Source organism: Cydia fagiglandana, chromosome 12 (assembly GCF_963556715.1).
Source record: "Cydia fagiglandana chromosome 12, ilCydFagi1.1, whole genome shotgun sequence".
NCBI classification, from domain to species: Eukaryota; Metazoa; Arthropoda; class Insecta; order Lepidoptera; family Tortricidae; genus Cydia; species Cydia fagiglandana.
Genome location: NC_085943.1, coordinates 18,707,534 through 18,995,891, shown reverse-complemented (window position 1 = coordinate 18,995,891; position 288,358 = coordinate 18,707,534). Strand labels below are relative to the sequence as shown.

Genomic DNA, 288,358 nt, shown 5'->3' with positions numbered 1-288,358 from the left:
CGCCAACCGCCATAAGGTACCTTTACTTGTGGGACGTCACATATATATTTTTATCAACCGATTAGAAAACGGTACTTTTGACGCGTACTCTAGTCTAATTACTTTTGATGCCGACTGTACCCTAAATACATTATCCGTCAAAATTAGGACCAATTAAATGTAATTTGCCGTAGTCGAGCAAAAATCAAAGTCGAATACCGCCCCAGTCTTTGGTCTAGACGCCGTCAAAATTTATTATCTCGTCCTGTCTGGGAATAGTTTTGTAGGAAACGCTCTTGATAGAGTTTCTATCGTATTCAGACTCTTACATTATATACCGATAGTGTTGCTATAATATGCGTTGAAATCTCCGTTCGTATTTTGTTTAAATTGAACATGATAATGTAGAAATAAAGAAGGGATTTGGAAAAGCATTTTAAGAGTACAGTCAGCTGCAGAGAAAAGGTACCACCCCTGCATACAAACTTCTATGTAGCGGTGGTACCTTTTCTCTGCAGCTAACTGTACTAAATATGACTTTTGAATGGCGAGTCAAGCATCGGTAATGGTAAAGTATTGCAGCTGAGACCTCACCGTTAATTTGCTGGATAGATTGCATTGCTGTCGTTACCACATTTTCGCGATCAGAATATTAAATCCATTACTTAATTTAAAAAAGAAACTTGACGGTACCGCACAGAATAAGTAAAAGTATTATCATACAGAACGGACACGCACCGCCCCGCCCCGACTCGGATTACCTCGCCCCGCGACTGAGTTCTGACGGACTCCTGACATACGCTCAGTTCGGCTAGCGACGCCGCGACGCGATGACGCAACGTTCAAAATGCCGGTGTATTGTGCGATGTACGGGCACCTACTTATTGTAGAAATGAATAATAATATGGTTTTCCAAAGAGACGAAATATGTATCAGTAAATAAGGCTATACTTTTGCGTAAAAATAATAATATCATATGAATTAAAACCCGTTCGTTGAATTTGTGAATGTTAAGCCAACATTTAATATTTAAAGTACCTAAGGTAACTAGACCTTCTACACAGATATTCCTCGTAAATGTTTTATTTTTAGTTTAACACTCTTTTCACAAAAAAGAACTTGTTGGTCGCGGGACATTAGCGTTTGATTTTTAATTTAATTTTAAGAATTTAAGAATTAATTATGTATGTTATATAAAATAATCAATAGGGATCAACAATAAGGTACATTTAATAATGGCGTGTTGAAAGTCAAAGTACGTGCAGGACTATAAACTGACAAAGCCAATTCAACAATTGGAGCGAAATAAAACATAAACCTTTATTTTGTTTTTTTACGTATTTCGGTCGAATTATGCAACGCAGCCCATACCCGTCATGACCTACGGAGCCGAGACATGGACACTCACGGTAGGGTTGGTCCACCAGTTCAAAGTCGCTCAGCGAGCTATGGAGAGAGCTATGCTCGGAGTTTCTCTGAAGGATAAGATTCGTAACGAATACATTCGACAGAGAACCAAAGTTATCGACATAGCTTAAAGAATTAGCAAGCTGAAGTGGCAGTGGGCTGGCCATATCGCACGAAGAACCGACAACCGCTGGGGGAAACGTGTTCTTGAGTGGAGACCGCGACTCGGCAAACGTAGTGTAGGACGCCCTCCGGCCAGGTGGGATGACGATCTGCGAAAGACTGCAGGCAGATGCTGGATGCGGCAAGCTGAAGACAGGGCGCTATGGCGCTCCTTAGGGGAGGGCTATGTCCAGCAGTGGACTAATATAGCCTGATGATGATGATGATGATGATGATGCAACGCAGCGGGCCGCTCGTCGTGTCCTTCGGCCGGCCTCGGCAAACCTCGGCTTCGCCTTCCCCGCGCGCCGCACGAGTCAGCCCTAAGCCACTTACTTACACAATGACGCGTGTACAGACGTGCCGTGCACACATATAAACGCAAATGATTTTCGATGTATGGCGTGTCCGCCCTGTGGTATGTACCGTCAAACAATTCTCGCTGCCGCAGTCGGCATCTGAATGTCACCTTAACGAGAACGGGAGAAGGCACATAAATGGCTTCTAAACAGATTCGCGTGCAGAGGCTAATTTGTTACATTTTCGTAAACGAATAGCGAGCTTAATTTTTAATATTAATACACAATTTTTTCCTTGGCTATAAGAAATATTTTCAGTCTATTTTCACGTCCGTATACAAATGAAGAGGCTGCTGTGTTCACGGGTGCCGCGCCGTCACATTCAGCCCCTTATTCCCAAGTGCTTGTTGACTACATCAGTGACATCACAATGGACTTATATATGCTGGCCTCCGGTATTATTTAGTTCAGCGGTCGGCAACCTGCGGCTCGTGAACCCGTCACTTGCGGCCCGAGATCCGCCTTGGTTATTTTGTATGTAATAGTGACAAACGACAATGTCTCATAAAGTCATAAATATTAACAAAGTACGGCCCGCGTCACCTCCGTTAACTACTACTTATGTGGCCCTTGGCTGCTAAAAGGTTGCCGACCGCTGGTTTAGTTGTTACGACACCCAGTTTTCATCTAGGGTTAAGCTTCTAGACAATGAGGGTTGAACTTTCCATCTAGGAATAAGCTTGGGGGTTAAACAGTTGAGTTGATATTTCTATTGTATAGCGATTTCAAGCAAATTTTTCACTTAGGCGGTGTTTACATTTGTGCGAGCTGTCTCGCTCACACACCATAGCGGCCTGCGTTAGGTACGTCGCTGTAGACGCTGTAAGTATACAACGCATGCGCAACGCAAGATACCTACCGTCGATCCTACCGACCGCGCCATATAAATAGTAAACATCAAACGCCATGTTTAACATGACTAACAAGATCACGCAATATATATATGCATTTCAAATATTTAACAAATCAGAGTTAATTGACATAAACACATACGATATTTATCGAATTATTTGAATTCATTATTTTATTTAAACAAATATTATATTAAATTATGATTTAAACTAAAAATAAAAACTAACTTTAACTTAATTTTTAAAGAACTGCTAAATTATTATTTTCAGTACAAACATTGTACTCATAATGCTGTATTGATTATGATGTTAGCTTGCGAAAAATTCATAAGTACCAACTTACTTTTCTAAAATACTACAAGCGAATGTCCAAATGATTTCACCAAAAGCTTCAACATAAGCTTTAAACATGAATCATAGTCATAAATATATTGTTTAAATGTTTGCGCTTTGAGCACATACCAAAAACATTTTATCACGGGCCAATCACGTAAACATTTTGTTTACCTTCAATACCGACGTTTCGATACGGGTTTTTCCGGTCATTATCACGGATAATTGAAGTTTCAGCTAAATACTAAAATAGAAATTCGGGTAAACACATTTCAATCAGTCAATGTTGTTATTGCCTTTAGCAATATTCGACCTATTTATTTAGTAGAGTTAGCACCAGTGATCGTTTTCCTCTGACGTAGACAGAAGCGGGTTGTTATAAGTAATGTGCCTAAATTAAAGTATAAAGGCTCGGCCACGACTTTGTGTGACCAGCGACGGAAGCGGCGGCAAACCATAGGTGGGAACGAAAGGTCCGATTGCTGTGTTTCGCTCCAACCTATGGTTGCCGCCGCCGTCGTCACCGGTCGCGCAAAAGGCCGAACCGTAAATACTGGTTTGTTCGAGATAACCACTCGCCAAGGCTAGGTGCAATGTTAACACAGGCCCTTGATTAAAGGGATGCGTGCGTCCTGAGAACGCGACTAATTACCCGTCGCTTCGTGCTTGTTTGCCACCTGCGGCAGGCACCAAACAGGCGACTGTGTGGTCACATCGTTAGAGCGTACCTACCTACACATTGATTGTCCAGTATTCTGGTTTTCAGACACAAAGTTAGTTATTGGCCGTCTTCGGAGACAGTGGTATGTTCGTGAATCGGTACAACTTTGCTTGGTTTTCATGTGAAAATATTTCAACCTTCTAACGGATTAATGTTGCTTCTAATGATACTGCAATAATTTGGTACCAACCTGATCTGATAATGGTACCAGAAGATATAACTCTTCAGTGGCTACTAGTAGAGCTCTCGTGATCATAATGACTGAAACATAAGACTAAATCTTGGAATCATAAGACTAGTTTTAACGAATTCTAGTTTGTTGGGATATAATGTACATTGGCAATAAAAAGCTGTATGAAAAATAGAAAATTCTGGCTGAAACTTTCAACTTCCAGAGATCTAAAATGATTATTTCAGTTGCGTTCACATTTATTTACAGTAAATTTTAATAACACAATACTTACCTGCTTTAAATTAGAGACACTTTCCATCTCCAATTTTAATGTAGTAACCATATAAATTAAATGTACAGTATCTGTTTAAAAGCAATTAATGAAAATAACTGTAATTTAATGTTTACCCAGGCATTAGCTTTCGTACTTACCTATTGAAATACTATTGTTTTGACACGTGAAAGAGCTTTTGCGACCTACTTTGAGAATAAAATATTTGAATAACACCCGTATTCGAAAAATGCTTGTAAGATGTCACATTAGGCATAATTTGATATTAAAAACATGTGTGTAATATTTTTGTTTTCCAGGCATACTTTGTTATGAAAACTGCTCGTTGATAACGATCATTACTTATAGTTCGTTTTTTTTTAGCATTAGAAAGAACTCCACAGAAGCAAGCGTGCAGTTTTTATCAGGTTCTTTAATTGTTAATAATTATTGATTTATCTAATGTAGCATGGTCAATACATATAATTTACTTCAAATTATTACCGCTAAAAGTGCCGGATTTGGAACCACAAGCTTACTTCTGCGAAGTTCTTTCTAATGCAAAAAAAACGGACTATAAATCCACTGTTCGAATACGGTCATAGGTATACATCGTTGGAATGGAAAATAGGCACTTGCTTAAGAGTTTACCAATACCGTATAATTATATTCATGAAATCTTTGAAATCGCTCCGATTATACAAAACTTGATAACTGGCTATTACGAAAACACTTGAAATTGCCAATTCAGTAATTTGCCATATAACTTGACCTCCAAATTCGTGTAAAACAGCACAATCACTGGTGTATCTTATAATGGTTTATATAAATTAAGTTGTCGGTACTCGTTGTATAATAATAAACAGTTCTGAAACCGGAGATGAGTTGACAACAATCCTCATCGTTGAAATAGGTAAGTAAAGTAGATACGAAACCTCAAGACTCAATGTTCATAACAAGTTAAAAATTACTGTCGATCACGGGTTTCAAGCCAGGAAATAAAAATAAGTACAAACAGAAAAGCTCCTAACTGTACAATGTACATCGGTGGACCTTATTACAAAAGGCATAAGGTCCACTGATATACAGTTAACAGTGTGGGCGATGGTACTCAAAAGCAATAAAAACTAGTCATTGTAATGTAATTTCCATAGAAGGTAATCAGTTTTATTTTTTAATAAATTGCCTGTCCCAACAAAAATATACTAATGGTATTTCAATGTATTTCCTTTTTGTCATTTTATATTGTGGAAAAGAAATAAACGCATTATCTATCTATCTATATCAACAACTGCACGGAAAAAATGTGTGAAACAAGCAATAGTTTTGCGATTTTAGATTTCGCTACGTTGCAAATCTTCTTCAGTAGATATAGTTAAGAACATGACTGAACGTTGAGAAAAATTACTCTATGGACAGGTACATTTACAGAAAATTACATGAATCTACCTATTTTGTCTTCGATAGTAATCCCTCCCTCCACTTCTTGCTTCCTAGATGCAGCTGCAAGTGCCAAGGAGATTATTTCCCGATGGGAAACAGATAACAGCCACTGACACAATCGCATCTTTATCATCACACAGTGGCCACCAATTTCTGACAACTATCTCTGAGTGACACATGACCATCACGTTCGTAGTGCTTTTTAGAAGTAAGTATTTCGTATGGACGCTTGTACCACTTTTTAAAGCTATATTCTCTATATCTATAGTTTATCCGACCCATGATGCTAGCGGTGCCAAATGAATACGTACATGTATTTTCTCGAGTTTGATAATGGACACTAAAATGGTTTAGGTAGACCTGTTATGGTTTTATTATTGATTATGATACTATTAATTTGTGCACAAAATGCACTGCGCGCTGTATCATGAGGCATCTGCACTGGGAGTCGTGTCAAGGTGTTATTGTAAAACTAAAATATATCTTCTTCACAGCGGTGCTTTGTAATTCATACCTAGGACTAGTTACGCCTAGTATTGACCAGGAGGCCGTGCCAAGATGATAATAGTTGATAAAAAACGCCCATCAAAACACAATATGTGGAAGGAGTCACGTGACGTATAGGTAGTAGCATCTGTCATTCTATATATTTTTGCTTTTCATTTGGCGTTTGTTGATTTACAATTTTAATCTGGGCTAGGCCCCCCAGGCTCCTAGTTCACAAATCTGCCTCAACCTTTTCACTGAACTCATAATACGCTACGCAGCACAGACGTTCCCTTTCAAAGGTTCGTGAAGCCTCGACCCTAATTCGGTTATAATGAGAGAACTTTTTCCATTTCTTTTTGTAAACTTGAGGGCACCGACTTTTGTGGATTTTCAGGCATTTTCCGGTAATTGGTGGCTGTTTCACCGAGGACTAATCTGGATAATTGTCATTACGCAAACATTACAGTATTGTGCTTACAATTTATTTTTATTTGGGAGTGAAGAAATAACAGAATTATTATACTTAGGTTATCTGATGCTTATTTACTCATGACATACCCACATACATTTAATTAAGTACCTACACAATCGGGTCTACCGCGATATAATTCATTATTTTTATCTTAAGTTCCGACATGCGACTTCATTTTCATATGGACTTGTTATTTCTCTCAGTACTCCAGCTATCTTACGGACCAGTTTAAATAAATACTTACCTATAATTTAATGTACGCGGTTTTTGCTCGCTGTTTCACTATGTTAAACTAGTATTTAAGAGTTTTTTGGATAAATAAATAAAATAAAAATGTTTAGCGCAACCGTATCTTTCCTAGGCTTTAGTGCATCTTGCACCCACTAAAAATGTGTTTAATTTGTATGTGAACTAAAAGTTTATCAATTTATTATTAAAACAATATCACATTTTGCAAATCTAAAGGCGGCTCCCATGTAATACAACTAACACTAAATTCCTATCTCGTTTAGTTCACAACTCGCAAATGCTCCCACAAATAATAAACCAAAAACCAAAGCCGGAAAGGCAAAGAAATGAGCCGCATTACTCTTTCGCGGCTTACGAGAAATATGAACGTGGACAAAACACGGCGGGTAATCCTTGAGCTTACGGCATACGAGTATGACGTCATACGGCCGGGAATCTGTATGCGATGGCCGCTGCTCATCCGTCACAAGGGCGTGACTGGCATACGACTTGCTGCACTATTATAGCTAACTTATTGGTCATTTAGCTCACATTAACTAAACTAATCTAGTTAACTAGTGACTAATATTTACACTTTATTATAAAAACGCATTTTCACCAAGGCGTTTCGAAAAGCGCGTCACTAAAAAGGGTTTTTATGGCAAGATATACAGGTAGCGAGATGCATGCACGACTGATGCGAAAATGACATCAATGTCGAATCGGCCTCCATTTTCATGTTGAGTAGGTATCTATCGCTACGACAACGAAACGCTTTGTGTCTCTCTATCACTCTTCCATTTTCCATATTAAAATACATATTTCTATGCAAATATTTCCTTCATATGAATCTACTCGTAAGTTATTTGACAACTTTACCGCAATGCGTTCTTGTTGATCTTCGTACATAGCAAGCATTGAGAGAAAACAAACAAATCTAACTCTAGAACCGAGTTTGCATTCTCTCAAGAGATCTCTTATATCTCAGATCGCCATGTCAAGTATGTTGGAGAAAGATGCCACCCAACCCAATACTATTGTCAACAGCGCGTGTCAATTTAAAAAAGAAGTAAATATTTATTATAGTACTTATGAATTTTGGTGCACTCCGGCCGTCGTAATTATATAATCATTGGTGCCATAAAGAATCACTAACATGGATATGAAATAATCAATATTCCATTGATAATGTTGGTACAGCGGGGAAATGTTGCTTGCATGTAATGTACGGTACCATGCCGCAGGGAGGTTGTTTTTACTAGTTTATTTATTTTGAGATCAGCTTTAGTTTCTTTTTACATTTATGTTTTAAATATATAATTAAATAGTCATTGATATACCGGGTGTGGCCTGTAACACGAGCAAATAATTAAAACATAGATTGTACTCCTCAAACGATGACACTTTTGTTCAACAACTTTTAAAAATTATGAAGTATTATACTCCCTATTTTTCATACAAAATATATATTATCTTCAATGGTCGCCAAAGCCACGCCTTATCATTGTGATTGACGTTGCTTGACACGCCTTAAACATAACAAAATTCGCAATACATTGCGTCTTAGAATAAACTTTAAAGTGTATTAAAAATCAAACCACAAGTTATTTTTAAAAGTCGCTGAACAAATGTTGGTCAGTATGAGGAGTACAGCCTACAATTTAATTTTTTGCTCGTATTCAAGGCCACACCCGGTATATACAAAGTCAAATCTAACTTTTATTAGTACCAATATAAGTATTTATTATGTGCTTTTATTTGAGTTTCATGTATTGTGCTATCTACCTATTGTCACATACTTGCGTGCGTCTATAAGTATCTGTTAAGCATCGAATCCAAAACACCGCATTCGTTTTTACTTCAAAGACACAATGCAAATGAAAACGCCTCTCGAAAGTGAAATTTCAGAGCATTCCGCGGCAGATTCGGAAACAATAGGTGCTTTAAGAAAATAAAACTCATATTCGAACATCTGGTATCTCCCAATATTTCCCTGAGAGCAGTCTCGGAGCAGCTGAATGCGTTTTTTCCCTTTTCCAATTTGCTGGGAGTTGCGCGAGGCGTGCCGTATTTATTATTATTTGTTTTCAATTGCAAAGTAATCTACGAACTGTGCAGCTGCTATAAGATGGTGGAAAGGGTGTTAGTTAATGACAGGGGGAAGCGGGCGCGGAAGCGTTTAGCGGAAACTTAATGAAATAAATAATTTAACTGACACACTACACTTTCACTTTAGGCTTGACAGGTTTAAGTTTGTGCGACGCTAAATAATTATGAATGCCTAAATATACTTCTGCAAGGTTAGGATGTTTGGAACAGGCTGAAAGTAAAACAAAGCCGAGCAGACCCAATAATTCTAGGCTACACTCTATTATTATTAGGTACTTATATTTTCCTATCTTTACCCAAAAACCAGCCCAAAAACGTTCAAAACTTAGAGCCGTTGCGCACTGTCGACTACCTAGGTCGCCGGCGATTTGGTCTCTCGGCTCGTCGTCATCGTTGAGCTCATTTTCTATAAGTGTTCTTTCTCATGGCTTTTTCAGATTAGGTGAGAATAGTATATCCAGCTTAAACTGTCCCAAACTAATTCATATACGACTGGAAAATATATTCAAGGAACAAACAATAAAACCTCAAATTCATGTTATGCAATTTTCATAAACTTCGAAATTTCACCTTCTCACGGACCTCCCAAACATACATTGCCTAAATCCGCTCTCTGTGGCCCCATGTGCCAGCCGCGCCGCGGGCCCAAATTGAGGCGTCAGTACTATCGATGCGCGAGGGCATGATTAAAACGTGCCCCAGCCACAGAAGCCGCATTTCTACCCACAAGAATAGACAATCTAGGCATCGCCGTGAAAAACATCTTTCGCAATTATAAAAGAGGGAAATCTCGATAAACTGTCGATGTTATTTATAACGTTCGTTGCTTCGGTCGCGTAGTTTGTTTAATAGTTAGTTGTGTAAGGCAATGTAGTGAATAAAAAATAATAATTTAAAGTAGCGCTGGCACTGTGGTGTATAAAAAATAATAATATTTTAAATGTTTAAATAGTTAATGGAAAAATGCCTCGGATAAGATCCGCAGTAAAACATTGGACTATTGGAGTACAAGGGTCCTCTTGTTATTCTAACCTGGTTAATGGGAACTTGGTAGGATATTGAAAAGATAAAACCAAATATCTGACATGCAATTTAATATACTCCGCTAAATCATTACAAGGCACTCCGCCTTAGGGCGGGCGCTACTCAAAATACAATCTGTTTCTATAAACCGTTGGCGGTTATGGGGTGACACTATAGTAAACCTTAATCTACGGTCGCGAGACGGACGAAACGCGGAGTTTTGGCCAAAACCTAAAACGAAAGTCTAGTGCACTCACGGATACCGGGTGTAGCTTTCATCCTGGAACTTAGCGTAGCAGACAGATCGACGTAGATCAGCGGCGGGCGTTCATCGAGCCCCAGCTGTGACAAGCTAAGGCGAGAACAAGCCGCGGCGCTTGGAGTTTCACGGGAAGGACCCGCGTGAAGACACCTTGGAGTCGTCGGACGGCAGCATAGCCATCCGACACACGGCCTGCAAGTCAAGGCCGCGTCCTACGGCGTAGAGGCAGCGTCAGCATGACGCTCAGCAAAATCGGGGACGCGCAACAGCGCGCCAGGGAACACGATCACCAACCGTGCTCATGTCCATCGGCGACACGGGACGCACTAAGTAAATCACGCGCACAATTCACGCACAGCGATATACGCACTTTACAAATCGATCTCCCACCAGCCGGACCAGGCGGCGGAAGGAGACGAGGCAATCCCTCTTAATCTTTAATTAGAAACCATCTACATCCTAGCGTATTCCCATTCCAAGTCCAAGTGAAGTGACAGTGACAGTTCGAAATCTTCCCCTACCGGACACGTTGCGTTTCGATTCACATCAACACATTAAACGTCAAACCAACTTAAATCTTTTCTAAATCAAATGTTTCTCGAAAAATATCAATGCTCATTAATACTTGTAATATTTTAAGTAGTTAATAATAATTACTAATAATTACATTTTTATCATACGTTTTTACTTTGTTTCCTTTGGAATATATCCTTGCTTATGCCTGAACAAAACGCCTATATTCTTAGCTGTCACCGGGCTGTCAAACTTACGACTACCCAACGAAAGTCTTTTTTATGTTTTTATATAATCTCATAAATGATTCTAAAATACAAATTAAATTAGGATGTGACCTACTTGGGCAGTTAGAGTAGACCACGAGGATCGTTTTGATATGCATGAAGCCAGGTTTGGTCCAGCAATCTCTGCACAATCTGGGTGACAAGTTCCGTTCGAGTGGCATGCTCTTTGGACTTGTCTCCTCGAAGCCAGTTAGCCAGGAGGCAAGATATGTTAATCAACCTACAGCTGAGAAGGTACATTACAGCTTTACATAAGTGTCATACTCTGGTGTATGTTATTCTGTCCAAAATGCGACACTAATGTTGTACAGGTCACATTGTATGAGAAGGTACATGTTTGGTATAGGAAACCATGTAGCATCGCTACAATATCCCCTCTCTCGGCAAAGAGGTTAAGCACCGGTTAACCGAGGCAGCCGGGGTAACCGGAGAAAAATAAATTGACCGGATACCTAATCAACAAGTCCATTAGGACGTTAATTATGCATGCAGATACGTCTATCTGTTTAACAGTAAGCTTTGACTGTTATTTATTGTGCATGCTAAATATTATTATGTTTTAGTCTACCTAACTAAAAAATATTTTTTCAATTCAAGTAATCCTATATTGACTGGTCTAGCCACTATTCAACATAAATAATAATAAGCTAACTCCCTATTCTAAGGTTCACTAAAGTATTTAAATCCAATTTATATATTAAGTATTTTCAACTATATTTATAAATTCTTACTATTTAGTATATTACAAGTAGTCATATACCTAATGCAATATTAAGAATTAAGTTTTAATATGGCATGCCCTACTATGTGCATGCCTATGACTACAAAATTAAATTACTAGTACCTTAATGTAATGTGGTAACTAGTTGCTAATTTATATCTACAAATAATATCAATAATAGTGGAGGCTAACTTGTAGCTCACACTCAAGTCAAATCCCAATGTGTAGCCAGTGGGCTTACACTAAGTGAAAAAAAAAAACTTGGTTTTCTTTTTCATGTCTAAGTCAGTGAATCATATCCAATATAATTACATCACCCTGGACCCTTAGGGTGTGTAGTCACCAAAAAATTTGGTTTCCCTAGAAACGCTTGAAAAAAAATCTTGACCAAATGAGTCAAGGAGGTACGCGTACTCAAAAAAAATGGGTTGTTACCTAAGTTCACCCAAATAAAAAAATAAGTTACTAACTTGAAAATACACCTTGTAAAGTATAATATTGAGCATAATGTCACTGAACCAATGCTTTAAAATTAAATGGTAACTGATTTTTTTCAGATTACCTTAACTACAAAGCGGTTTGCTCTAGCAGTCGGAAATTCGGAGGTTATGTGACGAATCAGGAATACTACTCCAAATGGAATGCAGCATGCCGTTCAACAACATGTCCCTACCTTTAGCGTATACAAATGGTGCATGTTTCAGCAGAACTTTAAAAAATGCTATGCTAAGATAGCTGAAATTGAGGTTGATTCTAAGACCAATTTCCTCAAGTTTCAAAAAAAAAAAAAAAACAAAAACAAATAATATGAACATTTAAGTTCTATAAAGTAGTTCTATTTAGAACCGAATAAGTCAAAAACAAAGAAATTTAGAGTGTCTCGTCTATCATACTAAGTCACCGGAATGAAAAGTTTGAGTTGGTTTGAGAAATAAAAATGAATAAATATTTTAATACTTTTGAAATGGGTGGGTCGGGCGGGTGGTTGTCTAACGCGGCACCCCATGGTCGCGTATTAAACAATGAGGCATTAGGCATGGGTAGGGATGGGTAGATAAGGTATCCCCCCCCTCCTACTTCATAAAATTCCTCTCCTTCCCCGTCCGGCATGTCGGTAGAAAAAAAAATGGTTTGCTTGTGTCAGGGTATGTAATAAAGTATAATAAATTGATAACACTTCACTTCATACAGGAAGTGTTAAAATAAATTACCTACCTCTCAAATGGAGTATGGTGAAAAAAATAATATGTGGCTGAGCGCTATGCTAATTAGTCATAGTGTAGCCTAATAGAATTGTAATAATTGGTGAATTTGCTACCCTGTCACAAGTAAACTTACAAATTCATTAATTTTATATTTTTAATACAAATAATTTCACTAAATTTTTTAAAAATAAAGTTTTTTAAATGACAAAAAATTTATAAATTGATGTTATCGCTTCCCAAGCTCACAGTAACCAGGCTATATATTTAATTTAAGCTTTCTTCGGGCGCCATTGTCGTGAATAAAAAATAATTATTTAAAGTAGTGTGACATTGTCGTGTATAAAAAATAATGTTGTTGTATATAAGAAATAATAAGGTTTTTAAATGTTTAAATAATTAATGGGAGTAATGCCTCGGATAAGATCCGCAGTAAAACATTGGACTATTGGAGTACAAGGGTCCTCTTGTTATTCTAACCTGGTTAATGGGAACTTGGTAGGATATTGAAAAGATAAAACCAAATATCTGACATGCAATTTAATATACTCCGCTAAATCATTACAAGGCACTCCGCCTTAGGGCGGGCGCTACTCAAAATACAATCTGTTTCTATAAACCGTTGGCGGTTATGGGGTGACACTATAGTAAACCTTAATCTACGGTCGCGAGACGGACGAAACGCGGAGTTTTGGCCAAAACCTAAAACGAAAGTCTAGTGCACTCACGGATACCGGGTGTAGCTTTCATCCTGGAACTTAGCGTAGCAGACAGATCGACGTAGATCAGCGGCGGGCGTTCATCGAGCCCCAGCTGTGACAAGCTAAGGCGAGAACAAGCCGCGGCGCTTGGAGTTTCACGGGAAGGACCCGCGTGAAGACACCTTGGAGTCGTCGGACGGCAGCATAGCCATCCGACACACGGCCTGCAAGTCAAGGCCGCGTCCTACGGCGTAGAGGCAGCGTCAGCATGACGCTCAGCAAAATCGGGGACGCGCAACAGCGCGCCAGGGAACACGATCACCAACCGTGCTCATGTCCATCGGCGACACGGGACGCACTAAGTAAATCACGCGCACAATTCACGCACAGCGATATACGCACTTTACAAATCGATCTCCCACCAGCCGGACCAGGCGGCGGAAGGAGACGAGGCAATCCCTCTTAATCTTTAATTAGAAACCATCTACATCCTAGCGTATTCCCATTCCAAGTCCAAGTGAAGTGACAGTGACAGTTCGAAATCTTCCCCTACCGGACACGTTGCGTTTCGATTCACATCAACACATTAAACGTCAAACCAACTTAAATCTTTTCTAAATCAAATGTTTCTCGAAAAATATCAATGCTCATTAATACTTGTAATATTTTAAGTAGTTAATAATAATTACTAATAATTACATTTTTATCATACGTTTTTACTTTGTTTCCTTTGGAATATATCCTTGCTTATGCCTGAACAAAACGCCTATATTCTTAGCTGTCACCGGGCTGTCAAACTTACGACTACCCAACGAAAGTCTTTTTTATGTTTTTATATAATCTCATAAATGATTCTAAAATACAAATTAAATTAGGATGTGACCTACTTGGGCAGTTAGAGTAGACCACGAGGATCGTTTTGATATGCATGAAGCCAGGTTTGGTCCAGCAATCTCTGCACAATCTGGGTGACAAGTTCCGTTCGAGTGGCATGCTCTTTGGACTTGTCTCCTCGAAGCCAGTTAGCCAGGAGGCAAGATATGTTAATCAACCTACAGCTGAGAAGGTACATTACAGCTTTACATAAGTGTCATACTCTGGTGTATGTTATTCTGTCCAAAATGCGACACTAATGTTGTACAGGTCACATTGTATGAGAAGGTACATGTTTGGTATAGGAAACCATGTAGCATCGCTACAGCAAGTGTTCAAGATCTAGATGTCATATGTAAAAAGGAAAAGTACATATGTATGTAAAAAAAAAACCTTTCTGTCTAGTCAAACATAGTGACATGGCACCAAAAAGTTTCGGTTTTCAAAATAGTAGTTCCCTCAATACCTCATGGAAACCATCATCCAGAACTCCAGAACTGGTCCTTGATAAAATGTTCCTTAAAAAGTTTATTTGCTTAACAAACATAAATAATTAAGAATACAAATCGCTAAACGTGAAAACGATAGGTATGTATAGACGTCGTCGAAGAGTTCCGTTCTGGCCTTAATCAGCAGTTCCACTTCATCAAGTGGCACATTTTCGAATGCAAATGCTTGGTTTGTTGATACAAAAAACGCCACATGTTCTGTACCTATGCCTATAAGGTTTGAGGAGTTCTCTTAATACTTATGGATACCATCATCAGAACTGGATTTTAACTTAAATGGGACCAATCTGTCAAAGTACAAAATGGGTAGGAAATAAAATTCTTTGACTGTTACTGTATCGGTAGGAAGGGACCATATTAATACTATTTAACGCTAAAGAGTCCGCCAAATCCATAAAACACTGCCCTTCGCCGCGAGCCTACTCACCTAAGAGCGGCCCAAATTGGCCGTTAAGAGCAACCTCGAGCAACAATTGGCCACACTTGCGAGCACAATAAAAGTTAAACGGGCTCGAGCTGGCTCGACTGGCCCGTGGCTCGAGCACGCCTGGAAAATCAAAAGCTGGGAAACTTAACAGAGTGCCAGCTTTATACTACCATGAAGTGTTAACTGCTACCACTACTTACTGATTAGGACGCAACTATTATAGCATTCCCTTAACGGGCTCAGTTCAATCTTTTGATCGCTGCGAGACGTTTATATTTTTCGTTATAAACCGACTCACAATAAAGTTAAAACATAGTGTTGTTTTCGCTAACAGACTGTAATTATACAAAGCTATACAGATAAATATAATCACCATGTAGTTTTATGATATCCAGCAGCGCCATCTACAGTGTTGATTTAAATATGGAACTGTGGTGTTCCAAATATGTTTTGATATGAATCGCTGTCATGTCGTTCTGTCACACAATAAATGGTCTTCGGTTAACATGCACGTATTTTATTAATAATAGGCACTCCACGTAATTATGTTTAAGCTGCGATTCTTAAGCACACCAAGCATCGCTTTGATTATTACGCCTTCGTTTACTTGATTCTCGTCAGATGTACAGGTACAACAATTATACTTTACAGTACCTTCTCTCAGCACAATGTGATAAAAATGTCACTCCGTTGAGTTTCCTTACTCCCGAATCCGGAAATCCATTCGCGAAGCCTGCAGGCTCCTAATTTCCGCTCCCAAGGAGGGCTTAGATAGATGAAGTGATTTCCGTACTCGGCAAGTGACCGTGTAGGCTTTTTTTGTAATTAGACTTCCGGTCGGCCATTTGCAGTTCCTTAACTGTGCCATTATCGTTCCTAAACATTATAGATATTAATAGATATGTTTTACTCGCATCAAAAAGTTATTAGATGTGGAAGAGTTTTAAGACTAATAAAATAAAATCGAACACTCGAGTTTGTAAGCCTAACTAAATGACTAGAGTTAAAAGATAAATCTGCAACGATTTTGATACCACACGCAGTGCAAATGTTAACTTAAACGTCAAACTTCTATGAAATTATGACGTCTCATCATCATTAAAATTGTTGCAGACTTTTCTTGATCTAACTCTACACTCCATATTATCTTTTGTGGTAACTGAAGTATCTAATTTCAAATTTGAACAACCAGCTCGAAGGACCATGTATAATCTTCGCAGGTCTCAGGTGTTGTAAAGGTGGTGAAATAATAAGTGGACTGTAGTTTAACGCTGGTTTACTCTCAAAATTACAAAAATACAAAAAGTGGCAAAGTGGATTGTCGTTGGGATTCAAGATGACAAAGTAAGTTTTTGAAAGCTCTAATAACTGTCAAAGCTTTGAATACAAAATTGCCATAGTAAAATTTGAAACATAGAGATTTGAATGATGATTGAATTTGTATGTTTAATTGCATATTTTAATTTAAAAATAGGCAATTTGAATAATATTAATTGTAAGAACATATTAATTGATACATAAAATTAAATTATATTAAAAATTGTGAAGTTGATTTTTATTGCCGACATTAAAATTGAGCTTAAGAAAAAGGATCAAAAATGAGTGTATTTTTGAACGTTTCGTAACAGCTACCTATTATGTACGCGGACGCATAGTGACATTAGTGACCTCTAATCAACTGTCAAATTCAGGGCAAGATTTTTTCATAGACTTTATCTTATGCACAATAAGATAAGTAAAGATTCAAAGTAATTCCTACTTGCAAGATAAATTGCTCCCCATGTCAAAACTCCATTTTTACAACGGCATATCTTTGTATTTTTATAACTTTTCAACTCTTTTCTCGTAAAAAGTTATGGAAAATAACTCTTTGCACAACTCAATATAAGGAAACAGTTGGTGTAATGGAACATTAAAGACAGAGATAGAAAACAGAAGTTTTTATCGCTAAAGGGTGATCTTACATTAATGTTTACGAGTAGTAACTTTTTTTTTTTTTTCTAATATAAGAGAGTAGAGACTGCACGATCCCACAGTCAAACCGTGTAAACTGTTTTGTGGGACACTGTAATTGTATAAGATGTATATTTTTATGTTAATAAATAAATAAATAATAATAAGACAGCCTTTAGGGGAAGTGGGGAAACCCATGTCTAATGAAAAGGAGTAAGTATTCTGATTTTACATTACTATTACTGCTGGAGTAATGTGGCGCGACATTGCTGCAGACTGCATCGCTACCGCAAATGTCAGGATCTATTTATATGCCTGGATTTTTGACATTATACCTTATACAACATTATTTGCGGTATTTGACGTCTGTCACTCACAACAGCAATACTACGTAAAATGTCAAAGGAAAACAACTGCACTGCGAACGTTTACGTTCTACGTCTTTTTTTTTTATTTTTGGGTTGGCCGGACACCACCGTTATGACTCGGTAGTCGTCTAAGTAAATCGATATGAATTTTTCATTTTAGGTCGCAACAAAGCATTATTATTATATTTACTTTAAAAATATAACAATATAATTATAATTTAATTATTGATGAGGAAATGGATATTCCGATGTATGAACTTAAATAAACTTTGAAATAGATCCCCAGTTAGTTTCAATTTTGACGATAGGTACGACCTACTCGGTCGATGTATTATATGCATTTACCTTGCGGGAAAATCATATCATCCTAGCTTTATTTAAATCTCTAATAAACATTAATTATACGTCACAATTCGATACCTCAGTCTACGTGCCATCCAATCGTAATCGCTTGCTGTGACAATCGATTTGGGTTAGTTACATCTCTATATACGTCAGTCACAATGTGTCAAATACCGCAAATAATGTTGTATAAGGAAAGGAATGTCGCTGCTGGTGTTGCCTGAGTTCAAACGGTACCTACATAATTATATTTGTAATAAGATAAATCTACTTATGCCATCTACGCCTACGCTACTCTAGATGTAATACCTATTTACTTCGAGAATACGTGCTTGGGTGGGTAGCATGACTTGTATTATACGTGTGTAGGAGTTACCCTTTATGAAAATATTCCGTACTCACAATTAAACAAACATACGTCCTACATATACTTATATAATTATAATACAAACCTTTAAACGAGCAATTCTTCTTTTATTTATTTCTATATATTTCGGGGATCTCGGAAACGGTTCTAACGATTTCGATGAAATTTGCTATATCGGGGTTTTCGGGGGCGAAAAATCGATCTAGCTAGGTTTTATCTCTGGGAAAACGCGCATTTTTGAGTTTTCATATGTTTTCCGAGCAAAGCTCGGTCTCCGATATATGTAATTATGCAATTTAAATCTTATTAATAAATTGACCTAATCTTTGACAATTGGGTAGGTAAAGTTTTTTGAAGATAGGCAAATTATATTTTTTCCCGATAGTATTCATTATAGCGATCACGGAAATGCAGCTCTTTTATTTTTATATCATTTTATTGATTAAATATAATTTTTTAAATGATCGATATGACGTTTGTGAGGTGAAATGGCAGACTCGAGTAATTAATTCCTTTGCGCGCAGTAAATGGGCCGAGATAGAAAAAAAATCGATGTCAACTGTCAGTGTCATTCTTGGAAAATAACTTGCAAATAATTGGAAAATAATGGTCGGACGAAACCACGGACGAAACATTTGTGTTTTCTTGTAATTGGATGTCGGTGTGATTTCTAGAATAAGTATTTTTAACGTCCCTAGCACGATCAACACGGATATTTTGATAATGATAACGATTGCTTTCGACTACTTGGCACTGCTTCTTGGAGAACATTTTCATTAACGCCTTCACCACGACTCTTGGACTGCTACACGAGTCACTTTGGATCTCAGTATCAACACAATAGATGGAGACGATCCCGGAAACGTTCGAATGGAAATAGAATATTACAGAGATGAACTCAAAAGTGCGTCGTACCGTCTTGTAGGAAGTACAGACGTTACTTTCCAAATTCAGCGTATTTGAGCACACCAAAGTCTTTAACAGCGATTCGGTGCCAAACTTTGAAGATATATTGGCCAAAATGGTAACTTATACGTTTGTGAGGACTATATAAACGTGATTGTTGTATTATACATACATGATGATTAAGATTGTAATAGTCTTATAACTAGGTCGTTATTGGCTATTATATATGGGCTCGGCAAGGTGTTCACAATATCTGAACACGCACGCCCTGATAATAGAGGCGTGTTCAGATATTTATGAGCACCCTAGCTGCACCAATATATCTGATGGCGACTGTACTTTAGAAAACTTATAATATAAATCCAAAATAATATAATATAAATCCAGTAAATTCCGTTTCGTTTTATTTTATAAATCCACAAATTATTATCCTTAAGCATTAACATTACAACAGTAAGATATAGGATCACGCTGTGTGGCGTGCCCTTGAAGAGAGTTGAAAGGTTCAAATATGGTCAATATGGATAAGTATGTCTGTAGGGTAAATGTGCTTCACGTTGGGGCCTGTTTACATATTGATTAGTGTTGATTGCGGGTTTAATACATTTGCCACTATACACAAGTAGCAAGTGTATCAACTCGCAAAAATACTACATTTTTGCTTCCATTGAGGTATACATAGTAAGCACTATTCTCAAATTATGTGAGGAAATAAAACAAATTCAATTTAGTAAAGCGTATTTAATAGGGGTAAAGTGACGCGAATACAATTAAAAAAACAACGCATATTCTTAATTTATATTAAATGTAGATGGCTTTTTAGTTTTCACTTGGTCACAGAAATACGCTAAAAACCACTTTCAGAGTAGGTGTTTCTTGCGTTTTGGCTGTCCTTCTTGTGTCCTTCCACAGCATGAGCATGTCGTAAGTCCTGTTGTATTTGTCCCTGGACTTAGCAGGAAGCTAGTTATTCATTATTAAGTTTGCTTCTGCTTTCAAATGAGGCGGTGTGCCGTCTATTCCAGGTCGTTTTCGTCACTTGAACTCATTTTGTTTATTACGAGTATTAAAATAACAAGCGGTAACTTATTGAGTATTGCACAACGAATAAACTTTGCCGCCTTTTATTTGCATATTTTTTTAAATTATATTACCATAGATACTAAGCATACGGTACGCGCATGCGTCAATCCGCGCGCACCGCGCAGCGCCCTTTCGCGGTGCTAAAGCGGTATCCAGACGGGACTGATAAAATCGGTCGATTTGATCAGAAATGAAATTGGCGTCAATCTCCAATTTTAGATTTATGGTGATATTAGAGACATTTAAATTGAAAAAATGCCCCATAACGAAAATACTAGCCTCACAAATTGGTGTTCTTGTGTCCGCACCTCATTTTATCGGTCATTATCGGCGGTTGAATTCGGCGAGCCAAATTGGCGTTTGCGTCCGTACGTCCCGATTCGATCGGGCAATTTAATCAGATTGGCGAAAAATTGACTAATCTGGATACGCCTTAAGCAACATCGAGTTCACGATAATTTGACATATAATAATAATAGATTTTTAGCATAAGTTGCATTTCATAAAACTTAACCCAAATCATTTGTACATTTTCAAGTCAAAGATAAAGACATGTTGGTTTTAAAATTTTAATAAGTATAGACCATAACATTGTCATGATCTTGTAACATTGTTAAAATAAGAGAGTCTCCCATTTTCATTTTATTGCATTTTTTATAAAATGTCTTTAGATTCTCGGGATATCTTGGTCCTAATTCGATTGCTCTTTTTTATGGAAATAATTATATCCTTCAGATTCACAGGATGCTCGAGGCTTAGCCGAATAACACTGCAAGGAAGTATGTCATGGCTCAATGGTTCTAATTAGCCATCAGTATAATACCGCCAATGAATGTTTACATCCACCTGAAAATAAGAACAACATTCATAAAATGAGGATAACCACACAAAACTAACAGATGGTTGAAATTGTTAGAAAAAATTAGACCGATTTCTTGTTTACGAACTTAACAGCTCATGGCAATTTAATAATAAAAATCAAAACACAAGTGAAGATAGTTTTATGTACCTATGTATTTCACGGATACGTACTCCTGTACGGCCATTGCTCCTCTAATTCAACGGCATTGTGCTTATCACTGTTATGATAATAATTTTAAATTTGTAGAATCTGCTCGCAATCTCGTATGAACTCGCTTATTTTTCTTGCAAAACTCTGTCCAAGGGTCAGCGCAGGGGCCGTCGTGTAGGGGTGGGGAAGAAAACGTTGTCCAATAATTATGCAGTGCCAAGTTATCGAAAGTAAATTCAATCTTTGTCCAAATACGCGCAGATGTCGTGGGGAATCAGAAGTCCGTGGGTCGTGCTGAGGTCGTCGAAAATCTCAATGATAACATTAATAGCAATTCGCAAGGTAACATGAGGCTTGTCCGTTATTTTTCGGGAATGAGAGCTAAGTGACACTGACAGTTGACATCGTTTTTTTTTCTATCTCGTACCATTTACGACGCGCAAAGGAATTATTGGGATCTGCCATTCCACCTCACAAACGTCATATCGATCATTTAAAAAATTATATTTAATCAATAAAATGAAATAAAAATAAAAGAGCTGCATTTCCGTGATTGCTGTAATGAATACTAGAGTCTGGCTAGCCAAAAATTGTTGACAGATATTTCGTTGTTGTATCACCAATTGTCTATGATTTAAAAAAAGCTAAAAGTCAGTTGTCAATTTATGTCATTCATTCAAATTGTTTGCGGTTTTTATGGGGTTTATTTTAAATAATATTAATAATTTCTATGCTGAGTGAGGTTCACAAACTATTATTTAAGCTCGTAAATAATTACGACAATGTGCGAAGACGACGTGTAGCGTTGTATAATGAAAAAGTGCAATGTTTACAACTTCTAACCAAATGTAAACAAATTAGGAGGTTGGTGCTCTATAAATATTTTGATACTTTAAGTACTAGAGTCTGGCTACTGAAATATTACCCAAAGTTTTGGCGGGAAATTCAAAAAATCTTGGGCTGGTTTGTAGTAGGATTAGTAGGCTTGTCTGTAGTAGGATTTATAGTTTTGATACTAGAAAATATTTTTGATTTTCCGTGCACACGTAAGGTACCTGATAAAATAAGTTAAATATACGTTGACGTGCACTCAAAGTCAGCTCACATAATTTATACCACTATTTAAAGTACAGTTAACGACAAACACATAAGTTTACGGTCCAATGTTTTGATTTTATTGATATTTTCTAGAACTTCTAGTTTATCCGTTTTTTTTACACACTTGTTTCAGGTATTAATAAATGCACGTACTTAATCAAAGTTATAGGGAAATGTTAGAAATAGTACTTAAAGTATCAAAATATTAATAGAGCACCAACCTACTAAATTATTTACGACTTGTAAACATTGCAGTTTTTCGTTAATAATCGCTTCACGTCGACTTCGCACATTGTCTTAATTATTTAAGAGCTTAAATAATAGTTTGCGGACCACACTCGGCATAGTCATTATTAATATTATTTAAGTGTTATTTAAAATAAACGCCTTATAAACCGCAAACAATTTGAATGAATGACATAAATTGACAACAGACTTTTAACTTTTTTTTAAAGCATAGACAATTGGTGATGCAACAAGGAAATATTTGTCAACAAAATTTGGCTAGCCAGACTCTAGTTCTAACATTTGCCGATTACTTTGATTAAGTACGTGAATTTATTAATGCCTGAATCTCATAAATAAGACAAGTGTATAAAGAAACGGATAAATTAAAAGTTCTGAAAAATATCTATAAAATCTAAATATTGGAACGTAAACATGTGTGTTTGTCGTTGACTGTACTTTAAATAGTGGTAGAAATTATGTGAGCTGACTTTGAGTGCATTAAACGTTTATTTAGCTTATTTCCTTAGGTACCTTACTTGTGCACAGAATATCAAAGATATTGTCTAGTATCAAAACTATAATTCCTACTGCACAAAGTGTGACCAGCCCAAGATTTTTTGAATTTCCCGCCAATAATTTAGGTAAAATTTCAGTAGCCAGACTCTATCGGAAAAAAATATAATTTGCCTATCTTCAAAAAACTTTACCTACCCAATTGTGTAAGCATCTCAGTAATGAATATTCTGTACTTGGCCTTATACTGGTGAAACCGTGTAGTATGCACCCGGCTTTATAATCTGTGGTTGTTGTGTTTATGACTATGTTTAGTTTTTTATGGAGAACTGTCAGATATGTTTTCGGAGGGAACACGATTGTGTCACTGGAGATACATGAATAAGCTCATCAAAACAAGAATAATTAATAAAACTGAATTATATTCATAGAAATTGAAGTTTGATTCTATAATAGGTACATTTTCCTCGCAAGTTTAGTGGGATGCAGAGCAAGTCAAAACAAAATACTCAGGATGTTTAATTAGGTCTACAAATGTATAGCCGTCTACGGCAATGCCAAAAGATAGGGCTAATAATAATAATAATTTTGCCTATATACGTCCCACTGCTGGGCACAGGCCTCCTCTCAAGCACGAAAGGGCTAATAAATATATTTGTAGCCTGGTGGATAACTCAAGGTCCAAACTACCGGGACCAACTTGATGAATCAATTTGTAACAAAAAAAACCGGACAAGTGCGAGTCGGACTCGCCCACCGAGGGTTCCGTACTTTTTAGCACTTATAGCGGTAACAGAAATACATAATCTGTGAAAATTATAATTGTCTAGCTATCACGGTTCATGCATGAGATACAGTCTTGTGACAGACAAACAGACGGACGGACGGACGGACAGTGGAGTCTTAGAAATAGGGTCCCGTTTTTACCATTTCGGCACGGAACCCTAAAAATACATAAGGTCCTATATAAAAAATAATAATTGGCTTAAGTATTTTTTTTACATTACCTACATGGTATTTTTTTGCTTCTACAGTTGTTAATTTCTATGAAATCTAAGATTCGCTAGAATCTCACTTGTATTTTCGGGCTTGGAGCTCGCTACAGCGGTTTTTTATTACTTCCCTAATTACGCCCTGATGAATGAAGCCACAAAGCTGCCTCCAGTGCCTCCCCTTATTTGATAAAGGGCTGAGAAAAATTAAATTAATTTTGAAGCTAAAAATTTCTGGAACATAAACAGGAAAGTATAATATTACTGAGATTTAAAATTAAAATATTGTACAAAGTAACAACCCATCCATTAAAGGCAATAATCTACATTAAAATTATATGTTTACTTAAGGAAATGGCTGTTTTTCAACCTACTTCAAAATTTCGAGGATCTACATTCGACAGCCGTTAGGACCAATTTGGAGGATTGTTTTTTTTATTTGAAACGGTATACTTCACAATTGTTACCAGGTAAGGATGTTATAATGAAACCCTCAAAAAATTGAAGGAAATCTACAAATTAAAAGTACAGTGAATTGGGTGTTTAACTTCTGAATTTTCTGAATATCCTCTTGTAAATGGAACTGTTACTGCTCACGATGACCTTAAAGAAAAGTTTCATTCGGGGCAATGTTTAGTTATAATTAAAGTAGATCCTTGCATTATTTCATGTCAACAAATTTATAAAACAACCCGAGTTTTATAACGTGACAATAATTCAAATAAATTCATATTCTAGGACTTACCAATTAAACTTCAATGAACTACTGTGATCAATGAAATCAGGTCGATTTTGATGACTACGTTTTCCGGCAAATTGAATCGTTCATTTAATGTTCTCCAGGTACCTAAGTAACAGTAAAACATGATTTTATTCATTGTTCCGCTTCCGAAGGGATCTCGCAAACAAATTACGCAGTCTGGCCACGTCCACTGAAAAATCTCCACGAATTTATCTCCGCTCATCCCCTGCATTAAAATCTGCGCCAACAAAATTGTTATTATTTGGTTCCGAATATTGCAGCTGAAAGACCTTTAAATAATGCGGCACCGCCGAAACTCTTTGTTTGAGGTGCGGCTTGATTATACTATTTTCCATTTAAAAGATTTCTCATTATTTTAATGCCCGATGATATTTATCGAAATGTTCATTTTGTGGCGAATATACGAATACATATATCCTGGAAGGCGGAGAGAAGCGGTTTTTTTTAACGTGTCAGCTCAGCCTGCAGGCGTATTATGGATGGCTTTATCCACATGATAAAATAACTCACTTTTTAACACCGTGGGATAGAAAGTGACGGACACCGTTTTATCACGCTGTCACGTAGACATGAACGACCATCATATCCATACTAATATAATGATGATAGAGTGATTATAGTAGTCTTTGTATTACATGCATAATTTATGTATCCATGCCAAATTGCAGCTTTCTAGGACTAACGATTACGGAGCAAAGCCGAGGACCGACGGACAGATGGACATGGCGTTTCTATAGGTAAGGGTTTCTAGTTGACTACGGAAACCTAAAAAAGGAGGCCTGACTGACTTGCCTTATGTTCTAGGTTAGTTATTTCTATATGTACTCGTAAGTTAAGTTACGTTTATAAGCGCCACTAGCACCTTCCCAGTAACCCGGGGTTAATCGGTCAAACCGTTAACCCAGTGTCAATTGTACTGGTAATTAGCCATGGTAACTCCAGGTTTAACCGGTTAACCCCGGGCTAGCGAATGGTGTAAGTGGCCCTAAGTCAAATAAATAAATTTTATTACATCGACTATAAACGCTTCAACAAGGAATATAGTCAACCGTGCAAATACGTGCTCCTGAGGGAGCAGGCTCTGAATCTCGCGGATTTAAGCCGCAGTTTATTCCCGGTAAAATATCGGCATTGAGAGCATAGCAACAGCCCGTGCGGAGCGCAGGTATCCCACTATTGACTCCGCTAATATATGCCTCTATATATTATTCATAGCGCGAGCACGAGAAGCCGCGCTTTCCTTTTATTACAGCTGTAAATGTGTTTATTCGTCTTTTCAAATATCGCCCTTTTTCATTTAAGCAGTCTTTATGACGTGTTTACTGCTCATTTTCAAAGCCGTTCTCGTATACAATCATGAATTAAGACGAGATCACAGGGAATGCTCTGAGGTGCTCTGATTTTACTCTGTTCGTAGCATTTATGTATATTTTAGACGATCATATATAGGTACTAACGGTGTAACGGTAGTTCGTATATGCCCTAATGAACGAACATTCATATAATTAAAGTAATCATATTGTGCTACAATTGTTTTCTTCTCGCGATATTGTTTGGGGGCGGCTGTACGTTTTTCCCATACACGAAGCAATGGTAGTAGTAGTAGTAAACACTTTATTGCACAAAACAAGTACATAACACAGAGAGAATACAGTAAATGTGTACAAAGGCAAACTTATCCCGTTAAGGGATAACTTCCAGCTAACCTTTAAGTAACTGAGAGATACATATGTAATGGTAGTCAAACTAAGATAAAATGTACATGACGATAGCTAAGCTTAGAAACGTAACTAAATACGATGCGATGCGATGCATTAGGTGCAAAGGCATACATGCAGACATACAATAGATATACAAAACAATTACATGTCCATAAAAATATTAATACATACTTATAAATATATATATGTACGTAATTATAATTGTGTTTCCTTACGTTTATACAGCAGTCAGCCTTACTTTCTGTACCTATCGTAAATATCGTAGTCATTGTTGGTCAGTCCTAAAAACTATACCCAACTAAAGTACGTATACCTTCACTTAAGTATACCTTTACCTACATTTTATTGAAATTATATATACTTACCATTTTACATAATCTCCTAATGTTGTTCCATCTAGATAGGATTTTAGGCAATGCAATGCTAAAGGAAATTGAGAGCATTTCCACGATGGATGACTAAGATAATACGAGTATATGGTCAGCCTTTCCACCTTTTCTAATATATATATTACAATTAATTTAGAGTTAAAATAAATACTATCTATTATATTAATATTTAGAGAAACAGTACTTAACCGTTTTAGTTAAGTTTTTAAAATTTACCTCCAAGTTATCGAGGACGGCGTTGTCCCCGTTTGTCTAAGAGGAAAGCCCGACCCGACAACCACGGGGACTACTTACGCCGTCGGAACGTTGGAACTCGGAGGTAAATTTTAAAACATAACTATATGCGATTAGGTAAGTCCCGTTTGATAATGATTAAAAATCGTAAATTAATCGTGTGATGAATAAATAAGGTCATCAAAAGCCAAACAATGAAATAAAATAAATAAATAAAAACAGACAGAAATGAGTCTTTGTTCGTGTTTTAAACTCTGTCATGCTGTTCAACTTATTAGACTTATACTCAATAGCTAAAAGCCACTAGACCATTTGACCATAGTAGACCCGGGCGAAAAATGCCTTCTTATTTAAGTAACCCATTACTGTCAAAAATATCAAGTTTGAATTGATATGAAATAGAATTATTCATTAATCATTATCGACTTATTGACATCCAAACGTTGCGAGCATGTGGCCCTTTAAGCTAAATAGCTTGCCAAATGGCAACGTCGCGCGGGGAAATCTTCTAAAAATGTATGTCCTTTTATATTTTGATATTTATGATTATGAATTTATGACGATTCTTCTACTTATGTTGCAAATTTATAATATTAATAATAATTATAAATTCAATTATCGAGAGAAAAAGGCTAATGCAAAGAAAACAAGAAATATCCGTTTCATTTCTCATACTATGAAAGAGGGTCATTGTTGTTGTACAAGGTGTGCAGAAAATAATACGTTTCTGCACTAGAGCATTTTAGGTTCCAATTCCAAGTACGATTTTTTTTTGTTTACATTAAGCAATTGAAATGTATTTGTTATATAATTTCCATTGGTTCTGATGTTTGACTCCCCATTCCATAAATAACTATTATTTTGGCTAAATTGTTAATTGAAAGTATTACCTGCACTCAAAAATACCTACAACATATAAAAAAATATTTAAAAAAATACATGCATTTTACTTTCCTCGTATTATGCAAAACGAAAAGTAGAGTATTTTAACTCGGGTGAATGGCATCATTTAAAAAAAAATATCATCAAAAAATGATCCCTTGGTTAACAATATTGTTATTGTTATGCACAAGCAGAACATATAGAATCTTGTTTTTTACAAAAAGATGACATTTTTCTCCACATACCTATATATTTTTGAGAAAAATATATAGGTACTTTAGTTTAAAAATCATTGTTACAATAAATATAGGCTTTTCCAGAAAACATTTATATTTCTGCCGAAACGAAAACAGAATTCACAAGGCTTTTCGTTGGACGACCGTTACGCGAATGATTGTTTGGACTGACCTTTCTATTAAATGTATAGTTCTATAAATGTATTTTATTATATAATATAAGTTATATTAAATCTGGGAATGAAATTATATCAGAAAGGTGACTCTTAAATGAGTATACTCGTAACATACTTTGTGCATTAAATATAGTAGTAGTAGTAGTAGTAGTAAAACACTTTATTGTACAAAAAACAAAACAAAACAGGAAAAACAATATATTTCCCTCTATTGAGTGAAAATAAAACAAAATACACAGGTAATCCGTATTGCGGTTTTAAAGTGCCATCTGTTACACCTTTGATAAATTAAAAATGACTGCTTGTCAAATGAAGTCGCGATGTTAGAATTACACCTATACTATAAGCATCACTCACACAAACAAGCAATGGGATAATCTTGCGTGATAACGTCACAAGAAAACATTACCATTAAGTACATTACGTAACGTTACCATGAAGATCCGTCCACAAAGTTACCATGGAGATTTGTCCACAACGTTACACTTTTTCGTGCATGCTACCGGTTTTCATCGATTTATAAGACGTTATCAAAGGAATGTCATAGAAATTTTACTACTGATCTCCTTTGAGACCACCGTATGTGAAAATTAATGTACCTACAAAACTCACGCAAAGTAACTTGGATATCAACATGAAGAGATAATGGTTCTTTACGATTTAGGTACATTGATCCAAGTGTGTTCATCCCCTTCAAGAACGCAGGTACCTAATTGAATGTTGCATAGGTATAAACATATATCGTCCTAACACGGGTATTACATTCAACTCAACCGAACAATTGAAAACTGTGACATATCAATGTAATTTCGAACATTGATCGTCTGAGATAGAACTTAAGTTTGGTAGGAAATGTATGGTAGTAAATAAACACTAAATCAATATGTAAACAAGCCCTTAGGCAAGTATACACGCTTGCCTTATTAGAAAAAAATAAATTATTGATTAATCTCCGAAATGGAGTTAATTAGAATACCGGTGTCTTTGATAAAGTTATTTGATTAAAGCTACGAAGGAATACATTTTTGAATTTGGATCGCTCGATTTCGTTACTCAAAAATCGGTGAAAAACAGCGCAATGCAAATTTTAGAAATACGAGCGATGGAAATTTGGAACCTAGTGGTATTGACCACTCGTTTTAAATTCTATTACCTAGTAGAATTTAAATGCCTAGTAGTGCCTACGCCAATTCTTCGGATTAGTTGCCAAGCGGACCATAGGCTCCACGAGCCGTGGCAAAATGCCGGGACAGCAAATTCAAAAATCGGCCCCAGGAATTCACCTTTGAAATTAACGGAATAAATCAAAGAACACTGTCGGCTCGATTCCCAATAAGGCCTAGTTTCCCCTCTGGGTTGAAAGGTCAGATGGCAGTCGCTTTCGTAAAAATTAGTGCCTACGTCAAATCATGGGATTAGTTGTCAAGCGGACCCCAGGCTCCCATGAGCCGTGGCAAAATGCCGGGATAACGCGAGGAAGAAGAAGAACACTGTCGGCTCGATTCGGGAAATTAATTACAGATTCACTAGATATGAAATAGTAAAGATATGTGACGTTCCACGGCAAGAGGTACTTTATGGCGGCTGGCGCCGCGATTCGGGAAATGAATTAGAGTTTAACTAGATACGATATAGTAAAGAGATATTAACTTTACTTTTTTTTGCGACGGATGTATATTGTACAGTTACCTATCTATACTTTTAGTTGGACAAAGTGAAGCGCGTTTGGTTAGAATCGGGAATGTTCTTTCTATGCTGGCAGCGTGTCCCGGCGGATATGGTTTGAGCTTTACGATTGCCAGTAAACGGTACGGTGAGAGCGACGGCGGGGCTACGAGGACGGCGGATTGGTGACATGGCGTGTATTACGCCGTACGTGTATTGGCGTGCGTTGACGATTATTAAATGAATCCATAAATAATACCAACCTCAACTCTATTTTTATCACTGACGTATATCTTAGGACTGACCTTACGGGCAATAAGAATGGGGCAGGAATGGGACCTGTACAGCGGTGTGACATCGCTACAACACGATTTGTTGACGAGTTCGTATCACATTGGTTCGCATCGCACACGATTGGTCGCAACTAGTTGCGTTAGACTGCACGATTGGCTTGCATTCGAGAGTGACACCGCCGCTAAACTAGTACCATTTTTAGTGCCCTTAAGGCCCATCCTGAGATATACGTCAATGATTTTTATGATCATAACTCTTTTGCCGTCAACAATTGATTTCCATCATTTTAGAATAGAATAAAAATATTTGTATTCGTGAGCATGAACACAAAAAAGAAAATTATACAAGCAGAGAAACATAAAAAAGGAGAAAGAGCCACGAAATGGTCTCACCTCAGCATGTTGCTGGCGACTTCCAGCGCTAATCTTTCGATGAGACCATCCGGTGAAACAATCACGACAGGTAGCATGAATATAATAACAAAATTAATATAATTATATATACAAAAGACAAAGATAGACATTAGTTAAAACATGGCAATAAATTACTATGTATGGTACAATACAGCTATTATATCTGGTCAAACTCATCTTGGCCGTACATTATGCCTGATATTTACAGCTAGCGCCCATAGTCTAGTAAAACATAGTTTTCTCGTCCCAGAGTGACACAAGCCTACGTCACAATAACATGGCCGCTATATATAGCGCTATCGCATATAATGTAGCGCTGTCGCATGATGACGTAGGCTTGTGTCAGTCAGGTGACCTAGAAAAAACGGGAAGAGAGTACCAGGCGGAGTATATTATTATACCATGCTAGCGCCATAAGGAAGCTACGCAAACTAAACTAAAATGACATGTTAAACAAGACAGGTCGATTTGTTACGAATCCCGCTATTTCCGTGGCCCCGCAACTCCAACGTCTAATCCTCCTTTGATTGACGTAAAAGGTCATTGAAAGGATGCGAGGGTTATCAAAGGGCTTTGTCAAAAGTAAACGCGTTAGCGGAATATAGTTAGCATTCGTTCCCTTTACGTGCTCAATACAAATTAGGGCCAACCTGATTATGCGGGGCCGTCCAATGTTGATTCTGTTAGGGTTGAGATAAATGCTTGAAAGGGACGAGAGTTTAGCAATGATTACAAGCTTTATGAGAGAATAAAGGTTTGGAAAGGTTCGGCAGCAATAAGGAGAAGGAAGACAGTTTTTATCGCAGCGCTGGCTTGTACTTGAAAAACTATTAATAATTACAAAAAAAAAACATCTTAGCTGCGATGGCGCCGTGAGCAGTAAGTACAAGGAATGATCAATAATAAGTATCAAGATACTCATACCTACTTTAAAAAGTCATACTCATGAGTACAATAGTTGTTTTTATGTCAGTATGATTAACGATAAAATAAATGACAAAGTTACACTCTGTCTCACGCGAAGTGACACAGTAGGATTATAGATTTGTCCCAAAAAAACCGGTCAGATGCGAGTCGGACTCGCGTTCCAAGGATTTACACTACCCAATTTTTAATATGTGGAACGTGAATAAAATGTCTTTTAAAAACCCTTAGGGGTCGGATCAAAAACTAAGTAATGAGGTTGGCCGGTCGAAGTTTTTAGCAGATGGCGCCATCATAGCTTGTCCTGTCAATCCCTAGAATTGTGTCATTTTTTTGTTTTTTTAATACCCTGGATGCCAGCCCTTTAAGCCAAAACTCATAGAAAAAGGGGCAAGCTATGATGGCGCCATCTATGCAAACCTTTGACAGTCGCACGCATGACTGCACATTTCTGATAGGTTTTCCTGTCATTTGTAGGTATGATAATGTGGATCATTTACAGAGTCAGAAAGAGTGGTATTGAATTACGACCTTCTGGGTCATCCTCTATTCCAACTCATTGACCCAAAAACAGCCGGACTCGCCCACCGAGGGTTGCGTACTTTTTAGTATTTGTTGTAATAGCGATAACAGAATTAAATACATCATCTGTGATAATTTCAACTGTCTTGAGATACAGCCTGGTGACAGACAGACAGACGGGTACTTAGCGGGATCTTAGTAATCGGGTCCCGTCTTTACCCTTTGAGTACGGAACCCTATAGTTCGTTTTTTTAGCATTATAAAGAACTTGCAAGAAGGTAAGCGATCTTGGCATGTCTTTTAATTGAAAAATGCTTTTTAAAAATCAATAACTATTACTTATGAAAGCAAAAGAATATAAATGATCGTATTAGATTCATAATTGTTACATATTTGCAGTAACTTATTTATAAAATGTGTTTTTCAATTAAAAGACACATCAAGATTGTTTACCTAATTTCTAATGCTAAAAAAAACGAAGTATACAAATGAAATATACACTTTATACCTTCATATATCTTCATTGTTGGATTTGCACAAAACAAAATCTGCACGCCATTTACCAGAAGGGAAAAGTCATCTCCAATCGCCGCTTTTTCATCTCGCCTACAAAAGAGTTGTCTTTGAGAACGTTGAATAGACTACATCCATTCACTCATTTCGTATTCGTTCAATGGAAAGAAACAATGAACGAATTGCTCCGGCGTACGGCGACAAAAGAAGGCCGGAGCGAGTCTCGCGAATTTACTTTAGGATTAAGTTTGCAATTTAACTGGAATTACTTAAAGTTATGTGTGATGAGTGCAATACCGAGTTAATACTTACTAATGCGACGACTGAGAAACTATTTGACCAAGCAATTAAAGTCAGTGATTCAATTAAGGCTCCATCACACAGGCGCGTTTTGAATCGGCGCGTGAGCGGGGCGCGTCGCTTTTACATATAAAACGCTCACGCCCCGCCCGAAAAACGCGCCTGTGTGACGGAACCTTTATAGAATTATTTATTCTAGCAGGTACTTTTTTAGGGTTCCGTACCCAAAGGGTAAAACGGGACCCTATTACTAAGACCTCGCTGTCCGTCCGTCCGTCTGTCCGTCCGTCCGCCCGTCCGTCTGTCACCAGGCTGTATCTCACGAACCGTGATAGCTAGACAGTTGAAATTTTCACAGATGATGTATTTATATTGCCGCTATAACAACAAATACTAAAAACAGAATAAAATAAAGATTTAAATGGGGCTCCCATACAACAAACGTGAGTTTTGACCAAAGTTAAGCAACGTCGGGAGTGGTCAGTACTTGGATGGGTGACCGTTTTTTTTTGCTTTTTTTTGTTTTGTTTTTTTGCATTATGGTACGGAACCCTTCGTGCGCGAGTCCGACCCGCACTTGCCCGGTTTTAGATAAGATACATCTACTTTAAAAGAGGTGTCATTGCGGAATGTGTAAATTTCTCGAGATAACTCGTGAAGTATGTTAAACCAAACGCACGGACATTGCATGACATCTCGGTTGGGCTATATCTCATCCTGTTTGTTATACTATACAAAAGTAAAGCTTGACTAGTAATATATGAATTCAGTGATCGTACATTTTCCAGCATTTTTGGTGCAGCAGAGTGGTGTTAACGGCATTGGTATAGATAATTTCAACTGAAATGGTAAATTAAGGTTAATATTAACGTAATTAACGCTAATTAATCATTAGGGTTGAAATTATTTATACCAATTCCGTTAACACCACTCCGCTGTACCAAACCGATTCGCGTGGTGTTAACGGAATTGATATAGATAATTTCAACTGAAATGGTAAATTAAGATTAATATCAACGTAATAAACGCTAATTAATCATTAGGGTTGAAATTATTTATACCAATTCCGTTAACAGCACTTCGTGCACCAAAAATGCTGGAAAATGTACGATCCCTGTATATGTTCATTGTCAAGAGGGCGCTGCGCGTTGTTATCCTCATGGGTTGACAGTTCAGTACAGTCTTCTTCTTCTTCCTCGCGTTATCCCGGCATTTCGCCACGGCTCATGAGAGCCTGGGGTCCGCTTGACAGCTAATCCCATGATTTGACGTAGGCACTAGTTCAGTACAGTATGAAAAAAAATAGTTCCAGTGAAATTCCTCAACATGCCATGTGATCATAATAATATATTGCTGATCAGGCTTTAGGTACTGACTATAAAGCTTATTTCACTTAGCCAAAAGTCACAAACATATAAGAATCCCCACAGGAATACTTACCTGCTTAGCAGTCAAAAGGACCGATATATAAGGAACTGAAATACGAGCAACATTTCGGCGCCGACAGCCCAGAATGCTAGAACTCTAGATCGAGGAGGTCTGCCATGAATGCGGGTCGCTAAGCTATCGGCCGGCAATCAGTTAAAAGCATACGGACTGCGGCTTAGGGCTAGTCCATACAGTCAACATAAACTTGATTGTTGGATCACTGTGGATGCAATTTCGGTACAAGTTGTCTGTAATTTCATAGTTTCCCGAGTAAGTGGTATTGCGTTGATTAATTCTACCAGTTAAGCATTTCATGGAAATAACGACTGCTTCTGCCATAAAGCCTTAATGTACTATTTAAATGAGTTTTACTCCTGAAACCATAGGTACTAGTTACATAATTAGGTATGGAACCGTTTTTCAATTACCTACTTAAGTTTACTAACAGACAAAAACAGTTTGAATAAGTTATGACAGTTAATACATAAAATATCTGGAAGAACAATATAAAAACTCAAAATGCGCGTTTTCCCAGAAATAAGACCTAGCTAGATCGATTTATCGCCCCCGAAAACCGCCATAATAAATATAATAATATAGCAAATTTCATCGAAATCGTTAAAGCCGTTTCAGAGATCCCCGAAATATATACATAAATAAGAATTGCTCGTTTAAAGGATTAGATAACGAAAAAAAGTTGAATTCGAATTAATTGAAATCTTCTTTCTTGGACATTCTGAGAATCTGTAGTCATTTACTTAATAAATAATTGACACAATTTTAACATTTACAGATATAGAAGCAATATCGACATCATACAGGTTTTTGATGATATTTTGAGCCGAATTGGACAGAGATCGATAGGATTGCGAACACATCTGTAAATGAGTTTGATTGATAGGAGTTGTTGGAATGGTTTACCGAGTTGACTGAAACCACACCAAAGTTTACGTGTTCAAGGCTTGTTTACTCATAAGGTACCTATGTATATTACTTATTCATATCTAACTTAGGTATTTTCCTATCTAAAGTAATACAGGCGACATCGCGAGTAACCATTAACTCGTTTTAACGTCTTAACGTAAATGTTATACCGGGTGTGGCCTGTAATATGAGCAAAAAAATTAACTGTACGCTGTACTCCTCATACTGACCAACATTTGTTCAGCAAAATCAATTTTTTAACAAGCAGATACGTCTGCGAGCGATATTCCAAATTTTATACGCGTTCAAGTCCTGCCGGAAGCGTAAATTTTTCCATTTTTTCCTTTAATATAAAATTTGTTCAGCAAGTTTTAAAAATAACTTGCGGTTTGATTTTTAATACACTTTAAAATTTATTCTAAGACGCAATCACAAATGATATGGCATGGCGATGGCGTCCATTGAAGATATTAATTATTATGTATGAAAATTAGGAAGCCTCAATACTTCATAATTTTTAAAAGTTGTTGAACAAAAGTGCCACCGTCTGAGGAGTACAATCCATGTTTTAATTATTTGCTCGTGTTACAGGCCACACCCGGTATAGTAAGCATTTACATTTCACTCTAAATAAATGCACACTCATGCACCGGACCTTACGCGGGGCCCTAGCTACTTTATAAAGAGCGTTTTAAGTGACAAAAATAGAATGCATTCCGAATGCGCCGCTCGAAAGGAATTAAAAAGAACGAGACAGCTGTATAAACTTTAGTCGAGTTCATTTGGAACGAATAGAGCTCCCTAAATGGAAGTAAAATAAGAAATGACGAACGTAAAAGTGCCTCAGGGACGTCTAATTTTTTATACTTTTTTATGCTTCTCGGTGACTAGCATATTCTTTGGAGCCTGTCTGAACTGAAATTTGAGGACCTCAAGGGATGAATTTTGCTGGCCATTGCCTGAATTTGGAAGTAGGATCGATGACTCTGTCTGGCTTGCTTAACATTAGACATTTAGTCTGATACAAGACTCAAGTCATAGTAAATTACATTTCAAAGCTTAAACCGGTACACGGGTATAGTCCAGACGTATAAAGTGCCCGGAAACGACTGAGAAATAAAACTTTTAAACGTTTCCATCAACCAGTAAAACTACTGACCTAGTCCAGCAGTTTGACACCGATTTCTCTCATCCTTTTTAAAGGAAACGCTAATGGTGGAAACATAAATCAAACGAGTGAAAAATGTTGCTTCTTCCCCTGCCGCAGTCAAAATACAGTAAAATAAAGCTAAAAGAGATTTCGCAAAGTTTACATGTTTACCAAACTTGAATGCAAGCCAAATGAGCCGTTCTGTGTCACCGTAAAGCCCGCGGTACACAGGGTTAATAGAGTATCCCAAGAAGATACCTACAACGAACTAAAAGTCTGACTAGGGCTCAAACGTGTCGCGACGTGGTGTAGCGACACAATACACGTGTTAGACGCGACTCAACTGTAGGTACCATCTGCGCGCGGCTTGACAACGTCAAATAAGGCCTGATTCGAAACAAATTTGACAAATTCAGAGTGATTTTTCTTGGATATTTTCTAGCTTACTTTATATATACACTACGACATTATAATTATCAGAATCACAAAATTATTATACCAAAAATTTTTTTTTTTATCAATTCTAAGATGATCAAAAAAATCAAATAAACGCCGCCGTCTTTTTAATTAGGCGCCAAATTGCTGTCAAAAACTTGATAAGTATGGAAGAAACTTGCACATAACTAATTTCCAACATAACCTGTTACCTAATATTATACCAATACTGAAAGGTAATTTCATTGCAATATCCATGAAACAATGAGGATCTAGACATATCTTCAAATATCTGGCGTATCAGGAATTTCGTCGATGTGGTGTCAGTTACCGGGCATTGGTTACTTTTCGACAGAGAAATCGACACCAACATCACTAAAAGAAACGGTTCGCAGCTTTAGTTTAATAATGCGGATTTCCAATATTACTTTGATAATATTTGGAGATGATCCACGATGTTTATGAGGCAATCAGCATGCTTAAGCCAGTACCCTCGAAATCGGACCAAAAAACTTGATTCAACAAAGTCCCACAGTATTGACCTATTGAACGGTATGGAGTGGAGTGTCCAAGGAATTAGTTCGTTAAAACAACAAAAACTATATGCAATATAATATTTCAAAATAAACATTGTTCTTGATAGGACTCAAACTAAGAAACTGTCAAAAAACACTGTCGGATGTATGATGGAGGGCATACAACAAAACTAACGACAGGAGCGGGAAGAAATGGAAAATGATGAATTTACTTATAAATAACAATTTTTAAACAAATTTTCAATAAATTATGGAAAAACAAATCTTGATTCAGCTAGCTTCAGTACCATTAATAGGGTTTTCAATTTGGCAGATTGAATTCGAATCAGGCCTTATTCGACCCGATTCGAACTTTAAGATACATCAGTTAATAGATTTAGAAACGATATGGATTAGATATGTCCGTGTCAAGTGTGACGTTTCTTCAAACAAAAATGTAACTTTTGACACAGACGTATCTAATCTATATCGTTTCTAGATCTATTAATTGACGTATCTTAAAGTTCGAATAGGGCAGATAGTAATACCGCGCAAGACATTCGACTTAAAGTTTGAGCCAGCAGGCTTTGAGCACTGAGTAGCTTTTACGTTAAATTAAAATTCTACTAATTACAAGTGCTTAATGTAAATTCCTAGATTTTTGCAGAAGAATATGAGTTAAAATCATATATTTTATTCACGCGGTGGCCGCCCGAGGAGTCGTAACTTGTGGAAATGAATTTTCCTGATATTGCAGCAGCACCTCTAGCACAACTGGCCGCGACAGGCGTGAGAAGAGACAGATCGGCGCGACTTGGCGGCTTGTCGCGTGTTGGCAGCACAACTCACGCGCGAGAGCCGCGACAAACTCGCGATCAAGTGTCACTGTCAGAAAATGACAACGATCGCGACTTTGAACTAAAATCCGTAGCACAACTGCCTATTTTGAGACAAAATATTCTCTCGTCTTTACGTCAAACCGCGAGTCGAAGTCTACGCGACTTTATAACGCGACTCGCTCTCGCGTGTGGTTTGCTTGTACTTTTTTAACTAAACTTATGATAATTATAACTAAAAAACAAGTTTCATATATTATGTAATAATATAATTTGTATTATTACTTATTGCCCTAAGGGATATGGAAGTATGGAACCATCACTAAATGCGCTTTACGCACTCTTATATCGATTATGCACGGCACGGTGATACCTACAAGTATGTACCACAACACTCCCATCTCCCATCATGTTTACAACTTTAATTTCAAACAGCTATTAACTTGTAGGTACTCAATTAAGTAAATAGGTACATATGTAGGAACTTTTAAATTTCAATTCAGGTTCGTAAGTTTGTAAAAGTAATCCTAAGACTTCCTTACACAAATCTTTCATCAACCTAACAACGGAGCCCGCTTGCTTGTACATAAACGAAGCCGATGAGGTGGGTAGGTACAAATGTTCAAAACAAACTATCCAATTTAAGCCATAATAGTCTTAGTAGTAGTATTTAGGATCAAGGTTAGATGTCTAATTTTAACAATCTCTTACTGTTTAGGTACCGTTTGGAACCTTCCTCGACTTGGACAAAACATACCTACATGTGGCCTGTGCCCGCTGCATCGTACTTTAACAGAATGATGTAATACGTGGCTGTAACAGGATCATGTCCGGCTCAAAATCATGCTTTGTATGAAATATTATCAGTCATCACCCACTAAACCATTCCCTCCCCTGCCAACACCATACCGTGACGTGACTGGACCGAGCCGACAAACAATATTTTGAAGGAGCCGTTACGCTCATGTCATAGTCTGCGTACATACGAGTAGGTACTGTTATCATATGGTCTACCATATTGAAACTCCTCTAGATCATACCCGTGTACTAGATGTTTCACTTCATGTTTGACAGGGCCTGATACGATCATACGTTGCTGTCAGCATTAGGTATGAAATGGGCCTTGGGGAGCTAATCATGGCTTCTAGGAGTTCTAGGTACCTACCTACTTTATTTTTGTTTCTTTTCAGGTAAAAAATACAGGAGTGAAAAAAAAACAATATTTAAATTAATAGTATATTGCTTTGCCTTATATATTCTTGGAATATTCGACTTCTTATTATTGAATCTATTATATATTAACATCTAGAACCACAATGGAGAAATTGTAAGAATCTTCTTTATTACCCTTAAAAGTATTTTCTCTCTTCCTTTTTCTTCGACTTGCGGCGTAGGACAATAAATATCACCCTGGAAAGAAAATTGGTTTGTAAACAAAACAATAACATATGGTCGTGACTTCATCGAGGACTATGAAATAAGCTTTTCATATCAAATCATAAATCATAAACTACACAGTACACACACATGCCATCCATTATTGGCACTAGGAAAACTATATGAAACTTATTTGAGAGTTACTGCGGCAGCTTAGATAGGTACGCCATAACCATTAGGATTATTATAGGTAATAGTTCACTTCCTCGGTGGTGTTCTTAAAGCTAAAGCGCTTCTCACATCTTAGTGACTTTAGAAACGGGGACAGCTCCGCGTTTGAAACCTACAAGCTTGCCTAGTGTGTTTCTTTTCCTGACTCTCCACTTCGGGTCCCGTTGGCAAGTTCCTGCTAACAATATTTTCCTTTGGATGCTGGGATATCAATCGTGTCTAGGATAATGATGGACTAATTCTGAAAAAAAAACCCACAATTTACAACAGGAATATAATAGCAATTCCATTAATTATAGTTAGTTACAAAAATATTTTATTTTAAAAGGTTTATTAAACAGAAATTCATAAACAATATATATTTTAAGGAATGTTATCAAAATTTAGTATATAAGACTCTATTACTTACATTTTTTTCATATTTTTTCTCGTAATTAAATGTTGACAAAATTTTAAAGTTCCTTGACTTTGACAGGAAAAACTTAACCATCGACAAAAAACTAGATTTTTTACCACCAAAGAACGAATGAATTAGCGCAACCCTGTTTCCGATTCAGTGTTGTCACATGTAAATAGCATTTATGTTTAGACTTTGATTCCATCGGGGAACACTGATGAGTCGCGCCGCGACTTTGAGTTCTCTACGCGGCTGTTGCAGTCGCGGGTACAAGTTGTGCTACGGAAATCGACAGATTTGACAGCCGAGGGAATGTCGACTCGAGTCGCGGTCTAAGTCGCGGATGCAAGATGTGCTAGAGGTGCAGGTACCATCTGTCTAGCTCCGAGTTAATTTCACCCGAACGTCGACCGAGGTTCGCGCTCACGTAATCTAACTTCTAACTTATGTGGTTTCGATTTCACACAATTTTGCAGGATTTACTATAACTTCACGATCATGTATTTTAAAATTAACCGAGCGTAGATACCTAAGGCTTACGTGCTACCTAACACGCGTATAGATATTGCTTGGCATGTACTTTTACAACGTGATTCTTTCTGGCAACCCTGCATTGCATTTTGGCATTTTTTTAACTGATCTCGTAAGTAATTTAGTTCACGATTAGTTCTTAAGTTTGAAAAAAAATGTTCCTTTAATAGACCATCTCTCCAGCAACCCTTACTGGGTTACAAAAATAAACTTAATTTTAGTGCTCACGATATTATTGTCAAATATGTAAACTTTGTCTAGTGTAATACCCCAGTTGGTAGTTGCCAGTAAACTTGCAAATTACGCCAATAATCACAACTGAATTAATTTGGTTGTATTGTGGTACCAACACCAACACGTGACCCCAGTTATACGATTAGAATGCTAGTGAAAGATACTAAATTGTGAGCACAATATAATTGTCAATATTACTGTCCATTTTATCGGAAAAACATGACAACAATGCGGACCAGGGGCCTGTTTCTCAAAAGCTTGTAACTTGTAATACAAGTGGAAGTCCTTTCTAACAAAAGCTGACAAAAAGTGACATCCGCTTGTATTACAAGCTACAAGCTTTTGGGAAACGGGCCCCAGAAAGCATATTCATAACCAGACATAGGAATCCGCCGGGCAAATTGTGAATTAAGACTTTATTGTTTGTGCACTTATGGTACTAATTACGACAAAATAGTAAAAAAATTGTTTTAATTGCCTAATCGTTTTAAAACAGCCTAAATTTTGTTGTAAATAGTACCATAAGTGCCAAACATAAAGTCTTAATTCACAACTTGCCCCGCGGATTCCTATATCTGTTCATAACACTAATATTATCTTTCTAAATACCTAGACGTGCGAATGATAACCCAATTACATCATTTTGATATCAAAACGTAGGTTAGCATTGGCCTAGACTCATTTTCTGGAGCTGGAGCATTTTCCTAATATAATTAGAAAATATTATGTGAAAAGGCACGTTTTTCATCACGACTTACGTTTGACGTGTTTTCACACGCACTGTGCAATCAACCTAAAGGCACGCATTTTAAATCCGTAACAGTTGGTAAATTGATATGTTGTGTTGCGGACGCGGGCGCCGCTGCGGTCTCAACTAATTGAGGCTGAGCGCCACGCTGATTTGCAAGGCCAACATAAACCTATGGCCTATATAATCAACTACATATTTGCTATAAAATTTGGATAATAAGGATTTCAGACAAAGATTTTATTTAGATTTTAGACTTTGGCACACAATTCAAATGATTCAAGTCTATTAGGTATATTTTTCTGCAAATGACCAGCATTCGAAATCATAACTTATAATAAATAATCAACATACCATGGAAAGGAACCTTTTTTACGATTGCAAAATTTGTCGTTAACTTGTAAATTTACTAGTAGTTAGGTCATATAATAATATTAAACGTCGTCTTCTTCGTTAGATGTTAGTTTGCGACTTCGTATTCGAAACGCGAACGTGCAGCACTAAGAAATTACCTGCGTGTTGTGAAACTTATTGTTTTAGGTGAAAACTGTTATAGTGCCCATGTAACGAGTTGGCATAACTTTAATGCTGCTTTTAATTAATATTTTGTAATTGCAACAACTTAATTACTCGTACTGCTACGACTGTGTATCGTCAAATACATAGGTAAATAGTTTCTGTATCATTTCCTACGTTGTCACAGTAACGTTCGAATGGCAACTGCAGCTGCATTACTGTTGGGACTTTACTGCTGCGACCTTGATGCTGTCACTGTCACTGTCAATTGCCTATATAAAATGAGTGATATTAATACGGTGGCGAACGTCACTCATTTTATCAAGGACATGTAATGATGTAACAGTTGCAGCGGTCATGTCTACGCCGCAGTAATGCAAATGCAATTGCCGTCCTTTCGGCTTCCTACAATAGTCGAGGTCTTCAGAACTTCGGTCTTCATCCCTACGACAAATATGGCCGGCCCATTCCCACTTCAATTGCGCAAATGTTATATAGGTAAATACTGTACCCAAGTAGAAGTTATCAAGAACTTTCAACTCCAAATCTCACCAACTAAAGTCCGCTGAAACTTGTGTAAAAGGCGTGTCAACATCTAGTATGCACGTGAATTCTGTGCACTCGCCGGGGCAATACGTGTCTCGCTACACGCTGCCCTATATTGCAGCCGTTTCGCGTTTTGACACGCCGCGCCGTTTATAACTCACACAATACGTCAAGAGAAAAACAATATGGGTTTTTAATATTCACATTTATGATATGAATTACATTCTGTTCCCCTTTTCATATTTAAATTCATGTTAACTGAATATCTGAATATCGAAAAATTTTCGACTAAAATATAATTTAACTTTATAAGATATGGGTGATTCCCATTTGTCCTCGCCCCACGTGACCGCCACAAAACAAACAAGATGTAAGGATGTAGTGCAGGAGGACATGAGTGAGTATATCGGCTGTCAGTTAGAACAAATTTTTGACAGTTCCGAACAACTTACAGGCCGATACCGTCCGGCGGACTGTTAATCAGTTACCCTTAAGGTGGTTCTCCTTGCTCGATTTTCATACAAACTTTCTTGGCACCCTAGCTCCTATTATATAGGGTTTCTTCACTTGTATATGTAATGTTTGGGTAGTATATATATTTCTGTCTTCGCTTAACGTAAAAAAATACTAGATTATGATTAAAATTATTAAGAAAAAAGCCTCTTTATTGGTAAAATTTTGTCTCATTGCTTGTTTGTGTGAGTGATGCTTATAGTATCGGTGTAATTCTAACATGGCGACTTCATTTGACAAGCAATCATTTTTAATTTGTCAAAGGTGTAACAGATGGCACTTTAAAACCGCAACACAGATTACCTGTGTATTTTGTTTTATTTTCACTCAATAGAGGGAGGTATATTTAATGCACAAAGCAGGTTACGAGTATACCTACTCATTTAAGAATCTCCTTTCTGATATAATTTCATTCCCAGATTTAATATAACTTAATAATTATTATGATTATTACACAATAAAATACATTTATATATTTATAGAAAGGTCAGTCCAAACAATCATTCGCGTTACGGTCGTCCACCGAAAACCCTTGTGAATTCTGGGGGCCGATTTTAGAAATTCGACCGCTCGATTTCGTCACTCGAAAATCGGTGGAAAACAACGAAATGCTAATTTTTGAAATACGAGCGATCGAAATTTGGAATCTAGTGGTATTGACCACTCGCTTTCAATTTTATTAGTAGAATTTAAACGCCTAGTAGTGGAGATATCATTTAACGAAATACACGAAATCGAGTGGTCGAATTTCAAAAATCGGATCCTGCTTTCGTTTCGGTAGAAATATAAATGTTCTCTGGAAAAGCCTATATTTATTGTAACAATGATTTTTAAACTAAAATACCTAGCTATATTTTTCTCAAAAATATATAGGTAGGTACCTATGTGGAGAAAAATGTCATCTTCTTGTAAATAAACAAGATTCTATAATATCTTCTGCTTGTGCATAACAATAACATTAGTAGATAATATTTTTAGGGTTCCGTAACCAAAGGGTAAAACGGGACCCTATTACTAAGACTTCGCTGCCCGTCCGTCTGTCCGTCTGTCTGTCACCAGGCTGTATCTCACGAACCGTGATAGCTAGACAGTTGAAATTTTCACAGATGATGTATTTCTGTTGCCGCTATAACAACAAATACTAAAAACAGAATAAAATAAAGATTTAAATGGGGCTCCCATACAACAAACGTGATTTTTGACCAAATTTAAGCAACGTCGGGAGTGGTCAGTACTTGGATGGGTGACCGTTTTTATTTTCCTTTTTTATTGTTTTTTTTTGCATTATGGTACGGAACCCTTCGTGCGCGAGTCCGACTCGCACTTGCCTGGTTTTTTTCAAAAATGCTGCCTTTCACCCGAGTTAAAACACCCTACTTTTCATTTCGCATACGAGGAAACTATGCATGTGTTTTTTAAATACATTTTTATAGTAGGTATTTTTGAGAGTAGGTATTTTCAATTAACAATTTGGCCAAAAGTATCGTTATTTATAGAATGGGGAGTCAAATATCAGAATGGAAATTGTATAACAAATCCATTTATACCCAAATTTCAATTGCTTATTGTAAAAAGAATAATAAAATCGTACTTGGAATTGGAACCTAAACTGCTCTAGTGCAGAAACGTATCATTTCCTGCACACCTTTTACAACAACAATGACCCTCTTTCATATATTCGGTCAAATTGTGCTTTTTGAAAAACTAATTATAGCCAGCCTTTTATGAATGTTCCTTCCCCTCCCCCTGACGCAACCCCCCCTTTTTGCATGAAATATGTCCCGGTTCACAGTTTTTTACATTTTTTGAGGAAAGTATATATTTTAGGAAAAAAGTGTCAATGAAAGAAATAATTCTTAATAAATTCTTAATAAAAAAGGTCATATTCATTTTTTTACATGATGCACCTAATTCATGTATTAGCTTGTCAAAATTCGAAATAACATAGTTTTTACTTAGGGTTCGAAACTCATTTATTATACACGGTGTAACGTGAGGAAACCGAATAATTTTAACAGCGTATTCCTGATCACATTTAGAGACAAAAATGTCCCATAAACTTTTTTGAAATGCGGCTAGTTTCAGAGTTAATACCAATTTAAAAAAAAAAAACAAGTTTCTATTGTTACATAGTTCAAAACGCCTTTTTGATGGCGATGTTGTTACTATGGGATTTAGTCTAAATATCCTTATTGATATGTCAAAAAGTGACAATTAAGTAACACGTTGCTAACTATAAAACTATGTTTTACGAAAAAAAAACCATTTTAAATGACAAGTTTACCAATAGCATTTAATTTTTATGTACAAATTCATTCATAAAAGTAAAAAAAACACCAAAAAAAAATTTTTTTTTTTGGCGAAATTGACCTAAACACATATTACATCTTTTCCTTTTTTTGACCTCATGTATACATTTTAGGATAAAAGTGTCAATGAAAGAAATAGTTCCTTATTAAATTCTTAGTAAAAAAGGTTATATTCATTTTATAACACTTATTATACAAGGTGTCCTCAAGAAATGCGAAAGATTTATTTCTGAGGTCAAAAGAAGGAAAAAATGTATGTAAATATGGTGCATCATGTAAAAAAATGAATATGACCTTTTTTATTAAGAATTTATTAAGGATTATTTCTTTCATTGACATTTTTTTCCTAAAATATATACTTTCCTCAAAAAATGTAAAAAACTGTGAACCGGGACATATTTCATGCAAAAAGGGGGGGTTGCGTCAGGGGGAGGGGAAGGGACGCTAGTGTGCGTAAAGCACCATACCCTAAGGTATCATACTACATTCATAAAAGGCTGGCTATAATTAGTTTGTCTTCCCCATACATTAGAACACAATTTAACCGAATCAATAGCATGCGAAATGAAACGGATATTTCTTGTTTTCTTTGCATTAGCATTTTTCTCTCGATAATTTAATCAATTTGCAACATAAGTAGAAGAATCATATATCCATAAATATCAAAATATAAAAGGACATACATTTTCAGAAGATTTCCCCGTGCGACGTTGCCAAATGGTTTAAAGTACAACATGCTCGCAACGTTTGGATGTCAATAAGTCGACAATGAAAAATTATATTTCAAATCAATTCAAACTTGATATTTTTGACAGTAATGGGTTACTTAAATAAGAAGGCATTTTTCGCCCGGGTCTACTATGGTCAAATGGTCTAGTGGCTTTTAGCTATTGAGTATAAGTCTAACAAGTTGAACAGCATGACAGGGTTCAAACCACGAACAAAGACTCATTTCTTTTTGTATTTATTTATTTATTTTATTTCATCTTTTTGGTAATTTTATATGCCTTATTTTAAAAGTTATTTTAAGTAAATGTGTTGTATTTGATTATTTCATGTAGGTATATCATTTCAATAAAATTTTGGAAACTTTTATTTTATACCTGGTCAAGCAAATCTTGTCAGTAAAAAAAGGCGCGAAATCCAAATGTTCTATGAACGATATCCCTTCGCGCCTACATTTTTCAAATTTGCCGCCTTTTTCTACTGACAAGATCTGCTTGACCAGCTATACTTCGTCGATAGTTGACTTCTTATGTACCTATTCTGCGATCCTAATTAGCCTCATGCATGACTTTTTTTAAATTATTTTAATCATTATTTATATCCTTTGAAAACCGGAAAATAAAAATATTTTTATAAATCTTCCCATAATATTATTAAAAAATAATTAAAATACTGAAAATGTTTTACTCACGTAAGTTTAGTTTCGAAGAATAACATACGCTTAAAATAATTCAAAAGAGAATGCTAAAATTATAAAATAAAAAAAAATTGGCATTGTCGGGGTTTGAACCATGTATCTTAGCTACAATCTGATTTTTTTCAAAATAGAGGCTACGGGTGCCACGAGCACATGACAGTTGATGGTCGAAAACATTAGTTGCTTCTGAATGCCTTGTAATTCTTAATCGTTGCTCAGACAAGAATTTATTATTTAATTTCCAATCTTTTTTCAACAATAAACATTTCATGCCCTGCGCCCTCTAGGTTACTTTACTGTAACATTACGAATCTGCTGACATTTGACACTGACTTTAAGGTGACTTTAAGTACGTAAGTGTGCGTGAATGCAAGAAATTGCAATATTTTGCGGTTGGATTCCGATAATAACGAAATGAGACAATGTTGAGTTGAACATGTCTCGATTTGGATGTAGTATTTTTTATAGTTTTCGCATATATCAACACATCTTATGAAACTTTGTATTTTGGGAGAAATAGTGAAAATCCACAATTCGTGCACAGTGACGCCATCTTTTGGCTGATAATCGGCATCCCATCCCTAGACATCCACCTTAAGTTATCCAAGGACGATGTCGTGGACAGGGCGAAGTGGAGAAGGTTAAGCAGGAAAGCTGACCCCACCACGACCATGAGCGATACATAGTATAGGTTAGAGCGCGCGCTCATTCACACAGTTTAGAGATGTGATGTTAATAAGTAGGATGATTTACAAAACACTTAACGATGGAATAAATCAGTCTACATAAATATTATAGATTTTTTTTTGTGTTTGAATCTGTATTTTTTTATGTAATTCGACATTAAGAGACCATATACATCTCTTAGTAATTGTAAAACGTTAATAGATTGAATTGTTAGTTGTATTTTATAAAATTGTTGATGTTATTATTTTTGCTTGTATGTAAATTCAATGTTAACGTGTAAAAGTGCCGTTGTGGCATATTTACTGAATAAATGTTGATGTTTGATGTAAGTTTGCCAGCTAACGTTACCTTTTACTCACCCAGCTGCGTTCCTCTAAAGTGATGACCCCGACGTGATTCACACACGAGACGTGAAACACTTATTCCCGTCTGTCCCCGCTAACGACAAATGAGAACACATCAAAATATGCTTTGTTTTTCCAATAATCCTTCCGGCCGATGTCGACCAAGGCGACCACTTCGACTCCTAGTTAGCACGGCGCTCGTGCACCCGAATATGGCTGACGTAGCCGATCTTTAAGGTGAACCCCCGCGCACATTGAGGGCACGTGAGAACCCCAGCCACATAGTGGTAGTGAATGGAAGCAGGCTGGTGTGCTTTCAGCTCTTTGCGTTTAGCGTCGAGGTCAACTTTACGTTGCTCCTCGAAATCGCGCCTTTGTCATGCACCAGCCTGCGCCACTCAGGACGCTGCTGTTTTGCCAAACCTTCCCACTGAGAGGGCTCGATGTTGCATCTTTTCGTGACAGTGTCGTTTCTGAACATCTTTGTGTTGTCTGTGTGTATTCCTGTTTTTCCAATAATGTATCTAGAGATCATCCGCTTATGCCGTTTTAATAGTTATATCTCAACGCACGGCTCCGCTTCAGTATAAGCTCCTTAGTTAATAGGAACTACAAACTCAATTTACATCGCCTCACCTTAATCCCAACTAAACTAGAATAGATAGCTACGTTAGCTAAAAACTAGATATTCATGTTTAAGTGGAGGTTTTTCGATATATAAGTAATGAACTTATATAAATATCTAAAGATATTGTTTTAACTCAAGGTTGTCAGGATTGCTGATGTTCTAAATTCCACATGAAATAAAATTTCTATAAATAAAATTCACATCGAAAACTCAGTTATCATAAATTTTAATAGTACCCTATAACAATATCTCACTCAACCCGCTTTCAATACCCCATATCCGTGAGTTACACTAGCGCTCCGTACACGTTCGAAGCACCTTATTCCGTATAAACCGCAAGATAACCGCCCCGGGCATAATCCGATGTTTTAGGAGGAATCAATAGGGCACGTACGCGAAGATAAGGCCGGACCCTTGTCACACCACTCGATATTACTTACAATATTACCTACCCTCGCGCTGGGTATTTTATTTCACAGATGCTTACCCACAGTTGCGATCAAACAGTAGGTACAGCCTGGCAAAAAAGAGTAGAAATTAAAAGGTGGCAACACTGTAGTGTCGTCCCTTTCAAATCAATTTATATAAGGGAACGGGACGACACTACAGTGTTAGCACTTTTTTATTTCTACTCTTTTTTGCCAAGCTGTAAGTACCTATTATTCAATTAAAAATATTAAACCATACTGAATTGTATTTATTATGCAAAAGTACCTTTTCCAGCTGTAATTACTTATACTCCTCAAGTAACATTATAAAGGCCATTCTGGTAGTGGCTACTCTCGGTCTACACTTTAAGGTGCAAAACTGTCCCAATAGTAGCATTCTAGTAGAATGTGGAGAAGATTGGGATAATTATGCACCTAAGTGTATATCATTGACCCAAGTTCACTCTTGGCCGGTTGCAGTACTGTTAACTAACCACTGTGCTTGCGGGTTAGCGTCGTAGCCGAAGTCATATCGAAGCGGCACTAGATACAAAGGAGTGAAAATCGCCGCGAAAATGTGTCGATGAGCTTTCAGGATACTGGGCCTAATTTAAATTCAACACCCACACGAGTAATCTTTATGTAAAGGTTCCGAAACTGGCTTTGAATATAGTATTTGTTGTTTGGCAACTAGAAGCGGATATTTCTCAGTAATACCGTGGAAGGAATACTTTTAGTTGAAAAACGATTTATTTTGCGCTTTTAACGAAAATAACCCGACCAAATTACCAAAAGAGTACCTAACGAATTCATTTCATGTCAAGTTTTTGACTTTCGTTATCATCTTTTTCATTTTTTGGAAACACAAACAGGTAAGATAAGATACCCTCCCCCCGCCCCCTGCATGGAAGCTTGACCCCTATAATCGACAAGCGACGTTTGACGTATCGTGTTGATCTCCCGTTGATGTGGGAAAAATCATAAGTTCTCGAATACGTACAATGTCAAAATTTGACATTAACAATCCACATTTACGGTGACAAGCAAACCAAACCGAACCACCCTTAGTTTAGAGTTGAGTTTTGGTTGTAACAAATGATATTATCCACCGTTGATGGAATCAACACTCAGTATGCAATAAAATTAACTGTTGATTTGACGTGGATGCGAAATCTGACAGTTGTACGTGTCGAATTTGGCCCCTTGTATGCAAAGGTGCTAAGTATTGCTGACTTTACAATTACATATTAACTGAAATGAATGTAATATACCAAGAAAAAGTGACCATGGCCTCCAGTGTCCCAGGCTGGAATCGAACCAGCGTCCTGTGCTATCGCGGTAGGCGCCTGTGCCATTCGGCCACCGGGTCACAGCGGCATAGGTCGAATTTTCCCAAGTATATGCAATTCTTACTGCAGGCTGTACATATGGGTGCTAAAGTAATTTTGTTTCTATCAACTCCTCCTTGAGATCTTTTTAATAGGCTTAATTCAATTGGGTTCCATCGTCGAAAAGTTCTCTTGACCACTTTCCAACTGCATCATCAGATCAACTCGGTTTTCAGGGTTCAGTAGCCAAATGGCAAAAAACGGAATATGGATAGGTCTTCAAAAATGATATTGAGGTTTCTAATATAATTTTTTTCTAAACTGAATAGTTTGCGCGAGAGAAAGTGGTAAAATGTGTCCCCCCCCCCCTGTAACTTCTAAAATAAGAGAATGATAAAACTAAAAAAAATATATGATGTACATTACCATGCAAACTTCCACCGAAAATTGGTTTGAACGAGATCTAGTTAGTAGTTTTTTTAATACGTCGTAAATCGTAAACCGCAATTTTATTATGTTACTTGCTGCTACAGAACCCTTCATGGACGAGTCCGACTCGCACTTGGCCGGGTTTTTTAATATTGTCTTGAAAATTACGACCACTAACCAAATGTGCATCTCAAACACATACCTCTATAGAGTCTGTGCGGAAAGAGAAGAGTCGTGGGATTTGAGGGCGCGCTAGTGCTATTTTATGGTTTTTGCTATGCTGACAACACTGGTCACGTGATTATAGTACGACACTAAAGGTCATGATACTTGAATCCCTTTTGTTCCGGTTTTTTACCACGGCTCACTAAACGGAGCCTGGTGGTGGTGTCGGCTCGTCAACTCAATCCTGATTTAGCGCAGGCACTAGTTTTTTTTTTGTAAAACACACTTGTTTTTATATCTAGATACTAAAAAGTGACTGCGATTGACAAAACTGCTAAAACTAGTTAAGAATCTGCCCAATACAACTGTAATTTTAGTACCGAACAAGATACGACTCTCATTTATGTACTGCCTAATCTGTGCAGTCCAACAGTTATTAAAACCGGGTAGATCGGGTAAAAATTGGGCAATAGAACTGTAATTTTATCTGGGATATATTTCACCCATTGTAAACTTGACTTGTAATGTATGTGTACATTATTAATAATAAATATGAATATGAATAAAAATAGTGCATGAGGCGGTTGTCACACTGGCGCCGCGTCTCGTTGCGAGACGCGGAGCAACGGACTCGCATGCGGGGACAACGCACCAACGCAACGTCCGAGTTTTTTCCGCATCTCCGTCCGGAGCTGCGATGCGCGACGTCCCGCGTTACTTCCGTCTCGCGTTCATTTCACATTCGAACGTTAAGGTGAAAACAGTTCCTATTTGTCGATAAAATGGAAACGGAACTTATTCAGGACGCTGCGGTGATACTTTCAGTTTGTTTTTTGTACAATCGAGTCATAAAACGCAGAAGACACTGCGTGGGTACATCCCTATTTACAAACCAGACCTATAAATGGGTCTTTTACCAACAGATTACCAAGATTTAAGGCAACACGAAGAAAAATTTTTTAATTGCACCCGTATGTCAACCTCGTCATTTGATTATTTGCTAAGCAAAATATTTGTCGCATTTAATATTCCAAATTGCTGGACGACTTTCAATTTCAAAAATAAACTTATCGACGTCGATATACTCGATATCCATTGCACCTACGTCCTTCTTGCACTAAAATCCGTACGGCACCGCGGAGCTCGGTGTGACATACCCTGCGGCACGCACCGCGTCTCCGTCCGAGCGCGCGAGTCGTCGTGCGTCACGCTCCTCCGCGCGTCGACGCGGAGCCAGTGTGTCGTACCATGCGTTTTTTCTATACAAAATCAAGATTCTGCATACAAAGTTAAAAAACGTGTCAACGGACGCCGCTGCGAGATGCGGAGCAGTGTGACGACCGCCTAAGTAGGTAGGCCTTATTGGGATATGTCCGGTTCTCTCATTTCACGATATTTTACTTCGCCGAAAAGTCACTGCTAAATATGAAATATAATTTCGTAACTAACAGAACCTACAAATAAAGAAATATTTTATTAGAAAAAGTTTTATTCAGAACCTAGTAAACGAACTTACAAATAAAGAAATATTTTATTAGAAAAAATTTATTCTTTGTAATCGAAGTCTGTATTAAAATATTCAATGTCACTTATGTTTTATTCGAGATACCGTAGGTACTTTTACACAATCCTGAAAAAGAAATTACATATAAATATGCATAAAATGGCAAGTATCAAGACTATTTGTCAGTTATTTTAAAGATCATGAATGACCTGCACATTTAAGAAAATTAATATATATTTTGAATGAATATACTTACCGATTATGTACCGGAGACACCTTACTTAGGGGGCTTATTAAATAAGTAATTATTTAGTATTAAATACAACATCAATACCCGCGAATAGTGGAAACACGTTCCGCGACTTTTTGTAAGTCGATAGTCGGCTTTTAGCTGTTTTCTTCCCGCTGACAAAACCGAACAATGTTAAATATAATTTTCCTTGTGGTTTTATGTACGGTTTGATCGTGTTTTGAAAATATTTTATACATAAAACTTGCGGTTTTTGTTAATAAAAATATACATTGACAGAAGTTTGTTTACTTTTTACAAGACAGGTGTCAAAGGTTTGATTGCCATATAAAATTTAAAATGTTAGTTCCCGTTTCTGCCACGACTCTTCTCTTTCCGCACAGACTCTAGTAAGTAATGTAAGTTAATAAATAAACCCATAGAATTACAATACAAGAATATACTTAGGTAATGAAGTTAAATGAAAGCACGTGGAACGTATTACGTGGAACTGTTATGTTGATAAAGTCTGGGCAGCCAAAAATTGTTGACAGATATTTCGTTGTTGTATCACCAAATTGTCTATGATTAAAAAAAAAGCTAAAACTCAGTTCTCAATTTATGTCATTCATTCAAATTGTTTGCAGTTTATAAGGGGTTTATTTTAAATAATATTAATAATTTCTATACTGAGTGAGGTTCGCAAACTATTATTTAAACTCGTAAATAATTACGACAATGTGCGAAGTCGATTTGTAGCGTTGTATAACGTAAAACCGCAATGTTTACAACTCCTAAACAAATGTAAACAAATTAGGAGGGTAGTGCGCTATAAATATTTTGATACTTAGCATTTAACATATTTGGAATAGTATTTATGTTTTTTTTTTCGGTGATGGATTAATATGACGGTATTATCGAGCTAGGTCTTATTTGAACTACATTTTATTTTTCGCCTTGTATATATAGTGAGAAAGTGTTATTACCATATGTGTTTATCGTTGACTTTGAGTGCACGTCAACGTATATTTAACCTAAATCGTTGGGTACCTTACGTGTGCACAGAAAATCAAAAATATTTTCTAGTATCAAAACTATAATTCCTACTACACAAAGTGTGAACAGCCCAAGATTTTTTTAATTTCCCGCCAAACATTTGTGTAATATTTCAGTAGCCAGACTCTAGTACTTGATACTCGACAAAAACAAGTCAAAAACAATAAATAAAAATAACTTAAAATTAAACTAAATAGCAACTATTCTAAAATAAAATAAAATAAATCTTAATACTTATGTATCTGGGAAGAAGAAACTAAATATATTGTTTACTTTACTTTAACATAGAGCAGATTTTATCTCAACACGTACTGGGCCGTTGATTAAGTTCACTGTCCACCATTCCCTCGGGGAGTAAAAGGGGTCAATGAACGTCCGCTTACGCCCATGCCGATTAAGTGCCCTAAGGTCCTAACCAGTATGATATCCGTGTGCGGAAAGTGTTTATTTAATACGGTCGTTAAGCCGCAGTGGGCGTATTATGGACGCTGCTATCGACTTGACGTTGACGTCACTTTAACACAACACCGCTCAATGTGACAGGTACTGTCATTGTGTCAACATGTCAACAGTCGTCACCATCGAGCAACACCGGGGAGACGGCATTCGTACTATTTTCTACTAAAGCATACGTTCAACTGTACCTATGGCGTTGTGAGTTAGCGACTTATCCGTACACAAAAACAAATCGAGGTGTGAAAAATTTGTATTTGACGTGTGTCATTTTCTATGTATTTGTGTCGTACAGATTGCATTTTCAATGTAGTGAGTGAAAAGTGCGACTGTATGCATGTTTCTCCCGCAAAATCGCAAAATGATTTGTAAGAATAGTATTATTTTAAACGTCAAATTTCTATGAAAGTATGACGTAAAAATAACACTTGCGTGTACTATCAAAATATTAGCAGACATCTCTTGGTCTTACTCTAGATATATGTTTATGAGAAAATTTTGTATATGTATGTACCTACTATACGAGTACACACTCTGACACGCCATATCAAACAAGTAAGAGGCTCACGGCATAGTTTAATGCAATAATATATTAACTGAAAGGTAAGTTTGCGGGTAACTACCCTCCAGGAGAATTCCATCGTTTCGGAAAGCATCCGGCGCCACAACCCAGTTACCGGAACCGGAAACATTCCTGCTGTCGAGCCGTTTGCGAACAACAACAGTTTTATTGTAACTGAATTAACAATCGCGGAGGGGGTAAACCCCCCCTCTATTTTTCTCGGGAGGCCGTAAACTTGCCCGTTATATTATAAAGTGACGTGTTTTTGTTTTGAAGGGACGGATTTATGTTTCGCGTAAATTTTGGGACAATATTTACTGTTTCTGTTGTGTTTAGGGAATAATATAATTTTGTATTCTATATCAATTTAGTAGGCCAGTAATAATTAAATTTAGCTAAGTTATTAGGCAAGCTAAAAAGAGGCCAACGGCAATATGTATGTAAAATACCTGTTTTATAATTATTTACACATTATATTTATTTCTTTATTTATTTCTTTATTTCAAGGCGAGGTAACAAAATGTAAATTGGATACATGTGTCTTAATATATGCTAAACTTATAGTACTAAATTTACATTTCAATAACTACCAAGCACAACATTCATTAGAAATTATAATATTTAATACTTATATGTATATGTATATATGTATGTATTTACTTTATTGTACATAGAAATGTAAACACGAGAAACACTGTTACAGAGTCAATTAAATACAACAAAGGCGAACTTAACCCTGAATGGGATCTCTTCCAGTATATATGTTTTTTTACGATTAGTACTCCACAGAAGCAACATGAGGCTCTGTATTAGTAAGTACTATCTGAGATTATTTTATTATCATTTCTTATTAAGTAAGGTAAACGTAATAGTGCTCGACATGCTAATGCCCAATAGATGACACCCTGCTGTCACCTCTATCGACAATGACTTCAGTTTCAAGAGGCACCGCGTCGAGCACCAGTACGTTTACCTTACCCGATAAATCCCTAATACTGTTAAGGTAGAATTAACAGTGCTAAAAGTTGAAAATAGGATGCATAAATTAATAAATGGAACTCACTTTCCTTTTGAAATGTTCATATTACAATATTGGAATGATGACCTAATCGAGCAAATACCCAAGTGTCAAGAGCTAACTGTACCGTGCCACGGTTCAGCGGGCCTACCGCGAACCACGTTCGACGTGTTGCCACCCTGTCACACTTACGTACGAAATTACAAGTGCGAGAGAGATACACGCAGAACGTGGGTCGCGGTAGGCCCTCAGCGCGGCTGACCGGACTGGGTTGGCTAGTAATGCACCACTATCAGTATTCTGAGACCAACAACATTTCCATAACTATAGTTAATATAGTTATTTGTATAACAAGAGATCAAAGTTTGATATTGCTTCGAGTGCTTATTTTGAGTTCCGTGCAAGCGAAAGATTCTATAATAGATTCACGAGCGTGGCGAGTGAATCTAATTAAGGATCTTGAGCGTAGTAAAGGACTCAAAAGCGCACGAGATGTAAATAATGTTTTTTTTTTTTAATCTTTATTTAGAAAAAGAAAGGCCTTCGTCGCTGTGCGATGATGCCGGCCTCATAAGAATTACATAATTATGATTAATGTCTACAATTTAACAATTTGTTTATTAAGTGGTACAATTTAATAGTCTGCTTAGATGTAGGTTTAGACAGCAATATATTACATACGCCAACGTCCGTTAGGTTAAGTTTGGCTTGCGTTTCAAATGCCCTGCGGTCGGCTCCGATCCGAGCACACTCCACCAATGCGTGGTAGGTATCTTCTCTTACCCCACAGCTTGAACAGTTTGGAGAATCCACTACTCTCATAAGGTGCCCGAACACATTAAGCGGTATGTGCCCGGAGCGCAGTCGCATGCTCGTAACAACAAGTTGTCTGTTTAGCTGAGCGTCATAGAACCAGGGTATCTTCGGTGGTTCACTAACTAGAGTTTTATACCATATGCCTTTCTCTTTCGACCTCCTATCGAAGTGATCCTTCCAAATTTCAAAACATTTTATTTTGACTTCTCTTAGCAAGTCGGTAAAGAAAGGCATACAGTTTACAGAAATACCTTCGTCCACTCCAATTTTAGCAAATATATCCGCAACTTCGTTACCCACGACATTAATATGTGATGGAACCCATTGGAATTGTATATTCTTGCCACTATTTAAAAGCTTTAAATATATATCCAGAATGGTGTAAGCTACGAGGAGACCTCTGTCGCCAGAGGTACATCGAGCTAAATGTTGTAGCGCGCTCTTCGAGTCACTGAGCACTACAAAATTTGTCCCATTACACGACTGTATGTATGACAACGATTCAGTAATTGCGTATAGCTCTGCCGCCATTATAGAAATCCTATTGTTTAATTTGAAAGCTGCTGTGGTATTAGTTTGAGGATCGTAAAATGCCGCTCCGACCGCGTTTCCCATCTTTGACCCATCAGTGTAAATCTGAGTGAACTCATTGTACTTTTTCCTAATGGTTTTTATAGTTTCCCGTAGTAGGTCCACCGAGCTATAACCCTTTTTAGGTCCCTGGACATTATCTATTGTGAGGCATATTCGTGATTTTATATCTATGTTTGTTACCCACGTAGAAAGTGAAAACATTTCCAGCATGCGAGAACACTGAATTGCTTCATTAGACAGCTCATTATGTACTAAGACCAATAGCGGCTTCTTTTTGGTATTCCAATACGGACTACGGTGACATATAGACGCAAGGTTAGCTATAATGGAAATACTCTCACTATTTTCGATCGATTTTGCCTTTAACCAAAATTTTGATGCGAGGTACTTTCTTCTTACTGACAACGGTGGAAGACATAATTCTGATTCCATAACGTGTATTGGGCTGGTTTTTATAAAACCTCCAACCACTCTCATAGCCTGGTTTTGGACCCTATCTAGCTTATCCAAATTGGTTTTAGAACTGTTATCAAAAAGAAAGCATGCAAATTCCAACCGGCTTCGGATAATTGAAATATATAGTCTCCTTGAGTGTATAGGATGAACCCCCCATGAAGAACCTGCCAAAACGTGGAACACATTTAAAAATTTTCTTAATTTCTGGCACATGTCGTTAACCTGTTTATTCCACCTTAAAGGTTGGTCTAACCATAGTCCTAAGTATTTAACTGTCGAAACATTTTCTAGCCTAACATCTCCTATGTTTACATCAACTTGACGTCGGGTCCTGCCTCTTGAGAAAATACAAACTTTGCTTTTGCTTGGTGATACCTGTAAGCTAACCTCTTCCAACAGTTGTGACATTTGATCTACAGCCCTTTGAAGTGTTATTGTCATAAATCTTAAGTTTTGTCCTGATACGTATAACACAAAGTCGTCAGCATATTGCGATATGTATACATTATTTATCCTCCTACAAATGTCCGTAGTGACTACATTAAATAGAATCGGAGACACTGGATCTCCCTGTGCTAATCCTAACATCGTCCACCTTGTGATTAGACTATTACCGGTAGATTCAGTGACAGATACATGTCTTTCCTTCAGAAATTCCCATAAGTATTTACATATAGAGGACCCCACGCCCTCTGCATCTAGTTTTTCTACCACTGCTCTAATGTTAACATTATTATATGCGTTATCTATATCCACAAAGCAACCTATGGTTTGTTGTTTATTAGTATACCCTATCTGAATATGTGTAACAAGACGAACCAAATTATCAAGACACGACTGGGTTCTGCGAAAGCCTACTGTATTTCTAGAAAACAAATTCTTACTCTCGAAATACCATTCTAGCCGCCTAGTTATAATGGTATGTAAAGTTTTGCAAATGCAAGAAATTAGAGATATGGGTCTTAATGATGCGATGTCATTGAGATCTCGCCCTGGTTTCGGTATTGCGATTACTTTAATGTCACGCCACTGGGTAGGTACTTTTCCTTCACTCAAAAACATATTGAACATATCAACTAAAATTTGTTTATCTGGCAGGTTATATAACATCGAATAAGAAATGTCGTCGATTCCAGGTGCCGTGTCTTTCTTTTTAATGGTATTATTAAGTTCTTGAATCGAAATAGGTGCTTCAAGTTGTGGGTTTATTGATGTAAAGACTGGGTCCTGTGGTAACACATAGTCAGGCGTTAAACGGGTAAGAAATTGCTCTGATTTTTCGAAATCTAAGGCATTTCTTACTGTTTTGTATCCTTTCAACCATTTCATTTTATTCCATAAATGACTACTAGATACTGTGCTGTCAATACTATTACAAAAAAATTTAAACGATTCTGCTGCCGCTTTCCTAATTAGGCGCTGTGCCTCAGCAGTTTTTTGTTTATAAGTACTTAAATTAACCGGAGTGGGATTTCTTCTAAGTTGAGATAACGCCTGCCTACGCACCGCAACTGACCTAGACAACTCTGGAGTCCAGTATGGCTTAATGTTAAACGTGCGAGTAGGGTCAGCACAAAGTTTAATCAGAGGAATTGATTCATTAGCTGCCGAATTAATGTACTGCAAAAACGTGTCATACACTAGCTGAGGATCCCCATTAAGATTTTTATTTTTAAAGAGCTCAATCAATGTTTCCCTATATTTAGTCCAATCAGCCTTTTTAAAATTTCTTTTTTGTGTGTTAATGTTATTAAGTTCGATTTTGGTAGACATGAAAATCATTAAGTGATCACTACCTAAACTCTCGTTGAAAACCGTCCAAGAAAATCGGAGTGCAATGTCTGATGATGCAAATGTAATGTCAGGTGAGCTTGACAACCATCTGTCCAAAACCATTTTACCCCAAGTAGCTACACCATTATTAAGCGACACGTAATTATAATCAGACGCGGCATCGTATATTTGTAAGCCCCTACCATTAATCTTGCACGACCAGTTAGGATGGTGGCCATTAAAATCACCACATATTAATGTTTTACTATTCCACTTCGAAAATATCATTTTCCAATCATCTGTTGTAGTGGAAACTCTAGGCGGGCAATACACGGCGATAATGTTTTGCAAATACGAACAATTAAATATCTTAACACACATAATTTGTATGCAACCATTACGAAAACTAAAGTTATTAACTTGCGCTCGAATCGATCGATGAGTTATTATAGCTATTCCTCCGTATGAGTCATCGCGGTCTTGTCTGTAGATATTATAAGATCCAATTTTTAAGTTGCTATTTGGTTCGAGCCAAGTTTCCGATATGATACATATATGGATTTTTTCTCGTAGTAATAAATTTTCAAGGGCTAACACTTTTGGTCTTAAACTTTGCGCATTCCACTGCAGAATGTTCAACTTCATATTTTTATTTTTACGACTAAATTCCATGACGGGTTAACATTTCCACAATACTTTTCAAAATAGGCCACTCAGACATAAAATCTACTACTACGAGAACTAACCATTCAATACAAGACTTAATTATATTTTTAATTTTTTCATGCATACTAATGTCTTTTAAAAATAATATTTCTTTTAAACGACTTAATAACTCACTAAAATGTACTTTGCGCGAGTTGTGTACTTGATCGTTTTCCGTGTTATCAGCTGATTTCTCTGGAATGCGGTCCGCCGGGCGCTCGTACTGTTGTCGCTCATTTTTGCTGATGCTGCTACTTGCGTCTCTAGGGACCGCCCGGTTGCCGGGCGGTGACTTAGGACGTTTAAGCGTTTGGGCAAACGAAGATAAGATAGGTACGTATTTATGGGGACTTGTTTCTTCCAGATCTAAATCAATAAAACTGTTGTGCGTATTTAATCGAAATGTGTGCTCTTGAATGGTATTATCGCTACGGATCTCTTTATGAGCATGTTGTTCTGGTTCAACATAAATGTTGCAAGCAACCCGATATGTGCAGTTGAACTCCGCCATTAATTCCCTTATCTTTTTCTCTTTTAAGTAAACTGGGCACGATCTATTTAGAGCCATGTGATTCCCCTTGCAGTTAACGCATTGGAATATCTCAATCTCGCAGTTTTCATGTTGACCGCTGCATTTGGGGCATATAACATTTCGAGATGAACATCTGGCTTTAGTATGTCCGAATTTCCAGCATTTCGAGCATTGCGTAGCAGGAAAGATGAAAGGTTCGACCTTGACGCGTAAGTTATCTATATTTACGTATGCTGGCAGTTGCGATCCGGAAAATATTACTTTAGCCACCTCGCTGGGTACCCATTTATTACCTTCTCCTCTCTTCTGTAACCGTTTTGCCGATACAATCTTGACATTACTAGGGCTGGAGATATCCCTAAGTATATCGCTGTCGGTTAGCTCCAGGTCAACCCCCCTTATAATACCGTAAGACATTTCCACTTCGGTAACTCGTTGAACTTTCCATTCCTTCTTTTTAAACTCCTCACAGTCAATTACCTTTTTTGCATAGGTCTCGTCGGGCACCTCGAGTTTTAGTTTGTACTGATTTATATATTTAATTTTTTTAATCTTGAATAAACCTGCAATTGTAAGTAATTTTGCAATGGCAAATTGTTTAGGTAGTTTTTCGCTACTCGAAATGAATACTTCTATTGCCTCCTTCTTAGGTTTTTTAAGGTTTTCAACTTTTTGCCATGATTCTTGCTCATCATCCTGTCTTTCCCGTTTTTGAGCCCTCTCATTCAAGTTATCTTCTTTCTGCTCCTGAACTTCTGCTACTTTTTCTACGACTTCATTCTCTTCTGCTGATGTTGATTTTTGTGATAATACTTCTGTTTCTGTCACATCCATGTCTGAGCCTAAGTCCGACTCCGGTAGTTCCGTAGACATGTTGTTTACGGAATTACCAGCCTACAGCTTGCATGACAACAGATACCGCACGTCGTAAACAATAAATGCAATAACAATATTAGATCGCCGCGTGCACTCAACACGAATGTCGTGACGAGACTGGTAAATAATGTTGATCTCGTGTAGTACACAACATTTTTAACCTGAGCAGTGAAAATATACCTATTTTAAGTAATCCTTCTTCATCACTTAATACCTGCACTCATGTTTTCTTAAGATATACAAACAATTAAGTATAATTACCGCAATCGAACACAAAAACAAAACTTAATAAGTATTAAATTTCAGTAAAATAATATGGAAATAACGAACATCAACTGACACTTCAATCGACAACTTTTTTTCGAAAACGTTGTAAGATACGGTCCGAATTGCGGATACGTACTAGAGTCTGTGCGGAAAGAGAAGAGTTGTGGAATGTATGGGGCCCCATACATTCCACAACTCTTCTCTTTCCGCACAGACTCTATTTGTCAACTATGGTAGAAATTCTTAAAAGTAAAATAATTAATTTTGCGTAATAATCTGTGTATTTTTTGAGTTCATTATTTTAATTGTACAATAAAATACCTAAAATATAGTATTTTATCAAATGTTAAACTTTATTGACCGAAGCGAAGCGAAGGTCTACGTTTTGACTCGGGCGTTTTGCTTTTGTATGTCCGGAGGATGTTCTCCTCTACAGATCGCAATTCTTAACCGATTCTCGTGAAATTTTGTAACCGAATTCTATGAACCGACAATTTTTTTTTTTTTTATTATGAATGGGCTTACTCATGGCCACAGACTAGCCGAGGCGTAGACGTGGCCTACGATGGAGCGAGCTCGCCCAGAAGGTGCCTGTTCACTCTTGATTTGAAGGTTGCCGGGTTATAAGAACACGGAAATATAGACGCCGGCAAGGAATTCCATTCCTTGGCAGTGCGCATAAGGAAAGTAGAAGCAAAGCGCTTCGTGCGAATTGGTGGAATATCTACCAAGTAAGGATGGAAACCGGCCGTGCGTCTAAAAGTCCGATGGTAGAATGGGGACGGTGGAATAAGCTCGTGTAGCTCTTGGGCACACTCCCCGAAGTGCAACCTGTAGAATACCGACAGGCTGGCGACTTTCCGCCGATGGGCCAAAGACTGAAGCTTAGCCGTTAGCTTCTTGTCGCCAATCATCCTCCTGGCTCTGCGCTCCACTGAGTCCAAAGCGGCGAGTTGGTATTTAGCTGAGCCATCCCACAGGTGGCTGCAATACTCCATACACGACCGGACTTGAGCTTTGTAAAGTGTTAGAAGCTGTCCAGGTGTGAAGTATCGCTTCACCTTATTTAGGACGCCCAGCTTTCTGGCCGCAGTTTGTGCTTTAGACTCAATGAAGCTGCCGAAGCTGAGGACTGAACTCAGCTCCATGCCGAGGAGTTCCAGGCTGTCGGCAATAGGTACAGATGCACCCCGGAAAGAAGGAGTCAGGTCGAATGGACTCCGTTTTGCGGAAAATAGACACGTCTGCGTTTTGGAGGCATTGAACGTGACCAGATTGTCATCACCCCACTGGGAAACGAGACTAAGGGTCAAGTTCATTCGCTCAACCATGGCCTCTCTCTGTGAACGTATATCCTCCCTGCTGTCCCCTGCACCAGCCAAATATCTCTCAACAACCGTACTGTCATCTGCATAACCTACAATGCTGGGTTGAAGCATGTCGTTAATGTGGAGCAGGAAAAGGGTTGCGGAGAGAACAGACCCCTGAGGAACACCGGCGTCAATGGCCATGAGGTCTGAAGAGCAGCCATCAATAACTACTCTGATCGACCGTTCACTCAAGAAATCAGATAGCCAGCTACAAAAGTCAGCAGGGATGCCGTATGCAGGAAGCTTGCTAAGGAGACTTGCGTGCCAAACCCTGTCAAAGGCCTTCGAGATGTCCAGTGAAACAGCAAGCGCTTCACCGTTCCTCTCGATGGCCTCGCCGCAGCAGTGCGTGACATACGCTAAAAGATCCCCAGTAGACCGACCTCGGCGAAAGCCATATTGACGGTCACTGAGCAGATCATTTGCTTCGAGGTATGCCAGCAGCTTGCCGTTAAGTACCCTTTCCATGACTTTACAGAGCATGGAGGTAATGGCGATTGGTCGGTAATTGCAGGGGGGAAATTTTTTTGTCGAGCCATTTTTTGAAATTTTTTTTACAATGAATAAGTTGTGATAGCTCGCGCTTATACAAATAGTCGTATCGGTATCATAAGAAAGTATTCTTTTTGAGATATGTTTACAGATTAAATGTCAAAAAATTCAGAAAATATATTTCGCCTGCTTTTGGAGGTATTAAGCTATTTAGTTTTGTATGTCCGGATGTTCTCCTCTACAGGTCGTAATTCTTAACTGATTCTCGTGAAATTTTGTAACTGAATTCTATGAACCGTAATTTTTTTTTGTCGAGCCCGTTATTGAAAATTTTTCAAAATGGAAAAGTTGTGATAGCTCGCGCTTATACAAATAGTCGTATCGGTATCATAAGAGAGTATTCTTTTTAAAACATTTTTACAGATTAAATGGCCAAAAATTCAGAAATTTTATTAAGCTGGTTTTGGAGGTATTTAGTATATTTATTTATTAGGTATATTTAGTTTTTACTTCAGAATGAGTAGCTAAATTTCGTCACCTCATGAAAGAACTATCATGGTGTATTTTGCAAACGTTCGCTTTTTTTGTTTGCACGGAAGGTCTGGGTTCGATCCCCAGTAATTATATGCTGGGATATAACTTTTTGTATTTTTTACACGACTGCCCAAACAAAAAGAGTGTATTGTGTTCAGCGTTCATGTTTGTATGTATATATTTATTTATGTGAGTTTCTTTATCCCACCATAACTTCTGAATGCCTTAACCGATTTAGATGTATGATATGTCATTAGAATCCTTACGTCATCCCGGGTGACATAGGCTATATGACGTCATTATAAAACCAATATGGCGGACGTAATACACAATATTGCGTGACGTTTAGAAAAAAAAATCTTGCAAACCTATCGAGTGGGGTCTCAAAATGAAGAGCTTTGAAAGGCGATTTAAAATATATATGCAACATACGCGCTTAAATCTTATTTTGGTTAAATAAGGATTTACAAAATATGCTAAGAAAAATAAATTCTTCTATCTTATTTAGTGAGCTATCAAATAAAAGGGTATTTACCGCTGATCATAAAAATATAAACAAATCATCCATATGACTTGTATAGGTATATTTTTATAAAATAATTTTAGGAACTAAATCGCCCCATTGAAATCTAAACGTGTGAACTTCGATTTAAGCGATAGGGTTTGAATAATACTAAAAGAGTCGGGTATAGCACGACATACGTGGCGCGCTGCACGTGGTCCAAAACCAGGCGCCTTCGACATTCTCATACTCAAAGAGTCGGGCGTAGCCCGACGTTGTGACACGTTTTACGCTTACCAAAGCCGGGCGCCTTCGGCGCCCTCGTACTCAATGCGTCGGGCGTAGCCCGACGTACGTGGCGCGCTGTACGCTTATCAAACCCGGGCGCCATTGGCTTCCTCATACTCAAAGCAGCCCGACGTACGTGGCGCGCTGTATGCGTTCCAAAACCGGGCGCCTTCGGCGCCCTCATACTGAAAGAGTCGGGCGTAGCCTGACGTACGTCACACGCTGTAGGTACGCTTACCAAAGCCGGCGCCCTCATACTCAAAGCGTCGGGCTTAGCCCGACGTATATGGCGCGCTGTACGCGTTCCAAAGTCGAGGCGCCCTCATACTAAGTTGGGCGTAGCTGTACACGCTGTACGCTTACCATATCCGGGCGCCTTTGGCGCCCTCATACTTAAAGCGTGGGGCTTAGCCCGACGTATGTGGCGCGATGCACGCGTTCCAAAGTCGGGCGCCTTCGGCACCCTCGTACAAAAAGAGTCGGGCATAGCCAGTGTCTAAATGCGAAGCCCGTAGATCGAACTCCGCGTAAAGCCGAAGGCCCGGAGCGTCCGACAGGTACGCGCTTTCTACAATTTCCCCTAGTCTAGTAACATAATTGAGAAGTCGCAATTCCACGCAAGGCTGAAGACCGAGCTGCGGGAGGTTAGTACTCGCGGAACTCGTGGTAAGTACCTACTCGTGGTCAGATATTTGAAGAAATTGCAGGAATTGCTAGAATCCCTAGCCCTTCACCTTACGCGGAGGTCGGTCTTCAGCTTATGTATTTTAACACATCTACAGTGGTTTTGTGTTTCACCACTAACGTCCCGCAGCTTAGCCTTCAGCCTCGCGTAGAAACTCGCTTCCCTTGGACGCTTTGGGTGTTCGGCCCTACGCAGAGCTCGGCATTCAGCCATCCAGTCTGTCAGGGCTACCTACTTTTATTTGGAAGTTCATCATTTGAATGTAGGTAGGTACTAACACTTAAAGATATTAGCGTCGAATAGGCCCTTTTACATGCAGTCTGTCATTATTGATCTTTGAATTGGTGCTATTTAGCCAAAGACCATGTGTGTATCGTGCTGAAGTTGCGACGAAGATAATGGGTCAAAAACTTTTTTAGTGACAGTTAAAATGATGAGTCTTTATTGTGGACCGTCAAACCCTCATGGCCATTATAATTCAAAATTCCACTTCTTTTTAAGAAGTTAAGAAGTTTTTAAGAAGAAGAAGAAGAAGAAGTAATATCAAATATCAAATGTCCCAAATTGTGAACACATTCACATATTATCCACAGAAAAGACGCCCGTAATAAGTGTGTCCCTGCCTTTAGAAGGTCCCAGTCCTAGGAGCTAATACCTATCCACATAAAAAGAACTTTGTGGACAAACTAAATGGCCGGGGGAAATCTTTATAAATGGTAGTTTTACTTAGTTTTTTCACTAAAATGATTAAAATAAAATAAATAAATTAAAAATTAAAAACACGACTGCTGCATTTTAAATCGAACTGAAAAGCTAAAAAATATAAATTAATTAAAAAATTAAAAACACGACTGCTGAATTTTAAAGCGAACTGAAAAGCTAAAAATAATGTTAATATGTTAGTTACATAATGGGTCATGCACATTTATGACCGTGACTGGTAGATAGGTACGTGAGCATTTAGTTTCGATTTCAGTCGGGGGACCTTTTAAATGAAATAATGCAGTACCTAGGTAAATGAACGACCGGTCTGGCCTAGTGGGTAGTGACCCTGCCTGCGAAGCCGATGGTCCTGGGTTCGAATCCCAGTAAGGGCATTAATTTGTATGATGATACAGATATTTGTTCCTGAGTCATGGGTGTTTTCTATGTATTTAAGTATTTGTATAATATATATATCGTTGTCTGAGTACCCACAACACAAGCCTTCTTGAGCTCACTGTGGAACTTAGTCAATCTGTGTAAGAATGTCCTATAATATTTATTTATTTATTTATTTAAATGAAGGTCCCCCGACTGTAATCGAAACTAAATGCACACGTACCTATCTACCAGTCACGGTCATAAATGTGCAGTCGTGTTTTTAATTTTTTAATTAATTTATTTTTTTTAGCTTTTCAGTTCGATTTAAAATGCAGCAGTCGTGTTTTTAATTTTTTAATTAATTTATTTACACTTAAATTTCATATCGATTGTTGTTTTTTATTTTATTTTTTTATTTAATTTAATCAGTTTCAAGCTCTGCTCGCGAGGTCTACAGCTCACAGAGCAACTAGTTTTTATTAATTAATTATTAAGAATTCATACTCGTAGATACGTGGTTTGGAACGATGCGGTCTGAAGTTTTCGGGGGTCTATTATAAACCCTCAATATACCGTTGAATGTCGTTTTAACATTTTTTTGTCTGTTTCTTTTTGCTAACAGTGTGAAAGGGACAGAGATAATAGAACCTAAGTGTTTCGAACTTGTATTACACCCCGCATGTTGAAATGACATTTAACTATAAAGGTCACTTGAATGTCATTTTGTCTCACTCAGTGAGCAAAATCGCATTTTGCAAAAGCAAGCAGTATTTCTTTCAAGTAAAACCTCCCCACTATAGTCCAAAGCTCCCAACTATGGTCCAAAATTAACTGTTTTTGTTTCGTTCAAGTGTGACTTTTACCGTACTTTTTGTAGTTCTAAGACAAGATATGTTTATAAATGGAAGAAAAACTCGGAGTAAACCAAAAGGAACATTGGTATTGATACTTAATTCTCTTTTCAACTTGTGGACCATATATATTTGCAGTATTGGACTACTCAGTTGGCAGGTTTTACGGTACCTATTCGGCGTTTGCCGGCAATGTTCCCGGCTCGGGTAATATTTCCCGCAAAAGCACATCACTAGGCTTAACTGCTCCAGCCAACCGTATTGCACTTTCATCGACCTTGCAGTCAGTTTTAAACTAGAACTTTTGCAAATCCCGAATTTGTAGCCAAGGTACAGTGAGCAGAAATAACTTAGCGGACTAGGTCTTCAAAATATCCGAACATAAGGGCGCATATAGAACTTTTTGAACACCTCACCCGCTGGACTACTGGACTGACTGTAGAATTTGAAGTTAATCCTTTTTTAGGGTTCCGTACCCAAAGGGTAAAACGGGACCCTATTACTAAGACTTCGCTGTCCGTCCGTCCGTCCGTCCGTCCGTCCGTCCGTCCGTCCGTCCGTCTGTCTGTCACCAGGCTGTATCTCACGAACCGTGATAGCTAGAGAGTTGAAATTTTCACAGATGATGTATTTCTGTTGCCGCTATAACAACAAATACTAAAAACAGAATAAAATAAAGATTTAGGTGGGGCTCCCATATACAGCAAACGTGATTTTTGACAAAAGTTAAGCAACGTCGGGCGTGGTCAGTACTTGGATGGGTGACCGTTTTCTTTTTGCATTTTTTCCGTTTTTTTTTTTTGCTTTATGGTACGGAACCCTTCGTGCGCGAGTCCGACTCGCACTTTCCCGGTTTTTTCATTTAAATTTAAGATCGAATGAACGATTCGTGCTTCAAGTGAAGTGGGGTAAAGAGTTGCAGAAGCTTGCTCTGCGTTAATGTTGGGACAACAATCTTTGTTTCCTGAACTTGACTAAGACTTCGCTGTCCGTCCGTCCGGCCGTCCGTCCATCCGTCCGTCCGTCCGTCCGTCCTTCCGTCCGTCCGTCCGTCCGTCTGTCTGTCACCAGGCTGTATCTCACGAACCGTGATAGCTAGAGAGTTGAAATTTTCACAGATGATGTATTTCTGTTGCCGCTATAACAACAAATACTAAAAACAGAATAAAATAAAGATTTAGGTGGGGCTCCCATATACAGCAAACGTGATTTTTGACAAAAGTTAAGCAACGTCGGGCGTGGTCAGTACTTGGATGGGTGACCGTTTTCTTTTTGCATTTTTTCCGTTTTTTTTTTTTGCTTTATGGTACGGAACCCTTCGTGCGCGAGTCCGACTCGCACTTTCCCGGTTTTTTCATTTAAATTTAAGATCGAATGAACGAGTCGTGCTTCAAGTGAAGTGGGGTAAAGAGTTGCAGAAGTTTGCTCTGCGTTAATGTTGGGACAACAATCTTTGTTTCCTGAACTTGAGTAATTAAGGAGATAATAATGCCAAACGTCTGGGCGCAGAATTTAATTAGATTGCAGCGGCTCAGGGTTGTCGCTTGATTATAAGCAACAATATTTTACGACCGTTTTAAAGTAACATTTCAATTGCAACACAATTGCAATTGCGGCGTCTACGTGAGGGTTCCTCTTCGCGATGGGCCAGCGCCGGCCACTCCAAGGGATGCATTTATGCGTTAGAGGGAGCAAGTGATATTGCTATCTCATTCTACCGCATGGCTGCGTCCCTTGGAGTGGCCGGCGCTGGCCCATCATGTAGAGGAGCCATGACAGAAGGTGCGATCCCCTTTAGTTCCTACTTAGTCCAACAGATATCGCTTGCGCGCATCCAGCGCGGTAATGCCGCTAGTATCTTTGACACTTTTGGGCTGGGTGGGGTTCGGAATGGGGCTGATAGTGTAAGTAAGATAGTATATAAAGGCCTGGCCAAACACAGAGCGCGACGCAGCGCCGCGTGATGCCGACGCGATGCCTGGTCAAACAGGGCGCGCGCCGATCGCGCCGGCCTCACGCTCTCAACACGCCCTCATCGCGCGCGTGAACGCGGCGCGGCCGCGCGGGAACGCGGCGCACCGCTCGCTGCCTAACGTCCGATCCTACTGATGTGACCTGTTTGACGTCGGTAACCTGTTAGCATGTGCCGCGGTCGCGCGGCGTGGACGCGGCGCGGACGCGGCGCTGCGTCGCGCTCTGTGTGTGGCCAAGCCTTTAGTAATGTGCTTTTTAGGGTTCCGTACCCAAAGGGTAAAACGGGACCCTATTACTAAGACTTCGCTGTCCGTCCGTCCGTCTGTCCGTCTGTCCGTCCGTCCGTCCGTCCGTCCGACCGTCTGTCACCAGGCTGTATCTCACGAACCGTGATAGCTAGACAGTTGAAATTTTCACAGATGATGTATTTCTGTTAGAGATGCACCGGATATCCGGTAACTATCCGGTATCCGGCCTATCCGGCCACTATTTTACTATCCGGCCGGATACCGGATAGTGGCCTTCTATCCGGCCGGATACCGGATAGTAACATTGCTTAATTTCGGAGTAAACAAATTGGATTTAAGAAACAGACACGGTCATAATCGTGCTTTTTTATTATTTTAAAACAATTTAATCATTCCACTGACTTGCACGCGCACTCATTTTGAACCTAGAAATAAGCCCGCGCGAACGTTTACTTGGAAACATGTCAAACCTGCAGAATGCACACCTGAAAAACCGAAATGTAAGTAGAGTTCCGCCGGCCGAATATCCGGCGGCCGGATACCGGATATTCAGCCAGTGTCCAGGCCGGATATCCGGTATCCGGCCAAACAACTATCCGTTGCATCTCTAATGTCTGTTGCCGTTATAACAACAAATACTAAAAACAGAATAAAATAAAGATTTAAATGGGGCTCCCATACAACAAACGTGATTTTTGACCAAAGTTAAGCAACGTCGGGAGTGGTCAGTACTTGGATGGGTGACCGTTTTTTTTTTTGCTGTTTTTTGTTTTTGTTTTTTTGCATTGTGGCACGGAACCCTTCATGCGCGAGTCCGACTCGCACTTGCCCGGTTTTTTTAGTTAGTTTTAGTGTATTTGTTTACAGATTTTAAGTTTGGACATGTATTTTAGTGTAAATAATTGCAACATCAACTACATTGTTGTAATAAATGTAATCCAGGACTTTAACACAGAAACTCGTACGGAATTGCAGCGCAGCATTGTTGCCAACTGCTACGCTACGCTTGCAGTACGTACGTTGTGATCAATCGATAAGCTTTCTTCCCCATGACCACCGGTAAGAGGAGATCCTTTTTTTATAGAAGTTATAACTTGAAGAAATGAAATGTCATTCTACAATATATACAGATCAAATTTATCTTTGGTCTAGCTATATGTCCTTATATGTAGACCAATTCTATTGTGACACATACTTTTGAACGCAAACTTTAGGTATATAGTTATATCAATTTGGAAAAGTATTCTAAGGTGGCAGACACTTGTGGCGTTGTTTCATCGGCTACTATTGATGCTAACTGTAATCTTATGGTTCCTCTATGGTCACACGATGGGCCAACGCCGGCCACTCCAAGAGACGCATTTATGCATTAGAGGGAGCAAGTGATATTGCTATCTCATTCTACCGCATGGCTGCGTCCCTTGGAGTGGCCAGCGTTGGCCCACCGTGTAGAGGAGACATTACATAATTCTGACTAGACAGAGCTTGGTCATAATTTCAAATATACCTATCCCTTAACTCAAGTGTCATAAGACTGTACATAATTCAATATACTTATCTACAACTAGGGCACACAAATACAGTTACTTTATTATTATGTTTAGACAAACTCTCACCAATTTGGCAACCCTACGATACGTCCGGAAAATCCGGGCTCAGACCTTCCCAAAACCCGGATTCAGTTACGCAAATGTAGTCCTTCATGCGAAGGAAATATGGTTAGTTTCAGCGTGCATATTAATGAGTCTGGAGACAGTGCGAGATTATATCGTATAGATGTGACACTGAAGCGCTCTTTTGTCGTTACATAAGGGAAATGTTAAAAATGTGTAGTGGTTTGTATTTAAGATGTAATCAATATACTTAGAGGAAGGTCTGCCATAATCATCAGTAGCATATAAATATATGCAGAGAATCGTTTAATAAGTACCCCGAGGATCATTTTACCAACGGTTGTTCAGTGTCTTCGTCTAATCCTTGTTCTACTGTTGATGTTCATTTCCAGGAGAGCGGATGGTAGATCCCAAAAAACGAAGAAGGATTGTTTGAAAGAGGATATGAGAAAGAAAGGAGTGCTGAGGTGACGAAAGACAGAGGAGTATGGAAGAGAAAAACATGTTTTGCCGACCCCACGTAACGTTGGGCTGGGAGAACAATCTTCGTCTTCTTAACGGCTATATACTTGAATAACTGAATATTGCCACTTTCCTGGTTTCGTACGACGTCGTGTACGAGTACAAAACTTATGCTTCTGTTGTAGTTATGTCACTCGCCATAGCAGGTCGGGTAATTGCAGTTTTATGTTTTATTATTATAGATACAACAGTAGGTCTTAAATATACATACATATAGTAAGTAAGTATCACTATGCTTCGCCATATGGCATACAAATAGTTACAAAATACATGTAGCGTAAAACTTAAATATAAAGTAATACATGACAAATCAAAAGGTTATATAGTTTCCACTGTCTGACAAAAAATCTTGTATTGAGTAATAATTATGCTTTAGTTACTAAAAAATCATACAACGTTTTTTTTAATTTTTTTAAGTCATTCATTTTTATGTAAAATCTCTTTTGGTAGCTTGTTATAAATCTTCTAGCTCTATTTTACCTATCCGTGCTAAGGAGCAGAAGGGCATTTTCATTTAAACTTGTACTTTAAAGCGCGACTTAAGTCGTGTGTCAGTAACGTCTAACCGTCATATTCCTGACAAAATGTATGGGGTTTGACAATTTTGACATTGACCACCAGTTTTGTGGCATTTTCACTTAACTGTGTACCATTAACGACCAATGGTACACAGTTAAGTTAAAATGCCCAGGTACATCTAGACAACTATAACTACGGTGCTACACTATCTAGCCTCTCTAATCTTAGCACTTGAAGGTATTGCGGGGATATAAAGTGCGGTCTACCCCCCCGAGGGAGGGGGGCAGGTAAGACCGTGGTCACCGTCGTGCGTACTAGCACGACACGACGCGACTTACAACTTCGGCTTAGACTGCCAGGATTGAAGCTTCAGCTAACTTATTGTCTGACTATAATGGTTAATTTAACTTGGGGAGATACGTTTACTTACTTGAAATGGTTTGTTAATTATTTCTGGTGGATTGAGGATGCACTACGGTTGAATATAATTTTAGAAGGTACATAATTGTTTAACACTGTCATTATATGAAGAATTATTTATTAGGTAAGTACTTTATTCGTGAAAAATGTGTCTTTATAATTATTGGATGGGTTTACTAACGAATGGGCCAAAAACGTTTTCCAAAGTATCACATCCCAAACTATGTTTCCCAAATTATCATTTCCCAAAAAAATGTTTGGCAAAACAACTTATCGCAAATTTTAGCAATAGGCTTTTTTGGCAAGTTATTGATTAGCAAATAATTACTTGGACAAGTTTCATTTTACCAAATATTATTTAGTCAAATGTATCATTAAGCATAACTTACATGCCCCCAAAATATTGCATGGCATACAATTTACATACCAATACAGAGCAGGCTGCAGAATTTTATTTGTCTGGTATTTAACTGATCATTACATATACATAGTAAAGTGTAACGTCAAAATAATAACATTTTTACTGCCAAAAATATGTAGTAAATGATCACTAAAATTAAAACTCCATTTTAATGTAACATGATAACCAAATTTGTTACATCTTGCTATTCTATTAAAGCAAATAACACCAAAGTAATCATTGTAACCCAAAAATAGTAAATAACCACTAATATTTAAACCACATTCTAGTTTAAAATGTCATGCAAATTTTTTACATCTCGTTATTCTATTAAATTAATTAATCCACTGCGATGACCTTTTTCTAGTACATAGTATTTCGTTTCTGTAAGGACCGCAGTTCTAACCTAACCTAACCCACTTTTCTAGCAGCATTTCGATTCTGTGAGGGTCACAGTTCTAACCTAACCTAACCCACTTTTCTGATAGCGGTTCCGTTTTCTGAGGATCGCAGTTCAAACCTAACCCAACCCACCCAAATTACGTAGAATTTAACGTACCTATATTAACATAACAAAAAGTACTTTAAATAGAGATGCCTTTTTTTCAAATTTGCGAAGTGACAATTTTGACCAAACATCTTTTTGGAATATAATATTAGACAATAAAAAACGTTTGCTAAATAAGTTTTTGTCCTAATAACATTTGACAAAGTAAAATCATGCCAAATGATAATTTGACCAAATAAATTATATGCGAAGTGTAACTTTGCTAAAGGTTCCTTTGGGAAATGAAACTATTGCGATAAGTTTGTTGGGAAGTGAAATTTGGCGAAACGTATTTGGCCGAAACGAAAGTACACCTATTGGATGCCTAGGTTATAATAAATAAATAATAATTAATGTTAAATTGAGTTTAACATACGCTTATTATGATTATTGTTAAGCTTTAATAGTTCAATGTCGTGTTACTCTTAATTAAGGAGGAAGTGAAATTTCAATGCCGGCAGTCTTGAATTTAAAAGGAACATAGACTTCCTTTTTGCTAACTCAATCCCGTGAATTGATGCATCGCAGCACAGCCATCCTAACCTAGAACGGAAACTATTAGGCCTTAATGGGATTAGTCAGGTTTCCTAACGATGTTTTCCTTCACCGAAGAGCAACTATCAGGTACCTGGTCAATAAAATATTATCAACCTATATTTTGTACAGTATAAGTTCCAACAAAACCGTTACAAATAAAAGGTTACTTACAATCTCAAAATAAAAAGCTTACGCCGTATCGCTACGGTTACGGTTGGCTAACTAGGTAAAGGTACGAGCAACCAAATCTTAATTCCATTTTATTGACTCTAACCTTAAAATTCATTTTAGCGTCGGACGCCCGGATTTAGAGTGTCGCCGGTCCACAGTTATTGGCCAATTATATGAGCCCCTCACCGACTCGCGGCATTAATCCAGGAACTTGGCTCCGAGTGCATTACAGTTGCCCGACTCCCCCCTAACTTAGCCGGAATGGCCCGAACTTACAACTTAGATTTGTTATGATTGCTTCTATGACTTAAGTTGGAGTGGGATCAAGAATGGCGCTAGGACGTAAGTTTATATGGTCGTTGTTGTTAAGTGTACGTGTTGTTAAATTAAAGTGCCGTAAACGTAAAATGGCTGTGAGTGGAATGTGTTAAGGTAGTCATAGCCAAGTAGCTTGCGGTCATTAACAAACGACACTCAAATACTCTGAATCTGGACAACCTTTACAAGATAACTCTCGTTTTGTACTTACACATATTTAATTACACAAACGGGTCTACCGCGACATAATTTCATTGTTTTTACCTTAAATTCCGACGTTTCAGCTGAGTTGCACCAGCTGTGGTCAAGGAAAGACTAATTCTTGCAATTTCTTAGTCTACCCCGAACATTTTTATAATTTTTCGGGTAGTTTAGTTAAGTTTAGTGATGTTTTATTAATATCTCCGTGGACATTTGCTGGGACGCCAGTCTCTCCGTTACCACAGCTGGTGCAACTCAGCTGAAACGTCGGAATTTAAGGTAAAAACAATGAAATTATATCGCGGCAGACCCGTTTGTGAAATTAAATATGTAACCTTTACAAGCATGTGAAATTGTGAATGGCAGTCAAATGTTGAACAATCTGTGTGAATTTGGAATTTCTTTCACGTGTAACGAGAATACGTCACAGGGTAGTTTGAATAAGACAATTAAATGGCCACGTTTCCGAAGTTGGTAGGCCTGACGAGGGTTCAAATCCCAGAATCTTAGGCATTTATTTGTATGATAAGAGTTATGGATGATTTATACTGTCCTAATTAAATATTTAAATAACAAAGTAAATGGAATTTATTTAAATGACCTAGTATTGAAGTTATAAGGAATCTCGCCTTGTAATAATTTATAGGCTATAACTTATAGCACAGAAAGAAGAGAGGCCATGGTATGTCAATGAGAAGTGTAAATAATGAAAACATGTAACATGGATTTTAGTATTTAATTTTATACCTACACCGGACCCGTGTTTTGATTTGTCCTTGTCTCAGATAAATTAAGTATTTAACTCTATAGTACCTACTTATAACCAAATTTTACATATGATTGTACAGATAATATTTGATTTTAGCTTATTTCTGAATAAAGGAACTAGAGCATTTTGCCAGTACGTGTCAGCAGTATGGCAATACTGTGGAAGAAATCGAAGGATCCTTCCACTTTGTAATAAAAATAAATCGTGATCTCCTCAACCGAATCACCATTGAAGATGAATTTGTTAGAAACGCCTTTGCCTATTTCCAGCAAACAGCAAACTCGCTCCAGGCAATCGATCACAAAACGACGCAATAAAATCGAATGATTTTAGGTGCAATGTCATAGGCCGCTAAAATCTTATATGAATTGGAGTTCCAATGTTGTTGGCGCTCCCTCTTGAGCGTAGTAAGGAAATGTATTAGAGCCGAGTGAAATGTAGCAGCTTCTTGTTCTCAGCCCTAATACGATTAACAAGCAACAATTGTGATAGGTAGCTTTTGATTTTGAAATAGTTATCGTGGTTACGCTGTCGTGAATATTACTTTTTTTTGAAGTCGAATAAGTGGCCAATACAATGTAGAGGTGTTTATGTGCAAGTTTTTCTGATTAAAATATGGCATTTGATGGTCAAGAAGCATCAATCCGCGGCGGTATTCGACCACAACCAATATATTCAATGGAAGTTTATTATCAAACTTGTGATACTGCCTGACACCCTTTATAAAGAATTAATAAATCACAGGTACTCCGGGTAAACAAAATCCCTTAAAGTCAGTTTAACTGTTAAGGTCTCTTAATTGTAACCAAATATGCAAATGTAGAGGAACGTTGACAGACTCCAGAGCTATGGCGTTGCGGTCTGCTTGCCATCCGCGACGCGAGCAAGTGACGTGCGGCCTTAAATTCACATAAAAATATAGGTACATACTTTAAATACCGGGAAACAACGGATTGCCGGCGAAGTACTTAGTTATACAGCAGCGTAGCGAAGTCGTTTAGGGATATGAGGCCGGCAACCCCTTAGTCAAATCGAAGCATATCTATATAAACGCGGAAATTTTAACTAAAAACTATTAATTTACAACCTTGAAGTTTAAGGTACTCGGGAACTTTTGGTTATTTCTAATTTAATGTCTCACTCCATGAGGGTACACGCAAACCGCTTAAACCACGTAAATATTATTAAGGAACATCTGTTACTGGGTATATTGTATTTAGGCACCGGCAATATCATTGCTGGCGCCCGTTACCGGCAATTTGGCACGGCTGTTGCTGAGGCACATCACTATGCGCACCGCCTGAATAAATCAATGCAAAAACTCACTTGGCTCGGCTCGGCTGGGCTGTAGTAAGACTAGAAGACTTTGAAAGTGTCTTATGACACTCGGGCGTGTTCCTGTTACAGTCTAGGTTTAATTTACAGCATTTCTAGTGCCAATTCGGCACTGGCTCGATGTCAAAACTTGTCAGTTTTGAAGGAATAAACCTAGCTACTTTCTGCAGGGGAAAACTAAGAAATATGAGGTGCAGACGGGGAGTTTGCCTTCGTTTTAACATATAAGTATATTATCTTAGCAGGAACGGATATATATGGATATGGAAAAATTTGGTTATTATAATAGATCCAGAAGTCATTTAAATTTACTATCTAGTAAGCATCAACTGTGTGTATTTAAATGTATGACAATGAAAAATATATTGTTTGCAAAATTATATAAGGTACTGATAATTTTTCTGCTGAAGCGGCTCCTTACACACCTGAAGGCCGGTTTTGATTCAATAATGTGTTAAGATTTCGATATTATTACGATACTACCTTGACAAACGTTCACGCTCATTGGTGCGCGCGAAATAATCTGGGAGTCGTACTTATCCTTAGTTAATTATCTTTGTCATTAGGTTCTTTCCGCTCTTATTGTTGCGCGTGAGTAGCACGGTGAGTCGTGTTAAGATTGTATAATAATAATACCACAACATTGACAAATTGTTTCACCAGAGTCGGGCTCTTAGAATATTTAAGTTCCCAGTTTTCATTACACAATTTAGATCTAATATACCGTTAAGAGACCCAAAGCTGCCATTCATGAAGCCTACAGACCAGCTGCCACCCTGAAATTAAATTACGCGTACCTAATAGTAGTGGACCCTATAATGGACGTGGAACCAGTAATGGGACAAAAAAACATAATTCCTCTAAAATAATTATATTAAATATAGTTTTATTAAATTTGGTTGTTTTTTAAGAAATTGGCGTTAACCTAAAAGTTGTCGTGTCACTGAAAAAAAATACCACTACGATTTCTTAACAACTTGGCTAAGAGAGGTGAGTTAATTTATTAAATTTTAATTAATTAATACTTGATGAAAACTAGAATGTGTTTTGTTAATTGCATTTACCATGAGATAAGGTATACAACACACTATGTTGTGACTCCACAGATGTAAAAAAAATAGTGGTATTTGGCCCAATCCCATTATAGGAGCTGTAAAACTGCGTACCTCCTATGATGGGACAAATGACAGAATGATGCTTGCTATGCCATAATTTCATGTTTAAACAATACAGAAATAAAATGTAGTTAAGAAATATGTCAATCAGGAGGTATTCTCGGACTTCGGATAAATTAATATCGTTTTTCCAAACTTTTATTTAACTTGCCCTGTTAGTTAGTGTGGGTCCAATCTTGGTAGCTGAATTTGAGCCACTTTTCGATTTCCGATTCAGTTGAAATTTTATGTAAGTACGTAATTAAGTATGCAAATGGGATGATAACGCAATATTATGATAACATGGACCTGATCTGATGATGGAGACAGGAGGAGGCCATGGGAACTTTATCGCATTAAACCCTAACTAATTGTGTTAGGGTATATTAGAATTGTCTCGATGGATCTAATACAATAATAATTGGCTGTGGAAAGAAAAATACATTCAGCGATAAAAGCTTATACCAAAAATTGTTTTATTTTGCCGTAATTTATTCCCCATGTCAATATTTTATACTGATAGAGCAATGTCCATTATAGGGGGCCCATTACTGGATCCACGTCCATTACCGGGGGCCCATTACCGGAACTTTGGTGTCCATGACTGGAGAAAAAAAGCATAGTTTTAATTTGTTAAATATGTGGAAACTCATTGCAGTATCTTTGATACAACACGCCTAAAACATGAAAGACGGATAGGACTTTCATCTTTTAACACGCTAAGCGGTAGGCCATTTACATGTATAAGGGAAATATCATAAATACTCCAAATTTCCTCTTACTTAAATGTCCCATGACTGGTGCTGTTACTATATGTACCTAAGGAATTTGTTTTGAAGTATTTGTTTCGATAGACATTCCAGAATCTTCTGTATTGACATGATAGAGATCAGGATATCCTTAGGGTTGCATCAAATATAATAAACAGATCTTGAGGTCGTATTTATAGCTAGTAGGCTACAAGTTTGTCAGAGGCGAGCGTCCAGAAAGCATTGGGAACGGACTGTTGGACGCAGGTAGCCCTAAGGTTCGTTTATTGGCCATTCAAGTAAGACTCGCCGTCGTGCCGTAAGCACGACCTTTAAGCCCGACCTGAATACTGAAGATCTAATTAACACCATCTAACGAGCAATACTATTATTCCAATAGTATCAGAAGCCACCAAGTCCAACGCTTGGCCAGTGGTGGCCATAAATTCTAATTGACATTAATGGGGCATTCCATGGCCTGTCTCGTACAAACGCTACCTTATTTATACATTTTTTCAAATTTTCAAGTCGACTATCATTTTTACTGAGCATTTTTCACATCCATTGTGACAGAAATAAACTTCTATACAGGGTGGAAAGGCACGACGATCCTTCCCGGAAGTATTAGGTCGTTTAAGTGATACAGACAGAGCAGATTGGTAATGGTAAGAATCGTTAATTGAGTAAAAAATAAAAATACAAAATTTTCTACTTTTTAACTGTGGTGATAACCCTGTAACATGTGCACATGACGGCTAGATTAAGGATCTCCGTCGGGAAAGCTCGGGACTTTACGCTTTTTTCCGATCGTTGACAGAATCGCAATGATGTATGAATGACGCATAAATGACAAATAAATCAAATGAATGCAAAAATATTACAAACAATTTTATTACTTTCTTAGATAATTACTTTTTGCCAATATTTAACACTATCTTATCTTCACATACGGTGTTCAAATGTACCTCCGTGTCTTATAACCGCCATGTACGCCGCATCCCGCACCCGAGCCCGCGCACATTGCCCATGCGATAGTGTACTATGCTCTTCGTCATTTTTCCTCCGCAGATTGTCAAAAGCAGCAATTAGCCTTTAATGACTCATTTCATCCGCAGTTTCACATTCCGTTTGGTACACCATATCTTTTACATAACCCCACAAATTTAAATAACCACGAGCATCTAACAACTGCATTTTTATTTGAAGAATATGACATTAGATAAGTAAAGTTCAATGACAATTTAATTTCAAATATCAGACGTCTTGTCTATTTCCTACCACGCAAGAAGGTTTGTTAGTTAGGTATTTAAGACGTATTTATTCTGATTTATTCTTAGTATTTCATTTTTGCAAGTTCATTTGGTGCGTCAAACACAATCTACTTGTAATTTTTATTATTTTAGATAATTTCCAATTATTCGAAAATAATTTTGTGAAACGTGTTAAGAAACTAAAACCTTTTTTATCAGTCAAGGAAACCAGAGATATTCATAAGACAATTGCGTACTTTTGAGTGGTTGTCAATGTCACAATTTGAGAACAGTCGTTGTAAACAATGTTGTGGTTAGTATTATTAATATTAAGGAATAACATAACTACTTCATTCAAGTATTGAACAAGTGGCTAACTAAGAAAGCGAAAATCCTGCAACGATTCTTACCGTGTTGTAAGCAGACCTAAGAATGGTTAGATGGCAACAAATAAGCATAATTTCCTGTCGTATACTGATTATTTACAAGTAAGTTCATTGACCCTGTCACCTGTTAGGGTTAGAACAAAGTAGTTTTTTGCATGGATGTTTAAAAGGCCATAATTTAGAAACGGTTGCCCATATTAACATAGTTTCTATGCAGAAAATATAGAGCTTAGGATAAACAATTCCCCTTTTCCGGAAAGGATCGTCGTGCCTTTCCACCCTGTATAAATACCTGCAAATGTTCAGAAAATTCGCGTTTGTGAGTACTTAGACAAAGGTAGACAATTTCTTGGAATTCTTCTTAAATGTGGGCGTAAAGATCTTAGCGGAGGAGTAGTTTTTAGAACTTGTGTTACTATATATTATTATTTTATTTTACTTTCGATTAGATATTTGAAGGCAGGTTTGATTCAGATCTAGCCGTATAAACATACGGCGCCATTCGGGAAATGAATTATAGGTTAACTAGATACGATATAGTAAAGACATGTGACGTCCCACGGGTAAAGGTACCTTAGGTACATAAGCGCCAGCCGCCATAAGGTATCTTTTACCGTGGAACGTCACATACCTTCACTATTTCATATCTAGTGAGTCTCTAATTCATTTCCCGAATCGAGCCGATAGTTACCTGAGGATTAGACCATTAGCGCAGAATGCTCAACTTTTAACTAAGTAATTTAAATCTAGCTCTACTGATTATCTTACTTTAAGGAACTAGGCAGGTTCGTTAGTTTCCTCGTGTCCCAAAGCGATAAACCCCACGAAAATGGACTCTGTCGTCATCAAGTAATTGGTCAGTGGTCCAACCCCGATACGATTACCACGCGTTACAGGGTTAGACTAATTGTATTGACTAGGCAAACTTAGGAACGCCTAGACTCCGAAGTTTGTCTACAATATGGTTACAACATCTATTATAGGCCGTGTAGCCAACACGCCAATCGCTTACCCTCCTGTAGCAATCGAAAAGCAACTGTCACTGTCGCACTAATATGGAAGAGTGATAGAGATACACAAAGCGTTTCGTTGTCGTAGCGATAGTGATTGTCACCTTGGCTAGGCTACTGGAAATTGTAAGCGTGCGACTCGCGGTCGTATGTTGGGAATACGCGGTTAGCAGTCGATAGAAATGACCGCAACGCCTACTTTTATCTGGTGATTGGCTTTATGGGGCGTGGGAGGAATGCAAGTTGCGTATTATAAAAAGGGCTGAAAGAAATATAAAGCGCTAAAAGAAGTAATGTGCAGTAAAATCCATGCATACAAAAGCGTTCCGATAAAGTTACGAGTACATATACAGGGTGTCCAGTAATTAATGGACAAACTTCTAACCATCGACAGGGCACCTTAGGCTGGTCCAGAAAATGCACTTATAGGTCTAGTAGAAGTTTCGTAGTTTTCGAGATAATCGCACTTTTCTAATTTTGGTTCTTTGTTTCACTGTAAAGATCGCTTAGGCCACAAATGAAAAGATTTTTACCTTCTGGTTCTTGAAAGATATTCTCAAATAGGCCTGCTAACCGATAGGCAATACAGTTTTTCCATAGCCAAGGTGTATTTTTAAAAGACCTTAATCCAAAAAATTACATTGTACTCTAACATTTTCAAGAAGTCTGATCGTTTGTGGTGAAAAAAAAAATGAATGGAGAACAGAGTGGGCAACTTTCTTAAAAATAGTTTATCTAATACTGATTCTAAAATGGTATCACACATGCTATTTACATTTCTACAAACAAAATATGGCCTAGATGCTGGTCATTAAAGTAAAGTTATGGTGCTAACTAGTAATTCTCGAAAAAGCTTATATACTTGACTATAGATATATATACTTGACTTTAGATACATCATTCAATAGTTTATCCTATTCTCGCGCTACAAATCACCTTCATCATCATCATTCGCTTGCTCTTATTAATTTGGGCTCGGCGCAGCATGTCTTTTTCTTCCATACCTCTCTCTTGCCCGTCATCTCATCATTCATTCGCGTTCGTTTCATATCATCTCTCACACATTCCATCCACCTTTTCCTCGGTTTCTCGCGCAATAAATACCAAATTCAAATCGATGTTATCGCTGTTAATGCGTGGTGAGGCAGGCAAATCTGCAAATTTTATCACAGCTTTAACTAGGAAGAATATCAAATTAAACTTTAATTCGAATTAAATTGGTTGGGTATCCGAATAATAAACTTAAAAGGAATTGATAGCATTTGCGGGTCGGGTCACGGCGGCAGAGTATCCGACTGACCACAATTCAAGCGAGCGAACTATAACATCGACTTAATTAAGGGACGGTTGCTCCAAACTTACACTGCTCAATAATTACCTACTTGGAAATTAATATCCTTAGGTATACTTAGAACTTGTAAAGCACTCCAACTTGTACTCCATTTGATGTTGATTTGAGATTCTAAATATAAACTTTAAAACCAAATTCATAACAACAAATGCCACTGCCTTTGTTTTTTTAAGCATTGCAAACTATTACAACTATCGTTACAGCAAACCTATACAATTTATGTATCAGTAGAATATTATAAATAAAATAAAATAAATAAATATAGGTAATTCCGCATATATAGAAGTCCCACTGCTGGGCACAGGCCTTCTCTCCTGCGCGAGAGGATCCGGGCTTTAGTCCCCACGCTAGCCCTATGCGGATTGGGGACTTTACATATATCTTTGAATTTCTTCGCAGATGTATGCAGGTTTCCCCGCGATGTTTTTCTTCACTGAAATGTGAATGATTTTTCGTACATAAGTTCCGAAAAACTCATTGGTAAGAGCCAGGATTTGAACCCGCGAACTCCAGATTGAAAGACGGACGTCATATCCACTCGGCTTAGTTAGCAGTAGAATATTATGTTGGGTTATTTATTAAATACCGTTACATACTGCACAATAGCCAATAAGTAGGTATGGATATCCGCAAAAGACGTTGGACAAATTACCGCTTTTAAAATTAAAATAATCATACCTCATAATTCAATTTAAGAGCGGGGCTCTTGTCGGTGCAACGTGATGAAGTCTCCACCTTGGTCGATCCGAGGGCAGCTTTATTGTGCACAGTGCGATCGGACATTTAAAACTAAGTTCGGTTTTGCGAGCCATATACGTGCTCATCAGAGGAATTTGTAAAGGTCGCCGTTGTCGGACACGACATGGAGGACTATGTATATGTTGTTGTTGTTGTCTATCACGGATGGCATCATTGTACTAGGTATATTATTTACGCATTTACTATGAATTGTATTTAAGAAATAATAAATAACAGTTCATGATTGCCCAGCACTTGCGTAGCCACGTGTAACGATCCGTTCAGTAATTGAAAAGCTAAAAATAAACTTAACAGATACAAAAACAAGTAATAAAAAAATATTCATAATACCCGAATATTAAACAGGTATTCGCATTTGTTTGCCGGTGCGGTGCCTTTTTAAAAATTTTGCTGCGTATTCCAATTGGACACATCAGGTGACAGTCCATTTCCAACGACAGCTGCACTACTGTTCATTTTACTATGGATATTGACAATGACAGCGACGCGTTCAGTACCAGTAGTGCAGCTGTGGTTAGAAATGGAATGTTACCATTATTTTATCAAGGATATCGTTAACACGTTCAATGCGGTAGGGGGTCGAAAGACCCTATACAAAGTATGGTTAATTACGAGTTATACTAATTGCCGCAGCGAAGGTGTTAACGCTGCACCAACAGCGCTGCTACAATCGCCGTACGATAATAATCATTAACCTGCATAAATAATTAAACTGCGTTTGTCGCACATCGGTTGTGTTAGACACTGAACCTAAGTTCCTTAAGTACTATTATCTATTCTGTGACTATGTGTGTGTCGATCGGCTTAATTAAACGCACCGCTTGGACCCAAGTTTGCTCGACCGTTATCGGACCCTCTCGGCCTTTGATGGAGTCCAACCAATACTTAATTGATACTTATTATTAACCTAAACATTGCACGCTTGCCGAAGAAATTCGAACCTCTCTCTCATTCGTATAACATTAGTGTCATTCATGGGCATTAGTTTTCGTGCGTTAACAACCGTTTATAATAAAAGTATTATACAAAAATTCAAAAGGCTCACAATCAAATGGTTCGCTCGAAATGGCAAAATAAGTACCTAACACAAAAGCAATGAAACGTGCTACATTGGTTCTGTATCTCTGTGAGATCTAATTGGACATTTGAAGATTCGGAAAAAGGCTAAAGTGTTGAGCCAAACCTTAGAGAGTTGCCAGACTCATTTGCTCGAAAAACCAATATTTTCTGGAGCATAAAGGGTCATGATTGGCAACCGTGATCCCGATGACTAGGGTACATACCAATGGCCAACAGTGGACGCGGATATTGGTTCTAGCTGGGTGTAGTTTTATTTTCGTGAAACCAAAAAAATAGACGTTTTTTCCACAAGAAGCTCTCGATTTCATAGTAGCATAGAAACCAGCAGTATCTTGACTCGGGCCAGGTGTGAGCCGCAATAACTCCCGCATTAGCATCACAATGGCGCCGCCAGCCGCAACAATTCCTGCCCATTGAGTGGAGTTCGCTCGTTAAGGCGAATAAATAAAGTAGGGGAAGCCCTTGACGTCTGAACGACGCTGCCAACTTACCCTTACACTTACGACAAACGATTTGGAATCTTAAGTGAAAGATTTCAAGGTTTGTATGATTGTTTAGTTACCTTGGTACTTGTGAATCTCGAGCGAGCCCGCCATCGTTGCGTAATTGCTTATGGGCCTTTATATTTAGCTTTATTTGGGGGATTCCTTTGTGGTGCGTTGTTTGCTGAAGGCTCTATTACCAGGCTGGACCTGTTTAAGTTATTCACGCGATTCATCGTTACATGGATGCTTGTTTCTTTGAATGCGTGTGTGGCAAATGAGGTCGTGACCCAGTATGTAGGCGGAAGCTGTGCAGCGCTGGATCAGAGTTTCTGTTATTGTACCTCAAAAACCAAATTTAAAATGACTAAGACGCACTTTATTCCCCTCTTGCGATATAAAACATTTGTAACTGTGTGCTGAATTTTATTGTATGGGAAGTTTTATAGTTCACTGCGGATTGACGCTGATCAGTCCGTCAATAAAATTGTCTTTGGTGCAACTGACCCTAAGATAAATTCATCCGAAAGAAAATTGGATATCCACATTTATTTACCACGGAATAGACACCAAGTTCGTTACTGATAATTGGTATTCAATTCATCTTAACTTTAACTTGAATGAATTATTTACTTACAAAGTGCCTCGTCGTCATATACTTACATACCTATAGGTAATGCGTAGTCGAAAGTAGATAGGTACTTAAGTTCACATTTTCAAACGAAGAGCTTTGTTGGAACACTTGGAACGAAAAGGCAATCAAAACGATAACAATTAAATCGTGTCACCACTTCGCGCCTTCCCCGTTGTTCCATGACGCATGGAGCCGTCAGCCGCTGATCAAAGGAGCGCCCTCCAGTGCGTCAAGTGGGGGGAGGACGTTGACGGACGCTTTTAATTAAAACCACTCTTACATATTTACGAGCCGCGTATAAACACATACCGCTGCCACATATGGCAAACTTTGGTCCTGTTTCTGAAAAAATCACAGGACGAGAATCATCACTAAAACAAGGACATTCATCGCGAAGAATTTCGTATATTGACCCGCCATTTCCTATCTCTATCACACGCAAATAATTACATTGCTGTACCGTCGATGATGCCGGTGGATAAAGCATGACTCACGCTGGACCGGGCTGAGCCCGGGCCGAGGCGTACGAGATGTAATTTTCTATGATGGCTGATCGGTGATCACGTGGTGCTTTTCATAGAATATAAAGTGCCGGAAGCTCCGGCGCGGCCCCGGCCCGGTCTAGCTTGAGTCATCCTTAATGTCACTATGCGAGCGCGAAAGCAATATAGATATGCGCGTGCGATAGAGATAGGAAATGACTGCTCATTGTACGAAACGAAATCCTTCGTGGCTACTTTACTAATAATGATTTTGAATGTAAATAATTTACGGGGCAGTGATACTGATAAAGTAAAAGTCAATAAACAATTATCCCAACTAAGTGTGCAAGCAATTGAATAAAATAACAACATTATCAAGCTATCACCCCTGCTTATGCTCTTGTAACGCACAATTTCACAATGATTGCACTTTACATGTAAGGGGTGAGAGATTTGCATACGCGTACAATAAGCAATACTCCTAACTATCGTAAAATGGGGTGAGTTGGGTCAAAACTGAAATTGAAACCTCGATCACATTTTATTTTTACATATGAAAACTGAATGGTGTATATAATAAGGACGTTTGTATTTTAGTTTTTAATTTATTTTGGGTAATTCCATTTCATAACTTTGACGATAAAGAGGAAAACCCACCTCACCCCGTAGTGCCTCGTATTTGGGCTGAGAGGGGTTTTCATACAAAGGTGGTTTTGGAAGACTGTTGGATCGTTTTTTTTTATTATGCGTATTACTATAGCTCCATTTTAAATTGGAATACATTATTTCTGCAGCAGTAGCCTTAAAATCCCTTCTCACCCCCCTCTCAAACGTTCTCTCCCCATTCATAACCCACCTCTCCCCGCGAAATCTACTCACCCCGTTTTACGGTATACGGTGGACCTTAGTGCATAAGGCATAATGTCTACCGATGTACAGTGAACAGTGTGGGCGATGCAATGGTAGTACCTATTTTAATAATCTTTAGCGCGTGTGTGTAATCGGTGAACTGTAAAATTGTGTAAAGCGTTTTCAACACGTAAAGCTTGAGTGGTCAAAGTGATTTTCACGGAAAAGAGCAATGAATTTTTATCATCAATATCGAAGGAAAATCGTCAGAAGAACTGCGTACCTACTCGTATTCATATTTGCAAATAAAACTTGAATCCTTGTGAAGTGTGACTACTCGCAATATACGTCAAATTGAATAAATGTCTCGATTGAATGACCTTTTTGACGTTTCCTGCAGTAATGCAGTCGGCAGCATATGAGTTATGCTGCAATATTGCGCCGTGACATTGCCGTCGACTGCATTGTTGCCGCAAATGTCAAAATTCCGGGCGGCGATAGATCAATTTCGCTAAGCCAGTGGGACTATCGATGACACATCATACGTGCTTTGTTAAATAGTATCACAATTTTAATGTTACAATTGCAAGTTACAATTTAGACATCACCAAGATACGATAACGATATGTTTAAGATCTAACCTGTCAAATTTGACATTTGCGCAATTCTGGAGATACTCTTGAACGATTTCCACAGGATATGACTTAGAGATCCAATTCACATCTAATAGATATCTTAATCTAACGTAAAAGTGACATTGGTTGCCCGAATTGCGCTGCAAAAGAGAACTAGTTGATATCTAAACTATAACGTATCTAGAGTGGATCTAGTACGTGTCGTCTCTTGTGAATATCTTGAAGTTCGAATACGGCAGTACGTCAAGACCAAAGCTGTAACACTCATTGAACTACATATAGCCGGTGCAGAGAACCAGTATTTTGCGCCATGAGTTATTGTTGCTTTGACAAGTTTGACAACAAACCATGGAAGCGAAGCGGGAATCTCTCGACCCACGAGTCTCGACCTAAATGCCATTAACGACGATTTGGTCGCCTGGTACAGAGGGACTACCGCGAAAGCGAAACACGTTCGGCGTGTTGTCTCTCTGTTGCACTTGTAAATTCGTACGTAAGTGTGACAGGGAGGCAACACGTCGAACGTGGTTCGCGGTAGGCCCTCAGGTTGCGATTGCGACAATTTCATTGTTTTGTAGTTATGGCTTCCCTATATAATACTCTATAGTAATAATAACTCAGTGATAACACTCCTGCTTTTTTACAGGTTTTTGTTTCCAAACAGTTTAGAAACTTATTGTTTAAAGTGTGTAATTGTGTATTCATCAGTAACTGCCCTATAAAATCGTTGGACTTTGTCAGCTGGAAGAAATTAACACTAATAGCTTGATTTGTTAAAATATTTAGATATGAGTCCGTTTAAGTTAGCACTAAACACTCCAATATGTCCTGGGTGCCTAGCGAAGATGACATGCGTTCATAGGCCTTGTCCGCTTAACGGCCCGGCTACGACATTACGCGACTGGCGACGGCGGCAGCGACAATCATATGTGGGACCGAAAGGACCGATCGCTGTCTCGCTCCAACCTATGATTGCCGCCACCGCCGACGGCGGTCGCGCATTGTCGTGGCCGTGGTTGGTAACATCGCCAGCAACATGCTGAGATGAGGCCTTTTCGTGACACTTTATTCTCACTACGTTCTATTTTATTGTGTGTCTATCGACTGTTTGTGTGTTTATGAATAAAAAAACTATTTCTTTTACGCGGATCGTGTTTACCAAAAAAATACCAAAAATACGTTATAAATACTGCAGCAAATATTTCGCGTTTGTTTACTGAACGCGGAGCTTGTGAGTCCACAGCTGTCAGAAGTACCTACCTCTGTAAAATGTTAACAAAACTAATGTATGGAAAGGGCGAAGTGAATCGGATACCCGGGTCCGGAGCAAGTTAGAATGTTTCAGGAATAATAGAATTATTCTTACAAATAGAGGTAATAAAGGTACGAACACGACAGCCATTACACGTAAATAGTAAATTGTAACAAGGGCATAAAGTGGCCCATTTTCACCCGAGGCAATTTTTTGGTCTGAGCGAAGCGAAGACCAAAATAGTAGACGAGCGTAGAAATGGACATTTATGCCCTTGTTGTACACTCTGCTTTTCACTTCGATTGCGAGGAAAATAAAACACATTTTTTACGGCAATTTACACCACGAAATTGTCGTAAAGCGAAAGAACATAATACATAACCAATTCCCGCCAACTAAATTTTTCATATTTTTTTTTAATTTTCAACATATGATCAGAGTTTCAGACGCTTGGTTTTCTGCCAAGTCAAACATTTCGGAGCTTTTTTGAACGATGATCGACTCCTATTTTATGTGATTTACTAAATTTAACGGCAGAAAATACGGATTTCTAATAAGTTGTAGCAAAAATAAAATAATATAACAAGTTTTGTCATCTACACAATTTTATTGCTCAGTAAAATTGTGCAATATGTTTTAACTGTTTGGCTGTTGAGACCGATTACTTTAGTCTTAGAAGAAAATTTTATTTTTATGCTCATGAGCATAAAATGCGATTTTATGTCGTCTACGCACGACATAAAGGTGCACTTTTTGAGCATGAGAAGTGAAAAATCTAAAATTATTAGAGTTAGACTAAGAAAAGTCTGCAGTGCAAGTGTCTTTTTATATGCCAAACTTCACTGAAATTATGACGTATAAATAACACTTGCACTGCGTGCTATCAAAGTCGCTGCAGATTTTTCTTGGTCTAACTCTATGAATCATAATATATTGATTTTACTTAAAGCACTTTTAAGATACGTAACAAATAAGATTAATCGACAAACGTGAAACACTAAACATGTCATTTAGGTGATTTATGTACGACTTTATTTAGCAGTTACATCTGTAAATAAAAACTTACTTATTTTTTTAGCTCTTTTTTCTACTTTATGCCAATTATTTGGTTTACTTAAGTCCATTCTGATTATTCATCTTTAATTTATCCTGAAATTACTGTCAAATTTTTCAATCCGACATGACGCGGCCGTCTTAATGCAATGGGTGGATAAAGCTACTAAAATATAAAAAACCGGGCAAGTGCGAGTCGGACTCGCGCACGAAGGGTTCCGTACCATAATGCAAAAAAAAAACAAAAAAAAAACAAAAAAAAACGGTCACCCATCCAAGTACTGACCACTCCCGACGTTGCTTAACTTTGGTCAAAAATCACGTTTGTTGTATGGGAGCTCCATTTAAATGTTTATTTTATTCTGTTTTTAGTATTTTTTGTTATAGCGGCAACAGAAATACATCATCTGTGAAAATTTCAACTGTCTAGCTATCACGGTTCGTGAGATACAGCCTGGTGACAGACGGACGGACGGACGGACGGACAGCGAAGTCTTAGTAATAGGGTCCCGTTTTACCCTTTGGGTACGGAACCCTAAAAAGGTACCTCATTATCTGTCTCGGTGCTAAGACACACCAGGCCCAGCTAGGTACTAAAATAGGATGCTGATACGCAATAATGTGTCAACCCACATTAATTTTTCAATAAGATGTCAACTCTAAAAATTGACGTATAAAGTTGACATTTCATTGCAAAATGGATGTGGGATGACTCATTTTTGCTAAACACCATCTCTATAAGCTTGCCGAGTCAACAAATACGTACCAAAGCGTCGACTAGTATAGTAGTAGTTATAGTTTTACCTCTATGCAAATTATATTTTAATAGGTACTTATTTTATCGTACTTAATCCTCAAAGAACGTTTAGAGCGAAGACTTAATGCTAAAAAGCATTTTCTTCAGGGCACTTAACGTCGTCTGTTTCAAGAATAACCTTTATCAATATTATGTACCCACTTAGTAATACATAGTTGCTTTAACCTAAGTCTTATTTAGGAGTTTCGACTTCGACGACCGGCCTGGCCAAGTGGGTAGTGACCCGGCCTATGAAGCCAATAGTTCTATGGTAATGGCATTTATTCCTGTGATGAGCACGGATTTTTGTTCCTAAGTCATGTGTGTTTTCTATGTATTTTTAAATGCATAGCCCGCTCCACACTCGTACGCGATTCGCTTATTATACATATATGTATATTATGTTGGCGACCGATCATAAGATCAGGCAGATCGTAATGTTCCTGTGTAACGTTTTGACGATAGTCACATTAAACCAATATATAGGTAGGATAGGTTCGTTAAGTTGCTTCAGATGCCCGAAGGGCAAACTGCCCAGAAATAGGGCTCCGTCGACTCAGAGAAAGAGTCAAAGATTTTCACGTTTCAGGATATGCCTAGGAATTTCACGATATGCCTGATCTTACGATCGGTCGCCGACATATACATATCGTTGTCTAAGTATCCACAACATAAGCCTTATTGAGCTTACTGTGGGACTTACGAGTAGTTAATTTGTGTAATAATGCGCTATAATATTTGTTTTTTATTTATTATGTGAATTTTGTATTTACAATTATCTATTTTGTAGGTACAATATTTTTAAATATCATTTACACGAACTCAATTTGAAATACCTAATTTACCTATTAGGAAATATGTTTCCATTTGGTAATCATAATACCTTTATAGAATGGGTATTCCTACCATAACTTCATTTGATTACGTTTGATTCAATGCAGTGCCCGCTAAATTAGGTTCAGGAGCGAATTATTATTTCATGGATGTAATAGGTATGTGTGCCAATTTGCGGTTGATTGCAGTAGGTAATGAGGCTTGTTTAACAATATTAATTAAAACTTGTCTTCGCTGAACCCATCAGAATTTGCCGTAATATGTACAATATCTGGGAAACCGAGCTTTGCTCGGAAAACATATAAAAACTCAAAAATGCGCGTTTTCCCAGAGATAAGACCTAGTTAGATCGATTTATCGCCCTCAAAAACCCCCATATAGCAAATTTCATCGAAATCGTTAGAGCCGTTTCAGAGTTCCCCAAAATATATATAGGTACACATTAATTAATAAATTAATAAACAAGAATTGCTCATTTAACGGTATTATTATATAGGTTAGATTAGATACATGTAGTAAATAATCCTTCGCCATCGTATTTTCTCTTCATCGGTTTTATTTGTATTGTTATTATCCGTAAAGGATTATAACTACACCTGTACCTTCTAGAAGAGTTCTAGACTAAACATGGCTGTTTTATACCCTGCGGGTATAAATATATCGGAGGATCACGACAGAACAAGAAAATGTTGAACAGACTAACTTTCACCACCTTTTTTCTGTGTGGTAAGCAACTGTTCAAGGGCAGAGAGGCTGGTTAAAAGAGAAGGAGATATTTTCTCAGTAATAAGACATTGCAGGCAATTTTAAACAGGACATAAGCTACATGGCAGCACATTTTAAGCGGTATCATAAAAGAGAGTTAGATTTTGTAAGGCTTGCCAAGCATTATGAAACTTTACTAACCTCACCTAAACCTTTCTGCCCTAGCGATCACCGATTACGATAGGTTATGACCCCGCCAACTAACCCTTAAATTCTATGGTAACTGTCTAATAAATATCCACGCTCTTGGTTCTCTTACGGATCACCACTTCGCAGAAACTTTGAGCATAAAACATGTTCAAGAGAGAAAATAGGAAGCGATGATATCAGGGAGCATGACCACACCCTAATGTGCCACGCCACACAAGCGTCTTTCGAGCGTCGGCGTCTAGTCAGCGCTATGGAAAATAGCGTCGCTGCGTAGTTGCGCCAACGTTGCGTCTAGCAGCAGCCATAGAGTTGACTACGACGGTCGGGAGACGCTAGTGTGGGGTCTCCCTATGATGGATATCCCTAACCCGAGGGACACGGATCGCAGGCTCGATGCTGTCGCGGAACACCACACCTTTATTTTAACCAATGTATCTATGGTGTTCAGCGTCAGCGTCTAGAGTGCACTCGGACGTGCGTTTCCTGACTATGGTGTAAGATGAGATTATTGTCAATCTATTAGACATGCTCATGAGTATATTGTCCTTTTCATGGGCCATTTGGCGCGGCCGGGAGCTCTTTCAATCCGGCGCTAATTCGGCCGGATTAACCCTCGCAGCCTATTGTTTCCTGATAATACCTACGTTAGGCCAAAAGCTACGTTAGAGTTTAATAATTACCGTTCACTGCGATATTAGTTTCCGTTATAATTTTTTGTGACGACATTTTAAATGAGTAAAATGCAGGAATAACTTACTGTTCATAATTAATAGAAACAATTGCTACGGATATACAGATGTGTCCATCTGTACAGATGTGTCCATCAGATATGTCTGGCAGATGTTTTTGGCGCACAAATGGCGAAGATTTGTCTGCCGTAGATCTGTTCGCAGACTCATCTGGATCTAATTTCCGATACCTACTTGTTCATTAACATTTGTATGCCAGACACAACGAACTTTGAACTATAAAAGTCTGACTAGAGCTCAAATAACCGGACAAGTGGTAGTCGAACTCGCCCACCGAGGGTTCCGTACTTTTTAGTATTTGTTATTATAGCGGCAACAGAAATACCTACATATCATCTGTGAAAATTTCAACTGTCTATCTATCATGGTTCATAAGATACAGCCTGGTGACAGACAGACAGACGGACAGACAGGCAGACAGACAGACAGACAGACAGACAGACAGACAGACAGTGGAGCCTTAGTAATAGGGTCCCGTTTTTATCCTTTGGGCACGCAACCCTAAAAAAGGACCCCACGGGAATTGTGCCGCGAGCGACTCGAATGTACAGCGCGGATGTTGATTGTTGACAACATCATAATATTCCTATTTGTAATTCTGCGTAAGAGGCTTTACATATTGAGTTTTAGTATACTCAATATAGAAGCAGAACTTTTATTGACCAATTAGGTACTTTTATTATATAGTGTGTGTAGTGAGTGAAACATATCTAAAGAAACGATGGCTTACACCGACGGTATACGTACAATATGTTTGAAATTAGTGACGTAGGTACATAACAGCGCAAAAAGCCAATAACTTGTCTGCTATAATAATTCACCCATAAACATTTACTGGTAATGGTTTCCTGAATGCCTCGCTTCACTCGCTTGATCCATTATGTATTCAGTTTTATTATTTAACATTATTATCAGTTTTGTAACGTGGAAGGGCTGAAACAGCGGCATTTAATTAAAGTTATCGCTTAACGCATTGATTGATTAATTACAATTTCCTTTTTGATGGGTATTTGGATCGGTTGAGCTTTATAGTGAGTATTTTTTAACAAAATAATATTCACGCATTTAGTTTCACTGGCGCTACATTATCATAATTATCATAAATGTCCTATGTATGATCCTGGCCACCACTGGCAGGTACTAATGAGTTTTTCGGAACTTATGTACGGAAAATCTTTTGATATTTAGCACTAGCGTATGGGTGAACATCGTGAGGAAACCTGCATACATCTGCGAAGAAATTCAAAAGGTGTGAAGTCCCCAATCCGCATTGGGCTAGCGTCATTAGCGTGGGGACTATCACGCGTATTCGGGAAACGAGATAAACACAAGATCTAGAAACGATATAGAGATCAACTAGATTTACATTAGATATCGACTAGATGTGACTTGGATATCTAAGTCATAACTTGTCGAAATCGTTCAAGAGGGCCTCCAGAATCGCGGAAACGTCAAATTTGACATATCTATCTTACAAATATCTTTAAATTATCCATATCGTAACTTGTTGAGGTCTAGTAGAGATCTAATACATTTTCAGAATCGAGCCCAATTTTTTTTTTTCATCAAGCCTATACGTGTGGGTTATCTATGGATAGGTCTTCAAAAATGATATTGAGGTTTCTAATGTAATTTTTTTCTAAACTGAATAGTTTGCGCGAGAGAAACTTCCAAAGTTGTAAAATGTGTGTGTCCCCCCCCCCCCCCCCCTGTAACTTCTACGCTTGTACCTTGCTGCTACGGAACCCTTCATGGGCGAGTCCGGCTCGCACTTGGCCGCTTTTTATTTGTTGTTGTAGCTGAACGCAAGCCAGATAATTTCAACCAGCGCAGTGACAGTACGATTTCAGTTACTCTTACACAAGTAGCAGTGCTTAGTAGCCTTATTTCCATTACATAATTTCCAGTGCCAAATGGAGCCAATATGGGCCAAAGCTAGAATTAGCGGCGCAGCGGGCCACTAAGCTGGGCCAGAAGTTATGAAAGTGCCAATAACCGTGCTGGTCCTGGGAAAACCGCGCTTAAAAGTATATTTAGAGGGGATTTAAACCAAACTGAGCGATGTAAGTTACTTCCAGAGACTTTGTAATTCAACGGGGTTATTTAAATCTTTAAATCATAAAAAGGGAATTTAGAGCTAAATCTGGTCACATATCTAAAAGTCTACTGTAGCCATTTCAAAGCAGATTTATTTTTCAACTTTAACACTTTAAACTCTCGCGTTTTGTGCACATATTTAATTACACAAACGGGTATTTAATTATACACTGAAATTATATCGCGGTAGACCCGTTTGTGTAATTAAATATGTTTCAAATAGTAAAATAAGTGGTACCTAACTGCCCTTTAACTTAATCTCTGTAGACATTGTACATATTATGGTAGCTGTGAGATTTTATTACTAAAAATAGCCAAGGCGGAGTATTTCTTTACTCGTGAATAAAGAAATACTCCGCCTTGGCTATTTTAATTTACGTAGCAAACTATGTATAGTGTTTTGTCTTGTTTTGTTGTCCGTGTTTCTAATCAGGAGGACATTGTGACAACTATTATCCTATACTTCTGCCCCACCTACATATAAAACTCAGTACGGATATGATGGTCGTTCTTGTCTACGTGACAGCGGGATAAAACTGTGTCCGTCACTTTCTATCCCACGGTGTTAAAAAGCGACAGTTATTTTATCACGTGGATAAAGCTATCCATAACACGCCGGCTGGACTAGTTTTTAATCTGTGACCTCTTACGGTAACAATCTTCTACTGATTAAAGAGAATAAGGTAAGTTTTTTCAGATGATCAAAAACGACCCACTGGCAACGAGAAATGTTTGTAAATCGGAATCCCTAATAAAATGTCTTGAAAATAGTTATAAGTAACAATAAAGTATAGGATTTATAGGTACATGGTTTAAAAAGTTAATAAATGTTTAATTGGAGCATTTATAACATTACTGGAAAAAACAATAAGCCAAGGCGCCAATACTTTTGTAAGACCAGTTTCGACGGAACTTTGCAGCTTTGCCGCCCTCTTTGAACACTTTCGGCGGGCCTGGGCTTCTGCCTTCTTCGTCAGTTCACAATGTGAACTAGGTATGTACTTAAGAACTTACGATTGCCGAGTTTAAGTAATTGACATGGTAAACTCGCGCCGTAATACAGATTCACCACTGTAGTCCCTTCGCTTAAAGTAACACATTCATTACCACTAAGTGCTACGGGTTACGCTCGTAGCGCGTAGCCACGGGTTCGCCGTATGTAGCGCGTAGTCGCTACGAACAGTGTACCCGACAGTCGGGTTCTTGGTGTTGAATGTGGTAAACGTACTAAAGTGCTCGACGCGACGCGATCTCAGCAAGTACACGGCAAGGTAAACACCAAATCGTTTAATAACCATAGATCATCCGTTTAAGAAAAAAATATTCCTTGCCACGTAAGTGTAGAAATTCTAAGATTCACTCAGCGCCGAAAAGGAAATAAAAATCCAGCAAACGTTACAACAGCACTAGGTATCTATTTACCGCGGTACCGACGCTATAAATCAGACCACTTTATCGTCTTACATTTTTATGATATTTCGCCGCAAACAAAGCCAGTCCACATTTGTCTTGCGGCGTATCTGCTTGGCTGTTTCTCTTGAACAATGCCGGCCGAAATCAAATGGTAATTTTAAATTTGAGAGCGCAGATAAATCTTGAGCATGAGTCGTTCCCGGTGAAATATGGCAGCGGGGCTAATGAATGAATTTAATGCGCTTTTTGTAAGGATTGCGCGATTTGAAGTCCATACAGTCCAATTCATTAACTTATGAAGGGATCTTTAAACTAGGGGTCTCCGTAGAAATACCTAAAATGAATAATGTGCTTATATTATAAGTATAACAAGTTAAAGTCCTATCTTTATGTAGTCTATCTGCTACTAATTTATGGACACATTTATTTACGTCTTCTCATTCAAATTTTAACATAAATAGGTAAGTATGCCTATGCTTAAATAATAAATGCTTTATTTTATATAATTCTGAATAATCACGGAGAGACTAGACACCGTAATACAGACGCTTAAGTAGGTATTAATTAGTGATTACTATTACAATTAAAAGTTTATCTGTGTATCAGGCTTTGAATTCCCACAGCTCTCAGAGCCAGACGCGATCAGAACCACCAGCATATTGTGCGTCGCGACATGTCCCACGCCAAATTAGGCTATAATATCTGCTGGCTCTTTCTAATTAGATGTCTATTCAATGCGTTCAAAGATAGAACCCAGGTATGTTTGCTTTAGAATGGAATATCGTTCGGCACCCTTTCGAAGGAGTGCGAGTGGCCGCTTCCGCCTTCCGGCTGCGGAGGCTGCATCTGCCCACCTTGTGGGGCGGTCGATCGCTCGTCATTTGGGGACGGCTGTGAGTCCTGTGTAGGCCAACTTTCTCGCCACCGGCCGTTTATCCAACCCCGCGGCCCCTAGCCGGGTGATACCGTTTGAGCGGGGCCAGGCATCGGGGACGCGCGGAGAAGGCGACCGGCAGCTTAGGCTGGCGTGTGCGTCGTGCCTACGATTCTGTAGGCGACATCCGGTGTGGTGTGTGCGTGACTTCTTCTTCTTCTTCCGTGTTGTTATTTGCTTTAGATGGCGCGCCTAATTAGTGCAACTCACGCAAGGCTCGCGTAAAGTGTGTAAACTACGGCAAATGCACTTCAATTTATTATTCAAAATTATATATGTACATATCTGTGTATATATTCGATGAATCTACCAATTATTTCTACCAACCTACAGAAACTTGCTAAATTTTAGCATAATTTTCCGTAGTACGGGCAGCTTGTGGCGACAAAACTCGTCAAATAAAAGTCAGTTGTTCAAAACTATATGGCTGGTATCGAGATGGTCAGTTTACATTACGCCCAAAATGTTCTAAAATTTAATTTTTTCATTGACGGTTAACTTTACTTGGTTCAAAAATTTATCGAAGAGATCACTTAAACAGGCTGGATTCGCTAGAACTCAGTCAGCGATATGAATAGCGTGTGTCCTCTGCTCGTCAATCAGTCCGCGCCGCGGGCGTTCAGTACATTCACGTAACAGACGTAGTTCTAAAACCTTTATTTGTAATTGTAAGGACGAGTAGTACGTATACTAGTTATCTTCTCTAAGTTACACGTGTAGCTTGATAAAGGTGACCTAGTGTAGAGAGCACCTGGGTTTTAATAGAGCTTAGAATTGGATATTAATTGTAGTACCTAAAAGTAATGAGTTAATATACTAGTACATAACATTATTACGTATATTTAAAATGAATGATTAGTCTATTTATTACAAATTATGGAACGTATCACAAACAACAACAAAACTTTCACTAACGCAGTAGGCTATGGGTAGGTATAGGTTACCTACTACGTAACCTACCTACCTACGCTACAAAAAAATTATGTATAACGAATTTGCTCCACTAGAACCAGCCAGTGCCAAACTAGTGCCTACGCCAAGTCTCGGGATTAGTTGTCTAGCAGACCCCAGGCTACGAAATGAGCCGTGGCAAAAGCTGGGACAACGCGAGGGAGATGATGATACCCGCGCTAAACGACACTATATTGATACTGGACACTATGAAGACTCAACTTTAAGAGTATATAGTTGGTCAAACCAATTAGTCAGTCAGTAAGAACCAAGAAAACTATACTCATCCTTTTCTTTTGGGTGCTATTACTAGTGTAAGACGAAGATAGTATGTGTCTATGATTGAAATGAGACAGTCCTTTGACAAACTATAGTTTTGATGAAGACTGAAGTTTGATAACAAATGTTAACATTTCTAAACTAGAACTCCTAGTAAAAACCGGCGAAAGCCATAAATCTCCAAATAACGAGTTAACACAATCAATTATCCGCAGAACTCGCTCGACGCCAATTTTCATGTTTTCACCGCTGCACGTTTCCACCTGCGTGGACCCATGCCATCCATTTGCATTTGCTCTAACCTCTAGACCAGTTGACTTTAAACTTTACACGCCGAACAACAGAGTCCAATTTCATTTGCCACTTCAAACTATTGCAGTCTCTTATTTTTGATTTTATAAAGTCAACCCTGTCTGCCTTGGAATTAGGTGTATTTTCCATTAAAAGTGTGTTCGCGGTTTCTAATTAGCCAGCGACGCCAGTCCACGGGCTGCGGCGTCCCGAGGGTGACAGTAAAATGTACTAGGTCATATAATTTGAAATGAAAATTCTTTCAATTGCGTTTCACTTAAGAAAGATGTTGAGCACGTTTAAGAAATTCAATTGACCTCTGAAATAAGAGGAAAGGTTGCAAACAGTATCATAGGAATTAAATGTTGACAATATTACAGTAACTACTAAACATTTGCAATATAATTAGGCCTTAGGGGCTTATTCACATTTTCGAATATTAATTTTATTAAAGTAGATAACGCCGGAAGATAGAGGCCTTTTCTTTTGGATTCGACTACGGCAACGCGACTATAGTAGGGCCAACTACTATGCAATGAGGCCATTGCAATCATTAACGTATATATATATCTATGGACTGGCCTTACGGGCACTAAAAATGGTTCTAGTTTAGCGGTGTGACTCACGAATTCCAGCCAATCGTGCAGTCTAACGCAACTAGTTGCGACCAATAGCGTGCGTGATGCGAACTCGTCAACCAATCGCGCGCGTGATGCGAACTCATCATCCAACCGCGTTGTACCGGTGTCACACCGCTGAACTGGCCCCTGTCATGCCTCATGATTATTGTCCGTAAAGCCAGTCCCTAGATATATATGTCAATGATTGCAATCAAAAGAAAGGATTGGCAGTATTTGTCCAATAATTGCTAATTACTGTCTTTATGAAATATGTACTTACAAAATATTCAATCTACCTCCGTAAACACAAGTCTGCGCACTAATGCATCTCACTCTCATCGTTTGACATGCAATTAAAAATCTACCCCCTTATTCATAAAACTTTACGGACCTGATTTAGTTAAATTATGTTTTATTCCTTTCTTAAAAATACATAAATCAAAACGACAGATAAAGACAAACGATTACTTATTAGCTAATTGAGGTTTGTAGCGCGTTTATGAATAAGGAGATATGTGTTTATGATAGACTTAGCATTCAGCAGCTGTGAAATTATACATCCGCCCGTAATAAAAGGCAACTTTGTTTTAACTAACGCTTAATTTTAACGCAAAAAGCTTCCTGCCGCGAGGACAGTTGTCACAACTAAAAAAAAGTGTAGAACCAGGTCAGGACTGCGCCGCAAAAAGTTAAATTAATCGGGGCCCGTTGTCGGCCTGAGTTTTCTAAAGTTTTAATCAAAATTGTGCTTTTTTGGCTCAGACAGTATCCAGAGGTGGGGCGATATTGAATTGAAAGTTGCCGATTGTTACGTTATAGGACAACAATACATATTTCGTAAAAGTCGCCAGTTACCCATGTGAATGCACAGTGAAATGTTGCTGGAATCATATTTAATTCTTTGTTGCTGGAATTACATATATGTATTTTGTGTTTTTTTTCTGGGAATCAAAGGAGAATGGGCAATTTGTCCCATGGATGTATACTAATGAGACATATCTCGTTTGAAAGGGCTTACACATAGCATTAATTTATTGTATGACACCAACTTTGGATAACGTGCAGGGACTGAGCTATTTAAAAAAAAGTGTGACGCATATAAACTCGTTTTTTACAGTATACTTGTAATGTAGCTAGTTGTTAGGTGTTTTATATGAAAAACCATGAGAAATGGTACACTTCTGTGTACCAATACCTACGTTTAAGTACGTAAAGGGCTGGAATTAATTGATTAAACATATGCTTGAATTAAAAAAACTGTAATTAAACACTTAAGCTTGCTTGTATACACAAGCCATATATAACAATTAAAAGCCATTTTAATAAGGTATTTTTAGAAAAGTAGACTTACACTTAAATGCTTGCAGGGGCGGAGATATAACTAGTTTATTAATTAATTCATTGTGGTAAATGCCGCTTTGATTGTTCTACCTGACACTAGATGGAGCTTTTGTAGCAGAATAGGCATTTTTACAACTGTTATATATAGATTTGGGAAACTGATCTGATCTTCCAAAATACGGGGAAATCTAGTCCTAACTATTAATCCAGTTTCCTCCTGATGTTTCCTTTGCCAAAGACTTCTTAGTACCTACCGATATGTATCGGAACCAGGATTCTATTCATGCAGCCAAGAACGTTGATTGCATTGTCATAAGTTATTACTACTCTACCTCGGGGTTTTGGATGCGGGAAGGATTTCGTTTATTTATATATTTATTTTGTTTGTTTATTGTAAAACCTCCAAATGTGCTTAGAAATGTTAAAATTAATACTAAAATAAAAGAAACTTACCTATAAAATACAAACCTAATTATAAAAAGAATACCCCCTCTAGCAGGTCCGCTTACAATGTTTACTTTTTTGGATAAATGGATACTCAAAGCGTCGGGCGTAGTCCGGCGTACGAGGAGTGCTGTACGCGTTCCAAAGCCGGGCGCCTTCGGCGCCCTCATACTAAAAGAGTCGGGCGTAGCCCGATGTATGTGGCGCGCTGCACGTGGTCCAAAGCCAGGCGACATCGGCTGTCTCATACTAAAAGTGTCGGCCGTAGCCCTACGTGCGTGACACGATGTACGCTTACCAAGACGCCTTCAGTGCCCTCATACTCAAACCGTCGGGCGTAGCGCGACGTTCGTGGCCTGCTATACGCGTTCCAAAGGAGTCGGGCGTAGCGTCGGGATATATGCGGGGCTCTGCGTGCATTCTGTACAGACGACGCCCTCAGAACTAATATAAAGTGACTTCAAATACATATAGTTAGTAACGAAATCACCACCCCAACATTATTTAATTAAAAAATAAGTTCAAAAACTAAAACCCGACTACTACTAATCGCGCTCTAAAAAGTAAGATATAATAATTCTTACCTGAAATTATCATGCAGGAAATATTATAAATGTTATAATTTAAAAAAATAAAAAACAACGGGTTGGACTCCGGGAGTGCCGACAAAAGTGAAAACTCAATTACTAGTCCAAAATGTCTGCAGCACTATGTATAATTGACCCATCCTCCTTTCTATTGAAAAACTTTAGTTCCGAAATTGCTGGTCAGTGAGCTTGTTAAAAATTCGAAATTCAAATTTGTAGCGTTAATTGTTTAAAATTCGAATAGAAGTTGTAAAGTTACCTGGCAGACCTCGCATCTAAATATATTTGGTCATGATATTTTGAATTTTATTCACCAGCACTAGGTTCAGGTTCAGGTTCAGGTTATATTTGAGTGATATAAAGTTAGCAAGTAGCCTTCCAGCCGAGTCATATATAGTGCTTTTCTCAAAAATGGCGCAAGAAATATAAATATCTTAGAAATATTTTACAAAAGCAACGTTCGTACATATATATTTTGACAAAACAAAGCCCTTCCCGCCTTTTTACTTTTTTTAATAAAAAAATAGAAGTGTATTTTTCTGCCAATAATACGCCAACCTATTTGAGACATCTAAATAGTCGCGGTACTAATCATCTGTTTGGCTGTTTAATGGACCTGTACCTTCATTTGGTATGGTCATTTCAACTTTTAAAAAGTTTGGAACTCGACAAATAATGGAATTAGTATGCAACATTGCAGTCCCAAAATCAAGACTGCAATGTTTTTAACTTTTTAATTTTTGACTGACCATAAATTACGCGCTTCGCGACCTATTTTTTAGACGGCAAAGTCGACTTTGCCGTCCATTTTTGAGAAAAAGAAGTTTTCACTGTATTAACTGTTTATTCGACTAATTAATGGAAATAGATACAGAAATTTACAAACTTATAACTAGGTAAATATAAAAATTAAGGGTATTATATGCTATTAGGCCATAGGTACCCGGCTAAATGTACCTAGCACGCTGCTGGCGTTTCCCCTCTGCACGGCTAGCGAAATACGCTGGATTAAAAATGCGCCGGACCTGGGGTCGCCGCTTTTCTCCCGTAGGCGTTGACCTAACTTTCTAATAAACTTTTTAGCATCAGAACACCAAGGCCCGCTGGTTTCTAAGGCTACTGGTACGAAATCAAAGGTTGGCTGCAGATTTGAGTATTTGACCCGTTTCAGTTTGGCGGCGTTTTCAGCAGCAGCTCCAGCTTTTTGTACCGTGCAGCTGAGGTGGGAAGGGGCAAATGTGCTTACGCACGTCGCGTCCCAAATTAGGCTGCGTCCTCGCTCCCAAGGGATCAGCGTCAGACCGTCTGGTCTTTTTCCGTCGGTCCTGTTTAAACCTTGGGGCTCCAAGACACAAGGCACATTCGCAGACACCAGTGCACGACGAATAATTTCGTTAATGCACTGGTGTCTGGAGAATCTACCGGCGCAACGAACGCAGCTTAGTCCGTGGTGACCGTTTGGTTGGACTGCAGCCCCGCACACACACTGGTGGGGTTCGCAAACGGTACTGCCCAGTCGCAGTGCCACACCTATGCGAAGGGAGTCAGAATCAAGGAGTGTGCCCAAGTGTGGTGATGGTAGCGCGTGCAGCCATGCTCCGGATTCAGGCAATGCCACTGCTTTCAAACGCGCCACATCGACATCCACGGCCGCTTCGAGCAGGTCATCGTATGTTTTCTTACTAAGGATGTCGTCCCAGGATCTTTGGAGCTTCAGATTTTCAGGCCTCGCGTCATTTGGGCACCTAGCCTTCCACTCATAAAAGGCTTCTTCCAAAAAAGGAATTCGGACACTGCCACCGTTTACTGGTAAGATTCGAGTGACAAGTTCCATGGAAGCGTGAGCAGAGGCTATGAATGCCACTAGTCCGACATCGTGTGCTCGACGAATCCCGAGACCACCATATCGGATGGGCAGCGACGATTGAGACCACTGGGAATCATTCAAGCTGACGTTGAGAATGATTTCCAGACCATTTCGCAAAGTTTGGTCAAAGTTGCGGATATGCTCTGGGAAGAGCCACGAGGGCGCTGTTCGGAGTGTATAAATCAGGCGGGGCATGGAGAAGCAGTTACGTAATAAAACCAAGGCAACATGTGATGAGAGCTGTTGTAAATTATTGAGTGATGATGATAATGCATCCTCTTTTTTCCGAATTGTAGAGGGCACCCCCTCAGGGAATATTGGAGCACCTAAAAGTGAAAAAGATGTGGTGTCAATTAATTTCAAATTAGGCAGTAGTGCTTGGAAGTCAGGAAAAAAGCCAGAAGGACTGCATGGAAACAATTCACATTTTTCTGAATTTACTTCTAAGCCAATGCCCGATAGTGCTGGCAGTAATTTCCTTAAATCGCTAAGAACAACGTTGGCTGGTCCTCCAATCGTGCCATCATCCAAGTACCAAACGTTTAGAGGAGATACCAATGTTGATATATGTTTCTGAATGGCTAGACAAAAAACCAACGGACCTAAAGGATCTCCCTGTTGGGCACCGACTTGAGATGATAAAACACTACAGTTATAAAATAGGTTGCTAGGAGAGGCATAGCACTGGTAGAGGAAGGGATATAAAGAAGGTATCAAATCCCTTACTTCCTCTAACATTGTATCCCTCTCCACGCTATTGAAAGCATTTTTTAAGTCCAGTTTCAAAACAATTCTGTCATCGCCATCCTGCAAGGTAGCGAAAGAACGTGTAGCGTGTATGGCAGTTTTCACTTCAAAAAATACAGCGTAATATTATTAATATTTTTTTTTAAATATATTTAGCCGCTTACTGACACGCAGACCGAATTCCACGCGGGCGGAGCCGCGGGCACAGCTAGTATAATTATAAATATAGTACTCGTAACTATATGTAGCTGGTGTGTGTGTAATCTCATACATCTGAAACATTTAAGCCAATTATATGAATTTAAATATCTATAAACTTTAAATGATGTTATAGCCCATAAGTTCCGAGAATCTAACTAAGTAAACCTAAATCTCATTAAGTACATTATCAAAATATTGGGGAATAATCTTACACACATATCCATTAAGGCGCGATTCGGGAAATGAATTTGCGAGTCACTAGATATGAAATAGTAAAGATATCTGACGTTCCACGGCAAAAGGTACCATTTCCCCGGCTGAATATTGGAGCGGCATTAATAATAGCTTAAGCGCCACCCGCCATAAAGGTACCTTTTTCCATAGAACGTCACATGTCTTTACTATTTCATATCTAAAGAATCTCTTATTCATTTCTCGAATCGCGCCGTTAGACTGTAATTAATGATTACACGATGTTCCGTAAACTACGAATCTAATGTAAACATCACTATATTTGTTCAAATTGAACGTAACAACAACCTAATAACATGAACAAAATATGAAATGTTCTGAAATAAAATGCCTTCTTCAAGTTGAGGATTATTGCTATGGAGACGAAGTTGTTAAGTAATCCTTTTAAGTCATATTTTATTTTATTTTCCTCGATTTTAAAAGGCTTTCCTTGTAACTGATACATTATAATGGCGGCGTATTAGATGCTCAGAATTTTTATTTATTTAGAGGAGCTATTTTTATGATCTCGTGTCGGGAGTTATTTGTAACGTTCCACGGGTAAAGTAGCCTTATGGTGGTGGCGCTATTATTAACGGCGCTTCAATACTAATGCGGTGCAATAATAATTTTCTTGGGAGATATATATTTCTTGAAGTCATTACTAAAAATGTGAAACCGGTAAGTGGTTGTGGGGTAGACCTAAGTTTATAATTATAGGTTTTGAGTTGTTACGGCAGTAGGACCGACTATAAAATTTTGGAAAAAATCTACGACATGCTGACACTTTCTGCGACATGTCGGATTGCTAAATCTGCCAGTAAACTCATGATTTCTCCGCACACATAGCGACATGTCTGCCATTTGGTTGATTCATCAACTTTCTTGAGTCATCGCTTTAGAAAATGTACGTACTTAAGCTAACACACGAATCCATATAATCCGCAAACAAACTGCCGTATTCGAACTTCAATATATTCACAAGAGACGACACGTACTAGATCCATTCTAGATACGTTATAGTTTAGATATCAACTAGTTCTCTTTTGCAGCGCAATTCGGGCAACCAATGTCACTTTTACGTTAGATAGAGTAAGATATCTATTAGATGTGAATTGCATCTCTAAGTCATATCCTGTGGAAATCGTTCAAGAGTATCTCCAGAATCGCGCAAATGTCAAATTTGACAGGTTAGATCTTAAACATACGTTATCATATCTTGGTATTGTCTAAAAGATGTCTAATAGATGTCTATTTCAAAATCCGAATCGGGCCCAAAGTTCGCAGGTAAATGGTAAGCATTTTCCAGGCCGAAACTAGGCCTTGGCGGGATTTATGCTGAATAAAGGATGACTCACGCTAGACCGGGCCGTGCCCGGACCGGGGCGGGCCGGAGCGAGCCGACGCAGGAGCTGTCAGGAGCGCCACCGTGACCGGGCCGTTCCGGGGCCGAGGCGTCAGGGCCACCTGACACTAGTTTATTACATTAGCACTAGTACTGTCCGAGCAATGTCCGAGCCTCTAGTGTTTACATGTAGGAACTCGAGTCTGTCTGTAGCATGTTTAGTAAAGAATGCTCGAAAAAGCTTGTTTGCTCAACTTTTCCGTTTTAGCTTTATGCTATTGACAGTGACTGCTCTCTCAGTTGGTAAAAGATTAAAATGAACTTTACAAAATTAGGACGGCTTAGATTAATGAATCAGTCACCGGCTCGGTATTCTGATTCACAAAAATGATGAGATTAGATAACGTAACATGGATGTTACTTGGATTTGAAAGTTAAAGAAGTAATAAGTAAAAAGTATGAAGCTTACAATTCCAAATATGACGCTGATAGTTAGGTAAAACTGTAGTTCACAATTATTTTCCTTCGTATTTTCACGGAAACTCACGAACGTGTCTTGCTATTTCAGTCAGTTTCGGTACAAAAAGCACTGAGGTCAGTGGCGGATTTGCCCTAAGGGCAAGTAGGCGGGGACAGGGCGGCAAGATATTAGGAGCGGCAAATTGTGTCAAAAAATTCGCTGATGATAATAAGAATCAAAATGTGATGGGTGCTGAGAAAGGGGCAGCTACATGGCCTAGGGCGGCAAATGAATGAAAACATGAATGAAAACATTTATTTTCAGGCAACTATTGGCCCATAGATAAATACCTTAAAACTAGCATACATATTAATACAAAATATATCTTAAAACTAAAAACACAATTACGGCTGCGATGCAGTTCGCAACCCCGCAGTGTCAGGGAGTGCAAAGACTGCAAATCCGCCACTGAGTCTGAGGTTGACTGAAGTAGCATGACAAATGCCTACCTTTCCGAGAAAATGCGAAGGAAAACAATTAGGCATTACATCTGTATTGTTATGGAAATATCAATGACCCCTCAAACAAATAGTATGATGTACAGTCACCTGCCACAATGATTTACTCTTTGAAGACCGTAAAAATATGTGACATGCTCTTATATCTCTACAAATAAGATCGTGTCAGATATATTTGCGGCCTTCGTTGTATATCATATTGCAGGTAACAAATCAAATTGTGGACTTATCGGTGCAAATCATACCTACATATTATTTTAAAGTACACTTTCTGTAAATAGAACATACCGTTGCGTGCGTGGTCTCTTTGCAATGTATTACCTATACCTTGTGTTAAACCTCCTTCCAAGAGACAATAATTATTTCCGAAGCGTTACAGTAAACTAATGAACGGATTTGACGAAGGTTCTAAGGAATGATACCAGTGGCCGAGCCGCCCTACCTATTCACAACCAGGGATGTTGCGAATATACACATCCGCATTATTTTCAACATCCGCATCTGCATAAAATCGATGCGGAGCATCCGCATGATGCGGATGTCGACCAAGTCGATAACAGGAACGTATTAGCGGCGACGCCGCCGGCGACGTAAGTGCTAGGTAATGTCGTCATTATGTATAACGAAATCGTCTAGATCCCGAAAAGTCGGCCAAGTTACTGTTTATTAAATAAAACGCACCTATATTCTTGCTCAAATATTAAACGTTTCGTTTTTTTTAAATATAAAAATGCTAAATATGTAATATTTGACGTTTTTTAAGTACCAAATCTTGACCGTAGTTGTAAGTAGTAGTAGTTGATACTAAAACTACCAAATCTTGACATCCGCATCCGCATCCGCGGATGTGAGGCTTTAAACATCCGCATCCGCATCCGCGGATGTCAAAAAATCTACATCCGCAACATCCCTGTTCACAACGCAATTGCTGTACCCGGAAAATAGTAACTTCGTTTTTAATACAGTTGCTCAAAAAGTGCTACTTTACGTAGCTGTTTAGCGTGCGGAAAGTTGGTTATCTCGAACTAGTGCTTTTTACTTTTCCAATTTTTTTAAATTTATACTTGTTCCAATTCACGACTACTTATTGATGAGTGTTAATATTAGTTTCCTTTAAACGTCGTAATCAGCATAAAAACCTACCGTTAATGTAAGAATACGAAAAATATTACATATTTCATATTTAATTACTTACCTCTTCATCATTATAACACGTTTATTTTTTAATATTCAATATTGAAAATTCCGTTCTTAATAAGTTGACTGAATGGAACGGAATAGCTGCCAAACGCCCATAGATATAATATACTTAAAGACGACGTCTAACCGAGCTGTCACTGTTACCACTTTTGTTTAGTGTACGATTAACAATGTTTTTCTTATTTTTTCGCAACTGTATTAAAAAACGTCGTTCGATACACGTGCACTAGCATCGAAATGTACTATTTCAGTGTGGTAAAACCTTTAGCCACAATTTACAGACCTCCGTTTAAAAAATATGAAAGTTTTCCATTTAAATCGGACTCGGTGCAACGAAATCAAATCAGCCGTAAGCCATGAATCGGAGCCAATAAATAGCACAAAATAATTGAAAAACTTCTTTAAAGGCCCCCCGCTTCAACTTGAAAGGTACACGAAAAACGACTTTATTTCACGTACCTAACCTTCAAAACAAATTCTAATCTAATAGCTTGTTAATAAGGTTCGATTTTGCTTTTTAATTCAATGTTTATTAAGTCGTTTTGGTATGGATACTGAATAGCGTTGGACGCGCGACAGTTGCACTGTATAAAGAATGCGTGTTTCGAAACTTTAATATAAGTATTGGATAACTCGAATGGTTTTATTGCAGTTTAAATTTTAATATGGTCGGAATTTATCGTGATCGTAGCGGACGGTACATGACTTAGATATTTGTAGACTTAGAGTAGGTAGGTATAGATTGGGTAGACCATATGTAGAACTTGACGTAATACAGACTCTCAATATTATGACTATCAAGCGTGTGGAATCATTGTAGACATATTAAATTAAAATGAGGTCACGATTACATTAGTTTATAAAAATAACTTTTTTGAATTGCACCGTCCCATCAACGCGGGGTTAACCTGGAGTTACCATAGTTATCAGTACTATTTGACACTGGGTTAACAGTTTAACCGGTTAACCCCGGGTTACTGGGATGGTGCATGTGGCGCTTAAGCTGCGTTTCGACTAAAGACGGATGCGTTGCGAGTTTCAAATTAAAAATATATCGTTGTTAGCAGAGCACACAATAAATATCGTACAAAAATATGACACAAAAATATTATGAGGTCAAACTTGGACTTCAAATTTCCAGAAATGCTAAAATACAAATGAGAACCGAAGGAAATATGTGAAGTGTGCAAATTTTTACGATAAATTTTGTGGTCACATATTTTGTTACTTTGTTTGGATTTATATTTCTGGCGACGAACGAACTTTTGTACTAACTTGACGACCCGTAAAAGTCTTCATCGGGTTTATTCATGAGTCTCCTAAACCACCCTGTACTGCGTAAACTCAATAATAACATATTCGCACTCCAAATGGATTCCGAACCGTATATGAGTTTACCTATGTTGTTAAAGTTGTATTAACTGCCTCGCTCCAAGATAGCAATATCTCGGCTGTTTGCACTGCCCCGTATTGAAATGTGAGCTGACATACATTCACCAGGTACCTACCCCTTCGGGTGGCAGCACCTCCGGTTGAACGGTAGGAGAAATGGCGCGGCCATTTTTTCAAATATGCCTCTGCGTGGCAGAGGCCGCGAGAAGGTTCGATCATAACAAGCCCGTAATTGGCAGAGACCGTCTCGCGGCATCTGTGCGACGCTGCATTTCGCGCCTAAAATAAAACCGTTAAAACTATGCCTTGCTTGCTTACTCTTGCAAGATGCATTTGTCAATAAACAAGGATGGTATTTCCTAACGGTCGAATTCCCGCGTAAAACAAAGTTTGTTAGAAATGACGTGATGTTCCTGCCCCACCTCGTCCATTACGCGCCGACCGTCGTCGAGCCGCGAACATTCAAACGGAATACGCACTGATAAAAAGTGAAATAAACTGTGTGAATCATGTTAAATGTATTGTTTTGTCATAAAGACTGCTTTTTCTACAATCAATTGTTTTATTTCGTAATTGTACGTATTTTTACATGAAAGTACAAAAATATTGGTAATATGAGATTAGAACAAGTCTAGCATAATTCACATAAATAGAATAGAATTCATTGGTATACAATCAAATAATCCATTTTATGCTGAATTCAGTGATATATAGTTTATATATATCATTCATACATTTTTTTGGGAAACGGTCATATTTCTAACACGCGCCAAATTCGCGATGATCACCCATTGAGGCCCCGCCACTTGACGTATATTTTTCCAAAATGGCTGCGCCACTCAACGGGCTTGTTATGTCTGTCCTCCTCGCGGCCACTGCCACTTACCGTAGAGACCTCGAGGAGGACAATGCCACTCGAAGGGCTACCTATCTTAGTGTACCTAAACCCCTAGTCCCTAAAGACATATTCATATAGACTACGCTACCTACTCTGTCTGTCAACGATCATGCAAGGCAAGTTCCATTTGTGGTCGCATCCAAATATATTGATTAGAGTCAAACCTAGAAAAGTCTGAAGCGATTTGGATAGCCCACGCAGTGTAAGTGTTACTTACATGTCATAATTTCATAGAAGTTTGACGTTAAAAATAACACTGGCAGTGCGAGGGCTGTCAAAATCGCTGCAGACTTTTCTTGGTCAAACTTTACTCTGTCTGTCAACGATCATGCTAAGCAAGTCATGTGGTCGCATACAAATCTATTGATTAGATAGATGAAATATAACTGAATGACGTTGAATTGTGTGATTTTTTGGTTTACCTATTTCCACTAGGTATTTCACTTAATCGGCTCTTTATTCGTTTTTACCCTACTGTCAATCCCTTGATAAAGTGAGTGACAGATCGAATGCGGCGACAACATGTGGTAGAGACAGCAACGCAATTTATCAAAGGAAACTGACTGCAACATCTGCTGCACGTGACAGTGACATTGAACTGCAAGGATGCTGCTCCAATCACAATTCTAATGTAATCTTTATACAAACACATGCAGCACCTATTTACCTATATGTCTGGATTTCCCACCTTAACACATACACTTAATATATACACTGACGAATATTAACCTCATAACGCCAATAATCAATTCCTTTTGCACTTTGTTATAAATACATATTTTACAAAGGGATGGTACTTTGACTTCATGGTTTCTGAATATTCCTGGTCGCTATTAATAATAATCAGGTGATTAAGCGGGAATCGTATGAATATTATTACGGTTTATGATGTAGGTCTTTTGATGAAATCAGACCGGTTAGTTATTATTATTAGGTATATAATATAAATACTTAGTTACTCATGTTTATTTACTTAGCTTTGTCTCTTTAATAATGTGGCATCTTTTAATCATGAGTAAACCTATTATTGGAGGTTTTGTAATTACACGTTCAGGTTACACCTACTTAAGCCCCTTTAGTACCGGGAAATAGGCGTGATTATATGTATTATATGTATGTATGTATGGTAACCAAAATTTCGTAACCAGCTACAGAATGAGAATCAAGCTTCCCAGTTTGTAGCCGGTTACGTATTGGGCCAGCGTGGTACCGCTTGGTAACTAAATTTGGTAACTAGCTACAAATTAGGCCAGAGTGGTACAATTTGGTAGCTAAATTTTGTAACCGGCTACAAAATGGGAATCCAAAATTGCATGTTTGTAGCCGGTTACGTATTGGGCCAGAGTTACTGATCGGAGTTTATTCTAACAATCGAGGCTAAAACGGTGTAGGTACATACGAAAGCACTTCAGACCTATTGTCATTGCATACGTTTATTTTAAGTTTTAATGATAATTTCTCGCTGACTGTACATTTTATCAAAAATCTGTGAATGCCAATTGCCACCACTTAAACAGTTAGAGATGGCTTCCCAAGAACATTTTCGAGTGACAGCAAGCTGCCTTTACTGCCCCATCTCTACTTTCCACCATTAATACAACTTAATGAACCACTTCAAAAGTCCCATTTTGTAACCAGTTACAACGCGGGATATTTTTTCCCGTTTGGAAGCTGGTTACCAACCGTGGCTATGAATCGGTAATTCAAAAGTCCCATTTTGTAACCAGTTACAAACCTGGACTTATTTTTCCCGTTTCAAAGCCGGTTACCAAACGTGGTTACAAATCGGTAATGGAAAAGTCCCAATTTGAAGCTAGTTACGAATTGGTATTTCTTTCCCGTTTCGAAGCTGGTTACCAATTTTTAATTACCAAACAGTACTAAAGGTGCTGGCTTAAGGCAGCTTAGCTGTATTCACAAAAGGTATACAAGTAAAATATAAACTTCTGGCGCCATTTAAATATCCGTTGTCGTTCATTGATTGCTGTTTTGGGCTGGCGCACTTTTTTTGTCATATTTGAGCTTTAAATTCTGTTCATCGACGCTTAAGATTAAATACTGTCTAAGTAACAAATAATTTAAAATGTAACAATTATAGCATTCTATTCGTAATTTTTTGCTGCACCTAGTTAGGTGCAGCAAAAAATGCAGTTGCATTAAAAGGTAAAAACGTCAAAAATGTTAGTTAGACAGTATTGATTCTTAAGCTTCGTCATGTAGGTAGGTAAGTATAGAAAATAGAAGAGGAGTACATACTAATTGGACATCTGCTACGATACGACATGTTCCTAAAGAACATCACACAAGGAAAAATAGAGGGAAAGAGGGGAAGAGGAAGACCGAGAATAAATATTATTTCAACCAAATAAAAGAAAAGGTTCAGGTCGTGTCATACCAGAAGGTTAAGGAGTAGGCAGAGGACCGGACGAGTTAGAAGAAGACAGGAGGTAGCTACGTACCAGGGATGTTGTGGATGCAGATTTTTTGACATCCGCGGATGCGGATGCGGATGCGGATATTTAAAGCCTCACATCCGCGGATGCGGATGTCAATATTTGGTATTTGAAAAACGTCAAATATTACATTTATAGCATGTTTTATTTAAAAAAAACAAAACGTTTAGTATTTAAGCAAGAATATAGGTGCGTTTTATTTAATAAACAGTAACATGGCCGACTTTTTGGGGTCTAGACGATTTCGTTATAATTAAATAATGACGAAATTACCTAGCACTTACGCCGCCGGCGCCGCCGCTAATACGTTCCTGTTACTGACTTGGTCGACATCCGCATCATGCGGATGCTCCGCATCGATTTTATCCGGATGCGGATGCAGATGCGGATGTTGAAAATAATGCGGATGTTTCGCGGATGCGGATGCGGATGTTCGCAACATCCCTGCTACGTACCTATAGTGTGTTGGGGACTTTTGTTCAGAACACCAAATATTAGGTATTGCCAAGCTTTGCAATGCGGTCATGAATGGCGAAGTGAATAGGTAAGTACTACATTAACAGCCCGCCCCGTGTCGACAAAGCCCCGAAAACAACTCGACACGTATGGAACTACCTGATATTTCTGAAAGGGGCTGTGTCCTAGCGAGCAAATTTTAATTGGTGTGAAATTCAATTAACTGTTTTCAGCTCGCATAACACATGAATAAACTTGTGACTTACCTCACAAAAGGTTCAAATTCATAGCTACAATCAATTATTTCGCAAGTTCGATAATACACTTAGTAAGCCCGGCGGTACAAACTCGAATTCTAAGCCTAATCATGTCGCAAGAAGCGCGACAAGTTCATCGTTTGTCAATATATGTACATTTCGATTGCGTCGATAAAAATTCGATTCATAAACTTCCCACACGAGTTTACGTGAGTTTCTAACTTGTCCCGCAACGTTCTGAATTCTCAAATGTGCGCTTCAATCGATCGCGTAAGGCTCGAATAGGATAAATACCAGTAATGAATGTCCTGGAGACACGATCGGGGACAAAATCAATAGAAGTGATGAACATCTCTGTAAATGTTTAGCGACAGACGCATTCCGCGTTAGGATTTGCAGTCCCATGTGTGGGCGACTCAGCGCGGGGTGAGGAACGAACAACACAAGTGGATTTATACACTTTTACAATTTAAATGCTGCGGAGATCCAGTTTTATCGCCGACTTAATTTACATTTTTAGTTGCAGTTTTTACGTTTGCATTTTCGGGGCTTCGTACTTGTTGCCTCTTTTTCGTGCAATAATATTCACGTAAGCAGATTCGAGCACGTAAGCCCGGCTCAGTGAGGCGGGCGACGCTAACTGTGAAGTAAAATAACCAAAACCTTGCCTAATTAATTACTATTCGCAGCTAAACTGTCTTCTTTTTGTTTTCAGAGAGACAAAGCGACATTGTTTCGGCCACAATGGACTCGTTCCGAAGAACTGAATGAAGATTTTATTCCTGTACTTATCACTACTTACATAATTTGAGCGCAAGTTTTGCATCACTTTGTTCGGCACCCGGTTTAAGTTGAAGTTGGAACAATGTTCGGCGTCTAATAAATGTTCCTACTTCTTGATTTATGGCCGGAGTGATAATTACCATGTTCCGAAAAGATATAGACAAGCTTAGTCAATTAGTAGACTACACTTAGAAATGAAGCCATTTATAAACTGAAAATTATAATTACTTACTAATAAATTTACTTAGTGACCTTCGAGCAACACCGGCTTTCGACAAAGTTAGTGACTATTGTTATTAGTAAGAACTATCCTCCTGAGACTAAATGTACATTACAAAGTACATAAACGTGCAATCTAATTTGAACCTTAACCAGAGTAGCATTTCTTTTGTTTCATTACTTTTCAAAACAAACGAAATTCGTTCCAATTTATTTATAGAATAAGGTTCAAATAAAAAAAAAATAACTTTATATGTTGGGTCTTACCAGGCTATAGTAGGACACTTAATTCTACATGAAATTCACTACAGTCAATCGTCGGTTAGTGGAAGCGGTCGGGTAAAAAAGACATGGACAGAAGTCAGCGGCCTTGGTTACATCCACATTTATACGGATAAATTGTAACGAAAAGCAACCTCAGTACTACGTATAAGTAATAAAAACATTGCCATATTTAACTGTCTCTCATACTCTCTCGTAGCATATTCTAAATTTAAGTTTGTTTTGAGTTACGCTGTTATTATATGGCAATGAGCCACTTTCAGTGTTTAGCAGTAGGTAACACTGGTTTACTGTGCCATAAACGCATATTGTTTGGGTCAGCGCAAACCAACGTGTATAACGTCGGTGCGAATAAAAAAATCGCTATGTGTTTTTTTACGATTTTTTGATTTTGGCATATTTGAATTCCTTTTTAAATTTCCCGTTGACCCACATAATAGTACATTTCGATGCTAGTGCGGAAGGTATGTCATTACTTCACGAGTACCGAGATATCGAGACTCGGGACGAGTGAAGAATGACATTTCCGCACGTGTATCGAACGACGTTTTTTAATACAGTTGCGAAAAAATAAGAAAAACATTGTTAATCGTACACTAAACAAAACTGGTAACAGTGACAGCTCGGTTAGACGTCGTCTTTAAGTATATTATATCTATGGGCGTTTGACAGCTCTACTAAACTCGTACTGTATTAAAAAAATATTTTTAATACAGTTGCTCAAAAAGTGCTACTTTACGTAGCTGTTTAGCGTGCGGAAAGTTGGTTATCTCGAACTAGTGCTTTTTACTTTTCCAATTTTTTTAAATTTATACTTGTTCCAATTCACGACTACTTATTGATGAGTGTTAATATTAGTTTCCTTTAAACGTCGTAATCAGCATAAAAACCTACCGTTAATGTAAGAATACGAAAAATATTACATATTTCATATTTAATTACTTGCCTCTTCATCATTATAACACGTTTATTTTTTAATATTCAATATTGAAAATTCCGTTCATAATAAGTTGACTGAATGGAACGGAATAGCTGTCAAACGCCCATAGATATAATATACTTAAAGACGACGTCTAACCGAGCTGTCACTGTTACCAGTTTTGTTTAGTGTACGATTAACAATGTTTTTCTTATTTTTTCGCAACTGTATTAAAAAACGTCGTTCGATACACGTGCGGAAATGTCATTCTTCACTCGTCCCGAGTCTTGCCACTCGCCTGCGGCTCGTGGCAAGATATCTCGGTACTCGTGAAGTAATGACATACCTTCCGTACTAGCATCGAAATGTACTATTGTTGTATCTTTATTAGTTTTGAAAATAAAAATTCCGCTTTGTGAACACAGAACAACATTTGTACAAAAAAAAAATAACAGAACAGAAACAAAAAAATAGCTATGTGATTTTTTAGCACATAACGATATTAAATGCCTTGTTTTCCGTCGAGGGTGATGACGATAATGTTCCACATGGCGAGTTATTGTAGAGTGGATTACCCGATATAGACCCTAAAATCCGCTATGTATCATATATCGTACTATGTTACTTTGGCAACAAATCGCTATGTGTACAAACTTCACACATGGCGATTTTAATGAACCAAATTTAAGTCGCCATGTAGCAAAATTTGGTTAAAATAATAATATTGTAAAAAATTACAAAAAAAAACTGTTTTTATTCTTCATGAGTATCGTGTAAAAATCATTGATCTATCAGAAAAAAAATACATGTCCAACAAATATATTACATATATTACAAACAGGAAAATAAACAGTTATTTTTATCTCCTGAAAAGTAGCTTAAAAATACATGGCGATTTTTTTATTCGCACCGACGATAAGGCATTTAATGAGAGAATAATTATAGGTTCTTATACTATCACAAATAAGGTGTTTCAATACGTACCCCTATTACCTGCTCGAAACGTATATGACAAGCTCCCATCTTGTTATTTGACTGTAGCTGTAATCTGGTAGGTACAGCTGTTATTCGTGGTAGAGAAAACAACCCATAATTAATTTTTAAAGGACTAATTAGGTTATAAACGTTTGAAATCCGATTGGTATTCGGGACTTTCTAAGCTAAAAACTAATATTTAGACGTAGAATGTATGAAATTATCTCAGAATAGGTCTATCGCGTATGATTTATGACATATAGTCCTCTGGAGGATCGAGTGGCTTGGCTTATCGGATTTTTACATCAGTACAGGCCGAAAAAGTTCCCATTGCTTGCCAAAAGACGTACGAGACGTACAACGCTTTGTAATCCAGGGTATACATCCACTAGACTAGTGCGTGGTCAAGAAAAATAATTCACCGTAAAAATAATATCCTAGCCTGGCGCACCAAAGCTCGGCGAGTGATAATGACATTCCATACATAGAGATAATGTTTATTGTACATCACAATTAGAAGTGCATGCAAAGTATGTAAGCAAAGACTGTAACCAAAGTACGCGAAGAACGCGCCCGAGATCCTGTTAGGTATGTATTGTGGGACGTGTGCGACTGTGCGCTATGTCCTGCCACAGGGCCGGATTAACCCTAAGTCAAAGTAGGCAACTGCCTAGGGGCCCCGCCTCGGCTAGGGGGCCCCGGCTCGTCTAGGGGGCCCCGGCGGCTCACCGTGCACCAAATAAAATTTTCTTCCATAGGGTCCTAATTCATGAGTAATTTTTTAATTCTTATAATGAGTATACTTTGTTATTGTTTTTTTCGATCCATTCTTTAAATTAATGAAATACCTACTGTAATAAAATTGAAGCAATACGTTACAGTTTACGGGGCGTACTCTGCGTACCTGTTGTAAAGTTGTAATAATAGAGATTTTCAGGAAAAATAGTTAATTTTTTTTCGAACAACCAACAACTTTTAGGTTAGTTCGACTCAGAATCACGAGGACTATTGATTAAAACAAAGAAAAAGAAAGAAGACGAACGTGTCCCCAGTTTTTCATAGGAATGCTCGACCTTTAGCCTCACTTTTTACCTCAATTTACCATTGGTTTGTGTTCCACATCTCCTCTACTTCAGCTTAGCCAAGCCTCAAGCCTCGCTGCGCCAAGCTTGGCCTGCAGCGCTTTTTAATACAATAGACATTGGTTCGTGTCTGTGCTCAACTAAGTATATATCCTGAAACCTGATGAAGCACGGCTTCGCATGAAAGCTCGCCTCACTGGGGAGTTCGGACTTTTAGGCCCTGATGAAGATCGATACCCGGCCTTTTAACACGTTTTCACAATTTGTGAAAAAAATTTCGCGCTCGCTGCGCTCGCGTTTATTTTTGGTTCTTTAGTTGTATCATCGACATGTTAGCTTGACTGGTGAATGAATAGAGTTAGACCAAAGTATGCAATGATTTTGATAGCATACGCAGTGCAAGTATTATTTATACGTCATAATTTCATAGAAGTTTTGACGTTTAAAATAACACTTGCACTGCGAGTGTTACAGCCTTATCTTGGTCTAACTCTAGTAATTTAAGTGATTTTAACATAACATCACTATGATATGGATATGGATTCTAATCATGTGGCTCGGCGTTTGATCTTATGGTCGGACAATCGCTGTTCAGCCTCGCAAAATATTAACTATTGCGAAAATCAACTTTGCGGCACTATAGTTGAGCTTAGCTTTCCTCGCTTTAAATTTGCCAATAGAGGTAGATAGGAAAGTGACGCTGAAGCTCACATCTTTGGTATTCCACTGGAAATTGACCTTAAGCCTAACTGGCTCTCCCCACACTTGACGCGACGCGGAATCGGCCAAAACTGATAGAATAAGCTTTAAGTCCACGCAATAAGAGCGAAAAAGACATCGTTCGATTAAGATCGGCTTGGCCGACGCTGAAGATTGAAATTAAAAACGCAAATTTATTTCCCTGTACTGAATATGCTGTGTGCAGAATTGACTGTGGGGGCCCCAAGCCTCGTACTGCCTAGGGGCCCCGACATGCTTAATCCGGCCCTGTCCTGCCATCTCTTCTCCGCGTCCACCTCTCTCCACATCCCATCTGAAAATTTATAAAATACTTCTCTACGCGTACTCGCATCGTTCACCGTCCTCGCACTGCTCCGCAGCTTACCACAACTGTAGACACGAGATTTGTAGCAAATGTACGTCATCTTAAAACATACAAGTGCCCTAAACTAAGTCTCATTCGTTATTCAATACCTACCATAGAAGCTTCAAACTGCATACCGGGTGTGGCCTGTACCACGAGCAAATAATTAAAACATAGATTGTACTCCTCAAACGGTGACTTTTGTTAAACAACTTTAAAAAATTATGAAGTATATAGACTCCATATTTTTCATACAAAATAAATATTATCTTCAATGGACGCCATCGCCACGCCACATCATTGTGATTGACGTTGCTTGTCACGCCTTAAACATAACAAAATTCGCAATACAATGCGTCTTAGAATAAACATTAAAGTGTATTAAAAATCAAACCACAAGTTATTTTTAAAAGTTGCTAAACAAATGTTGGTCAGTATGAGGAGTACAGCCTACAGTTAAATTTTTTGCTCGTATTACAGCCCACACCCGGTATAAACCCAATTGCATGGCCACTTTATAAATAAATGTATTCATAGTGTGTTCATGCATTTTTGCAGCTCACTGTACTAAAAACAGCTACTGGTTTTAGTTTCACTGAGCATTCGGCTCGCGCGGGCTCGGCAACCGATGGGTAACACCCCAGCAAATCCCAAATTCCCGCTCTGCCTACTGCGGCGCACGTCCCGTCGCGTTACTGTTTTATATTTCGCTCTATTTGCTTTGATTTTTGTGAATTATAGTTTTTATTATCTTAGCCCAAATTATCGGGAATTTTTGCTCTAGGTACAGTAAAAAACATCACCTAATTAGGATTGTTCATTTTTTTTAGACCCCCATTTTTATTTTATTTTCTGAAAATATAGGTTAATTTAAGATACCAATTTGAATGATTTAGTTATTCGTGGCTCGGTTGAATATTTATAATTTATTGAAAATATGAGATACGACTTCTCGTAAATTACATGTCGTCGGCTGATTAGGATAATGCACAAGCAACAACAAGCATTAAAAAAATAGTTGTCATTGTCAATTGATTGTAATGTCACCTGTCGACAATGTCAGTGTCACGAGTTTTTATAAATAACAATCGTCTGGAATGGAAAACTCGTTTATTTTGAATCATTAATTTCAAAATACCTACGCTATAAATTTGAGAAAGCTGATTCCAGAAATCTGCCTAAGTTATATAATATAACTTAGTGTTATTGGAGTATGTATCCATATAGCATCCAACTCCAACCATAACTTGGCTGAAATCAAGGGAGCAAAAATACAAATGTAAGTTACCTACATCATATATATTTTAACTGATTCGATTTGTAAGAAGATTGGATTCATAAAATCGTTACAAGCGTCCATTGCTAAAGGTAACTTAGCACCCAGTGGGTGCTTTCTGCCGGCTTGTCACCATTGTTTGGATATTGTACTACATACTTATACTACTATATTAGGAACATGCCAATTTTGCTAATTTTATCCTATTATTTCAGGTCATCGTGATTCCTATTTAGATACAGCTGTGATATATGTAACTGCACTTGGGCCCAGAACAAAGTTGAGCATTTTATATTGAAACGAACGTCATATTAATTATTGATCGTCGTAATACTTTACGACCGTAAATAATGCCTGGGAACAGAGTAAATAACAAACCATACACTTCTCTTCTGGATGGTCAACAAGAAGCCATCATTGTCAGATGCTCGTGCAGAACATGATAAACATACATTTAATGTAAAGTTACTATTTTTTTTTGGAAACATATATAACATATTTCCCAAATTAATAAAAAAGTAGGTAAACAAAAACATGTTTTATTATTCACAACTCTTTATTAAGTCTTGTCCACCATGATATCAGCAGCTTGAACTGCAACATGTACCTGGAAATTAGAAATTATATCTTTTTAAAGCAGTTTCAGGCTGAATTTTGAGTATGGCTATGTATTCTTGTATATTCCTTCTTTCCAGTAGGCACCATCTCTGTTTAACGGTTTGCCTTTAGATACTCTGGCTACATTACCACAGAAAATAAATAGATACCACGACCCTACCAATAAAGTGAGCTTTTAAATACTTAATTGTAGTAAATTAATATTAATTTTATACTTACATCAACGTGATTCTCACAGCAATACTGTGTGTAACACGGGAAGTAGGTAGGTATTCCAAGTTTAATTCACGGCACCATCTTTCACGTCGTAGGTCTTCGTGGATTCGAACTATTATTTTTGTGAATCATTCCCACACATAGGAACAAGGTTTTTGATATATTATTAAGCAATGAAATTTACTGTTTAGGTATTAGTTATAAATCAAATTGTAACAAACAAGCGCAGCGGTTTAACTGAAAAATTTTGTTATGACAATCGATGACAATGATAACTTTGACAATACGTGAGTGACGGATTTATTTACTACGGTTCGATAACTTTTATTATGCAATGACTTTACATTCAGCCCGACAGAAGGTCAAACTAAGGTCATAAGGATATTTGTTGAAATATCTTCAATCCTCAATTATTATATCGCAGCAAATGTCGGAAACTGTTTAAAAACCTTATATCTCGAAATGGTTTTCGAAAGAGAACATTTGAAAAAAAATGAACAATCCTAATTATTGTTAGAGTCTGTGCGGAAAGAGAAGAGTCGTGGGATTTGAGGGCGCGCCAGTGCTATTTTATGGTTTTTGCTATGCTGACAACACTGGTCACGTGATTATAGTACGACACTAAAGGTCATGATACTTGAATCCCTTTTGTTCCGGTTTTTTACCACGGCTTACTAAACGGAGCCTGGTGGTGGTGTCGGCTCGTCAACTCAATCCTCTGATTTAGCGCAGGCACTAGTTTTCTTTTTAAAACACACTTGTTTTTATGTCTCAGATACTAAAAAGTGACTGCGATTGACAAAACTGCTAAAACTAGTTAAGAATCTGCCCAATACAACTGTAATTTTAGTACCAAACAAGATAGAGTCTCATTTATGTACTGCCTAATCTGTGCATTCCAACAGTTATTTAAACCGGGTAGATCGGGTAGAAATTGGGCAATAGAACTGTAATTTTATCTGGGATATATTTCACCCATTGTAAACTTGACTTGTAATGTATGTGTATGTATATGTGTACATTATTAATAATAAATATGAATATGAATAAAAATAGTGCATAAGTAGGTAGGCCTTATTGGGATATGTCCGGTTCTCTCATCTCACGATATTACGCCGTCAATCACGATACGGAAAGTCACTGCTAAATATGAAATAAAATTTCGTAACTACAAATAAAGAAATATTTTATTAGAAAAAGTTTCATTCTTTGTAATCGAAGTCTGAATTAAAATATTCAATGTCACTTATGTTTGAGCTAGCTTCAGAACAACCAGGGACACTCATAGAACTATCTTCATCTGAACTGGATGTGCTTGAATCCGGCACGTAGATTACGAATTCTTGCATATCACCTACTTAGCGGTCTTTTATTCGAGATACCGTAGGTACTTTTACACAATCCTGAAAAAGAAATTACATATAAATATGCATAAAATGGCAAGTATCAAGACTATTTGTCGGTTATTTTAAAGATCATGAATGACCTGCATATTAATGAAAATTAATATATTTTGAATGAATATACTTACCGATTATGTACCGGAGACAAGTTACTTAGGGGGTTTATTAAATAGGTAATTATTTAATATTAAATACAACATCAATACCCGCGAATAGCGGAAACACGTTCCGCGATTTTTTGTAAGTCGATAGTCGGCTTTTAGCCGTTTTCTTCCCGCTGACAAAACCGAACAATGTTAAATATAATTTTCCTTGTGGTTTTATGTACGGTTTTATCGTGTTTTGAAAATATTTTATACATAAAACTTGCGGTTTTTGTTAATAAAAATATACATTGACAGAAGTTTGTTTACTTTTTACAAGACAGGTGTCAAAGGTTTGATTGCCATATAAAATTTAAAATGTTAGTTCCCGTTTCTGCCACGACTCTTCTCTTTCCGCACAGACTCTACCTTGTAGGTACACCTATGTACCTACTTACAATGTGTAGGTACTTATAAGTATGTTTCAAACACGAATGGTACGGTGACAGGTGTCAACTCCACACAATTTATAAGTTATAATTATAACCTTAAAACGCCAAATCTCCCAAAATTGTTCTCATTATTTTACAAATAGGACCATTTCATGTTTGTAAATCTCAATACAATTATGCGAGATTGACGATTTAAGGTTACCTATAAATTGCATTGAGATGACACATGTCAGCCCACCCATCGGTGTGGTACTATACAGCCCGACCACGGATGATTTTATTATTTCTTTTGCGGTACATATTCATGAAAAGAAATGTACTTATGTTTTTAAAAAATGTACTCGCACGGTTTTGGCATAGCGACATACAGGTCGTGGTCGTGCTGGGTAGATACTGCCTGGCACGACCACACTATATTTATGGTTAATTTAATGTCAAATGAATACAAAACAAATGTACTCAAATTGTACTATCTACAAGCACATCAAAATGTGACAGTCATACTGCAAAAATCGCTGTCATGATTAAAAAAGGTGAACCTAATGCCTGATTTAGACGGCGCGCGAACTCGCATGCGACTTTCATTACGGTTTTGATCGGCTGGTTGAAATAACAAATACAACGCTGCGCGTCGCAGTGCGGCGTAAACGCCATCGACAATAATAGTGTAGTAAACGAAGCAAGTTGTTGTATGGAGACCCATGCATTAATTTCTCAGTCGATGAAATTTTGCTTGGTAATTGTATAGTGTGAGCCGAAACTAACATATAAATATCCAAAAAAAAAACACTCCTAAGTTAGGTATTTATACGTAAAAATACAAATCTGTTTATATATTGAACCGAGTAATTCCTCCGTCCAAAAATATTTTACCAAATAAGTTAGTTGTATCAGTATGTGATACTAGAAAAAAATCTAAAACTTTTGTCAAACATGAGAATATTTTTTTTACGATAATTCCTTTTTTGGCGCTCATTTTCATCGGAAAATTGCTCTGCCATTTTTTCCTTCTTAGATGATCTTAGAATATAATTTGGCGTAGTGGGTAAGAAAATCCAAACAAAAATGCATACCCAAGTTTATGTATTTTAGAACCATAAAAAACTGAGAGTGGAAAATTTCTCAGCCTGATTTCTTTTTAAATATATACTAAGTAGTCACGTATATACTTAAATCCAAAATATCCAAAAGAACTGTCATCCCTTGTACACCCCGCTCCCTATACACTGCTCCCGATATGTTTAGTTTTGAATACGCTCGTTATTTTTTTGGATGTTTTTATAGTTGAATGGAAAGAAAACTGTGAACTTAATTCAATAAATAAAATGGATAGAGAAATTTTCCACAGCGAGTAAAAAGGCAATTTCTGAGAAAAAGTATAGTTACATGGTAATTTTTTTAGATTTTCAATTTGTATGTATAAATCGGCAATAAAATAGCATTCCAGTGAAAAAATTAGAGTGAGCAATTTTCCGGTCCAAGCCACGCCAAAAAATTATATTTTGTTAATATTGGTATTTCTGCGGGGATTTTTTTTTGATATTTCATATATTGTTGCAATACGTTACATGAACATGTCCGGAGGAGAAAGTTTCAACGGAGCAATTTTCCGTAAAAAGATATTAACGATTTAAGACTTTAGGTATTTCCTTAAATACTATTATTATTATTCTTTGGAAATTTATACAATACTTTTTATTTATTAATACTTTATCATACTGTAAAGCTTTTTCTGGCTGAGGAATTACTGCGGGGTCCACTACCTTTATTTACTACACTATAAGGTCCCTTTACATTGATGATCCCACATTTAGACATAATGCGCGCGCGAACTCTCATGAGATTTTAGTTATTTCAACCAACCGATCAAAACCCGCAATGTAATGAAAGTCGCACGCGAGTTCGCGCGCCGTCTAAATCAGGCATTAGGTTCACCTTTTTTAATCATGACAGCGATTTTTGCAGTATGACTGTCAAATTTTGATGTGCTTGTAGATAGTACAATTTGAGTACATTTGTTTTGTATTCATTTGACATTAAATTAACCATAATATAGTGTGGTCGTGCCAGGCAGTATCTACACAGCACGACCACGACCTGGGGGCCGATTTTTGAATTTCGATCACTCGATTTCGTCACTCGAAAATCGGTGGAAAACGGCGAAAACCTAATTTTTTAAATACGGACGCTCGATATTTGAAATCTAGTGGTATTGGCCACTCGATTTCAATTCTATTAGTAGAATTTAAACGCCTAGTAGTGGAGATATCATTTAACAAAATACACGAAATCGAGTGGTCGAATTTCAAAAATCGGCCCCCTGTATGTCGCTATGCCAAAACCGTGCGAGTACATTTTTTAAAAACATAAGTACATAAAAGTACATTTCTTTTCATGAATATGTACCGCAAAAGAAATAATAAAATCATCCGTGGACGTGCTGTATAGTACCACACCACCCATCGTGTTTGAAAAATATACCTAATACCTATTGGTATTCTCTATCTATGATGATTTGCTGAAATAAGAGGGTTTCTGTTTTAGTAGGTTGTAACTTTATTAGCCCTTCAAGTGGCAGGCCGCCGGCTCGCGGTCGATTATGTTAATTCTTGGAATTTGACTAATTCATACAAAATTTAAATTTCAACTACTGAAAAGTGCCGTATGTCACTTGAAGGATTAGATGCCTAGTTATTCCTTTAATTTTTGCAACCCGCTGACCTATATGCAATAATATTTCCGGAAACTCTTTACTTTGCCCCAACTACCCTATAAAAACCAGTTATTATTCATTCCACTGATTCCGTTTAGTCACTTTTATTAGTGGACCGTAGTAAAACCCGGAGAACAAACTAAACTAGGCTATAAAATACGCTTTTTGTCAAACCTATAAAGCAAAATATCGTAAACAGTAGATGATTTCAGTTTATGCTAAACGGGCTGTGGTGTTTGGTTGATCCCGCCACTTATAAACATTGTCCGGACGAGGACCCATTACCCGGGTGTACCCGGGTATAGCCCGAGGCGAGCAGCGATGTATTCCCAATGGTTTTACGAGCAAGGGGGGTTGAGATGGTGACCATGACGGTTATCTCAATATCTATAGAATCTGCTTATTTCTATGACTATTGCAGGAATGTTATCTTTACTTAATTGTTATTAAGAAATCCCTTAACGGCATAAGTTCGCCTTTGTACATATTTACTGAATTCTCTTTGTGTTATGTACTTGTTTTGTGCATAAAGTGTTTACTACTACTACACTACTTAATTATTATTATATATAAAATGTTAATTCTTCTTTAGACCTAAGTCTACAGAAGACTTCAAAAGAACTTAAACATCAACTGGATATTTAGAGTTGAACAACTGAATCTAACTTCAAAGAATTCCAGAAACTCGAGTCTTTACTAAAATATTACTAGTCAGAGAGCGCTCTACTAGAGGTATATTACACCTGTACTACTTAAGGTCCGAGTGCTCATAGTAAAAGTGCAATAAAAATTACAACAGAGTATCATCAAGGGCATTAGCAGTTCGATCGAACACTGGAATGTTTACAGTGATTTGAAAACAAACGAAGATCGTTAAAGTTGGATTATCATCAGCATATCAGCAGCATCAGCGCCTGGGCTCGTGCACTGCAAGCGATTGCAATCAACCGGGTCACTTTAACCGGGCCGGTTAAATCTCGTAAGACGCCCAGTGTTGGGGCGAATCCCTATATTATCGTTATTGCTTCCCGAAGGACCGTCTATTGCGAGTAGTATGTTTTTGTGTTCGTATTTTTCAATATCGCACCGATGTCAACTGCTTTTTACGCGATATTTTGAAAATTAATGTAAGTATCGGTTATAAAGGCTGTTTTTTTAACTCTTGGCCATATAGTGGAATTATCACGAAATTATGATTTAATGCCAGTTTAAGGCGATTTACGTATTAAAGGCGAATTTAGGGAACATTATTTTGGTTCCAAAATGAAAATTTTCTTAAAATTTCCTATTATCTTCTTTAAATTTTTGAGGAGTTTGCCTAATTTTTTTATTTCTGCGCGACGACAACAACCAGTGTGTCGTAATTTGTGGATTTTTGTGTAGGTATGTCACTGTGTGAGCTGAACCCGTGAGCCGAGCGCGTGCTTTTGGTATGGTGCGGCCTTAAAAGCTTAAAACAGACTATTTGTAGCACTCTCAGAGTTTCTAGAACTTGGAATGTCTTACAAAGTATAAAGTAGGATTCGCAAGATAGCGTAATTATATTAAAAGAGCTGCTAGCGACCCGGCTGAGTTCATCGGATCTACAATTTAATTGTTACTAAGGATGAAGTTAGAACATTTTCTAAGGTGCCTTAGTTTTATAAAGGCGTCTTTTCCGCATTCCCTAATAGCCAGTTCTATTGTGATTTAGACAGTTTCTCTATCCCCATGCGAGATTTTGAATTGATTTGCATCAAACTATACAATACGTGCTCGGTTTTATTAATCAATAGCAAAATAGAGAACTCATGAGCAAAGAGAGTTTAGACTTTTAGAAGAATATTGTCAAAGTACCTAAATTATGTAGTCAGTACATTCACAGCCATCTTTCGACGTACATGATTAAAACTTTTATAACTCCATTTAACTTTAATCCTTATTTTTTCACTAAATTTGTTAAATGTCAAAAAGTATCGCCGTCTACTTGAGGATAGGCCAAAGGTATGGTGCCATTTTTTCGAGCGATGGCGCCCCATACCTTTGGCCTATAGTCGCACCAATAAAAGTCTGCAGCGGATTTGATAGCCCACGCAGCGTAAGTGTTATTTATACGTCATAATTTCAACGTGTTAAAATTATTCGGTATCCCCATGTGACACCGTGTAACTTGAGATGAGTAAATAAAACAGATTTAACAAAATTAGGTTAAGATCTTTATTTATTCCCTAACCTAAAAAATAATAACATTATAATTTAAACATGAGACCTCCATTGAGGAGAGTCTTTTCAAAAGAGCTTATTTCTCTATGCACATACACCATACAAAAATAAGGGGTGTCATATTAACCGATCTGCAGAGTATTCCTACTTTGATGAATAAAAATACATTCTTGGTCAGCAACGTAAGGTAAGCATGTACCTATTTCTAAACCGGTTCGCAATTAATGTCATACTGAACTGCTCTAAATTGATTTGGTTAGCAAATTAATTATTTGAGCAGCAATACGCGACCCACCATCAGTGTGTAAGCGAATTATTTATTTTTGGATTACAATTTAAGTAATCCGCAAAATTGGTTAGCTGAATTGATTATCAAATGTCAGCCAACCCTTTGCGGATCAGTTATTTTTTAAACAAAATTCTTGTAGCAGTAGGTTTCTGTAAAGGTCGCAGTTTTAACCTAACTTAACCCACTTTTCTAGTAGCAGTTGGTTTTTTGTTGAGGTTGCAGTTATAACCTAACCTAACCCACTTTTATATAAAGGTCGCAGTTCTAACGTAACCTAACCCACCTTTCTAGTAGGAGTTGGTGCCAAACAAGTAATTATCGAACGATTGGCTGCTCGTATGGACTGATATCGCTCCGCTTGTAACTCTGCCGATTTTTTCAATCAAACGTAACCCACCTTAATTATATCGGATAACCATTCCTTTAATATGCATACCTCTTAACTAAACTGCCTATGCCTGAAGACATGTTTTTTCTGCCAAACGATTTTTAAATTTTGCTGACCAATTAATAATTTTGCAGCTCAGCTATTTAGGTGTTAAGATGTTGACCGTTTGTGAATTATTTGCTGAACATGAGTTGTAATTCGATTTTTCTTTATTGCTTGCAGTAAAATATTTGTATGCTGCCCAAATGATTAAATGGCTATTTTTACAAGCTTTTATTTAGTTTCACCTGACCGTTGTCTGTCTGTCTGTCTGTAATCAAATCTTGCAAGTTAAATTTGATCCACTTCCCGGTTTCCGATTGAGCTGAAATTTTGCATACATACGTAAGTCGGGTGACAATGCAATATTATGGTGTCATCGAGCTGATCTGATGATGGAGACCGGAGGTGGCTATAGAAACTCTGTGATAAAACAACGAAACCTACCTAATTGTGTTTGGGGTTTTTAGAATTGTCTCGATGAGTATTAGTTGCCTGTGGAAAAAAAAGTACAGTCGGCGATAAAAGCTTGTACCAAAAATGAAATTTTTGCCAAAAACTTGTTTGTTGATCAGTTTTAAAATCGGCTGATCATTTAATTACTTCTAAAAAAGCCCTTTTGAAAAGACACTCCTCCATTTATATTTGCAAATAATATTATATTACACTCGCCAGTCACAAATATCTGAGCACGCCTCTATTTTCAATGCGTTAGAGTGCGTGTTCAGATATTTCTGAGGGTGACCGTACATAATAGACTAAAAGCAGAAAAGTGACAAACATCAAAAATAAAAGCAGGTCACCAGTAATTATCATCAAACTTAAAAAAAATGTATACTGTGCATATGCGTACCCCCATTCAAGATTTATCACTTCGTATTTGAACAGAAGAAAAACACAATATTTATATCGCTCCGTAAGCGAACGATTTGCTATTTTTTTAACTTCTTCCTCAACGACTCAGGCATGGGCCCAGGTGCGGGGCGGGGCATCTGGTTGTAGACTTTGTACGCGTCGTAGATGAACCACTGTAGCCCCGTGAGAGTGCCTATCATTATGATACGTGCCGTCAGGCCTCGCCAGATACCAAACATACCAACTTCTGACAGTATACTACCCATACTCGAGCTCGGGTCCTTGTTCATTTTTGATACCAGCGTATCTGCCGGGTGGGAGACTATCGCGCACAGCACCCCAGCGATGTAGCCAGCGGCAAACGTTACGAGAAGCTGCTCGCCCTTTGTACACTGCTCCCTCGGTTTCGGTACAACATTCGCATACAGATATTCCACCGTCTTCTCGAACGACGAGAACTTCATCATTGTGTATGGCACTTGCCGACCCCACAGCGGCACAAGCCCTTTAAAGAACACTCCAAGGCCTTCAGTCGACAGCATATGCGGCATAGCCTTTCGCATTTGTGAAGTGTAGCCGGGCGTAGTCTGCATGCGGACTTTGGTCGCTTCGAAAGGGCAGAGCGCGATATCGGCGATCATTTCGGCGCTTGCAGCCGCGGCCAGATATACTCCGGTCCTGTACAAGTAAGCGTTTTCCTCCCCCACTATTTCACTGTATTTGTATTTGAAGTATTCATATCCCCCGAATTTAAATGCTCCCTGGGCGCTATATCCCAATAGAGTGGGTGCCCAACCCTTGACGAGGTTCGCTGCGCCGCCTTCTTTATAAGACACACCAAAGCCCTTGAAGATGGATTTATACTTGCCGGGGTCCACCTAAGAACAATCACAGAAATTATTTGCAACTTCAGAAGGAATATTTTCTAAGATTAAGATTCGGGGTTCTATTCCCAATTCTCTTATCACTCTTATCAGGGTGCTCTTACCTACCTGCAGATTTATAGATTGGCCTTTATGGAAACTTTAGGTGCCTAGTTATACTGACCCCCATGAAAATAACGTAGGTATACGCCTAAATAATTATAGTAGCAGCATAGAGGCAAATCGCGGCAACAATTCCTATGTCAATCGTGGCGGGCATCCGTGGTTTAAATGATTCAACGCGTAGGCACAGGGCGGACACGCCATACATCGAAAATCATTTGCGTTTATATGTGTGCACGGCACGTCTGTACACGCGTCATTGTGTGAGTAAGTGGCTTAGGGCTGACTCGTGCGGCGCGCGGCGGGGAAGGCGAAGCCGAGGTTTGCCGAGGCCGGCCGAAGGACACGACGAGCGGCCCGCTGCGTTGCATAATTCGACCGAAATACGTAAAAAACAAAATATAGGTTTATGTTTAACAAAATATAGGTTTATGTTTTATTACGCTCCAATTGTTGAATTGGCTTTGTCAGTTTATAGTCCTGCACGTACTTGGACTTTCAACACGCCATTATTAAATGTACCTTACTGTTGATGCCTATTGATTATTTTATATAACATACTTACATAATTATTTCTTAAATTCTTAAAATTGAATTAAAAATCAAACGCGAATGTCCCGCGACCAACAAGTTCTTTTTTGTGAAAAGAGTGTTAAACTAAAAATAAAACCTTTACGAGGAATATCTGTGTAGAAGATCTAGTTACCTTAGGTACTTAGCCTTATTTACTGATACATATTTCGTCTCTTTGGAAAACTATATTATTATTCATTTCTACAATAAGTAGGTATGCGTACTACCCGTACATCGCACAATACACCGGCATTTTGAACGTTGCGTCATCGCGTCGCGGCGTCGCTAGCCGAACTGAGCGTACGTCAGGAGTCCGTCAGAACTCAGTCGCGGGGCGAGGTAATCCGAGTCGGGGCGGGGCGGTGCGTGTCCGTTCTGTATGATAATATTATTACTTATTCTGTGGCGTAGGTACATGGTGTGCTCTCGGCGAGGAGCTCTCGCCGAGAGTGTACAGCCGGCATTAAAACCATCCGACTTTACCTGAAGCCGGCACTTGACCAAATCCAGCGGGGTGACGAACGTGTGCGTAGAGCCGCAGCATATTGCGCCGCCGCCCGCGCACAGGGCGAAGTATTTGTTACTGTTGAGCTCACACGAGAACTCTTCCTTTGGAGGAGCCATCTTGGAAAACTATTTATTCGTCTAAAACTATTATTTTGTAGCCATTTGGTCCGGAATTAGTTGTGTTGCTCATGACTTTTGAATGACAGATTTGTTTTTCTTGACGAGTGATCATTTTATTGACGTTTGACGTAATGAACGATGGAACTCTTTTGATTTTTTCTGTAAAGGTAGTAAAGGACTTCAAGAAGTAATAGGGAGTATTACTAAAATGTTCTGCCTCCAGAGTGCAGCACTAGCACCCATCGTAAACCATAGAGACTTATACACACTGTCTGCCCGATTCAAACTTTAAGACACGTCAATTAATAGATCTAGAAACGATATGACATGACATGTTTTTTTTTTAATCAATGTAAATAATTTACTTGTGTGTCGTTGGCGTAATACGTGTCGCCATTCAATTTTAGATTAAGACAGGTCCCCACAGAAAACCAGCGCCACGGTCTGCCGCGGCATCATGCTGAGTGGGGATCCTATTTTAGCGTCCTAATCTGTTTTATGTCTGCATACTTTTCTTTTTTTTACATGTACTATGTTGTGACGTTAAAATAAATGTATTTCTTTCTTTCTTCTTCTTTCTTTCTATATGGATTAGATGTGTCAGTGTGAAGTGTTCTTCAAACAAAAACGTCACATTTGTTACTGACATATCTAATCCATATCATTTCTAGATATATTAATTGACGTATCTTAAAGTTCGAATCGGGCCGTGTGCTTTTACGAGTAAACTGTTTTTTGATAAGTTTTCACAGACAACAAAATATGACATTGATACATCAAGGCGGTTTGTTTACAAAGGGCCTGCCGGCAAACACAAAAATCGAAACTCAGCTACATCTACCTCTTTATCGCTCGAATATGCAAGAGTGATAGAGAGGTTAGATAACAAAATTTCGATTTTCTTGTTTGGCGGCAGAGCCCAGATTGTGATGGATTGTGGTGTGGCGCCCCCTACGCAGAGTTTTGCGTAATATTCCATATTGCCTGGTGCAATTCTTTTTGTCAATCACTTTATTATTATTTTACGTTTTCAAGCACCACTTGCACCATCCCACTAACCCGGGGTTAACCGGTTGAACCTGGAGTTACCATGGTTACCACTACAATTTGACACTGGGTTAACGGTTTAACCGCTTACCCCGGGTTAGTGTTATGGTGCAAGTGGGCCTAAAAGACTGAAGCTAAGCTTGAAACAATATCTTTTGTCGGGACCTTCAAATAGAGTCATCCTGGAAGTTTACTGTCATGAGTCAAAACTAATTTTGGCTTTGGCTTTATTAAACTGTCAAATGAAACTATAATTAAAATAAAAAATATTTATATCCATTCGCTCTGACAAAGCTTAACATTCATGCTTACTGGTAATTAATACTACTTAGGACTAATAATTATATTATGTATTTTTATTAATTTGTATACACATATTTACAAAATAAGTTCATTGCATTTTTGTACTTTAAAACTAGTATAAAAGGCCAACGGTTTCTTAACAGATCCAGTCTAAAAATCCTAAAATTTAAATTGCTCAAAAAGTAAAAAGCTTACAGTTGGAAATGTAAAATAAATAATTTTCTTAGATCTAAATAAAATAATTACACTTTGTATTTTCTTAAACAAAAATTTCAGATCACTGGGGAAGTAGTGATAGGAAACAAACAGAAATAATAATATCGATATTCGATCTCGTTCGTTACGAGTATAACGAGTTGTTGAAATATTGTCTTAGAGTTTAGTAATGTAGTAAATAGAAAACATTACTACAAGTGAGACATATAAGATTGTTCGTAAGTTTTAATTAAGCAGTCAATCTCACATTAATACTGGCGAGACGGCCGGGTAACGTAAAAAGTGCTAGGCTCGGATCCGGCGAGTGGATTCACTTCTGCGTTCGGTCGTGCCAAGCGTCATTACGGGAGTCTATTGCGACTTGCCGAAATGCTAATCCGATACCTGCCCCACAGATATATGTCACTGGATTTTAATACATTACACGCGTAAGGCAATAATATTTAAAAAAAAAGCTTCTAGAACGCGAGTACGTGTGGCACCAGCAAATATTTGGTAAGCAGGGAGTTGATTTGTTTGCTTAGTAGGTAAAAATTTATTATATTCGATTGGTATAATTATATTAGATTAGACACTTAAGCGTATAGCATGTACTGTCGTAAATGATGTTACTAAAATGACAATACATAATATATGAATTTGATTCGTTATAAAGCTTATAAAATATTTCTTCTGAACAACTGGAAGTAAAGTGACGAAAAATAATCATAATAAAAATAACAAAAATGAAAAAAATCCAATAACAACACGTACAAAGTATTCTATTAATGTAGCAAAATTGGTAACATCAAACAGGCAAAATTATCGATAATATCCACCTTACTATATTATTAAACATTATTATCATTTATTATGGCATGGTACCGATTTTGTTTATTATTTATTTACTCATTTTCCTCATACACACAACTGTTACTATAAATCTAAATTGGCGTGGCAGTGCATTTAGATCATTAGTTATTTTTTGAGAAATATTATGTTAATTTTAATGGTATTAGTCCTCACTAATCTCCGATATCAAGCACGAACCCATGAATTCAGCATAGTTGCGTATACTGTAGGGTGAAGCGGTCAGCGCTTCGGCGGTGAGATCCTGACCGACACGTAGAGACGCAGCGGCGCGGGCACTGATGTGTCGACACCTCTTCGTCTCCGTCCGGTACTCGGCGGCGGCGTCACGAATCTAAAACACATTCTTCAGATTCGATCTTCGCAATCTTATTTCCAACCATAACTATATTGACGATACCAAAGAGGATTCCAAATAGAGAGTTACTGTCATAGGTAGCTCCAGTACATTTACTGCCATCTTTCGACAGAAGATTAAAACTGTTAGAACGCCATTTGACTTTGATCATTATTCTTTCACTGATTATGTGTTAACTTGTTAAATATTAATATTAACGCCATCTACTCGAGCGTAGGCTGAAGGTTATGGCGCCATCGCTCGAAAACATTGCACCATACCTTTGGCCTGTCTTGGCGTGTCGAAAGATGGCAGTCAATTTACAGTGGCTACATAATTTAATTTGACAATTCGCCTCTATCAACTCTTTTTTCTTTGACCATACGTAGTTCCATAACCTATTGGGGTAGTGGGCGCTTCTTTTGCTGCAGCAAAACTCGCCACTAAGTAATTGGATAACGACTAACAAAAGAGTACCCATTTTAATTTTTAACAAGCAGAAACGTCTGCAAACGATGCTATAGATTTGCGGGCTATGGATGAGGTCTTGGTGGCTCAGATGGCAGAGCGTTGGAGTATCGATCCAGAGGCCGTGAGTTCAAGTCTCACCCAAGACAGTAATTTTTCCACTTTTAAATTTATTCTAAACTTAAAAGAGTACCCACCTGGCTTCAAGCTCCAGTTGTTGCTCAAGTACCGCGTCAGGCTTCAAGTGCCTTCGCAGTCTCAACGCCCAGCCGCCGTCCCGGCGCGAGAGCACAAAGTTCCTGTCGGGGTCTCCGTAGGCCAGCCTGTAGTGGGCCCGCCCGCCGCCAGCGGCCGGCAGCAACCGCAACAGCGGCGCCCGGCCCCATGTTTGACGAGGTGCTGCTGAGACCACTATCAGCTCTGCATCGGGTTCAAGTAGTGAACGGCGACCTGTATACAAATGTAATCCTAATCATTTTTAGTAATTATTACACGACTATAAGGGAGAAGTGGAAGTGGGAGTTGGAAGGGGTAGACCTCGGCAAACTTTCTCTGATCAGATCGGGGAAATCCTGAAGAAAGGTCAGGTCAAGAGCACCGTAAACCGGCGAGCGTGTATGAGGAATGTTATGAAAGTGAAGGAAGAGAAAGAGGTACGTGATGATCGTAGCAAGTGGAAATCCGTGATCTCTGCCTACCCCTCCGGGGAATAGGCGTGATTATATGTATGTATGTATTACACGATTGCCCTCGAAAAAAAGAAGTATATTGTTTATATTGTGTACTTAACACAATTATATCCAAACGCTACGCTACACGATTATTAGATACGTGTGTGAATGTTGGCAGATTTTTAGATCAATTACTCAAAAACGGTTTAACGGATTTTATTTTCAGCACACTAATAGTTTATAAAAGGAAAAGAACTTCGGATGCCTTTTATCTTGGAACTCATCCCTCGAGGGAATGAATTGGGGGCCGAAATTTTATATCCCGATAACTAAAAGGAGGGCATGGGGAGTTCTGCGACTTTTACCCGTATGAAATTGCGTGTAGAAGCTTGTTGAATAATAAGCCGACTAACTGACGCGTACTAAACTTTTTGGAAATGCGTAACGACTGCGCTAAACTTCTTCTAGTTTATATTTGCCTCGTGCCAGTTCAAGTTAAGTCTACCGCGGCTGGACGTTTCCCAGGCGACACTTACGACGGCGACTGTCTAATATAATAGAACTTACTTTATCAACTATCGTCTTAGCAACTTAAGTACGTGTTTGTTTGAAAGGTAGTCAGTTCAGTATAATTTATTTCATCATTCATAGCCTCTAGCAAGAGAATGCTTGCAATGTTTATGGCATAATACACTCGCTTAAATGCCTATCACTATTCTATTTTATATCCCCGAATATGATGCGTTAAGAGAGATAACGCAAAGTGAAAATATTATGTAAACCCCCTCAGAATTGAGTAGTGTAATAAAACTCCCCTGCATCCAGCCAACCAAAGTAACTTTTACAACGTTGAAGGAACGACGGTCTCGGCTCTTTATTTATTCACATCACTCGCGTTTGAAGACTTCAATCAGAGATAGATATCGTACACATAAGTAAATATACCACTTAAAATAACTATGTAACTGATTAAATACAGTGTGGAAAGATAAGTCGGGCCCTGGAGGGAACTAGGAAACTACCTTAAATCCTTAAGCAGGCTCATCAATGCAGTTTTGTTTCTTTTTAAAAATAAAGGAATGTCTCCTTTAAGTAAAATTAGCCAGCTAAAGGATTTAAGGTAGTTTCCCTCCAGGGCCCGACTTATCTTTCCACAGTGTATATTAACAATGGATCACTCACGTATTTTGAGTCAAGTCCGTTCTTGATATATTTAATGTGTCTGTGTGTGTACTCGTAGATATTTATATTTAAGACGCGGGTAGATACTAGCTTTTAACAACTAAACCTACCGTAAATCAACCTAGGCTGTTTCGAGTACACGTTGTTTTTGTAAAGAGTTGTGACAATAAGAAGATGATTATTTCCGAGTAGATAAGTTCTTACTAGAGGATGATGAACACATTTTTGTCTTGAAGATTATTGTATTAATTTAGGGCTAACAGTTTTGAATGATTCACAGTTAGTCTCACTAGTCTTAAATCGACCTCGAAAGCAATACAAAAGGTAATCACGGTTTATATCCCGGTCGATATAAGTCTTGTAATTTAGAGTTATTCCAAAAAATATATATTGCCCACAATTGCAATGAAATTTAGTGTGTCTTCAAGTTCGTTGCCACGCTACTGCAGCTGCAATGAACAATTGAACATATAGTTTTATAATGACATGGCTAAGAATAGAAGGCGGGCTTACGTCTCGAGCGGCGTCTTCGCCGCCTCATGACTGTGGTTCCGTTGGCGTACACGATGCCTTCATCGGGTGCTCTTCTTCTGCGTCCATTCATCTGTATAAAAAATATTAATCACTGGTTACATCGAATTATGATTTTTTTTTTCTAGCCTACTTTGGTGTCCCACTGCTGGGCAAAGGCCTCCCCTCGTTTTCTCCACTCGACCCTGTCATCGGCATTTTCCCACCATTTGGGGTAGAATGCGTCCAAGTCATCCCGCCATCTCCTTTTCGGTCTGCCTAAACTCCGGCCTGCACCGTCTACTGTATCCCGAATTATGATTTATGAAAAAATAAACTCTATATAAATATATAATACCTATGTAAATTAGCCTAGGGGGGCTATGGGACATTCTTACATACACAAATCGACCTAGTCCCACAGTAAGCGCAAAAAGACGTGTTTTGGTGTTAGACATACTTATATACCTACCTAGAAATAGGTACCATCCATAACTCTGAAACAACCGTGACAAACATACAAAATAATTGCCCGAACTCAATGTAGTTGCATTTAAAAAGTTAAAAAATAATCCAGGGTAAACGAAAATGTGGAAGAAGACGAACCTCGTGGCTCAAAAACCTCAGGTCAAGATGAGCACCAGATCGCTGTTTCGAGCTGCAGCGTCAAAAGTGAAAATAGCCCTAATGATAGCCAACCTCCGGCAGGAGACGGCACCATAAGAAGTAGAAGAAATAAATCTCAGTAATACAGGTTTCATTCTCCCAAATCTATATTCTCCTTTTACGCATTTACTTACTCAAGACACTCAAAACAATATTTTATCTAAGATGACTTTCCAATTGTCTTAATGTACATAATAAAGTGAAAATTGTTAATAAGCTTATTGTAATATCATAAAGATTAGGCTGAATAAATAGAGAACATTTAAGTTACCGACTATCTCTTATCGAGCGCAAACAGAAAGCCGTCACAAAGTTTAGACAACTCACAGGAGACCTATTATTATGAAACGAGAATTCAATATTAATTTACGTAGTATAAATCCCATTAAAAACATAAATGTGAAATAAGAGCCAAGTTCAATATTAAGAATATGCGTTGTTGTTGACTTCGCCGGCAAAATAATTGTATTTGGCTTCTTTTTTTAACAGGTCGGCTTTGTGGAACTAGGTTTCTAGGCTTTAATATTCTTAGCTCTAGATGTCAAACATTTGTCTTGTTCACAAAAGAAAAATCTCAAAAAGTGATGTACAAATATCTGATCGTTGTTACATATTTCACTTATTTGGATCAGTCTTCGCCTCGACACTCGCTGAGAGAAAAGATCCCTTAAAGTTATAAAGCCTTTGAATCAATTTCACGTGTACTTATTTACGTATCTAATGTGCTACCTACCTACTTCTTATATGTGCAATAACACGTTTTAATAGTACTCGACTCGCTAGCAATAAGAATAGGTTACGACAGAATGAATCGCTATAAAATAACTTAGGCTCAATAATTATGCGTATCCAGCGAAATGATATACATGGAAGTATTCTGTCCGCTCAATTATGACCCAACGCAAACTACCCCGCGATAGGCGGTACTTACAAACTGCTCGATTGGCAATCTCAGTACGCGACCGAGATGACAGTCAGTGACAAATGGCTAAATTGATTTATAAAAACAACGTTTTTGTAATAAAAATATATTCATGTGTCGTGAAGTGGTGCAGAAGTTATTTTAGTTCATACCAAGGACAATGGAATCACTTTTCACTTGTAGTAAACAGATAACTCCAGTAAAATTTGGAAAAAACATGACGATTTGTTTTCAATACTACCGTGCTAAGCTAAAACGTAACAACTGCATACGACTTTCATAACAACATACGACTTTTTAAATTGCGAGGATAATAGGGATGGTGTTATGCCAAATGAAGCAGACTATTTTATTAACTTGTGTTTGGTTTAGGTATTTTCTATATAATTATAAATAAATTCCTTCTTACAGATTTGTATTTTCCTTTTTTATTTCATGAGATGGAGCTATAAAAAAACTACCTAGTTATTTCAAATTAATAATCAAATTTGGTATTGCCATTTTACATTACTTTCCATTCAGATTCCCACAAGATGCTATTCGCAGAGAACTATGGAAAAAAGCGTCCAATTAGAGAGACATGAAATTGAGTGGATGCCTGGCAAGATATCTAGAATGGTGTACTTTCGTTTGGGCCAAATACATTTCGCCAAATTTCACTTCCCAACAAACTTATCGCAATAGTTTCATTTCCCAAAGACACCTTTAGCAAAGTTACACTTCGCATATAATTTATTTGGTCAAATTATCATTTGGCATGATTTTACTTTGTCAAATGTTATTAGGACAAAAACTTATTTAGCAAACGTTTTTTATTGTCTAATATTATATTCCAAAAAGACATGCTGCGCCGACCCCAAGTGAATGGAACAAGGACAAGAGAATGATGATTATATTACAATGAAGTATTTGAACAAATTAAATTATAATTATAATTATTTATTATTTTTCAGTTGATGATTATATTCCAAAAAGATGTTTGGTCAAAATTGTCACTTCGCAAATTTGACAAATAAGCATATCTATTTAAAGTAATTTTTGTTATGTTAATATAGGTACGTTAAATTCTACGTAATTTGGGTGGGTTGGGTTAGGTTTGAACTGCGATCCTCACAAAACGGAACCACTATCAGAAAAGTGGGTTAGGTTAGAACTGTGACCCTCACAGAATCGAAATGCTATTAGAAAAGTGGGTTAGGTTAGAACTGCCGTCCATACAGAAACGAAATACTGTGTACTAGAAAAAGGTCATCGAAGTGGATTAATTAATTTAATAGAATAACGAGATGTAAAAAAAATTGCATGTCTTTTTGACTAAAATGTGGTTTAAAAATTGGTAGTTATTTACAATTTTTGGGTTACAATTATTACTTTGGTGTTATTTGCTTTAATAGAATAGCAAGATGTAACAAATTTGGTTATCATTTTATATTAAAATGGAGTTTTAATTTTAGTGATCATTTACTACATATTTTAGAGAAATGTTTTTTTTGACGTTACATTTTACTATGTACATATATGTAATGATCAGCTAAATACCAGACAAATAAATTCCGCAGCCTCCTCTCTATTGGTACCTATGTAAATTGTATGCCATGCAATATTTTGGGACATGTAAGTTATGCTTAATGATACATTTGACTAAATAATATTTGGTAAAATGAAACTTGTCCAAGTAATTATTTGCTAAACAATAACTTGCCAAAAAAGACTATTGCTAACTGAAGATATGCGATAAGTTGTTTTGCCGAACATTTTTTTGGGAAATGATAATTTGGGAAACATAGTTTGGGATGTGATACTTTGGGAAACGTTTTTGGGCCATTCGTTAGTAAACCATCTAGAATATGTTCTATTCATGAGATATAACCCGTGAGATAATCATACCCGGTCTCCTATATGTAGATACATTTTTCCTATCATGCTTTCACTGAATTAATTTAACAAATGCACACAGAAAAAAGCGGCAAATTTAGAAAATGTAAGCGCGCGAACGGCTGTGGTCCCATACAAAATTTTCATTTTGCACCTTATTCTACTGACAAACTTGCTTGACCGGGTATATACATATAAAATATTCTGAACTGAAAGTGGGGATTTATTGTGACTCCGCCTGTTCAAATATTTTTGACCCGATTCTTGTACCCATGTAAATTTTGCAGACTGTATAGCCAGTCCAATTTCTAAGATCAAGTTCGCCATACATTTACTGTGGCGTACTTGATCTTAGAAAAACGGACAGACTATACCTGAACGTGACTTCGCACTGCCATACAGATAGATAATAAAATATACAAAATACTTATTATAGCGGAATACATTTATACAACAATGATATATATTTACTTATGTTGAGTTAGTCTGTCATGTCATAACAACATTTTAACTAGTTATCTTTTAATCTGCATTAAATTATTATACGTGAATTATTTGACTGGTTCTTCACTGTATGGCATAAACCTATCCCTGTCCAAGTCATATTCTAATCAAATATGAACCGCGAACTCTAAGCGGCCAGTACGTACAGCAAGAAGGTTATTAGCGGATTAATGTCGCTGATTGGTAGTTATTGACATTATATGCATTTCATCTACACTTAGCTATGTACCATTAGAGTAATAAAGATGACTCTTATTTTGTTTACCAGCTTTGATTACAGGCTCTGTAAACGCGTCGTCCTATTTGAATGTAGGCGTAATTGTGTGTGTGTGCTAATTTGGCCCGAGAATTTGAACGGTAATGTTCCTAAAGGCGGTTTCCATACTAAATATATGCGTTCACTGTGCGTATCAGAGTGTTTAAGCCGGCTAAGCCAGATATACGGGGCTTACGTTACAGCACAGATTTATACCTTCACGATCAGACGCGAGATTGTACGCTTATTCTGTCTTATTAACCTGTTCTAGGTGGGTATTTAATTACCTTTGCAAGCTTTCACTGTCGTAAGTAATTGCAAATATGATAAAAAGGCCTGTAAGATTTCCTAGTAAAATGAATGCTTGGCATAATGAAACTAGGTCCTAAACCAGCCGGTAAATGCAAATGAATGCAAATTAACACATATTTTTCATTTATAAGAAAACAATCATTAATCCTCCTAATTTTTCCGGTCGCATTCAAAACCACCACCATTTTGGAGTTTGGACCACTTTGGAAACCTAAATCAAGAATTGCCGCTTGGCGTAGACACTAGTTTTTACGGAAGGGACTGCCATCTGACCTTCCAATCCAGAGGAACTAGTTTCTTGTTCGGATTAGACCAGTTTCCCTCATACCAACCTACATAGATCTATAATACGAGTGGTATAGATGTACTTGTACCTGCTATTAAAGCACGTTTTTATACGTGATATTACCCTAAAGTACGTAATATCGTCGGTAATGGTAGAACACGGATAACAACTCGTAATCCGTACCAACTCTTGCGTGAATCGATTCGGCTCAACTTAAATAGGCGCTCAAAAGTTTTTCCAAATTCAATTGTAATAACTTCAGCCATTCGTATTCGTACGCGGCATTAAGCAAGTGTGTTGAGCGCCCTAACGAGTTGGAAGCCGGTTGAAATCGAACGCCAATACTGAAGTGAGACTGACGAACGATCACGATAGAGAAGAGAAAATATCCGATATAAACGATTCACACTGAGCCGGATACTTTAGGTAGTTAAGATCGAGCTTAATTCAAGTTTTTTTTTTAAAGGAAACGCAACGGTTAACAAAGATATCTTTAGAATAGTCATTTTATTAACGAAATGAGTAACTTAAATAATGTTTAATCAAAACTTAATATTCAGTACAAATATTTTTTTACTCGTTAAGTCAACCGTCAAGTGCAGTCAAACTGTACCCAATGCTGATCAATTTGACTAACCTTGAAACTGAAGGATCCTTACGTAGATATAAGCTGGTTTTTACTTCCGAGGCTCCGATCCTATACGCGATATATCTCCTATATCATCCGGTGGTGCGCCGTCACGTGCAGTCGACAATACCGTTGACGTTCATAAGCATTATTCTTCTTGGAAATAAATTATCTGCAAAACAGCCTACAAACTAGACTAACCTTGCAACTGAAGCATCCTTCCGTAGATATGAGCTCATTCTTTCCTCCGATCCTATACTGGTCTTGTACGGGGAAGACGGGCGCGTCTCCGATATCATCCGGCGGTAGTGCACCGTCAAGTGCGGTCAGACAGTGTCCGGCGCCGACCAGCTGGTAGCCGGTGGGGCAGCCGCATTGGTACGAGTCGCCGAATGCTGAGCAGCCGAAGAGACAGCTTGCAGTCGCGCAGCCGCCCGCCAGCTGAAAGGTTAAGGTTTTTATAGTTGCTATTTCATACGAAGCCTACTAACAGCCGTATTCGAACAATGAGATACGTCAAATACTAGATATTGAAACTATATGGATCGGATATGTCAGTGTCAAACTGTCGTTTCTTCTTTCTTCAAACAAAAAAGTCACTTTTGACACTTGTTTAACACTGACATATACAATCCATGTCGTTTCAATATCTAGTATTTGACGTATCTCATTGTTCGAATACGGCTGTACGACTCTTATTTTGATATTAGACGTTGAGCAAACTACGCAGTGCCGGATTTACCACTAGGCTGAGTAGGCTGAAGCCTAGGGCGGCAGATTTTAGGGGGCGGCAATATTTGGGTCAAAAAATGTACGTGCCGTTCAGATAGGGTCGACCAGAATTTATTTGTAAAATTTAAATAACAAGCATTATTTGTCGGTTTTGCCGCCCTCTGTCATGTCAAGACCCTTTATATTGAGATAAACAGACGGCCAGTCGGACAACAAAGTGATCCTATATGGGTTCCGTTTTTTCCTTTTGAAGTACGGAACCCTAAAAATGTAGGTACCTACTATTTTCTCGAAAAAATTTCGCGCTCGCTACGCTCGCGTTTTCATTTAAGTACCTGCATATTATTTGTGACCCATCGGACCACATTGTAAGTTTGGGATGGTCGTCGATTCTTGTGTCCTGGTAGTATAATGCTGGGTTCCGTTTTTTTTCCTTTTGAAGTACGGAACCCTAAAAATGTACCTACCTACTATATTCTCGAAAAAATTTCGCGCTCGCTACGCTCGCGTTAACTAACTACATTCTTTGTGACCTATCTGACCACCAACTGACTACATTGTGAGTTTGGGATCATCGTCGATTCTTGTGTATTCATGGTATTGAATTTCACTAAATTCTCCCGATCCCATGCCGAAACTCAGGATGGATAGAGAGCTCTCGATATCAGATACGAGCTTAATTTTCATGACTTTCCAGCACCACAGAATGAGGGATATTAGCACGGCCTGTGTAATACGTATCCCTACTACTGTCATCTGCAATCTGCATAGCAATGATTATCATTGATATGCAGCATTAATAGCACAGAACCTAGTGAAACGCCAGCGGTAATGTTCACACTATCGGAGCAGCTTCCGTCTACTATACGGCTCATATGCGTCTACCGGACAAAAAGGTAGCGATCCATTTTTATAACATAGTCCCTCGAGCAGACTCGATGCCAGACCCGACCGAACTTCTTAGCTATATCCAGCCTGACTGCCAATGCTTAGGCATTGGTAATGCCTCACCTTGTTTTTCAATGGCAAAAAACCCAGCCGTATCCACCATAACACCAGATCAGGCAAATATAACGAGGTCGCATCGTCATTGAGTGACGTCAAAAACGGGCCATATAAATCTGTATCTAAAATGTGACATTAGTGACGTCACCTTACAGTGCGTGAGATCTTAGAAGAACCTTCGTAATTTAGAAAAAGACTTCGGTTATCGGTGGTAACGTACGAAGGTGATACTGCTGTTCTGCTTTCTTAATAGCTGATAAAACTTTTTGAAGTTATCGTAAAAAGTTAAGTGGACAATTAGCATCAACATAAAATAAACCCTAATCTAAAGGCTCTTAAATTAAATTTCGCTAAATAACTATATTGCGATTAGACTTATTGTCATAATTTAAATAAAATGGAATCAGAATTTGAATTTCGACCGGAGGTAAATTTGAAAACAGAATGTCATCTCACCATGTCTCACGCTTCTGGAAGAAATTATATAGAGCTGAGAATACCTATCGCATATTGGATTTTCTTCGATCATACAATCAGACGTGGCACGCACACGCATTAAAAGACGTATTATTACTGGGAGTGTCGATGGACGAATGAGTAGAGGGCGTGCACCCAGAAGATGGACAGATGTGGTCCAAGACGTTACCAGGACTTCACTCCAGGCAACTATACAAATGGCTGAAGATCGAACGGCCTGGAGAGCAGTGACAGAAAGAATAGCCCAATAAAGTCTTGAAGTTTATTAAAATATTTACAATTATCGCTCTTCTTAAAAGTTGCCGCTTGCTTCACAAAATATTTATAAACATTATATACAATTTCCCGCGATTGACTATTTACAGATATACCCTTTTTGAAACGTGTCTCCATTAAAATCAATTTAAAAAATATCTAATGAAATAATAACGAATATATTATGGTGGTATTAACTGCTCTACATAGTTCAAGACGAGAAAAACGACTGCACTCTTTGGGTGTTGGACTGCCACTAATTCGTCAACCAAAGTAATTGAAACTGTCATTTTCTATTACACGATTACGTCCGATTATAGCCGAGAGCCGAAGGTTCTTCTAAGATCTCACGGACTGTACATGCATTTTAATATGGCTATGGTGTGTTGTACTAAAAAATTAAACGCCTCTGATAGGAAAGTAATTTAAAAAACCTATAAGCGAGGCGAATAGGGGCGGCAAAATCGGCATAGCCTTCGGGCGGCAAATGTCTAAATCCGGCACTGAAACTACGCAAGTGCACAAATGCCGCGTTCAGTTCCACGCGCCTCTATGTCTCATAACGAAGGTTTACCTCAATAGCCTAGCGCGCGGTCAACATTTAAGAATAAGTAATTCGCCTCTGACTACAACGCTCTATTACCTGTAGACACACGCCATGGCCGCTGTCCCAGCCGTAGCCACCAGGACAGCCGCAGCGGTAGGCGCCACCAACAGGGAAGCAAGGCGATGAGCCACAAGGCCCGCTAGCGCAAGCATCTGTAGGCACGCAGATACCGCTTGACGATCGTGTTGTACCTGACAAAAGAAATTTTTAGAAACAATGAAAAATAGAAGAGTGTAATATTGTATTCGGTTACCGCGATAGTTACTCATGAAATAAAACTATTGAGCGAACGTGGTCACCCGTTGACCACGAACACTGTAAAGGGTTAGAAACATCAGGGTATAGTATGAATTCAATAAGCGCGATATAATCCGTTTCAATAGTTTTATTTCAATAGAAGAGTGTGTCAGCAAAAAAGTTCAGCATTGTCATACAGTTCGTGGTTTGTAGCGCTGATTTAGCCTAAGATTTGAATTCCAAGCAGAATCCATGAAGGGGGAAGGCGTCATGGTGAGCCCATTCGTGAAGGTTCACAGTCTATAAAAGTTTAGGAAGAAGCCCAGCGGTGAACAAATAAGTGATGGTATTGGTGGTGGACCGATTGTGAAATAGATTGAGGACGGAAGGTGCACTCACCAGCAGGGCAGTCGCAGCGGTAGGATCCAGCATAATTACGGCATGGGGACTGGCAGCGGCCGTCCGCGCACTCGTCGCGGTCCAAGCAGCGCGAGCCTTCCAAGTCCAAGCGGAACCCGCGTGGGCAGACGCAGCGGTACGAGCCTAGTAGGTTCACGCATTTGCCCGGCGACGGACACACGCCTTCCTCGAGACACTCATTCACATCTGCGAACATGGAAAAATAGGAACAAGGAATACAAAAAACCTGATATGCAGTTTTTTAATACAACCTTTAGTTGCGACTCGCGATAGTGGCTGGAATTTCAAAGCGTCGACAACAATATCAATAGCAATAAGCATAAGGTAGCTGTCTTAAGAGCTGCAGTAAAACAAGTAGCAATCGGGTAATTTCTCACGCAACAAACATAATTATTTTATTCAATGAAATCCCATGGTCTGGGTTTGCTCACCGATACAGGCATCGCCGCGTTTCTCATAGCCCTCCTGGCAGGAGCACTCGTAGGACCCCTCGGTGTTGGTGCAGGTCTGTTGGCAGGTGTGTGTACCGGCGGCACATTCGTCCACGTCGCGGCAGTTCGCTCCGTCCTCGTCAACCTGGCAACCGAACGAGTATTGCTTAAGAGCCCATCAACTTGCACACTAGCGCCACTGCTAAATAATTGTGATTATTTAAATTTAACGTCAGGAATTTAAAAAAGGGGGGCCGCTACGTACTGTATTGTCAAACTAGTTTTTATGTTGCTGGATTCGTAAGTTCGATTCGATCCAGTAAGTCAAAACAAAAACGGCCGTTTTAACTTTGAACGCGTAGATGGACGAATCCAGCAACATAAAAACTAGTTTGATGTATTACAAAGGGAACCTAAATACACAATACAGTACGTAGCGGCCCAATGTTTTTTAAATACCTGTCGTTAAATTGAAATAATCACAATTATTTAGCAGCGGCGCTTGTTTGCACGTTGATGGGCTCTTAATTGGTGCCGTCTAGAAGTGGCAAGAGTGCAACAGACTGTTTGCAGCGCACTCGCCCGTCACATAATACAATCCGTGATGTAATCGTAGATGTTACCTCGTATCCTGTGCGACACAGGCACTCGTAAGAACCCTCGGTGTTGCGGCACAGCTGCTCGCAGGGCGGCGGGCGCGCTGCGCACTCGTCCATGTCCACGCAGATACCGTCAGCTGACTTGTAGCCCCGAGGACACACACAGCGGAAACTATACAACAAAGATTATACATATAGTACACTGACAGACAAAAGTCATATGACCGGCCGGGGTAGCCAAGGTTATAAGGTCGCTTCGACAACGAAAAGCATTATGTCTCTCTATCACTCTTCCATATTAATGTAACAGTGACAGTTGCGTTTCGATCGCTACGTAAGCTTAAGCGATTGGCATCTTGGCTACGCGGCCTGTACTGATTTTCTAAAGAAAACCCGTACCGGAATAGGCAACTCCCGGAACTCTCGTCATATTTGTTATGGCATGATCGAAACCGCAAGCACACCAACGAGTCTTTTACGAATTTACTTAAATCGCAGATGAGGTGTCTAATCGCCCGCCATCTTTGGGCAGGTAGGTGACTGACCGGTGAAAAAGTAAACGAGTAGCATAGAACGAGTTTTTAGTATCACTATTAGTGATCATTACAGCTTCATACTAAACTTACAAACGTTCAGTACCTAAATAACAATTTCGTACCTGTAGTAATATCTATAGAATTTTCTTTATCTAAAGACAACTTAACCATTTCTTAGTTACCAAATTATAAGATTCTGCTTTTCAAAGTTAATTATTTGCATTAAACTTTCAGCTACCTTTGTATAATACAAAACGTAGATATAATCCAAAATGATAACATCCACAAGTTTGACTTTCGTTGACAATGGAAAGTTTGCTTAAACAATTAGAAGAACTCTAACTATGTATCAACAGTGATAACTTCGCTGAGAAAATCGAAAATAGATGCGCATAAATTACCTAATTACTGTCTTAGCAATTATTGACTACAATCTAGTTTAAATTTGCGAAATGTCGCTTTAATTTAAATTGAGCTAGGTGAGGCGTTCGTCGTGATTTCTGCGAATTTCAAATACATTTCTGACAATCCGGTTACCTGTCTAATTTGGTACTTGAGTAGGTACTTGACTTTGTCGTGGAAACTAGGAATGCAGTGTTCAATTCTGGATACAGAGGCTTAAATGGTAAGCACGAATAATTATATTATGCCTTATTTTGCATTAAATTTTGTATCTACGTTCGTTCCCAATCCTTCAATGAGGGTATCGTCTTGGGTCGTCCCATTCGTTTTTCGTCAAGTTCTTAAATTTGTCCTATTCTACTTTCGTCACTCATTCTACATTGAAAGCCACCGACGATTGTAACGAATGTAGAATGAGTGACGAAAGCAGAATAGGACTAATTTAAGAACTTGACGAAAAACAAATGGGACGATCCAAGACGATACCTCAATGAGTACGAATAGCCTGAAATACCGAGAACTCTTTTCTTCGAAATAATAAATGGTTTCTTTTTTTAAATACCGCCGAATAAGGAAATCAACGTAGGTACCTGGTATGATTTATAATATAATTTAAAATTGATTCAGTATAAGTACACTACAGAATTCAGCATAATTCGGAGAAACGACGTCTTTGATATCTACCATGAATAAGTAGCGTGGCGAGCCCACTCACAATATTAATACACGAGTAAGAATACAAATAATTTTTCATTCCTTGATAGAATTATATACTTACTTCATTTCTACAGTTAAAATATCTACTATTTTCATAAAACTTCTGGTCATACGCCCGCCTTTGTCATTGTTAGCTGTGACTGGTAAATCTTTTTTACACGACTGCCCAAAAAAGGAGTGTATTGTTTCATACATATACTGTACATACTGTATGGCACTAAGACTTATCTAGTTCGTCTGCTGTAAAACACGCTTTTCGAGAGCTTTGGTATAGAGATTCATTCCAATGTTTCGAAGTCGATGACATTTCGTCGACTTAAGTCGCAAACCTCCCAAGTCCTCCGGGGGAGTTACGAGATTTACGACTTTGTATTGTTGTCCAAGGTAGCAATTACTAATGTCGTTACATGGAGTTACGAGGTTTGCGACTTAAGCCGACGACTTATCGTGTAGCAGCAAACAATAACAGTCATAGATATATAATACAGAAAAATAACAGACTTATGATCCTGTATTTGTATTTGTAAACATCATTTCACTCACCTGCCAATAGTATTAACGCATCTGCCAGGCGTACACAATCCAGGCATAGCCGCACATTCGTCCACATCTCCGTATATATCTGGTGCCACCATGGAGTCTCCCCCTCCCGTGCCGCCACCCCCGCCGCCACCGCTACCACCGCTGCCTCCGTGGCTACTGCCCTGCCCTGGTGGGGTGAGGTTCTCAGGCGTGCAGAGGTCGAGACGTTCTTGGGTGCCTGGTTGAGGGCAGAGCTCGCACTCCGAGCCCCACGCTACGCCGAGTGTGCAGCAGCATATCGCTCTGGGAGTAACGAGGAAGTGTTATTTTTGTTGCCATATTGAGGCTAGACTAAGCACTACTAAATTAAATACTCCAATTCTACCTATAGAACTAGTATTTTTTGTTAGAAATGTTCAAATCTGCATTTATTAGAGTGCAAGACATGATGAATAGAGACTTCATATCGAACTTTTGTACTTAATATGATTTTTTGTTAAAATATACTATGCTGCCCTGCTAAGCCAAATAGTGCTATCTCAAAAGAAAATTCATTGCTAACTTATACTCTAGTTTCTATTATGTGTTCCGTACTCCACATCGGATATCTTCATTGAGAGAGTAACGCGATCGTTGACCAATGATGCCGCTAGCGTCTATGTAGTCGCTCCGCCCCACGCCGTGACGTAGTTCCGCTTCCACTTCCTGCGAACCGTTGCTCGCTTCCCGCCACTCGCCACCGCCATGTCATTGTTTCGTCGACCGTCTTGACCGATGGTCCGCAAATATTTTTTGCGTATATTTTTGCAGCATGGTGCTTTAACATTTCCGATCCAAAGCTCGGTCGATTAAATAGTGAGATATGGCAGAGATCGCCACTATTAGTCTTTTGGCGGTCTCGCGATCGAAGTCATCGAACGGTGCTTTTCGATTCTACCCACTTTTTTCTTGCTAAATTAATTTTCACATTCCATGCTGCTAAAATCGTTACCGTTAACTCGCATTTTCGAGATCGAAGTAGGAAGTGCGTCAGTGGTTTTTGTTAACAAGTGGTAACAAGTCGCTCCGCATCGGAGAGGGAACGCGCGGTCATCGTGCCTGCGGCGGCGGCGGCGGCGCCCGGGCGGCGCGGCGGCGGACGGCCTGCGCGCGCTGCTTTCGGGCGCCGCGCTTCGCTGATAAGGAGGTTTGGATTGTCTCGAACCATCCGGTGAGCCAGTTTAAGATATTCTAATTTTATTGGCGTTCAGAAGTTACTTCGTCACTAAAGGAGGGTTCTCAGGCAGTAGCCTGGGAGTACCTCGTGTTGTTAGTTGCGGCGCGACCGGGGCGCCCCGTCCCCCGGCGCCCGCCCCCGCCCGCGCGCGCCGCGTCTTCTGCTGTCGTCCAAGGTGACTCCGAGACACCGCGACGCTGCGGGCCACGGTGGACGCCTCCAGTCCGCAGGACTCGGAGAGACGTCACACGCCCGCTCCTGTTGCTGCAGTCGCGGTGCGGACGCCTCCAGTCCGCGGGACTCCGAGAGACGTCACACGCCCGCTCCTGTTGCTGTAGTCGCGGTGCGGACGCCTCCAGTCCGCGGGACTCCGAGAGACGTCACTCGCCCGCTCCTGTTGCTGCAGTCGCGGTGCGGACGCCTCCAGTCCGCGGGACTCCGAGAAACGTCACACGCCCGCTCCTGTTGCTGTAGTCGCGGTGCGGACGCCTCCAGTCCGCGGGACTCCGAGAGACGTCACTCGCCCGCTCCTGTTGCTGCAGTCGCGGTGCGGACGCCTCCAGTCCGCGGGACTCCGAGAAACGTCACACGCCCGCTCCTGTTGCTGCAGTCGCGGTGCGGACGCCTCCAGTCCGCGGGAGAGAGCCCGCTCCTGTTGCTGCAGTCGCGGTGCGGACGCCTGTCGCGGTGCGGACGCCTCCAGTCCGCGGGACTCCGAGAGGCGTCACACGCCCGCTCCTGTTGCTGCAGTCGCGGTGCGGACGCCTCCAGTCCGCGGGACTCCGAGAGACGTCACACGCCCGCTCCTGTTGCTACGCCCGCTCCTATTGCTGCAGTTGCGGTGCGGACGCTTCCAGTCCAGCGGGACTCCGAGAGATCCGCGTGGCTCTGCGAGACGTCACACGCCCGCTCCTGCAGCTGCGGGCGCATCGCGGGTGGATCGCGCCAAGGTGAAGGCGGACCGCTTCTGCGTCCCGACGTCGCCGTGATGATGCGTGCATCGGCGCCTCCCGTGCCGGTAACGTCCGTCACGCGCACCGGCGCCTGTCGAGCTGGCCGCCACGACGGCGCCTCGCACCTGAGCCTGGCGACGGTGGCCGCCATGATGGCGCCGCCCGCTCGATGACACCGCCTGCCCCCCGAGCTGGCCGCCACGATGGCGCCTCTCGCATTACGCATCGACGCGGTGGCGGCGGCTGCCACAATGGCGCTGCCCGCCACGATGATGCCGCCCGCCACGATGGCACCACCACCTGCGCACTGGCGCCTCTCGAGCTGGCCGCCACGATGGCGCCTCTCGCCTCACAGCAGTGCCTCCCAGACCAGCCAGCCAGACGGCGACCGCCTCATGCACCGGTGCCTCCCGAGCTGGCCGCCACGATGGCGCCTCTCGCCGCACGCACCGGCGCCTCCCGAGCCGGTGGCGGCGGCCGCCACGATGGAGCCGCCCGCCTCACGCGACAACGCCTCTAGAGCGGGCCGCCACTATGGGTCCTCGCCTCACGCACCAGCGCTTCCCGAACCAGTGGCGGCCGCCATGAACCGCCCGGCCTCAGGCACCGGTGCCCCCCCCCCCCCCCCGAGCCGGCCGCCACGATGGCGCCCCTAGCTTCACGCACCGGCGCCTCCCGAGCGGCGGCGGTTGCCACAATCACGCCGATGCTGCCCACCGATGCTGCAACTACGACGATGTCGTCCCTTGCTCGCTGGGCGCCACAGTATCAGTTTTGTCCTGTCCACATGGTTCCATTGAGGTACGCAGGCGCCTATAGCTATGGTGCATTAGAGAGAGTAACGCAGGTATAGGTATGGTATGGTACAGCACGAACAGACCGCTAAGCTCTTGGTTTCGGTTAAAGAATCCTCCGGCGACGGCAGACAAGGTCGTAACGAGCCCCGTCCTAGCGCGGCTCGACTGCCCGGAGTTGAAAGCGGTAAGATATGTCGATACTCAGAGGAAAATACGTCGTGTTCCCGGGCTTCATAAAGGTGCTGATCGACTTCGCTGTGTCGCTTCGAAGCTCCTACGACTTCTCGAGGCCATGGAGTGGTCCAACCAGAGAACAGCTAGCGACAAGGCCCTGTGCGACCGCTCGAAACCGAGGTGAAAGGCATCGAAAAGGTCTGCAGACTTCACATAATTATCTCTGCTTGCTCGCGCTCTCCAGCTTAAGTTCCGTCTTACAAAGACGAACTCGTGCGAAAAGCCATAATAAACAAAATGGGACAAATAAACCCGCTGCGCCTGAACAAGCTTGAGTTTCCGGTGCTAAGAGAAAGGGGCCAGGAGGACTCCAGCAGTTTCCATCTGTCTGTATTCGACATTATCGAAACAGTTTTGTTACGCAAAGCGCCAAAATCGATTTTAGACTTGATTTCATCAGTTCGATTTCCTTAAAAGCATGCTACTAACTCGATGCCCTATACTAACTCGATATAGGGTGTCTCTTCGGATAAAGCGAATTAGACCATCACGCTCCTAGACATCACGTGGGACATGCGGCACAACACACCGATTGAAAGTTTTCTTTTTCGCGACATACAGGCCTGCCTTGCTGCAGAGTTTCTCGCAGAAATGAGACTCAATGCCTTCTGTTCAGTCTCAAATTCGCAAACTTTAGTTCATGGAGGAAGGTGAAGCCTTCGCAGTCCCCAGCAACACAGAGCTGCCGAAAGCCTCGCACCACTTTCTTCCTCATCTTATGCAAGCAGTCCGTTACAATCTCCAATATTGGTAGACAATGTACGAGGTAAGGCCCTTTCAGCGAAGAGTAACCGTTAACGGGCCGCATCTGCAGCGCTGACGACAGAAGTGTAAACATACAACCGCACCGGTACAGTATACATAAAACGACGGCGACACTACATCCCTTCCGTTACTACGGCTGTCGCAAAAACTGCTGATGCCAGCAGATCGTCTACAGGTCGCGCTGGTTGCTTGCTACTTGCCAGGTCGGTACAACCCCCGAGGGCAACGGTTTATCAAGAAGTCACTGCGCGCCCGAGTGGCAGCTGCGCCCAGCAGCCGCCGAGACTGTCTTCACCTGACAGGCGCCTTGTTGGCCGGCCTCCGCTTTCGAGAGCCCTCGCACTGTGCCACGGTATTTCTTAACAGACTCATTGAACTGCTACCACGACCTTTGACAGCTGCCTGTGAGACTTGGCATGGATGTCTCCACCTCCCAGCCTAGTCTGTGTACTGCGACGGCGTGATAAGGAGTCTTAAAGCAGCTGTGGTAAGCTTGCAATTTACTGGCGGTCCTAGTGAACACAACGTCAGACCGCCCTCCCTTACGAGTCAACGACCTTAAGAATGAGGCGTAGCTCCTGTCAGATAGGACGCTCCAACACCGAGCTGGCGGGATCAGGAGTGACGTCCGCTACTGGCGTGACTGGCGCATGCATATAACATGCCAAGGTCTAACGCTACGTAGCGAACGAAACGCAACTGTCACTGTCTCACTAATATGGAAGAACCGGATATTCCCGATTCCGGTACTGTGTTTGTATAGAAAACAGTAACGGGAGCCCCTAGATCGTCCCCTTGTCTAGGCTGCATGTACGGCCACAATGTAGAAACGGTCTTTATGGTGCATCAAAAATAAGATCAACTGCCAGGTACCTCTATCCAGTGAAGTAGCGAGCTATCTCAGACGTCTATTTCTATTATCCATGTTAGCTTTCAGAACGATACTCGTTCATAAGCCTCTCACAAGTGCTGTGTATGAACCACTATCGGACACTATGCCTTCTTCCAACGCCATTAATAGCGAGACCAGCGCCTCCCAAAGCACCAGCTTGGGACGCGAGACATCTACTTGCCCTAATTTAAATAGCCCTACAACGTTAGGTACGTTAGAAGAAGTACGATAGAATAGCTGCCGCACTTTTGCTGTTAGCATCAGGCAGCAGGGTCAATGACCTTACTCTACTACACTGTAGCCCGGGCAATTACATAGATAACTTTAACGCTATTATTTTGTGTCCGAAATTCGGCTCTAAACCAGATAACGTGTCTTACCGACTGGACTCTTAGAAGCTCCGGAATAAAGTATAGACCCAGTATAAGTAGGTAGTCTGGGTACGTCACCTTGCGAGAATTACACAAAATGTTAGGGGACACTTCGCTTATTTCTTTCAGCCACAGTCTCATCCAAGCCGGCCTCGCCTACGATTGCTTTTGATCCACGATGTACTTAATAACTAAATTGGCTGGAAAGCTATTCACTTAGCGATATTTTCGCTTATGTTAATTGGGAACATGACTCGCCGAGATTCTGCGGATCGGATGCGATTTCGAATGAGAATTCTCTTAAACCAGTTTCGAACCTGAGATTACAATTTCAATTCTCAATTTCCTGTAATTCACATTATAACGAGTCACTGTGATTTCATGGGTTGCAATATGGTGTATACATATTTATTCGTTCTCTGAGTTCTATGACAGTAGGTGTAGCCCTATCGCTTGCGCGCCCGCTAACTCGCCACCAGGAGATAATAAACAGGTCTCAATGAAGATATCCGATGTGGAGTACGGAACACATAATATAAAAATTTTACCTTCCAATAAAATTATTATTATGTTTCCTATCCACATCGGATATCTGAGTAATGCCTTCCTGGCAGGCTACTAGGCTACTTTTATGCCGACGGTACTTCTCCTCAACAATGACATGGCGGTGGCGAGTGGCGGGAAGCGAGCAACGGTTCGCAGGAAGTGGAAGCGGAACTACGTCACGGCGTGGGGCGGAGCGACTACATAGACGCTAGCGGCATCATTGGTCAACGATCGCGTTACTCTCTCAATGAAGATATCCGATGTGGATAGGAAACATAATAATAATTTTATTGGAAGGTAAAATTTTTATATTACTGAGAATTCCATTTACAAAATCATTTGTATTTGAGATAGCGTTATTTGGCTTAGGATAGTATGGTAGTATTTAGTATTTCATGGTTTAGTTCAGGGCATCATTATTTTGCGGACTTTAGTTGCTTAGGAATATTTTTTTAGATAAGCTTGGATACGATTCGTTTATCAAATTAGAGTCCGTCTAAGCTAGTTGGACAGAACAAACTATGGAAATGTCATTACAAACGTCATATAATTTTTAAGTTGTTTTTAGGGTTCCGTACCCAAAGGGTAAAACGGGACCCTATTACTAATACTCCACTGTCCGTCTGTCTGCCACCAGGCTGTATAAAACGGGACCCTATTACTAAGACTCCGCTGTCCGTCCGTCCGTCCGTCTGTCACCAGGCGTATCTCAGGAACCGTGATAGCTAGAGAGTTGAAATTTTCACAGATGATGTATTTCTGTTGCCGCTATAACAACAAATACTAAAAACAGAATAAAATAAAGATTTAAATGGGGCTCCCATACAACAAACGTGATTTTTGACCAAAGTTAAGCAACGTCGGGAAGGGTCACTACTTGGATGGATGACCGTTTTTTTTTTGCCGTTTTTTACATTATGGTACGGAACCCTTCGTGCGCGAGTCCGACTCGCACTTGGCCGGTTTTTTAGTTACAGCCACTTACTTGGTGACCTGACTGGGTGCCGGCGGCGCGGCGGCGCGCGGCCACGGCTCCGGCACGCAGCGCCCGCCGACCAGCGAGCGGTAACATTGGCCTGTACGTCGATCTGTGCACAGTACTCTTGTTAACATACACTGTATTTATTAAAAGATAATATCTAACAAGGAAAGGTACCCATCTGTCCGGCTCCGATTTGATTTATTTTTAAAACATGAAAAAGATGATTTTTTGTTATTTCGGCTCACTCATATTTTACAAATACACTTTAATGTGTCTCCAAAGTCCTCGATGTCACTGGTTGTAGCCTAAGCCTACGTTATAGTTTGTCGATTTGTAACTAGCCCAGAACTGCTAATCCTATTGTCTATTGTTAAGTAAAAACACGCGCTACTTACCTGCAAAAAAGGGTCTTAATTATTCTAATTGGCATCAGAGCGCGGGCTAGTCCAACGCTCAAAAAACCAGTGTAGGTGCGCTCTACGATAACGCGCCTGTGTTACGCATCTCGATGACACGTTTTAGACTGGTTCGAGTCGCCAGCATTCAGTAACCGTAGAGAATCACACGACCCTTTTTTACAGGTAGAGGCACTTGCGGTTTCACTTAACAATAGACAAAGAAATAACGGCTCGGGGCCAGTTACAAATCTACAAACTATACACTCACCGATGCACGCGGTGCCGTCGCCGCTGAGCTCGAAGCCGGCGTCGCAGTCGCAGGTGTCTCGCACGCCGGGCGAGCAGCGAGAGTCGTCCTCGCACTCATCGATGTCCTCGCAGGCGTCCTCGGCGTTGTGCGGAGCGGACGTTCGGCGGTAACCAGCGTTTATAAATAATAAGGGGGTAAGCCTCTATGTTACACTCACCGATGCACGCGGTGCCGTCGCCGCTGAGCTCGAAGCCGGCGTCGCAGTCGCAGGTGTACCCGCCGTCCGTGTTGACGCACACGCCGGGCGAGCAGCGAGAGTCGTCCTCGCACTCGTCGATGTCCTCGCAGGCGTCCTCGGCGTTGTGCGGAGCGGACGTTCGCCGGTAACCTGTTTACAAACATAAAAAACTGGTCAAGTGCGAGTCGGACTCGCGATTCAAGGGTTCCGTACATCAGACAATTTTCAACATTTTTTTTTTGTACGTGAAACGTGATGTGAGTGAAACGTCTTGAAAAACCCGAATGGGTCAATCAAAAACCAGATGTAACATGAAGTTTTCTGGCGTGGTGGCTTATATCTCTAGAACTCTGAAAATTAAATGCCGAACAATAGTACAAGTGTCCAAATGCGAAGACTGAAGACCGAGCTCCGCGTAGAGCTGAAAACTCGGCGCGTCCGACAGGTCGCGCTTCCTACAACTTCCGAAAGTATTTTAAAAGCGAAGGCCGAAGAGAGATAATACCTACAGGCTGGCCAAAAAATAAGTGCATTCCCGTAGCCGGGGAGGTTTTGGGATTATACTGATCAACTTTTAGTATGGGACCAACCCCGAAATCGCGAAAAAAAATGTATCCACCTATAGAAAACGGACCAGCCAAAATGTATGAAACAGCCAAATTTTTCTTCGCGATTTCGGGGTTGCACGTTGGCAACGGGAATACTTAGTTTATTTTTTGGCCACCCTGTATAGTGCTTTTTAAAACACGTAACAAAAGTAACCTAATTAAACAGTACTACAAGTACCATTGCGACTATGTGCCAGATACGGCCTAGTCGCATTTTTTGTCTTCAGTCCGACTCACGCTATAAGCTATGGGACGCTTCGGGCCTTTGGCCTTATGCGGATATCTGCCTAGGGCCTTCACGATAGCTGTCTACATCACGTTTCACTTAAACCATTGCGGCTGTGTCCCTAAAAAAACGTAACCGCATTTTTGTTCTTAAATCCGACTCACGCTTGACTATAGATTTCTAATAGGTTTTCCTATCATCTTTAGGTAAAGGACTATTTTGTGTATTTTTTTCAGAATTTTAGACCCAGTAGTTTCGGAGATAGAGGGGGGGGAATGGTCATTTTTTGTCTATTTTCTTGAATAACTTCTAAACTTTGTATCGTAAATTTATAAAAAAAATATATTTGAGATTCTCACAATGAGCTCTTTTGTTTGATATGTAACACGATATAGTTTTCAAAACTTGGTTTTTTAATTTTATCGTTTACCCCCCAAAAGTAGCCCCTATGTTTAAAATTTATTTGTTGACGTTACATATCCGTCTTTGGGTCACAGACTTACATATGTGTACCAAATTTCAACTTAATTGGTCCGGTAGTTTCGGAGCAAATTGGCTGTGACAGACGGACAGACGGACAGACAGATGCACGAGTGATCCTATAAGGGTTCCGTTTTTTCCTTTTGAGGTACGGAACCCTAAAAATAGAAATAGAAAATATTTTATTTGGCGTAAAAAAACATACATTTGGTAGGTACAACATAAATAAAGAAACATACACCAAATAGGATGCCGCTCAGCATATGCAGTGTCTGTAAGACACTGCGCTGGTTTTCAGGTCACCCAAAACTAAAACTTAAAACTAATGAACAGAAACAGCAACAGAACACGTGTAAGAAAGAGAGAGAGAGAGAGAGAGAGAGAGATCAAAAATATTTCTTATAGTTCACGAATATGTAAGTATGTATCTCTTTTGGAATATGTCCGCTTAGTTAAAAACTGTGTTGGGTTGCGAGTAAATACTTTTTTAGGTTGTGCTTAAAAGAGGTAACGGATTTGCAGTTTCTGATCGGTGGCGGTAAATTGTTCCAACACTTCGTTGCAGCACTTGCAGCATATCGGAAGCTGCCACGAAAAGCGGACGTACTATGTTGAGTAACGTTAAGTTTGAGATCAGTGGTAAATCAGTGGTAATCAGTGGTAGTGGTGGTGGTGGTTGCGTGACGTGCCCAAAATGCGCTCGAGTATTTATCAAGAAGATAGGGTACGTAAGCCACCTAAGAGCGCATCAAAGAGTGGATCAGCTACACTCTAATAACACGGGCTAACGTAATAGGAGCAACTACAAAAAATCCTGATGTGGGTGTCATTAAAGGAAAAAAGAATGCGTTAATGTGAAGCTGTACACACACACCTTGACCAAAGATATTTGAGAAATGACCAAAATGACTTACCTTCAGGACAATTGTAGGTACTTGTACGATCTCACAACGTTCTCGTAACCGTGGAGACACGGCGAAGGGTCTGCAGCCTATAATCCTTATTCATAACACTTTACGCGCCTGATTAAGTTAAATTGTTTTATCCCTTTCTTACAAATACATAAATCAAAATTACATATATAGACAAACGATATTAGCTAATTGAGGTTTATAGCGCGTTTATGAATAAGGGGGTAAGTCTTTACAATGTGTACGGTCAGCAGCCAACTTGTAGCCTCACGGACCCTTTGACTAAAGATCTATGAGAAATAATGACTTACCTTCAGGACACGTGCACTTGCACGACCCAACGACGTTCTCACAAGCGTGCGGGCACGGCGAAGGCTCAGTAGCACACTCATCCAAGTCTTTACAATGTGTTCCATCAGCAGCCAACTTGTAGCCTCACGGACCCTTTGACTAAAGATCTATGAGAAATAATGACTTACCTTCAGGACACGTGTACTTGTACGACCCAACGACGTTCTCACAAGCGTGCGGGCACGGCGAAGGGTCAGCAGCCGACTCATCCAAGTCTTTACAATGCGTCCCATCAGCAGCCAACTTATAGCCTCACTGACCCTTTGACCAAAGATCTTTGAGAAATAGACTTACCTTCAGGACATGTGCACTTGTACGACCCAACGACGTTCTCACAAGCGTGCGGGCACGGCGAAGGTTCAGCAGCACACTCATCCAAGTCTTTACAATGCGTTCCATCAGCAGCCAACTTATAGCCTCACTGACCCTTTGACCAAAGATCTTTGAGAAATAGACTTACCTTCAGGACATGTGCACTTGTACGACCCAATGACGTTCTCACAAGCGTGCGGGCACGGCGAAGGTTCAGCAGCACACTCATCCAAGTCTTTACAATGTGTTCCGTCAGCAGCCAACTTGTAGCCTCACGGACCCTTTGACTAAAGATCTTTGAGAAATAGACTTACCTTCAGGACACGTGCACTTGTACGACCCAACGACGTTCTCAGAAGCGTGCGGGCACGGCGAAGGTTCAGCAGCACACTCATCCAAGTCTTTACAATGTGTTCCATCAGCAGCCAACTTGTAGCCTCACGGACCCTTTGACTAAAGATCTTTGAGAAATAATGACTTGCCTTCAGGACACGTGCACTTGTACGACCCAACGACGTTCTCACAAGCGTGCGGGCACGGCGAAGATTCAGCAGCACACTCATCCAAGTCTTTACAATGTGTTCCGTCAGCAGCCAACTTGTAGCCTCACGGACCCTTTGACTAAAGATCTTTGAGAAATAGACTTACCTTCAGGACACGTGCACTTGTACGACCCAACGACGTTCTCACAAGCGTGCGGGCACGGCGAAGGTTCAGCAGCACACTCATCCAAGTCTTTACAATGTGTTCCATCAGCAGCCAACTTGTAGCCTCACGGACCCTTTGACTAAAGATCTTTGAGAAATAATGACTTGCCTTCAGGACACGTGCACTTGTACGACCCAACGACGTTCTCACAAGCGTGCGGGCACGGCGAAGGTTCAGCGGCACACTCGTCCAAGTCTTTACAATGTGTTCCGTCGGCGGCTAACGTGTACCCGTACGGGCAGACGCATCGCCATGAGCCGGGCGTGTTGTGGCAACGGAAGGAACAGCCTGCCATGCCTTCGGCGCACTCGTCAATGTCCACGCACGTCTGTATAAAAAAGAATTTGCTGTCTGATGAAATTTTATACTCACTACACTTAATTATACTTTGTACAACATTCCTCTGAATTGTGATTGCATATCTATTCTGTTTTGAGATTGATATAACATGCTATTGTAAAGACCATACGAACTGAGCAATAATAGTAGTGACTGAAGCTTATTTTTCCGTTCAGCCAATTGGAAAGGAAACTGTCTCGGAATAACATTCGCAAATAAGAATCGATTCAAAGTATCAACAACAACAAAAAATATCTATGGAAGAAGACAGAGAAGGACTCTGCCCGGTAGTGAAACACAATGTATGTTATAAAACTATATAATACCTCATCATCATCATTCCATATCATTTTTAGGGTTCCGTACCCAAAGGATAAAAACGGGACCCTATTACTAAGACTCCACTGTCCGTCTGTCTGTTTCTCACCAGGCTGTAGCTCATGAACCGTGATAGATAGTTGAAATTTTCACAGATAATGTATTTCTGTTGCCGCTATAAAAAAAAAAAATACTAAAAACTACGGAAACATTTTTTTTTATTTACTTAACAATAGTAAACAAACAGTCACTACAAGAAAGTCTTAAATATAAAATATTTTAACACTATATACTACTGTATATTTATACGTATGGGGATGTGTGACTAACACCGTTCACCACTTATTACAATTAGGTGTGTTAGGTAGGTGGTTGTTGCAGAGACCGTACAGTACCATAGACTCGAGCAACATTCGCCTGGACCTTAAATCTAACAGTAAATGTTTTTTTAGTAACCTTTGGTTAAGTTTTTGTTAAATTCAACTCACCTGCTCGGGTCCTTGCATGAAGCCCTGGTTGCAGGTACACTCGTACTCTCCGGGTTTGTTGGTGCACGTCCCGTTGCCGCAGATGCGCGGGTCGACGAGGCATTCGTCTGCGTCCTCGCAGGCCAGCCCGGTGGCGTCCAGCTGCCAAAAAAACAACTTTTAATACTCTGGGCATATTACCTAAGCTTTAAGTAGTCGTTCCGCGTGACGTACGGTTGGTGAATTGGGCAATCATTCCCTATAGATCCAACCAGTAGATCCAAAATGGAACTACCCAATGTTGGCAACCCAAGCCAAGATTCTACCTACTGCGCGGCCGGCCAGGTGGTGGTGGCGCCCTGCCACCTGTATAATAAAAAGTTTTTGGCAAAAATTTCATTTTTGGTACAAGCTTTTATCGCTGATTGTACTTTTCTTACGACAGACAACTAATACTCATCGAGACAATTCTAAAAACCCCTAACACAATTAGGTTGCGTTGTTTCATCACAGAGTTCCTATGGCCACCTCCTGTCTCCAACATCAGATCAGTTCGGTGTACCATAATATTGCATTGTCATCCGATTTATACATGCATGCAAAATTTCAGCTCAATCGGAAACCGGAAAGTGGATCAAATTTAACTTGAAAGATTTGATTACACACAGACAGACAGACAGACAACGGTCGACGGTCAGGTGAAACTAAATAAAAGCTTGTAAAAAGCGCTGCGACACCGACGACCGCCTTTTTTTTTATTGGGACTTCGGCTTCGAAACAGAACTGTTATTTAATGCATTTTGATTTGATATACCTACATTTATTTTTTGATTAAAAAGTATTTCGGATATTTAACTAGTTTTGTTTTGAGTAGGCAAATTACAATACAATATTGCTTATACCAAACATGTACAATCATAACATTTTACTCAAAAAACTCTAGTTTCTGGGTTGCGATCTACAAACTCTACAGTTTTACCTCTTTTCATAGAAAACTTTCAGCAACAGAAATAGCGAAGTTGACTAGGCGTTGAAAATGATTTGCAAGTGCTTTAAAAAATCCCGACTATCGACTAATATTCAGCCTGGGAACGAAATCTCAAAATACCCTATAGTCGGGTTTTCGGCACTGAATATGTTAAATCATTTTGAATAAAAACATCGCATTCGCAGCTTCTTCTGCTGCTAATTGTACAAACGTATAAAATACCTACAAATCTAATACTTTTAAACGAGCAATTACCGTTTATATATTTATTTAGCTCGGAAACGGCTCTAACGATATCGATGAAATTTGCTATATGAGGGTTTTCGGCGGCGATAAATCTAGCTAGGTCTTATCTCTGGGAAAGGCGCATTTTTGAGTTTTTATGTTTTCCCAGCGAAGCTCGGTCTCCCAGTAGTAAAGTGAGGATTAGAGACATACCTGGTATCCGTCAGGGCACTCGCAGCGGAACGAACCGTCCGTGTTGATGCAACGGCCGCCGCGACAGATGTCTGGACGGACCTCGCACTCGTTTAGGTCCTACACATAAAAAATTAATAAACACGGAAGCATGATTTTGATGTCATAGCTAAAAGAAAAACAAACAAAGTAAAGAAACCACAGACAAAACATCCTCCAGACTGAGCATAGTCGCGCTACCCCCTCTGCCACGCATACGGTAATTTTACTCCATGTTCGAGTCGAAAGTGTCTTTGTGTGACGTCCGTGTCTTTGAACGGACCAGTCACGGCACGGGACTTCGCTCACCTCGTCCCGCGCACCCCCGCATTTTTGGCATCATCGGTTGCATGAAATAATTGCTCTAAACTCGGTCTAGAGGGTTCTTAGTCTATGCACCAAGCTGTCTGTTACCGTTAAAGAGTTCGAGTTTTTGAATTACTCGTCATCCCAACAAAAAAAACTGGTCAAGTGCGAGTCGGACTCGCGTTTCAAGGGTTCCGTACATCACACAATTTTCAACAATTTTTTTTTGTACGTGTAACGTGACGTGAGTGAAACGTCTTGAAAAACCCGAATGAGTCAATCAAGTTTTCAACACATGTAATATAAAGTTTTCTGGCGTGGTGGCTTATATCTCTACAAATATACAAAGTAGCTTAGATAGGAAATTAAATGCCGAACAATAGTACAAGTGTCTAAATGCGAAGACTGAAGACCGAGCTCCGCCAGGTGTGTCTCACTCCGCGATTTCGTCGCTTTGCTACAGGTAGCTAAAAGTACATCCGTTCGACCCCAATTTTGGGGTTTGCCATAAGCCGCGCGTGGCGCTGTCGCCACCTAGCGGCCATATCTGTGCTGATCGTGACAGACGCGTTTTGTTAGAGAGTGAGTCTTCTGTACCTAGTACTATTATTTATTCTGTGGCTCCGCGTAGAGCTTAAAACTCGGAGCGTCCGACGGGTCGCGCTTCCTACAACTTCCGCAAGTGTTTTAAAAGCGAAGGCCGAAGAGAGATAATACCTACAAGGTGGCCAAAAAATACGCACATTCCCGTAGCCAGGGAGGTTTTGGGATTATACCTACTGAGCAACATTTACTATGGGACCCGAAATCGCGAAAAAAAATGTATCCTCCCATAGAAAACGGACCAGCCAAAACGTATGAAACAGCCAAATTTTTCTTCGCAATTTCGGGGTTGCACGTCGGCAACGGGAATACACTTAGTTTATTTTTTGGCCACCCTGTATAGTGCTTTTTAAAACACGTGACAATACCTAGTAACCTAATCAATCAGTACTACAAGTACCATTGCGGCTGTGTGCCAGATACAGCCTAGTCGCATTTTTTTATCTACAGTCCAACTCACGCTTGAAGCTAAAGGCACGCCTCTTCGGGACGCTTCGGGTCTTCGGCCTTATGCGGATACCGGCCTAGGGCCTTCGCAATAGCTGTCTACATCATGTTTCACTTAAAGTATTGCGGCTGTGTCCCTAAAAAAACCTAAACCGCATTTTTGTTTTTAAATCCGACTCACGCTTGACTTTAGATTTCTAATAAGTTTTCCTGTCATCTTTAGGTAAAGGACTATTTTGTGTATTTTTTTCAGAATTTTAGACTTAGTAGTTTCGGAGATAGAGGGGGGGGAATGGTCATTTTTTGTCTATTTTCTTGAATAACTTCTAAAATTTTTATCGTAAATTTATAAAAAAAAAATATTTGAGATTCTCACAATGAGCTCTTTCGTTTGATATGTAACACGACATAGTTTGCAAAACTTTGATTTTTAATTTTATGGCTTACCCCCCAAAAGTAGCCCCTATGTTTAAAATTCATTTGTTGACGTTACATATCCGTTTTTGGGTCACAGACTTACATATGTGTACGAAATTTCAACTTAATTGGTTTAGTAGTTTCGGAGAAAATTGGCTGTGACAGACGGACGGACAGACAGACGCACGAGTGATCCTATAAGGGTTCCGTTTTTTCCTTTTGAGGTACGGAACCCTAAAAAGGATTTGCCAGATTGCAGATGGTTACATAGGAAAAGCTGTGTGTTTGTGCCTTTAAACAGAGATATTTAGGCAATATTTTTCCGGTTGGAATCTTCGTACCTGCGTGATATTAGGTCGACCCATGCCGCCCTGACAGATACGTAGGAACTCAGGCGTTTCGGGCGGAGGGCAGCGCTCGCATCTCCGACCCCAAGCCGCACCTATAAACAATACAACGTGCGTAAAAAATGTGGAATGCGACTGTAGCTTTGACTGTCTATGACAGGGATCTCCAAACTTTTTTACCTGAGAGCCATATTGCGTCTCAGAAACTGCTTCTAAGGGCCGAAATCTGCGGGCCGGACGCTTCAGGTGTCGGCGGGCCAGATTGGAACGCGTCGCGGGCCGGGGTTTGGAGAGCCCTGGTCTATGACATTGTCGATATTTTCCGCTTCGCTCGATTATGAAGTTGTTCAGAATACCTACTCCATAAACAAATTTTTGGTATAGACTATTTTAGCTCTTAAAACATAATGTGCGCGGTGCCTAAACACAACGGCCGGCTCGAAAACCAATGTAAGCTGAAAATCCTGACACCAAAGAGAATTGATTGTAGGTAATAAAGACGTCTAAGAAAAAACGTGCCTCTAAGGGGCGCTGTACTGCGCCATACGTTTTGTGGTCACGGTAAAACGTCAACTTTTGACAGTCAGAATTACCGCAAAATGTATCGAGCTGTACAGTGTACAGCGCCAACTCGTTTACCTGTCAAATTGGAAGCACGAAATTGAATTTTACGCATCTTAGGATCGGTTGCACTAAGCCACAGACAAAACATCCCCCAGACTGAGCATAGTCGCGCTACCCCCTCTGCCACGCATACGGTAATTTTACTCCATGTTCGAGTCGAAAGTGTCTTTTTGTGACGTCCGTGTCTTTGAACGGACCAATCACGGCACGGGACTCGCTCACCTCGTCCCGCGCACCCTCGCATTTTTGGCATCATCGGTTGCATGAAATAATTGCTCTAAACTCGGTCTAGAGGATTCCTAGTCTATGCACCAAGCCGTTTGTTACCGTTAAAGAGTTCGCTATATTTTATCGTATGGAAAGTTTCATAGTTCACTGCTGAGGCGCGTTAGTCAGTCCGTCAACTGTGGTTGGTGCAAACGGCCCTTAGGGCTGATTTAGAAGACGCGCGAACTCGCCTGCGATTTTAGTTACATTGCCGACTATCGGTTACGTCCAATTCAACCGACCGACCAAAACCCGTAATGTAATGAAGCTCGCATGCGAATTCTCGGATCGTCTAAATCAGCCCCTACTCAATCAATGTATCTTTGCTGATAAATACCGTCGGAGCAGCAGCACTCGGGGCGGGAGAGCTGCAGCGGCCGCGCGTCGTGGCAGCGGCCGCCCGACCAGTTGTCGAAGCACAGCTCTTTACGCTCGTCCACGCAGATTGCCAGGTCTTCGTAGAAGCTCCAGCCTTCGGGACATTCGCATCGGTATCTACAAAACAAAATTTTGCTTTATTTTCTAACATCCGTTGCCAAGCTACATGTATGTGTAATATTATATTTTTGTTCTTAGGTGGTCCCGATGTTCGGTACTGTTGCGTGTTGTGGTGTAAATAACCATGTTAGCTTAAAATCTTGCATAAGTTTAAAGTCATCTAGTATCATAACTAAATTCTATGGTTCAACTTATCGAGGAGATTATCGACTTTAGAGCACCTTTCCTATGGGGCCAACCCCATAATCCCGAAAAAAAAAATAGACAAGATGAAATATATGAAATATCAATTATTTTTCGCGCTTTCGATGCCGGTCACATATTAGAGTTAGACCAAGAAATGTCTGCAGAGATTTTGACAGCACACGCAGTGACAGTGTTATTTATACGTCATAATTTCATATAAAAAAGTGTGCTGTTTCATATAAATCACTGCACACTTGTCTTGGCATAACTTTAGTATGTGACCGGCCTCAAAAGCAGACTTTTCTTGGTTTAAATCTAAAAGTTGTTCAATGTAGCCAACACAATAACCCTTCAGAGCATGGTGAGACTTCACAAAATCACAATGTAGGTATACAGAAATGCTGGTCTTACCCGCCATTGAAGTTGTGACAGTCTCCGCCGGCGCACACGTCCTGTATCTCGCGGCACTCGTCCCGGTCCACGCAGCGTTTGTTCACCAAACGCCAGCCTTTGCCACACGAACACTCGTAGCTGGAGCAAAAATTATGTAAGTTCAAAATGACGCAAGTATAACGAAAAAAAAACAACGGGTTGCACTCCGGGAGTGCCGGCAGAAGTGAAAACTCAATGACATTATAACAGTTTTTCGATCAGGTCACGTGTCCATCTTACGAATTTTCAATCTGTCGAATCTGTCGGTCACGTGACCTGTAGCGAGATTAACATTTTTTTTTCTCCATCACATAAAGTGCACAGCGCCGCTAAAGAAGTTTTCACCACACCAGCTCGGAAAGGCTTACTTTGCACTTCAAAAACTGATAGGTAGCAAAGTTGCATTTTATTCTCATGTGAGGCAAAGTAATCAAATGCAAATTTTGAGTTGTTTTCTTATGTTTGCTGGTAGAATAGACTTTTAAATGATGACTTAGGATGATAAACATTCATTTGGATTTGATTTGGTTTGATTTTGTTTGATATTTTACATTTAGGTATATTTACTTCGGGTTGATGTGGTGAAAAATTTTGTGTTTCACTCGGGGGCAAATTTTGTTCAACCCTCGTGCTTGGAAACCCCCGCAACGCTCAAGATTCCATTTTTCGAAGCACTCGCTACGCTCGTGGTTCAATTTTGGATTCTTTCGCTTGCTCTGGTATCAATAACAGCACGAGCGGTTAAATAACAACTTTGCCCCCTTGTAAAACAAATAACTATTACACTTCAAGAAACTTCCCAAAAAAAAGTTAAAAATTCCATCACTTTATGGTATTCATCAGCAGTTTCACCTTACCGCATGCTTTATGCTTTCCGAGACCAAACATCAGATCCAAAAAGCTTGTAAGTGTTCACGGCAATTTTTTGAACTTGGAATGTAAATATGACCAAAATGTTCTTGTATCCCTTTCTAGTCATACTGACCTGCCCATAGTGTTAGTACAAGACGGCTCGCCCTCTCGCCCACAAGGCTCCGGCGTCTCGGCGCACTCGTCTACATCGCGACAGTTCCGCCCGTCGCCCGTCAGAGCGTAGCCGGGGGAGCACTCGCAGCGGAACGAGCCTAGAGTGTTGCGGCAGCGGCCGTTGCGGCATACCATGCCGCCTTCGCGGCATTCGTTTATATCTGTGTAGAAATAAGCATACCACATGTATACTCTCATGGACAGCGCATCGCACCAACGTGTCTATTCTGAACGAGCTCAACATAAAAACCCGTCTATCTACTATCTGTCTCAGGAGAATCCTCGGCTTCTTTGGACACTTGGCCCGGCGGGAACCCGACAGTTTAGAGAAGTTGATGATCGGTGGCCAGGTTGAGGGCAGAAAGGGCTCTATGCGGAAGGCAGAAGATCGGCCAGGTTGGAGAGCAATCCAAGAAAACGCAACTTATGGCGGTCACGACCCTGAGGTTACGACGAAGAAGAGATGTATACTCTGTATCTTTAGGTATTTAAATAAAAGTAAACAAAATCTACCCTCAAATGACTCCTTAAGCCAGTTGAGGATAGACGAAAACATTACATCATCAAATAATGTAGGTTAAAGTCAGGTCCTTCAGTGACTGATCCAGGCGGTTTGTATTTGGTTGGTAAACCAATCCAAAAATTTACAAATTGTTTGTTTACTTTTATTTAAATACCTAAAGATACAGATAGTTGATATAACTTCCAGTTTCGAGTTTATTTACAAGTGGCGCCAAAATTGTAATCTTATCCTGGTCACGGCACCAAATTGTAAACGCACCTGACGAGACATGTCAACCAAAAAACTTCCATTTCTGTACATAATCCATAAGAGGATCTTTAACCGTTATTGATCATATCATTGGTCCAGTTCGTATGGACCTTCCTTGCATTCACGGGTGCTACTCACTAATTCACGGACCTAGGAACCTTTCTGCAACAAACGTTGTGCCTCACACTTGCTACTTAATCACACACTCCACAACTCTCTGAACTATGTCAACGGCCTTAATTTTCTTTCAATGTTACGTAAATTTCATATTAGGAATTAACTTTCTGATATAGACGGCGCGCGAACTCGTTACATCGCGGACGGTTGGTTACGTCCAGTTGAATTCAACTGACCGATCAAAAACCGCAATATAATGAAACTCGCATGCGAATTCTCGCATCGTCTATATGAGGCGTTACCGATGCAGTCGTTGTTGGCGCCGAGCTTGAAGCCGTCGTGGCAGTGGCAGGCGTAGGCGCCGGGCAGGTTCTCGCAGGTGCCGTTGCGGCACAGCGGCCGCGGCCGCGCGCACTCGTCCACGTCGCGGCACGAGCCGTCGCGCAGCGTGAAGCCGGCCCGGCACTCGCATCTGATCAATATATCAATGAGAAACATGTATTGGTAATTTCATTACATCGAGGGTCGACAGCCGGTATTCAGGCGTGCGGCGGCACTCGGAGGCGATGGGCAGGTTGACGCATAGGTAGGGCCCATAAACTCATGTGTAATTTTCTATCAATATGTACGATATTTATTCAAATTTAAATGTATGGATAATTTAGTATTTAAGAAAATTTGCTGTGCCCCAACAGGGTATCGTGTACCGACTATATGTTAACACCTGTATGTAATTAACACGATTGCAATAAATGAATGAAATCAAATGTGACAGTAATCGGGCAGAAGTTAACTGGTAATGAAACTAACCTGTAGGAGCCGATCGTATTCCTACAGTCCCCATGCTCACACAGCCTCGGGTCGGCGCACTCGTCGATATCTTCGCAGGTGTCGAGGGTGGTGGACAGGCGGTAGCCGGGCGGGCAGCGGCACTCGTAGGCGCCGGGCAGGTTGACGCACTGCGCGAGGCCGCGGCACGGAGTCGAGATCGTGCCGCATTCGTCGATGTCGCGGCACTGGTGGGAGGTTCCGTCGTATTCGTAACTGGAATAAATTATTTAATTAATAATGTTCCTTTGCTTCAGTGTACTCGCTAAATAGCCTATAGTTTGCTGGTTCGGCGTCTTTGAATAGAGAATGTTCTCAAGAGTTCTTATCCGGGCAGGCCTCGCACGGCTCGCTCAGGAGTACTTTAGGTAAAATATCAAAAAATCAACAGATTCTTACCCATGGTCGCACAAGCACGTAAATCCAACAGGAGTGTCCACACATCGTCCCGGCTTGCAGAGTTGCGGCATGATCGAGCACTCATCAATAGGCTTGGTCTCATTATTAGTCGGGTCCCTGTAGTTCCCTGGCTCGGCGCCACAGAACACGGAATATTCCCGGGAGTTCTTGTCCGGGCAGGCCTCGCACGGCTCGCCCCAGGCGCGGCCCACCGAGCAGCAGCAGAGGTACTTGGTTTGGGGCACGCCGACGGCGGAGGAACAGCGCTCCGTGTCTGGGTCCCAGTCCATGTAGCATTGCCGTTGGCGGACGTCGACGCATTCCTCTGAAAAGTTAATAAGTTATCGGTAATAAAAAACCGGCCAAGTGGGAGTCGGACTCGGGCACGTTCCGTACCATTACGCAAATAACGGCAATAAATATTTATTTTATTTTTAGTATTTGTTGTTATAGCGGCAACTGAATACATCATCTGTCTAGCTATCACGGTTTATGAGTTTCAACCTGGTGACAGACAGACAGACAGACGGACGGACGGACAGCGAGGTTTTAGTAATAGAGTCCCGTTTTTACCCTTTGGGTACGGAACCCTAAAAAAGATCTATTCTGCAGAAAATTTTAATCTCCATACACAATACCGGCATGAACAGTCAAGCTATCGATAGGGGCTACAATTGAAAATTGAAATTCACAAATAGACTATTTTCCTCCCTGTCGCTCTTGCCATATTAGACAAGAGAATAGATACTTACTTCCATTAGGCATGGCGACGTATCCCTCTGGACAGAGACACACATAAGACCCCGGCAGGTTCCTGCACACTCCAGGCCCACAAATCTCCGGCTCCAAGCACTCGTCGATGTCTTCGCATTTCCTCTGATCGTGCGCTAACGCCCAGCCTTCCCCACACGCACATACGAAGGAGCCGAACGTGTTGGTACATGTTCCGTGCTCGCATAGAGCGGGGTGTTGTGCGCACTCGTCGATGTCGGATAGGGTCACGACGTAGGATGGCTGAAATGGGATTATAGGCTCAGTTATCATGTTAGCAATTTAATTTCTAACATCATAAAGTTGATCTTTACAAAGCGCCGCCTCACATGACACATATCATAACCCTCCTTTTGCGTTGCCGTAGTCGGGTAAAAATACAACATTGAATAAATTAAACAAACACAGCCAAACTGGCCTTTAATCCTCTAGCTGTCAAATCTTTCGAGATTTGACAGAGGATTAAAGGCCAGCCGGTTGCGTGTGCGTAGACATGCACTAAAATGTTGAAGCTGCGCACACACACGTCACACGAGCGGTGTGTCGTCTCTCATAAGGAACTTTATATTACAACGCGCACGTGCACGACGCACGTCACAGCAAGCACCCAATGTGCACAGACCTTAAAGGTAACTGTCAATGGCGCTCTCGTCAGTGATTTATATGCTATGTAGTCTATAGCATTTTTAAAGAAGTTCTAACATGTCCCTTACCGGTTCCAGTACAGGTTGGTATCCAGAGCCGCCGGGGCAGAGTTGCCGATAAGCCTCGGAGCCTGGTTCCGGGCAAAGATCGCAATATTTGCCCCATGCAGCGCCTGGAAGACAACATTATTCGTCAGTACCAATACCAATAAAATGGTTGTCAAAGGAATTTTAACCTTTTATAATTATATGGCAGCCCCAAAGGATGTGAGGTTTATTGGAGGACTTTCGAGAATAATCTTGATATAGTAGAAATTTTTTAAAGGGCATTTTTACAAGTTGTAAGTCTTCCAGCGATTCGTAAGTAGACACCACTGTCGAAAAGAAAAACAGGGCGGCTACCGCGAAAACCGAAATTCGCAAATTGCGGGGATCTTTCTCTTTTACTCCAATGAAGGCGTAATTAGAGTGACAGAGAAAAATCCCCGCAATTGACGATTTTCGGTATTGGCGGTAGCCCTACAGTACCTCTAATCTAAAGGGAAAACTGAACAATCGGCTTTTCCCACCAAAATTATATTAGGGTTTCCATAGTATATAGGGAGTAGGAGAGAAACCTACATTGGCAGGCTTCCGTGGGAATCTGTCCCTCGGGATTTTGAGCAGGCTTTCGGCTGTCACCTTGTTAGTGACCTTCCCATTCTCTGAAGTGAATCGCTTAACTTCAAACTCGGGTAAATCCATGTGTCAGATTATGCGATTTTGGTATTAAAAAAAGGTAATAGGGTAGATATTTGCTGAGAGGGTCGAATGGATTTACCCGAGTTTGAAGTTAAGTAATGTTTAATGATCTTACCCACGGAGCAGCAGCAGGCAGCCATGGTTCCATCCTCAGAGAGCTCGTCGCCGTTGAGGCAGTGTTCGGTACCCGAGCGAAGATCCACTCTGCCGTAGCAGCGCGCTTTACGAGAGTCTGACAACACAAAAATATAATTAAACCATTGTGTCTACAGCCAACAAATCAAGTAAGACTACTATTGGTCGGCAATAGAAGCAATTAAACGTACGCGTAAGCATTCGTGTTATTACACTAGATGACATGAGTACGGCGCTTTTATGATCGACAATGTCTTTTTGTGTGAATTTTATAATGTGTGTAGCATTTATCTCTAGAAAAAATTATTAATGAAGAACGCGCTGCTATGAGCTCGTAGGTGGGCGGGCCTTGGTGTTATTGTACGTGCTGTATTGGTTCAACTTTGACTCACATCCGTCTAGAATGACGCCACTATAAATACTTTCTTAGCAGCCGGCTTTGCTGTAACCATTTAAGGAACCTAAATATTTACCGAAGCAAGCGGTTCCGTCCGAAACTAACTCGTAGTTAGGCGGGCACCGGCAGATGTAGGATCCATCCGTGTTGATACAAGTACCGTACTGGCACGACTGTGGCGACTTGCACTCGTCCACGTCCGTGCAATTGAAACCGGGCATCACTGGAACGTCAATACAGTTTCAAACTAAAGTATACACAAAAATAATACATTATACTAAACCCTAAATTACTCCAAGGTACCAATGTGAAAATAAAATGGTATATCAGAAGGGGGATTTGTTTAGAGGCAAAAAAGATGTTTAAACAGTAACAAAGAAGGTAGTAAGAAATTCATAATAGAAGGTTCATTCATCATTACAATAGACAAATTAAATTTAAATCGAACACTTGCGAAAATCGAAGTAGTAAAATAATACTTGTATGCGAAAATATGAAACTATAGAAAGAAGCGCTCGACTTGGCGGGGGCACTGCCGTGCCCCCCGATGATAACTTTATTTAAAAAATTATGCAACTAATTTTTAAAACACCTAAACTACTCGTTTATTTTTCTTATGTTCTTGCAATAGGTCTATAGAGAATACAGCGACTATGATATTTGGATCTAAGAAGAAAAACTTGTCTCACTACTAAATCCATTTTGCATCTCGTCAGGTGACAAGCAAAAGTCACCAATTACTAAAAAAAAATTTAAACAAATATCGACCTTCTTTCAGTACTGATATGGTTCACTATGGCTATGAACTTGTGGCGGTACTTAGTGACTTTTGCTTGTCACCCGACGATCTAGCGACTGGATCAATAGAGAATGATGGTTACTTAGACCACTTAGCAAAGACTTACAGTCATCCACACTGTCGGATTGGTATCCCTTGTCGCAGATACACTTGAACATGCCGTATGTGTTCACACAGCGACCGAACACGCACACGTTGTCAAATGTGGCGCACTCGTCCATGTCTGTAAAATACAATTATTATGAAATTAAACTATTTAAGACGGATTATATCGCGGTATAATAAATTTAAAATACATTCCGAAGTTTTGAGCCCTTTACAGCGCTCGTGGTCGATGGCTGACAGGGAAGCGAACCGGTAACCGAATACAATAATTATTACAATTATATTTTACGTGTTTTCATCAACCAAGTGAGAGGAAAAGTGAGGATTGTGTCTGTCGAAACCTGTCGCGAGTCTTACATTTTAGTGCATATAAGGATAGATTAACTTTATTTGTCCAATGATTATTTGCTTGTGTCAGAGGGTATCTATTTTGTCGATACGGGCATAATATTGACTTGGGAATTAGGTATAATAATAGTTACCGAGACAGTAAGTGGCGTCAGGCGACCTGGTGAAGCCGACGTCACAGTCACACTCGTAATCCCCGGGAGTGTTTGAGCAGTGGCCGTTCTCGCACAATGTGGGGTCGTTCTCGCACTTATGTCCGTACACATGTAGCTTAATTTAATTCCCAACAGTAGTAAAATATGAATAGTTACCCAGACATGAAGTGGCATCAGGCGACCTGGTGAAGCCGACGTCACAGTCACACTCGTAGCCGCCGGGAGTGTTAGAGCAGTGGCCGTTCTCGCACAATGTGGGGTCATTCTCGCACTCGTCGATGTCCGTACACATGTAACTGTAATTAACATGATATTTATTGCTATTCTAATATTAAACCGTCGTCATTGGCTGGTCATTGTCCAATTAAAAACGTAAATAAAATCTTCATAGTATTTGACAGCTACCTGATTGAGTCCTATTACAAGCTTTTATTTAGTTTCACCTGACCGTTGTCTGTAATCAAATCTTGCAAGTTAAATTTGATCCACTTCCCGGTTTTCGATTGAGCTGAAATTTTGCATACATACGTAAGTCGGGTGACAATGCAATATTATGGTGTCATCGAGCTGATCTGATGATGGAGACCGGAGGTTGTCATAAGGAACTCTGTGATAAAACAACGAAACCTAATTGTGTTTGGGGTTTTTAGAATTGTCTCGATGATTATTCGTTGCCTGTGGAAAGAAAAGTACAGTCAGCGATAAAAGCTTGTACCAAAAATGGAACTTTTGCCAAAAACTTATTATACAAGCTTTTATTTAGTTTCACCTGACCGTTGTCTGTAATCAAATCTTGCAAGTTAAATTTGATCCACTTCCTGGTTTCCGATTGAGCTGAAATTTTGCATACATACGTAAGTCGGATGACAATGCAATATTATGGTGTCATCGAGCTGATCTGATGATGGAGACCAAAGGTGACCATAGGAACTCTGTGATAAAACAACGAAACCTAATTGTGTTTGCGGTTTTTAGAATTGTCTCGATGAGTATTAATTGCCTGCGGAAAGAAAAGTACAGTCAGCGATAAAAGCTTGTACCAAAAATGAAATTTTTGCCAAGGAGCGCCACACTTACGTACGAATACTAACCCATCTCCCTTATATCCAGTGTCGCACAGACACATGAAAGAGCCGTCCGTGTTGCGGCAGGTCGCGTGCGGATGGCAGCCGCCGTTGTTCGTCAGGCACTCGTCCACGTCTTCGCATTCGCTGCCGTCACCGCGCCAACCCTCTCTACAGCGGCATTGGAATGAGCCCTGCCGATAACAACAAAATTTATTACAGACTATACAAGCATTGTCAGGTAGGGCGACAACGTTTTTCGTGGCTGTGTACGCCAATACGCCGGGAGCGGCAAACACCACCACAGGCCTGGCAGGTGTAATGTGCCCGTGGCGAACAGGAGTCGAGCTGATGACGCTTGGCTGACTTACTTGCGAGTGTCTTAAACCAAGCTTCGTCGTGAATTTTACGTCCGTCAAATACCCGTTTGCGCCATTTCACTCTGTCCTCGGCAAGTTTCTCCCACATGTGAACCGGGATGTTGAAGCAAACGGGAAAAACAATGTTTTACTTTTTTGCACTCTCATTAATTTCCAAATCGGCCGAAACTCATTATGAAGGAGGATTCAAAAATTTTACATCATGATTTCATAAGGCAAGTCTTACATAGAAACGATTTGTTTTGACATTTCACACAATTGTGTAATACAATTACCTACTTTAAAACTTCACAAAGTCCTGAAAAAAAAACTGAACCTTACAAATCCTTACTGAATTGAAACACTGCATTAATTACACAGTTTGGACATAATGAATTTGATAGGGTGCCCTGCCCTTCGATATATCCACTTATACAACAACTAATAACGACCTTACGGACAAGTTAACGCAGTTGGCGCTACATACAACAACATTAACAACAACCAATAACGACTTACGGGCAAGTTAACGCAGTCGGCACTAGGGTGGCAGTCGCAAGTTCCCAGTTCACACTCATCGTCGTCCGTACAAGGCGGTCCTTGTTCCGGCTGCACGCTGTAGCCATCCGGGCAGCGGCACACAAACCATCCACTTATACAACAACAAACAACCAATAACGACTTACGGGCAAGTTAACACAGTCGGCACTAGGGTGGCAGTCGCAAGTTCCCAGTTCACACTCATCGTCGTCCGTACAGGCCGGCCCTTGTTCCGGCTGCACGCTGTAGCCGTCCGGGCAGCAGCACACGAACCATCCACTTATACAACAACAAACAACCGATAACGACTTACGGGCAAGTTAACGCAGTCGGCACTAGGGTGGCAGTCGCAAGTTCCCAGTTCACACTCATCGTCGTCCGTACAGGCCGGCCCTTGTTCCGGCTTCACGCTGTAGCCGTCCGGGCAGCGGCACACAAAGCTGCCGATGGTATTCCGGCATTCGCCCGCTCCGCATAGGTCTGGGTTCTGTTGGAAATAATGCATTAGAAATTGAATTTCACGCTCCAAATTTTGGTATAAATTTCAAATTAATCAAAATGTCGTTTTGTTAATACAAGTTATTTTTATATAATTACAGTGGAAAATGGTAGCATATGTACATATTTTAAACTGTCGCGCACTTTATGGAAGTCTTGTGTGTATTAGGCTATTTTAGACGTTCCAAAATACGATACTAAAAGTATATATATAGAGCGTCACAATGGTAATTTTTGGACAGTTGTTGTATTAGTATGTTGTGTATAGATAAGTTACTAAAACTGTAAACAGTAAGGGCTGATTTAGACGGGGCGCGAACTCGCATGCAATTTTAGTTACATTGCGAACTGTCGGTTACGTCCAATTCAACCGACCGATCAAAAACCGCAATGTAATGAAACTCGCATGCGAGTTCTCGGACCGTCTAAGTAGGGCTTAAGGCTCACGTCGGCGCACTCGTCCACGTCCAAGCACGTCGGCTTGGCCCGGTCCGGCGCGGGCAGCAAGCCCTCGCCGCACGCGCACACGTAGCCGCCCGGCGTGTTGCGGCACTCGCCGCCGCCGCACACGCGCGCGCCGGAGCACTCGTCGATGTCGCGGCACGTTCGACCGTCAGCGCGAAGGTGCCAGCCGTCCCTGTGATGTGAGAATGAAATGCTCAAAAATACTGATGAGCTCTATATCGATGTGTTTGTGAATTATTGACGATAAGCGTTTTTAGTCACATTCCGGCTGCATCATCAAAATTTTGATGATACTGTAATGGTTTCATAATATTGCATTGTCATAAGACTTACAATTAGTAGGTATGTCCAACGTTAGATTAATCGACAAAGTTTGAACTGCTTCTTATATTCACAAAAACTAGTTCAAACCTTCCTAAGATTTGACATAAATTTTAGATCCCAAACAATAGTACCTACATTACTATATAAGTGTGAAAAGTAGTATAAATATAAGCACGACCGAGGGGGGTGTTTTAAATCGACACGAGTAATGAATTACCTTTTTGCACGTGTATTGTACAACGTTGTACAGTACATATGGCCCTTTAAATTTTTGACATAGACGCGTATTGTCTATAATCCCGCCCTAGGGCGGTAAAATAGCACCTTATGTACTGTAAACTAACTAACACATATTGTGAATTGAATACAGGTTTGTAATAAAATTGTAGCTCACCGGCACACGCAGTGATAAGACCCGGGTGTGTTGACACACTCATGCTGGCATCTCGTAGGATCCTCGGCACACTCATCTATGTCTTCGCAGTGACTTTTCACCGTGGACTGCGCATAGCCCTCGTCGCACACGCATTGGTATGTTCCCATCTGGTTCTCACAAGCGCCGTTGCTGCAGATACCTGGCCAAGTGTTATAGGTTAAAGTGACGCTTGGTCTTTCGGAAAATTGCCCATTCCCATACTTAGGGAAAAGAATCCAACCCATACAAATCTTAGTCAATGAAATTTGAACTTTTTATCAAACATCCTTAATTTTTTTTCGCTAAACAACTTAGTCAGCAGTAGAAGTTGCTAAGCGGGCCAGGTGTTCAAAAAGATCTTGACTCGACTTTATTGTTACGAGAATAAGAGCGTATCAAGGTAATTTTGAACACCTCGCCCGCATAGCAACTTCTACTGCTGACTGTACTTCCAAATTGTACCGTCGGTTTATAAACCAATTTTCACAATAAGATTGTAGCGTGATCTTTCTGAGTTTTTGTTTTCCTTCGAAATTAACCCTTTTTCTGACATTTCGCAAAAGGATTTTAAAAAACAGTAAGTACACAAAACAGGTCAAGTTGTACAGCCCGCTTTACGAATGAGTCTAAAAGCGAAGGGGACTTAAAAAACAGCATTTTCAAATATACAGAGTGGAAAGATACACACGGGCCCTGGAGGGAAACTACCTTAAATCCTTGAGCTGTCTAATTTTATTTAAAGGAGACATTCCTTTATTTTTAAAAAGAAACAAAACTGCATTCAAAGTATTTTTCTTTTTTTCTTCAATTTGGCTTGTCTAAAAAAATCTTAAGTACTAAATATTAGATTTTATGGATATTTTGTACGACAGACGAGTGTAAGACCTAATGTTTCTTGGAGAAATGTCATCATTAACATTAACTGTATCGACTAGTAGAATAAAATGGCGAGTTTTTATTTTTTGGAATTTTTAGTTGGTTCGACTCCAGGGCGAGGCAAGCGAGTTTTAGAAAATCTTTGAATGCAGTTTTGTTTCTTTTTAAAAATAAAGGAATGTCTCCTTTAAGTAAAATGAGCCAGCTTAAGGATTTAAGGTAGTTTCCCTCCAGGGCCGGACTTATCTTTCCACCCTGTATAATGGATTTTCCGACGTGTTACCGGATGTGAGTGAGCACTCGTCGACGTCCTTGCAGGAGAGCCGGTCGGGCGCGAGCTCCATGCCGAGCCCGCACTCGCAGCGGTATGATCCCGGGGTATTCACGCATCGCCCGTTACGGCATAAGTCAGGCGTTTCCACGCACTCGTTGATATCTGTAACAAAAGCATTTCCTTGATAAACTAAAAGCATGTACGGGTAGTTTGAAATACTCAGCTAGCTGTTATAGATGGGCTTATGGGACCGAGACGTCACTCGCAAACGTTGAAGGCAATTTTAAGTTCATTTTATGCAAATATTAATACGGTAGTGTGGGCCCCGGGTATGTCCTTAAACTACGTCCAAGACCACCAGTGGAAGGGCAGCAGCGTCCTTCAAATTCGGTGTACTCGGCTGCGATCGCCAACCCGCCTGCCAAGCGTGGCGATTATGGCATTCACCTCCCATCCGGCACGTATGGAGGTCCAAGGGGGAGGCCTATGTTCAGCAGTGGACGTCTTATGGCTGAGATGATGATGATGATGATGAATGTGTGTCAAATATACATCTTTGGGTGCAACCAAGAATGTTGATAAATGATACGTAAACTCGCTGTTTCACTATGTTAAATTAGTATTTAAGATTTTTGGATAAATAAAAAAAGCTTTAAATGTACCTGTTATTGCGTGTGAGGTACATTTTTATTCTCGAAGTAAATGGTTCAAAAAGTTAAACATGTTGATCAAGTAATATAGTCATTTACGATGATCTCAGAATGGATAGAAGCTGATCACTCACCAACGCAGACCTTGCTGAGTCCGTCGGCCTTATGTCCGGGCCGGCAGCGACAATGGAAACCACCCTCAGTGTTGAAGCATTCACCAGCACCACACACGTCGTCTACGATGCGGCACTCATCAACGTCCACACACGTATGGTTTTTGCCATCCTGAAATATTTTATATTGGACATGTGTACTAGTGTTACAATTGGTGCTATGATCAGGATTCCCTTGCATCACTCTATCACATATCTGCCACTGCTAATAGAATCCGTAAACTAATATTTATATTTAAAAGCTTGCGAACGGTGGCGGATCATAATCTTTTATTACAGACATATGACGCCCTATGCCAAAGTGTCCTGACCTACTGCATATGCTCATGGGGAGGTGCTATCAAAACACATCTTATCGAGCTCGAACGGGCACAACGAGCAGTTTTAAAAGTGATGTTCTATCTTCCATTTCGATACCCTACTGAGATGCTTTTCAATATAGCAGAAGTTTTAAGTGTACGCAAACTTTTTATTTATCAAACATTACGCAGATACCACAGACTAATAGCCCCTACAATCACATTTGGCAACAAACGCATAGCTCACTACCCCGTACCTCGCTGTAATAGTGCATGGTCTAAAAGGCATTTTTCATTTTTGGCACCATACTTATATAACAAAGCACACAAAACCCTTAATATAAACAACATTAGTAATTTTCAATTAAAAAACAAAATTAAGATTTGGTTAAAATCATTAAGTTATACTGAAGCAGAAGAGCTATTACGAAGCGTGTTCTAGTACATACATTCTAAAATAACCAGACACACACGCGCGTAAACACACAGAAACACACACATATTCTAAAAATCAGACACACAGAATACTCACACACGCGCGCGTACACACACATCACAGTTTCATCTTTCTTTAAAATTAATTTTAATATTGTTAAATATGTAATATAAAATGTCTAACATTGTAACATTACCTACGCTTGTAATTGGGAAGGAACTGGCTCTTGAGACACAGGGAAACCTACTTTGAGAGCCAGGAACCAATGTTATGTAACAACTCAAAGTTGCAATAAAGATTATTTTATTATTTTATTATTTTACTCTCAATACAGTAAGGTAAAAAATTTACAGTAGATTAACTGTAGTCAAATTGTGATAAAGTAAGAAGAGATGTAATGTCTAAGAAAAATATTGTACCCTGAGTTTGACAACTGAAGGAAATGGCGCTGTACGGCCTCATATATTTTGCGGAAAAAGGATTGTAAAACATCAAATTTTGCCAACCAGAACTACTGCGTAATATAAGGCTCATTACATAGCGACATCTACATTAGCGGTCAAATTCGAAGCACAAATTTGTCTTAGCTATTGTGTAATGTCTAACCGCCGCTAATGTAATAATCAAGCATATTTTTATGGAAATAACAAAAGCCAAGGCTATTACAACTTGGTGGCATGACCGGGATTTATAGAATCATTCAATAAGGAAGTAAAATAACAAAAAAAAATGAGACAGAAGATTAACTACAGTTGTTTTCCTTATTAAACAAGTTTTTGAAGTGAAAACTTCTTTAGCAGCGCTGTGATGGGGAAAAAATGTTAAACTCGCGACAGCTCACGTCACCGTAAGATTCGTAAGATGGACACGTGACCTGATCGAAAAACTGTTACAATGTCATTGAGTTTTCACTTCTGCCGGCACTCCCGGAGTGCAACCCGTCGGTTTTTTTTTCACCTTTTCGTATCCAGGGAAGCAGTCGCACTCAAACGAGCCAGGCGTGTTCCTGCACCTGCCCTGCCCGCACATCCCCGGGAACGCCGAGCATTCGTTCACGTCCATTTGACCCGGGATCACGTTGGGACCACCGTGCACACCGGGGCCCAAGGGACCATTTGGACCCCCAGGAATATTTGGGTAGCCCGGAGGCCGACCTAAACGAAAAACATAAGTTTAATTATCTATTGCAGAAATGGTAAATGTTACTTTCAAGTCACAGGTCGATTCAAAAAAGCTGGCTCGAATGGAATGAATGAGTGAACGAAAATATCTATGTATGTATCACCTTAACCAATAAAACCATAGGTCGTCTTAAATACTTTTACCTAGGAGGCAATTTATGCGACTTTCACAAAACAACTTTTCTCACCTGGATGCCTAGCCAAGGTGGCAATCGCTTGCGCTACGACAACGAAACGCTTTGTGTGTGTCTCTATCACTCGTCCGTATTGATGCGACAGTGACAGTTGCGTTTCGTTCGCTACGGAGCGTAAACGATTGGCATTTTCATTTCATTTATTTAAACCACATGCAAGTTTACAGTGCAGAACCAAAACACTTACACATTAATTACATTTTTAACATAAAAAAATTTAAAAATTATATACAATCCATAAAAATTATACTTAAAGAAACAAAATGTCATCACATCTAGCTTATTCTAATATAAATGTCATTTGATAAATAAAGATAAAAGTCAACAAAGAAATAAAAAATAAATAAAAAAATAGTCAAATACAATTAGCGAATAAATAATTAAATACTATAATCATAATACAATAAATACCATTCTATGTAGAGCAATTGTTAAGATACAGCGTCACAAGCCTCACAAACGTCCCTATACTGTCAGCGAATACGTCGACCTCCGGGAGGTGCTGGACCATGTCATTCAGAAGCGCACACGCCCGGCGCGTCGGCGCGTTGTCAGTGCGGCGAGTACGCGCCACGCTGCGCGCGAACAGCGGCGGCCGGCGACGCGCCGCCACAGACTGTCCCGATAGACCAGCGGTGGAACAAAAATGGGTTTTGATAACATTAAAGTTTTTTCTTTTTTGATATGTTATTGTAAGCATGTTAAATAACATTCATGTAAAAAGTTAGAAAATTTTAGGTGGAGCGTTCGGCCATATTTAAATTTTTAATTTTTGCTAAATAACTATGTAAATATAAAATTAAAGTTACAAAAAACTTTAACATATTCAATAACACTTTAATTTATTCACACTATTCGGTTTTTAGAAATCTGGAACAGCTGCTTTCTGGTGAACGTAAAAACAGGAATTATTATGAAAATACAGAATTAGAGTAGCTGATATTGCAAAATTACGATATTATCTATCAACTTAGTATACATGTAAAAAGTTAGAAATGTAGACAATGTGCTTGTCTAGATATTGATTTCTCGTTAAGCAGTATAGCCAATATTGAATTAAAGTTTGTAGAGTTAATATTACACGGTCATAATAAAGATCTTACTTCTCACACAAAAGATTAGAAATATAAAATCACGGCGACACTAAATACTGATACGTAAGTATGCATTCCGAGCTTATATTAAGTTACATTTCAAACGCGCGGCGTTTGCGCGCGCCGCGCTGTGCGCCGTGGCAGGAGGCAGCGATCGACGGTCGCGGGCTAGCGGTTAGCGCGGTGCCCTTAAAAATACGCAAAGCGTTTATAAAATTATTATCAATGGTAAATAGTTATTTTACACAGTACACTAATGGAAACTTACCTTCCCTTATTTATTTCTATATGTACTAGGGATTGCCCGCGGTTTCGTTTACGTAGAATTCGTTATCGTGTTAAGTACAGAAATAATAGATACATTTGAAAATTATTTTAGGTGCATTGTCATACAGATAACACCCTTGTTAAAGTATTCTTCAAATTCAATACACAGGTGTCATTTCAATATAATTTTGCGTAATTTGGCGCTTTTAGGTTATAAATGACTAGCGACATATATTTTTTAAGAGCGATCATCTCCGATAATATTTACTTTATCATAAAATCAATTTCAAACTGACGTTATTCAATATTTATCATTTTAAAGTCAATATTACCAACCAACTGATCCAATTTACCTACGGTAACAACTCAAAATTTGCATCAAATTAAATGCCACTTTTCTTATCCGTTACGAACAATCAAGAGGGCCTTTACGAGCTGATGTGGTGAAAATTTTATTTAACCTTCGTCCCTTGAAACCTTCACTACGCTCAAGGTTCAACTTTACGAACCACTAACTACGCTCGTGGTTCAATTTTAGAATGTTTGAATTTGTGAATGCCTCGAACAGCCAAACTGTGGAATGAACTGTCCGATACGACCTTCAAACCTTCAAAGACCCCCATCTTAAAGGTCGGCAACGCGCTTGCAACCCTTCTGGTGTTGCGGGTGTCCATGGGCGGCGGTAATCGCTAACCACCAGATGATCCGTCTGCTCGTTTGCCTCCTATTTAATAAAAAAAATGTTTCGCTTGTTTGGGTATCAATATTAGCACGAGCGGTTAATCAACAACTTTCCCCCTTGTAAAACAAATAAATAAGGTAGATGAGGTGCAGGCATATGAGGCCCGGCGGGTAACAAGGCCCAGCATTCAAAAATAGCAGTTGCTCCCTATTATTCCCAATTATTCTGAATTTGTACTTGTTGCTAAGAAGGCCCACTGTCAGTGCAGGTAAAAAGGTCTAGTCCCGGGCCTTATTGAACGTATGAGATGAAATATTAGATTAAAATATTTTAAGATAATTTTCAATATTTTTAATCTCTTATTAATAAGGTCGATTTGAAGAAACTTCTATGAAATTATGACTTATAAATAACACTTGCACTGCGTGGGCTGTCAAAATTGCTGCAGACTTTTCTTGGTCTAACTCTAATAATTTTTCACTTGCTTTATTGACCTAAAGACGTTTTAAAGAATCAAAAAGTCTAATAACATTGAGGCACTTATACTTTTTAAAGGCAGTAACTAATTACAAGTGACTTTTTTTTGTTAATACATAGGTAGGTATTTACGATCATCATCATATATTTAAGAGTATGACTCTTGTCGGTGGAGCAAATTCCATGTTTGGCGGTCCTCCGCCTTCTCTTTGACAGCCCGATACGACACGACTTTGATCTTTTCCTTTATTTGATCCATGTACGCTCTCCTTGGTCTTCCCCTCTACCTGTTTGCTTCAACTTTCCCTTCTATGATATTTTTGATAAATTCGTCGTGTCGTATCAGGTGCCCAAGCATCCTTCCTCTTCTATTGTCTATAGTTCTTAACAAACTCCTCCTCTCTCCTACTACATAGGCCACACTGAATGTTTTGCACTACTGGCCACTGGTAAACATTAAAATTATGAATTGTATATTAAAAAAAAATACAGGCTTTTGATTATGGAATGTGACAAATGTTGGCGACAAATCGATCGTCTTTTGTTTTTAATGGCTTGTCAAAGTAAGTCAGTGCGTTGAACGTGGCTTTAACGCGAAAATATTTTTAGAGCTATGATTTTGTTATGATTTTGAAAGTTCGCTTACTCCGCAAGAGTGTAGTGCTTGCCTTCAAAATGCTTTTGGGATTGAAGCACCACATCTGAGCATCGTGAGGCGTTGGTATGGTGAATTTAGTAGAGACAGTATTATTCTAGATAATGATTTTCGTGAAGGTCGACCGTCCACGGCGATCATTCAAGGAAACGTGGCTACTGTGAGACGACTCATTGAAGAAAACCCACGAATCACCTATGACGAAATTTGAGGACAATTAGGGATAGGTATGAGACAAATACAAAAGATTTTACAAGAATATTTAAAAGTCGGGAAGCCTTGTTGTCTTTGGATTCCTCACGAATTAACTTCAGTCCAAAAACAGGTACTTTTTGACTGGTGCCGAGAAATGCTGCGTAAGTACAAGCAAGAAAGTTCAAATGCTGTGTATAACATCGTTAGAGGAGATGAAATCTGGATTTACTGCTACGATCCGGAAAAAAGGCATTAGTCCAGTCAATGGGTCTTTCGAAGGTGACAGGAGGCCCATAGAAGTTCAACAAGCCAAAAGCGTTGCCAAACATTTTGATCGTCTGTTTTTTTTAAACGCGACTTTTTTGTACCGTACTTTTAAATAATAAAAGAACGTTAAATACTGAGTAGTACACTACCATTTGTGTGCCCGCAGTCATTGAAAAAGACCGCGAGAGACGACCGAGAAGCCGCATCCTCCTGCGTCATAATAATGCGTCCACCGATACCGCAATAAAGGCAATAACATTTTTTAATTACGAAAACGTGGAAAATGTCTCTTATACGGATTATAATCCAGACATTGCACCCTGTGACTTCTATCTATTTCCCAAAATTAAGGATTTAATTTGGGGTTTGACATTTAAGACCCCGGATAAGGCAGTTACTACGTTTCATCACCACGTCGAAAACATGCAGTCAAGTGATTGGGCCTCATGCTTCCAAAAATGGTCTGAGCGAGTGAATATGTGCATAGAATGTAAAGGGAAACATTTTGAGAAGCAATAAATGTATTATTATGGTTATAAATGATTTTATTCAAAAGTTACGCAAAACTTTCAGTGCGGCCCTCGTATGCGTAAAACCTCTTCGTTAGTTTTCTTTTCTTTTACGATAGAATTGCGAAAAATAGATATTTTGCAACGAGTGACGAATTTTAAAACACGGTCAAAGGGAGTGTTTTAACGTGCTTATTATAGCACCGGTCGTAATGTAGCACCAGATGTACTGTAAAAATTATGTTATAAGATAATACTTACTGTTACGAATAAATATTTTTACTGTAAAAAAATATCCCACCAAACACATTTTCATGTAAATTTTGTTGCTAAGACGAAACCATAAGACTCGCACTGTCAAAAAGTTGTCAGATCTCTTGTCGAGCCAAGCTTCAAACTCTACAAGCCCTAACTTCACTAACTCTACACCTTAGTCAAAATATGTGGCTTGGCTGTTTCGCTACCGCCACATGGGCATAAGGTGAAAAATTTATTAAATTCATTATTTTTAGGGTTCCGTACCTCAAAAGGAAAAATACTGAACCCTTATAGGATCACTCGTGTGTCTGGCTGTCCGTCTGTCACAGCCTATTTGCTCCGCAACTACTGCACCAATAAGTTGAAATTTGGTATACACATGTAAGTCTCTACCCCAAGGACATACACGTAAAGTAAATAATAGAAATTCAAATAAAGGGGTCACTTTTGAGATGAATGATAAATAGAAGAAAAAAAAACTATATCTTGTTATAATTAATATAAGAGAATTAGAATATGAATTAATATGAGAGAATTTTGTTAGAATTTTAATTAGTATAAGATAGATATGTATATTGTCATGTTATTTTCTCGAACTCCCCATCGGCATACAAACCTCCTCAAAAGGTTTTGCCCACGATGGGTCTTGTAATAATAATGTACTTTATTTAGCTTATTGTTCAATAAATTAAAATATATATATCAAACGAAGGTTTTTCATAATTTTAAAATAAATAGTTTAGAAGTTATTTAAGAAAATACGCAAAAAATGACCATTCCCCCCTCCCCCCTTATCTCCGAAACTACTGGGTCTAAAATTATGAAAAAAATACACATATTAGCTCTCTTCCTATAGATAACAGGAAAACCTATTAAAAATGTGCAGTCAAGCGTGAGTCGGACTTAAGTACCTAGTTTTCCGATACCTACGGGTTTTTTAAAGACTACTCACTTTTCTCTTAAAAAAATATATTGTTAAAAATTGTGTAATGTACAGAACCCTTGGAACGCGAGTGCGACTCGCATTTGGGCGGTTTTTGTATTATACTTACATACAATAGTTCATGTAGAAACGAAACGGCCAAGCCACACACTTTTGGTGTAGAGCTAGTAAAGTTAGAGGGCTTGTAGAGTTAGAAGCTTGGCAAGAGATCTGATAACTTTTTAACAGTGCGAGCCTTATGGTTTCGTTTGGGCAACATTGTACATCAAAATGTTTTTGATGGGATTTCACTTCTTTTTGTAAGTTGTTTATGACAATCTTCCATCCCCTAATTTAAAGGGTTGGGGGTGATTTACTATTAAAAATCCTGAAATAATCTGTTACACAATGTACTTCTTACTGATTCCCCATATAACCCTTCACCCCGTAAGGGTAAACTTTGGGGTTGAAATCTGCCTTCACCCCGTAAGCGTAAACTTTGAGGTTGAAATCTATTCTATATCCTTCCCCATGACAATACCTATCTACATACCAAATTTCAACTAAATCGGTTCAGCGATTATTGATTTCCTATACAAAATTAAACCCCATCTTCATCCCCTTAGGGATAATTTTTTTTTGAATTTATTTGTTGTTTGTGTACTAAAACTATCTTACATACCAAATTTCAGCTTCTTAGAGGACTTCAGGAAGTACCCGGTATTGATGATCATCAAGTGAGTGAGTCAGTGACGAAATCGAAGTTTTTAGATATGAATAAAATCTAAAGTATAAGAGCTATGCAATTGATATGCTTAATAAGTCCGAGAACTTTGTTTATCTGGTATAATCCAACCCCAAGTTATGAGGGTTCCAAAAAACGACGAAGCGCTTCGAGAAAAGGTAGATAGTGCCCTTGCGCTTTTCTCGTCTTGGCGGGGGCACTGCCGTGCCCCCAGATGTTAAAAGATGAGACTACTGTAACTAATAAAGATTTATGTTTAGTTACCTACTATTTTCGCGTAAACTAGACAATTTTTATATCTTTAGTTATTAAGACCCAAAATAATTATTTTCACTTATTATAAATAAATCCTCCTGTTATGAAGTATCAAATATTGTTATTTGTATATGTATAAGTCTTAAGTTAAAAACAATAAAATCTGTTATTACCTACTGTCAAAATGATTATTTTTTGCGGGATTAAGTAATACACTGGTAGTGTTCAATAAGGCCCATAATAGGACTTTTATAAAAGGTATATTTTCCAAGAGTATCGTAATATTTTTATAACTATTTTGGTATAATGAAGAAACTTAAATAAATGAGAAACCTATTTGAGTGAGTTTTTCATACTTCATATCCTGTTTATTAAAAAAAAACCATTTTAATTTAAGGTGGGCTGTATATAGGCATATACGGCCCACACGGAATATACAATAAGGTAAGTGAGGCCACTTACCTTATTGTATATTCAGGATGTATACCGTGTAATATTGATCAGTTGGTTTATAATATACATATTATGATATTGACGTTGAATAGGACAGGACATGACAATAGGAACCAGAAATAGGTATAGTTGGTCAAACCAATTTGTCAGTAAATAAAAACAAAAAACTATATTCATCCTTTTCTTTTGGGTGCTAGTACTAGTGTAAGTCAAAGATAGTATGATGATCCTCCCTGTCTATGTTTGAAATGAGACAGTCCTTTGACAAACTATGTATAGTAAAAAATAGTGAATATCTTGTACATTTTTATTACAATATTAGTCAAGATAATGAAATATAGCTGGTCAAGCAATCCTTGTCACTAAAAAAAGGCGCGAAATTCAAATTTTCTATGGAACGATATCCCTTCGCACCTACATTTTTCAAATTTGCCGCCTCTTTCTACTGACAAGATCTGATTGACCAGCTGTAGGTATTTTTACTTAATAAGATATTTTAATTTCACGTAATGTCCGCATCTAATTTATATATGTGCACGGTAAACAAACAAATGAATGATAAGAAAAGACAGACAGTGTTACTGAGCGGGAGGTGGGGCGAGGGGCGAGGTATAGGTAGGCTATGATAGGCTCTCGAGCGCCGCGCCGGCGACTGACGGACCAGCGCGGCGTATGTATGAATTTCGCGCCTTTTTAACTAGATTTTACTATTACAATGCAAGCTACACACAGAAATTTCTTACTTTCCATAATATGGCTGCGTATATTATTTTATAGTAATAGACTTATTTTTACAGACTCTAATTCAATATTAGATCTTATAGGACAAAAAACGTATATTAATTCTAAAGCATATATCTTATTCTTCTAGCTTTTTAGCTTGCCTATTAACTTATAAATTTAGATATGTTGTTGTGGATTTATTAAACTTTAATTCAATATCGACAAAATAATAAGCTAATTGTAGTTTGACAAAGAAGCACGTTAAAAAAATTTCTAATAATTTTACATTATAAAGCGTCATACATATTATAAACAATGGAACTTAAACATTGCACTTTAATTCAATATTAAAAAATCATTACTAAAAATATATAAATACCTAATTTATATCTAACGCTCGTTCTAACTTTTCATCATATATAGCATATATGCTTAAAAATATGTCCTATATCAGATAAGTATCACTTTTTCAACTTTAGAATTATCAAAACTTTTAGTGCAAAAATCCGGTCCCACTATTGAGCTACGAGCCGTCCCGAGCGCTCCGAGCCGGCACCGCCAGACCTACCCGCTCTAACACCGCCGAACCACTAACTCTACCATTGAGTAGTTTATAGTAATGGATCAACGTCAGCGTCTTCCTCCTGAACTCTAGCGTATCCAGCCCTACCATCCCTGATACGAATAGCGACGGATACCGATATGGGTAGTATCCGTACTGGCGCTTATACAAAAACCTAGCGAATTTGCGCTGTATTTTTTCTACCATAGTGGTGTACTTCGATTCGTGCGGACTCCATATTATGGCTCCAAATTCTAGCCTACTCCGAACAAAAGCATTGTACAGCATGATTGCGACTCTGACATTCGAAAATTGATATGCTACTCTCATTATAAATCCGAGCATTTTACTTGCATTTTGGCATGTCATAGTCACGTGCTGTCTGAAGTCCAGTTGTCTGTCTAGTGTCAGTCCCAGATCTCGAATCTCAGTTACACGTTCCATCTGATCGCCGCTTAAAGTATATGTAGCATAGATCGGCGTCCGGGCTCTGGTAAAAGTAATAACTTTACATTTTGCTGCATTAAAATATAATTTATTTTCTTCACTCCACCTTACCACTGCATCTATATCTTTTTGGAGTGCTACACAATCGGTGATGTTGCTTACGCCCAAGAATAGTTTGAGGTCATCAGCAAACATTAAGCACTTAGCAGACCTAACAGCCCTCGGCAAGTCATTTATCATTATAATAAACTGCGTAGGTCCAAGGGTGCTCCCTTGGCTTACCCCAGATCGAGTGTAATACGGTTTCGATTCATATCCTCCTACCCTGACAACTTGGCTACGATTATCCAGGTAGTTCGCGAAGAATCCCAAGAGCTTAGGTGCAAAACCTATCGCAGCAAATTTTTGCAGAAGGATGTCGTTGTCGACGAGATCAAAGGCCTTTCTAAAATCAAAGTAAGCTGCGTCTACTTGTCGGCGCGCATCCATTTCTGCTGTAACATAATCTACCAAATCTACATGGTTAGTGACAGTGGAGCGCCCAAGGCGAAATCCATGTTGTGCTTCAGTAAGCTGTGACGCAATTTGACGACTGATTCGGTAGTCTATGATAGATTCGAACAACTTGCCGAAGACAGAAAGGACCGCGATCGGTCTGTATGTGCTTATATCTGACCCCAACCTACCCTTAGGTACAGGTGACACTCTTGTTTTCTTCCAACAGGACGGGTATACGTTGGTTTGCAATGAGAGATTAAATATATGCAGAAGCGGCTCTTCCAGAGCAGACATACAATCCTTTACCAGATACGGTGGGATAGCATCGAGACCCGCCGCCGAACGCGATTTGAGTCTTTTTGCAGCTCGACGAAGATCAGAAACATCGACTCTGTGCAGTACAACGAGTGGCGCCTCGGCAGCCAATCCCGGTGCCACCCGCATCGCCTCCGCCACATCGAGCCGCGGTACCGCTCTCTGGAACACTGAGCTGAAATACTCTGCAAAAGCATCCGCTGCGGCTTGCCCTGATACTCTTCGGTCCCCATATGTCAAATCATCCATCTGTCGTCGGTCTTTCCGTTTACTTTTTACATAACCCCAAAATTGTTTCGGATCGTCCGCAATGTCCCGTTCCATTTTGCTCATGAACTGTCGGTAAGCGCCGCCTATCAAAAATTTAACATGTCCTCTGTAATAACGGTATAGCTCACGATTATAATCACGTCCTGTAGCTTTAAATTCTTTTAAGTGGTAATACTTAAGCTTTATATTGGCAATTATATCGGGAGTATACCAGGACGGATAGACATACCGCTGCCCGACAGCACCGGCACATCTCTTGAGGGGCACATGGTTTGTGATGCATTCGTTCAGTTGAGTATAGAGAGAATCAGTGGCAATCTCAACACATTGTGCGTTCGTGACATAACCCCAATCTAAATCAGCTACAGCTGAATATAATGCGCGTAAGTCGGCCTTACGGAAATTCCACGCGGGAGCGACCTGGTCATAAACCGGCGGTAAAGGCGGCGGAGGCTGTAAACCCGCTTCACCTCGACACAGCATGACAGTAGTTTGCAACGGTGGGTGATAAGCGTCTACCGGGACCAGCGGCTCTACCTCGTCAGATACGCTAACATGCTCAGAGTCTAGAGTACTCAACACCAAATCTAGGATACCACCGTGAGCGTTAAGCACATTGTTGTGCTGGTGTAACTTCCCTAGTTTGAGAAACGATTGGTACTGAGTCTTAACAATTGCACTACACGAATTCAGGTTAAAATCTCCTACAATTAAAACATCTAATTCCGAATACTGACAAATCACATTCTCGAGACAATCTAGAACCATTAAATATTGGTTATCCTTATAATTCGGAGGCAAATATACGACACAACAGATAAATTTTACATTTTTCCAAGTAACCATCGCTATTAAGAGCTCCATGTCTTCAGCTAGCCCATCAACGTCTGTGATTAACCGTACTGAGTAGGTGTTTCGCACAGCCAGTAGCACACCTCCCCAACCAGTGTCGCCACTACGGTCTCGTCTCAGCACTATATAGTCGGAAGGAAAGAGCTCTGCGTCACACATTGAGCTATTTAAAAATGTCTCCGTCACCGCAATAATAGCTCAGTAGTGGGACCGGATTTTTGCACTATAAGTTTTGATAATTCTAAAGTTGAAAAAGTGATACTTATCTGATATGGGACATATTTTTAAGCATATTTGCAATATATGATGAAAAGTTAGAACGAGCGTTAGATATAAATTAGGTATTTATATATTTTTAGTAATGATTTTTTAATATTGAATTAAAGTGCAATGTTTAAGTTCCATTGTTTATAATATGTATGACGCTTTATAATGTAAAATTATTAGAAATTTTTTTAACGTGCTTCTTTATCAAAGTACAATTAGCTTATTATTTTGTCGATATTGAATTAAAGTTTAATAAATCCACAACAACATATCTCATTTTTTAAGTTAATAGGCAAGCTAAAAAGCTAGAAGAATAAGATATATGCTCTAGAATTAATATGCGTTTTTTGTCCTATAAGATCTAATATTGAATTAGAGTCTGTAAAAATAAGTCTATTACTATAAAATAATATACGCAGCCATATTATGGAAAGTAAGAAATTTCTGCGTGTAGCTTGCATTGTAATAGTAAAATCTAGTTAAAAAGGCGCGAAATTCATACATACGCCGCGCTGGTCCGTCAGTCGCCGGCGCGGCGCTCGAGAGCCTATCATAGCCTACCTATACTTCGCCCCTCGCCCCACCTCCCGCTCAGTAACACTGTCTGTCTTTTCTTATCATTCATTTGTTTGTTTACCGTGCACATGTATAAATTAGATGCGGACATTACGTGAAATTAAAATATCTTATTACGTAAAAATACCTACAGCTGGTCAATCAGATCTTGGCAGTAGAAAGAGGCGGCAAATTTGAAAAATGTAGGCGCGAAGGGATATCGTCCCATAGAAAATTTGTGTTTCGCGCCTTTTTTTAGTGACAAGATTTGCTTGACCAGCTATATTTCATTATCTTGACTAATATTGTAATAAAAATGTACAAGATATTCACAACTATTTTTTACTATACATAGTTTGTAAAAACAAAGTCTCATTTCAAACATAGACAGAGAGAATCATCATACTATCTTTGACTTACACTAGTACTAGCACCCAAAAGAAAAGGATGAATATAGTTTTTTGTTTTTATTTACTGACAAATGGTTTGACCAACTATACCTATTTCTGGTTCCTATTGTCATGTCCTGTCCTATTCAAGGTCAATATCATAATATGTATATTATAAACCAACTGCTCAATATTACACGGTATACATCCTGAATATACAATAAGGTAAGTGAGGCCACTTACCTTATTGTATATTCCGTGTGGGCCGTATATGCCTATATACAGCCCACCTTAAATTAAAATGGTTTTTTTTAATAAACAGGATATGAAGTATGAAAAACTCACTCAAATAGGTTTCTCATTTATTTAAGTTTCTTCATTATACCAAAATAGTTATAAAAATATTACGATACTCTTGGAAAATATACCTTAAAAGTCCTATTATGGGCCTTATTGAACACTAGCAGTGTATTACTTAATCCCGCAAAAAATAATCATTTTGACAGTAGGTAATAACAGATTTTATTGTTTTTAACTTAAGAGTTATACATATACAAATAACAATATTTGATACTTCATAACAGGAGGATTTATTTATAATAAGTGAAAATAATTATTTTGGGCCTTAATAACTAAAGATATAAAAATTGTCTAGTTTACGCGAAAATAGTAGGTAACTAAACATAAATCTTTATTAGTTATAGTAGTATCATCTTTTAACATCTGGGGGCACGGCAGTGCCCCTGCCAAGACGAGCAAAGCGCAAGGGCACTATCTACCTTTTCTCGAAGCGCTTCGTCGTTTTTTGGAACCCTCATAACTTGGGGTTGGATTATACCAGATAAACAAAGTTCTCGGACTTATTAAGCATATCAATTGCATAGCTCTTATACTTTAGATTTTATTCATATCTAAAAACTTCGATTTCGTCACTGACTCACTCACTTGATGATCATCAATACCGGGTACTTCCTGAAGTCCTCTAAGAAGCTGAAATTTGGTATGTAAGATAGTTTTAGTACACAAACAACAAATAAATTCAAAAAAAATTTATCCCTAAGGGGATGAAGATGGGGTTTAATTTTGTATGGGGAATCAATAATCGCTGAACCGATTTAGTTGAAATTTGGTATGTAGATAGGTATTGTTATGGGGAAGGATATAGAATAGATTTCAACCTCAAAGTTTACCCTTACGGGGTGAAGGCAGATTTTAACTCCAAAGTTTACCCTTACGGGGTGAAGGGTTTATATGGGGAATCAGTAAGAAGTACATTGTGTAACAGATGCCCCCAGATACTTATTTCAGGATTTTTAATAGTAAATCACCCCCAACCCTTTAAATTAGGGCATGGAAGATTGTCATAAGCAACTTACAAAAAGAAGTGAAATCCCACCAAAAACATTTTGATGTAAAATGTTGCCCAAACGAAACCATAAGGCTCGCACTGTCAAAAAGTTATCAGATCTCTTGCCAAGCTTCTAACTCTACAAGCCCTCTAACTTTACTAGCCCTACACCAAAAGTATGTGGCTTGGCCGTTTCATTTCTACAAGAACTACTGTAAGTATAATACAAAAACCGCCCAAATGCGAATCGGACTCGCGTTCCAAGGGTTCCGTACATTACACAATTTTATAGCCTGACAAGTTCTTTTTTAGCCCTGATATAATGTCGCTACAAACAGCTTACATATAGCAACAATACGTGTACGTCATGAATAGTCGGGACAGTGTGTATTGGCATCGTGCAAGAGCGAGTGAGGTATACAATTATGTACATGTGAGTTGTAGAAGTATGTTTCCCAATCGAAACCCAATCGAAAGAGCATGTTTAGTTGATAATTAAGTATGAATAATTTACCTATCCGCCATAATTTGATTCTAAATATTCGACCTCCGTATATATATTTACCAGATTCAGTCACTCGTGGTGGTAATGGCTCATTCTTATAATAAATATTTTTGATTATAGCACTAAAGACGCCTTAAATGAGAAAAATAATAATTTAATAATTAATATTCATATTTAGTACAAAACTAACCAGTTTATTACAAACTCACTATGAAAATCAGTACCCGTCATGTCAACAAATAATTTCACAACATTGTTTAATGGAATGCTACTGAATCCCGTATCCTTTTTCTGTCGCAAGTATTTTAATGTATTTAAAATTATTTGTTTAGCATCGGTGTGAATTTTTTTGGGCATTTTGATTGCAAAATCTATTATTATCCTGAAATATTTACAATCATTTTCGATTTGTTTACATCGGTGACATTCAATGACTTTCAATGTCGGATGTCAAACAAAATAATTGCCATTAAAATAAATTAGTTCCATCGAAAATCCGCAACGTGGCGAGGGCTAAAAAGGAACTTGTTAGGCTTTAACAATATATATTTTTTTTAGAGAAAAGTGAGTAAAATGTCTTTAAAAAACCCGTAGGGATCGGAAAACTAGGTACTTAAGTCCGACTCACGCTTGACTGCACATTTCTAATAGGTTTTTCTGGCATCTATAGGAAAAGAGCTAATATGTGTATTTTTTTCATAATTGTAGACCCAGTAGTTTCGGAGATAAGGGGGGGGGCGGGGAATGGTAATTTTTTGCGTATTTTCTTAAATAACTTCTAAACTATTTATTTTAAAATTATGAAAAAATATATCTGAGGTTCTCACAATGAGCCCCTTAATTTGATATATAACAAGATATAGTGTTTTTTTCTTCTATTTATCATTCATCTCAAAAGTGACCCCTTTATTTGTGACGTCCCACGGTCAAAGGTACCTTATGGTGGGTATGGAGTTATGCATACCCCAGTAATCTACAATAAATAAGCTATCGATAATACAAAAGAAGAGATATGATTTTTTGAAAATAATGTTGTGAAATGAGCAACTTTACGATACAGAAGTTTTAAGTTTAGCTGCCTAAAAAACTATGTTCCTGAAGTAAGTTACATAGTTGACTACAAATAATAATACCTTATATATCTGAGATTTAAAAAATGTTGCGACTTGTTCTGTAATGCAAATAGAAACCTTTGATATCGACTGATTTATGTGTATACTAACCAGTCTCTTGAAAATAAAGTTTTATTACATTTTCACGATTTATTGCAATGAGCTCTCTAGATTTAAATTTTATCTATTAGAAAACGACACTGAGAGACAGTTTAAGCAAAAAACAATACCGATTTAGAGGTGAAAATGTATTTTCTGACTTTTTCATATAAAATCAGATAATTGAATATTTTTACTTTTAATGTAACACACAATCAATTTTTCTGAGCACATAATATGAAAGAAATTCTGTCATTCAAATGAAATAAATCCTAAAACCCCAACTAAATACTATATTTAACCCCTTATGCCACTTTAAACTTACATAACAATAACAGTATGCTCCATACATTTACGAAAAGGTACCTTATGGAAATAAATCTAATAATACATCACTACAAAACATCAATCACATTGAAGCTTTTATCTTTTATGAATAGAAAATATTAATTTACATTAAACTGCCACAAATTTAATTGGTTCTTCGTCATAATAATCTTAAAAAAGACCAATAATTTGTATGTAATGAAAAGGTACCTTGTGGTTAAGTTACATGATGAGGCATGATGATGATGGAACAGTTAGGATAAACTAATAATATTTTGGGGTAAAGATATTATAAATCGTCTATTTCTTATCAATAATATATTTTGGTTGCCATTGAAGACAAGCGGCATTGAGGTTCAATGACCTTAGATATTCCATAAGGTAATGCGTCGGGTATTGGCATTTTTCAGCAAACCAATGGCTGATTTATTGCATGCGACCAAACCAAATGAAGATTATTCTAGTTAAGAAAGACTTGACGAGAGTAACTTTAGTATAATAGCAGGCTACTTGGATTTATAATGTCGGTCGATGTACGGTTATAATATTTGCTAGGCGCCCCAACCAGAACTGAAATTATCAAATTAGTTTTGCAGAATGCTAATACAGTTCTCTACCAAACTTCTTTTCCCGTATTGACTAGTTTTTTTGGAAAATTTCAACCTTTTTTCCATAAGGTACCTTTTTACTACACTCTGAGACGACGTTACTAGGCTTATAACTAACTTATAACAAAAATAAAAACAGGTAAACAAACGTTACGCATTAAGGTTTGAGATCACACAATAAAAAAAAATTGAGCATATTTTCACCTCTTTACAAAACATTTCATAACTCCGAAACTAGAAACCCTCATAAGGTACCTTTTCCCATGGAACGTCACATTTGAATTTCTATTATTTACTTTACATGTATGTTCTTGGGTTATAGACTTACATGTGTATACCAAATTTCAGGGTCTATATTAATTCGCATAACGTAATTCTCCTAATTCAATTTGGCATAACGTATGTTACGCATAATTTCTAAATCGCATAACATTATTCCGCATAACTGAGTACGCATAATGTTAATGCGCATAACGTAAATTGTCATAACGATGACTTGGGATAAATATAATAAGCATAAAGTTACTTTGCATAATTATTAAATGATATAAATATAAAAGGCAAATAAATAGAAATATAGACAGAGCGGCTCGAATTAAGGTTCAGTAGGCCCAGAGAACGAAGTTTTAAGTAAATGTAGCGCTTTTTTAGATCACAAATATCACAATACGGTTGCCAAATATTTAATTAGCAATCTTGCGGTCTTTCTCTAGGGACTTCAGCGATTCAAATCCTGAGTTTTTGACTATTGCTCGATAAAAAAAAATTGCCCAAAAAATCAAAATAATTAAAATTATGTCTAAAACCTAACAAAAAAAAATACTAAAAAAAGAAGAACGTGAACTTACTACAGTTACTACGCCTTAATAATGTTTACAGCAAAAAGATTATTATTTGTTTCGCTTTGTTTCGCTCGATCCTGCCTGAGCCTTGTGAACCTGACCTAACCGAGTTGGTTTTGCCCTGATCCATCTAATTCTCTTGCTTTATTAAATTATGCTAATTCATTTTGTGCCAAATAAAGTTATAGTTAATAATGTTATGCATATTTAATTTATGCGGATTCATTATTATGCGCAATAAGTGTTATGCTTTTTTAATATTATGCCTGTTCAATGTTATGCCCAATTATGTTATGCCAAAACTGTTATGCGAATTCATATTATGCCAATTAATGTTAGGCGTATTAAGGGGCACCCCAAATTTCAACTTATTGGTGCAGTAGTTACGGAGCAAATAGGCTGTGACAGACAGACAGCCAGACACACGAGTGATCCTATAAGGGTTCAGTATTTTTCCTTTTGAGGTACGGAACCCTAAAAATAATGAATTTAATAAATTTTTCACCTTATGCCCATGTGGCGGTAGCGAAACAGCCAAGCCACATATTTTGACTAAGGTGTAGAGTTAGTGAAGTTAGGGCTTGTAGAGTTTGAAGCTTGGCTCGACAAGAGATCTGACAACTTTTTGACAGTGCGAGTCTTATGGTTTCGTCTTAGCAACAATTTACATGAAAATGTGTTTGGTGGGATAATTTTTTACAGTATAAATATTTATTCGTAACAAATAAGTATTATATTAACATAATTTTGACAGTACATCTGGTGCTACATTACGACACCGGTGCTATAATAAGCACATTAAAACACTCCCTTTGGCCGTGTGTTAAAATTTGTCACTCGTTGCAAAATATCTATTTTTCGCACTTCTATCGTAAATACCTACCTATGTATTAACAAAAAAAGTCGCTTGTAAATAGTTACTGCCTTTAAAAAGTATAAGTACCGCAATGTTATTAGACTTTTTGATCTATAAACGTCTTTAGGTCAATAAAGCAAGTGATAAATGATTAGAGTTAGACCAAGAAAAGTCTGCAGCAATTTTGACAGCCCACGCAGTGCAAGTGTTATTTATAAGTCATAATTTTATAGAAGTTTCTTCAAATCGACCTTATTAATAAGAGATTAAAAATATTCAAAATTATCTTAAAATATTTTAATCTAATATTTCATCTCATATGTTCAATAAGGCCCGGGACTGGACCTTTTTACCTGCACTGACAGTGGGCCTTCTTAGCAACAAGTACAAATTCAGAATAATTGGGAATAATAGGGAGCAACTGTTATTTTTGAATGCTGGGCCTTGCTACCCGCCGGGCCTGATATGCCTGCACTTCACCTACCTTATTTGTTTTACAAGGGGAAAAGTTGTTGATTAACCGCTCGTGCTAATATTGATACCCAAACAAGCGAAACATTTTTTTTATTAAATAGGAGGCAAACGAGCAGACGGATCACCTGGTGGTTAGCGATTACCGCCGCCCATGGACACCCGCAACACCAGAAGGGTTGCAAGCGCGTTGCCGACCTTTAAGATGGGGGTCTTTTAAGGTTTGAAGGTCGTATCGGACAGTTCATTCCACAGTTTGGCTGTGCGAGGCAGGAAGTACATTCACAAATTCAAACATTCTAAAATTGAAGCACGAGCGTAGCGAGTGGTTCGTAAAATTGAACCTTGAGCGTAGTGAAGGTTTCGAGGGACGAAGGTTAAATAAAATTTTCATCACATCAGCTCGTAAAGGCCCTCTTGATTTTTCGAAACGGATAAGAAAAGTGGCATTTAATTTGATGCAAATTTTGAGTTGTTTCCGTAGGTAAATTGGATCAGTTGGTTGGTAATATTGACTTTAAAATTATAAATATTGAATAACGTTAGTTTGAAATTGATTTTATGATATCTTAAAAAATATATGTCGCTAGTCATTTATAACCTAAAAGCGCCAAATTACGCAAAATTATATTGAAATGACACCTGTGTATTGAATTTGAAGAATACTTTAACAAGGGTAGTTATCTGTATGACAATGCACCTAAAATAATTTTCAAATGTATCTATTATTTCTATACTTAACACGATAACGAATTCTACGTAAACGAAACCGCGGGCAATCCCTAGTACATATAGAAATAAATAAGGGAAGGTAAGTTTCCATTAGTGTACTGTGTAAAATAACTATTTACCATTGATAATAATTTTATAAACGCTTTGCGTATTTTAAGGTCACCGCGCTAACCGCTAGCCCGCGACCGTCGATCGCTGCCTCCTGCCCCGGCGCACAGCGCGGCGCGCGAAAACGCCGCGCGTTTGAAATATAAGCTCGGAATGCATACTTACGTATCAGTATTTAGTGTCGCCGTGATTTTATATTTCTAATCTTTTGTGTGAGAAGTAAGATCTTTATTATGACCGTGTAATATTAACTCTACAGACTTTAATTCAATATTGGCTATACTGCTTAACCAGAAATCAATATCTAGACAAGCACATTGTCTACATTTCTAACTTTTTACATGTATACTAAGTTGATAGGTAATATCGTAATTTTGCAATATCAGCTACTCTAATTCTGTATTTACATAATAATTCGTGTTTTTACGTTCACCAGAAAGCAGCTGTTCCAGATTTCTAAAAACCGAATATTGTGAATAAATTAAAGTGTTATTGAATATGTTAAAGTTTTTTGTAACTTTAATTTTATATTTACATAGTTATTTAGCAAAAATTGAAATATTTAAATATGGCCGAACGCTCCACCTAAAATTTTCTAACTTTTTACATGAACGTTATTTAACATGCTTACAATAACATATCAAAAAAGAAAAAACTTTAATGTTATCAAAACCCATTTTTGTTCCACCGCTGGTCTATAATGTCTGACTCACAAACTAATACGTTATTGTGGAATATTTGGGTTTAAGAGCGCAACCCTCTAACGTTCTGATAATAAACAGATATTTCTTTGGGCTTTGCACGTCCACGTATATCAATTAGAGGCACGAAATTTCTGCCGCCACGGCTTAATGCATATGTCTTTGGCCCAGTTTCCCGGTTCGAGCACTCGCTCCGCCAACGCACTAGGGACTCCTAGTTTAAAGGACGCGTATTTTCCTCTGGCCTTTAACTCCACCACCGAGCAGTCATCGCTTCTGCAGATGTCGACTAAATACTTATGTACCTGATCCTGACTGGTGCCTAGTTTAACATAATAGAGATGTAAGTATGTCCACCGTTCCGCCGCTTCCAGCAAACAAGTCGTTCCAGGCGCCGCGGTTCCATGTGACACATCGTCTGGCGAGGCGCGCCCGTCCTGACTTTTGGGTTCATTTATTTCACTCTGAATAGGCACATTTATTGTTGTCTCTAACCGCGGATGTTGTTGGGGGGCTATGGTCGATAACGGCATGTGGACTAGGCACTATAACCGTCGACGCCATGATGATCGCTAAAGTGTTGGCATTGTCGTTATTATCGAATCGTGCACAGGACTGATCGTCTGACCAGTTCCAGACAAAGGGGGTCCTTATCCGAACAAATATGGGAGCGCTAATAACTATCTTCAGGTAATACCTATGTGACTAGCACAAAACAATTCTCACCTGGCCCGCCCCATCCGTCGTCGAGGCCGTTGAAGTTGACGTTCAAGTTGTCGCTGTTATTGAAAGCTCCACCGAACGGGCCGCCGCCGGGACGGTTCCAGACGTTAGGGGGGAGATTGGCTTCCGATATGCACAAGTTGCGGAATGCGTCCGTTCCTGAAGAAGAAATGTAAGGTAAATAAAATTAGTTGTAGAAAATATCTTGGGTCAGGTAGCACTTGGGTTGAAACTGTTGAAAGACTAAATATCACAATTATGGTACGTATACGTATACCAAATTAAACAAGGAGTATTGAATTACGGTCCTACGTTCAAACACCAAAGCCACCTGCAGCGCGCCGCCGTAGAGTAGTACTCAGTGTAGCAATACTAGTTTAGGGTGCAAGCAAGAAATCTCTAAAATATACAGAAATTCGTAATTAGATTCCAAAAAAAGTAAGACAATGTTGCCACTGCAATAATTTGTTTGTAAAATATTAAATTCCTTTCTATAACTAAACACGCTAAGATAATTTATTTATTGGTAATTTTACTCTCCTACGATTTAAAAAAAAGTACTTTTATTTACTCATTTTTACATAAATACAAGACGCGCTAGTAAAAAGTGGCAACATAGACAACTTTTTTTGGAATTGAATTGCGATTTTCAGTTTACGAGATTACCTCGCTTAGGGCAGGGTTCGCACCGCGCGCTGCCCCAAGCTCGTCCGACGACAGAACAGCAGCAGGTCGACTTGTGTACTTCGCCGCTCAGCGCGCCGCTGCAGTGGCCCACAGCGTACTCCGTGTAGCACGACTCCCGACGCGTATCTACGCAGCGGTTGCCTGAAACATATGGGCATATTTAAATCCGCTAAATGACAGGTATAATATAGAGTCTTTGCGGAAGACGAAGAGTCGTGGATTATATGGGAACTAATACGTTTTATGACTCTTCTCTTTCCACACAGACTCTATCACTAGATGAAATCAATAATGTTTTAAATCGGAACATGAAAGTAGGAAGCTCAGTCCTCAGATATAATTTTTCCGAAACCCAAAATTAGTGCTAGACTAATTAAAAAGTCAATCAGTGAAGAATTATTCACAGAAATTGAGAAATAACGACGACTCAATATGCTGTTGAAATATTCTGTGATGTAACGAAAGCATTTGATTGCATTTATCATGAATATTGATATTTACATAACTAGGGAATAATTGATGTTCTACTTCATGTCTTATTATTATATTTTGGATACATCAAAGCTAGACTAACAGCTAAATAAGTCTTACCTGAACTGAGTCTAATAGTCAAGTTAAGTCTACCTTTTTTAATGGGATCCCTCAAGGTATAATTCCAGGGGCTATTCTGTTGTTCAACGACATTGTTATAGACATGACATAAGGGTGATAAATACGACGTAAAAATGAGGTATTGGAAGGAATAATTACCGGAGGGATCAAGAGTAAGACCGTCAGGGCAATCGCAGCGGTATGAACCGTCCGTGTTGACGCAGCGTCCGCCGCCGCACAGGTCTCGGTCTAGCTCGCACTCGTCCACGTCCCGACATGTCGTCCCATCCAACTGCAAGCACACGGATAAGTAAGATTCAAAGTATAGATTTATGTTAAACCGAGTAACAACTGATAACGAGAAACGACTGGTAAATATCTAATGATATCTCGTACGAAAGTTCCGAGAGCATCAATGGTATAGGTAAAAAATTAGTAAAGCTCGATTGGTATGAAGTTGATATTGGTATTGATAACTATTTATGTTTAATGTGCATGCAAATGTTATTAGAAAGACGCTCGTCTTACCGCTTTATTTTTACAAGCTTTTATTTAGTTTCACCTGACCGTTGTCTGTCTGTAATCAAATCTTGCAAGTTAAATTTGATCCACTTCCCGGTTTCCGATTGAGCTGAAATTTTGCATGCATGTATAAATCGAATGACAATGCAATATTATGGTACCATCGAGCTGATCTGACGATGGAGACAGGAGGTGGCCATAGGAACTCTGTGATGAAACAACGCAACCTAATTGTTTTAGGGGTTTTTAGAATTGTCTCGATGAGTATTAGTTGTCTGTCGTAAGAAAAGTACAGTCAGCGATAAGCTTGTATCAAAAATGAAATTTTTGCCAAAAACTTATTTATTAACCCCTCAAACGCCAGTGTCAAAAATTTGCTACTTAATTAACCTTTCACTGTTTATTACAGTCCAAATCGTCCCGTCCGGACGGGACAAGGCAGTTGAGGGGTTAAAAAAAATGGTCGTAGAGCAACCTTGACGTAGCCCTTCGGGCAGGGGCAGTCGCCGGTGTCGCAGGGCTCGCAGGGGGAGCCCCAGGCCAGGCCCACGCTGCAGCAGCACTCCTGCCGCAGCAGCGCGCCCGGCGCCGTCGCCTCGCACTGCCCGTCCACCACGCGCCGCCAGCATGACCCTCGGCGGTTATCTACAGATGTCATTAACTATAATGACTATAATCGATGAGCGAAGGAGTACTGCCAGTGGGAAGACACTCCTCACTTCGGGCAAACTCTGCTCCGCTCGTCTCAGCATTGCTCCGAGCAATTATTAGGGTTGGCACCACTTGACGTCCTTATGCGTGCACGACCACAGATAAGGTGATGGCTTGAATTTTGACAATCCTAAATAGCCGAAAGGGATAGTGCCATACATTAGAAAGGGACAAACGGATAGCATGATTCGTCCCTAAATCGCTGTCAAACTTCGGTTTTGTAGGAAGCGTCCTTTCTATAGGGTAGTATGATTATTTATACTGCTCTTACTTTTGGCCCGCGGAATAAAAACGGGAACGAGACACCCATATAATCCAGCCCGCAAAAAGGAAACGGAAGAGAGAACTCACCGAGACAATGTCTAGCGCTCGCATCGAGCACGAAACCGGGCTCGCACTTGCATTCGTAGCCGCCGTGCGTGTTGATGCAGCGTCCGTTCTCGCACGGGTTCACTTGCTCTGCGACAAGAGAGAAAACGATCACGCTACTGTTACTAAAATTCTGAAGAAATATTTTTAGGGCCAAACACGAACATTTTAATACAAAAGAAGTCTTTCGAATCCTACAATGTTTTTTTATAAACACTGCTGGACCTGATTAGAGATTATACAAAATATATTAGACTGTAACTATTAAATTAAAGTTGAATAAAATTGAAAGTCCGCAATCGTTATTTTTGTTAAGCGCGAACGTCTAGTTGGGAGCACCAAGAAAATCAAAGTTAGGTTTACAATCTCGTACTTTATGTTCATTTTTCTAACAACTAGGTACTACTTATATGTTGTCGATGAATAGCCAAAACCTTGTATTCAATGTTAATCAATTTTTTAATATTTTCGGCTCTGATCCAGAAGATATGTGATACAATGTCCAGTCCGATTAGGTTTGAAGTTCATTAAAATTATCGTTTTTAATGCATCCTCGTACCAAAATTTAGTTTCATTAAATAATTTAGTAAATATAACTAAAAATATAATGAAAAGTGCAATGGGATCGATTTGCGTGCAATGCGTATAATTTAAAAATGGTAGTAGGTATAATCGTCATAGCTTAGGACCTTCTCTCATAAGCGTTAGTCACCGTCGATTGTTTAGCGATATTGCAAACCCCCATAGCAGTAATTCCTTCGAAGATGGTGGAATTATGACGTATTTTAGGTAATATAGGGACTAGGGAATGAGCATGAGTACTGTAGGGGGTAGCAAAGAAACTCCCTTTATGAATGCGTAATGTTAATGTCAAGTGTAGGCTTTCGACAAAGTCCCAAAGGTAAAGTGCCTAGGAATTGCTTTAACTTCTATTCTTGTCCGCCTGTAGCGCAACAAAATTTCCTGCTGTCCTTCTCTTTGATAAGTTCACTGTGTCGGAGTTTTATCACGATTACTGTTGCCCCACATACCCCATTATGACCGATTTTGCAAGATCTCTAAGCAATACAGGGGCCTTACCATGATGTCCTTATTGCGATTCTGTTTAGGACCTAAACTGAATTGCTAAGGGACGGAATTATGCGACTTATACATATAGCTCGATAAAGAATCGCAATAAGGACATCATGGTAAGGCCAGGTGACAAACGCTTGAAAAGGTGTATTGGCGTTATTCCGATGCTGATGGATGTGGGATGCATCGAGACTGTAAACAAGTGTAACCTGTGACTGGGAACATCGGGGGGATGTCCCCGCGGTCATAATCGCTCTCGATGAAATTGATCTCACCCTCGCACTCGTCTATGTCGCGGCAGAGCTGCTCGTCCGGCTCGTAGCGCGTGCCGGACGGACATACGCACGTGAAGCTGCCGGGCGTGTTGCGGCACTGCCCGCCGTTGCACAACTGTAACACGAAACATTCATACTTGTCATAAATAATACAGAAAGAAAAAAAAAACTAATGAAAGTCGCATGTGTCTAACCATGGGGCCAGATTCATGCCGGGGCTATGTCAGTACTTACGGATTGGTGCACGTCACACTCGTCCATGTCCTTGCAGCCATCGCCGGCAGAAAAGTGTCAAATGTCTGACCCTGGGGCCAGATTCATGCCAAAGCCATATCGATACTCACGGACTGATGCAGTCACACTCGTCGATGTCCTTGCAGCCGTCGCCGTCAGAGTGGAAGGCGCGCGTCTGACCTTGGGGCCAGGTTCATGCCAAGGCCATGTCGATACTCACGGACTGGTGCATGTCGCACTCGTCGATGTCCTTGCAGCCGTCGCCGTCGGAGTGGAAGCCGGGGTCGCATATGCACCTGTACCCCGGGGCCAGGTTCTCGCAGGCCCCGTGCGCGCAGATGCCGGGTATCATGGTGCACTCGTTTATGTCTGAGCCGCCGTTATCCTGAATTAAAATGGTTCCGAGTTTACATCGATTAGAATAAATTGTCGCCGTAAAACAAAGTTATCATGCCATATTTCGGAAAAAAAGTATAAGCGAGATTTTTTTTTAAACTGATCAGTTTTTCTTAACCTCTATATAATAAATGTATACTTGTTTTAGCTTTTGATACCTTGCTCGCGCCTTCAGGGCACAGGATTTCGAATTCGCGAGTTCCTTTCGCCGGGCACGCTTTGCAGGACAAACCGCCCCAGCCGTGTAAACCTGAAAATCAATAAAGTCGATGAAATGACAAATAGGCGTAAATCTCCTGACTTTTTAAGAAAAGCCAGGCCTTTTCATACCTACAACCTTAAAGACGTTTTGACTAGATTGTAGGTATTATTCAGTGAAAAGTACATAATAGCAGGTGTTGGGGTCAAATGTTAACGCCGGTACCGTGCTAACAACTAATCCTAAGTCTAAGAAAAAATTTTGCCACGAAAAATCAAGAAAAATATATGCTGGAATTAGATGGCGATACCTATACCTTTGGCCTATACTCGAGTAGATTGCGACACCGTTTGATATTCAACACCAAGACATATCAGTGAAATAACACGGGTCAAATAGCCATATGTCATTCTAAGAGTTTAAGTCCTGCGGCGGTATCACGGTCGCAGTTTTATCGCTTATCACCATGCCTGCCCTGTCACGTTCTAACTAGTATGTAAGTGCGTAACTGACGGGCATAGTGACAGGCGATAAAAATGGAACCATGCTGGCAAGAGAGATGGCAGTAAATTTAGTTGGCTACAAAATTTACTTTGACAATTACGTCTCTATACTATTCTTTTTAATAACAAAGGGGTACGTGATAAAGCGAAATTACCTTTCGAAGCACTGCAGCAGCACTGAGACCTTGTGACTGTCGCGGCTCCCGGGCCGCTACAATGCCCTTCCTCGAACTTTTCATAACATAGATCTTTCATTTCATCTGAAAATTAATACATAAAATATAAATCAGAAACACGATGCTTTAGTAATCACAAAATGCAGGACAAACATGTAGCAAATTTCGTTGCATATTTTTAAATATGAACATGAATATATGTACAATCCGTCAGCTAAATATATAACAACGGACTCCCGCTATTACAAGATGACCTGTATGATTTTATGACCTAATCGTCGCGATCTGAGGTCCATTTCTCGAACGGTTTTAACTACATTATTCCACGAACTATCTTATGAAGTCCAATGACAATTAAATACACTAACTAATACCTCTGCTATACTGTAATTGTGTTTTTACTGTACAAAAGCATAATATGTACGAGCACATACAATTATACCCATTGAATTTAATAAAAATACATAATTAATAACAATTAAGTCAAAGTACATTCCATAGTCATACAGACAATACCAATTCTATTTATGTCAGTACCATGTTGCTTTCCATTGGCACGTGCATACACCCTTTTCCAATAGAAATGTCCTTATGAAGGTGAAGCAGAAGGACCCTTCTCTAGTGGTAAGCCACATATCTAAGGATCAAGCCGAATACTCACCAAGACAGGTCCGGCCATCATTGCTAAGCGTAAAGCCCGGTGTACACTCGCACCGGAAGGACCCCGGCGTGTTGTGACAGCGCCCGTTCCGACACACGCGCTGCTCGGAACATTCGTCGACGTCGACGCACGCGCCGCGGTCCGGCGTGGTGCGGTATCCGGCCTCGCATACGCACTGGAACGAGCCCTCGTTGTTCACGCAGCGTCCGCCCTGGAAATAAAGAGAAAGGTTTTATTACTTAGATAGATAGATAGATAATCTGTTTATTTGTTTGCCACAATACACACAGAATATTCAAATACAAAAATTACAGATAAAAAAAAACAATCAATATTTAGAAAAAACAGAAAATACAAACACAAATAAGAGTCAGACAGATTTTTACAAAAATAGAAAAAGAAAGAAAAAATACATATACATATTGATCCACACAAAAGGAATGCTGTGTGCGTCGTAGCAAAACAAAATGGTTCTGGCTCAGTATTACGCTTCACCCTATGGGAGAGGCACTGATATTCTGCCAGGACCAGATCACGTCAATACTGCTTGTGTACTGTGCCTTTTATGTTACATACATTACATTAGCCCTATGCCGTGAGGACACGGCTGCGAATGTGTACAGTTCACAGTCACGTCTGAAAATATCGACAGACGACCACTGTCAATTACACAGGGTGAACTCGACTGATGACTTAACCTGACGCCGGATCAAAATAAGTGAGGTTGCCAGGTGACGACATTATGTTCATGCGCCGCCCGAGCCAGTATGATTGGTTCTTAATGTCTAACAGAAGCAGTGCATTTTACACCAAGCCCTGGACCTGACCAAAAATTGGCTTCATTTTCTGAAATTGCAAGCAGAATGTCCTATAGTCGAGGAAAGTACGCTTTGTGAACAAAAATACCTATAACCTAGCATAGAGCGCCTTGAATATACACATCCACATCCCCGCCCGGCTTGTTGCGGCAGCGGCCGCGGCGACATGCGCGGGTTGTCGCGGCACTCGTCCACGTCGTGGCCTGCGTCACGTCGGCGTGTTCAGGATATAACTATGTGTGTGTCCCTAGAATATATGTAATACCTGGCACAGCGCGCCTTGAGCGCACTCGTCCACATCCCCGCAGTAGCCGGCCGCGGTGAGCTCGAAGCCGGGCTCGCACTGGCACTCGTAGCTGCCCGGCGTGTTGCGGCAGCGGCCGCGGCGGCACACGCGCGGGTTGTCGCGGCACTCGTCCACGTCGCGGCACGCGTGCCCGGTCTCTGTCGGCTCGTAGCCGGAGTTGCACGTGCATTCATAGCTGAAAAAAAATTGGAGAATTTGGAGAGCTTCAATTGAAAACCCGCCAAGTGCGAGTCGGACTCGCGCACGCAGAGTTCCGTACTATTACGCAAAAAACGGCAACAAAATCACGTTTGTTGTATAGTATATATTTTATTTTGTTTTTAGTATTTGTTGTTATAGTGGCAACAAAAATACATCATCTGTGAAAATTTCAACTGTCTTAAAGTTCATGAGTTACAGCCTGGTGACAGACAGACGGTTAGACGGACAGCGGAGTCTTAGTAATAGGGTCCCGTTGGGTATGGAACCCTAAAAAAGATAGCAGGGACGGATTTAAACATGTCTACAATACACATAATTTACCTTCCATCAACTAAAACGCATTCTCCGTTGGTGCACATACGCCCGTGCGTCATATCGCATTCGTTTTTGTCGCTGCATCTCAAGCCGCCCTCCACTGGATCGAAGCCAGGAGGACACCTGAAACACAAAGAAATTAAATACGAAGAATACGAAGAGGCTTTAATGTTGGAACACCTGACTGTTAAACTAAGTTACCTATAATTTTTGAAACATCTTTAGCGGCGCTGTGCACTTTTTGTGATGGGGAGGAAATGTTAAACTCGCGACAGGTCACGTGACCGACAGATTCGACAGATTGAAAATTCGTAAGACGGACACGTGACCTGATCGAAAAACTGTAACAATGTCATTGAGTTTTCACTTCTGCCGGCACACCCGGAGTGCAACAAAGATTTTTTTTCTTGTGGTTATTCTGTCTTGCACCAGAGGAATCAACTTCGAAGGTAACTCATGGCACTGTTACATTAACTCGTTAGGTACGTATTACCGAGATCCCTTCAAAACCGACAACGGATGATGATGAATCTTATGCAAAGAAATACAAGTTTAACGTGTATTTTTACCTGCACTCGAATCCACCAGGTTTGTTGATACAGTTGCCCCCGCGGCAGTAGTCGAGCGCGCACTCGTCGATGTCGATACAGATCGGGTTTCCATCCTTCTCGGACAGCTCGGCTCCGTCGTCGCAAACACATTGGTATCTGCAAGCAGAAACATCATTTATTTAAGTATTTCATCATGATAGCAGAAACCATATATTTGAATGGAATCCGATAATTAAATACCAGTTACATACAAAACCCGCATATTTGAAGATCGTATAAAAATGTGGATTCTGCTACGTGATTTTCACGACAAAGCCTTTCATCGAGCTGATATCTGAAGCTTTTTTGGTGACTTGAAGCGCCTCAATTAAGTATACCTTCAAAAAGCTGCGTGCGGTTTCCTGACTCCTGGTTTAGAAAGTTTTGTTGGTGATGATGGTAATTTGGTTCTTGTTAGTTTTATATTCCTGTCCCACTTGAACTAGGGCTGAAAAAATCCGGAAAAAATACCGTTTTTTTTCTAAAAGCCATGTTTTTTTAAGTTATATTCGGAAAAAAAATGTCACTTAGTTTCCGAAATTAAAACAAAAAAATCGGAAATCAACGGAAGAAAACGCACTTTAAAAAGAACTTGTGAATTTTTCCATTTATATTTAATCCATAGTTTAGGTCACTACACGTGCTTAATCGTGTGTTTTGTTATCTATTCTAAATGCTGACTGGGGATCGTTTGTGAAAATGTCTATTGACTTTGACGCTGTCGTTAGTTTGAAAAAATTTCAGTTCTTTCCCAAAAAAATTGAATAAAAAGAAAATTTCAAAGCATCCTGAAAAAAACGAATTAATTTTTTTGAGAATTTTGAACCCTCACTTGAATTAATTGTAATTTAAGGGTAAATTACCCTTACCCCTTATCCTTATCCTGGCACCGGCCGAGCCCGCAGATGCCGCTGCGCAGCATGCACTCGTTGATCTTAGCAATGAAGTGCGGCTCATCGTCGTCGGTGCCGCTGCCGGTCTCCGTTCCGTTGCGGCCCCAGCCCGGGGGTAGAGCGCCACCGCCGCACAAATGCGTCCAGTCAACTGTGCAAGAACAAATAATAAATGCACTTATCACGCCTAAGTTACGTCAACTTTACGGTATGGAGCTTCGAGCAACACGGAAGGGAGGCGGCATTCGCACTATTTCCCCTCTACCGAGGTACAAGATTAGCGCGTCAATCTAATCTAGCGCGGGTAATAAAACTAGTTGCACTTGGATTTTTCACTAGACCGAGTCCAAACGCGCGCGTGAACACTGCTGCACAAAAATGCCTGTTTGCTCGGTTTTTTGTTATAAAAAGAGGTCGAGGACATCAAATTTACAAAAAGAAAATGTTACATTTCATATGTAATTTTTTTTTACATATCATACGTTTAATTACATTTAAATACAATTATTATATTTTAGTCTCAAGTAATTGTTGGATTTATCGATTTTGCTCGCTCAGTACTAATTGCGGATCGGTCGAGCGACAAATCCGACTTCTCATCTCTCAGAATACAATGACATACTTCAACGAAAATGTGTTAGTGTGTGTGTTGTGACACTAGTCACTCGTCCGTACACAAAAAGAGATCGAGGTTTGCAAGATTTGTCTTTGACGTGTGTCATTTTCTATGTATTTGTGTCGTCATTACAGAGGGCCTACCGCGAACCACGTTCGACGTGTTGCCTCCCTGTCACACTTACGTATGAATTTACAAGTGCCATAGAGAGGCAACACGTCGAACGTGGTTCGCGGTAGGGCCTCTGATTGGATTTTGTATGTAAGTGTGTGAGAAGTGCGACTGTGTGCACCTTCCCCCCGCGAAAAATGGCAGAAAGATTTGTACGGTGAGATATCGCTTGGTCCCCTCCCTTCCGACGTGTCGGAAGTCGGTGTTGCTCGAAGGTATGGAGTTATGTTTTGGGGAAACTTCACAAAAGAACAAGGGTTTAGAGCACAAAACTAATGTCATGACAACAATCTTACACTGAAGCTTATATGTATTATGAATACTAGGACTGCTAAGTGACGATATAGATTAATACTGCCCATGTTGTAGCCGCAGCAACTGTCTCTGTTAGAAAGAGACACCGCTAGCTGGTCGGCGCATTCGCTCGTGTCACTCCTTACTTAACTGTTAGTATGATTTCAACCTTAATCCCATTGACATAAGTCATCAAATGATTACTTACTAGACCCCCTCAACGGACATGGCTGGCACAGGTCCCCCCACGCCCTGCCCATGTTGTAGCCGCAGCAACAGTCTCTGTTAGAAAGAGACACCGCTAGCCGGTCATAACATTCGCTCGTGTCACTCCTTCCTTAACTGTTAGTATGATTTCAACCTTAATCCCATTGACATAAGTCATCAAATGATTACTTACTAGACCCCCTCAACGGGCATGGCTGGCACAGGTCCCCCCACGCCCTGCCCATGTTGTAGCCGCAGCAACAGTCTCTGTTAGAAAGAGACACCGCTAGCCGGTCATAACATTCGCTCGTGTCACTCCTTCCTTAACTGTTAGTATGATTTCAACCTTAATCCCATTGACACAAGTCATCAAATGATTACTTACTAGACCCCCTCAACGGGCACGGCTGGCACAGGTCCCCCCACGCCCTGCCCATGTTGTAGCCGCAGCAACAGTCTCTGTTAGAAAGAGACACCGCTAGCCGGTCGTAACACTTGCTCGTGTCACTCCTTACTTAACTGTTAGTATGATATCAACCTTAATCCCATTGACATAAGTCATCAAATGATTACTTACTAGACCCCCTCAACGGGCACGGCTGGCACAGCTCCCCCCACGCCCTGCCCATGTTGTAGCCGCAGCAACAGTCTCTGTTAGAAAGAGACACCGCTAGCCGGTCGTAACACTTGCTCGTGTCACTCCTTACTTAACTGTTAGTATGATATCAACCTTAATCCCATTGACATAAGTCATCAAATGATTACTTACTAGACCCCCTCAACGGGCACGGCTGGCACAGGTCCCCCCACGCCCTGCCCATGTTGTAGCCGCAGCAACAGTCTCTGTTAGAAAGAGACACCGCTAGCCGGTCATAACATTCGCTCGTGTCACTCCTTCCTTAACTGTTAGTATGATTTCAACCTTAATCCCATTGACACAAGTCATCAAATGATTACTTACTAGACCCCCTCAACGGGCATGGCTGGCACAGGTCCCCCCACGCCCTGCCCATGTTGTAGCCGCAGCAACAGTCTCTGTTAGAAAGAGACACCGCTAGCCGGTCATAACATTCGCTCGTGTCACTCCTTCCTTAACTGTTAGTATGATTTCAACCTTAATCCCATTGACACAAGTCATCAAATGATTACTTACTAGACCCCCTCAACGGGCATGGCTGGCACAGGTCCCCCCACGCCCTGCCCATGTTGTAGCCGCAGCAACAGTCTCTGTTAGAAAGAGACACCGCTAGCCGGTCATAACATTCGCTCGTGTCACTCCTTCCTTAACTGTTAGTATGATTTCAACCTTAATCCCATTGACATAAGTCATCAAATGATTACTTACTAGACCCCCTCAACGGGCATGGCTGGCACAGGTCCCCCCACGCCCTGCCCATGTTGTAGCCGCAGCAACAGTCTCTGTTAGAAAGAGACACCGCTAGCCGGTCGTAACACTTGCTCGTGTCACTCCTTACTTAACTGTTAGTATGATTTCAACCTTAATCCCATTGACATAAGTCATCAAATGATTACTTACTAGACCCCCTCAACGGGCACGGCTGGCACAGGTCCCCCCACGCCCTGCCCATGTTGTAGCCGCAGCAACAGTCTCTGTTAGAAAGAGACACCGCTAGCCGGTCATAACATTCGCTCGTGTCACTCCTTCCTTAACTGTTAGTATGATATCAACCTTAATCCCATTGACATAAGTCATCAAATGATTACTTACTAGACCCCCTCAACGGGCACGGCTGGCACAGGTCCCCCCACGCCCTGCCCATGTTGTAGCCGCAGCAACAGTCTCTGTTAGAAAGAGACACCGCTAGCCGGTCGGAGCATTCGCCCGTGTCGCTCATATACGCGAAACAACTGCCAACGCGACCATCTGTGGAAATAAACAGTGGATTAATAGTGGATTAATAGGGTGCCAATTGAACAAAAATTTCAATATAGTTTTATTGAATTTTTATATGAATTAGCCCCGAATTTAATATTTATTTTATTTTTTCGCGTCATAAGTGGGGTGTTGTAATAAAAATTGAGAATAGTCTCACCTATACAAAACTTCTTATCCGGACTAGGTATGAAGTGCGGATTACATAAACAGTAGTAGTCGCCTTCTGTATTTACACATTTTCCGTTCTGAAACAATAAATCGAAACGTTAGATTATCTTATTAAAAATTATGTAGATATCACTGGCGACAAATTCCGATTTGTGAAGCGTTTTTGCAGAAGACACTAACGCGCTTTACTTATATTACCTAATATTCTGTAGCTGGTTCACTGTATCCTATTCTACAGAATGCAGCTGGTGAGCACGTTGATGGGCTCTTAATACTCAATACTCAATCATTTATTGCACATAATGGTTACACAGGTGGGATATAAACATAATTATTGATCGCATTATGTACCCTGTTGGGCGCAGCAAATAAGGAGAAAGGCACTTACAATAGTAAAATAAATCCAGGTTTCACTTAATTCTAGGTATTAGTTACATTTTCTTCTAAGTATTCATTTAGGGAATAGTAACATTTGGACAATAGAAATTGTTTCAACTTACGGATAAATGCTGTTTCACTTGTCTCTTCTTTTAATTCATCCGGCAATTTATTGTATATTTTTATCGACATTACAAAAGGCCCGACATTACAAAATGCTATCTCCTTTACCCTTGTTAAACCAACCAAGCGTCAAAGAGATGGCATTATAACCTCAGTCGCCAGTTGGTATTGCGGCTATTACAGTATGTAGGTAAGTCACATGTGTTCTAATTACCGGGCAGATGTCAGGATCCTCGCACTCGTCTATATCCTCGCAGTTGTTGGTGAGTTTGTGTCTCCGTTGCCCTGGGGGGCATTCGCAAGAGAAGGATCCTATTGAGTTGACGCAGCGACCTCCCTCGCAGAGCCCCGGCACCGCTGCACATTCGTCTATATCCTGTAAGATAATAAATATATATCAATACAGCTTAATTTAAGGCTAATTTCTTTCTCACACACTTTTCATCGGGTAGTCGCACAAATTTCTGTTTTGACATTTTGCAGAGACATCAGTTAGCCGCGACCACGACCAGTGAAACCTGTGTCAAAACGTCGGTAAATAAAGGTAATTGAATAAATTTCGCGTTAGTCCCGTCTATAAAGTTGTGAGTTGATAATTTCTTTCTATCTTCAAGATAGAGGATTCGTTGTTTGAGAGACGGAGCACGCTAAGTTTTTATTCAAGCGCTACGTCAAGTATGGCGCTCCTTAAGCAATAGGTACTTATTGTATGCATTGTCACTGTCAAGTCAGTAAAACTTTATGTGGTCGGAGTATATCCACTTAGCAACTAAATAACAAGAGACAAATATAACAAATAACAAGAAGACAAGAGAAGAAGGGAGACCTAGAATTACTTATCTCAGCGAAATAAAAAATAATGCGTCGTATGAGGAAATTAAAAGACTGGCACAAGAAAGAAATGAAAAGCCATTACTCCATCGACAAGAGCAAAGCTCTTAAGTTATGATGATGATGAACTAAACAACAAAAATAATACCTGACACTCCACTTGACCACCAAGAGGTGGCCAGGTTTCTCAGATGACCCGTGAGATAGTCCCCATAGCGTTCCCAAGGATGTCCCCACGCCACGCCTACAGTGGCACAATACATCTATCTACTATATACTACTCCCATGTAGAAGCGATTCTCTTAGTATCTCAAGTGTCCCTACCTGACACTCCTTAGTGGCCAGGTTCCTCAGATGTCCCGTGGGACAGTCCAGGTCGCCGCAGCGCTCGCAAGGGTGGCCCCACGCCACGCCGACAGTGGCACAATACATCTATTTACTATATACTACTCCCATGTATAAGCGATTCTCTTAGTATCTCAAGTGTCCCTACCTGACACTCCTTAGTGGCCAGGTTCCTCAGATGTCCCGTGGGACAGTCCAGGTCGCCGCAGCGCTCGCAAGGGTGGCCCCACGCCACGCCGACGGTGGCGCAGCACAGCTGTTTGGTACACACTACTCCTTCTAACGCCCCCGTGCATAGGGCGTTTCTTGTTTCTGTGTAGCAGGGGCCTGAAATAAAAGTTTAGTTTTTAAAATTGGATGAATTTCTTAGACGATTGAAATCTAGTAAATTAAATAATATCCCGTGACTAAGGAGAACGTGTGTGTATTTTGGTATTATCTTCATATGATATCCACTTAAATCACATCAGGTGATCTCATGAGTAAAACTTGACAACACGTCACACACGTAAGACATAGGTATTTATAGACCTATATGTAATTCCATTTGTTTTTATTTCAACAAAAAGGTCTTAAAAATATTGAACATTAGATTTTCTACTGTTTAAAGTTTAAACTATTAACTAACCTGTCCTCCTGTCTATCTCGCACCTGGTCCCGGACAGGCCGTGGAAGCAGACGCATCTGTCCGGCGCTATACACCGCCCGCCGTGCAGGCAGGGCTCTCGACAGATTGCTAGAAAAATAAAAATGATATATTAAATAATGGATAAATTCCAAAAGAATTGAAGCACAGAAAACAAGAGTCAGCCCAACCATATCCATAAGTGTATGGCCTCAGTGGCGAGCGTTAAACAGCGCGTTCGACGAATCGTGCAGAGTGACGTCGAGCTTCCAGAAGTGTGTATGACACTCACTTCGCTCGCTTGCATTTGTTTAACATGGACGCCACGCCGCAAGCCGTCAACCTTTGTCAACCTGGGACCTATTGCATTATAAAATACAAGCTTTTGATATTAGCTTACATTTTGTTATAAAAAAGGCTCCTGATTTCTAATAATTCTTCTTCTTCTTCTTATGTTGCCGTGCCGTCTCCTGCCGGAGGTTGGCTATCATTAGGGCTATTTTCACTTTTGACGCTGCAGCTCGAAACAGCGATCAGAGGGCTTACCGCGAACCACGTTCGACGTGTTGCCTTCCTGTCACACTTACGTACGAATTTACAAGTGCGACCGAGAGGCAACACGTCGAACGTGGTTCGCGGTAGGCCCTCTGATGCTTATCTTAAACCACGCACATTTTGGTGCTTGTTTTTGAGCCAGGAAGTACGTCTTCTTCCACATTTTCGTTTTCCCTGGATTTTCTAATAATGAATATCAATCAATACTCACGTTCAGTACAGAACTCGCCGCTCCAGCCGGGCGCGCAGGCGCACGTGCCGTTGGTGCACGTGCCGCCGTTCATGCATATCCGTCGGCACCCGCCCCGCGTCCGCACTGAAATCAAAAACTTGTACTAATGTAACGTCCTATCATCATGGTATACATATATTTTTTCATCTCTCCTGTTCGGAAAGTTCACCTTTCATAGGCTGATAGCCGGGTGGAAAATTTCATTTCCCACCCTAGGGTGGAAAGTAATTTTTACTTCGAGCAACAGCTAACAGCCCTATATGCCATAATATTCAGTTAAAAGCTCTCATATTAGCTTCCGCATGACTAAAATTGGCGCCGTTTACATTTTGATCGAAAAAAAATCGAAAACCATTTCCATAGACAATCCGATCTTAAATTGGGATGTATCTGAAACGGCCTTAATGTATACGCGCCTTAAAAAAAGTAAAACTGAATGAATGAATGTAATGTAATGATAATATTACCAATCAACCTACATTTCTCGTGTTTGACTTTCCTCATAGTCGAAATGAAAAGTAGAGTGTTTAACTCGGGTAAAAGTAATCATCTCACCCTCGAACTATTGGCGCTCTCTCTTCGTTCGAGCGCCAAAATATCTTGGGTGAAATGGATCACTTTCCACCCTTGGTTAACAATCTACTATTTCACCACACCAGCTCGGAAATGCTTACTCTGCACTTCAAACTGATAGCAAACTTGCATTTTATTCACATGTGTGGCGAAGTAATCATATGCAAATATTAAGTTGTTTTCTTATGTTTGCTGGTAGAATTGACTTTTAAATGATGATTTTGGATGATAAATATTTAATAACATTCATTTGAATTTGATTTGGTTTGATTTTGTTTGATATTTTACATTTAATATTTACTTCGGGTTGGTGTCGTGAAAAATTTTAAGTTTCACTCGGGAGTAATAGTACATTGTGTATTAAGGGCGGGAAATAAGAAATTACGAACGAGTGTCAATTTTAAGCCCGACGCGAAGCGAGGGCTTAAAATGTTCACGAGTTCGGAATTTCTTTACCGCCCGTGGCACACACAATGTTTTTCATCACACTTGTAAGGAAAAAAAGGAGAATTAATAAAAACAAACTTCTGTATAAAACACTTTTCCGCCCTAGGGCGAAAATTTCAATTTCCCGCCCGCAAGCCCTACGTGTAAATAAGTGTTTTTCATCACACTTGCTCGGAAAAGATTTTTTCCGCCCTAGGGCGAAAATTTCAATTTCCCGCCCGCAAGCCCTACGTGTAAATACATCTTTTCCGAGCAAGTGTGATGAAAATTTTATTTAACCCTCGTGCTTTGAAACCCTCGCAACGCTCAATTGATAGGTATTAGCACGAGCGGTTGAACAACAACTACTTACATATTAATTGAACATTTCATACACATAAAATGCATAAGAATGCAATAAACAAGAACACACTCTTTAAGGAATTAAACATATTACCATTACCTTGCATGTATATTTTAAAGGCGTGTCTATTTGTAAAGAATCGCCCAGATATATTTAAAATGAGATCTGAGTTCTTCTCAGGAACTCAGAGGTCCCAATATCAAAATCTAATATATCAGCCAAGATGCAACACGGCAATATACAAAAATAATGCCTATAATATGTGTATCCTGATATACAACAGTGTGCCTGTTGATTTCAGACGTCTAAAAATAACTGAATTCAGGAAGAAAATGACAAGCTTTCTGTTAGAACATTGTTTTTATAGTGTCAAGGAATATATTGAGCACAATAATGCAAATAATTAATATTATTTATTATAATCTAATTCAATTTAAATTTTATGTAATGTAATGATAATCAACCAATGTAATGTGATGTATTAATAATAGTCCAATTGATGAAGTAATGACATGTGCTATACAAATTTTAGAGTGAAATTTATTTTAGAGTAATTGTTATTGCATGTATTAAAATTAAATTCAATAATATAAGCATTTTCTGTCTCGCATATGTGCAAGACTGAAAATTATTGTTAGGTAATATCAAAATTTGCGCATCGTTAAAGTACGATAGAATGCTGTACAATATTCTACAAGAACATCCTGTAACTATAATTAAGTATTCTTGCAAATAAATGATATTGATTGATTGATTGATTGATTGATTGATTGAACAATACTTATTCGTCACTTTTATCATCAAATAATGGTTAAATAAAGATACAAAAAAAGGGGGGTTTACCGGGATAAGGGTAAGCGCCGCCCTGTAGGCAAGATGGCGCCTCCACGCCGCTGGGGCAGCGGCACATGTTGGGTGCTATGCAGGCCCCTGGCGACCCGCAGTCCGGTCGACATAGCGCTGAGGAAAGAAACAGTAAATAATTAATAATTGAAGGGATGTTTACAAAAACAACATAACTGCTTAGAGCGGTTTACACTTTTTTAAGAACATTGTTAATCGTTTATGTTGTTTTTGTAAACAGCCCTTCAATTAAGTATTACGCAAAGTTCGCCGACCCTCCGCGAAGGAGTTGTTTAAATACCTAACCCTAATCTTCACGCCCACAACTCAAATACTGTAACCCTCCTTAAATACGATTAGGCAGTAAATTAAAAGGCATAAAATTATCTTATTATGTCTCTTCCCACCTTATAATTTACCTGTGTGCCAAATTTCAATATTGGGATGAGACTACAGTGGTGAAATTGGGATACTTACGGACTACACATAGTAAGGAGTTAGGTCTCGACGTCCACCCTGGACAGCAATGCGTGCTGTTGCGACTGCGGCAAACGTGCGGCCTGGTAAAGAAATAAAATAAAATATGGGTATGTAGATAAACATGTAAATTGTAAGTAGGCAGTTATAGATGGTCAAGCAAATGTTGCCAGAGAAAAAGGCGCGATATTCAAATTTTCTATGAAACGATATCTCTTCGCGCCTACATTTTTAAAATTTGCCGCCTTTCTCTACTGACAAGATCTGCTTGACCAAGTACATATAACTCATTGTCATTCTCGTTAATCATTATATCAAACATCGTTATTGTCATATGCAACATTTAAGAAATAAAAGGAGAGCTTTAAAATTAATTTCTTTATTCATAAACGGGCTTCAAGAATAAATAGCACAGTACTCCGACGTTTGTGTTTCTAAAAAAAAACAAAACATTTTGTTAAATTTAATTAATAACGAAATAAGCTTTTATCTATAGATTGTATTTAATTGTATACCTACTACTATTATATTTCTGTGCCTATTTCATAAAGTTGATGTGAGCGTATAGGAAGTAGTAAGTACCTACTCTCAAGAGTACCTTCCGGAAAATGTATCTTTTTATTCTGCTTCAAGCTCTAATTCCAATAAGCGCTTATAAGTGCAGAAAATCACGCAAGTATGAAAGGGCTCACAACCTCAATAAACACAAGTACCAGTGTGCGCCAGATTCAAAGACAAAGAATCGGTGTCATGTTATTTTTCATTGCGTTTTATCGGAATAACTTTTCCACGGTTGGTATTCCGAAATATGAGCACGATACAAGTTCATCTTATAAGGTCGTCTGGAGCACGTGTCGTCTAACTTTACATACAAGATCAAATAACGAATTCTGTTTATCTTGACACAATGACTCAATCCAAATCGCGAGTAATGTAGGTGTCTGTAATTTGTTTAAATAACACTATATCAGAATTAACGTAAAAATATGGAGCTGTATTTATCAAATTAACACAGATTTTTTATCACCTGACTAATATAAATGGTGTTATAAATCATCACACAATAGTTGTCATAGTTTGACCAATACAACAATTACGCCTTACTGGCCAAAGCTTTACAAGCATGATTTATTAGCAAAGTAACCTTGTGGTGTAATTGTCCCCTGTAGCATACAATCAGCAGCAGGAGTACCAAAGCGGGTTCAAAATGACCTACACACGCTCTTATGCATTTGACAATAACGTGGGTTTAGTTCGTTTTGAGATATCACCTTAGCAACTTCTGCTGGCTATATGAGGCGTAAGATGGATTCGGCACGGCTCTTAGAAATAATGGGCTAATTCAAAGGTTAGTAGGCTGATATGAAGACCTTGTGTCGAAATCCTGAGTCTTATCAAATTCAGCGCAGTACGTACAACTCTACGCAGATAGTTTACTATGATACTACTAGTTAACATACAGTCGAACGAATAGTCATGCAAAAATAACGACATAAGATTAGCCTTTTTTTAAAATACCATATAATTAGTGCTAGCAATTGCTTTTTTTTCTTTTGCACTTAGCGCAATTAGCGCTTATAGGTTGTTAACCGTAAATTATACTAGTCGAATTTATCTCCTCTATTATTTTCGTGCTAGCAACGCTGTCAATTAAGCAAGAAGGGAAAGCCCACGGCACGGCTTCGGTGTCTAATTTAGATGAGTTTATCAAATTTAGGTACTTACACACTTTGGTCTATGACGTATCAAGCCTAGAACGATAGGCCTTTTAACCAGTGTTACCATAATTTAAAATTATAACTTAAGATAATAGCATTCATAACGAGTACAAAACTTACGTACAGATCAAGCTGTAAAGCCAATCGGTCGAAAATATATATATTATATCCAAAAAACCGGGCAAGTGCGAGTCGGACTCGCGCACGAAGGGTTCCGTACCATAATGCAAAAAAAAAAACAAAAAAAAGCAAAAAGAAAACGGTCACCCATCCAAGTACTGACCCCTCCCGACGTTGCTTAACTTTGGTCAAAAATCACGTTTGTTGTATGGGAGCCCCATTTAAATCTTTATTTTATTCTGTTTTTGGTATTTGTTGTTATAGCGGCAACAGAAATACATCATCTGTGAAAATTTCAACTGTCTAGCTATCACGGTTCGTGAGATACAGCCTGGTGACAGACGGACGGACGGACGGACAGCGAAGTCTTAGTAATAGGGTCCCGTTTTACCCTTTGGGTACGGAACCCTAAAAATGCCCTTTAACTGCGTTCCTTCCTACTTCCTAGTGTGATGTTCGCGTTCGTTCAACAGTGAGTCAGGGTATCGTCCGTCCATTCAGAAACATCAACAATGAGTGTAATCCAACTCTCGGATTGACGGCCGAAATGTAGTAAAGTGATATGCGTGGGCGCATGCGTGGGTGAATTTCACGCTCGCGACTACCGGGCTTGTCCTGGAGCGGCATAAGAACTTTAACATCTGATCTTCTTATAATAATGATTTGATGTTACTCGTAGTACCACTCGTAGTACAAGTGTGCCATACCAATTGTCTAGAAAAGTGGATACTTAATATGTTAGGAAACCGACTGTGTACATCTCCCTTGTGTGAGTAAGTATGAGTGAGATACTATGTAAATTACATACATCATTCATTATGTAAATTATGTGTTGATTACATTATGTAATCAATATCGAATCAGGATTAGGTTTTTGAAACTCGAATGCCGCATTTTGACAGGCATTAACCGTTTGTGAATGTTATAATTTAGGTATTCTAATTTCTTAGTACCTAAGCGTAGAAATCAATTTAAATTTGATCTTTGATTACACATAATTGATATTGGGTTATACATTTTCAGGTCCAGTGGACGCCGCAAGCTGCATGCTACAGGGCATCACGTGTGAAAATGCAGAAACATTTATATTAGCACTGTACACAGCGTACGGTGTCTACCCGAGACCATAGACACCAATGCAGTATGGCTTTGGCTGTGTCAATCGCTCGCCAGCTCAATAACCCATTTTAATTGCATTTAAAGAAAAAGTATAGTTTATATCTTATGCCCCCACGGACTGTGACTAAAGAATAATAAATTCGGATATCCCGGGTGACGCAAAGTCCAATTGAGACATCTTATAAACGATAGTGGGTTAAATCTTACATCGGAAGTAATAACTTCCTGAATAGAACTGGTCGTGTTAGTTTATTCCAGGAATGTTCTTGAGACTTAAAATACGACCTATGTTTTTAGTTTAGAAATTAGATATCAAATGGGCCTTTGATATTTTTTGAGTAACATTAGTCAAGTCAAACTCTTACATGACTTCCTATTTAGATTACAGACGTTTTTATATTGACTTAATGAGTATATTTATTACCATTTCTGTGTAAGCATTATTCAATCTAAAACAATACTTTTATTGTGCAGAAATGCAAACATTAGTAACGTAAATAACGTAGGTCTCAAATTAACGCATCGTATTACGCCGATGACCAGAAGAGACCGACAGATCGCGTCAAGGCGCGTGCAATCCTTATATTCCACTTGTACCTACTGAGTGCAAGCGAGTTGAGTTCTTGCACGAACCAAGTACCTAAGCACGATTTTCCGTAACGCACAGTTGTGAAGGATCGTGAGGTCTTAGTCACAGTGGTTTTATGAGCTTTCGTTCGCCTGAGCTTGCATGGTAAGCAATATGAGATTACAAAAACACGAAGGGATCGGCGCGGTAGTCACTCTCCGGTAACAATTTGCATTCTACTATCAGGCAAACTAAACATTCTTCAATTACATAGTCAAAGAATGTTTGATTTGTTTGTTTGACGTTGTGTTTGACGCGTTTTAAAATAAAATAGTTTTTACTAATTTTTTACGTAGTACCCTCGTCAATTTATATTGGCTCGTCGATCACGCACGATCGATCGATATCGACGAGTCCGTACTATAATTCTTTTTTTAGCATTAGAAAGAAGGTAATCAATCTTGACTTCAACTTCAACAACATGTCAAGATCACTTTACCTTCTTTCTTATACTAAAAAACGAACTATAGCGCAGTGGGCTGACAAGACTTACCCCACAAAGTGCTGGGGCGCGTTGTCGAAAGGCCGGGCGCCGCGCCAGTGTCGCGTGCGCGGCGTGCTATGCAGCGGCTCGGCGGCGCACGCGGCCGCCAGGAAGAACAGCCACGCTGTCATCTTGACACCATGACCCTGGAAAAACAACACATTAAGGGCTGATTTAGACGGTGCGCGAACTCGCATGCGATTTTAATTACATTGCAGACCGTTGGTTACGTCCAATTCAACCGACCGATCAAAAACCGCAATGTAATGAAACTCGCATACGAGTTCTTGCACCGTCTAAATGAGCCCTTAGACGATGCGTGACCTCGCATGCGAGTTTCATACCGTTTTGATCGGTGGGGTGAATTGGATGTAACCAATACTCCGCATTTCCGCAATGTAACTAATCGCATGCGAGTTCGCGCGCCGTTAAATCAGCCCCAAGACTTGTCTTCTAAAGACTCAGCGAGGCTGCAAATGCCAGTCGCCATTTCCAAGTATTCGGATTCAGATTTTTCACTAGATGTGGATATGGCTTCTAAATACTGGGAGCATGACTGAAAAAAATGTTAACTGTGGGCTAAATATATAATAGGATGTGAATAAAAATATATGCCCGTTTCATAATTTTATTGATAAAAAACACTACTAAAATATATTAATGACAATCATTCTTGATAACGCGATATAAAGATACATTTTATTAATGAATCACGAGTTCATCATATGTTATATGCTACTTAACATCCTTGAACCACCACATCTAACCCGATATAGGTACTTATCAAATAAACGAACGGGTTTGCCGCCAAAAGATACGAGAACAATGACTTAATTCCTTATCAACCAACGCCGTGACGTGCCGCGGTTATGAATGAAATTAATGGACACATCATATGGTAGGGTCATTATTGCCATAAAATATTTCACTCAACCACGTACACAAATATTATAGTTAATTAATTTTGCAAACACCACTAGCGGATGAATAGGCCTAATGGTGAAATCATCCTAGAATTTTACCATATGCCATGCCAGAATTTTGCCATGAATCCTATATGTTACTACATACTTAATCAACTCGCAATCGCAATGCAGAAAATCATTTTGTAGTTGGTTTGGCCTGTAACATTAACCGATTGACTCAAAGCTTAGGTAAAATGCTAAGAAATTTAAGATAGCGAATGACATTAGAAAAATTTTAAACCAAAACTGTAACTATATTTAGTTGGTCAAACCAATTTGTCAGTCAGTAAGAACCAGGAAAACTACGATTAACTCATCCTGTTCTTTTGCTAATACTAGTGTAAGAGAAAAAGATACTTAGTATGATTCTCCCCGTCTATGATTGAAATGAGACAGTTCTTTGACAAACTACATATATTATACTTTCAGTAGAAACATTAAGCACCGCACATTAAAACAAAATTTTCAGTCAAATTACAACCAAAATCCAATTATAAACCGGACACATTCGAGCTTTATTAAATTACACGCGTAAAAACAAGAGATAACGAATGCAGATACCTAAATATAGGAAGATTTATCTCGGGCAGTTATCAGCGAGTGCATAGAGTTGTTTATCGACAGTAACCAGGTCAGTACCGAAACGCTCCCGTTTAGCCTAATTCCCGCCAGGGCCATGCTAGCCGATGTTATGTAACTTGCATTCCTTATTTCTGGTTTCTATAAGGTTCTTGACATGCGTAGAATATACCTACATAGTCTCAACAAACTCATCTAGACACACGGTCAGTCGTATGTTCGGGTTATGTTCTTATAAAAAGCCGTGCGACATTGTTACTCTGCAGCGTAACCCCTTCGAGCCAATTTCAGTCCCTGAGGAATGGAACCCAAATGAAACCCCAGTTGGAGGTACATAATTCGAATGATAACAAAATTACATTATTTTTACATCAAATGTAAGTAGAATTGGCCTCCTTTTTTTCTGTCTACGCTAGGTTTGCGCTGACTTAGCAATAATAGTGTAAGGGCACGAAATAAAATTAGTACATTGTGCAACATGGGGCGTAAGTTAAATATTGCAAACGAGAGTAAGTTAAATCGCGACGGCTTGCCGGAGCGATTTATAGACTCGAGTTTGCAATATTATTACGCCCCGAGTTACACACAATGTTTTTCATCACACTTGCGATCCAAAAATGAAGTATAAAGACAAAAAACTGTTATTTATGGTATTAGAAACTTCATAACTCTCTAGGGAAAACGCTTTTTCTATAACTCCCGCTAAGCCTGCGTGCAATTCCACATTTACTGAGCGAGAGTTTGTCGTGAAAACTTTGCATGCTCGGAGTCTAGATTCGACTATACCTTTTGACTTTTTTCATAGCTATAAAAAGATGTCTCAAATAATCAGTGGTGCTGATTATCCTGTACTTACCTACATTTGATAGTGAATCCCAAAGTGGTGGTCAGTGTTCAGAAATGACAACTTGGAATTGAGATGGATTAAAGTTTCAAATTGGTTAAAGCAATTGAAAGTGCAATCATGTTTGAAACAGTAGGTCAGTTATAAGAAAGATTATATACAAACGTCATGTTTTGATCGATAGTTGTATGATACATTTTACTTGGTTGACAGAGACTGGTTTTGATAGAGATATTGAATTATAATAATTTCTTGGTTTCATAGAGAAACAAAGATTTGTTCAGATTGTCACTTCCGAAAGGTTAGTATTCCTTAAATAGTTCTGAAAATTCCAGTAAGATTATTTTGCCTAACTCTTTCAACACAATCTAGGGTTATCAGTAAAACCAAAAGAGTAGGTACCTAGCTTCCGTTACCCTTACTCTGAAGGAACGCATCTTTAGATCCTATATTCAGGCTTCGAAATTCCTACGTTTATATTAGAATTATAAATTAAGCCTTAATAGCACGTAAAATTAACTGATCATTGGCATTTTTTTATAAATTTAAGTTTACAAATGCTCAGCTAAGTGTGACCTCTATCTCACCAGAATTTGGATTTTAAAAACTCCTAAGTGTAACTTGCAGACAAAAATGTATGACATAACATAAATATAGAAGTTTTGCTTTACAAGGAGGGGGAGAAATGAAGAGCGGGTCGGGGGCACAAAATCCGTGCCGAAATGATAACGAAGCGATGACCCCGCGCACTATTTCACTTGTATACATGTGGGCTTGGGCTACATCTAAATACGTAGCCGTGACGTAACCGGTACCGAAATTACACTAGATTTAAAATATTGAATGTATCCCGAAAGCACCTGAGTTAAGACCAAAAGAGCGTATAAGCCTTTAAGAGATTGTATAGCTACTATTATCTCATTATACTCATGCGTGACTCGGGCAGAAAACACTGTTTCCGATCAGATCCCCGCCCTAGGCACTGAAGGGCTTTTCCTTTGACTTACTTGACTTTGACTTATTGTCCTATGTCCCCTAGGTGGGGCAGAGGGCGTCCACAGTGCGCCGCCATCTGGATCGGTCTTGAGCTTCGTGCTTGAGTTCGCTCCAAGTCTTCCCGATAGCCTTCGCCTCTGCAACAATAGTCCGGCGCCAGGTCTGTTTTGGGCGGCAACGTTTCCTCTTTCCTTGGGGATTCCCGTCGAGGGCTTGCCTTGGTATGTGGTCAGGATCCCTTCGGAGTGTATGCCCAATCCAACTCCATTTCCGGCGCTTGATCTGCTGGTCGATCGGGGTCTCATTGCAGCATCTCCACAGGTTGGCATTAGAAATTTTCTCGGGCCAGTATATACCGAGAATGCGGCGGAGGCAGCGGTTGATACAAACTTGAAGCTGGCGCGAGATGTCTTTTGTGACCTTCCACGTCTCGCACCCATATAGCAGTACGGTTTTTACGTTTGACCGGAATATTCTGAGCTTGACTCTCCGTGTCAGTTTACTTGATTGCCATACGGGGCGGAGCTGTGCGAAAGTTGCTCTTGCTTTGGCTATTCTCGAAGCGATGTCCTCTTCGGTCCCTCCAGTTTCCGACACGACGCTTCCGAGGTAAGTAAATTTGTGGACTTGCTCCACAGCCTCTGTGCCAATAAGGAGCGGCACGGTACTTGTGTCCCTGCACCTCATCTCCTGTGTCTTCCGGGTGTTGACTTTGAGTCCCGCCTTCATTGCCTCACTTCGAAGGTCGTCCAGCTTGGCTTGCATATCAGCACGTGTGTGGCTCAGCAGGCATAGATCATCGGCATAGTCCAGATCTTCTAAGATGTTGGACAGTCCCCACTCTATGCCGCGGCGCTTATTGTCAATTGTTTGATGCATGATGCCATCGAGAACAACAAGGAGGAGGAGAGGAGAAAGAAGATACCCTTGTCGCACACCAGCATTTACTTGAATATCCTCCGAGACGAGGCCATTGTGCGTCACTCTACAAGAGTAATTCTTGTAGATAGCCTTTATGAGGTTAGTGATTTTCTCGGGGACACCAACTTCACGCAGCCTGTTCCAGATACTAGCCCACCTTAGCGTATCAAAGGCTTTTTCGAAGTCTACAAATGTTAGGTACATTTCCTTTCGTATATGATATGTATTCCTGTATATAGGTATTTAATTTATATTGAATCTCATATTTCCATTCATGAGAGAACTGTGTCAAGATTCCTATTTCATAGTTGTTTCATGACACTGACCTGACCTAACCGTAGATAGCGTATTTAATAAGCTGTAGATATCGACATCTGCATGTGTCATTTTATACTTTCAGTGTCTTATCGGATCGAAAATATACAACCAATTTTATTTTATAGTTGGTAATCGGGATCAGATTGTGACTTTACGAAGCATATCTCAGGCTATTAATCAAAATATTGAGCATAACTTGATACTAGATTGAACTTGAACTATTTCGGTACAAATATATTGAATGTCAGGCATCAAAAACTATTTAAGTAAAAAAACGTGAATTTGGAACACAGCCCGAAAAAGGCCGCGCCGACATGACCAAACTTACTCCGCTTCTGTAAATTCCTTAAATCAATCTCCGTGTAAGGAAGCCGTCATTACAATAGAAAACAATACGCAGATAATGGAGCGAATAACTGACAATGAGCGATGTTGTAAGCGCGTGGGCAGCGTGACTCAGGCTGTGGGTGCTTGCTATACTCCCATATTCACTATTCAGTTTGCCCCGACTGTGATCTACTCGGGCATATCTTGACCTCGAGATCCCTAACAGATGTGTACCATTAAAATTCATACTTATACTGGTTTTCCTGAGATAAAGCGCGAATCGTAAGTGATAGCATAGTTGGGAGACTTTATTCCTGAGTTCCGAGAGAGTCTGGAATAAACAGTTACGGTGACCGACCGACTTACTTACTTTCTATGGTGATAAAAAGCAATTCACTGATTGAATACTTCGCGTGAATAGTTTGCCTCGAATGTTGAGCGGCATCAACTGCTTTACTTCCAGGCCGATTGTTTTTATGAAGGCACATACGATGTTTTACGCCAAATAAATATGTTCTATCCTAAGAACCGAAGAACTTACCAACATGAAAATTGAACCCCTATTTGACCCAAAACCATTAAGAAGAATCTATATAATATATTTCCCTCTTTTCCTATAGTTTAAGTGGCTTAGTTCATGGCCATATTAATGTTTGCTTATAACTTTTACCGGGCCTAAATATCAAAACAGTAAAAGTAACACGTTAAAAGTCCATCGAGTTTAAAAGCTGAACGCGCTTGATTGTGACCATTGTCAGACAAGATGAAGGAATGTACGCCTTACGCAGATAGGCCAACGATGTGGAGCAACGAACATCTGGCGAGAGTAAACATACGCATGGATTGTGTGCTTTTCACTTTATCATCATGTGTGGGTAAGATATTGCAGTGAATATGAGTAGAGTTTGCCACTGCCAAACCAACTGAGAAAAAACATAACACAGACCAATATTTTACTAGAATATAACAGTACTGATTCACAAAACAAGATAGCTAAGTTTTTATACCGTTTCATGGTGATATTATGAAGAAACCTACGCTACGTGTGACCTATGAACTATAATGACGTTTATTTTACAGTCCAGTTTATCGTCGACTGTGCAACTGCGAATCCTCAAATTCTTTGGACACATCACTCGTAACGAGGACTCCATGGAACGCTTGGTGGTGCAAGGGAGAGGCGACGGCAAAAGATCTCGTGGCCGTTCCCTAACACGATGGACGGACCTCACATGGATGGATGGAAGTCCATCACAGGAAATATAAAATGATTGCTCCCACTCCACCAAAAACAGCCATATGGCGACGGATCGCAAGAACTGCGGTAGCGCAGAAATCGACCATGATACGACCACGACAACTCTGTCAAGAGTGCACCACTAAGAAGGAAGGATTCTTTAAAATTCTGAGAAAGTAAAATGGCTGAGGAGATAACTGATACTGATAGCATTATTAGTTTCAACGTTCATATAATAAATTTAAGGGTATAAATAAATAAATAAAATAAATATTATAGGACATTCTTACTCAGTTTGACTAAGTCCCACAGTAAGCTCAAGAAGACTTGGTAGATATCTATTCATACATAAGTTTCTGTCATAACCTAATTCTTAGGTTATACCTACTCCGATTATAAAGAACTTTCCCCAAACACTCCTGCCTGCGCTTTCAAAGTCACACCGTTTTACACTCATATGTCGTATCATAATAGCATCATTTACGATAGAGGAGTGAAACATGTAAGTACTTACTCTAGATTATTGTATGTTATTGTAAACAACTCTCCCGTCATCTGTTATGCGTCAGTATCCCATCGCACGTCAAATCACGGGAATTATAAGCTTTATTTCAAATCCTTAAGGGCTATTTTGTATTACAGAATATGTGTACTTAACTACTGCCGCATTCCTGTTTCATATGACGAGATAATTTCATTAATACATAATAGTTTTAAGTATTTCATACGCGATCGAATTACACAAGCTTTTTATCTTGTGTGGTTAAATGATGACTAGGATTTATCAAAAGTATTGTGGAACGGCTCAAAAATAAAATCAATTTCAAGATTAACAGTTTTGAATGATTCACGGTTAATTCGAAAACAATACAAAAGGTAATCACGGTCCACATCCCAGTCGATAGTATGTAAGTCTCATTTCAAGATTCCATAATGGATAAGAGAGGCATATATGGATTACAACAGAAAATTTTGGAAATCCCAATAACAGAAACTAATAGGAAGGGATTGACATAGTGTACCAGTGCTGGGCAAAGGCATCCCCCCTCGATCTCCATACGTCTCGGTTTTGGGCAAACTACGGCCTGCCGTTCAGATTTACCTCCCGGTTAGGCAGCTTAGAAGCCAATCGTTTATTTATTACCGTATCGTTCGCTACGGAGCGTACGATTGGCATCTTGGCTCGGCACCCAGGACTTCTTGCCATCTCCGCCTGGGCCCACCAGCTCGCTCATCTTGCGGAACTTTTGGCCTACCCCTGTGGGCCAGCTCAGTCCCATTTCAGCTTGACGGTCTTAATATGGAGGGGATAAACGATATAAACACGTGCGGAAGCCCTAAATTCGACCTTAGACAAACACTAGACTGCGGGTTGGGGGTTGAGGCTAATCCTAGCTTATCACGCGACGGCACAGGCGATTGAATCCGACTTATTTAGTCAGTAGCAAAAGTAACTAACCGGACGAGGTGATAAAAATAAAAACCGGGCAAGTGCGAGTCGGACTCGCGCACGAAGGGTTCCGTACCATAAACCAAAAATAAAAAACGGAAAAAAATGCAAAAAGAAAACGGTCACCCATCCAAGTACTGACCACGCCCGACGTTGCTTAACTTTTGTCAAAAATCACGTTTGCTGTATGGGAGCCCCACTTAAATCTTTATTTTATTCTGTTTTTAGTATTTGTTGTTATAGCGGCAACAGAAATACATCATCTGTGAAAATTTCAACTGTCTAGCTATCACGGTTCGTAAGATACAGCCTGGTGACAGACAGACGGACAGACGGACAGCGAAGTCTTAGTAATAGGGTCCCGTTTTACTCTTTGGGTACGGAACCCTAAAAATTAGGAATAACCTTGTAATCTTACTACGCTGGCTCAGCGACCCGAAGTGGATCTTGGCTTCCGACACTAGATTTCGCCATTCATTCCTGTCCTGTGCGATCCGATGCCATTTAGCCGCTTGGATGTCACACAGGTATTTCTGGACCTCATCGACCCATCGACCACATCGACCTTATTATCCTAATAATAAAATAATTTTGATACCTCGCCCGCTAAGATAATTCGATTGTTATACATATGTGATATGTGATTTTAAAACTGATGGTCCTACATTTGAAGTCGATCATAGAATTCATAGACCTATTCGATCTCTACATATATCTAGTAATCCTAATACCTATGACGCGGCATTGAGCTTAGTAAGACTAAGTTCATGGGTTTAAAATTGTCCTTTATTATATTGTTTAATATCACACGCTAATCCTAACTGAAAGAAACCTAACTAAAATCTGTGAAGCTGTCATACCGAAAACTAATTGATAAGCATAAAACAAATGGAGTAAAAAGTGTCAAGTCATGCTATTTACCTCAAGCACATATGTGTTACTATTAGTAACAGATTTGTTTTGACAGCTACACGACAGTAAGCATGATAAATTACGTAACAGCTCAAAATAGTTACTACTGTCAAAGCCGGTCTTATGTCAATTAGGATGTCAACAAGCGATGATCTATACAAATAAGTCCACTGGTAATTTGGACATTATGACTTTGATATAAAGTTCACAATGCCAGTCAAGTGTGTTTAAAGCGCACGCGTTTGATCTACGAGGGATCGGAGTTGATCGAATTGCGCTGGTACCATGTTACTAAGGGGACAAAAGTGCGGTCACTTCGAAGATATGTGTTCCTACTAGCCTTATTTTAATGGGATATACATAATTTGACGAGTGAACAGCGAGCACTTTTGCAGCTAAGTGTATGTGAATTGTGTTAGATGTGTTTTAATTCATTGGACCGGCGTTTGAGCGTCTCTGACAATTTTGTTAAGGGTTTGTGGTTTTAGGGTTCCGTACCCAAAGGGTAAAAACAGGACCCTATTACTAAGTCTCCACTGCCCGTCTGTCCATCTGTCTGGCGTGAACCGTGATAGACAGTTGAAATTTTCACAGATGATGTATTTCTGTTGCCGCTATAACAACAAACACTAAAAAGTACGGAACCCTCGGTGGGCGAGGGCCTAGGCAAAATGTTACATATCTTGTTCTCGATCTCATCAATTCAATACGTTTAAAATAGATTCACACTTTGATAAGTACCTAAACCTATATAAGCTTAGGAAGGTACCCATCTTACTGGAATGAAAGTCAAATTAACAAAAACAAATAAAAGTGGCACGGCAGTGCCGTAAGCCAAGTTCGAAATTTAATCATATTCATTAATTAACATTCTCTAATCACGGTCATAAATTTTACACCGTTTAACTCGTAGTTACAGTTGATTAGAATTGCTTCCAATGTTTTTTGTATGTTATCTGTAGGTCGGGGGTTATTTATTAGGAAGATAGCGTGAAATGTGTTTAGGTCGGCTTTGATTTTTAATTTGTTTTAAATTGTTAGCTATTAAATAAGGCCAGAACGCTGGTGTTTTAATGTAATACTGATTACAGCATAAGTTTACATTTATAGTATTTTTCAAACACGATCCCATCTCCATACAATCTATAACCTTAAAACGTCCAATTTCGCAAAATAGTACTGAAATGAAAAATACTTTGGTCATAGATTTATATTTGTAACAACTGTAACAAGTAACAAACTTCAAACATATAATATTATATTAGTGAGTAACATAGTTTCTATCTCATTTCATTTGAGTATTTATTATACCTAGAGAATTATATCTACCTATAATAAATGTGAAACAAACACTTTCAATATTTATTCAAACAAGAAATACAAGTAATATAAACAAAAAAAACAATGAAACAAACTAATTTATTAATGTGACGATGAAAATATTGTTGTGGTACACACAAAGTGACATTTAAATGTGACCAAGCACTTAATATCCTAAGGTGAGGGATAGTGAGGGATATCGCCATGGCAACAATCAACCAAAAAAAGAAGTTATCTGACCCGTGTAACGTAAGTGCATCAAAACATAGCGCACCTCGAACCTCGAATAGGTTAAAGAGTGAATGACCCATGAAAGCAGACAGCCGGGCGCCATACTGACATTGACAGTTAACGATTGATTGATCGATAAATCCGATGATCTATCGATTTCGAGGCGTAGTAGAGTGCGGTAAGTGGATTTTTGCTACAAGTTAAATGTGACAAAATACAACTTGTGACATATAAATTAACTTAAACGGCGTCCGCTGGTATTCAAAACATCATAAGATGCTACCGTCCGAAGCGTAAGTTCAAGTACATAATATATTTCAGTCTATGTCAATATAAAACACTAGCTGTGCCCGCGGCTTCGCCCGCGTGGAATTCGGTTTGTGTCAGTAAGCTGCTAAATATATAAAAATTCCTTTCCTGCATGCTAATTTCTGATAAGAATTCTATCTTATTGCCCGACTCTTTTAGTATGAGAACGTCGAAGTCGCCTAGCTTTGGACCGCGTGCAGTGCGCCACATAGGTCGGGCTACGCTCGACTCTTTTAGTATGAGGGTGCCTTCGGCGCCCAACTTTGGCAAGCGTACAGCGTGTCACGTACGTTGGTCTACGTCCGACTCTTTTAGTATGAGGGCGCCGAAGGCGCCCGGCTTTGGAACGCGTACCGCGCCACGTGCGTCGGGCTACTCCCGACGTTTTGAGGATGAGGGCGCCGAAAGCGACCGGCTTTGGAACGCGTTCAGTGTGTCACGTACGTCGGTCTACGCCCGACTCCTTGAGTATGAGGGCGCCGAAGGCGCCCGGCTTTGGTAACCATACAGCGTGTCACGTACGTCTCTTTTAGTATGAGAAAGACGAAGTCGCCTGGCTTTGGAACGCGTACAGCATGTCACGTACGTCGGTCTACGCCCGACACTTTTAGTATGAGGGCGCCTCCCGGCTTTGGAACGCATAAAGCGCGCCACGTACATCGGGTTACGTCCGAAGGTTTGACTATGAGGGCGCCGAAGGCGCCCGGCTTTGGAACGCGTTCATTGTGTCACGTACGTCGGTATACGCCCGACTCCTTGAGTATAAGAATTTCGTAACGTGTAGTGGCTTTGGTAACCATACAGCGTGTCACGTACGTCTCTTTTAGTATCAGAAAGTCTAAGTCGCCTGGCTTTGGACCGCGTGCAGCGCGCCACGTAAGTCGGTCTACGTCCGACTCTTTTAGTATGAGGGCGCCGAAGGCGCCCGGCTTTGGAACGCGTACAGCGCGCCACGTGCGTCGGGCAACTCCCGACGTTTTGAGGATGAGGGCGCCGAAAGCGACCGGCTTTGGAATGCGTTCAGTGTGTCACGTACGTCGGTCTACGCCCGACTCCTTGAGTATGAGGGCGCCGAAGGCGCCCGGCTTTGGTAACCATACAGCGTGTCACGTACGTCTCTTTTAGTATGAGAAAGTCGAAGTCGCCTGGCTTTGGAACGCTTATAGCATGTCACGTACGGCGGTCTACGCCCGACACTTTTAGTATGAGGGCGCCTCCCGGCTTTGGAACGCATAAAGCGCGCCACGTACATCGGGTTACGTCCAAAGGTTTGACTATGAGGGCGCCGAAGGCGCCCGGCTTTGGAACGCGTTCATTGTGTCACGTACGTCGGTATACGCCCGACTCCTTGAGTATAAGAATTTCGTAACGTGTAGTGGCTTTGGTAACATTACAGCGTGTCACGTACGTCTCTTTTAGTATCAGAAAGTCTAAGTCGCCTAGCTTTGGACCGCGTGCAGCGCGCCACGTAAGTCGGGCTACGCCAGATTCTTTTAGTATGAGAAAGTCGAAGTCGCCTAGCTTTGGACCGCGTGCAATGCGCCACATAGGTCGGGCTACGCTCAACTCTTTTAGTATGAGGGTGCCTTCGGCACCCAACTTTGGCAAGCGTACAGCGTGTCACGTACATCGGTCTACGTCCGACTCTTTTAGTATGAGGGCGCCGAAGGCGCCCGGCTTTGGAACGCGTACAGCGCGCCACGTGCGTCGGGCTACTCCCGACGTTTTGAGTATGAGGGCGCCGAAGGCGCCCGGCTTTGGAACGCGTTCAGTGTGTCACGTACGTTGGTCTACACCCGACTCCTTGAGTATGAGGGCGCCGAAGGCGCCCGGCTTTGGTAACCATACAGCGTGTCACGTACGTCTCTTTTAATATGAGAATGTCTAAGTCGCCTGGCTTTGGACCACCTGCAGCGCGCCACGTGCGTCGGGCTACTCCCGACGTTTTGAGTATGAGGGCGCCGAAGGCGCCCGGCTTTGGAACGCGTACATCAGCGCGCCACGTACGTCGGGTTACGTCCGAAGGTTTGACTATGAGGGCGCCTGCGTACAGCGTGTCACGTACATCGGGCTACGCCCAACACTTTCAAGAACCTATGAGAAAGTCGAATTCACCCGGCTTTGGAACACGAACAATGCATCACGTACATCGGGCTACGCCCGACACTTTAATATGAGAAAGTCGAGGGCGCCTGGCTTTGAACCGCGTGCAGCGCGCCACGTCCATCAGGCCTTCTTTGTATTTTAATAAGTATCCCATTCAATAATAATATTTGGTTTAATGAGATTAGCTTCTCTTAACATTTTTTGTCAATTCGTACTTTCTTAAACTCAAATTTGAACCCACATATTGGATATATATTATTAATCGGCTTTCACAACCCTTCAATTTGATACCCTACTCGATGCTTTGCACGATATTTTTTCTAAAGGTTGCGTAATATGGCGTATTAAGTCCGCAATATTGGTTTGATAATGTCGTCACATGTTCTCTCATCATCTCACCCGAGATGACGTAAGGATTCTAATGATGTATCGTACGTCTAAATCGGTTAAGGCATTCAGAAGTTAAGGTGGAGTAAAGAAACTCACATAAATAAATATATATATACCTACATACAAACACGAACGCTGAAAACACAATACTCTCTCTCTCTCTCTCTCTCTCTCTCTCTCTCTCTTTTTTTTTGGGCAGTCGTGAAAAAGATGGCACTGTGCAATGAGGGGTAATTGATTTACTGTCGTTTAATTTTGTTGTATTATTAAATCAACATAATTATTCAATTAAATTTGTTGATATTCGTACCCCCTCATCTAAACTTAGAGCTGCTTAGAGTTAATTTGGCAAAATCCTTCCTCGGTGGCTATGCATGTCACGACGTATTAAATTCAGCGCCATCTGTTAGTTTGCCAGGGTACTCAATAGTGGTAGCAAATATTTGAAAAAAGTTTGCCCCTCCTTCCTAAGTAGCGCCATAAGATTCAGGGGCAAACTTAAATCAAGCGAGTGTTGTGGCTACCCCTCCTTTTAGGGGTTGAATTTTTATAGCTTATAACCTGGCCGGAGATTTTCTCGACAGATTAGTAAAGTTTGTATCAAAATCCGTTCAGCCGTTTTCACGTGATGCGCGTTCAAATAAACAGACAAACAGATAAACAGATAAACAGACAAACAGACAAAAATTCTAAAAACTGTTGGAACGTGTTCTGTTATCGATTCTAAGTATCCCCAGCCAACTTTTTTTCAAATATCTTCCATGTACAGACTTTCGACCCTCTACAGCTTTATTATATGTATAGATATTTATTGACAAAGCAAAAAATAAGAAAAATACTATTAATATTTATTCAGCTAGCTATTTCTCTCAAAAAAGCTAGCTGATTACCTTTGCTCACATTTTATCGCAGATCTAGTTGACTCAGAAAAAAAATAACTTGGACTGTACAAGGCACGAGTATGCCAAAAATATTATCTTTATTGATTAAAATTGATCGTTGTACAAAAGCTTAAGCACGAATTGTCGATTGTAGTCTATTTATGACGGTATTCTGATCTTTAAAATCACGGCAAGTGTAGCTTACGTAAAAATCTATGCAAACATTTACCGAATCTGCCTGATAAGCGGCGACCCAATTAAAATTGCAGAAGTTTAAAAAAGTATCTCAACGACATCCATCAAGTTGATTGATCGTGGCGGTAAACAAACGCACGCGGCCGGAGCGACGACCGCGTTCCAACTATTATTAGGTTAGATCGCATCACGTAATTAAACATGTAATTTAAGGAACTCATTTACGCCTTTTAAGGATTCTTTATAGCGTGACTTGCAGCCAAAATTATTGATATCTCTAAACGATATATATTCTATTTCTATTTCTATTCTATTTCAAATTAGTTTGTTGCGAAACAATTTGTCAAAAATTGTTAATGTTAGACTTCCTTTGACTTTATTGCTTGACTTCATCTAATTAAAAGAAGATTCATATTGAAACATTTCTGATTGTTGTGAACTCAAGATATTTTTTTATTTTACAAAAACCAAATCTATAGAACTACTTAGAACTGAGTTACGTACTTTTACTCTCTGACCGCATCGACGTTACTTTAGCTTTATGATGTCAAAAGATTATGATATGCAAGCAATATGACAAAGGAATTTCGTTGCGATGCCATAATAAATACTTTTAATAACTGATTTTTCTAAGATCTTAAATATATGAACACCTTTTTGACAGGCTCTCCATTTCGTCTAATTAATACCTACATACTATACGACACTATATGTTTAGCTAGTTAATATTATAAAGTAATAGTGAGACTTTATAATATTAGTTTTATTTTCAATGAGGTCCAGAAAGACCTGTGTGACATCTGACATCCAAGCGGCTGAATGGCGTCGGACCACACAGGGTAGGAACGAATGGCGAAATCTACAGTTCGTTTTTTTAGCATTTGAAAGAAGGTAAGCGAATTGACATGTATTTTAATTGAAAAACGCTTTTAAAAAATCAGTAACTATTACTTATCGTATTCTATTCATAACTGTTACATATTTGCCGTAACTTATTTTTAAAATGTGTTTTTCAATTAAAAGACACATCAAGATTGTTTACCTTATTTGTAATGCTAAAACAACGAACTAACTATAGTGTCGGAGGCCAAGATTCACTTCGGGCCGTTGAGCCAACGAAGTAACTGAGACTTTAGCGCGTTTGGTGACATGAACATGCTTAGATAATTGATATGCCGCTAAGCAGCCGCTAGAGTACATTTGTGGGTTTTGTGAAGGGCTTACAACTGTATGGCTTCGGGACAACGGGCATGTTCCTAATCTCTTCAAACCAACTATTAGCTTACTTATAAATTTTCAATCGAAGTTAAAATAAACCAGCTTCAACACATTGACAGTGTGTATTTCGTATAGTTAGAAATATACTGATTCAAACTTTCACGATTTTTACATTAATTATGAAATGGTAGTGAGATATATGTTTGAAATTAAATAAACATAATAAATAGGTCAACACATCAGTAGGACGCAGTGTTGCAAGTCGATTAAACAAACAAGTTAGCAATAATATGAAAATGATGAATGATACTCATTATATTTTTATTAGGAAAATAAACAAACAAAGCTTCGTACGTGATGTAAAAACGGAAGCCCGTAAACTTGGGTTCTGAGATGTAAACTTTTATTTTGGGTAGGTACTAGGTATATTTAGATTTAATGGATTCAGTTCCTAAATAGCATGAAGGAATTAAATCCGCTCATGTGTAATAAAACATTATTTTCAGTAGGTAAAGTTAAGTTCAGTAGGTAAGGTTGGGTAGGTAGGTAGGTAGGTAGGTCTGTGGCCATGAGTAAACCCATGCATAATAAAAAAAAAAAAGGTATAGTATACCCTGGTGTTTGCATTTGTATTTGCGAACTTGGCCTCAGCACTACGAAAATAAACTTTGCAACGATATTTACGAAAATGAACTGTGCGACGGTATTTTCGTTTATTTTATAATTATACTTACTGTACTTTATGTGACTTTCCTTTTTTGAGCAACGCAAGGGACCTTTTATTATGATCACCTATACATTACATACATACCTATACCTAAGTATGTATGATTTTGTTAACATAAATTAGGATCAGAGGTTCCTTGATGACCTTGTGCGGCCTTGGTACAAGAAGGTATAATTAAATTTAGTTAATTGCCTTCATAGTACAAGTAGTGTCCGACCGAAGGTTCGGTTTCGGTTTCGGTTTCGGCCAGTTTCGGCCAAAAAATCATGTTTCGGCTGTAGTTTCGGTTTCGGCCAAAATACGGCCGAACCTTTCGGCCGGGCCGAAACTTACGAAATGGTACTTCGGACAAAGACCAAAAGTTGGGGAATAAGTAGGACAACAATATTAATATCTAGGTACATATACTGATTCATGTATAGGTGGTATAGGTATACATAATTTAATTGGTTTATTATAAAACACAATTCCACTAGTGAGGGCGCCACTGGACGGTCGACTCAGTCTTAAGAGGCTGTCAATACCTATAACGCGCACACTGTCTAATTGTATCGGAGTGAATGAGATAGCACTGTCGCACGTAGCCGTTGGCCGAGTATCCGCTCGGCCCGATTCGAACGATGTCTTTTTCGCTCTTATTCAATCACTTATTCAGTCATTTTCCTATCTACCTCTAATGACAAATTTTAAGCGAGGCTAAAGGTTACGCTCAACTAGTGCTGCAAAGTTGATTTTCTCAATAGTTAATATTTTGCGAGGCTGAACCGCTGACTATTGATTAAAACGAAGAAAAAACCCTTAAAAGTGCCCCCAGTACAGTTTTTCATACGAATGCTCAACCTTAGCCTCACTTTTTACCTCAATTTACCATTAGTTTGTGTTCCACATGTCCTCTACTTCGGCTTAGCCTTTGGCCTCGCTGCGCCATGCTCAGCCTGCGGTCTCGCTTTTTAATACAATGGACATTGGTTGCAGTCTGTGCTCAACTACTTATTTTGAAGTCTGAAGCACGGCTTTGACTTCGCATGAAAGTTCGCCTCACAAATTCTGCAATGATTTTGATAGCATACGCAATTCAACTAGTGCAAATGTTATTTATACGTCTTATTTCATAGAAGTTTTGACGTTTAAAATAATACTTGCATTGTGTTGCGAACGCAACCTTTATTTGTATAATACAGTAACTAAACGCAGCCGTCGGGCTCGGCTAGTATTTGGAAGCTTTTTCTAAAGCACCAATAGGAGCGCTCCACATATTATGTATCGCGGCCAATTAGAGGCACCCAAATCTTAACCACTATTTTCGGACATTCAAATTATGCAAATCACTCTTTCATCAGCCTCCATACAATCACCACACCACTTTTACATTTAACCGTTTAGTCAAGGAACCCTTGTAAAACCAGTACCTATTGAAATTATAATAGTTTACTTCAAATCGAAGCTTTTTATTTGAGTCGTCGAGATCCTGACCTGCACGGCGGCTACATATGGTCCTTCGAAGCCTTCAAGACAAGGGAAGATTTGACCATCAACGGGTTCTTCGTGGAAGTGGACTTTGACCATACTTCGAAATCGTCTTCGTTGTCTTCAGTTTCTTCGGCTTAGGAAGAATACGCAACGGACGTCGAAAGCAAGGGGTCCCAGCGTCTACCGGCATAAGGGAGGCGTTCGTTGGACATCCACCACATCGAGGACTTCAGTTCCAGTACATCGCATCACCTGAATACGTAGGACTAGACAGAGTGAGTTCGTTCCAATTTCCTTCCATTTCCCTTCTATACCTATCTTTCTTGGAATTAAGAATAGCTCTATACGTATCAGGCACAAATAATTCATTTTCATACAAATCAATTGCTAAATACATTTAAAACCATAATTCATATCGATAAAATAGCTTAGCTTCATATAACTTCACAGTTAAAATCTTATTACATATTAAAAAGCCGTCTCCATCGCTTATTATCAATCGCCTCAGTAACATAAAATTGCTAAATCATCACATTCCGCGCGCAGCTGCTTATCTACTCCGCTTCTTTTGTTCTCGTCAGTTGCATTTTAACTCGTTAGTGATCACACATATTAGGTAATTGCATTTTTAAATTTACGTCTTAATCAATATGGCTGATACGTTAAAGGAGTTAGTTAGGAAACGTGGCAGTTTGAAAGCTAAATTAACTTTGTTTAACACATACATTAATGTGGCTAAAACGTGTGCACAATTAAGTGAGTTACAAATAACGGAGTTGCAGTGTCGTTTAGATAAAATAGAATCGGTATACCCAGAGTTTGACGCTTTACAGATGGAGATTGAAGCGTTAAGTGAGAAACCCGATGAAGCATATGCGGAGCGGGAGCAGTTTGAAAGCCAGTTCTTTGTGTTGGTTTCGACTGCTCGACTTCTTTTGACTCCTACGGTGCAGTCGAGCGGCGGTCGGCCCGGGCCCGGGTCCGCGGCTTCCACGTCGTGCGGCGCCGGCCGGCAGGACTTCGTTCGTCTGCCCAAGATTGATCTGCCTCACTTCGATGGGAACTATCAGCATTGGCTCGGCTTTAGAGATACGTATATTTCACTTATTCATAATAATCCCGCTATCAATGACATAAGCAAATTTCACTATCTTCGTGCATCTTTAAAAAGCAGTGCCGCCCTTGTGATTCAAAGTCTTGATTTTAGCAGTGACAACTATCATAAAGCGTGGCAGTTAGTTTCTGAGCGGTATGATAACCCGCGCCTTTTAATTAACAATCATATCCAGGCCCTGTTTAACCTTGAACCGATGCAACACGAATCGAGCTCTTTATTACGTAACATGGTGGACGTAACTAATAAAAATTTGCGTGCGCTTGGCACCTTAGGGGAGCCCACCGACCATTGGGACACCTTAGTTATCTATATAATGTCTAAGAAGTTAGATCTAGTAACTAAGCGTGAGTGGGAAGAGCACAGGAACCTTTTAACAGGCTCGCCGACGTTGCAGCAATATATTAAATTTTTAAATAACAGGGCTGACTTACTCGAATCTCTTGGCAATAATAACGTCAATAATAGCGGTTACAAGACATCGAAACATAAATTGCATTCACATAACGAGCCACAAAAAACACATAATTATCTTACAGCTACAAAAAACAATGCTTATCGCAAACCTATTGTTTGCCCTTATTGTAAACAAGATCATTTCTTATTTAATTGTGAATCTTTTCGTAAATTAGACATTGATAATAGGATAAAAAATGTAAACGGTTACTCAGTATGTAAGAATTGTCTTAGGCCGGGACACTTAGAAAAGCAATGTGTGTTATCTCATTGCAAATACTGCAAACTTAAACATAACACTCTTTTACATAAACATGTTGACAAAGAGTCTTCTAGCAGTGATGTTCCGGTGCCAGATGTTCATTTTAGCGGCAACATTCAAACTAAAGTGTTTAGCCCTACTAAGACTTCCGGACTACTGTCCACAGCGTTGGTGCACGTGAGTGACGCGAATGGAGTGCTTCGTGAGGCGCGTCTACTCCTGGACAACGGGTCTGCTACCAACTTCGTGACGCAGGATCTGTGCGGGCAGCTTGGGTTAGCGACACGCAGCGTGGGAGCCACGATCACAGGTATCAATGAGCAACTTTCACATTGTCCGGAGTCTTGTGACATTACAATTCATTCACTTCATAGTAACTATACGACGACCGTAAACTGCTACGTTGCCAACGTAATAAATACATCTATGCCGCCTTGTCGCATAGATCTTACCAACATACCTATTCCTGCCGACATCACATTGGCAGACCCATCATTTTATGAGCCTTCCGCTATCGATATTTTAGTCGGGGCGGAGATATTTTGGGACGTCTTAGGTACCGCGCGTATTAAGTTAGGTAAAAATAAACCTCAATTACGCGAATCATCTTTAGGTTGGCTCGTGTGTGGCTCCATACCTGCCTACAACAAAAACACAAACGAATCTTACTTTTGTTCGTTCATCACACATAATGATGACACTAATCTCACTCGTTTTTGGGAATTAGACTCGGTGTCTTCTACCCATTGCATGTCTTATGAAGAGCAAGCGTGCGAAAAAAGTTTTTTAGAAAATACCATTCGCGATCAAGATGGCCGCTTTGTTGTGACATTACCTTTAAAAGAGTCACCGGAAGTACTGGGCGACTCATATCAAATGGCCAAGCGCCGTTTCTTGGCATTGGAAAAACGGCTCGCACGCGACCCTGCCTTCAAAACCTTATATTTTGATTTTATTCGCGAGTACATCGACTTAGGTCATATGAGCGAAAATCAATCATCATCATCATCATCTGCGCCATCAGAAAAAGCATTTTTCTTTCCACATCATGGAATTTTGCGCTCTAGCACAACTACACGTTTAAGAGTCGTCTATGACGGGTCGGCTTCCACGACTAGTGGCAAATCCTTCAATGACATCCAAATGGTTGGCCCGACTGTTCAGGATGACCTTCTGTCAATCTTATTACGCTTCAGGCAACATAAGTATGTTGTCTCAAGTGACGTAGAAAAAATGTATCGAGCCATATTAGTACAGCCTTCTCAACGCTCGCTACAACAGATCATCTTTAGGTTCGATCCTTCTGATCCCTTAAAAACCTACAAATTGAACACCGTCACATACGGGACTGCGTGCGCACCTTACCTTGCAACTAAATGTCTTGTTTCTCTTGCCGATGACTGCCAGGACGCCCGAGTTAAACGCGCGATACAGCACGACTTTTACGTAGACGATTTTCTCAGTGGCAGTGACTCCGTAGAATCATTGGTTGAGATTAGTAAGGGTGTAGTCACAACGTTACAATCTGCGAAGTTTAACTTGCGTAAATGGCAATCAAATTGTCCTGACCTTTTAAAATCAATTCTTGAACATAAAGAGGATAACAGCAAAGCCCTCAACCTTGATAGCACGTCGCCTTGTAAAACCTTAGGTCTGTACTGGCAAACAGGAACAGACAAACTTCTATTTTCTATCGATATCAAAATTCCTAATAAAATCACAAAAAGAAATATCTTGTCTGTCATAAGTCAAGTGTTTGACCCACTAGGTCTCGTCGGGCCGTGTATAGTGGAAGCCAAAATCATATTGCAGCGTCTTTGGCTGTTAAAGTGCGAATGGGACTCTGAGCTCCCATTAGACATAAAAAATGAATTTCTATCTTTTGCATCTTCACTTACAAATTTAAATAAACTTAAAATTGACCGCTGGGTATTCAGTGACTCACCTATAGAAGTTCAAGTACATATATTCACAGATGCGTCAGAGCGTGCATACGGCACCTCTGTCTATGTCAGGACTGTGGACGGTAGCGGAGCAGTTTGCGTTCGTCTTATAGCGTCAAAAAATAAGGTCTCCCCCCTTAAGCCCTCCACAATCCCAAAGCTGGAGCTTTGCGGCGCGTTGCTTGGCGCAAGACTCTGGACAAAGGTCATTTCATCACTGACCGTGAGGGTTGATCATAGTTACTTTTGGTCTGACTCTATGATCGTGCTGGGCTGGCTCGCAGGGCCATCTAATAGACTTAAACCGTTCGTTCGCAACCGTGTGAATGAAATTCAAGAGAGTACACGCGAACAAACATGGAACTATGTACCCTCAAAGCTGAACCCGGCAGATCTAGTGTCACGAGGAATGAAGGCTGATGACCTCAGCATGTCCACCTTATGGTGGACCGGTCCAGACTTTTTACATCACTCCGTCATTCAATTTCCTACAACGCCTAATACAAAAACAGATAACCTACCAGAAGTGTCACTTCATATAAACATACAAACAAACATAAACGAAAATAACAATCTTATAACTAAACTTATCACTAACAATTCAAAACTTACAAAACTAATACATATCGTAGCATATATTTACAGATTTATACATAATTGCAAAAATAAAAATAATAAAATTACATCAAATTTAACATACACAGAAATAAAATCAAGTAAAACTAAACTTCTACAACTGGCACAGCAGGAATCATTTCCTGAAGAGTACAAACTCTTATCTTTGGGCAAGCCCTTGCAGCCGAAAAGTAGGCTACTTTCGTTAACGCCCTTCTTAGACGATCAGAAATTAATACGTGTCGGTGGTCGTCTTAATAATGCTTACTATAGTTACGACGTTAAGCACCCAATCTTATTGTGCAGCAGGCATCACCTTACCAAACTGCTCTTTGATATGCAACATATGGCATTACTGCACGCCCCGCCTCAGCTCTTACTAGCAAGCATTCGGCAAACATATTATCCGCTCGGCGGAAGAAACCTGGCGCGCCACTTAGTCCATAAATGCGTTCGCTGCATCAGGTTCAAGGCTAGGCCTCTTCAAATGTCTATGGGCAACTTACCTACCGATAGAACACAATTAGAATATCCCTTTTTACATACGGGAATGGATTTTGCCGGACCAGTGCTGATAGCTGATCGAAAGGGTAGGGGTAGCAAAACAATTAAATCATATATTTTAGTTTTTGTCTGTCTTTCAGTCAAGGCTCTTCACTTGGAACTTGTCACAAGTCTAACGACAGAGTCGTTCCTTGCTGCTCTCCGCCGCTTCATGAGTCGTCGGGGAAAGCCTCAAACTCTGTATTGCGACAATGGGACTTCGTTTGTCGGGGCATCAAACGAGCTCAGTAATTTCTTAAAAAATAATCACGATAAGCTGCAGTCAGGTATGGCAGAAAATCTTATTAACTTTAAATTTAGCCCGGCTTACTCACCTCACTTCGGCGGACTTTGGGAAGCCGCAGTAAAATCAACAAAATATCACCTCAAACGCATTCTATCTCTTACACACTTAACGTATGAAGAATTAAATTGCTGCCTGATTCAGATAGAAGCTATTTTAAATTCTAGGCCCCTAACCCCCTTATCTTCTGATCCATCTGATCTGACCTACCTATCGCCCTCTCATTTCCTTATTGGACGTTCTCTTCTGTCAGTCCCACAAGAACCTCTGACTGAAGAAAACATCTCGCGGCTTGAACGGTTCCAGAGAGTTGAAAAACTCAAGCAGCATTTTTGGAGCCGCTTTTCTAATGAGTATGTTACTCTCCTCCAGCAGAAGACGAAGTGGCACACCTCAACGGACCAGCTGCAAGTTGGGACTATGGTCTTAGTCAAGGATCGCGCACTTCCTCCTCTCCTGTGGCTGCTGGGACGCGTCACGAAGCTGTACCCGGGCACGGACAACGTCACCAGAGTCGCCGACATACGCACGAAGAAAGGAGTCATCCGTAGGGCGTATAACAACTTGTGCCCCCTCCCTATTACTTAGTTAATTCTATAACTTCCTTTTTTTATTGTCTTTTTTTTTGTTGAGTCTCTCAACGCCCGGGAGTATGTTGCGAACGCAACCTTTATTTGTATAATACAGTAACTAAACGCAGCCGTCGGGCTCGGCTAGTATTTGGAAGCTTTTTCTAAAGCACCAATAGGAGCGCTCCACATATTATGTATCGCGGCCAATTAGAGGCACCCAAATCTTAACCACTATTTTCGGACATTCAAATTATGCAAATCACTCTTTCATCAGCCTCCATACAATCACCACACCACTTTTACATTTAACCGTTTAGTCAAGGAACCCTTGTAAAACCGGTACCTATTGAAATTATAATAGTTTACTTCAAATCGAAGCTTTTTATTTGAGTCGTCGAGATCCTGACCTGCACGGCGGCTACACATTGCGTGTGTTATCAAAATCGTTGCAGAATTATCTTGGTCTAACTCTAGTAATTTTCTTAAAAAACTGCTTAAGTAACATAAATTTCAAGGACATTGGGTGTTGACAGCCCCATAATATGTGTGTAAAAGCGGTTTTATGACATTTTTTCAACGATTCTAACAAGTCTACAGAAGTTTCGGTTTCGGTTTCGGTTTCGGCCGAAACTAGAGCCAAAGCCGAACATTCGGTTTCGGTTTCGGTTTCGGCAAAAAAACATGTTTCGGTCGGACACTAAGTACAAGTAATTGAATGAGCAAAGCGAAGTTCTTCGTTTCTACTTGGGCAAAAATGCTTTCGTAATTTGTCTATCGGGATATTCTCTTCTTGAGGACGCATTTCTCAACCGATTCTCGTGAAATTGTGTAAGTAATCAGGCTTTTTTTAAGATACAGGGTCATTTTTGGACCGTTAGCCATATTGTGTGAGGTGATTAGGTAGGTCATACTGAACAAGTTTTATAGAAAAACTCCTTTTATAGACCAACCCAAAAAAAAAATTTGGCCTTTCCATAGAAAACGTCGACGTACACTCGACCAAAATGTATGTAAAAATGTGATTTCGGAGTTGGTCCCATAGAAAAAGTTGTTCAGTATGGCCTACCTAATCACCTCGCACAATATGGATAATGGTCCAAAAATGACCCTGTATAGGAGGCAAATAAGTAGACGAATAGCCTGATGGTAAGCAATTAACGTCGCTCATGAACACCTGCAACACCGTACGCTCTTTCCTTGAAGTTCGTTTTGGTCCGCAACATTGGTCGGTGGGTCCGGAAATACTGCCGGCGCCAGTATATTTCACAGTTTAGCTGTGTCTCTCATTCAATCGTACTGTATTAAAAAGTGAACATTGGTCTGTTTTACTTGGATAACGCCATTCATAGTACTCATGTTTTTTTTTTTATTATCATGAATGGGCTTACTCATGGCCACAGACTAGCCGAGCAGGAGTTGTTGTTGAGTTTGTAGGTTCAAAGAGCTCCAATTTCAGCACTACACTCATCTTTCACACAAGTATGATCCGATCCATTTCAGTGAGTGGTTCTTTGATCCCGGTCCGCTTCCTACTAGTAGTTGCATCAATGCCCCGTTGATAGACAATCAGAACACACATTAGCGTGTAAGATAGTGTAATAGTAGCTGGCATAAATCATTTAAATCATTGCTTTTGTTGAATTTCTTACGCAACTCTAGTCCTGTAGGGAAATGGCGGTGACGCGGATTAGTTTCAGCATTTTTGGTATACAGTTCAGAAGAGCCCGGTAAGTCGCTTAGCGCAAGGCATAGGTACCTACAGTGCGCACACACCTAAAGTGAATGACAGTTACATACAACGCATACATTCTAGACCTGTGGGTTCTATTGAGGTTTGAAATGAAGCATACTTCGAATTTACACGGAAGTCTCAGGTGCAAAAGTTAAAGAGTTTCCCCTAAACTTGGGGCTGATGAGAAGAATGATGGCGCTAATTGGTAAAGCTCTTCACTTACAACATGACGATAACAGAGAATGTGGAAATTTTGTCTTAAATTTTTTTTGGAAGCCTGTTATGTCCGACTGCTGGGCAAAGGCCTCCTTCTCTTTCTTCCACGCGTCTCGTTTTATGGCAACATCAGGCCAATCTTTCGAGGTCTGCCGTGACGCCGCACTATGTTTGGTTTGCTATCCACTCGTTTCGCATACGCATACACGCATTAAATGAATAATCAATATAATCATGCGTTTGCGCGGGTGGGTACAGGGGGTAATTTGGAAATGAGATGGACAAATATTATTTTAAAACTGCAATACAATTTCATTTTACTCTTGCAGTACTTCGGGGCTAGTATGTTCCCGTTTACCGTTTACCGATCCCGAGAGATCTTGTTTACCTTTTTGACTAGTGTGATTAGTGAATGTCATGAGTGCATAATATAACTGGATTTACAATTTCTGCGAAGTGAACAGAGTAAATATGTTTTTAAGTAGAAAAAGTTGATAATGATTGGTTAATCATTGTTTACTTATAATAGGTACAATACATAATAATATATGTAAAATATGCTGAATAGGAACCGTTTGTCATCGACAGACCATTCTTTTTTTTTAGGCTAGTGTGATAGTACTGATAGTGAATGTCATAAAGTACATAGGCATCATATAAGGTATATAATATTGATATTCGGCTATTAGTGTGTAGAAATTTATTATTGGACATGGCTATTTGTACATTACGTACAATAATATAGAAATAGCAATACATTTGACGTCCCCTCCCCCGCAAAAATCGGCAGACTGTTTCGTAAAGAAAATGACAGCGATGACATCTCCAGTTACTAAATGCTCTAAGGCTCCACCCTCATTCCCTCAATGAGGTAACAGCAACACTGTAACTGACAGTTAACGACGCTCTTAAACGCGGCAGTAAACGAACAGTCGAACAATAGCGAATTTGCGACGCGGGCCAATGTCGACGACTACATTAATCTGCTGTTATGGACGTGGTGATACGTGGAACCTGGGTAAATGAGACCTTCGGAGTCATACTTCTTAAAGTGTCATTCTATGGAACTTGCTAACTATGTAAACAAAAGTCACTAGTAAATTCATAATTCTTTGACAATTTCAATATGGCGGTTTGTCTACATAGTTGGCAAATTCCATAGAATGACACTTTAGGAAGTTATTCCGTTTTAACGATTTGTAGGGCACACTTAGATATTCAACGGCAACAAGGACCACAGGTAAAATGATCTTTCTGTATATATTTTTTTCCATTACAGAACAATTTAGGACTTTAAAGAGGCGATGAGGTTTGAGTTTGAGTCACAGAATAACTAATAGTACTTTTGAGTCGTGTATTTGTTTTTATCTTGACCGTTAAAGAGTTAAAAATATTTAAAATTGCATATGTAGAATCTAGCCAGATTAACATCTTCTTGTTATGGTGTGCCGCTTTTATTTTAGTTGTTAGTTACATTAGGTTTCAAGCAACAAATAATAAAGTTGTTAAACAACTACGTATAGGTACGTACGTATCGTATGTTTTGACTCAATACATTAAGGACCATCATGATAGGTACTTTTACCTAAAAGTTAATCAACTTGGCTATTGCGCCTGATTAATTTCATGAAAAATTGTTGTAAATTGACATTCATTACGTCACGAACAGACTAGTATCTGGCAACTCGTTGCAATTACAAAGCTTATGTGACTTATGTCATTCATCCAGGGGGGGTCCCATTTAAGCAGGTTTCACTGTGCAAGCAGTTATGGCAATTTGAATTCATTATGCGATAGTTCTAAGTGCGTGATAATGTTGTCTTATATAGGTTATTATGTAAATACCAAATACCAATACAGCTATGATTATGTGTCGTAAAGTTTTGGTAGGTACTTACTTTCGCGACTTGAGTTGGTACCAGTACTGCTGAAACTAAGTGTACCTACTAAAGTGCTGACTTAAGATTTATGTTTTCATAAGACCGGGTGCCTTTATGTACGTGATATATGTATATATTTTTGGGCCAAATTAGTCATGAGTACCATGAAATTTTGTGTAACTAATATATACGGTATTTGATTCTCCATAGCCAAAAGTTAGCCATAATTATATCCTGTAGTTCTTTTAAAATGCAAATAAATGGTAAGCAACTGTATTTTTATGGTATAATAGGTATCCTAGTATTCGACATTGAATAGAGACAACGCGACATTTTATAAACCCACCTTCAATATAAGTGAGTAACTAGGCTCGTAATAAAATAGTTGTGAAACAATCATTATTTGCATTTTATTGTCACATTATAGAGACTATAGTATAGAGTATAAATAACTTAGTAATAAATCCTCATGTGTTACTTTCAGAATAACTTGAATTAAAACAGTATTATATCTGAGGTGATATAATTCTTAAATCGCATAAAGGTAGAGTACCTAATAAAATAACTGAACAATAATAAAAGCGTGCATGATTCTGCAGCGCCATCTTACAATTTTGAAATCTTGCGATGTCGTTCATTATATGACAGTCTCATGACTCTCATGACTGGAAAAATGTTACGGGAGTTGAAAAAGTGGCTTGAAAAGATTCGTGTAGATAGTTACTTACACTGCAGTGTACGTCTTTTTTTATCGAACTTGGCCGTACACGCTGCCGTGTTTTTTGATATTACCTAATTAATTTCACTTCTGTCGGCACTCCCGGAGTGCAACCCGTTGTTTTTTTTTGTATTCAGTAGGTAAGGTCGAATAGAATCGATCGAGGAATCTTATTAAGTGATTGTAAATTACAATTCTCTCAACACAATTTCCTGACAAAAATCTACTCCCAAAAATGTAGGTTAAAACACTAAACAAATAATACGAGTTGTTAACACATTTGGCACTTGATAAAACCAAACTTATTACTCATGTGATCAAACAATAACTTTTAATACCTAGCAGCAATGGTGATGAGACAATGAAAATAAAACCGTGCCGGCTCATATCTAGGTTTGTGATACTTTAATTTGGGACGTAAAAACATAGCACTAATAATCGTTTTTGATTACTTACCTATTTGTTAATTACCCTTATTGGACTATGTTGATATCCCAGAATATACCTAAAAATCTATACATTTTGTCTAAAAATGCAATTTTATTAGTTTCAATTAGGTACTTTTATTTTTATATTTATTTACATGAATGAATAGTAACTTCATTAGCTCTACTATGAGTTCCGTCAAGTTCCGTGAATGACAGTCGATAGTGAGAAAGTTAAGGAAAATGTATGGAGTAATTGTACAGAGCCTCTACCGGTCACCTAAAGAACTAAAAATTTCAATTGGTACCATGAGTTATAAACGTTTTTACGCGAGTTTTCCATACTTGCCTAACTTCACACCTAAAACGCTCTCTTTCTAATTATATAATGAAAACTGAGCCAGAATTTTTCTGCGTAAATACTTTACGCGAGTAAACGTGACAGATGTTATCGAAAAATACGTGCGTTTCCAACGTGACATTTCTGTCAACTTGTAAACACAACAAATACGCAGATTTTTCACGAGTATTCATGCAATTTTCAACGTAATATGTATAAATTTATAACAGTACGTGAACTTCAAGCAAAACTTTAAGGGGTAATTCAATTAATAGCTCGATAAAAGGCTGATTTAGTACAAAGGTAATGAGATATACTTGACATCATATTTTCCTGTTTCTACTGCTACATTTGCGAAGATCACATTGCTTACGAGCAGTTTTTGGTTTTAGGCAAGAACCAACATTTCCATGAAAATCCGGATGGCATCATGTATGCATGCGTATGTATGTATGCAATAAGAATTAAGGCTCATTACAAGGAGCGGTACGATATGCTGCTGCTTTTGTTGCTGGGTGCACACTGCACATAACACATATAAGAATACCGCAAGACCTATTATAATATGTACGCAAGAATTCCTACGTATTTTATTAAGTATTATCATCTTACATAAAATAAAACATACAAATGTTCTGTGAGTTTATTTATTGTTCTTTAATAAGTATAGTTTATTTTCCGATGTTCAAATTCTTGTGTTTGATACCTAGGTAATCGTTTTTCATGTCAATTTGGTAACAGGAAATATAAAACTTTCTTCAAAAACTTTTCGTGGTGGTTTAGAATCTGAAAATTTAAATAAGGTTTAAACACATTTATTGCCAAAAACCCGCTGCGTGGGTTCATTTTGTATTGGAAATGGGGCGCTTGGCACTGAAATATACTCGAGATCATTTACTATAAAATTAAGATCGCTATTAAGGTCAGGGTCTGTGCGGAAAGAGAAGAGTCGTAGGTATAATGTATGGGCTCCCCTACATTTCACAACTCTTCTCTTTCCGCACACTCTATTTGATAATGGTACTTAGCAGGAGACGGCCGTTGTTATGATGCGGACTGAAGCGGACCGTAATATAATATATACCTATTTTAGTATTTTAAGATTTCTTCTCATGTGTGTACTATTTTCATCATAGGTAATAAATATGTAGCCAAAAGTAGCCTGTATAATCGCGCCATATATTTTGCTTCCTATTTTTTAACACGCAAAGTTATAATTTTAACTCGTTAATTAATGATGTTTACGTAATTATCATATTTTGCAATTTTTTTCTTGAATACAATATATTTTATTTTATACATTGTTTACTAATATTGATGTGTTTATTATTTTCGTAACTATGGCAACGTCAAATCTTTAAAAAAATTAGAATGAAGGTTGAGTCAGTAACAAAGTGACAAAATTGGTCTTAGAGCATTTAATAACTGGAGTGGTCATTGAGTGCTTACTGTGATTAGGGTTCCAAGCAGGAAAAAAAAGCTTGTTTTAACACCAAATAATGTTTCTTAATCTCAAGCAAGACTACATAGTAATGGCGTCTCATACAAGAAGAAAGAACAACTACATTTGTTTTATATTGACAACCGAATAAATCAAATATCATAGGGCCCGATTCGGTTTTTGAAATAGATATCTATTAGATATCTTTTAGACATCACCATCAAGATACTCGTAGGATAACGATATGTTTAAGATCTAACCTGTCAAATTTGACATTGGCGTGATTCTGGAGATACTCTTGAACGACTTCCTCGGGATTTGACTTAGAGATCCAATTCACATCTAATAGATATCTTACGCTATCTAACGTAAAAGTGACATTGGTTGCCCGAATTGCGCTGCAAAAGATAACTAGTTGATATCTAAACTATAACGTATCTAGAATGGATCTAGTACGTGTCGTCTCTTGTGAATATCTTGAAGTTCGAATACGGCAGATACCTAGTCTATATTCTTTATTTTTTTTGTTGACAATATTACTCACCCCTGTGCCGAAAAACTTGCACAATTGTGCAAACTTTTGTATGGACTGACATGGCTATTTGTACGTTACGTACAAATCATGTAGAAATAGCAATACATTTGACGTCCCCGCGTTTTGTAAAGAAAATGACAGCGATGACATCTCCTTTCTAAATGCTCTAAGTGGCGGGTAGAGGTAAAGGAATACAATCTCCATGTAATTAATTAATGAAAAAGTCTCCGTCAAAAACCTTAAGAGGGAAGTATACTATAGTAGTACCAATAAAAGTCTGCAGCGGATTTGATAGCCCACGCAGCTTAAGTGTTATTAATTTCATAGAAGTTTGACGTTTAAAATGACACTTGCACTGCGTGGGCTATCAAAATCGCTGCAGACTTTTTACGGTCTGACTATACGTCGTAATCGTCCATACAAAAAGAGAAAACGTTTTTCCACTTCTAAATACGAGAAACTTCCATTCTCCATGATTTTTAGTATGGTATTGATACAATGAAAAACTAGGTTTATGGGTTTTCTTTTTTCGCTACTCTGGAGAGATTTAGTAAAATTATAATAGCTGACAGCGTGCCCAGTTTTTGCAAATATTCTCCCATAAAGGAGTTTTCTCATAAAGTCATAAAGGATTCTCCTTACCTCTACCCTCCATATTCACGGCTACCATCAGTATATGTAACATTACTTTCTGTGCATCTCACTTGCACTAATATGCGAGAGCGAGATGCATAGATAGTAAATTACGTAGACGTGAGAAAATGTGTCAATTTTCTTATTTAGTTCTTTAAGTGAGTCCTAGAGGCGCTGTATAAAACTCCGATATAACTCTTGCTCTGTTTTTTAGTATACTTAGAAAGGGACAGCATCGTTTGGAGTGGAGTGAAGTTAGGTACATAAGACCGTAAAGAAACGTAAAACGTGACACACGGCACGTTTATTCACCGAGTGTAAGTGAAAAATACTCTGCCAACTGATAGTAGAGCTATATCTCACACCAGTTACCTAGTTGATTTATGGGAACGTATTTTGATCTATTTAATATTTAAGAGCCTCATAAATATAATTCAAGATGCGGGTGGCCCGATGGCATTGATGTGATTTCGAAACATATCAGATTTAGGATCCATCAAAAGTTAGGCACCGCAATCATAATATGTCCCGACCACCGGAGAGATCAGACCAAATTAAATAGGTGTAGTGTATGTAAAGACATAATTATTGTAAGCTTGGATGCAGGGTAGCGCTGAACGCTGAATGGCGGCAAAAATGTACACAGGATTTTGTGCGGGTTTTGCATAAAGCTTCGCCAAAACTTTCAATGCGGCTTTACAGCCTATGAGTTCGAATGACAAATTATGTATACCTATATCAAAGGGTAAATAAAATGGGCAATTACTTTACTATGCCTACTCATTATTTTAGATAAATAGAAATATATGAGATTATGAGATAGATGAGATTTATATAAAAAACGCCCGCCGGATCGAGCCAAGGTTCTTATTCAATTTTATTAGATAATATTTAGAAAAGTTGATAATAAGGAATAAGTACTATACCAGTTAGGGCCGTTAGGGGGGTATTAAAAGGGTTGAAGTTTTATTTCGGTTACTTATGGTAAGTTTAAATAAATCTGTAGACATATAGATCTATAGTTGGAACTATTTGTCTATTCATTGGTTTGGTCACCACATTTAGGCACCAATACCGAGTAAGGAGAAAAACATCGCTCACACAAATTGGTATTCGAACCTGGAACCTAGTGGTTCCAGGCTGAGGTATGAGGCTAGTGCCTCATATCATATATGGACTATTTACCTAACTAGGTTATAATTACACGTCTCAAATGTTGTAGGTATTTATACTTATTTATGGAATCATAATGTAATGACAGCAATTGAATGTTTACTTGTTCCCGGACCACATCTGAAATTAGCAGCGGACGCGATATGTCACGATTGCGCAAATCATAGCCTTCGTACTGTTCCTACTTTGATAACCACTGTATGGAGTGTTAACCCTGGCCCTATTACTGAGGATGTGACCATTATTTGTAACAATTTAAGTTACAATATGTTTGAGCTTTTGGTTAAAACGTGTCATTTTTTGGACAAATATCCAGGATGTATGTACAAACATCTCCTTTAAGTTTACAGGAATATACGGCCCCAGATTGGATAAAGTACCTACCAAACTAGTAAGGGGTTAAAGGTAACTCAAGTAGAAGATAAAGTTTTGCAGAATTTTTGAATGATTGGTATATTAATATTAAATAATTTAAGATGCAAATTTACACCAAAATAGGAGCATCACGGCGTCGCTTAAATAATCTGGTTACAGGCGTCAGGTGTAACTTTTTTTCACACATTACGTAATACAATACCTATTACAAATCAAGACAAAAGGCGGCAAACCCGGGATCCGTTCGAAAATGCAACTTAATCCTGTTGGAATTGATCACAAATTACCATGCCACTGGATTCCTCTGTGGAGCGCACCCAGAGCAGAGTTCGAGATTTTAAAAGTTAGGAGAACGACCGGATACGGCACGATAAGTTGAAAGACGCGGCGAGGGAACTACGAGCACTGCGCTCGGTGGCTCGGTCCCGACTGGCGGCTGAAATCGCGAGCTTATCAAAGGAATGGACAAGCTAAACACCAGGGGTGGTGTTCCAATCTGTTTAAAGAGTTCATAGCGCGGGGCAACCAATATTAAGCTCTCCAATCACGCTTAGTTCTAACGGATCACAATTACACTAGTTGGCTTGAGAAAAAATCGCCTACACTGTGTAAGCAATGGAAACATGGAGACCCGTTGGCCCTACCACTTAGATGGATGCTCTTCCGTTACATTACTAGTAGATTCTTTACCTCCGTTTATTGGCGTTTAGCGCCTGCAATAGTTCTGTTTCCGAATATGGCTGACTAATTTGGTGATTTTGAAGTGTAGGCGTTGTTTAACCGATTTGCATCGTAACTACTGGTCTAATCGCTTTTAACCATGTTGGATGGGAGGGGTGGGGAACATAAATTATTGTTATTTAGATGCCGAGGCCTAACTTATTTGTACAGAACGGATTGCTTAAATCTTTATGTTTATAGGTTATATATCAATCTAAACGAGATTATAGAGCTTCTGATCTTAATATCATATAGGTACTTATTAGCACGATTTCATACGCCCATGTCAGGTTGAGTCGCTCAACAGATCTCGCTGGAGCGCAAACTCAGTAGGAGTATTCGAGTGTATTAAATTCAAGTGTGATGCGGAAGGGTCCTAGATTAGGTATCCCCAGGCTACCTTCCACACAATTCGATCGCTCTATTGCTCCAGAAATATTGGGCGCTATATTTCTGCGGAGCTGGAGGAGGCCGCGCTGGACCGCGAAGTATGGAAATCCCTTCTGAGAGCCCTATGTCCCTGATGAGGGATAACAGGATATCATCATCATCATATTTCTGGAGCTTTGTCAGGTCATGATAAAAAAAAGAAAAGGACTCGGTACCAATTATGTATGAGCTTAAGAACATTTGTATTCACAAAACTACTGCACATCTATTTGTGGGTATGCAACCCGCAACTGTAGCCATGGAACGACCTTCGAAACATTCTTCAACCATTCGAAACCGCATGCGTCAGAGATGATTGTCTTACTTCGGAAATGTGTTTTCAGCGCTTTATGGCAAAGATTAAGCGAGGTATTTTGAGATATATGGCTGGATCAACTTTATTGCCCACAAGTATTCGCAATTTAGCGAGTTAAAATATTTATGGCGTGAGCGCGCGATCGTAGATAGAGTTAGAGCAAGAAAAGTCTACAACGATTTTGCAGAGTTTTTTCCGCAGTGCAAGTGTTATTTATCCGTCATAATTTCATAGAAGTTGACGTTTAAAATAACACTTGTACTGCGTGTGCTATCAAAGTCTTTGCAGACTTTTCTTGGTCTGACTCTACCTGTTGATAGAAAACGCCAATAGAAACTTAAATAATACGTACTTTTAATTTTAGTAGTCAGTGGAGCGCCCTACTGTCACACGTGTGTGTGTCACAGTTCCATACTATATACGCTAATTCTGGGGCGCTCCACGGGTTAATAGTTACGTGCCTTTTCGTATCATCCCGATACAATTTTCTCCTTTCCGTTTCGCGTTTGTCGAACTACGACTGTCATATTAGCTAGGCCCCCTGTATAGTATTGGCCAGAAAGTTGTATTTACCTTGTTTTAATTACAATTCTCAGGCAATTTGTTCCCTGTATGAATGAATTGGTAAACTAGTAGTGTGGCTATACTGGCTAGTAGAATGTGCCGTGACTGTACACTGTACAACTCCGTACACGTTTTAGATAGAGATTTATTTAAGGTTTATCCTCTCATGCCTATAAAATGAAGTTTTATTTTCTTGGTGTCCATCGGAAACCTTAGCAGTGACCGAGTGTAATATTATGTCGTGTCTACGTGAATTGTTCTACAAGTGTGCACCCATTGGCCCACATTTGGTGTCGACCGTGTAGACTCAGATGTCTGAATGTTGCTATGCGAGTAATATACAGCCATATGAGAATAGGATGCCGTCGTCGATAGATTTGCTACTGGTTAAGACAGTTGAGTACTGGATACTATAACTCGTTCTCTTGTAACAACATTCAGCCTTAATAGTAATGGCTTGCCATCTAGATAACTTATCACGGTTCCACAAGAATGCCTTTGGTACATTTGACACAGCAGCTGAGTTATTGATGCAGTGTCTTCCCCTTTGGCATACTTATAATCGTTGTTGTACTTATGGACTCAGCTGCATTTCCACTTTGAAACGTGTCGTATCATCTTCTATTTATTCTTTCGGTGCCTTGCGGTAAATTAGACACAGTTTGCTCCCTGGAGATATCTACGGAAAGTGTTCTTCAAGCGTGCATCCATTAGTCCATGCTTGGTTTCGGCTGTTAGGATTGCCAAAACTCAAGCCATTATCTTATTTGTGGTCGTGCACGCGAAGGGACGGCAAGTTGTGTCAACCATAATAATTGCTCGTAGCAATGCTGAGCCGAACGGAGCCGAGTTTGCACGAAGGGAGGAGTTTCGCACCCCTGACATTATTTAAGTTTGGCGTTTTCTATCAACAATTGGCATGTTTCGGTGTTGATCGTATGTCTCATGGACGCACGCGCACCTGCGCATTGTCTGTGGCCTCCGCGTATTGTGCGAGGAAGGACATTCACCTTTCAGTTAATTTCCTGTAAACACTCACTTTTACCCTGCGATCCCTGACATGCACTAGACTTGGATACACAGTTGGTTCGTGGTGTATGTCAAGTACATATTGATTTGAAGTTATGGCATGGTCTGTTAAATATTTGACTGATGAAGTAAAGAAAGATTCTTAGTTCTGAAGATTTTTTTTACAGAAAACCTAGCAACTACATAGCGTTTCCCTGCGTTTCCTTAATTCCGTTCCGTCTCAGTCGGTGTAATGATGTTATATATGTTACACCATAAATCGTCTGCAATGGACGCAAAGGCCAATGTATTTTTCTTATTTACTTACTCGTAATGCTTGTTAATTATAAGATGAAATAATGTTATGAAATGATGTGTCCCGCCGAGTTTGTTTCCGGTCCCATATTGGGATACCCTCCTCCAATTGAGGGGGGATTTAAATCTTCTAGAGGTGTAGGGTTGAAGCCAGTATAGCTTTATTTAACGTTCATAAGCGCATTGTAATATGCCTACTTGAATAAACTATTTTTTATCTTCTTTATCTTATGATGAGTGACTACAAGACTATATAGGTATAAATTCATGATTACCTACTGGTGTTCTGTCCATTTCATATGAGTTATTTTTTATTAATGACACACTCAACATATTTCATAGTTCGCCGATGACGCTCGATTGCGAATCGATGGCCATTGTAAAAAAAAACATTAATCATTTTCGAGTTGGAAAGATCAAGCTTTACCCCGGAATTAATAATCTGTAACCAATAGGCGCGTTTTGATGAAATTGCAATAAAAAAAAAATTCCATTCAAATAACTGCTTCCAACTTTGATCTACTCACGTCAAGTAAAGTTATCCTGATGGTGAATTTGCATGAGTAAATAAACATGTCACAGATCCTTCTCATTAATTCCGTTTGCGACGCTGGCTAGCACTCATGACCACCATTTACTTGCGTATGTAAATGTCAAAACAGCAAATTTTCGAAAGCATAATTCTTCCTTTCTCAATGTTACTTGTTCGTAACTTTGTAGCAAGTTTAATATCACTGACGATAGATTTATATAGAGTACCTATTTTCTTGCCTGCGTTCACCACGCCGACATTTGTGCAGTGACATAATTATGTCGAGTGACAATTGTCAAGTAACAATTTTGTAAACTGTTTTTATATACCTAAGTGCTTATAGACATGAACATGACAGGCATTATGTTACAAGTGTCCATCTTTCGGTGGTGGCCGCGGGTGGATATGACGTCCGACTTTCAATCCGGAGGTCGTGGGTTCAAATCCTGGCTCGTACCAATGAGTATTTCGGAACTTTATATACGGACTAGAAGAATACAACCTAAGTTTTAATGTTCTAACTTGTCGTTACCAGTAAACGGTAAGGTTTCCTAGTTCAAAACGCTCGTGCTGCAATAAGGAAAATATAGGCATTTTTGAATTTTCCTGATGAACTTCCATTTAGGTCATTCAGCCTCTTTATCAATCGCAATGTTCTTATCTTATTCTGAATTTGTCTCCCTTGTGTTGACTAAGGCTCACCGGCTATTTACCTAAACATGTTCACGCAATTGTGTTACCTAATGTATGAGTGTAACTCGCGTATTTGCAGGAGCGCGCAGGGGAGAGGGTTAGGCACTAGTTTTTTTGATTTTTACACACTTTTATTGCTGCACTGCACTATAGGTGTCTCTTTGTAAGTATAGTGCTAAAAATTTTGAACTTAAATTTGAACCACTTTCGGGTGTCTGATTGAGCTGAAATTTCGCATACTTCTATAATATGCTAACATGGAGCTGATCTGATGGTGCAGTCGGAAGGTAGCCAAAGGAACTTTTCGATGAAAAAACATACACACATCGAGTTTAGGCTCAATTGAAAGGTCTTGTGATTGAGTACTTGATAGACATGCAAAGGCGAGAAAGTACAGTCGGCAATAAAAGTGCGTATCAAAAAATATTTTTGACGGTTACTTGTGCATAATATACTATTTAAGACACAATTCGTTGACATTGTCAACGATGGTATACATAGAGATGTATATGTTTTCCCTATACGTAGTATAGGAACATCCATAGTGTCAATCTAAATTTCAGCAGCCAAAGACCGCCATCTCCTATAAGCTTTCTCCAACTTTAGCTGTACTGTCAATTGGTCTCCGTATCCTAATTATTTTCGGTGTCAAAACCAGCTTTTTGTCACTTAATTCGCGCCAGAGCACCTATTTACACTCCGTAAAAGTATGTGCAGTACAAATTGGGTCGAGCTCGGAGGCTGTGACAAACACCGATTAGATACGCTGCTCAAACAACCGCGCTCGCCTACTGCATGTTGTTATATTAATTATATCGGGCAGGTGATCAAATTCAGAATATAATAGCACGTATAAGTGCTTAAGCGCCTCTATTTATCGCGGTGTAGGGATCGACTATCGGAGAAAGCTTTTAAAGCAAACGTTCGATAACGGTATTAGCGGTAGAAAAAAAGCACTAAAAATACATAATATAACAAATAATTAAGAATTTTACCTTCGAAGAGTTAAGCTTCAGTTCGCCGGATTATGAGCGGGTTTCCTGAAATAAGAAAATTTTAAAAATAAAAACCCGACTAATAAGTACTAAACTTCATAGCGGCAGGGAAATACCTCAGAAAATTTTCACCGTTAAACAAAAGCCGAGCGCGAAAGATGATAACAAATAAAAGTGTATAACCGTAAAAAATGTATAAAATGGCCATTGCCGTACGTACCTGTAGATCTCAGGACAGGACTGGCCTTACGGGCAATAAAAATGGGGCATAAATGGGGCCAGTACAGCGGTGTGACACCGCTACAACGCGATTGGTTGATGAGTTCGCATCACGCACGCGATTGGTTGATAAATTCGCATCACACGCGCGATTGGTCGCAACTAAATGCGTTAGGCTGCACGATTGGCTAAAATTCGTGAGTGACACCGCTGAACTAGTACAATTTTTATTGCCCGTAAGGCCAGTCCTTATATATAATACGTCAATAAAAATGGCCCATTCAAGAGCGGCCTAAAGTATGTTTGTGTATCGAACCAGAGAGCGTTCAGCTAGTCATCTGTTAAGATGAAAGACCTAAACAAACAAAGATTTCACTCATTAAAATCTTAAGATCACATCAGCATAGTAACCAAACGTTTCGCAATCTGGGGTACCGCAAGGTTCGCACCTAGGCCCCTTGCTGTTTCTGATCTTTATCAATAGTATCGTGAATTGTTGTTCATACTCGGAACCATACCTGTACGCAGATGACCTAAAAATAGTGCGGCCCATAAAAACTGATGTAGATAGGTTGCTTCTACAAAGCGATATCAACAGACTGCACAGCTGGTGCTTAGAAAATAAAATGGAACTAAACCCTAAAAAATGTTACCACATTAGCTACACACGTAACAAAAACACTATAGATTCAAAGTATAACATAAATGGAGAGCAGTTGCAAAAAGTAAATACCATACGTGATTTGGGTGTTATAATGGATAGTAAACTAACCTTCAACGCTCACTATGATAGTATCATAATGAAATCGTCTCGAATGTTAGGATTTTTGATAAGAAACTCTATACATTTTAAGCACGTTCGTACCAGAAAGATACTTTATTTTGCCCTGGTGAGAAGCGTTCTAGAGTACTGCTCACAGATATGGTCACCCATCTACGAAGTCCATAAGAACCGCATAGAAAAAATACAAAGACGCTTTTTGACTCATTTAGGGTTTGTATCGCGTAATGGACATAAACTACGGTCGTACCAACAGCGTCTTAAGTTCTTCAATGTTTCAACGCTAAATAGTAGGAGAAAAATGCTTGATCTAACGTTTTTTTACAAACTAATAAACCATAAAGGAGTGGATTGTCCAGAACTGCTTGCAAAGGTTAACCTTGCCGTTCCTTCGAGATTGCCGCGCCCTGGTGTTTACAAGCTGTTCAAAGATAGGTTGAGAAAATCAAACTTGGGGCGCAACTTGTCACTAACCCCTCTAAGCTACTTTACTTACTTACTTACCTAACCGTAAAATAAACACCCCCTGTAGATTTATCTCTAAAATATGGCCATGTGATCGTCTAGCTAGTAGTTAGGACCCCTCGAAGCGAACCGCGGTAACCTCAAATTCTTTAATGAGTATCAACTAAATTTTGGACTCTGATTTTATTTATATTTACCTAGATTTTATGAACAGAAATTTATGGTAATAAATTTATTATGAAAATAAGAAATAATTTAAAGAAAGTCGAGTTATAGAAATGGAATAATTCAATAAAATTTATTAGCGTAATGTAAATGTAGTTGTAGAATTACTATAATGTATTTAAGTATTGCAGCATATATGATGACATAAATATAAAAAATTGTTGTTGATAAAATCCTGCTACGCCTATTAAGATCCCGGGATAACATAGAAGTAGCACTCCTGAGATAAGCTCATTTACACCCTAGAATTTCAAGAATAATTACAGTTAACTATCAACTTCTAAACGAAGCGTGATTTACTCACACGTGCTACTTCGTATGCCCGATGCAGGTCTGGGAACTCTTAGTCCGATTACAAGATCAATCGGAACACCTAACCTACCAGTTTAGCCAGAAGGGCTTTGACCAACACTTCGTAACTTAAGCGCACCTAGATGATGATGAAAAGAAGTGTCAAAGTATCCATCAGTCATCAAAATTACTTATCTTTTTTATATTCAAAAGCTAGGGATGCTAATCCCTTTATCCCATTCCCCAGAACTGATAATCTAGACAGAATTCCTAGTTTTCTAGATGTATAAACAAAGTACCGAGTTTATTTGCTAACTATTAGCTTAATCTAGGCCGAAATTGAGTATTCACTCAATTATATCCTTTGTACTGCTCCTGCCTGACAAAGGTTCCCTAAAGCAAACCGTTCCTCAATCCCAGAATAGTCTGCGTTCCTAAATCCAGATGATGTTGTAAATACCTGATTGTATTACTCAGTACCTCGCTTCTACACCAGACAACCAGAAATAAAAATTAGAAATAAATTTTATAGAAACATTAATTCTTTCCCCATATAAATTAGGAAGATTTAGACAGTTGAACACTTTTACCTTTTATACACACATATTTTAGAATAAAGAAACCATATTTTTAGACCCTAAGGAGAAATATATATCAACCATATCAATTTTATAGACCACAACTAAAAAATAACCTTGACAGACAATAAAAAGTGTGTGATTCTACCCTATTCCTACCCTTTGTCCCTAATCTAGTACATTCAAAGCATAGTTCGTTCTTACCATCGACCCAATGCTTTGTAACATACGCAAGTGTAGTCCCTATGAGAAGCTGTAGAGTTCGGCAGGCGAAACCGATGAAGCAACCTACAGGCCAGTGTATTTGGTTCCCCCTCCTACGCCCGCGGGCATGGTGGTAGGAAGTAAACCGCCCTATTCCGTGTATATAAGTGTATCAGTACCCTAGCACACACACGCACCAATCACGTGGGAAACTCTGCCGCGACTAAGACTAAGTGTAAGATATCAATCACGACAGAAGCTTTTCCCCGCAACCAGCATTAGTATGAACCGGAGCACCGAAATATATAAATAAATTTAATAGGAGACCTAGTCTCAATTACTGCCGACTTCAGTGGGCAGGGATTACTCCCAATGACGCGCACGTGACGTCTCCACATCCATCTAAACAGCTGGACCTTGAGACTAGTGAGATAATTCATCTCTTATGTTGATATAAAAGAGATGCCAAGTCCTCTCAAACTTGGAGCAAAAGACTCCCAACCATCCAATCCTTTGGCACCGTTAGGCGGAGTGAATGATTAGCAGGACACACTGTCAGTCCAAACAATGATCTGGCTTTAAAATCGCAAAAATACCCCATAGAAAACACTAAAATAATTAAATTATTACAACATTAAACTTACTTATTTGAAAAGTGAAATTCCCTAAACACTGTCATCCATATTTAACGTTACAAGAAATTCTTCCCGTAAAATCAAACACAAACACAATTCCAAGCACCAGCCATGCAACGACATTGTCCCTGCATAACGTGACGGCACTTAGAACACACAATGTAGGAAACTTCACAATAAACTAAAATCCCAAACATGGCAGTAAAGAAACTCCACAATAGTCTATGCCTAGCGTTACGACGATATTGTCCCCGCAAAACCAAACACAGACACAAATTCTAAGTTTAAATTTACCAGGATAATTCCAAGTAAAAACAAACACATAGAAAAAGTAGCAGAGTAACTTCACTTACCAATATTACGTTACACCCGAAAACCAGAGTCACTGCTAGTCCGATGGTTGAAGAATGAATCAATCCCCCTACTCTCCGCACCGGCCTTTTATACCTTTTACTATGGCGACATAATGGCGACTTAGTGGCGACTGAACGGCGACATATTGGCGACAAAACGGCGACATATTGGCGACAAATCGGCGACAAAACGGCGACATAATAGCGACATATTGGCGACTTAATAGCGACATATTGGCGACTTAACAGCGACATATTGGCGACAAAACAGCGACAAATCGGCGACTTATTGGCGACTTAACAGCGACATATTGGCGACTTAACAGCGACATATTAGCGACAAAACAGCGACATTACCTAGAGAGACCTAATGGCGACATAACGGCGATACAATAGCGACATTAATCAAAACAAAGACATACTGGCGACATATTAGCGACATAACGGCGACTTAACAGCGACATTTGGGCGACATTTGGGCGACATAATAGCGACATAACGGCGACTTATTGGCGACAAATCAGCGACATATTGGCGACTTAATAGCGACATATTGGCGACTTAACAGCGACATATTGGCGACAAAACAGCGACAAATCGGCGACTTATTGGCGACATTACCTAGAGAGACCTAATGGCGACATAACGGCGATACAATAGCGACATTAATCAAAACAAAGACATACTGGCGACATATTAGCGACATAACGGCGACTTAACAGCGACATTTGGGCGACATAACGGCGACTTATCAGCGACATTTGGGCGACATAACGGCGACTTATCAGCGACATTTGGGCGACATAACGGCGACTTATCAGCGACATTTGGGCGACATAATAGCGACATTTGGGCGACATTTGGGCGACATAATAGCGATATAACGGCGACTTAACAGCGACATTTGGGCGACATAATAGCGACATAACGGCGACTTATTGGCGACATAATAGCGACATAACGGCGACTTATTGGCGACAAATCAGCGACATAATAGCGACTTATAAAGATATACATTATTCCAAAAGTACCAGGATACCAGAACTGCAGAAGAGGTCGTTGCCTCGGACAGGTAACAAGGTTTGATTCAAGAAGAAAGGTCTTAAGTTTCAGGTTGTTTTACTAAACCATATGTCCTAAATTTTAAGGTTCACTTTCGCTTACTTCAGATCAAAAATCACGTCCCTTTCTCTCACACAGTTTAGAGGTAGACACACATAGACATTAGCCGTGCATTTCGAGTAGTCCGTTTGAGTAGACTTTAATAAAAAGGGAACGTTCGAATACTCTCCGCGCGCGAATTTTTAAACATTATTTTACTTTGGTATTTTTTTTAGTTTGTTTATTTGTAAGTTAAAAAAAAAAACATGTGTAAGTAATAAACCATAGAATTACGTGCATCAAGTTTCAATCGTTAGAATATTAGATAGAATTATGAATGAAATATGCGTCTGAAGAGGACATCAGTACTAAATTGGTAATTTCTTTTTATTTCCCGTGTTTTGTAATGAAAAATGAGGCTTATACTAGGTAATAGGTATACGGCTAGTCACAAACTCGCCACTATCTAGGTTTTATCAAACTTACAACCATCTCCCGAACTCCTTGGAAGTTGATATACTTGGTAACAGCCTCATAGATTTTAAAAGAAAAGTGCTGAAGTATTTCAGCTCCCTGGACTCCGGGAGACGGTAATGTGCATGTTGTGTTATACTGCAACATTTAAATTTAATAAATTTACACTGTATTTCCATCTTCCTGCATGTTTTCCTCTTAATTTTGTCTCTGTTCTCAAAATAATGTCAATGTTATTGTTAATGATGTCCTATTTCGTCGCTTTTCTGTCGCAAAGTGCGAATGTATTCCAATTAATTAATTCTTCATTTATACATAATTCTCTTCTATTTAAAAAAAAATATATATTTGTTAAATTTTATTTATTAATAGCTTAAGTCTAAATGTCCTATGTACCTATATTGTATGTCCTAAGATACTGGAGCAAGCTGTGTTACCTATAATTGGACAAACGTCTACCTTTAATGTTATGTAAGCTACTGATTCTTTTTTCTTGATGTATTGTCTGTTGGTGATCCTAAATAAATAAAATAAAAAAAATAAAAAAATAAAAAAGACCGTGTTTTTTTCAAAACTTTTGGCTGCGCGAGTGCGACTGAATTTGGGCGCCAATGCAACTTAACATCAAAATCTATAAAAACCAAATCGACGCGGACTAAGTGCCAAAAATATGTACACACTAATGTACCTATGTGGGCAATTAGATTATACAAGACCGAATACATATTTTTGACATTTTGTCCATGTCGATGTCCATATTAAATACCTTGACTCTTGACTCTACACGGTACACACTGTAATGGAAAAATATTTAGATAACAAAATACTTCTATGAAGCCGGACGGGCGATTAAATCTGTGTCTCGAATAGTGTCGATGGACTGTCAAGTTGGCAGCGATTCCGTGTTGCCAGGGAGATAGGTCTGAATCCCTTCGAAACCAGTTCGATCGCCAACTAGTTCTTACCAAAATAATTATTATCATTCTCCATGAACGGGTAGGAATGTATAGATTGTCGAGTCTTCCTTTCCCTTTCTTAAAAATATCATACCGTGCTTGTCCAGCAGCGTTTACCACGCTCTGTTCTAATTTCCGTATTTAGAATTTCACGTCAGTTTTGTTAAATGCCTTGGGATTGTAACCCTGGCAACATCGAAGAGGAGGCACCGAGGGAGAATGATTCGGCCATTTTGGGACTTGGATTTTCTTCCCCGACCTAGCCGGGCTCGGCTTTATATTAAATAATTGGGACAACGTTCTCATCTTTGCCTGCCCTCAGGTGTACCTTGAGGTTAACCCGTTTCCCGAAAGGGCGAACCAGGAGCGTCCTGGGCACTTCGGAGTTGATATTCGATCACTCATAAACCCCGGCAAGACGATTTTCCTCCGACAGGTAAGGCGTCGTTCATATACTTTTGTCAGAAATTGTATGGCGTGCCATGCGGCCACATAAAAGTATCCCGCGTAGCGCTGAATTCTATACTGTAATATAACCCCAAAGGGTTACGCATGGAAACCCTTGTTCCTATGTGAAACGGACTCTCACGTGGCACGGACCACAGATTCTTGGCGTGACCTGAGCCAGTGGAACTAATCCCGTACCCGGAATTTTCCAGGAGGTGTCTACTAGGGGCGCGGCCTTTGGTAGGCCAGATTCTGTGCCAGTCGACCTGTGCAGCTGGCCCCGCCAGAGTCGGAGCTATTGGAACCTCCGGCCATCTGGTCGAGAGAGAGCCGTCGACTGTCGCTACAGTGCAGCTAAGCCTTTCACTACTTTTTCCTAAACTGCGATTTTGGACTATTCACCTTTTAGTATTAACTATCCAATAGCGCAATCGACCAAGTATCACCAACAATAATTAAAACCCGGTTAGATAAATATAAATTTAGTTTACTATCAATAAGTCGTTAAGTAGTGTTTAAGCTCAAAAGTGTAAACTTAACCAGGCCGGCAATTAAATTGTACCTGTCCACTATCGGGTCGTTTGTTTTATCCCCTTCAGGACCCTTAGTTTAAAAATAAAGTATTACAGTGGCGCCCGAACAGGGACCCATATTTGTCAAAATAACGAAACTTACCCACATAATGAAATTTACCCTAAGGCAGATTTTGGTGTAGAAGGACCAACTGTACCCTCTCCAACCCCTATTTGGCAAAATAATGTAACTTACACGCATAACGAAATTTACCCTGAGGCAACTAACAGTATGGAGAAATCTTCTACATTCCCCATAACACCTTTATCACAAAATAACGTAGTTTATCCACAGAACGAAACTTACCAGGATACAAATCCTTATTTGGAAACATTCCCCGCTAATTCTTATAATGGAGCCTTACAGGATACAATCGGTCCGTGCAGCAATGTACGCGAATCACAGATCTCTCATGCCGACGACCAAGCATCTAAGTTCGATCGAGAGGAATGGCACTCTTGGTTGTCATTTGTTACTTTTGTTTTTGAGTCTTGCCATAGTTTGAAGTTACTAGATTCGATAAACGAAGCTGATGAACAAGGCTTGCGACCATACCTTAAAGTAAAAATTTATGGCATGTCCTATTCTGGCCTAATGGATTCTGGCTCGGAGTTGACAATTTTGGGTGGTGACACCTTTGACAAGTACTTTGAGGGTCGAGTTACTCTGCATCCGCCGCACGGTTTAACTCATATAATCTCGGCGAACAAAGTCCGTTCGCCCATCAAGGGCCATGTATTCTTGCCCGTATTTGTAGGTAACAACACGCAAGTCGTAAAGTTTCATGTGATACCGGAGGTCCACACTAAACTTATTTTCGGTCTTAACTTTTGGATAGCCTTCGGCTTCGGACGGGATATCCTCGCGCTACTAAAGAATGGAACCTGTTCCTTATCAAACGAAGAACATAACAACATCGTCTCTGAGGTCAGGTACATACACGGCTTGGAGTCTCTTTCGACGGAGGAACAACGTGAGGCAGATACTATTATTAAAGAATTTGCATCAATATCCGCCGAGGAGAAGGGGTTGGGAAGAACGCATCTGCTAACGCATTCGATTGATACAGGAGATGCGAAGCCGATCAAACAGCGGTATTACATGTTATCTCCGTACAAACTTGCAGAGCTCAATAAACAGCTAGATGAGATGCTCCAGCTGGATGTCGTCGAGCCAAGCAGCAGTCCATGGAATAACCCGGTGACCATGGCCCCGAAATCAGATGGCTCCTTTCGATTCTGCCTGGACAGCCGAAAACTAAATGAAGTTTCCAAACACGACGCTTACCCCCTACCACTAATTAATCAAATTCTTAATCAACTAGGGAACGCGAAGTATTTGTCATCCTTGGACCTTAAATCAGCCTTTTGGCAAATAGGCTTAGATTCCAAGGAATCCATGGAAAAGACCGCCTTTACGGTCCCTGGCCGCGGTTTGTTCCATTTTAAAGTAATGTGTTTCGGCCTTACCTCAGCCCCAGCAACTCAGCAACGCTTGATGGACATTTTGTTTGGTCCAGAATACAACGGCCGTATTTTTATATACTTAGACGACATAATAATTGTCTCTGAAACGTTTACACAACATCTAACCCTACTTCGCCACGTACTAGAACGACTTCGATATGCTAACCTTACAATAAACCTATCTAAATGTAAATTCTTTCGTAGGCAACTAAGGTACCTAGGTTTTCTTGTAGACGAGTACGGCTTACGCACGGACCCCGACAAAGTCAAAGCGGTGGTGGACTTCCCCATACCGAAGAGTCGGAAAGATGTTAAACGCTTCCTAGGTACGGCGTCGTATTACCGCCGATTTATTAAAAATTTCAGCAACATTGCTGGACCTCTCAATCAGTTAACGTCCACGCGAAAAGGCGCTCCACCTTTTCGTTGGTCCCCAGAAGCGGATCAAGCTTTTAATGAGTTAAAAGTAGCAATGACCACGGCCCCAGTTCTAGCCTGCCCAGACTTCTCCAAATCATTCTCGGTTCACTGTGACGCTTCAGATTTCGGCATCGGGGGAACTCTGACACAAATATTTGAAGGAGAGGAACACCCACTGGCGTATTACAGTCGATCCCTCACGCCTCAAGAAAGAAATTATTCCGCCACTGAGAGAGAAGCTTTGGCGGTGGTCAATGTTGTAGAACACTTCAGACCATACCTGGAAGGAAGTCGTCAATTTAGGATTGTTACAGACCACGCCAGTTTGAAGTGGTTCCTTAATCTCAAAAACCCCACGGGGCGCCTCGAAAGATGGGGTTGTCGTCTCTCACCTTATAACTTCACAATCGAGCACCGGAGAGGCTCAGAACATATCGTACCGGACGCCTTATCAAGGGCAGTTCCCATCTGTTTAATTGATACAAACACCACTAATAATGACCCTTGGTATTCGCAGATCTATAACAAATGTGAATCCAACCCAGGATCGGTACCTAATTATCAATTGTTAAATGGTCGCCTTTATCGCTACACCAAATCAAAGAATGCCTTAACTACCGATTTCGAGTGGAAAGAGGTGATACCAGTGGAATTTCGTGAAGAAATCATGCATGCTAACCATGCAGTCCCCACTGCTGCACATTTAGGTACCGCTAAAACGTATAACAGGTTAAAACTTCGTTACTCCTGGCCACGGATGTATGAAGATGTAGTCCGATACGTCGCCAATTGCTCGGTGTGTGCCGCTTATAAACACAGCCAACAACCGACTCCAGGCTTCATGGGAAGTGCGAAAGTTTGCAGTCGGCCCTTTCAGTGCCTCAGTATAGACCTGGTTGGACCGCTACCACCCTCAAGGAAACTAAACACTTATATATTGGTAGTAGTATGTTGTTTTACTAAATACTGTATGTTGTTTCCCTTGAGACGTGCAACCGGGGCTGTAATTTCCCAGAGATTAGAAGATCATGTATTCATGATCCATGGTATCCCCCAAACAATTATTGCGGATAATGCATCCTACTTCACCGGCGGGGACGTTCAGAAGTTGTTCGCCAACTACAATATCCCACAACTACACTACACCCCCGTTTACTGTCCCCAGGTCAACACCGTAGAGCGTTACAACAAGACCCTAGTAACAGCAATATCAACGTTCGTTGAATCGGATCATCGCTCGTGGGACGTGAATATTTCTCGTATACAGTTCGCTTTAAATACCTCAGTCAATGAAACAACATCATATACTCCGTTCCTGCTCGTGCATGGACGCCAAGCAGTACCGGATGGCACAATTTACGACGACCCCGAGGAGGTCGACGAAATCGTTTTTTCCCCCCGGGGAGAGTACCTCGACAAGATTAAGACCCTTAGGGCCATTTACCCGACCGTGAAGGAATTATTACAGAAAGCTCATGACCGCAACATCAAGTATTACAATGATAAACGTCGTGATATAGAATTCAACGTCGGAGACGAAGTGTGGAAACGCACCTTCAAGCAGAGCAACGCCGGTAAATACTTCTCGGCGAAGCTAGCACCCAAATATGACAAATGTCGCGTCATTCGGAAAATATCCCGTTTAGTCTACGAGTTGGAAGATGAGAATGGGAAGCGTCTGGGTAAATGGCACATAAAAGACTGCAAGCCAAGTTCTGTCCACACCACTTGACTCCTGTAACGAGACGTACCAATACTCCACAATCCGGGTAGTCTATTATCTTTTGGGAAAGCGCTTTATTTATTTATTTATTTTATTTTGTTTGTCCATTGAAGCGACGTTGGCTTCAATTTTTTTTTGTTTTCTCTTTGTTTTGTCCCGTAGGCCTAGATGCGATTGTTTCCAGCGACGGCCCCGCGGACTCAATTGATGCCAAGGGACAAATCGACGTGCGATTGTGGGCCGTAATCCACGTCCTAGGGAAGTCCTTAGATTCCCTTCTCCTTACACCGTTCGGCTGGTGACACAGCTCGAGGGCGAGCTGGAATTTTACTCCTTCGTCTTTTGCCTCTGTCGTAAAATTCTCCTGGTTAGGGGGGTGTGTAATGGAAAAATATTTAGATAACAAAATACTTCTATGAAGCCGGACGGGCGATTAAATCTGTGTCTCGAATAGTGTCGATGGACTGTCAAGTTGGCAGCGATTCCGTGTTGCCAGGGAGATAGGTCTGAATCCCTTCGAAACCAGTTCGATCGCCAACTAGTTCTTACCAAAATAATTATTATCATTCTCCATGAACGGGTAGGAATGTATAGATTGTCGAGTCTTCCTTTCCCTTTCTTAAAAATATCATACCGTGCTTGTCCAGCAGCGTTTACCACGCTCTGTTCTAATTTCCGTATTTAGAATTTCATAATAAATGCCTTGGGATTGTAACCCTGGCAACATCGAAGAGGAGGCACCGAGGGAGAATGATTCGGCCATTTTGGGACTTGGATTTTCTTCCCCGACCTAGCCGGGCTCGGCTTTATATTAAATAATTGGGACAACGTTCTCATCTTTGCCTGCCCTCAGGTGTACCTTGAGGTTAACCCGTTTCCCGAAAGGGCGAACCAGGAGCGTCCTGGGCACTTCGGAGTTGATATTCGATCACTCATAAACCCCGGCAAGACGATTTTCCTCCGACAGGTAAGGCGTCGTTCATATACTTTTGTCAGAAATTGTATGGCGTGCCATGCGGCCACATAAAAGTATCCCGCGTAGCGCTGAATTCTATACTGTAATATAACCCCAAAGGGTTACGCATGGAAACCCTTGTTCCTATGTGAAACGGACTCTCACGTGGCACGGACCACAGATTCTTGGCGTGACCTGAGCCAGTGGAACTAATCCCGTACCCGGAATTTTCCAGGAGGTGTCTACTAGGGGCGCGGCCTTTGGTAGGCCAGATTCTGTGCCAGTCGACCTGTGCAGCTGGCCCCGCCAGAGTCGGAGCTATTGGAACCTCCGGCCATCTGGTCGAGAGAGAGCCGTCGACTGTCGCTACAGTGCAGCTAAGCCTTTCACTACTTTTTCCTAAACTGCGATTTTGGACTATTCACCTTTTAGTATTAACTATCCAATAGCGCAATCGACCAAGTATCACCAACAATAATTAAAACCCGGTTAGATAAATATAAATTTAGTTTACTATCAATAAGTCGTTAAGTAGTGTTTAAGCTCAAAAGTGTAAACTTAACCAGGCCGGCAATTAAATTGTACCTGTCCACTATCGGGTCGTTTGTTTTATCCCCTTCAGGACCCTTAGTTTAAAAATAAAGTATTACAACACATAGACGCAAAATCTGAGCTATTGGTGTTTAAGGAGTTCAATTTTGGATATGCTATTTGATAGAGTTAAAAGTTGAACATTATTGTTATGCCAGGCTTACGACTAATGTCCGAGTCCGACCAAAGTTTCTGGTTGACAGGTTTCGGCATAAAAAATCATGTTTCGGCCAAAGATTCAATTTCAGCAAAATAAAATTGCGAACCTTTCGGCCGCACCGTAACTTTATTTCGGTGGTCCAATCGAAGTTTCGCTTTCGGCAGAAATATGTTTCGGCCGAAGGCTTGTTTCAGTTTCAGCAAAACCGAACCTTTTGTTTCAGTTTCAGCAAAATTTCAAGGAGACACTTATATTACCTCAGAGTCTAATGACGCAAAGCATAAAACGATAGGTACATGCTTCAATTGCATCACATAGAATCTTGATAATCCGGATAACTAACATTGCTTCAATTGAAATTGAATTGGCTCTATCTTTTGCCAGTCCATTAGAATTATTGGTTTATCTAACTGCTAAGTAATTAATTTACTGGATGAAGCATGAATGGTTGTAAGGCTAATAGTTGCTACGGCGGTTAGTAGTGCCAAACTACGAATAAGTACTTTGCTGAATGCTGATGTACAAACTAAAGTACCTAATATCTACTTGGAGCTTCGAACTTAGAAATTAGAATGAGGATCAATATTTATATCAGATTTAGAGGGTCTAACATACCGCGCAAAAGGAAAATGGGAAGGATGCGCGTTGGGTTACCAGATGACAGGAATTTTCCTGACATGTCAGGAATTTTGGCCTTTTATCAGGAATGGGGACGGAACACGAAAATGTCTGGAATTTTTTGTATTTATTTTTTATAAAGTACCTTTTCATGTAATTAAATTAATACCAAAAAATTAATTTAATAAAACTCAAATGGCTATCGACTCAATCGGGTGGCCATCGCTAACGGCAAGACCCCCCCCCCTCCCTCGTCGTTGTCAAAACTATGAATGTCAGGAAAAATATTCGTAAAACAGGAATTTTGTCAGGAAATTCTAAATTTGTATCTGGTAATCCTAGATGCACCACACCAAGGGTTGTCAATGTCATATGAAAAAGCCGGCCAAGTGGGAGTCGGACTCACGCACGAAGGGTTCCATACCATTACACAAAAAACGGCAAAAAAATCACGCTCTATGGGAACCCCATTTAAATAATTATTTTAATACAGTTGCTCAAAAAGTGCTACTTTACGTAGCTGTTTAGCGTGCGGAAAGTTGGTTATCTCGAACTAGTGCTTTTTACTTTTCCAATTTTTTTAAATTTATACTTGTTCCAATTCACGACTACTTATTGATGAGTGTTAATATTAGTTTCCTTTAAACGTCGTAAGCAGCATAAAAACCTACCGTTAATGTAAGAATACGAAAAATATTACATATTTCATATTTAATTACTTACCTCTACATCATTATAACACGTTTATTTTTTAATATTCGATATTGAAAATTCCGTTCTTAATAAGTTGACTGAATGGAACGGAATAGCTGCCAAACGCCCATAGGTATAATATACTTAAAGACGACGTCTAAGCGAGCTGTCACTGTTACCACTTTTGTTTAGTGTACGATTAACAATGTTTTTCTTATTTTTTCGCAACTGTATTAAAAAACGTCGTTCGATACACGTGCGGAAATGTCATTCTTCACTCGTCCCGAGTCTTGCCACTCGCCTGCGGCTCGTGGCAAGATATCTCGGTACTCGTGAAGTAATGACATACCTTCCGCACTAGCATCGAAATGTACTATTTTATTTTTAGTTTCAACAAGACAGTTGAAATTTTTATGATGTTATTCTGTTGCCGCTATAATAACAAAACAAATACTATACCGGTTCATGAGTTACAGCCTGGTGACAGACAGACAGACAGACGGACGGACGGATAGCGGAGTTTTAGTAATAGGGTCCCGATTGTAACTTTTGGTACGAAACCCTAAAAAAATAGACCTATCCTGACAACTTACTTTAATAAAAAATAAATTTTACTCGTATAAATGTAATCGTCATTTTAACACACATTGGGGTTTATGACAAAACAAAAGAGTTTGTGTTAAAACGAATGTCTCATTCGCCAGTAGCCACTAATATGTACCTACAAAATTATGTAATTTTAATTAAATAAAGCAAACCAAACAATGATATAACCGCGCACACAATATCCATGTGCGGTGACATCATGCGGATCATGCCTTATTGCCAAGAAAAGGATCGTCGCTAAAAGTAACAGGTGAAAATTTTAAGCTACTAGCAACATCACTACACCTTCCGCGACCCCAGCCGCGTCTGTCTGTTTTTGTGTATAGCCCCCTCCAGACTATGCGCGTGAATCGCGGGCGAAGCCGCGAACGCGAGTGTGGAGTCGATTTCGCTGTCTGCGAAAATCGACGCCACACTCGCGTTCGCGGCTTCGCGCCGCGATTCGCGCACGAGTACGTGGAGGAGGCTTATCAAAAACTACTCAACAGATTTTCATGCGGTTTTCACCTATCAATGGAGTGATTCTTGTGGAAGGTTTAGTTATAAGTATAATTTGTTAAGGATTTGTCTAAGGTCGCTAGTTTATAATAGTAATTAGTGCGAGTAGCGAGTACTATACTTCGTTTTTTTTAGCATTAGAAATTAGGTAAAACAATCTTGATGTGTCTTTTAATTAAAAAACACGTTTTAAAAATAAGTTACGGCAAATATGTAACAATTATGAATCTAATACGATCATTTTTTATATTCTTCTGCTTTCATAAGTAATAGTTATTGATTTTTAAAAAGCGTTTTTCAATTAAAAGACATGCCAAGATCGCTTACCTTCTTTCAAGTTCTTTCTAATGCTAAAAAAAAGGAACTATAATAACTAGCTTTTACAAAACAGTTCAAAATGCATTGTCTTCATATAAAATTCTTGGGTTAGCTTTGGGTACTCTGGCGTAATGGCTCCTCTACACGATGGGCCAACGCCGGCCACTCCAAGGGACGCAGCCATGCGGCAGAATGAGATAGCAATATCACTTGCTCCCTCTAACGCATTAATGCGTCCCTTGGAGTGGCCGGCGTTGGCCCATCGTGTAGAGGAGCCATAAGATATGCCAGGGCCACCGGAAGGAGTCATGGTAGAATCCAAGGCATCCAATGGCTCCTTCAAAACGGTAAGAAGGGTGACGCCGGAGTGGCTTTTAGTTGGGTATACCTCCTCTCCCCCTCTCACAGGAGAGGGCGGCTGCAGGAGAGAGTCCCACATATCCCCCATGGCTCCCCAGGCCGGGGGAATACGTAACGCATTTTACCACTCCGTCATCAAAAAAAAAAGGTACACCGTACACAATACACTAACTCTAATTTTCTTTAGGTACTTACTGTTACTAGTAAGTATTTAGATAATTGTTGACGGAGTCTTTATCCGAAGATATGGGTAGTTACTAGCCTTCACCGTCGACTTCGTCTAGGTAGAATTAAGGCAGGGACACACTTATCCCACGTACGCAACGTTATGCAATGCATTATGACATCTGAACCCTGAAATTTGTATGCCTAGAAACATACTTGTTAGTACTTCCACATCCCACTTCCATCATAAATTCCACTCCCTTTAAAATTTCAAACTTTTATCCGAATCGGTGCAGCGATTTAAGCGAGAATAGGTAACATACAGGGTTATTTTCGCATTTATATTATTAACAGGGATAGAAATTGATAGCATACATTAATGACAGGATGCCGACATCCTGAAATGGATTACTCATCACTATGCACTATTAATCACGCTGCAGTAACTAGTTTCGAACCGACGTCGAAAATAAGTTTTTGGCAAAAATTCCATTTTTGGTACAAGCTTTTATCGCTGACTGTACTTTTCTTACGACAGACAACTAATACTCATCGAGACAATTCTAAAAACCCCTAACACAATTAGGTTACGTTGTTTCATCACAGAGTTCCTATGGCCACCTCATGTATCTCCATCATCAGATCAGTTCGATGGTACCATCATATTGCATTGTCATCCGATTTATACATGCATGCAAAATTTCAGCTCAATCGGAAACCGGGAAGTGGATGAAATTTAACTTGCAAGATTTGATTACACACAGACAGACAGACAGACAACGGTCAGGTGAAACTAAATAAAAGCTTGTAAAACGTCGCTTAGATCGTCTGTAATTTTAAAATGTACCAGTAGTGCAGGGATTGAAGGCCAAAGAATGGATATTTTACCAAGTATAGATATTTTAATAATGTATGCTCAGACATATAATTTACTAGCTTTTACCCACGACTTCGTCCGCATGGAATTAGTGCCTTTGCCATATCTTTGCATACAAACTTCTCTTCAGTTGCAAATTCCTCGGTCTACAAATCTACATAGCTAGTTAGTGGTGTTTATTGTAGGTAATTAGGTATATTATTATTTACAAAGTCTAGCCCCCTACTAAATAACTATGATTTTTAAACCGGGACAATTTGCTTATCGGCCGGGACGCCGGGACACCATACTTCAAACCGGGACATGTCCCGGTGTACCGGGACGTATGGCAGCCCTTCTAGAGTTCCTCTGGCATGGTTCACGATCATAAAATTTCACGCGGCTGTGTCTTAAGTCCATGTATACATAACCCTCTTAATGACCGATAAGAGATGAACGGTATCGCGAAAAAAACCGGACAAGTGCGAGTCAGACTCGCCCACTGAGGGTTCCGTACTTTTTAATATTTGTTGTTATAGCGGCAATCATCAGTGAAAATCTCTAGATACTATATTTTTATTACACAACAAAAACTCACAATAAAAAAACCGGTCAAATCCGAGTCAGACTCGCGCACGAAGGGTTCCGTACCATTACGCAAAACCCTTAACTATTTATTATACTCTGTTTTTAGTATTTGTTTTGTTGTTATCGCGGCAACAAAAATACATAATCTATGAAAATTTCAAATGTCTAGCTATCACGGTTCATGAGATACAGCCTGGTGACAGACAGGCGGACAGTGGAGTCTTAGTAATAGGGTCCCGTTTTCACCCTTTGGATACGGAACCCTAAAAATCGTGATGTCATGCTGTAATTGCACGTGTCGGATAAAGACTGGGTTCGAACTATGTTTTGAGAGCAAAGAATCCAGGATATCTTATGAAGAGGAAAACTCCTAGCGCCATGGTGTTTGCTTTTGTAACCTGGTCATGCTACGGTTTCGCAACGGTGGCAATCTCTTATCAAAATTGTAAAAACTAGGGCAGGACATAATTAGGGTCACCCTGTATGATGCATGGCATTGCATACAAGCAGATCGTTTAATTAACACGGATACTGATTTTGTGAAATTCTGCCTCGAATGACTCATAAGTCTCATAACTGGTGATTAACATAGGATAATAATAATAACTGATGTGAGAGCAACTCTACATTTTCAAAGTTGTAACCCCAACGTAACCCATGACCCGCTATAAAATTTCCAGTTTTGTGCAGTTACTTACCACTCACTCATCCTACTTTGTCAAGTGTCGTGGTGCTTGTGGTGGAACCTCCCCTCATTGTTGTGCATGCGTATGCACTTATTTTCAGTTATTTTTCTCTACAATAAGGCGACTATTTGACCTTTCCAATCCAAAGGGAACTACAACTACACAGTGGCGTAGCTGGGGGGGGGGGGGCGGCGGTGGCGGTCCCTAAATGGGTGACACCCGACCGTAAACATCAGTAGTGCCACCTATAAAAATACGGAAAATCATGTAAAATGAAAGCGATGGAGTAAATCCTGAGCTATTTAACATAAATTACAATTACTCTTTTTAAATTAATTTCACAATTTTGATTGAATTTTGGGGTGACACCCACAATTTCCGCACCGGGTGCCACCCATGCTAGCTACGCCACTGCATAGACCCTTTAGGAAGCCCTGTTTTAGGTACAGTTATTATTACATAGACCTTATTGGGTTAGTCCACACGATGTTTTCCTTTAGGGAATAGCAACGATTATGACGACATATGTGACGTTCCACGGCAAAAGGCACCTTATAGCGGCTGGCGCTTACGCTATTATTAACGCCGCTCCAATATTATTGCGGCGCTATGCGACGTAAGCGCCAGCCGCCATAAGGTACCTTTTGGCTTGGAACGTCACATATTACTAACATAAAATCGTAACAGTGTGGACTTAGCTTTTATTAATGCAGAATGCAAATTCGCCATAAAGATTTACACGTGCCGGATGAGATCACTCTATCATTAGTTTAACGCAAAGCAAACCTCTTGATAGTCAGTATCCGCGGAAGAACGCCCGAGGGATCTAATGATCAATCAAATACCGCTAACAATAAAATGATTGAAGAATATCTTAGCTTACAAAGTTGACGTATGACTTCATAGGAGACTAGACTTGAACGTTGCGGCTACATAACTGCAGATTCCTAATACATTGTAGTCAGCTTTTTTTTACCAATCTACTAGAAAAGTTGTAATTTAGCAGTAGGTCTACCGTTTAAATGAAGCGGTTTATAAGAAGTTATTAAATAAATAAATAATGAATCTGATTTTAGTGAATTAGAGGGCAATCAAGTCATTTTATTGACGTGGGTGTCATTATCGACTTTGAAAGAAATGCTCGAGTTTAAGTTTTTCAAACGTTTTGCTTGTATAGGTAATTAATTATGGGCCATCACGATAAAAAAACCGGGCAAGTGCGAGTCGGACTCGCACACGAAGGGTTCCGTACCATAATGCAAAAAAAAACAAAAAAAGCAAAAAACGGTCACCCATCCAAGTACTGACCACTCCCGACGTTGCTTAACTTTGGTCAAAAATCACGTTTTTTGTATGGGAGCCCCATTTAAATCTTTATTTCCCCCGCCAAGTCGAGCGCGAAGCAAACACTGCCGTACCATCCTTTACTGGAACCATTTTGCCGCATTTTCAGGCCCCTATTTGAGAACCTCTGGATAAGACCAGAACGCAGAAATTTTGGTCATCCAGTAAGCTATAATCACATACTTAAAATCCAAAATTTCAAGTCTGTAGGTCATTTAGTTCCGAAGTTAAGCGAAAGCAAAGTTTCGCATTTATGAAACTCACTCATGATCATCAGAATAGAACTAGTACTTCCCATAAACTCAGAGAGCTGAAATTTGGTACAGAGTTAGGGTTTAATGGCCACATAAAGGGAAAACCTAGAAATATTGCAATATCAGTCACGTTTTAAAGATCTAAGAACTGCATAAGTAAGTTTGTAATCCCATATAAATATATGATATTACAAAGTTACTGTTGCAGTTCCTACAAATAGTAGGTAAAGTAAAGTAAAGGTACAATGGTGTCATGGAGCACCTGGTTTTGTACCCTTGTGTACCCTTCAACGGCCAAGTCACACAACATTAACTATAATAATAAAGAAATCGCAGTAAGGAACCTTAGACTTGGCACGACTTTGTCTAGATTTCATTACTTTTTAGAGATAAACAAGCAGCTCCATCGAGACTTGGCTAGTTTTTTACAGATTCTGTTTTTAGTATTTGTTGTTATAGCGGCAACAGAAATACATCATCTGTGAAAATTTCAACTGTCTAACTATCACGGTTCGTGAGATACAGCCTGGTGACAGACGGACGGACGGACGGACAGCGAAGTCTTAGTAATAGGGTCCCGTTTTACCCTTTGGGTACGGAACCCTAAAAACCAAAACCAAAACCGAACCGAACCCAGAAACCGTAAAATTAAACCGTAAAAAATGCTTTATTATAACACTGTAATGCTTAGGTACCTATGTGTGTGTGTGTGTCTGCGTGCGTTTGCGTGTGTGTGTGTGTGTGTGTTTGTGCGTGTACTTTCATTACTTTAAATTTACAGTTAAACAGCATTGGTCACACCAACAACTTCTGATGGAATATTATCCCTTCATCTTGGCCACTTCAAATGTACCTGAGCATTATTAGAGACGGAAATGATTATTGAATATCGGGATTGTATTACTGACAGTAAAAAAGACTGCCGAAGAAATCTGTCGTAAGGAATATGGATAAAAACCGGGCAAGTGCGAGTCGGACTCGCGCACGAAGGGTTCCGTACCATAATGCAAAAAAAAAACGGTCACCCATCCAAGTACTGACCACTCCCGACGTTGCTTAACTTTGGTCAAAAATCACGTTTGTTGTATGGGAGCCCCATTTAAATCTTTATTTTATTGTTTTTAGTATTTGTTGTTATAGCGGCAACAGAAATACATCATCTGTGAAAATTTCAACTGTCTAGCTTTTTTTTTTTTTATGTAATAGTCAGCAAACGAGCAGACGAGCCGCCTGATGGGAAGCGGTCATCGTCGCCCATGGACATAAGCAACACCACAGGAGCCACTTAAGCGTTGCCGACCCTTGAGAACCCTAAATACCCGCTTCTTGAAGAATCCCATGTCGTAGCGCAAAGGAAATACCTCAGGAGGCAAGTCATTCCACATTCTGCACGTTCTGGGAAGAAACGAGCGAGATGCCCGCTTATTCTTGGTGTGCCATGTATCTAAGAAGTGGGGATGAACTTTGCTCCTTTGGCGGGAGGTGCGGTGATAAAATCGAAACGATGGCACCAAATCAAATAGTTCTTCCGAGCATTCCCCGTTGTACAGACGGTAGAACATGCAAAGAGAGCCAACGTCTCTCCGAAGGCTAAGAAGTTCTAAGCCGTCAGTAAGTTCGGGATCGCCGACAATACGAACTGCCCGCCGTTGGATGGAGTCAAGAGGAAGGACCTGGTATTGTGGGGCGCCAGACCAGAGATGAGAACAGTACTCCATATGAGGTCGAACCTGCGCTTTATATAACAAAAGCCGGTGACTAGGTGTGAAGTACTGTTTGGCTCTGTTAAGCACCCCAAGCTTTTTTGAGGCCAGTTTGGCTTTATGTTCCAAATGACTTCGAAACTGGACTTCGTTCGTAATGTCGACACCAAGTATCCCGATACTTTTAGCCATGGTAAGGGGAATGCCCTGAAACTTTGGCGCCGTGACAAATGGGGCTTTTTTAGCGGAAAACGCGCAGACTTGTGTCTTACTGGGGTTGAACTGGACGAGGTTACGTCTACCCCACTCGGAGACCTGTTCAAGGGACGTCTCGATCTCAGACACAAGTCGCATCCTAAACTCCGACACCTGCTCAGGGGGGGCGTTTGCACGACCTGTATAACAGCTATCGCCAGTGCTGTCATCTGCATAGCAATGAATATTGTTAGTCAATAACATATCATTGATATGCATCAGGAACAGGGTAGGCGATAGTACAGATCCTTGGGGTACGCCAGCGTTTATGGGCTTATAGTCCGAGCATATTCCGTCAGTGACGACTGAAATGCTACGCCCACACAGGAAGCTGGCAACCCATGTGCACAACCCCTTAGGAAGCCCGTATGAGGGAAGTTTTGAGAGAAGTGCCTTATGCCAAACCCTATCGAAGGCCTTTGCGATATCTAGGCTAACAGCCAGTGCCTCTCCCTTACTCTCTATGGCTGTGGCCCATCGGTGAGTGAGGTAAACAAGAAGGTCTCCAGCGCCTCGACCACGGCGAAACCCGTATTGCCGGTCGCTAATTAGCTGGTGGTCTTCGAGGTACTTAAGGAGCTGGTTGTTTACCACACGCTCCATCACCTTAGAGAGCAGGGAGGTGATCGCAATAGGCCGGTAGTTGGAAGGGTCGGTACGGTCACCCTTTTTTGGTATAGGGTGAACCCAGGCAATCTTCCAGGAAGACGGGAATTTCCCTGAGCGGTATGAGAGCGAGAATAGTCGCATCAGGACCGGAGCTAACTCTGGAGCGCACGTTTTCAGTGCAACAGCAGGAATGCCCACTGGACTTCTTGACGTCGAGGGCAAAGAGAGCACGCCTTACTGCGCTTTGAGTAAAGCGGACCTCGGGCATACCAGTAGAGTACTCGCATTGCGGAATTGTGGGAGGTGTATTGCCCCCGTCGTCCAGTGTAGAATTCGACGCAAAAAGAGAGCAAAGTAGGTCTGCTTTCTCTTTTGCGGAATGAGCCAGTGAGTCATCGGGTTTGTGCAAGGATGGTAAGGAAACCCTGCAAAAGTTCCCCTGAACAGCTTTGGCGAGAGACCAGAAAGTTCGGGACCCAGAGGGCTGACTGACTAGTCTCTCACCAATTCTGCGGGTATGTTCACACTTGGCTGCAACAATTCGCTTCTTACAAGACCTAGTAGCAGCATTAAGTCGCTTCTTCAATTCGGAACAGTTACGATCATTGACCTGACGCGCAGCAGCCCAGGCTTGGTAAGCTTCTTCCTTTGATTTACGGGCTTCAGCGCACGCTTGACCAAACCAGGGCTGAGAACGATTGCCAACACGAACGAACGGCTAGCTATCACGGTTCGTGGGATACAGCCTGGTGACAGACGGACGGACGGACGGAGGACGGACAGCGAAGTCTTAGTAATAGGGTCCCGTTTTACCCTTTGGGTACGGAACCCTAAAAACCGACATTGGCCGCCCCCGCGGAAGCCCCCTGCAACAGTCAGTTATCTTAATTCTTCAATTGACTGCGTCGATTACTGTTATAGGTACTAGAGGAATGATAATGCTCTAGCAACTATCTAGGATCTACGTATATTTGTGCTATTTCCATCGCAACTAGGGAAACTGCTATACGGCATGTTACTAGAGGAGTTGTA

The 288,358-nt window shown here is 39.6% G+C and overlaps 2 protein-coding genes across 2 annotated transcripts; both read right to left on the bottom strand.

Annotated features, from left to right (window-relative positions):
* Nucleotides 1–131,023: 131,023 nt before the first annotated feature.
* Nucleotides 131,024–133,343, bottom strand: LOC134669694 (solute carrier family 25 member 3-like). Its single transcript, XM_063527373.1, has 2 exons — nucleotides 133,073–133,343; nucleotides 131,024–131,908 (listed from the first exon to the last, which is right to left on the bottom strand). The coding sequence occupies exons 1-2, from the start codon at nucleotides 133,211–133,213 to the stop codon at nucleotides 131,108–131,110; spliced, it is 942 nt and encodes a 313-aa protein (XP_063383443.1). The 5' UTR covers nucleotides 133,214–133,343; the 3' UTR covers nucleotides 131,024–131,107.
* Nucleotides 133,344–134,517: 1,174 nt separating this feature from the next.
* Nucleotides 134,518–260,089, bottom strand: LOC134669699 (fibrillin-2-like). The gene is made up of 58 exons (XM_063527378.1): nucleotides 259,872–260,089; nucleotides 226,921–227,057; nucleotides 222,843–222,925; nucleotides 222,366–222,482; nucleotides 220,139–220,243; nucleotides 219,376–219,483; nucleotides 218,896–219,074; nucleotides 217,786–217,947; nucleotides 217,060–217,147; nucleotides 216,735–216,890; nucleotides 213,694–213,868; nucleotides 212,804–212,941; nucleotides 212,241–212,357; nucleotides 211,677–211,893; nucleotides 210,594–210,804; nucleotides 209,912–210,016; nucleotides 209,213–209,304; nucleotides 208,879–209,043; nucleotides 208,359–208,539; nucleotides 207,058–207,165; nucleotides 206,471–206,640; nucleotides 205,633–205,765; nucleotides 204,862–205,023; nucleotides 204,199–204,354; nucleotides 183,689–183,885; nucleotides 181,958–182,108; nucleotides 181,183–181,335; nucleotides 180,003–180,183; nucleotides 179,267–179,456; nucleotides 178,635–178,808; nucleotides 177,450–177,616; nucleotides 176,515–176,654; nucleotides 175,857–175,973; nucleotides 175,028–175,174; nucleotides 174,535–174,651; nucleotides 173,748–173,851; nucleotides 173,016–173,277; nucleotides 172,264–172,588; nucleotides 171,847–172,080; nucleotides 171,339–171,508; nucleotides 170,107–170,308; nucleotides 169,101–169,220; nucleotides 168,343–168,500; nucleotides 167,109–167,209; nucleotides 164,977–165,075; nucleotides 163,572–163,712; nucleotides 162,535–162,754; nucleotides 158,810–158,980; nucleotides 157,948–158,050; nucleotides 151,210–151,491; nucleotides 149,036–149,183; nucleotides 148,413–148,557; nucleotides 147,961–148,167; nucleotides 147,361–147,515; nucleotides 144,450–144,689; nucleotides 138,803–138,893; nucleotides 136,634–136,886; nucleotides 134,518–135,965 (listed from the first exon to the last, which is right to left on the bottom strand). The coding sequence occupies exons 1-58, from the start codon at nucleotides 259,872–259,874 to the stop codon at nucleotides 135,854–135,856; spliced, it is 9,045 nt and encodes a 3,014-aa protein (XP_063383448.1). The 5' UTR covers nucleotides 259,875–260,089; the 3' UTR covers nucleotides 134,518–135,853.
* Nucleotides 260,090–288,358: the final 28,269 nt, after the last annotated feature.

What these genes read in the sequence shown, in the direction of transcription:
- LOC134669694 (XM_063527373.1), bottom strand. Translation starts at nt 133,213, where the DNA reads ATGGCTCCTCCAAAGGAAGAGTTCTCGTGTGAGCTCAACAGTAACAAA. An exon ending in TGGTCAAGTGCCGGCTTCAG is followed by an intron (nt 131,909 to 133,072) that starts GTAAAGTCGGAT and finishes GATTGTTCTTAG; the next exon opens with GTGGACCCCGGCAAGTATAA.
- LOC134669699 (XM_063527378.1), bottom strand. An exon ending in CGACGGATGGGGCGGGCCAG is followed by an intron (nt 183,886 to 204,198) that starts GTGAGAATTGTT and finishes TTTTTCGTTTAG; the next exon opens with GTCGGCCTCCGGGCTACCCA. An exon ending in GCTTCCCTGGATACGAAAAG is followed by an intron (nt 182,109 to 183,688) that starts GTGAAAAAAAAA and finishes AAAATATTTCAG; the next exon opens with GATGGCAAAAACCATACGTG.